Consider the following 220,547-nt stretch of genomic DNA (forward strand, 5'->3'; position numbering starts at 1 on the left):
GGCAGCCATATTCTTTGGGTATTTTGTGGGTGATTGTTTCCTGTGTCAGTGTTTGTGCCACACGGGACTGTTTCGTTGCCAGTTCACGTTATTATTTTTGTATTTGTGTTCATGTTTCGGTTTTCTTATTAAAAACCATGGACACCTACCACGCTGCGTATTGGTCCGATCCTTGTTTCACCTCTTCAGAGGAAGAGGAGGAAATCTGCCTCTAATGTTTTGTATTATCGACAGTAAAATACTCTGGAAAATTTTACTGCAGCATACTGTAAATTATTGTGCATTGTGGGAAAATGTAATCATGTATGTTTTCAAAGGTATCTGTAATATGATGATTTTTTTTTGATGCTGTCAACGTAACTGCACCCCACAGATCCGTACCGTATCTTTGGAGCACCAAAAGTAGTGGGTGCATAGTAAGGTTGTTTCTGGCTCATGAACATATTTTGAGGCGTGCCTTGTACCCGTGGGCGAGAATGGACTCTCCGAAGCCGTCTGAGACAGTGGTTGGTGAATGCTTGTAATTTGTTCAGTATGTTAGTGGTGGTTCTCCATGTTACAGATCCGTATAGAAGAATGGATTTCACATTTGAGTTGAAGATTTTAAGTTTTGTCTTAAGTGAGATGTTCTTGATGTTATTTAGGGTGTTGAATGCTATTCTTGCTTTACCAAGTCTCGCTTTGGCATCTTCCTCAGTCCCTCAATCCACAGTTGTCACACTATCTAGTTAGGCCTTCAGAAAGTATTCATACCCCTTGACTTTTTAAAAAACATTTTGTGTAGAGTGCTTTGGTATTGTTCTGATGTTCCTATACCTGAAACTGGTATTCTTGCAGTGATTTAGTTTATGCTGGATCCTTGCTGTCATTAGGGGTGGCAGGTAGCCTAATGGTTAGAGCGTTGGACTTGTAAGATTGCAAGATCAAATCCCTGAGCTGACAAGGTAAAAAGAATCTGTCGCTCTGCCCCTGAACAAGGCAGAAAGCCCACAGCCGTCATTGAAAATAATAATTTGTTCTTAACTGACTTACCTAGTTAAATAAAGGTTGTTTTTTTAAAATTAGGTGGTGATCTGATCCAGGGTCCTCGTCACTCTGGCAGTGAGCGTCTAAACTTTTGGTTAATGCAGATTTGTTGTGTGGTTGGGTGACACCCATGTTGCATTGTGCATGTATTTGTGTGAGAGAACCAATCCTCCTGTGATCAAGTTGTAGTCTGTACAGACCACTGCAATCATGATGTCTTTTTCTTTTTTGGACTGGAGTATACAATATGTTGTTGGTTGGTTGTAAAACTTGTCCACGGTTTCTTCATCCCTTGGTGGGGTATAGCATTGTACTACTTGAAGGTTTATTTCTTTATGAGTGGTATGGAATGTTACTGTTATGATTCTAGAGTTGATGGATTCCCAGCTGATGAGGGCCCTCTGTCCTTCTTTGGATAACATGAAACCTACTCCCTCTGTATGTGATGATGTGTCTTCTGGGTGTCCGGAGTACAATATGGACTCTCCGCTGGCCAGTTTAGTTTCCCCTGCCTGGAGCCATCTTGTTGCACACAGCCCTGGATCACTGCTGTCTTTCCTCCATGCAAACATGGCTCTGACATTGAATGTCGGTAGATCGCCTAGGGGTAAGAAGATCTGAATGCATAGTCTCCTTGCGCTTTTCCATGTGCATCGTCATTTTCTGTTACAATGATTTTTTTTTTGCTTTTGATCAATGTTTTTATGGGATGGGGATGCTGGCCTTCTGCCATTTCTAGTTTTTTTTAGGGGGGGGTTGATTTGTTAGTCCCCTCCCCTAGCCTTTTGTACTCCTGGTAATGGATTACAGTCTTATGTCACGTGAGATCAGACAGGCCAATCCCTTGTAATTTACAGTAAAATACTGTGAAATACAAACCCCTTCCCTCAACGAATATCACTAATTCATCCATTAATTCATAACTTTTTCACAATAGTATAGTTCATTTTACAATATTGTACCGTGCACAGTACTTGCTTTGAGACCATATTTCTATAACAATAGGTGTACTGTAATATGAAATAGATCATTTTACTTTCCACTGAGCTGCCTGTAAGTTACTGACAAATTCACAGCAACCCTTTATACAGCGTAGGCTAGCCTGTCAGTTTTGAAATGAAACAGTGGAGGGAATTGCATCTATGATGTCATTTTTGGCTATCATGGACTGAATTCTTATTTGGAACTTTGGAAACATACTACTTGTCCTCTTGGGACGCCTGACCGCTGACCAAGTCCCCATCCCCATACACTCTATTCATTTTGATTGGGTATTTACGTGCAAAGGGCGTAAAGGTCATAGGGCATGGTCTTCAGCCACACTTACTGTAAAATTGATTCTTCAATGCCCTGCACAGATAGGTGTTTGATGACATTAAGCTACACAACAATGCTTGATTCAAAGGATGGTTCTGCAGATTTGATGCAGGAGCATGTGGGGGTCTTGCTGCAGGCTGAACTATGAGCTTGATTAAAACACACTTTAGAACTAGTTCTTATCACATACAGTAATAGCAACCCCTTTTCCTCTCACCAGACAAAAATATCTGCCTGCAAGTCCCGCTGACACCGCTTTCTTTCAACGTCCCGCACAAAACTCAACACAACACTCGAAAATGTAGGCCTGTTTCACTATGGCCATTTACTGGTGTACAACCTGCTGACAAACCAGACAAAGACAGCGGGGTGTCCCTCGCGCCTCCAATGGGCTGCTTTTATTTGGGAGAGGTGCAAGGCTCAGCAGGAGACTATCCACCTGCAGGGATTGTCTCCGACTCCCTCTTACCGGAGTGCGACCGTTTGTCTTCTCTGTACACTCATGATATCACACCCTGATCTGTTTCACCTGTCTTTGTGCTTGTCTCCACCCCCCTCCAGGTGTCGCCCATCTTCCCCATTATAGTTATACCTGTGTTCTCTTTTTGTCTGTCGCCAGTTCGTCTTGTCAAGCCTGCAAGCGTGTTTTTCCGTGCTCCTGTTTTTCCTAGTCTGTTTTCTAGCTATCCCGGTTCTGACCTGTTCTGCCTGCCCTGACACTGAGCCCGCCTGCCTGACCATTCAGCCTGTCCTGACCTTGAGCCTGCCTGCCCCCCTGTACCTTTCAGACTCTGACCTGGTTAATGAACTTCTGCCTGTCCTCAACCTGCCAATTGCCTGCCCCTTGTATTTTAATAAATATCAGAGACTCCAACCATCTGCCTCCTGTGTCTGCATCTGGGTCTCACCCTGTGTCGTTTTTTATACATGATTTGAGAGGTAGTGATGAGCACTGTCTGTGCAGCGGTTCAGAGGATTTTTTGTCCATCTGAATCTCTGGACTCCTTTCTGTCCCCTTGGAGTCCGAGTTGGGCGTCAGCCATCATGTCCTTGATTCATGGGTCAGGGTCATCACCAAACCTCCCGAGCTCCACACCTACCAGCAATCATAGTGATGGTAACGAGCAGATATCTGTGGAGTTCAAAGGGAAGCGCTACGTGTGGGTTCTGTCCCGGGTCAAACCTGGGAGGGATGAAGACGTGGAGGCCAGTTGGAGGGGGACCGACTTCCCGAAGCATAGGGAGCCGGTGTTCTCTCTGCGACTTGATTTCATGCAGCACCTGCCACCTGTACCCCGGTGGATGGAGGGCATATCAGAAGAGTACTGTTGATGGTGATGGGCTTGACAAGAACTGGGCAGTACATGTCCATTTTTTTCTGATCTGCCTCCAATGTTGGGGAACATCTGACCTAAGACCTACTGCCAAGTAAACAAACTCCAATTAAACCTACAAATGGTTTTGTTATTTATCAAAGCATTTAATGCAAGTGTCAGCATATAAAATAATATAATATAACTTTATTATCCAGCATTAGGCCTAAGGCTGCAATCATTGAATGTCAAGTTGAATTGACAGCCTTTACCTGACTCTTTCCTGTAGGCTACTCATTCCACTTTCTCAGAAAAAAACTAAAACCAAAGTTTTAAAATGGCAGTCGCTATACCCTAGTTCAGTAAAAACTATCCCCAACATTTTAAAAGTGGCACTCGCCATACCCTAGCTCAAGACCAAAAATATAAAACTAGGCTCCAATAATTTTTTCAACATTCGTTTTTTCACAATTTTACAAACACTCCAAAATAAGTATGTGTTTGGTGTAGGCTTACCTTGGCATGACGTTTTGACAACCACGGAATTCTCTCTCGGACAAGGTGAGTTTAATCAATATATTCGCCTCAATTTACTCAAAAAAAATTGAAGTGCTAATTAGCAACAGAGAAGACTGTAGCAAGACTACAAATTCCTGCCGGAAGCTCCTGCACATTAATCCATGATGAATTCATGGGCTGTATTGAAATTAATTGAATAAAGTGTAGAACTTCTTCCAACCGCTTTCTCCGTCTTAGCTAGCCACCGACTACACTTTAGCTAGCTAGTTAGCAGAGTAGTAGATCATAATTGTTTGTACAGTGTGTCGACGTTGGTGTCTATTTCAGACCTTATGGCATTTTTCAAGGATGAGCATAAGAGCAATAAAAGGGGAGAAGACCACTATAAGTCTGGCCATGTGGAGAAGTGCAGCTATAGTGAAGGGCAACTTACCGGTTTGGTCAGGGCCATCATGAGGGATAAAGTTTATCCCGTGTGGGCGAGTGTAGCTAGTAAGTTAAGTTTCAGCATCTTAGCAATACAATGTGTTCTATACAGCTGTCAACATTCTACAAGAGACACGTAATCAATTGTGCAATCATTAACCAGATGACCCCAAATACCTGACTTAGATGAGCGATAACTCCATTCTAGAATGTTGATATTGATGAGAATGAATCAAAAAATCCACTGACATTCAGGACTGACTTTGCTTAGACATCCAGTCTGTATTTTCATGACCAGAGACACATCTTCAAAGGCACAGTATTTATTTATTCAGAGTGGTACATGCATTCACACAGTTTTGATTTATAGGATCCTTCCCACTGTATGATTGATATACCTAAATGACAAGGGTTGGATTTGCACTAAACATTTGTATATGTCAGCACTTAAAAGGACTGTACACAATCAGGCATTTGGTTTGCCTCATTCACATTGTCTACTGGTATCATTTTAAATTGAGAACATATAGCTCAACATTTAAACAATTTGTGACTTCAGCTATTCTGTGCTTCAGATGACAGACGCCCATAAGGCGTCATTGGCAACACATGCCATATGATAGGCTGCAAAAATGGATTCAAATAGCTGATATACTGAGAGAGAGAAAGACAATCAAAAAAAAACATATTGGAGAACTTACAACTACACAAAAGGGAAATGTTCATTTGAGAATACAACACAGAAACACAGACCCTGAACCCCCTTCCCCTCTTTATTAAAGGATAATGACACGTAATTAATCAACAATGGCACTAGTTCAATTTGAATAATAGTTTAACAATTAAAACAAGTTTAAACACTTCAAAGAATCAACACTTCATCCCTTCAAAATGTACAAATAATATAACTCGTATGTAAAGATTAGATTAGTCTAAACAACAATAGATAATTGAGAAGTGCTCCACTGATCCCTGATCTACTGGGTGAGCAGACTTCTACTCCAGCCCATCAATAGCACACTCATTAGATTTGATAAATTGAATCAGGAGTGTTATTGCGGGACTGAAACAGAACCCTGCACATAATCTCTCTGTCCTCCCCCAAAGTTACCTGCCTAGGCTATCCCTTTGCTGACAACTGGAGCTGCAGTAGGCTCACTTGAGTTAGCCTACAAAGTGGCCTTCTGTCTGTAGCCAACTAGCTAATAACACATCAGGGTTTTTTGACAACAGAAACATTTATTTACTTACTGACTTGAATAGGTTCTTCCATTAACTCCGTTTTTTAGGTCCTTACAAAAACAATTGAAATGTAACATCCCATTAAAATCTTGCCTCTACTTCAATAAGGTTTAATGGGGGTTGGCATCCAGTAAATGTTGGATTACAGCCACCAACTAAACTGGAGCATAACTCCCTTATACTTTGCTTGAAAAAAAAATCAACAAATACCCTACCATCTAACTCTACACTCATTAAAAACCTATCTAGTCCTACCTCAGGCCAACAGCCTGAAAGGATGGGACACCACCACTGAACACACCCTGTAACTATTCTGATGTCAAATCTCATACACCAAAATACTTCTCTGCAGCTGCCACCACAACCTCTATTTTCCCGAGCCTTACATTCCATCCCTGCAGTACAGTTGATAACCATTGCTATGAACGGCAAAAAGCCAATCTTACTAAAGCATATATTTTTGCCAATCCCTGTACTGATACAGATCAACGACTCACACAGATCCTCTCAGGATCCCTCCCCCCATCTTCCTCAACTTTCTTCACTGCCTCAGCATACAACCGCCTCTGCTCGACTCTAATCCTGGTAAGCTCAACCTGCCTCTCTCGCACCAGACACTTCTGATCCCCAGCCCTACAGGCACCCCTAAAATAAACACATACCACTTCATTCCCCAATGCTACACATTCCTTTATCTAATGCCCTTCTGCCCACTTCTCACACCTAGGAAAACTCCCTTCTACACACTGCTGCCACATGCCCATAAGCTTGACATATTTAACAACGTAATGTGTTTGGCATACAAGCTCGTACGGGATAACTGAAACACCACTTTGTCGGGCAGAGACTCAACATCAAAACTGAAAAGAACAGACAAAGACTCTCTCTGCTGTCTGCGTCGCACCAAAAGACAAGCATCACAAACACCTGGAATCTTTCCCTTCAGTTGGTCCACTTTCACATTTCCACTACCCCAGTAATCACTCCTTTCAATGGTGCCCTTTTCTTGAGAGCAAAACAAGTCACATCTCTTATCCCAATTCATTTGGCGCGAAGCGCCTGCTCCTTCTGGCCAGCAGAAACACAAATCATTATCACAAGACCACTTTGGGTTCCCTTCATCGACACCTAACTCCGTTTTCACCCACCCTGAAACAAATGGATCAGCCAAAAGGCAGGGGTCCACCTTCTCCAAACATTTCACTCCCACCATCACATCTTTATCCTGACCATCGGTGTAAGCCTCGTGCTCCAAGGATTTCCCCAAACCTGCCACCTCTGATAATTCACCCTCACTCACTTCCGGGTCTCCTCCAAACCTTGATACAGCATGCAATTCGCTATGCTTACACTTTCTACCATTCTTCTTTGACAAACCATCTCCCTTTTTTCAACCATTTTTTATTTAACCAGGTAAGTTGACTGAGAACACATTCTCATTTACAGCAACAACCTGGGGAATAGTTATAGTGGAGATGAATGAACACATTCTAAGTTGGGGATGATTAGGTGACTGTAATGGTATGAGGGACAGATTGGGAATTTAGCCAGGACACCAGGGTTAACACCACTACTCTTACAATAAGTGCATTGAATCTATAGTGACCACAGAGAGTCAGGACACCCTTTTAACCTCACACCCGAAAGACGGCACCCTACACAGGGCAATGTCCCCAATCACTACCCTGGTGCATTGGGATATTTATTTTAAACCAGAGGAAAGGGTGCCTCCTACTAGACCTCCAACACCACTTCCAACAGCATCTGTGCTCACATCCAGGACCAACCCTGCTTAGCTTCAGAAGAAAGGCAGCAGTGGGATGCAGGGTGGTATGCTGCTTTACACCACTCAAGCTCACCCTCTTCCTCCCTCTCTCTCATTGACCTCCTCTGCCTCTTTTTCCCTCCACCCCTCCTCCATATTCCAAGTATATGTTGTGACAGGCCCTCCCTGCTCTGTCTACTGGGTTTTGCTTTGCTTACTTCCTACAGGAGATTGGTGGGCGGAACTGGGAGGTTCGTCACTGCTGATGGGGCACACCTATGAAAGCTCAGCTGTGGCCTAAAGCCACTGTTTCCCCATTCAGCAAGATATTCCTCTCTCCATGGTTGTTTTGTTGTGGCTTTGGCAATTGGCACCTAATTTACTGACCTTCATGCCTCATCTGATTATTGTTGTTTACTTTATTTCTGGAATCAATTACTTTAATTATTCCTTTACTCAGTGTGTGGTTTCCCATTGTTTGTTACAATCTTGAGCCAGGTTGTAACAATGTCTCCTTATGATAATGTTCTCCTATCATATATCTCGTTCTTGCTCTCTCAAGGGATGCCATTGTACTCCGTCTTCCAAAATCTTGCCTCTGGGAGCCAAAGGACCGTTCAAACCGTTTTTGGCATAACAACGATGTGGTTTGAGTTATGGCAATGGGAGAGTACTTTCATGTTGTCGGCATAGGCAGCACATCCAATAGGCATGGGGATCTTCACAACTGGCTACATGATTATTGCAGCTGAATGGGTGTATTTTTTGTTGACAATTTCAATACCTTTTTGGAAATACAACATGAGGATGAGATCCACCCAAATCATTTGGGATCCTTTCACAGCATTATAAGGCTGCATTGAAACAATGACATGAACCCAACTCAGTTAATCCCTACCATTGGATCGCTGAGTCATAATCTTTAGCAAATGTACATTATACCAAGGGCATTGGTAGACACAATGTAAGTAACCTAATGTATGTCCCTCTAACTGCCCTGAATGCCTCAGCTGATCCTACAGCTATTGTATGCAGTCATCATGTGTCTATGAACCAGATGTATGCTGTTAGCACTGAGGTGGTATGTCCTAGTAGGAAGTCCACTGTGTGCAGGTCACCCTGCACTAACATAAATAACATGAGAATATCTACTTTGGATAAGCTTCCCAGTAAAGCAATGAAAACAAGCAAGCATCCCAGAAAAGTGCACAAAATATCCCACATTAACATATGTAGCTTAAGAAACAAAGTTCAGGAAATTAACTCGCTAGTAAGAGATTACATTCATATTCTATCTCTGAAACTCACTTAAACAATACCTTTGATACAGTGGTAGCAATAGAAGGTTATAACATTTACAGAAAATACAGAAATGCAAGTGGTGGAGGTGTTGCTGTTAATATTCAGAAACGCATTCCTGTAAAAATTAGAGGATCTCATGTTAAATACTGTTGAAGTAATATCGCTACAGGTTCATCTGCCTCACCTATAGCCCATTCTTGTGGGGAGCTGCTATATGGTATTTTTATTTAACCTTTAACTAGGCAAGTCCGTTAAGATCAAATTCTTATTTACAATGACGGCCTACCAAAAGGCAAAAGGCCTCCTACGGGGATGGGGGCTGAGATTAAAAATAAATCAAATATAGGACAGACTATAGACCAACAAGTGCTAACAGTCGGTATCTGGATAACATGTGAAATGCTTGATAATGTACAGTACCAGTCAAAAGTGTGGACACACCTACTAAATGTAAAAATTAGAATAAAAGCGAACAAAGTTAATTTGAGTTGCCTCTTCGTTAATTCTCCTGCCCCAACAAAAAAATTGTCATGTGAAAAAGTAGATTTTCATCCTTAATATTCTAAGAGCTGATTTGGGCTGGCCCTGGTTTATGGTTTGCGCAACATTGTAACCGATGTTTGAGTCCAATGCGTGGCTGTGTGCGAAGCATGCCAGTATCTCTAACATAACTAGAATGAGATTCACTTTCTATGATTCTCTCGCTCTCTCTGCTCTGATAGACATGAGCCTGCAACTCTCATCTCGCCAGCGTTGCACTTCATTTATTTCTTTATAGAATCATAGCTGCGCAAAGGGTTCTGGAAGAACTGCAGCACCCCTGATAAATTGAAATACATTTGCCAAAGTCATAGAATTACTGCTGTCTGTTCAGAGATAAATGAAATCATTCAGAATAGCCTACTACACTAATTTAGCCACAGAGGATAAATAGCTTCTTTTTTTTTTAAATAGCCTAGCTTTGGATTGTACCCCAATAACGAGGAATAGCCTACAGTCAGGAACATGTGGTAAATCTGTCAGTGAAAAAACAGTAGGCAGACAAAACGGGCCTTTCACAATACTTGAAATACAATCAAGAGAAAACACAGATTGGAAAACAATGGCTCCTGCTATAAAGAGAAGGCTATGCTGTAGGCAACCAAAACATTTGATCAACTTCAAAATATTGCTTTACAAAAGAGAGAGGCTTTCGGGCAAGAGCGCATCGACAATCACCAGCGAGTGAGCTGTGCATCATTGAGTGAGCCAGTGAAACTGGAAAGCATTTTTAGGACTATAATTTCCTCCTCATATTGTAGCCTACAATATGTCTCCCCACACACCTAGCTAGGCCTAGGATATTGATGGATTCAAGACAACGTCGTTTTTATCGATTCTAAGTGTCTAAGCAGCCTGCCATTTAAATCATTGGTGCTGTATTAAAAAGGATTCTGCCTAAGTCTCCAGTCATCTAAAATGACATAGAATTAAATTAAATGTGTTTATAAAAGGCCTAAATTCCCGGATCCTAGGCTACTAAAAATGTTACCCATGTGTGCAACTTCTGTATGTGGCTCTACTCTGCTGCTCTATGCCACCGCAAATGCGATGATATGCATGCAATTTTCTATTTTAAAGGTGGTTTTTTTTCACGCATTCCGGGACCTCGGATATCTCCAGGTCACCTCCCTCTAGCGCTCACTTTTTGTTTCGGCACCTCCCAATTTACAAATTATGCACTGGGGGGTGGGGCACAAGTTACGCATGAACCTCTCTGGTACCAGTGGGACGGTAGCGTCCCACCTCGACAACAGCCAGTGAAATTGCAGGGCGCCAAATTCAAAACAACAGAAATTTCATAATTTCATAATTAAAATTCCACAAACATAACGTATTATACACCATTTTAAATAAACTTTTTGTAAATCCAACCACAGTGTCCGATTTTAAAAAGGCTTTCTATGGTGAAAGCACACCATGCGATTATATTAGGTCAGTGCCTAGTCACAGAAAACCATACAGCCATTTTCCAGCCAAGGAGAGGGCTCACAAAAGTCAGAAATGGCGATTACATTAATCACTCACCTTTGATGATCTTCATCTAGTGGCACTCTCAGGTCTCCATGTTAGACAATAAATATTTGTTTTGTTCGATAATGTTCCTTTTTATGTCCAAGAATCTCCCTTCGATTTGTTGGTGCGTTTAGTTCAGTAATCCAAAGGCACAAAGGCACAAAAATAAAAGTTTGTAGAAACATGTCAAACGATGTTTAAAATCAATCCTCAGGTTGTTTTTGTCATAAATAATCAATAATATTTCAACCGGACAAAAGCTTTGTCAATAGAAAAGGAGAAACAAGAAATGCGCGCTCCCGATCACGCGCTGGACTCATGTCTGGAAATTTCCACTGTCCACTCATTGAAAGTGCTGTAGCTCCCTCATTCTCAGAGTTAAAGCCTGAAACAATGCCTAAAGACTGGCCACATGTAGAAGAAGCCATAGAGATCGTGAACTGGGTCCTAAGTCTTTGTATGGTGGATAGGCTTTCAATGGAAAAACTGCCTTTCAAAATAATAGTACTTCCTGGATGGATTTTCCTCAGGTTTTCGCCTGCCATGTCAGTTCTGTTATACTCACAGACATTATTTTAACGGGTTTGAAAACGTTAGAGTGTTTTCTATCCAACTATATGCATATCCTAGTTTCTGAGTAGCAGGCAGTTTAATTTGGGCGTGATTTTCACTCAAAATTCCAAATGCTGCCCTCTACCCTAGTGAAGTTAATGGCCAATTAGCTGATATAGCTATTGAATCTGAAACAGGGGAATTACTATCAGAACCCAAATGAATCAAAGATTCTCTCACTTCTATAAACTGCACACCTCTGATTGTAGATCGACACCAAGCCAGTTTAAGTCCTTTCTGAAACAATTAAGAACTTCTCGTCTCAACAGAGGAAGCCACCTTGATGGGAGCCCAAATCTCTCTCAAAGAACTCAAAAGGGCATTGAATAGAATATAGGCACATCACCTGGATGGGACAGTATTCCTCCTGAGGTCTATTTAAAAGGTTGTAATCAATGAGGTTGACTTATTGCTCGAAATGATCAATAAAGCCGTTCACAAAAGGTTCATTTGGGAAAGGAGAATACAGCAGTAATTTTACTTTTATACAAAAAAGGTAAGAATGCCACCCAGTGTTCTCACTATCGGCAACTTTTTTTTAACGCATATTAAACTTTTCTAAAAAACAGACCAAAGCAGATTTGTTAAAAAGCGTTTATGCTCAGATAACATCCACCTATAAGATATTTTAGATGCTTCATCAGAAATAACAGGTCCTTGAGCTGTATTATCTCTCGATGCAGAAAAAGCTTTTGATAGACTAGAATAGTCATATCTCTGGTCTGTCTGGGAACATATGGGAATTGGCTCCAATTTCATTAATATGATTAAAATACTATATGCCAATCCCTCAGCCATTGTTATTAACAGGCAATATCTGCTCTTCTACATTCCGAAGCAGCAGACAAGGTGATCCATTTTCACCTTTGCTTTTATCCATGTAGCCAGCCCCTGGCCAAGGCAATTCATCAATCAAACTAAATAACACCCATTTCTAAAAAAGTATACTGATCACTTAATCTCATTATACGCAGATTATATTTTACTATATCTAGACAATGTATCTCAATCACTCTCAATCACTCCCAAATACATTGAACAATTCAGTTTCATCTCAAGCTATAACATTTATCTATAGGTATATGGTCCTGGATAACATTAACACATTTACAAAGAGGGAAGGATGTAGGACTATCAGTACCAATTTTTTTATTGTATTTCCTGGGGTTATCTTTGTATGGATTTATTTTGTACCTGTAACACCCCCTCAAATAAAGAAAACAAAACCAAATAAAAAGTTGGTCACCCAAAAAATAGTATGATTATTTGGCATAGACAACAGATCTTGATGAGATATACTTTTAAGTGATTGGAGCTCCCTTCGTGGTGCTGAAAGAACAGTGCCAGGATCGCACAATGATTAAGAAGTTGAACCAACCTGTGGTGCTGAAAGATAGCTCTGCAATTCAGCCAGATCAGGTACAAACAAACATTAAATTGCAGTAGGACTATAACCTAATAGGCCTACGACTATGTGGAATAGCCATTTGTAGGCTATAGCCTAATGTAAATAGAAAAACATTTTGCTTAGTATCATTGCACGGTTTGTGAGGAGAACTTTGTTGCGAGTAGGCATTTCATTGTATCGCGTAGCCTACATCAATAAATACACTTTGATTTAATTAGCTTGAACACATGGTTACAATATACCGTATTACAGAATAAAAGAAAACAGAGGTGAACTATCAATTCATATACTTTGTTTGCATAGATTAAACAGGCTATCAAGTAAATTGACCAAGTAGTGAACATAAATCATTACTACTTAGAATTGCAGGAAATTCACTTTAAAACAGCCATAAAAATCTAGCTTTTGGTATGGTGTATTCATGCATCTCAAGAAACTATAACCTAAATGCATTATCACATCCAAGTTGGCCCAATTCACATTTCCAATTGCCCACCATCAAATACCAAGCTAGAACGGGCCATGCGTCTCAACCAATAGCCAGTGTAGGCTAAATATACCAAGCAGGGCAACATCAACTTCCAGAGAGGGTCAGGCTCCTCTGGTTTGGGTTTCCTCGGCAGAACGGTGTCGCTGTAACCAAGTGGTACAATATCATTCTGGGTTCCATTGCGCAAGAGGGGGTCCGTGGAGTTTTATGAACATTAAGCCAGACACATGGTAAAAAATGTTTTAAAAAATCAACGCTCTGATTGGCCAAATTGGTCAAGCCTCCGACGGGCCTCTGCAGTGCACGCACACACGTACTGCCTATAGTTCTTCATCATTCTTGCCAATGTCAGAAAGAAGACGGGGAAGAAACCACCATTTACCTTCCTCTAGGCTGCTATACATATTTATTTGGTTTGTCATTCTATTTTTTCATGGAATTTTAGTGGTAATTAAATATTATTTATTTAGAATCTATCACAATACATTTTCCAAAAATAGTTTAACCAGCTCTGTGTTCTCAAATTGAATTAAGTGAGGGAGCGCCGCTCCTCCGCACTCTAGCAGCACAACACCCCTGCTCCTGTTATTGGTAATGGTGAGAGGTTAGCATGTCTTGAGGGTATGATCATTGTTTAGTGTTTAGAAACATGATATTCTCATTTATAATAAAAGTGACTACAAAATGACACACTACATTATTTACCATTCATTTCTATAGGGCACAAAATAATCTGAAACACAACCAAAACAAACTGCAAATGCATCCAACAAGTTTGGAAAGTCAGAAGCTTGTTGTAGGCATTGCAAACATGAATATGGGACCAAATACTGGCATTGACTACTTTATATACAGTTGTAGTCGGAAGTTTACATACACTTAGGATGGAGTCATTAAAACCTGTTTTTCAACCACTCCACAAATTTCTTGTTAACAAACTATAGTTTTGGCAAGTCGGTTAGGACATCTACTTTGTGCATGACACAAGTCATTTTTCCAACAATTGTTTACAGACAGATTATTTCACTTATAATTCACTGTACCACAATTCCAGTGGGTCAGAAGTTTACATACACTAAGTTGACTGTGCCTTTAAACAGCTTGGAAAATTCCAGAAAATTGTAGACCTCCACAAGTCTGGTTCATCCTTGGGAGCAATTTCCAAACGCCTGAAGGTACCACGTTCATCTGTACAAACAATAGTATGCAAGTATAAACACAATGGGACCACGCAGCCATCATACCGCTCAGGAAGGAGACGCGTTCTGTCTCCTAGAGATGAACGTACTTTGGTACGTACGAGTAAAACCTATATCGACATAACCTGAAAGGCCGCTCAGCTAGGAAGAAGCCACTGCTCTGAAACCACCATAAGAAAGCCTGACTACGGTTTGCAACTGCACATGGGGACAAAGATCGTACTTTTTGGAGAAATGTCCTCTGGTCTGATGAAACAAAAATAGAACTGTTTGGCCATTGTTATGTTTGGAGGAAAAAGGGGGAGGCTTGCAAGCCGAAGAACACCATCCCAACCGTGAAGCACGGGGGTGGCAGCATCATGTTGTGTGGGTGCTTTGCTGCAGGAGGGACTGGTGCACTTCACAAAATAGATGGCATCATGAGGAAGACATCAGTCAGGAAGTTAAAGCTTGGTCACAAATGGGCCTTCCAAATGGACAATGACCACAAGCATACTTCCAAAGTTGTTTCAAAATGTAAGTGGCCATCACAAAGCACTGACTTCAATCCTATAGAAAATTTGAAAAAGCATGTGCGAGCAAGGAGGAAATATATAATTCTCTCTACTATTATTCTGACATTTCACATTCTTAAAATAAAGTGGTGATCCTAATTGATATAAAACAGGAAATTTTAACTAGGAGTAAGTGCCCGGAATTGTGAAATTGAGTTTAAATGTACTTGGCTAAGTTTTATGTAAACTTCCGACTTCAACTGTATAATAATCTTTAGGGATGTCAATAGTTTTGACCCATACCCTTTTGAGAAAAAAATATTACTTGTTTAAAAACTTTTTTTTATTTTCTTCCTCTGAGCAATTGTATTAGTATAAAATAATCAAAATTTCCCCATTCTTTTGAGTATACAATATTTAATTATTTATTTTATACAGTCTAATCTTTATGAAGGTTGGCAATAATTTCAGGACCCTACTGTATGTCTATGCAGAGGTGAATGTGTAACTGTGAACAAAATAGACTGTTGCTTGTGTTCCGAAAAACTGTCAAACTGAAAGCCTACAACAGAAAGCCTGCTGGGCCTTACCTGTTTCTGCAGACCACTAGCTTTGGGGTGTGTTGAAGGAGAAGGACAGATTGCAATTTACTAGGGGGAGGGGTGGTCCAAATTACGAGAGGGTTGTGTGGTGTTTTATTGGGCATTGGGTAGTGCGTTTTATCCCTGGTTTACATTTGCTCTTCTGCAGGTTTTACTATAGAACTATAGTTTTATCCCTGTTTTGCATGTTATTTTGGCATTAAAACGTGTCACATTTGAGTTTGGAAACAATTAAAAAAAATATATATATCATTGCATTAATAAAGCTGCATACAAACATGGTCTCATTTTTTGTTTTCTTGAGTAAGGCAGTTTCAAAATGCAGGTGTTTGAGCCTAGCTCGGTGCTTTCTGTGGTAGTGGGGCAAGCCAGCAGAAAATATGGAGTGTTGCGCCGTGATTGGCTCAGTGTTCTGTCACTCATGGGGACACTACGTCACCGCCAATTCTAAGGGAAGACCTCAAAAGTTCTAGCCCTTTGGGTGCTGCCATAGAGTTACATTAGAAGTGCCCATCTAAGAAGGCTCAAGGTCATTGGTCACACATAAAATGACGTCAAATCATATGTACAGTAGCTTTGATTGGACTGATCATGTCAACATCATACTTTCAAAATCTTAGCTAGCAGTCATCATCGTGAATCAAGTCGACAATCTACTGGCAAATCCTTTTAATCTTTGTCATATGAAGAGAAATAATGAAGAGAAATTATAGATAAAACTTATTGGTGCTCATCGGCCACTGGACATTACAAAACAAGTTGGAAATTCAACAATGAGTGGTTTGGAAGGAGTCAGTGACAGTGGGTGTGTGGTCCCAAATCTGGGATTAAGGGGCTCTTTTACAAGTTTAAAATTATAAACATTCACCATTGGCCATGCTGTCAATGAAGCATGATTTGTGCTGCGTTCAAAATAACTACTCGGAACTGCGAAAACTTGACTTCACCGAGTTCAAGACAACTGAGAAGTCTGGAATAAACAAGCTCTGACTAGGAAAATACGTTTTGAATGTTCATCCAACTCAAAATTGTAAATACGGCCTCTTTCTAGAGCTACCAGCTGAAGATAAATGACGTCATCATGATTGAACCTTGTCTTCTTTCTGAGTTCCCAGTTGTTTTGAAAGCACCATAAATCAAGAGAATGCCATACTTTGATGACAAAATTTTCCCACGAAGGAACACTGTGCCACCTTCCTGTTCAAGTGAGCACAGCACAAGGTGAGTCCAAAATGTATGCTGCTGCATAAATGATGTAATATGCCAGGGAGATATGTATACTATAGCTAAGAAAGTAATACTAAGTGTATGTTGTGTAGTAAGATGCTAGTAGCCCATGTGCCTCAACCTTCTAATTTAGTCTATTTACCCCTCTTATGTAGCCTATAACCTGTTTTAGAGAAATGTAATCATAAAATATTGTAAGAGCTTTCATTGTCTGCTTATACGCCCCCTTTATTTATACTACGGTTCTGACTTGGTGTACAGGGAGAGCACTGTAAGACTGTCCCATGTTCTGAATTCTGTCGCTGTACATTTCAAAAGTGCTAAACAAATAGTTATATTGAATACATCCGTCGTTGCTCGCTCATTAATGTCTTAATCGAAATTACGGATTGCCTTTAATCTGCTTGTTGTCCCCTTATGCCATAGTTTGTACATCTCAATTTTCATTAGAAACCACATTTGTTTAAGTAAGTCAGCCATATCAGCTGTTTTTTTAAAAGGCAGTAAATAAGGCTGAATTAACTGTTTCGCTGCCAGACAAGGCTCAGCTGAAAGCCAGGTGTAGCAATGTAGCAGTGTTGGGACTGCTGTTCCTTTCAATAAATATCGATGGTCTTATTCTAGCGACCTGTTTGACCGATGTTTGGCTGCCATTTGACAAATAAAAATAATCTTCCACTTTTGTCCATATGAATCTCATCATGTAGTAGGCTATACCTACACTGTATCTGCAAGCTGTTGGCTACAGTGCACGTGCCAGTACCAGAGTAGGCACATTCACTGTAACTACACAACATTTACTATGACTAAACCATCAGTACGCCTAGAGTTGAAAATGTGATGGAAACCGATTTAACTTGTATTTATTATTCGGTACATCAGAAGGTATTTTTATGTGCACTACATATTTACGCACAGACCTTTAACTGCAACACCTGGACAAAAGGAACACCTATATGAGAATGCTATTCATTGACTACAGCTCAGCATTCAACACCATAGTGCCCTCAAAGCTCATCAATAAGCTAAGGGCCCTGGGAGTAAACACCTCCCTCTGCAACTGGATCCTGGACTCCCTGACGGGCCACCCCCAGGATGTAAGGGTAGGTAACAACACATCTGCCACGCTGATCCTCAATACAGGGGCCCCTCAGGGGTGCGTGCTCAGTCCCCTCCTTTACTCCCTGTTCACTCATGACTGCACGGCCAGGCACGACTCCAATACCATCATTAAGTTTGCCGATGATAGGCCTGATCAACGACGAGACAGCCTTTTGGGAGGAAGTCAGAGACCTGGCCATGTGGTGCTAGGACAACAACCTCTCCCTCAACTTGATCAAGACAAAAGAGATGATTGTGGACTACAGGAAAAGGAGAACCGAGCACACCCCATTCTCTTCGACGGGGCTGTAGTGGAGTAGGTTGAGAGCTTCAAGTTCCTTGCCGTCCAGATCACCAACAAACTAACATGGTCCAAGCACACCAAGACACAACCTATTCCCCCTCAGGAGACTGAGAAGATTTGCTATGGGTTCCCAGATCCTCCAAAGGTTCTACAGCTGCACCATGAAGAGCATCCTGACTGATTGCATCACTGCCTGGTATGACAACTGCTCGGCCTCCGACCGCATGGCACTACAGAGGGTAGTGCGTACAGCCCAGTACATCACTGGGGCCAAGCTTCCTGCCATTCAGGACCTCGATACCAGGCGGTGTCAGAGGAAGGCCCTAAAAATTGTCAAAGACTCCAGCCACCCTAGTCATAGACTGTTCTCTCTGCTACCGCACGGCATGCAGTACCGGAGCGCCAAGTCTAGGTCCAAGAGGCTTCTAAACAGGCTTCTACCCCCAAGCCACAAGACTCCTGAACATCCAGTCAAATGGCTACCCAGACTATTTGCATTGCCCCCCACCCTCTTTTACACCACTGCTACTCTGTTATTATCTATGCAGTCACTTTAATAACTCTCCCTACATGTACATATTACCTCAACTAACCAGTGCCCCCCCCCCCGCACATTGACTCTGTACCGATACCCCCTGTACATAGTCTCACTATTATTATTTTACTGCTGCTCTTTAATTACTTGTTACTTTTATTTCTTATTCATATTTTTTAAACTGCATTGTTGGTTAGGGGCTTGTAAGTAAGCACTTCACTGTAAGGTCTACTCCACCTGTTGTAATGGGCACATGTGACTAATACAATTTGATTTGAACAAATACATTTGATGGAAACACAACTCTCATGGATAATGCCCCAGGGTTTCCCTTAGCTGGTAATTGCTGGCATGTGGCTGATAAAAAATGAAAAGCCAATAAATAAAATTACAGCAGCCCAAACTGTCCAGGAGAGGCTGTCTATCATAGCCTGCACCCCGAATTCACGCTTCAGCACCATTCCCTCACGCCTTGCGTGCACGTGCTCCTGCTGCAGAGAGCAACAGCGGAACTTTGGCCTAGGCTACTGTCGATTGCTAAGACAGAGGCATTTTTCATGGAAGTAAAACAAAAGTTAGACGAAAAAGTGAAAAGCCAACAAGGGGAATTTAATATAAGTTTTAACATTGTTAGTGGACTAAGATGAGAAGGATGCAATTTTGGAACTTACATTTATTTATAATCTGTTTCACCATTATTATTATTATTGTACATCATTACTATTGTAAGCCTGTGTCTTAATCGAAACCAGTTCTTTAAATATTTAAAACCGGTTTTGTTTCATTTTGTTTTCATTTTCATTGGCTAAATTAAACTTGATCTGTCTTTTTAATTGTGTGCTCCATTTATAGTTTAAGTTAGGTTATAAGTAGATCTGTTGTAAAATGAATAACATTAGCCTTTTTCTGTAACTTATTGGATATGGTAGGCACTTGCCTTTGTTGATAACTGCTGCGATGTAGCCTGTTAAAAAAAAATTTGGGAGCGTTTAAACCAGCTCGCAACAGTTTCGTTTGGTCAAATTAAAACTGTAATCCTGTGTTTGCCACAATATAATAGCCTGCTTCTTTTTCTCTATAAAACAATGGTTCAAATGTTTATATTACCCTAATAAAGTTTAGAAACTTTTGTGAAGGTTTGGTGTGGCTATTGTAAAGAATTAGCTACTGCAAGCCTATGATATGCAGTATAAACCGGCACTCCAACTGACTCCAACAGTTTGGAGTCAGTTGTTTCAGGCCTACCAGAGATTAAGATAAGCATAGTAAGGTGCTTACCAGACTATTTCTATACTTGGCCTACTGCCACAATCAGTTAAATATCCTATTATTAGTGTGCATGTAAACATACTCAGCTAGATAAGAGATTAATACCCACCTGAAAGAGCCGTAGGGCTTTGCCCGGGCAGCCCATCTCTTAATTCAGAGAGAAAACAACAGCAGTTGTCCCTGACTCCCTGATCACTTTTTTTCCAGTCAGGTTCTCAACACAAACACACACCTGCAGTAGTGTACAGATGTCTAGAGGTAATCCAATTTGACTTTGCTCCACAAGTGATAACACAACCCTTGAGGTCTAAGACAAGGTTACTCATTTTTCTTGATTTACCATACCATCTTCAGTATTAACCTCTTTCCCAAGCCTACATATAGAAAACTCCTTACAGGTCTCATCCAATGCCTTAAACAATCAGTTCGACTTCAACTTGCCTTCTTTGCTTTCACATGACCAGAGCGATGAGATAGCTAGCCATTACACCAGATAATAAAATGAGGATTTCCTGGCCCGTTTTGAGTGATGGCTACTAAGATATGGAAGCCTAGAAAACTCTTTAAAGAGATTCTACGGTAATTTTGTATACTTTTTAGCTAGTAGTTCTGAAAGTTGCACTCACAAGCAAAAAATGATTCCTGAAAATGGCATACTACTTGACATATATGCTGAGTGTACAAAACATTAGAAACACCTTCCTAATATTGAGTTGCACCCCCTTTTGCCCTCAGAACAGTCTTAATTCATCAGGACATGGACTACAAGGTGTCGAAAGCATTCTCACAGGGATGCAGGCCCATGTTGACTCCGATTTTTCCCATAGTTGTGTCAAATTGGCTGGATATCCTTTGGGTGGTGGACCATTCTTGATACACAAAGGAAACTGTTAACTTCTTTGGGATCGGTGTCCCTTCCACAGGACGGTTGAGCTAGCATAGGCTAATGCGATTTGCATGAGGTTGTAAGTAACAAGAACATTTACCAGCAAATAGACATATCTGATATTGTCAGAAAGCTTAAATTCTTGTTAATCTAACTGCACTGTCCAATTTACAGTAACTATTACAGTAAAATAATACCATGCTATTGTTTGAGGAGAGTGCACAATATTGAACATAAAGTTATTAATACACAAATTAGGCACATTTGGGCAGTCTTGATACAAAATGTTGAACAGAAATGCAATGGGTCATTGGATCAGTCTAAAACTTTGCACATACATGGATGACATCTAGTGGCCAAAATCTAAATTGCACCTGGGCTGGAATAATACATTATGGCCTTTCTGTTGCATTTCAAAGATGGCACAAAAAAATAACGTTTGTTTTTTTCTTTGTTATGATCTTTTACCAGATCTATTGTGTTATATTCTACTACATTCCTTTCACATTTCCATGAACTTCAGTGTTTCCTTTCAAATGGGCAGCTAGATTTGGATGTGTCATTTTGGGCGAAAATTTATAAAAAGGGGCTAATCCTTAATTAATCGTGAAAAGCCCAGTAGCATTGCAGTTATTGATGGTGCGCCTGGCACCTACTACCAAACCCTGTTCAAAGGCACTTACATCTATTGTCTTGCCCTTTCACCCTCTGTATAGCACACATACACAATCAATGTATCAATCGTCTCAAGGCTTAAAAATCATTCTTTAACCTGTCTCCTCCCCATCTACACTGATTGAAGTGGATTTAACACAAATAAGGAATTATAGCTTTCAACTGGATATACAGTACCAGTTAAAAGTTTGGACACACCTACTCATTCAAGGGTTTTTCTTTATTTTTTTAAATTGTAGAATAATAATGAAAACATCAAAACTATGAAATAACACATGGAATCGTATAATAACGAAAAAAAAGTGTTAATCTAATCAATATATACACTCCTCAAAAAAATAAAGGGAACACTAAAATAACACATCCTAGCTCTGAATGAATGAAATATTCTTATTAAATATTTTTTTTTCTTTACATAGTTGAATGTGCTGACAACAAAATCACACAACAATTATCAATGGAAATCAAATTTATCAACCCATGGAGGTCTGGATTTGGAGTCACACTCAAAATTAAAGTGGAAAACCACACTACAGGCTGATCCAACTTTGATGTAATGTCCTCCTCCGACAAGTCAAAATGAGGCTCAGTAGTGTGTGTGGCCTCCTGTATGACCTCCCTACAACGCCTGGGCATGCTCCTGATGAGGTGGCGGATGGTCTCCTGAGGGATCTCCTCCCAGACCTGAACTAAAGCATCCGCCAACTCCTGGACAGTCTGTGGTGCAATGGAGCGAGACATGATGTCCCAGATGTGCTCAATTGGATTCAGGTCTGGGGAACGGGCGGGACAGTCCATAGCATCAATGTCTTCCTCTTGCAGGAACTGCTGACACACTCCAGCCACATGAGGTCTAACATTGTCTTGCATTAGGAGGAATCCAGGGCCAACCGCACCAGCATATGGTCTCACAAGGGGTCTGAGGATCTCATCTTGGTACCTAATGGCAGTCAGGCTACCTTTGGTGAGCACATGAAGGGCTGTGCGGCCCCCCAAAGAAATGCCACCCCACACCATGACTGACCCACCGCCAAACCGGTCATGCTGGAGGATGTTGCAGGCAGCAGAAAGTTCTCCACGGCGTCTCCAGACTCTGTCACGTGCTCAGTGTGAATCTGCTTTCATCTGTGAAGAGCACAGGGTGCCAGTGGCGAATATGCCAATCTTGGTGTTCTCTGGCAAATGCCAAACGTCCTGCACGATGTTGGGCTGTAAGCACAACCCCCACCTGTGGACGTCGGGCCCTCATACCACCCTCATGGAGTCTGTTTCTGACCGTTTGAGCAGACACATGCACATTTGTGGCTTGCTGGAGGTCATTTTGCAGGGCTCTGGCAGTGCTCCTCCTGCTCCTCCTTGCACAAAGGCTGAGGTAGCGGTCCTGCTGCTGGGTTGTTGCCCTCCTCCACATCTCCTGATGTACTGGCCTGTCTCCTGGTAGCGCCTCCATGCTCTGGTCACAACGCTGACAAACACAGCAAACCTTTTTGCCACAGCTCGCATTGATGTTCCATCCTGGATGAGATGCACTACCTGAGCCACTTGTGTGGGTTGTAGACTCCGTCTCATGCTACCACTAGAGTGAAAGCACCGCCAGCATTCAAAAGTGACCAAAACATCAGCCAAGGAAGCATAGGAACTGAGAAGTGGTCTGTGGTTACCACCTGCTGAACCACTCCTTTATTGGGGGTGTCTTGCTAATTGCCTATAATTTCCACCTGTTGTCTATTCCATTTGCACAACAGCATGTGGCATTTATTGTCGATCAGTGTTGCTTCCTAAGTGGACAGTTTCATTTCACAGAAGTGTGATTGACTTGGGGTTACATTGTGTTGTTTAAATGTTCCTTTTATTTTTTGAGCAGTGTATTTTAGACTATAGATTTTTCAAAGTAGCCATCCTTTGCCTTGACAGCTTTGCACACTCTTGGCATTCTCTCAACCAGCTTCACCTGGAATGCTTTTCCAACAGTCTTGAAGGACTTCCCACGTATGCTGAACACTTGTTGGCTGCTTTTCCTTCACTCTGCGGTCCAACTCATCTCAACCCATCTCAATTGGGTTGAGGTCGGGTGATTGTGGAGGCCAGGTCATCTGACGCTGCACTCCATCACACTCCTTCTTGGGCAAATAGCCCTGACACAGCCTGGAGGTGTGTTGGGTCATTGTCCTGTTGAAAAACAAATGATAGTCCCACTAAGGTACAAACCAGATGGGATGGCGTATCGCTGCAGAATGCTGTGGTACCATGCTGGTTAAGTGTGCATTGAATTCCAAATAAATCACAGTGTCAACAGCAAAGCACGCCCACACCATCACAACTTCTCCTCCATGCTTCTCACAAAGACACAGCGGTTGGAACCAAAAATCTAACATTTGGACTCATCAGACCAGGTATTCCTAAACTGCGGTATGCACAATGCCGTCGGGGGGTACACCAAATAAAAATGTGCTTCACTTATATATACACATATACAATATATTTTAAACAATATTTTTTTCCTTCACATTTTCAAACAGTCCACTTACTTTTTTCCAACGGGGCTATACTTTTGTTTTTTTTCTCTCCCGATTGGCCTCGTTTCACTGGCAAATAAAAAAAATCAAACATTCTAGTGTTCAGCGAAATAACAACACAATGTCAAATACAGGTAGCCTTGTCAAATAATTAACATCCAATCACATTGATCGTTACTCTCTCGCGGGAATTCCCCTAACAGTACATATGTAGCTGCTGCTCATGTTGGTATCACCACTGATGGTGCAAAAGCCATGACAGGGAGACATAGTGGAGTGGCAACGCACGTGCAAGCAGATACTCCCGACGCCTCTTGGGTACACTACAGCATCCACCGAGAGGCTCGTTGCCAAGGGAATGCCTGCAGTGTATGTGCAAAGTTTGACAGATAACTTGAAGAATGAGCAAGCTACATGACATTTAGTGTGAAGTCACCCAGGTACATTTGGGCAAATCGTGAAGGAGACATTTACATGACATTTTTCTGCAAGAAAATCTGTATACTTGGACTTTGAGTCAACTCTTCCAGTATCAGTAGCCATATTGTAAGTTCAACATTTGCAAAACATCTAGTTTTCATAACTTCATATTTTTGTAATAGCGTTTCAAACTAAGGATTTCATGGCTAATTGAGGTAAGAATAATTCTGATCATAGATTATGCATTTATGAACTACACATTGACACATCCAGCCCAAAGCTGGAGGTTTAAAAATGTGGTCGCCAAAGTTACGGAGCATGTCTTTAAGTGTGCATCACTCAGAAAAGACCATAGCAACATAGTCTAAATGGAACATGTAGGTCATGCGGTTATCAAGAGCCTCAAAGCTAAATCAACTCACCACAATCAATGAACCCATCCATCAAGTCATCCATGCATCACAGATGGCTTGAATTAACCAATCAATCAACCACCCAACCCATCTATTGCAGAGGACAGTAGATCCCATTCCATGCAGCCCTTCACTCACCCATAGCTCCGCATTGTTACAACATTTGGGAGGTGTACGGCGATGCAGTACGGAGCTCGATTTTGCCTCCGCAAGAGCCTCCGCAATTGCTTCCAACCCTCCATACGGAGCCTCAAGATCACACTGCCAGAGCAAGCAAAATTGGCTTTAATACTTCACACAGCAGTGAAATAACAAAATGTGTGACATTTCTGGACAACTTAATGATTGGGGGGAGTCATTTGAAGACCAAAGGGTGTTTACCATGTAAACATTGGAGACAAAGACCAATGCAGGTTGTTGACATTATGGAAGAGTGCTTGAAATCCAATAGGTTGAGGTATTCTGGCAACACACCAAGAACACAACAGCTATGTCCCCATGTGAATTAGGACAGGGGACTAATGTCTAAAGTGACATGAAACAGGTCTTGTAAATAGAAAGGGTATAGAAAACTTATCAGTGCCTGAACACAACTGTACTTTCTTCCAATTAAACTAGTCATTTCCAAGCAACTGCAAAAGGAAAGATGGTGATGTATTCTTAATCCAAGGTTGAGTGCATTTTCAAACAATGAGATGGGAAGGTGTATCCAAATGAAAAAAAAATATGTATTTCAACTGTTGTTTTACACCATAATGAAAACAACAGTATAAATACTGTTGCGAAATGACAACACATGTAACAGTGTAAACCATATACAAGACCGGATGAGTGAAAGAGTTGATTTCCGAAAGTGGCCATTTCACTAAATGGGCCGCAACTCACGGTGTAGTTTCCTTCCTGGGCCAGATAGACCGTGCACAATTCAATATGTTGGAAAGCAAGCAAAATATTGTATTAAATAAACAGTCACCCAAATTGAAATATCATTGATATTTGAGGAAAAATAACATTGACATCTTGTTTTTGCCAAAACGGTGAAAGGAAGTGTTACACGACAGTGCATGAGTAAAAGTTACACATTACACTCCAGTACTGAGTACATCATTAAAGGCTTTATTTTTATTTTTTTATTCAGGGAGATGTTTGAGCTTTCTTTTTCACATTTTCAATTTGAAAAGGGTATTATTGTGACAGAGCATTAAGACAAAACATTTTACAGCACTTTTGTAATTTACTACCAAATTGATATCTGGCTTGATCTTGATAAAAGTAATTGTTTGTTTTTAAAACATAAATCAATCAAACAAACAATTAATACTTGTGTCCGTGATTCAGGAAAAGGTTATAGCTGAAATAAAAACAGCATATTATTACTTTACAAATTAAACTCACCTTGCCAGTCTTTACAAAAAAAACCTTAGCAAGGAGGAATGACTTATTTAAATGAAAGACAATATGGTACAAGAAATTACAAAAATAATAACTTTAAATCCTTTTTACATTATTTTCTCTTCATATAAGGGCTTTGATAAGCTTGCTTCAGTTAACAAATTATCCAATAACTGAATCCAAAATACTCATTCTGGTATGTGGACATCGCAAAGTCTGTGTGAATGATATTGTTCACTATGATATGAAAGTGACCTTGCAGCCGTTTTGAAGGGGTTCTCTGTAATGTCCATTGTGACCATTAGAGAATACCTCCTGTCTCTGTGTGGGTCTGGGGGACTGAGGAGAATCAAGAGTCCCAAACTCCCGCCCTTCTAATCTGGGAAGTTCGCTTTCTGTGTTGAATCCCAGGATCTCAATTATTGAATGAGGCAAATCCTGAAAGGAAAGAAAATAAAGAAATATGTAGATTATATACAACCAAGACGTAACCAATATGTAAATCTGGACCTGCATAGTTTATTTCAATGGACTCTTATGGACTTTCAATTGAATGTACAAATTACATCCTTGACCATACCTTACAACTTCTGATCTGCATACAAATAGCCTCTGATTTGTGAAGGATTTCTTCAATGTCCAGTTTCATTGAGAGTTCATTGATGTGCTGGATTAACATACAAAACAATGACATTTAAAACTAATTCACCTGGAAAACACTACCAACAACCTTTCTTGAACGTTTTTCAACTGACAAATCAGTCCATCTGCAAATGACTGCTGTTACCTTGAGTATCTCATTGAAGCCAAAGTTTTCCTCCATGATTTTCCATTTCTCTGAGTCTAGGATGGCACAGCAGACCAGCAAATGGAAGTTTTGGCAAGGCAAGCCAGTCCACATGACCTAAGCAGAACCAGGAAGTCTTATTAACAAGACCTATCAGAATACGAAGACAAATCATGAACTCAAAAAGAAAAAGTGATAAAATCATCAACTTGAATCATTAATCAAATCTCATAGGCGAAAGGCTGACATTGATTTCCCCCTAAATTATGAGACACTTACGCTAACAGGTCAATGGTTTATGGAGAGAACAGAACTCACCTCCCACATACGAAGAACATCTGGATAACTGAGCTCCCTCTTGAAGCGGATCAGTAACCACCGGAAACAGAAATACATGTAACCTGAATCCTGCGACTCTGGAGGAACCAAAACACACAAGGAGAATTCAGAGGAAACCAAGGATGAAAGGAACATTGTTGAACTTGAATTTACAGTGCCTTCAGAAAGTATTCACACACCTTGATTTTTTCACATTTTGTGTTACAGCCTGGATTTAAAATGGAATAAATTTAGATTTTTTTTGACACAGGCCTAAACAATGTCAAAGTGGAATTATGTTCATCAACATTTTTCCAAATTCATTAAAAGTGAAAAGCTGAAATGTTTTGAGTCAATAAATATTCAACCCCTTTATGGCAAGCCTAAATAAGTTCAGAAGTAAAAATGTGCTTAACAAGTCACATAAGTTGCATAGACTCACTGTACAATAATGTTTAACATAATTCGGAATGACTACCTCATCTCTGTACCCCACACAAAATGATCTGTAAGGTCCCTCAGTTGAGCAGTGGATTTCAAACACAGATGAAATCACAAAGACCAGGGAGGTTTTCTAATTCCTCAAAAGAAGGCCACCTATTGGTAGATGGGTACATTTGTAAAATAAAAGCAGACATTGAATATCCCTTTGAACACCCAGTCACTACAAAGATACAGGTGTCCTTCCTAGCTCAGTTGCCGGTTAGGAAGGAAACCACTCAGGGATTTCACCATGAGGTCAATGGTGACTTTAAAATAGTTAGAGTTTAATGGCTGTGATAGGAGAAAACTGAGGATGGATCAACAACATTGTAGTTACTTCACAATACTAACCTAATTGACAGAGTGAAAAGGAAGCCTGTACAGAATACAAATACTCCAAAACATGCATCCTGTTCAGCGCCAAAAATGGACTTTTTGATCCATCAGCCACTGTGGCAGGTAGATTACAAAATCTATCATCCACGCAGAATTTTACCAGCCAAAATATTCTCTAACTAAAAAAAAAAAAAAAAAACAGATCAGCATGCTTTGTATAATGTTTCTAAAACAACACATGTATTACTCGTAAGCAGTAATATATGTTATATTGTTTAATTAAAAATGTTTGTGACCCAAGTCTTTTAACCAAAATATCACAGATGAGACACATTTTCTCCTGCCCCTTTAAGGGTGGGATGTTGCCGTGGTAACATGACTTTAGTGCCTGTGAGATTGAGTCGGAATTCTCTTCCATAGCAGTTGAAACTCAAACATTGAAAACAACCTAGCTTGTGAACAAAACAAAATAAATAGCCGAGAAACAAGGAAAAAGTCTAACTTCAGTAGACTTTAGTTTCAAGTTAATTAGACCAACTTTTATGCCTGTGTGCAGCACTTCTAACAATTAATCTTTCACTCAGCTCTTCACGTGCGCACGGCCCCCAGCCAGGCAGCACGAGATGGGATAGGCTATATAGGAAATGTAGTTCTTTTGACTTTGTGCAAATATTTTTACAGCTATGAAACCAAAACAGCAGAAATACTTTGAAAACATCCACAGCAACATTTATTTGACTATAAAATGTGCTCATACTTGACTATTTCTAGTCACAAATGCGAGTGAAATACTCACACTGTGGAGTCCTGACCACCCACCAACGTGGCTGGTGAAATAGACATCTTACCCATCAATGCCAAAATCGACCCGCATTTGGCAGGTGACAGGTGTTAATTTTAGATCCTGATCCTGTTTGCAACAAACCACTAAAGTAATACTGCAAAAAAATTGGCAAAGCAATTCACTTTTGGTCCTGAATACAGTGTTATGTTTGGGGTAAATCCAATACAACACATTACTAAGTACCACTCTCCACATTTTCAAGCATAGTGGTGGCTGCATTATGTTATGGGTATGCTTGCAATTGTCAAGTACTGGGGAGTTTCGGATAAAAAGAAAAAAAGAAAAAGGGAGCTAAGCACAAGCACAATCCTAGAGGAGAACCTGGTTCAGTCTGCTATCCATCAGACACTGGGAAACAAATTCAACTTTCAGCAGGACAACCTTTCACAAGGCCAAACCTACATTGGAGTTTCTTAACAAGAGAGTGAATGTTCCTGAGTGGCCGAGTTACAGTTTTGACTTAAATCTACTTGAAAATTTATGCCGAGACCTGAAAATGGTTGTCTAACAATGATCAACAACCAACTGGACAGAGCTTGAAGAATGTAAAAAAAATTAATGGGTAAATGTTGCACAATCCAGGTGTGGAAAGCTCTGACACTTACTCAGAAAGACTCACAGCTGTAATCACTGCCAAAGGTGCTTCTACAAAGTACTGACTCAGGGGTGTGAATAGTTACGTAAATTAGATTTCTGTATTTCATATTATATATCTATATATTTTATTTGCCCCCTTTTTTGTGATTACGATCTTGTCTCATCTCTCCCAACATGCTCAGGAGAGGCGAAGGTCGAGTCATGCATCCTCTGAAACATGACCCGCAAAACCATGCATCTTATCACCTGCTCGCTTAACCCGGAAGCCAGCCGCACCAATGTGTCCAAGGAAACACCGTTCAACTGATGACCGAAGTCCTCCTGCTGGTGCCCGGCCCGCCACAAGGAGTCGCAAGAGCCAAGTAAAGCCCCCCAGCCAAACCTTCCCCTAACCTGCTGGGCCAATTATGTTCCACCCTATGGGACTCCCGGTCACGGCCGGTAATGACACAGCCTGGGATCGAGCCCAAGGCTGTAGCGATGCCGCAACACTGAGATGCAGTGAATCTATTTTGAATTCAGGCTGTAACAAATTGTGGAAAAAGGGGTATGAATACTTTCTGAAGGCACTGTATACGCAAGACTGCTGTATTGATTGATAATCTGTTTAACATGACATTTAATTTACTTCTCAGGACTTGCCTCAATCTTTACAGCTTAGTACGCAAATGATAATGATGGGGGAAAAAAATATGCTTTTTCGAAGCTGAACATGAAGAGGTGAATGATAGAGGGACGGCAGGTGGTGTTGCGTACCAAGGTAGTTCCAGAAGGCCAGGTCCAGCAGCCTCAACAGAGTACTGAGCTGGATCAGTTGTGTCTTCATGCCCTGCATCTGCTCCTCAAAGTTCTGGTGCTGCACACGCGCAAAACACCACATACACACGGAGACAGACGCACAAGTTGGGTCATTAAAACAGCACACTCGGGCATATCAAAGTAAACAAGTCAAAACACACACAAAAACAGCACTAGACAAAACAATGCTACATTTCTTACCATATGATCCATGAAGGAGACAAAACACCAGAAGGCATCCACCTCATTCTCCATCACATAGAGGATCGGGGAGAGGAGGTCACTCATTCCCTGGACATACCCTGGAGACGAGTACAATTCCCATAACATGAATTAAAGGTGAACATTACAAATCCCACTGATATGCAGTTTTCAGCCGTGATTGCTGAATTAGCTATGTTACTACGGGTGAACAGCAACAATTTATTAATTATCATCATCAATAAGAAACTTCAATAGAATCTATGCCAATCAGATATAAATGAGGATATCTCCTGTACGACTTGGCAATAATGCTATCACTTACCCAGATCAAAATCATACATGCAATACGTCATCAGAATGTCGTGGAGTAACACCAGGCCTGGGTTGTCTATGCCCTCATAGAACCTGTTGGTTCGGTCTGTTCTGTTCACATCCTTCTCTGAGAAGACAAGCACATTCATAGATGATAAATAAACAACCATATATAGCCTAGTTCAGAAAGGATACACCATACTAATGGAGGCATTTCAGATGCTTCTTCAAAGCAGAATTCTCAAATCATACTACAGTAAATTCAATGCAGTAAGAGTTAAAACAAACATACGGCAATACATAAATCACCATTATTGTTAAAACAGGATTAACATGTAATCAGGGTTCTAAATTAACTATTTTCATTGGTAGCACGTGCTCAGATCTTAAAGGATGACCAGAAAAAAAGTGTTCATTTTTTACTGTAAATGACTGTCCTAGCGTTCTTAACGTCATTGGTATAGGGGGCAGCATTTTAACTTTTGGATGAAAAGCGTGCCCAGAGTAAACTGCCTGTTACTCAGTCCCAGATGCAAATATATGCATATTATTAGTACTATTGGATAGAAAACACTGAAGTTTCTAAAACTGTTTGAATGATGTCTGAGTATAACAGAACTCATATGGCAGGCAAAGACCTGAGAAAAAAATCAAACAAGGAAGTGGGAAATCTGAGGTTTGTTGTTTTTCAACTCAGCCCCTATTGAAGATAGTGGGATATTGGTCACATTGCACTTCCTAAGGCTTCCACTAGATGTCAACCATCTTCAGAAACTTGTTTGAGGCTTCTACTGTAAAGGAGGGGCTCATAAGGGCGGTTTGAGTCAGTGGTCTGGCAGAGTGCCACTAGCTTGTGACGCGCGCTTCCATTGCTTTTCTACAGACAAAGGAATTCTCCGGTTGGGACATTAGAAGATTTCTGATAAAAACATCCTAAAGATTGATTCTATACTTCGTTTGATATTTTTCTATGACCAGTAATATAACTTTTTGGAATTTTTATCCGGCCTTTCCGCTGGACTTGCACGCGTGTTTAGATTTGTTTACCACACCCTAACAAAAGGAGGTATATGGACATAAATGATCAACTATCAAACAAATCAAACATTTATTGTGGAACTGGGATTCCTGGGAATGCATTCTGATGAAGATCAAAAAGGTAAGTGAATATTTATAATGCTATTTCTGACTATTGCTGATTACACAATATATTTTTGGCTGCTTTGGTCTCTGAGCGCTGTACTCAGATTATTGCATGGTGTGCTTTTTCCATAAAGTTTTATTGAAATCTGACACAGCGGTTGCATTAAGGAGAAGTTTATCTAAAGTTCCATGTATAACAGTTGTATCTATTATCAATGTTTATGATGTGCATTTCTGTAAATTGATGTGGCTCTCTGCATAATCACTGCATGTTTTGGAACTACTGAACATAACACGCCAATGTAAAATGCGATTTTTGGATATAAATATGCACTTTATCGAACAAAACATACATGTAATTGTGTAACATGAAGTCCTATGAATGAACGAGAATTTTATCTTTAAAATGGTGCCTAATACTTGTGTGTTTGAGAAATTTGATTTAAGAGATTTGTTTGAATTTGGCGCCCTGCAATTTCACTGGCTGTTGGCAAGGGGTTCAGCTATTGTCATCAGTTGTTACCTTGATGATGTAGAATGCATCACTAGAGAGTGGGCAAGACATAATGAAACAACTTTTAAAAATTGTATTCAAAGTGAAACTGCAAACATATCAAGGCATCATGCTGTGAAGATGTTTCTCAGCAGCAGGGACAGGGAGAACAGTCAGGATCGAGGGAAGATGAACAGAGCAAAGTACAAAGAGATCCTTTATGAAAACTTGCTCCAGAGCGCTCAGGACCTCAGACTGGGGTGAAGGTTCACCTTCCAACAGGACAACAACCCTAAGCACACAGCCAAGACAAAGCAGGAGTGGCTTTGGCACAAGTCTCTGAATGTCCTCTGCCCAGCCAGAGCCCGGACTTGAACCCGATCTAACATCTCTGGAGAGACTTGAAAATAGCTATGTAGCGACGCTCACCATCCAACCCGACAGAGCTTGAGAGGATCTGCAGAGAAGAATGGGAGAAACACCCCAAAACCAGGTGTGCCAAGCTTCTAGCGTCATACCCAAAAAGACTCAAAGCTGAAATTGCTGCAAAAGGTGCTTCAACAAAGTACTGAGTAAAGGGTCTGAATACTTGTGTAAATGTGATATTCCGGAATTTGCTAAAATGTATAAAAACCTGTTTTTGCTTTGTTGTTATGGGGCATTGTGTAAATTGATGAGGGGGGAAAAAAGTTTAATCTATTTTAAAATTGTATTAAAATTGTATTAAAAAATGCAACAGGTAGGTGATCAACAACCTTCATTGTATTTAAAAGTGCAACTGCAAACTAAACTGTTATCCATTACAGTATTCAGCTAACAGATAGCTTTTTAAAAATTATGTAGGTAATATTGTTTTAACAAGGCAACATGCTGACTATGAACTTATACTTGGATATTTAAATAAATGTTTAGTCTCCTCTCACAATATCTAGTCAATTTCTTTCCTCTAGAATCTAGCTAATAAAATCAACTTGCTGTTAAGGTTTAGAGTAGGAACTCCGGATAGCTTCTGCAATGGTGCCAATAATGATTGCGCAGGACACTGTTTCCATATGTCAGGTTGATTTGTAATCCATTATTTTTCTGGGTACGAAGCATGGTCTGGATTTGGTAAAAACATGGTAGTAGACGTAGTGATGTTGCTCCTGCCATGATGCCCTTATCCCGGGCAATTGATGTGCTTTTGGCTTGTTTTTTTCAGGCTGGTGGACCCAGGAGCAAAATAAGTCTTCCCTGCTGCTACTTTCGACAGTACTCAGAACATTTTTCTGCTAGTTTTCTCCATAAAATCACTTGAAATCGTGAAGAAACCCCTCAAACATGAACACTGAACAAAAAATATAAATGCAACCTGAGTCAAGATCACTTTGAGTCAAAATGCAAGCTGGGATCCATCGCTCAGATTTTTTATTTTTTACTTAACTATACAAAATATAAGCCTACGCAACATTAACTAATTAAAAACCATTCTGTAGCAATGAGGTTTGTGCAGTAGGCTACAGGCCCAATACATCATCACTGCATATTGGCATTTCTTATATTGCCGTGCCAATGTAGCTCTTCAGATCATTTTGAAATTATATTTAACATTTAGGTTTCTGATCCCACTGGTAACAGATACTTTGCTGTATTACTTGTGAGGCACAGCTAAGTGAGCATAATATTTTTTTACTTTATTTTTTTTTATTGGACCGATGTCCTGCATCTGATGGTCAGTCTGGGGGGAGGGAGGGAGCAGCAGTGAGGCTGTCCCTCATCCGACTAACCGTGATTCACCCTCCGCTGAGAAAAAAGTACAGTCTTCCAGCTTATGGAGAAACTCAAGTCGCACTGCATTATTTCTGCCTCATGTACTAATTAATGTTGTTACTCCTATGACCTGAGAAAGTGAGATATTATGAAAAAAAGACAAGCCGCTAATAATAACTCAAACTTATCAGAACACTTTGCTATATTCATTCATTGCAGCTGCAGTGCTGGTTGCTAATATGGCTTGTGAAGGTGTTGAACAAAGTGTTGACAGTTGTGAATTACCACTTAAACATGAACTTGCACATAAAATCGGAAGCTTTTTGCTGTAGTTGAGTCTAGTTATGGTTTTAAAAGTTTCGCAATCTCACAGTATCAACTTCGCTGTGTGTTCGATGCTTCTTCTTACAGCCTATAGCTCAAGGAAACGGTTCTCCCTTCAGAAACATGAAATTGTTCAAAATGGGAGGGGGGAGAAGAAAAAAAAGCCTTCCCAGCGCTAGTTCTGCTGAAACACGTGTACATCCCACCAACAGCGAAAACATGTATAGGAACAAGGCTTTATCGTTGTTGTGTTGAAAAAAAAAATGTTTACAGTCAAAAGTTTGGACACCTACTCATTCAATGTTTTTTCTTTATTTTCACAATCTACATCGAATTGCTGCAAAGAAACCACTACTAAAGGACACCAATAAGAAGAAGAGACTTGCTTGGGCCAAGAAACACGAGAAATGGATATTAGACCAGAGGAAATCTGTCCTTTGGTTTGACGAATCCAAATTTGAGATATTTGAGATATTTGGTTCCAACTGGTGTCTTTGTGAGACGCAGAGTGGGTGAACGGATGATCTCCGCATGCCTGGTTCCCACCGTGAAGCGAGGAGGTGGTATGATGGTGCTTAGCTAATGACACTGATTTATTTCAAATTCAAGGCACATTTAACCAGCATGGCTACCACAGCATTCCGCAGCAATATGCCATACCATCTGGTTCTCTGCTTAGTGGGAGTATCATTTGTATTTCAACAGGACAATGACCCAACACACCTCCAGGCTGTGTAAGGGCTATTTGACCAAGAAGGAGTGCAAAATCAGATCTGGCCTCCACAATCATCCGACCCAACCCCAATTGAGATGGTTTGGACCGCAGAGTGAAGGAAAAGCAGCCAACAGGTGCTCAGCAAATGTGGGAACTCCTTCAAGACGGTTGGAAAATCAATCCAGGTGAAGCTGGTTGAGAGAATGCCAAGAGTGTGCAAAGCTGTCAAGGCAAAGGTTGACTACTTTGAAGAATATATCTTGAATTGTTTAAACACTTTTTTGGTTACTACATGATTCCTTTCCATATGTGTTATTTCAGTGTTGATGTCTACAGTATTATTCTACAATGTAGAAAATATTAAAAAATCAATAAAAACCCCGAATGAGTTGGTGTATCGAAACCTTTGACTGGTACTGTAAATGTTTGGTGATGGACAAGATCGACCAGTGGATTGGTTGGTGACCACTTACATAAAGTGTTGGTTCAATGTTTCATGAGCTGAAATAAATATACCTAAAAGCGCTCTCCCCAATTTTGTGCACAAATTTGTTTACATCCCTGTTAGTGAGCATTTCTCTTTTTCTAAGACAATCCATCCACCTGACAAGTGTGGCATATGAAAAAGCTGATTAAACAGCATGATCATTACACAAGTTCACCTTGTGCTGGGGACAATAAAAGGCCACTAAAATGTGCAGTTGTGTTACAACACCATGCCACAGATGTCACAAGTTGAGGGAGTGTGCAATTGGCATGCTGACTTCAGGAATGTCCACCTCAGCTGTTAACAGAAAATTGAATGTTAATTTCTCTACCATAAGCCGCTTCGTGTTATTTTATAGAATTTTGCAGTAAGTCCAACCCGGCATCAACTGCAGACCATGTGCAACCACACCAGCACAGGACCTCCACATCCGGCTTCTTCACCTGCGGGATCGTCTGAGACCAGTCACCCAGGCTGATGAAACTGTTGGTTTGCACAACTGAAAAGTTATTCACAAACTGTCAGAAAGCATCTGTGTGCTCATCGTCCTCACGAGGGTCTTGACCAGACTTCAGTTTGGTGTCACAGCTGACTTCAATGGGCAAATGCTCATCTTCGATTGCCACATGCACACTCTTCACGGATAGCCACTTGTGCTCTTCACGGATTAATCCCGGTTTCAACAGTAGCGGGCAGATGGCAGACAGCGTGTATGGCGTCGTGTGGGCGAGCGGTTTGCTGATGTCAAACAGTGCCCCAAGGAGGCGGTGGGGTTTTGGTATGGGCAGGCATAAGCTACGGACAACGAACACAATTGCATTTCATCGATGGCAATTTGAATGCACAGAGATCCCGTGGCGAGATCCTGAGGCCCATTGTTGTACCATTAATCTGCCGACATCACCTCATGTTTCTGCATGATAATGCAGAGCCCCATGTCACAAGGATCTGTACACAATTCCTGGATGCTGAAAATGTCCCAGTTCTTCCATTGCCTGCATACTCATATATATCCAGCATTTTTGCACAGCCATTGAAGAGTGCGACAACATTCCACAGGCCACAATCAATATCCTGATCAACTCTATGCTAAGGAGATTTGTCGCACGGCATGAGGCAAATGGTGGTCACACCAGATAGTGACTGGTTTTCTGATCAGATTCATATCTGTATTCCCAGTCATGTGAATTCCATAGATTAGGGCCTAATGAATTTATTTAAATTGACTGATTTCCTTACATGAACTGTAACCACTTGAAATGGTTGCATTTAGATTTTTGTTCAGTGTGGATCTTTTTCAGAGGTCGATCGGTAGCAGCATTTCCTATAGCATCATCTTCTTCCGGTTGGTAATTTTCATCATTCGTTTTTTGTTAGAGAAAGCTTAAAATTCCGCTGCGTTTCATTGTTGTTGCAAAGCTTGCTAGCCAATGCCATTATTTAGCTGACAAAAGGGGCGGCACAGTTTTGGAGGGAAAGTTTGCGTAAAAAAGGATTGGTTGTGCCTGGCTTGTGATTGGTTTAATTAGCTACGTTTTAAGAATTTGTAGCATTATGATTGGTCATGATTTGTAAACAATGTATCAGCCTGTCTTGTTTGAGCAGTGAAGAGAATTGTGGCGAAATATTGTTATGAATTTAGTTTTTTTTATTAGATAATTATTTTGTGGTACAGTGCTACCAAAATAAAAGTACTGGTCACACAGCAAAAATGTTTAGTCAAGTGCAACCAATTTGGTAATGTGTGTACTGTTGTCTCCAGCTGATAACAGCCTGATAAGACAGCAGGGTGAATGGGATCGACATTTACCTATCAGGCTCCTGAAGTCTCTTAACCTGGAGTTCTTCCTCTCCTGCTCCTCACTCACCGACTTCCACTGGAGCTTCATCCTGAAGTACTCATCCCTTATTCACCAGGGAGAAAACAAAAAGGAAACACCTCACTCGGACACTTGACTCATTTCACTCACATAGCCTATGCTGGTTAACAAAGGAAAATATCAACAAAGGCTGATCATCACTGTAAGACCACATTGGCCACTTTGATTAGTGGTGATAATACATTTGTTATAATAAAACAGCCGTTTCAAATATGTCTGTCTATCTTGGTAAAGCACACATACGTTTTCCTCCTCTGTAGGCCTTTCCTCTCCTCGTAGGTGCTGTCCCAGGGGTAATACCCCAGCAGAAACTTCCAGGCCTCTTTCCTCACCGCATGGCACAAGCCCTGCAGGATCAAGACATCATTTAGAATAATTACTTCTTTTTTTTACCCAGAAATGAAAGTTACCACAAACTAATATAGAGGGCCAGTTTCCCAGACACAGATGATAAGAAGCCTAGTCCGGGACTAAAAAGCATGTCAGTTCAATAGAGATTCTCCATTGAAAGGTCATTTTAGTCCAGAACTAGGCTTAATCTCTGTCGGGGAAACCAGCCCAGAGAGTTTCACTGGAGAAGGTGCTTTACCAGGTCCTCTTAATCTCCCCATAAATTCAACATACCCCTTTGAATATTATTTTCTTGAGGTGAGGGACATTTTTCATCCTTCCTCCCTTCTCCTGGTGCTCAGCCCAGTCCTCTGCAGACAGTGGCTGCCTCCTCGTCACCTCTGGCCTTGCTCCCAGGTCGATCTGAGACAAACAAATCCCTAAACAATAAGATCAGGCACTCTTCTGCACTGTAAGGATGTTCAAAGAGAAACTCCAGTTGAAGACAGACAGAACCGATACCACTGTCAAATAATCCATTCATAGGCACTGGACCAGGGTTGGCCAAGCCTCCTCCTGAAGAGTTACTGGGTGCCCAGACTTGATTTAACTCTGCTCTAACTAGGCTGGACAATAGAACGAGTCAAAACTCACCCAAGGCTGAAAAAATAACATTGGCTGGAGTGACAAACATAGGCTAGAAAGAACACTAGCGCAATGCCATAGCAAATTAATTGAAAGGAACTGTCACTGAGCACCTTCTGACTGGAGTGACAAACATTTTAACCTTTTTATTTTACCACTACAATCTGTTTTTAGGACAAAACTGAAAAATAACAACTCATGTAGGAAGTAAACATCCGCTCATCGATAGTGTCAAGTGTGCTTATGTCTTTTTCCACATTTTGTTACACTATCGCCTTATTCTAAAATGTATGATTGATGAGGGAACAAAACTATCTACACACAATACCCCATAATGACAAAGAAAAAACAGGTTTACACACATTTTTGGTAATTTAATAAAAAATTCTCATTTAACTGAGCTAAAAATAAAAACATGTAATATCACATTTACATAAGTATTCAGACCCTTTACTCAGTACTCAGTACTGAAGCACTTTTGGCAGCGATTACAGCATCGAGTCTCCTTGGGTATAACGCTACAACCTTGGCACACCTGGTTTTGGGGAGTTTATCCCATTCTTCTCTGCAGATCCTCTCAATCTCTGTCAGGTTGGATGGGGAGCATTGCTGCACAGCTATTTTCAGGTCTCTCCAGAGATGTTCGATCGAGTTCAAGTCCGGGCCACTCAAGGACATTCAGAGACTTGTGCCAAAGCCACTCCTGCTTTGTCATGGCTGTGTGTTTAGGGTTGTTGTCCTGTTAGAAGGTAAACCTTCACCGCAGTCTGAGGTCCTGAGCAGGTTTTCATTAAGGATCTCTGTACTTTGCTCCGTTCAGCTTTCCCTCGATCCTGACAAGTCTCCCAGTCCCTGTCGCTGAAAAATATCCTCACAGCATGATGCTGCCACCACCATGCTTCACCGTAGGCAAGTTGGTGACATCGTGCTAAATAGAACTAATAGGAGCTGGCAGGGAGAAAAATGCCCTAAAATAAAGGACAGTTTATTCACGACAACTTAAAAAAACTACAGCAAGCAGCTGGGATATATGGTAATATTATGAAACTGGGCTCCATAGCAGATGCAATGAACTAGTTATCAGAAAAGGGGCATTTTGTCCCAGCCTAGTCTAACACACCTCACAACAACAGCCCTACATCTGGAACAAAGCCTGCACACTCAGTAGCTGTCCATGTTGGACGGTTGGCCTGTTTCTTCCCTTTCGGACCCACACAGCATCTTGGGGTGCCAGGGCTCATGGCCAGAGGTGCTGTTATGTCACACTCTCCATCCACTCACCCTGGTGATGACCTCGAAGCCCGGCTCCTCCTGCTGGTTGATCTCTAGGCCAGGGATGACCTCTCCCAGTCCCAGGATGTCCAGGTCAACCATCTCCTCCGGGGGACGCTGCTGCTGCTCCAGCTCTGGGCCACGGAACGCATCGAAGATGTAGTTGGTGACCTTGGAGAAGCCCCCCAGGGTCGTCACGTACGGATCATTCTTGAGCTTCTGTAAGGGAAAACATGTCTTATGACGGCAAAAATATGCTTTTATTCCTCCCTTGTAGATGTACGTGCTAGTTTTACTTCATGGTAAGCACTGCAGTCATTCTGGTTAACCAGGCTAGGTAAGTGCCGTATGTTTGACTATGACAACCATTTGTACTATAGTCGCCTCTTACAGTAACAAGGCCGTAGTTGTTGTCATCCAGAAGGTTCTCGAAGGACTGAGACAGAGCTCTGTTGGGAGTGCTGACCAGCAGGCAGGTTTCATCATCGGGGGCCCTGAAAACATACGAGGAAATAATGTATATCCATTCTCGACATCAACCTAAAGTTAGAGATCCGGAACCTATGAGTGAGCATGCATTTTAGACAAAGGTGTTCATATCAAGGCTGTATGAGGGGAAGAGACCCAACAAGACAATAATAAGGCATAATCCTCAGAAACATTCAAGTGTGCTCTATCCTTCATGCAAAGCAGGTAAAGCACCCTGATAGCCTCAATATCCAAACTCATTCATATTTTTTAAAGGGTTAACAGTTAGTCACAAAAATACAATATTTATTGGAAGACATGGTACAGGGTGAGATATCATTCATTGCCAATTCTCTGTTCTAACCAGATGACTGGCTGAAAATGGACGGCCGGCACTTAAAGGTGGGTGTGTACTTTGCAGAAATTGCTCCGCCATTTCCTGGTTGCAAAAATTTGAATAATTCACCTGATTTCAGTTTGTGACAAAACAATGTATAGTGTAGATAATCATTTTACCATCTAAATCTCTGTTTAATATATTTTCCATAAGCAAAAATATTGTATTTTCAGCTGGTGTACAAAATTGAAAGTAAAAGACGCAAAAACAGAACTTAAGAATGGGAAGCATAGAAATAGCACATACAGAGCAGAGCTACCAACTTGCTTTCAGTCAGGACAGATATATAACTATCATTTGTGTGAATTTTATTGGGTTGCCTAAAAAGTTACATATTGCAGCTTTAATTGAAAATAGTCATTTTGAAAGGCCTTGATAAGAATTTCAACAGCTATATGCGCTGACAGAAAGAGGAGCACAGTGCCTCTATAGGGGGAATTATATGATGTGATATTTGGCTCAAACAGAAAGCCTGGCTTTTCAAATCAACATTATTTTAATGTCCAGTAGCCAAAGGCACAATCGTGGTCATATCCGTAAGCCATGCTAGTTCATGCATCTTTATATCTCCCCTAACTAATATTTTAATCTCGTGCACCAATCGCGCATGCGGTGTGCTTTTGAGAATGGTGTTATCCCGTTAAATGCATTATGGAACATTGCGTGTAGCCTAAAGCCATGTGCGCATTGCTAAACTAAAAATATGAAGAAATAAAATCTTCATCAACATCTTAAGCTAAAAAGTCCAATCTGTTGCATCAGCCTCATTGCTTTTTAAAAAAAAGTTTGATGTGCAGTGATTTAATTAATTTTGGATCTGTCTTATGCATCTTTTTTATTATTGTCCCAGAGAGGACGGGACGCCATTAATTTTGAGCCCTGGAGGGAAATATTTTATACAGACAAAAAAGTTTTTGGTTGTAATTGTAACGTTTCAATAGATTTTACAGGTTACTAAGGGTGGCCCACCTTCCGCCACAAAAGCTTAAAAGCCTATTCAAGCCAAAGGGCAGAGTGCAGCCTACATTTGTGTCTGATTCTCTATGATAAAAAAAGATAGTAATGCATTTTATTTTGTCAGGTGGTTTCTTGCATCATACAGTGATGTAAAAATGGTGTTAGACCTTTTTATTTTTGGACAAGTGATTTGAGCTTTCGGACAAGTACAACTTTTTTTTTTTAACTGTACTACTTGTCCGAAAGACAAGAGCCAAAAAAAAGTTAATGTCAAGCTGTATACACTCAGTGTTTTTAATTTTGAGTCATTGTCCACTGTTGCACCATTCACTGGCCTTTGGAAGAACATACAGTAGTAATCATCAAAATAATCATCCTGTGATTCAAATGGGCTCAGAGGATCCCTCTGCTGGTGATTCACCACACTGTACTCACTACAGTCACATTACCAGGCCTACATAACATTGTCAGAGGTTGTTTGGCGTCCACGATTGCACTTAGAAACTAAAATGTAATCATGCAATAACCATGGTATCGAATGGAATCAGAATATATTAATGTCTGATCCTGGTTCCTTTAAGTTTTTTACTAGCCACTTTTTCCTGAAAACTTCTGCTGGCTCTTTGGTTTCTACTGTAAAGCACTTGACCACTGCAGATGTGAAAAGGGCTTCATAAATCAATTGGATTGGTTGATCAATCGTTAAATAACAACTTTTTTCCCAGAACCAGTTGGACAAGTTTAGCAGACCAGAATGCTGAAGCACTCACTCAGTGATCAACGCATATCTCCTCAAGCAGTCCAGGAAGTCTTCACTACCCCCTTGGTGGAAGTGGAGAACTGGCAGGGAGGTGGGGGACTCCTTCAGTCTGAACATCAGGCGGGACGAGCCCTCCTCCTTCACTGTGATAGACCTCAGGTCCCACACACTGAAGGTGAAGGCCCACTTGCTTTTCTCATGCGTGTGGTTCAATGCACCTGGAAGAAAGCAAAGAAATTAATCCAATTTCATTCTGACCTCAACATACAATTCAAACTATGTTCAGTCCTTAATAAACCATAGTGGAGATTTACAAAAGGAAAGCCCAAACCTTGGCAAGAGATTCTCATTTCAAACCCACTTCACACAATTTAGTAAACTTCTGCTGTAAGTGAACTTGTGTGTTAAGGGAACCCATCTGAACAAAGCTCATGTTACATCTTTTGGTATCACCCGGCATCGGGTGAGTTACAACAAATCCACCCAATTGTCTACCCACCCTCTCCGTTGGAGCAGGGTTTCCTCTTAGGAAAGGAGACTGCGTTGATCATGTCCCAATCAGTCTCGTAGCTCTGCTGCTGCTCTACCACCGCCTGCTGAGGAGTCAACCTCTCCTCCCCGGGACACTGGGCCCACTCCATCACCGAGCTGGAATCCTGGGGGAATAGAATGGATTCACCTCGTAAATAACATGATGAAATCAAGTCTTTACACATCATCATCATCATTCAAATTCTAAAAGCTTAAAACAGATGTGTGAATGGTGTTGCTAAATACTGGAATACTTGAATTAGCTGAATCATATAGAATGTTTATGGAATGTTGGTTCATGGAAGAGTTATTGGAAGGCGGCTGTTTGAAGAGACTATCCCGATCTGCCACGGTTAACAATTTTGACAAATACACACAAATCTTCAGTAAAGTTCTGTCTGATAATATCCTTAGTTAAATGCATTACCGGTTTTCTTTGCAATTTACATAGCGATATAATGCACAAAGTTACTGAACAATTGGTTGGCATTTTGGTGAATTAAACATTACAAAAGAAATGTCAAACCTTGCCAGCACACAACATGTTGGATGGATCAACAGTGTCCTCCAAAGGTTTGTATTCCACGATAGTTTCACCATCCTGGTAATCATTAAAAACACAATAAGCATACAGACAAGGTCCTGGAATTCAATAACTGAAATGCAGTCAACAACAACTCATGAACAGATATCAACCTTATCAATGAGCCGTAGGAACCCAGAAACAAGGAGATCTGGCTCTTCGCCGTCTTCGTTCCAGTGTATGAAAACACCTTCATGTTCAAATAAAACCTGAAGAAAAACACAATACAGCAGGAAAATCAGCTATGGTACCAATGGGTGAATTTATTTTACATTCTACCTAAAAATCTCTCTCAATACACTAGCCAACAACAGTATTTAGCTGTATAGTAACGTTAAATCCATGAGTACTGGCCACAAAAAAAAGAGAGACCACCAGACAGCTAGCTAGGGAATCCAGAGAATGTAACTAACTGGTCAGCTAGCGGGTGAGCAAGTGAGGTAGCAACTAGACCTGCAACGAGCTAACGTTAGATGCTAACTGAGCAGTCACTTGGCCGATGTATGATTGTTTTTTCAAACTACCAGAGGAAACTGATAGTATCAGGTAGTTATTTACAACACACACACAGGTTCATGAAATTCAACTACCGAGATGTACTTATATGCGTTCGTGGCATTGTTGTGAGCTGGAAGATAGTTAGCTGGCTCCCTAGCTAGTTTAGCAAGGAAAAACAGCTGATGGACACCACCACAAAGTGGATCAGCTCAAGCGTTTGTATCAATAGAATCTCCTTCCCCACGGTTATATTCACATTTAGTGATAGATGCATCTAATTACGGAAAAAAACGGAGAATAAAGGCGCAAAGACGATATTCCAAAAGTTGTGCATTTTCAGTACCTTGGGAGGAGTATCAGCCGCCATATCGCCTGCTTGCACTCAAGACGACGTTGCACAGTGCAGCTCACGTGCCTGACAGCTTCAACAACAGTGACAAGTCATCTTCCGCATTTCCGGGCAGCGCAAGCGCAGTTAGCTCAGGCGTTACCACGCAGACGTGTAGCTGCTGATGGTTAATTGCAGCTACTGTGGTCCTGTGGAATTGGCGTTTTTTCACAAGCAGTCTTTTAATGTGCTGGGCTTTGTGGTACAAACACAACTTTTTCACCTCATAAATGTTTTATATGGAATAATGGGGCGATACCAAAACATTGTCCTAGTCAGCTAAGTAGTTAGTATTAGTGGGAATATGTTAACACAGAGAGCATTAATTGAAAGAAACAGCTATACCTAGTGGGATAAAATCTTTACTACAGAATAAAGCATGTTCTGGAAAATCTCCTATTGTAAGCGATATCCCGGTGAATGGCATAGGTTTACTAGATAAGAAATTCAATAATCGGTTATTAAGGGATATTTTCTACGGAAATTCTATTCCTTCTGCTATATTTTGTTGGCCTTCATCGTTTGATGGTAACATGCTTGGCTCACTCAACATAAATTTATGGTGACCATAAATGTAAGATTATCCATAGAGTCTACCTGTATAATAGCTTGATTTCTAAATACTGTATATACTCGATGTTGCCAGTGAATGCAGTTTTTGTGAACTACAAACTGAATCTGAACACTTATTTTGCAATTGTTTACATAACGAGGTGTTCTGGACTGATGTGAAACGATATTTTGGTAGCAAAATGCATACAAGTTTAACATATTATTTCACTACACTGATTACACAATTGAACGTCATTATGTCATGTATCTCTTTATTTTGTGGGAAAACTGTTAATTCACGAATAAAAATCTATGAAGAAAAGGCCCTTAAAAAAACCCCACTGATTTGGACAATTATTTAGAATCATTAAAACGTATGCAAAACAAAATGTCTCAAAAATTATATTCGCTACATTTCTGTATTTAATTTGATATAATGTGGATTTGTTTTTATTTATTTTTCCTCTTTGTTATTTCTTTGTGGAATCCCTTTGGTTGTTCTGTCTTTTTTTGTTTTGCGTGTTATGTGGCGGGAACAGGACCCGGAAGTAGGACAGACGGAGGTTGAGGTGGCGGAAGCAGAAGTGTTGTTTGAAGCTGAAAGCGCGTAAAGTACTGTCAGTGAGAAATATGAGTGGACAACAGTGAAGTCCAAGAAAGGAACAAAAAGGGCTCAAATTGTTGTGGGAAATTAGCCTGATGAATCACTGCTTGTTGGAGTACGTTTTCTGGATCAGATATTTATTTAGGAAACCCTTTTGATATCACAAGGGTGCTGAAGAAGGCTCTGGGAAAAGCGGATGCAGTCTAAGTAACCAGGAGTGGTATGATGTTGATATCGTGTGTGTCTAAAGAGCAAAAGGAGCGTGCATTGTGGCTAACAACATTAATGATGCATGAAGTGGACAACTTTGATTTTCGGAGCAGGGCACCGGTAAAAGGTCCCATTGGACCTTGATAATCAATATCTTAGGCAAAAAAATCCAAGAGTAGTTAATACATGTCGCTTGACCGATATGGAGAATGGGATAAAGGAGCAATGATTTTATTGATGTATTATATTAAGTTAAAATAAGTGTTCATTCAGTATTGTTGTAATTGTCATTATTACAAATAAATAAATAAATAAAACCAGGGAATCAATCGGTATCGGCTTTTTTTGGCCCTCCAATAATCGGTATCGGTGTTGAAAAATCATAATCGGCCGACCTCTAGTTTCTTTGCAGCAATTCGACCATGAAGGCCTGATTCACACAGTCTCCTCTGAACAGTTGACATTGAGATGTGTCTGTTCCTTGAGCTCTATGAAGCATTTATTACAGCTGCAATTTCTGAGGCTGGTAACTCTAATGAACTTATCCCCTGCAGCAGAGGTAACGCAGGGTCCTCCTTTCCTTTGGTGGTCCTCATGAGAGCCAGTTTCATCATAGCGCTTGATGGTTTTTCGACTGCACTTGAAGAAACTTTCAAAGTTCTTGAAATATTCCGCATTGACTGACATTCATGTCTTAAAGTAATAATGGACTGTTGTTTCTCTTTGCTTATGAGCTGTTCTTGCCATAATAGGGCTATCTTCTGTATACCACCCCTACCTTGTTACAAGACAACTGATTGGCTAAAACGCATAAGAATGAAAGAAATTCCACAAATTAACTTTGAACAAGGCATACCTGTTAATTGAAATGCATTCCAGGTGAGACTACCTCGTGAAGCTGGTTGAGAGAAAGCCAAGCGTGTGTAAAGCTGTCATTAAGGCAAAGGGTGGCTACTTTGAAGAATCTCAAATATAAAATATATTTTGATTTGTTTAAAACTTTTTTGGGCTATATACATGATTCCATATGTTATTTAATAGTTTTGATGTCTTCCCTATTATTCTACAATATTATTCTACAGTGGGTGTATCCAAACTTTTGACTGGTTCTGTATATATCTTTTTACACGTCAAATAACTATTATAGAATGTTCTGTGTGCTGAATTTGCACGTGCAAGCCATGCGCCACCACTACTATCAGTAGCACTGTCAAAGCTGTACAAAAAAAGTTTGCAAACAAGCACGCACCGGCCACGAACGATGTGTTTACAATACCGCGTTGGTGAAAATAGACCAAAATTATTAGCGTGAGGCACATGGGCTACTAACAGTTTATTACACAACATACTCTTAGTATTACTTTCTTAGCTACGGTATACATATCTCCCTTGCATATTACATAATTTATGCAGCAGCATACAATACATTTTTGGACTCACCTTGTGAAGTCTTCGTGGCCAAATTCTGTCATTAAAGTATGGCATTCTCTGGATTTATGGTGGGAAAAAAAACACAGCCACTCCATTGAATAGCAGGCGAACGTTAGTGGTGGCTTTGCAGTGTTTGCAGTTAGCCACTGATTCCTTACAAACCACTCATTGTTTTTTCATTTTTTTTTTTCATTTTTTTTTTTCAAACCACTCATTGTTGAATTTGCGATTTCCAACATGTTGTGTAATCTTTATGTCCAATGGCCGATGAGCACCGATACGCTTTATCTATAATTTCTCTTCATTATTTCTCTTCGTATGACAAGGATTAAAAATGATTTGCCAGTAGATTGTCGACTTGATTCATGATAATGACTGCTTGCTAAGACTTTGAAAGTAAAATGTTGACATGATCAGTCCAATCAAAGCTACTGTACATATAATTTGATTTGACGTCATTTTATCTGTGACCAATGACCTTGGGACTTCTTGGAAGGGCACCTCTAATATAACTCTATGGCAGGACCCAAAGGGCTGAAATTTTGTGTCTACCCTTTTTTTCTTTTTTTTTTCAAAATACAGATCAACAATTTACATTCTAACATCATACAAAACAGAACGCAGGTATTAACGAGAAAATACTGGAACAAACCAAAAATATAAAAAAAATAAACAATTCTAGTGCAAATATAATCACTCTAAAAAAATCTTATTGTAATGATTTAGGAAAATGTTATTATTGTTATTGTTCACTAGGGTTAATGGTTTAATAAAATAGTTCAATTCAATCAAAAACAATCTCTTAAACTTTTGGGATTTGTTGAACATTTTATCAAAGTAATTTGCATGTTTTACAAAGATATACATAGTTCTGTGTTACTAAACCTTAATACTTCCAAAAGATTCAGTATCAACAGAAGTGTATGACAGGGATGCCCAATTTCGCCATTTTTATTCATTTTGGTTGTGGAACTTCTATCTCTAGATATTCTGAATAATGCAAATGTGTATGGCTTAACCATTTTAAACAAAGAAATCAAAATTTCCCAACTGGCTGATGATACTACTCTTTTCTTAAGAGACAAAGACCAGGTCGCCCATGCCCTTAATGCTATAACTGCATTTTAGATTGCATTAGGATTAAAACTGAATGTTTCTAAATGTGAAATCTTATGTTTATTTGACTCTGATGATAAAGAAATAGAAAATATTCCTGTAAAGGACTGTGTTAAATGTTTAGGAATACATCTGTCAAAAAAACACTTAAACACCATTTGAATTTCTCTCCTAAAATTAAGAAAACCCCAAATATATTCAATAATTGGCTAGAAAGAGACCTTTCTGTACTTGGGAGAGTACTTCTGTCCAAGGCAGAGGGACTGTCTCGTTTTGTGTACCCCTCATTATCGTTATGTGTAAATCCTGCTACTTGTAAAGAGATCAATAAGACCTTTCTTGACTTCATCTGGAAAAATAAGTCTCACAAACTAAAAAAGTAATTCCTTTCTAACAAAAGAGTTGTCTGTCTACCCTAACTAAGGACTTAAACTTGGCGATGACGTAGTATCCCCATGAGTGACAGAACACTGAGCCAATCATGGTGCAATACTCCTATTTTTGTGTGAGGCTTTAACCCAATGACATATATATATATTTCTTTACATTGTTTGCACACTGATATGTGACACGTATTAATGCAAAAATAACATGCAAAACAGACAAGCCCAAATATTTGTATTTATATATATATATATATATATATATATATATATATATATATATATATATATATATATGGCAGTCGGGAGGAGGCAAGAGAGGACAAATCAAATATGGGCGTGAACAAAAGGAATAACGGTTATCACTAGTTACCACAGCCACAAAGTCAAAATGGACTAAATCATAAAAATTCACGAAAACAAAAATTAACTTGAGGGTTTTAATTTAGGTTAACGCATAAGATTAGCACTGTGGTTACGGTTAGGTTTAAAATAAAACAAATTTAAGAAGAGAAATTGTAGAAATAGAAGTGGTTTATGACTTTGTGGCAACTAGTTATGGCTAGGGACAACTCCGATGTAAAGTGTTTTTTCTCAAAGTTGTCCACTTACAAAAGTTGGGGGTCATTTAGAAATTCCTTATTTTCCATGAAAACATACATGAAATCAGTTGCAAAATGAATCGGAAATATAGTCAAGATGTTGACAAGATTATTAAAAAAATATTTTTAATGAAATAATAATTGTGTCCGTCAAACTTTGCTTTCGTCAAAGAATCCTCAATTTGCAGCAATTACAGCCTTGCAGACCTTTGACATTCTAGTTGTCAATTTGTCGAGGTAATCTGAAGAGTTTTCACCCCATGCTTCCCGAAGCACTCCCACAAGTTGGATTGGCTTGATGGGCACTTCTTACATACCATATGGTCAAGCTGCTCCCACAACAGTTTAGGGTTGAGATCCGGTGACTGTGCTGGCCACTCCATTATAGACAGAATACCAGCTGTCTGCTTCTTCCCTAAATAGTTCTTGCATAGTTTGGAGCTGTGCTTTGAGTCATTGTCCTGTTGTAGGAGGAAATTGGCTCCAATTAAGCGCAGTCCACAGGGTATGGCATGGCATTGCAAAATGGAGTGACAGCCTTCCTTCTTCAAGATCCCTTTTACCCTGTACAAATCTCCCACTTTACCACCACCAAAGCACCCACAGGCCATCACATTGCCTCCACCATGCTTGACAAATGGCATCAAGCACTCCAGCATCTTTTCATTTTTTCTGCATCTCATGAATGTTCTTCTTTGTGATCTAAACACCTCAAACTTAGATTTGTCTGTCCATAACACTTTTTTTCCAATCTTCATCTGTCCAGTGTCTGTGTTCTTTTGCCCATCTTAATCTTTTATTTTTATTGTTCAGTCTGAGATATGGCTTTTTCTTTGAACTCTGCCTAGAATACCAGCATCCCAGAGTCGCCTCTTCACGTTTGATGTTGAGACTGCTGTTTTGCGGGTACTACACTGCTCAAAAAACTAAAGGGAACACTAAAATAACACATACTAGATCTGAATGAATGAAATATTCTTATTAAATACGTTTTTCTTTACATAGTTGAATGTGCTGACAACAAAATCACACAAACATTATCAATGGAAATCAAATTTATCAACCCATGGAGGTCTGGATTTGGAGTCACACTACAGCAGTGGTTCTTAACCTGGGTTCGATCGAACCCCAGGGGTTCGGTGAGTCAGTCTCAGGGGTTCGGCGGAGGTCAAGACACACATTCGATTAATATGATTCGTGATGACACGCTCCGCTTGGCCATCATTGGCTGCAGGTGATCACGCTACATCGCTTGGCCTATCTGTGCTGCAGGGAATTTGGTGCGCTCAGTAGTCGACTTGTGATTTCTTTCTTAATATTTTAATCCCTTCATACTTACTATGTCGAGCAAAAAAAGTGGTTCGACGAATATGTACAATATGGATTTACATGTATAACCGAACGTGATGGGAGTCAGTGTCCTAACTGCATGATTTGCAATGCCAAGTTGAGCAATTCTAGTCTAGCACCGGCAAAACTAAGAGAACACTTCCTTAAGCTGCATGGAGATGGAAAATACAAGAACACAACGCTTGCTGAATTCAAGGTGAAGAGAGCCAGATTCGATGAAAAGGCTACTCTGCCTGTTCTCGGCTTTGTACCCATCAACAAACCGATCCTCACAGCATCGTACGAAGTTGCTTACCTGATCGCAAAGCAGGGCAAACCACACACCATTGGTGAAACACTCATAAAACCAGCTGCGTTGAAGATGGCGAATATCATGCTGGGAAAAGAGGCCGAAGTTAAGTTATCCCAAATTCCTCTTTCAAATGACACCATCAGCTACAGAATAGAGGACATAAGCAAAGACATCTTGGCTCAAGTAGTTGCAGATCTGATTTCAAGCCCGGCAAAATTCAGCCTTCAACTCGACGAGACCACAGACGTTTCGAATCTAAGCCAGTTTGCTGTATTCGTGCGCTATGTGAAAGACGACGTGATAAAGGAAGAATTTTTATTTTGTAAGCCTCTTACAACAACAACTAAGGCAGCCGATGTGAAGAAAATTGTGGATGACTTCTTCAAAGACAACAATCTTTCGTGGGATATGGTTTCTGCAGTTTGTTCGGACGGAGCTCCAGTCATGCTGGGAAGAAGTCTGGTTTTGGTGCGCTAGTGAAAGCCGATGCACCACATATCATTGTTACGCATTGTATTCTGCACAGGCATGCGTTGGCAACAAAAACCTTGCCTCCAAAACTGGCAGAAGTATTAAAAATTGAAGTGGAATGCGTGAACTATGTGCGAACTAGTGCTCTGCGGCATCGCATCTTCAGTGAGCTGTGTAAAGAAATGGGCTCTGAATTCGAGGTACTTCTGTACCATTCTAACGTTAGGTGGTTATCCCGGGGACAGGTGCTGAATCGTGTTTTTGCCGTGCGTGTGGAATTAGCCCTGTTTTTGCAAGAGCACCAACATTGTCATGCAGATTGCTTCAAAAATTCTGAGTTCATTCTCATTTTAGCGTACATGGCCGATATCTTCGCAGCTCTCAATCATCTCAATCAAAAGATGCGGGGCGGTGGAGTCAACATCATCGAAGCGGAGGAAAACCTGAAGGCTTTTCAAAAAAAGCTACCGTTATGGAAACGACGAACAGAGAACAATAACTTCGCAAACTTTCCCCTGCTGGACGACTGTGTAAGTAAGATCGAAGATGTATCTGGAATCGGAGACATTTCTGTACCCGCTGAACTGAAGCAAGCAATTGCCACGCACTTAGATGAGCTTGCAAATTCTCTCGACGGATACTTCCCTACAAGAGAGTCATATCCAGCATGGGTGAGACAGCCGTTCACGTTTAGTGTTGAGACAACAGATGTCAATGATGAATACCTCGATGAAATCATTGAAATTCAGCAGAACCAGGTTCAACAGCAACTCTTCAGAACAACAATGCTTTCAACGTTTTGGTGTCAACAAATGGTAACGTACCCTGTTATTGCTAAGAAAGCTCTGGAGATTTTCATACCGTTTGTTACAACATATCTTTGCGAGCAATCCTTTTCGAGGATGCTGGACATAAAAACGAAGAAAAGGAACAGACTTTGTTGCGAAAATGACATGAGAGTGGCACTTGCCAAGGTGAAGCCGCGCATTTCTGAACTGGTCTCTGAAAGGCAACAGCAGAAGTCACACTGATTTGCAGTAAATATTCATTATTATGTTTTTGTGTGAAAATGATCATCTGTGTGAAAATGTTTTGATGATTTTGTTCTTTGAACACAGTGATGTTGATGCACGGTTCATTTTGTGCACCAGTCAAATATATACCTATGTTTTGAATTATATATATTTTTTTCAATTAAGAAGGGTTCGGTGACTGCGCATATGAAACTGGTGGGGTTCAGTACCTCCAACAAGGTTAAGAACCACTGCACTACAGGCTGATCCAACTTTGATGTAATGTCCTTAAAACAAGTCAAAATGAGGCTCAGTAGTGTGTGTGGCCTCCACGTGCCTGTATGATCTCCCTACAACGCCTGGGCATGCTCCTGATGAGGTGGCGGATGGTCTCCAGAGGGATCTCCTCCCAGACCTGGACTAAAGCATCCGCCAACTCCTGGACAGTCTGTGGTGCAATGTGGCGTTGGTGGATGGAGCGAGACATGATGTCCCAGATGTGCTCAATTGGATTCAGGTCTGGGGAACGGGCGGGCCAGTCTATAGCATCAATGCCTTCCTCTTGCAGGAACTGCTGACACACTCCAGCCACATGAGGTCTAGCATTGTCTTGCATTAGGAGGAACCCAGGGCAAACCGCACCAGCATATGGTCTCACAAGGGGTCTGAGGATCTCACCTCGGTACCTAATGGCAGTCAGGCTACCTCTGGCGAGCACATGGAGGGCTGTGCGGCCCCCCAAAGAAATGCCACCCCACACCATGACTGACCCACCGCCAAACTGGTCATGCTGGAGGATGTTGCAGGCAGCAGAACGTTCTCCACGGCGTCTCCAGACTCTGTCACGTCTGTCACATGTGCTCAGTGTGAACCTGCTTTCATCTGTGAAGAGCCCAGGGCGCCAGTGGCAAATTTGCCAATCTTGGTGTTCTCTGGCAAATGCCAAACGTCCTGCACGGTGTTGGGCTGTTAGCACAACCCCCACCTGTGGACGTCGGGCCCTCATACCACCCTCATGGAGTCTGTTTCTGACCGTTTGAGCAGACTCATGCACATTTGTGGCCTGCTGGAGGTCATTTTGCAGGGCTCTGGCAGTGCTCCTCCTTGCACAAAGGCGGATGTAGCGGTCCTGCTGCTGGGTTGTTGCCCTCCTATGGCCTCCTCCACGTCTCCTGATGTACTGGCCTGTCTCCTGGTAGCGCCTCCATGCTCTGGACACTACGCTGACAGACACAGCAAACCTTCTTGCCACAGCTCGCAATGATGTACCATCCTGGATGAGCTGCACTACCTGAGCCACTTGTGTGGGTTGTAGACTCCGTCTCATGCACCACCAGCATTCAAAAGTGACCAAAACATCAGCCAGGAAGCATAGGAACTGAGAAGTGGTCTGTGGTCACCACCTGCAGAACCACTCCTTTCCGCACTATCCGCTGTAGCGCCTTATGGTCAGATGCCGGGCAGTTGCTATACCAGGCGGTAATGCAACTGTTTAGGATTCTCTCGATGGTGCAGCTGTATAACTTTTGAGGATATGGGGACCCATGCCAAATCTTTTCAGTCTCCTGAGGGGGAAAAGGTGTTGTCGTGCCCTCTTCACAACTGTTTTGGTGTGTTTGGACCATGATAGTTTGTTGGTGATGTGGACACCAAGGAACTTGAAACTCTGGACCTGCTCCACTTCTGCGCCGTCAATGTTAATGGGGGCCTGTTCAGCCCTCCTTTTCCTGTAGTCCACGATCAGCCCCTTGGTCTTGCTCACACTGAGAGAGTGGTTGTTGTCCTGGCACCACACGGCCAGGTCTCTGAACTCCTCCCTATAGGCCGCCTCATCGTTTTCGATGATCAGGCCTACCATAGTTGTGTCGATAGCAAACTTAATGATGGTGGTGGAGTCGTGCTTGGCCACGCAGTCGTGGGTGTGCAGGGAGTACAGGAGGGGACTAAGCACACATCCCTGAGGGGCCCCAGTGTTGAATATCAGTGTGGCAGATGTGCTAATGTGTTGTTGTCCTCCCTTACCACCTGGGGGCGGCCCATCAGGAAGTGCAGGATCCAGTTGCAAAGGGAGGTTTTCAGTCTCAGGGTCCTTAGCTTAGTAATGAGTTTTGTGGGCACTTTGAGCTGTCGTCAATGAACAGCATTGTCACATAGGTGTTCCTCTTGTCCAGGTGGAAAAGGGCAGTGTGGAGTGCGATTGAGATTGCGTCATCTGTGGATCTGTTGGGGCGATATGCAAATTGGAGTGGGGCTAAGGTTTCTGGCGTGATGGTGTTGATGTGAGCCATGACCAGCCTTTCAAAGCACTCCATGGCTACCAACATGAGTGCTACGGGCGGTAATCATTTAGTCAGGTTACCTTTGCTTTCTTGGGCACAGGGACTATGGTGGTCTGTTTGAAACATGCAGGTATTACAAACTCGTCAAGGGACAGTTTGAAAATGTCAGTGAAGTCACTTGGGAGTTGGTCCACTCATGCTTTGAATACACGTCCTGGTAATCTGTTTGGCCCTGCGGCTTTGTGAATATGACCTGTTTAAAGGTCTTGCTCACAGAGGCTACGGAGAGCGTGATCACACAGTCGTCCGGAACAGCTGGTGCTCTCATGCATGCTTCAGTGTTGCTTGCCTTAATGCAAGCATATGTCTGGTAGGCTTGCATCACTGGGCAGCTCGCGGCTGTGTTTCCCTATGTAGTCTGTAATAGTTTTCAAGCCCTGCCACATCCGACGAGTATCAGAGCCGGTGTGGTAGGATTCAATCTTAATGCTGTATTGATGCTTTGCCTGTTTGATGGTTTGTCTGAGAGCATAGCAGGATTTCTTATTAGTGTTCGGATTAGTGTCCCACTCTTGAAAGCGGCAGCTCTAGCCTTTAGCTCGGTGCAGATGTTGCCTGTAATCCATGGCTTCTGGTTGGGAAATGTACAGTGGGGAGAACAAGTATTTGATACACTGCCGATTTTTTAGGTTTTCCTACTTACAAAGCATGTAGAGGTCTGTCATTTTTATCATAGGTACACTTCAACTGTGAGAGACGGAATCTAAAACAAAAATCCAGAAAATCACATTGTATGATTTTTAAGCAATTAATTTGCATTTTATTGCACGACATAAGTATTTGATACATCAGAAAAGCAGAACTTAATATTTGGTACAGAAACCTTTGTTTGCAATTACAAAGATCATACGTTTCCTGTAGTTCTTGACCAGGTTTGCACACACTGCAGCAGGGATTTTGGCCCACTCCTCCATACAGACCTTCTCCAGATCCTTCAGGTTTCGGGGCTGTCGCTTGGCAATATGGACTTTCAGCTCCCTCCAAAGATTTTCTATTAGGTTCAGGTCTGGAGACTGGCTAGGCCACTCCAGGACCTTGAGATGCTTCTTACGGAGCCACTCCTTAGTTGCCCTGGCTGTGTGTTTCGGGTCGTTGTCATGCTGGAAGACCCAGCCACGACCCATCTTCAATGCTCTTACTGAGGGAAGGAGGTTGTTGGCCAAGATCTCGCGATACATGGCCCCATCCATCCTCCCCTCAATACGGTGCAGTCGTCCTGTCCCCTTTGCAGAAAAGAATCCCCAAAGAATGATGTTTCCACCTCCATGCTTCACGGTTGGGATGGTGTTCTTGGGGTTGTACTCATCCTTCTTCTTTCTCCAAACACGGCGAGTGGAGTTTAGACCAAAAAACTCTATTTTTTGTCTCATCAGACCACATGACCTTCTCCCATCCTCCTCTGGATCATCCAGATGGTCATTGGAAAACTTCAGACGTGCCTGGACATGCGCTGGCTTGAGCAGGGGGACCTTGTGTGCGCTGCAGGATTTTAATTCATGACGGTGTAGTGTGTTACTAATGGTTTTCTTTGAGACTGTGGTCCCAGCTTTCTTCAGGTCATTGACCAGGTCCTGCTGTGTAGTTCTGGGCTGATCCCTCACCTTCCTCATGACCATTGATGCCCCACGAGGTGAGATCTTGCATGGAGCCCTAGACCAAGGGTGATTGACCGTCATCTTGAACTTCTTCCATTTTCAAATGATTGCGCCAACAGTTGTTGCCTTCTCACCTGTAGCCCATCCCAGCCTTGTGCAGGTCTACAATTTTATCCCTGATGTCCTTACACAGCTCTCTGGTATTGGCCATTGTGGAGAGGTTGGAGTCCGTCTGATTGCGTGTGTGGACAGGTGTCTTTTATTCAGCTAACGAGTTCAAACAGGTGCAGTTAATACAGGTAATGAGTGGAGAACAGGGGGGTTTCTTAAAGAAAAACTAAGAGGTCTGTGAGAGCCGGAATTCTTACTGGTTGGTAGGTGATCAAATACTTGTGTCATGCAATAAAATGCAAATGAATTACCTAAAAATCATACAATGTGATTTTCTGGATTTTTGTTTTAGATTCCGTCTCTCACAGTTGAAGTGTACCTATGATACAAAATGACAGGCCTCTACATGCTTGGTAAGGAGGAAAACCTGCAAAATCGGCAGTGTATCAAATACTTGTTCTCCCCACTGTACATCAGGTCACTGTGGGGACGACCTCGTTGATGCACTTATTGTCGGTGACTGTGGTAATATACTTATCAATGCCATCGGATTAATCCCTGAACATATTCCAGTCTGTGCTAGCAAAACAGTCCTGTAGCGTAGCATTTGCATCATCTGACCAGTTCTGTATTGAGCGAGTCACTGGTACTTCCTGCTTTAGTTTTTGCTTGTAAGCATGAATCAGGAGGATAGAATTATGGTCAGATTTGCCAAATGGAGGGCGAGGTAGAGCTTTGTATGCATCTCTGTCTGTGGAGTAAAGGTGGTCTAGAGTTGTTTTTCTCTGGTTGCACATTTGACATGCTGGTAGAAATTAGGTCAAATGGATTTAAGCATGTCTGCAGTAAAGTCCCCGGCCACTTGGAGCGCCACTTCTGGATGAGCATTTTCTTGTTTGCTAATGGCCTTATACATCTCGTTGAGTGTGGTCTTAGTGCCAGAATCAGTTTGTGGTGGTAAATAGACGGCTACGAATAATATAGATGTGAACTCTCTTGGTAGATGGTGTGGTATACAGCTTATCATGAGGTATTCTACCTCAGGCGAGCAATACCTCAAGACTTCTTTAATATTAGACATCGCACACCAGAAAATAGACACACGCCCCCGGGCCTCGTCTTACCAGACATAGCTGCTCTGTCCTGCTGATGCACGGAGGAGCCAGCCAACTCTATATTATACGTGTCGTTGTTCAGCCAAGTCTCAATGAAACATAAGATATTGCAGTTTTTAATGTCCCATTGGTAGGATAGTCTAATCATAGACCATCCAGTTTGTTTTCCAATGATTGCACTTTGGCCAATAATACAGAGGGTAGTGGTAGTTTACTCACTCGCCGACAAATTCACACAAGGCACCCAGACCTTTGCCCCCTGTATTTCCGTCATTTCTTCACGCGAATGACAGGGATTTGGGCCTCGTCTCCGGGAAGCAGTATAACCTTTGCGTTGGACTCATTAAAGAAAAAGTAATTGTCCAGTTTGAGGTGAGTAATAGCTGTCCTGGTGTACAGATGGTCTTTTCGGTCATAAGACCAAAAAGAGACGGAAGCAGCAACATTATGTACAAAATTAGTTACAAAAGAAAATGAAATAAAAAATAGCACAGTTGGTTAGGAGCCCATAAAACGGCAGCTATCCCCTCCGGCACCATCACCCTAAAGCATATGTACACATTTTATCAACATACTCACATACCCAAGCTGTGTTTGAATACCCATACTAACATACTGTATACTACATACCTGTAACGACCCTGGGTTTATAAGCGTGGAAATCGACTCTGCCGTTCGAGCATGCTTTTGCGGCACAGTCGATAGTGCGCAGGACCTCGGGTTCAAAGGTCGAGGGTTCGAGACCTGCTCCCTGCTGTTTCATTACAATACTTAATGAGTATATACTACATACTATTAGTTAATTTTAGTATACTGTAAACGAACAGTAACCTTTCAGTTGAGCTTCGCCTGTCTACTGGAAGTTGATGTTGTTGCAATGCAGCCTCTTGCTAGCTTGTTAGCATAACAAATTACTAGCTAACGTAAACTCACGTAAACTCGTACATCGCTTTGGTCTGTACAATTGCCCTTATTTTAGCGCCCCAAAAACGTAATACTTCCAGATCAACTGTAATGTCAATACTATCAATTACATGACCTAAACGCTGCCAGTTTCTGCATAATTCAAGCAGGCAATGAGCCCCGTCGGGTCTTTTTAAAAATGGTGGGTGGGGAAGCGAAACTAATGTGTGATAGTGAGAAGGAGAGATGTTGTGTGGGAAAATTGCTTTTTTTCAACTCTATCTGTCCAACTTATCACCTTATCGCCTCTAAAATGTAAATAAAACACTATAAAGATTTATATAATGTGTCATTACATATCTATTTGAAGGTTTGTGTCAAATTTTTTAGGGCGGTGCTAAAGTGCTCTTAGAAGTAAACAGCGGCTTTGAGAATGATGATCGCATGCAATGATGACGAAAAAATGACTAGGTATCCCCCTTACCCCTGTCACTGTCCATTTCTTGTTTTTAAAGGATGATAGAAGTGCTACACCTGGTGGAGAGAGATTGTAAGACAGAAATAGTTGCTTTATGCATGCTGTACGTTACGACATGACACGTCAAGATGTAACGGAGGGTCAGTTTTTTCAACTTTTCTCCAATACTATAGAGCCATTACCATGTCGATCAACGCTTGAATAGAAACCTTGTTCACACCCCCGACTTTGACGTCAACCATTAGTTTTCTTTGTAGCCTCGTTTGAATGTTGCAGTTGCGCACATTTGTACGGAATGGGGTGAGTTTACGTTAGACATCTTATGACTTCGGGTGTGTTCGTGAAGTCAGACTGTTCAGAGAGCACACTTCCTGCTCTGGCCGAGGAGCAGGGTTGATCCGAGTGTTCTGACCTCACAACGGCAGTCAAGCACCCAAGCTAACTGGCTAAAGTTGGCTAGCTTGTTAGCTACTTCAAGACATAAATGAGTGAACAAGTCACTTGGTTAGGCTTTTTTCATATCATCCAGAGGGTTGGTGACTAGGCAACAATTTTATTTAAAAAATAATTATACGGTTACTGACGTCGGCCATATTCAACGGGTGTTGAGCGTTCGTAAATTCAACTATCATTCTGAGCTCTGGCACATACTGTTTGTTATGCTGAGTACATCTACTAATTTGACTAATTTTGATTTGATCATTTTTGGTTTTCTCTTGATTGAACACTAACATTGTATATATATTTTTTTCTACCCACAGGGTAGTTCCTCCTATGCAAATGTACGTGTAGTGTTTACATTTATAGCTTGTTTCCCAATCGTAATCAACTGTTTTACCAGTCCACTAATTTAAAAAAATAAAAGTACAATTTTTTCTAACCTGCCGGAATATTTTCTTACTTCTATCTCAGGATTGTGCCCTGGGATCACATAACTCATAACCATGTCATGTCATCCCATGGCCACTTCTCTACTTCAACAGAGAACCACAACCACAGCCCCTGTCTCTGACCAGGATACTTCTGCTTCAACAAAAAGATCCCAATCGGAGATGTCCCTGCTTCAACAGGGTCACCCTGCTCCAACAGAGAATTTGCCCTAGAATTTCCCTTTTTATTAAAGATATACAGTCAACCTCGGTCTCCCCGGGAACAATCAGTAAGCGGAGTTAGCCATCCCATCCTCATCACCAAATTGTGGTATAAATTCTATAGGAAGAGAGACTGCAGATTCTTTCAAACAACAACTTTATTATAAGATTTGCAAAAATGATGCAGACAACAGTCACTCAAATAGTTCAATGTTGAAAGGCCAACGAACAGAGCTGTCTCTCTCCTTTTATAGGAAGTACATCCTCTAATCTATATGACAGTTATCAGATGTGCAGAACAGGCCCTGTGAACAGTTGTATCGCCACCATTCTCTGTTCCTCCCTGCAATTCCCACATAGCTAAATTCCTGCCGATCGTAAACACAGGAGGTCATATACTGCAGTCGCACCCAAGCGGCTAATAAATCTTTTAGCTCAGATTTATGACTAAGTTACACAAGACAAGTTTGTATCAGTAAAAAATACTAGCATATAACAATGGACAATTATTTAAGTAAAAAACAGTAAAGTATGTCTAATTAAACAGTATAGTATGTAATAAATATTATTTTATTCCACATAGTTCATAAATACTTTGCTTCAATGACACACTTAGTTATCTACCCACCTCGTTTCTTTCTTTTAGCATGTGCACATAGTAAGTACACCATCATACTTTCGGGATACATGTCAGATTCCACATTGATTATTTTAGTTGTGGACAGACACTACATCACTACACTCCCTCTCTTGGTCCTCATCTTTGTAAGTCACCTTGATTTAGCACCTGTGTGTTTTATCAGTTTCTTTATGAAAATATTTAGCAAACTCCATGACAGTAGCTAAAGCAAGGGGAAATAAAGGCACACTAGTTGTCACGCATGCTGCCGCTCTCCCTCTCTGGTGCTCCTGGGCGACAGACTGCCTTCATTACGCGCACCTGCGCTTCATCACCGGTCACCATCACGCGCAGCAGCACATCATTGGACTCACCTGGACTGCTTTAATTTGTTTATTGCCTTCCCTATTTCTGTCTGCTTCCCCGTGTGTTCCCTGTATCAGCATTGTTGTCGTTTCCCCTGTCCGTATTATGTTTCATGTCCGTTATTCATTAAATATTCACTCCCTGTACCTGCTTCTCATCCCCGGCATCGATCTTTACAGAATGCTGATACTATTAAAGAAGCATCAGGGAGTTTTTTTTTGTTTTGGTTGGTGCCTTTTGGTCCGTCGCCGAGGGAACCGGGGTGCCTCAGCCAGCTCGTCAGGCTTTCACGACTTAGCTGGCTCGTGAGGTCTTTTTGCCTCGGTAGGCTCGGCAGGAGCCCACCCCACATCATACTTCAGCCGGCCATCAGGCTCCCATGCCTCAGCCGGTTCGTCGGGCTCCCACGCCTCAGCAGGATCGTCAGGCTGTCATGCCTCAGACGGCTCGCCAGGCTCACACGCCTCTGCCGGTTTGTCTGGCTTCTACGCCCCAGCCGGCTTGTCCAGCGCCCATGCCTCGGCCAGCCTGTCAGGCTCGCCCAGGTGGGATGCCGCGTGACACCCCTAGATGGGAGCGGTACTGTCATGCCTGTCTCCCCAGCCGAACAGTTCGTAAATATGTTATGACGACATTGTGCCGTTTTTGTTCGTTTTTGCGGCTGTTCGGGCACACCATTTTTTCTCAAGGCAAGCTGAAGTCTATAGCTAAAAGGCGGCAATAGTACTGTTTGTCCATTTTGAGACACAGTATACACCTCCTCAAACTAGGCTGAATTAATCTAAGATACCTCAATAAATATTTTATTAATTTCACATCTAACTACAGTAAGATGTTTGGTTCAGTATTTCTCAATGAAAAAAATGTGCATGAAAATCAGTCGTCTCTCGTTGAATGACAACAAAGACTTTATTGAAGAATCCCTACTGTTGACCAATCACCGAAGAAGGGGTGTATTTCGGCTTGCCTCCAGAAAAGATATAGCGTGCTTGAACAGCCAAAGAAACCCTAACGGAAGTCCAAAACTAACAAAAACATCACAAAATGTTGTCATAATATATGCACAAACTCGTCCAAACTGTTTCTTCAGGGAAGCATACATACTGCCTGCTTGCAGGGCTCTCTCAACACACACACCCCCTCCCAAGGCCAACCACTCCCTCAGCAACAGCCTGCCTCACTGCCTGATCGTAAGCAGCAGCAGTTCACAGTGAAATATATACAAGAGAAATGACATGGGGCCATGGCATGAGTGGTGGTGTACCATCCTGAAGTAGGACTAAATAGATTGAAATACTGGAGTATATATATTATTACTAATATTGTTATTTAAAAAAATATATAATTGTAAGTGTTTTGCTAGATGGTAGGGTATTTGCTTTATTTATTTACTCTTTCAAGCATAGAATAAGGGCGTTATACTCCAGTTTAGTAGGTGGCGGTAATGCAACATTTATTGGATGCCAACCGTGGTTAAACCTCATCGAAGAAGAAGAAGTCCGCATACGTGCCTTTGGAGCTCCACCCAAGCGAGGCATTTGACGTGTTGCATAGCGTCACAAATTTACATCGGCCCCCCCTCAACTTCTGCGGTGGAACTTCCCCAGGCTTCAAGCAGAAGAAGGGAGAGAAACAGCGTAGTTAGCGTTATATTCTTTAACGTTGGCGTAACAACACAATCATACATCCAAGTTTGTAATTACAAACATATGTTGTACGTTTAAGTACTAGTCTAACTAAGGTAATACCTCATTACTCTACTAAATGGATTCAAAGTCAAGCAATCGGACGGACGAAGGGGAGCTGGAAGACGGGGAGATCTGCGATGATGACACCGACGAAAAGGTGCTTATACAGCAGGATACAATGAGGCCTAGTAGTACGAACAACAACTCATCACGAAATACACGGAAATCGAAACCATCGGCGCGAAGTTTACCACCTCTTATGGGTAGCCAGCCTACAGATTTTCGACTCTTAATGCCATACAACCGCGGACCTCATTCGCACAGTCCCTTCCCCCCGAACCACAGACCGCAAAGCGGACCCGATCGGCCGCCGCCACTGGGGCCTCACTGTGACCAGATCCCACGTTCCAGCTTCTGGGAACGAAGTCACACAGCCCTTGGTCGATTTAGGCACCGGTGGAAACCAGAAGATGACGGTCGCGGGGATTGGGGACGAGGAGGCTGGGGAGACGGATGTGGTGGAGGGAGAGAGACTGGTTGGGTTCCCCCCGGCCGTTATGGGCCCGGAGAGAATCACAGTAACAAGAAAGAATCTCCCTCGAGAAACAAACGTATCCTTTGGTATTCATCTCATGGCATCTGTATGATTGTAAAGTGTGTGATGCCATGTTGCTGAAGGTAAAAGCCTAACAAATGTAACCACACATTGTAACCTATTTCTCTGTTTGGCTGTTGTACTAGCCTTGATTGTAGTTACCATATCGCCTCTAGCTAACAATATATCTGCCATTTTGTAACAGTTGATTTTACACAGTATTCCCCTTCCTGCCATCAATGCTCAATTGATTGGTAGCATTTTGAGTTAGAAACAAAACACTTTGTGCCGTTAACCTGGAAATGGATTTTGGATCTAAATACATGTTGCTATTATTGTCAGTCTTTGTGTGTAGTAATCAAACTCATGAGTTGTGCATTTCCTTCACTTCATGAATTCAGAGAAGGTAATGATGGGGAGGAATCAGGTAAGAAACAAGCAGATGATGCACCACAACGCTGCCAAAACCGAGAATGGTGTCAACGAGAGCTTTGAGGATCTGCTCACCAAGTACAAACAGATTCAGCTGGAGCTGGAATGTATTAGAAAAGAAGAGAACATGGTTCTGAAGCCCGAAGAAGACCTGTCGGCTCTGAACGAGCCTGAGGTTTCTGCCAGTAATCCACAGACCGAGCCGTTACCCGACACTAACAGTATTCCCAATGACAGCGCGGCGGAGGAGAAGAAGGTATTTCAGGCGTTCAACCTCAAACCTCTACGACAGAAACTCCTCACTCCGGCAGAAATTGATGCGCTCAAAACGAAAACGGAAAAGAAAGATCCAGAGAAAGAGGACGGTGACACGGAGAGCGAAAGAGGTCCAGCTGAACCAGTTGCTACCCCGTTTGCTATTCCCAAAGGTGTGTACCAAAGCCACGCTGCAACACAAGTCTGCAGCGATGGCGACAGTGGTGGTAACAAACTAAGGAAACATTGTGAAGCAGACTTGACCATAATCAATGATGTATTGTTTTTCTCAGCCACAATGTTAAGACCCTGTTTGTCTTGTCTACTGACTATTTAGGAGAAGAGGAGAAGGATGGCTTGAAGAAAGAGGCGAACAAGGCAGGGGAGAAGGACACGACAGCCTGTGTGTGCTGCCGCAGCAAATCTGAGGACCCGAAGGAAGAGGGGGAGACGAAGTATTCGAAAGTCGGTTGTGTGTGCTGCAGCGAATCATCAGAGGACTCCACTCCATCCCCTGTCAAGGTTGGCATCTGTTCAAATTAGGGTCGTTAAACGTGTCACGCGTTATTAACATGCTATCGGCGCACATTTCTACACCTCACATAACCTTTTTAAGCGTGCGTGTTTCCGCACAGGCCTTTTTTTTTAGGCCCGAACACCACACGAAACACGATGCTTGGGCCTTTACGTCGCTGAAGACCATGTGCCTCTAGCCCAAATCACGTAAAGTTATGCCCAGTATTACCAGAGCTATGTTGTTGTTTTTTCTGCCTGTTTGTTTGCGAATGTGAACATTGTTTAGCTAGTTAGTCATGTTACCTAGCTAGCGACCTGATAACTTTGACCACTGGTTAGTCTATGCACACATTTGGATGGCACAGGAAAAATTGAAAAGGAATAGTCTACTCAAAGAGATTCTTCAAGAGTGGGGTGTGTGGGAGTATGTGAGAGAGGGTGGGAGAGAGGGTGTGGGAGAGTGTAGGCCCATGTGTGTAAAGTTATCTGAACACTACAGATGGTTACAGTGTTTTCATAACATTGTTGGACAAGATTTAAAGCTCTTTGTTCTTTGTATCTGTAGAGCCAGTTTTTTTTTTCTTCCCTATAGTCCCACTCATTTAGTATGCCTGAAGCTTTTGTACATGGCGTTTTGTTAGGATCCCTATTCGCTGTTGAAAAGCAGCAGCTGCTCTTCCTGGGGTCCACACACAACAAATTAAACATGAAATAATACAGAACATTAATAGACAAGAACACCTCAAGGAGAGAGCTACATATCTAGGTCGAACAGGGGAGAGGGGTTGGGCCGTGAGGTGTTGCTTTATGGGGTTTAAAAAAATAAAAAAACAGGTTTGCTCTTTATTTGAGCAATATGAGATGGAACAGTGTGCCATGCAATAATGTCTCTATGTAATACGGTACGCTTTCTTGAATTTGTTCTGGATTTGGGGACTGTGTGTGTTGCACGCAAGTGTTATACGTAAACATTGATGAGGGAGTAGGCCTACTTAAACGTTGTGAGCATTAGCAGCTAGCTGCATATTACGGTGAGTTTTCTGTTTATGGTGAAAGTGCTATTCAAACATTCTGATGTAGATCATTTTGTGTTTCCATCCCTTACAATCAAAACATAGTATGTCTAACTCAATATACTGATTCTTAAATGGAAAGATCTTTCTTTAGGGCAAACTTTGATCAAATTGTGATTTTTTTTTTTGTCATTAACTCAATTCACTATTTTAATGGTTTGGCAGCCCTAGTTAAAATGGTTTGTGTCAAGGCATTAGGCTTTATATAGTTTAAAGTGGTTTAGTCACAAATGTTGACTTGAGATGTGGAAATGTCCATTGACACAATGCACACTTGCGAACGTTGAGTTGTATTGTTGTCTAGTTAGGATCCAGGTCATCTGGCCCTTAGGCCATTCCAATTTAAAATCCCATTATAATTACCTCCCCCCTGCAGCCTAAAGTGAAGGGGAGCAATGAAGACGAGGAGCTGTCTGAGCTGCAGCTGCGTCTCTTGGCCTTGCAGTCAGCCAGCAGGAAGTGGCACCAGAAAGAACAGCAGGTAATGAATGCCAGCAAGGAGAAGATCACCAACGCCAAGCCTTCCCAGGAGAAGATCACCAACGCCAAGCCTTCCCAGGAGAAGATCACCAACGCCAAGCCTTCCCAGGAGAAGACATCCAGCTCTACATCCAGTGCGTCCAACCCAGCTGAAAGAGGCAGAGTCACCACCAGGTCTGCCTCCTCTGCTGCCTCAGAGAAGGCCAAAGCTCTGGCCAACAAGCCCCAGGAGAAGGCCAAGGCTGGGGCTAAGCCTCCAGTGGAGAAGAGCAAAGCTCCGGTCAAGGGCTATCCAGGGAGGAAGATGGTCAGCCCAGGTGAGGAGGGCCTTTCTGCTTAGTCAGATACAAGCTGTCCTCAATGTTGGCACCAAACGTTCCATGAAACTGACATTATAGTCTTGGTACCAACATGGAGTTCATTAGATTTCTAAAGCTCAAACTTGAGTTTACAAAACAGTTTATTTATTGCTTAGGCTTTTCCCCCAAAAAAATGTCCCCCCTTTTGATTCCTGTACCCCAGGCTCGGTGGCCAAGCAGGCGTTCCGGAAGCAGCAGTTGAGGACCTGGAAGCTCCAACAGCAGAGAGACCAGGACGAGCTGCGGAGACAGGAAGAGGAGGAACGCCGCAGGAGGGAGGAAGAGATCCGCAAGATCCGGGATCTGTCCAATCAGGATGAGCAGTACAACCGCTTCATGAAGCTGGTTGGGGGCTCCAAGCCGCCACTGGCACGCAATCCGAGCAAGGTAAGAGAGAGAGCGAGAGTTCCTGTCCAGAAACCCATCCTAGACCCTAGCCCAGGGGCGTCAAACTCACTTTGACCCACGGGCTGCATTCGGTCTTCAACGAGGTCCGGAGGGCCGCACTTAAAGTGTATTATATTTCCTTGCTATCAAAATATAAATCCTCTATCCATCGCTTTGAATTGTTTCCTGGCTATCTAGCTTTCATTTTGATGACCGTTAGCAATCAGGACAGAGTAAAGAGACTATAAATGTTGGTTCATTATTATTTTTACCGTTTCAATTTGGTTTTAGTCATTTTAATGTTTAAAAACGTTTATTTTATTTTTTACTCAAACCACTCGCAGTCCAGAATGCCCTCGCCCCTACTCCCTAGGCACATCAAGTAGCTTCGAAAGGATTGGATATGAGTATGTAATATGGAGGTGGCTCTACCTTGCCATCTGATATACTTGGTACATTTTTCACCATATTGCTTATAGCTATCCAATCGTTACAGATCTACACAAGTGGTTATGAGGCAGGGGACAGGGATGGGGATCTGTGTCAGAAATGTTCACTTTCCCAGATAAGAGAGAGACTGAGAAAATGTTGAAGTTAAAATGTCTATTTGTCCCTCTCAGTCCAGAGACAGCGACCACACTAGGAAGTCTTCTGGTAAACAGGGATTGGACACCTCAGGGAACCTTTACCAGTATGACAACTACGACGAGGTTGCCATGGATACTGACAGTGAGACCAATTCTCCGGGTGAGCAATCAGCTCACCTGCGAATGCACTCACAGCACTTTTCAACCTTTCTGAAGGTGTTATAGAACCCATCCTACATCGTGGATAGATTGTATGTTGGGACATGGTCATCAATCCATGCCGCTTTTGTGATTTTTGACAGTCTTATTTCTGTCAGAATCTGATTGGCTAAAATTCTGTTCTTGTCTCTTTCCAGCGTCTTCTCCAGTACATGATCCATTCGAGGTCCAAGGATGTTTCACTCACATGCCCATGCCTTTCCCCATGGACTCCCCTCAATACAGAATTGTACGTTCCACTCTAAACTCTAAACCATGCTGCTCTTACAAGTGAAACTAAACAGCTTCCTCTTTCTTTCCAGGATTTGGGTCAGCCGCGTTTCCTGTCCGTCATTCCGTCCGCGCCCCCTCCACCCTTACCCCCAATGCCCCCACCCCCGGATGAGCTAGAGCCGCCCCCCAAGCCGCCGTTCGCTGACGAGGAAGAGGAGGAGGAGATGCTGCTCAGAGAGACCTGCCTCATGTCCATGGCCAACAAGAAGGTGGTACTTCCTGCGGTACAACACTAGATGGCGCCACAGGAGCGTAAAGTGACATGCCCGTGTTATCTGTGTTGTTTTAGGAGTAGATCATACTCTACAAAGTGAATTCAGCTCAACAGAAGGATGCATATTTTTCACTCTGTTAATTTACAGGTGTTGAACAATGCTAATTTATCTCGTTACCCTGCTATATGAGATGGGCAACTCAATCATTATATTTTCCAATACCAGAGCAAATAATTGTCTTTAAACTGTGGGCTTGGTGAGTCTGGCTTTAACAATGTCTTCCTCTCCCTTAGGAGATTACCCTTGACAGCGGCCCCCCCTCTCCCTCCCCCCTGGTCAGTCTGGTTCAGCCGGTGCCCATGAGCAACCGGAGTGTGGTCAGCCTCAACACAGCACCCCAACCACGAAACAAGAAGTTCAGCCGGGGGCATCACCACCCCAGGCTCCCACTGGTGGTAAGGATAATAACACAATGGGGATAATATACTACAGGCTAATGCATAGTTGTTACTGAATTAACCAGTTAACATGTTCATCTCAACTTTATAGTCATTTTTAGTTCCTGTTGGCTTTCCAACCAAACCTAAACATTTGAAGGAAATCCGGCGTTGGGTCAGTAACCGAAAGGTCGCCGGTTCGACTCCCCGAGGTGACTAGGTGAAAATTCTGTTGATGTGCCTTTGAGCAAGGCACTTAACCCTAATCGCTCCTGTAAGTCTCTCTGAATAATAGCGTCTGCTGAATGACTAACATGTACATTTCTTAAAACTCACAATGCCCTGAATAGCGTCCTTTCTTTGACACTTTCAACCACAATATTCCGGATGGCATTCATCCTGTTCACCTACATTTATAAACACAGCCATGGAAGTATGTTGAAGCAACAAGTCAGTAGATTCGCAAATGAGTTTCATCTTGCACGTGCTGAAAATATTCATATTTTTGTTAATGTGCTATATTTTTGTTCAAGAACTACATATTCTGCTTCTTTTTTTTTTTTTGCAGCTAAGTTGTGTAAAACAGGACTTTGGAAGCCACAGGTATCTTTGTCCTCAGTAACGCCATGTGATGTTTTCTAAGACTAATGGCTTAGAACTCGCGCTGTTGACTGCTATAGGAAACACTCGTGGGTCCCTTCAGCAGGACATGTGTTCCCAATGACGCCCGGCCTCACTTGTGTTCCCAGAGCCCGTGAACAATAAGCTCATCTTCGACTGCATCCCAGGGCTCGTATTCACTGAGCGTCAAGAGTAGGACGGCTGACATAGGATCAGTTTTGCATTTCAGATCGTAATGAATAAGACGAGGGGGATCTGATCGTAAATTGACACTCCCGCTTTGCGATGAATCGATTTGGAGCCGTGAAGTCCGCGCCCGTTCCTCACCATGACCCATTTTTTTAAATTCATACTTGTTATTGTTCCCCCCCAGCTCCCGCGGCACAAGGCGGTGGTAGTCCAGCTCAACGGTTCAGACGACAGTGACTCGGACATGGAGACCTGCGGCAGCTCTACACGGACACAGTTTGTCTTTGGAGGCCTGGAGTTCATGATTAAGGAGGCCCGCAGGTCTGCAGAGGTACGTACGTGTGTGTGTGGCCCAACAGTTTAGCCTCCAGAACCTCCGCCCATTGTATATGTGAATGGCAGAATTCTAATTTGAGATGCTTGATAAGTGTGCTAATTGTATATGATATGAGGGGGACGGGAAGTTGATGCTTTTTTTTTACTACTTTTCTTTCTCTCTCTCTCTCTGAACGTCTAGGCAGCAAAAGCCAAACCGACGTCAGGGTCTGAGGAGAACGAACCAGTCAGAACTCCGGAGTCTCTATCCGATGCCAAGAAGGCTGAGTATCGTCTGCTGAAAGGAGAAATAGCCAGGTATGGTTTTCCCAGAAGATGGCCTGACATAGTGACATTGCGCCTGGGTTGAAAAACTATCGATGGATACAACCATTCATTAACACGCCTAGCTATATTAAAGGCACCGAGGTGAGGAAGGATATTCCTTTAGAATGTGAATGGTGGCACGCTATGGACTACAAATGGTCCTTTCATTCATTATACCCGTGGTCTTGGAATTCCTTCCGAGCCAACCTAAAACCCGACCTGGTGTCTCTGGAGGAGTTCAAAGGACAAATAGATGAACAGGTTGTTGCGACGTGTCGTTGCCACTAGTTTGCGTTGCCTTATGTAAGGAAGCATGTTTTACGTCACACACATTCCTGCACACACACACACGCACACACACACACACGCTGTTTGTTTGCTGTTGTATTTGTTGCCAGCGTCTTCTGTCTGTGTTGTCCGTTTTTATCTTAGTGTGTTTTTTTTTTATTATCTTGGCCCCCGTCCTCACAGGAAGCCTTTTGCCAGGCTGTCATTGTAAATAACATTAATAATAATTGACTAGCCTGGTTCAAATCAAGGTTAAAAATTAAAAACACTGACAAAAATTGTCTCACTGTTTTATTTGTTTTCTGACTGCAGTAGGGAGAAACAGAAGGTTCTGATGGACCACAGTCCCCGAGCTGTGTCCTCTCCTGCAGGCTCCGATCCCGATGTGGACTTTGCTGCCAAGGCAGCGGCCAAGCTACAGCTGACCGAGGCAGAGACCAACCTGACCAAACACAGGTGAGGCCCCCCAAAACACATTGGTATTTTCAGTAGTTGCCTCACATTAGGAAATTACTCTGACTTATGGTTCCCTCCTCCCAGAAACCTGCTCCTGAAGGACGACGGCATCCTGAGGCAGCTCTTGCAGCAGGAGCAGAAGAAGAAGGAGGCGTTGAAGGCAGCTGAGGCCAAGGTGGCCAAGCTCAAAGAACAGCTCCTGGCCTCGGAGAAGATTGTCAGCGCCAACAAGACCCTCCTCAACAGGCTCCAGGAACAGGTGTGTCAGTTAGGGAGGAACCCAGGGGAAGTGAAACTGAAAGGGAATGAAGTTTGAAGTAAACTCCTAGCTGAGAGCAATGAGTCGGATGGCTGAAGGTTTTAGTCAGTGGAAGGTGAACAGTGGAGTAGGAATTGTTTCTACTGGGAATGTTGGGAAGATGCCAAGCTACAAAGGAATGTCTCTGAAGGATACGGCGCATTTCATTCAATTCTTCTTTGCGTGTATATAGCAGGTGTGGTCATGCCTTCTCGTTGGCGGGCTACTGGGTGTGCTGTCTTTCACTCTCAACACACTTGATTCAGCTAATTAAGGTTCTGATGCGTTATCATACTGGTTGTGTTATGTTTTAGCTCTCATCTGTCATTTAGATGGAGTTGACCAAAATAAGGGACACCTTCCTAATATTGAGTTGCACCCCCTTTTTGCCCTCAGAACAGTCTTAATTCGTTGAGGCGTGGACTCTACAAGGTGTCGAAAGCGTTCCACAGGGATTCTGGCCCATGTCGACTCCAATGCTTCCTACAGTTGTGTCAAGTTGGCTGGATGTCCTTTGGGGTGGTGGACCATTCTTGATACACACGGGAAACTGTTGAGTGTGAAAAACCCAGCAGCGTTGCAGTTCTTGACACACTCAAACCGGTGCGTGTCAAGAACCGGTGTGTCTCACCTACTGTACCCCGTTCAAAGGCACTTAAATATCTTGCCCATTCACCCTCTGAATGGCACACACACACACAATCCGTGTCTCAATTGTGTCAAGGCTTTCAAAATCCTTCTCATCTACACTAATTTGAAGTGGATTTTAACAAGTGACATCAATAAGGGATGATAGCTTTCACCTGGATTCACCTGGCCAGTCTGTCACGGAAAGAGCAGGTGCTCTTAATGTTTTGTTTCCACCCTTTAACGTCTGTCGCGTATGTTCCCGCCCTATAGGTTCATCGTGTTCAGCTCCGCGTGTCAGTGAAGAAGAGCCACAGCTTGAAGCTGCAGAAAGAGATGGTCCAAGCCCAGGCCGCCGCAGGCAGAGAGCCAGGGGGTCAGAAACGACGCACGGACGTCAGCCACCCCTCGGTGAGCATCACAACGTACCCACCCACACTATACTTTTCCGGAGCCCTTACTTGTTGTTTGATAAATCATAGAAATGTGTTCAAGGCCTTGTCCAGTGGGGCACAACATCGTGAATTGCTTTGAAGTGGAAAATGTGTGTTGTTGGACTTGTAACACCATTTTGTTTCGAAAGTCTTCTCCCATTTTCCTTTTAACTGCACACGACCCATCCATAAGTTTAAGCCCGTGTTCTCTAAACGGTCTCTCTGCCCTGCCTCCATTCTACAGCCTGCGAAGCGTCTGCGGGTGGAAGTCTCTGTCGCCCCCCGCGGGACTGAGCGCCACTTCGCCGACCTCCTGGCCCAGAAGCAGCGTCTGCAGCTGCTCGAGTCGGAGTACGCCCTAAAGATCCAGAAGCTGAAGGAGGCCCAGGCCCTCCACAACCGAGGAGCCGTCCCCGAACCCCCGCCACCCCAGGCCACCTCCACCCCAATCCCCAGGGCTCGCCAGCCCAGTGCCCCTCCCACCAGCCCCTTCCCTTTGCCCCAGCCATCCCTACATGACCTCACCCAGGATAAACTCACCCTGGTCAGCAGTGAGGATATCACTGAGACTGAAGACGGCGACATGGAACCCGCCACTGCAGCAGTGCCCTCCGCCTCCACCCAGAGTGTTCGCAGGCGCTCTTTCAGAGAGACGGGCGCCTTCACCAAGCCTAAACTGGAGCCCGGTGGGACTGGACTGGTCAAGGATTGTCCAGCCAAGTCAGCCAAGCTGAAGGCCCCTGGGCCTGGGGAGCTGTTCTTAGGGCTGGAGGTGGAAGCCCTGCAGACGATGGACAAGCAGCAGGCCAACCTAGGAGAGCTGCTGCTCGGGGAACTACGGGCGCTAGGTGGCACTGTGGAGAAACCTCCAGCTGGGAAGGTAAAGCATAATATAACTGGAACCTACTCGCACTGAATTCAAATGACCTTTTGTTGTGATTTTAAATGCTACTTAGTTTTTTACTGTACAGTTTCTGGACTTGCATACAACACACACGTCCTGTCCGGAACTGTGTTCCATTCATTCTCCATGGTAAGACTGACATGTTTTAATGTTCAGGTGATAGAGGTGGATGTAGACATAATGGCTGCCCAGTCAAGCCGTGCTGAGCTGAAGCCTGTCCCGTTCGGACAATATCGCAGCCCTCTCCTGGTCTTCAAGTCTTACAGGTAGGTGGCTACTTCACTGCTAGGCCGTCTCCCAATTACACATTACTAGTGCTAAGAATGACCGCATCCTGCTTTCAATAAGAACCTTTTCCTCCTCTTGTTTTTTTTGCCTTCAGGTTCAGTCCGTACTTTCGGACCAAGGAGAAGTTATCACTCAGCTCTGTGTCTTACAGCAACGTTGTGGTGCCCAAAAAGTGTTTCTGCCGCTTCGACCTCACAGGCACATGCAATGACGATGACTGCAAGTGGTAAGTCGGTCTTCTTAGTGTGTGTGTAAACATGCATGTGAGTCTGTATTCATTTCTGTTTCATTGTAATCACCCCGCCTCATTTGGGTGATCTGATGTTGGGGTTTTTTCTTGGTCTGTTTTCTAGGCAGCATATGAGAAATTGCACTTTCGGTGGAAACCAGCTTTTCCATGATATCCTGTCGTACAACCTGGCCTTGATTGGCTGCTCGGAGAGCAGTACTACTGATGACATCAGTGTTGCCACAGGTAACCGAACCACACTGCATCTGGCAATATTAAAATGCCATTGTGTTTAGAATTTATGGATTTGGCGATTTTTAAATAATGAAAGTTATAAAAAAATATAAAAAAATCTTGAACCTCTTACTCCGTGATAAATACATGTTTGAGGCTTTCACTGACAATGTTAGTTGTGCCAATGTTGCTTGTGTCCCTATTTTCAGAAAAGTATTTAAAAAAGCTCTTTGGGACAAACAAGGATCGCATGGGAATGGACCAGAAGGCCGTTCTACTGTTGAGCAAAGTGAATGAAAGCAAAAGACATGGTGAGTTATCCTTCTTTTTGTTTCATCTCCTCTTCACTCAACAATATCTTGCGAGTTTAAGGAACCTACTCCACCATAGAAGCATTCTGACTCTAGTCTAACTCGTGTTGTGTCTAGTCCCTCCCTTCACCACGTGTAAGGATCTCCGGAGGTGGAGGCCTCAGCCCGCTCGCCAGGCCAGCCCAAGCGCTGGGGACGACAGCGGGGACGAGTGTGCAGACGCCAACCTTGGTCCGGTCAAATACGGTGAGTCTCGGTCAGTAGGTTCATCTCCCAACAACAAACCACAACAGACGAGCAGAATTACAACTGATCTGAAGCGCGGTGTAAATGGTGGAGGCGGCACGAACACAGCAATTGCTCCGCTTCAATTGCGCAGAACACAACCGTTTGAGTTTTTCTCCCGGAGAGTTTTACCTTTATCCTTTTGCTGTTTGTCATTTTATTTTTTAACATTTTATCCTTGTCATAGACGGTTTTTCCAAGAGGAGTTTGTCTGCTGCCATGGATGTGTGTGTGACCCCAGACGACAAGCGTTACTTCATTAGTGAGACTGACGACATATCTAACCTGGAGACCAGTGTCCTGGAGAGCCCCCGCGACGCACAGCTGTGGATCAAACTGGCCTTCAAATACCTCAGCCAGAAAGAGACGTAAGTGAATCCTCTCGTGTGTCTGTGTATGTATGACCCTCGACTCAAGTCATACTCAAATCTGGATCTGGGGTGTTAAATAGTTGTTGTTTTCTTGGGTGATGAATGTGTATCAGATTGGATATGTATTATACAGTACCAGTCCAAATGTTTGGACACACCTACTCATTCAAGTGTTTTTCTTTATTTTTACTGTGTAGAATAATAGTGAAGATCTAAAAAAAAAACGATGAAATAACACATGGAATCATGTAGTAACCAAAAAGTGTTTAAACTAATCAAAATATATTTTATATTTAAGATTCTTCAAATTAGCCACCCTTTTCCTTGACAGCTTTTCACACACTTGGCATTCTCTCAACCAGCTTCATGAGGTAGTCAACTGCAATGGATTTCAATTAACAGGTCTGCCTTGTTGGCTGCTTTTCCTTCACAAATGAACTTTTAACAAGGCAGACCTGTTAATTGAAATCCATTGCAGTTGACTACCTCATGAAGCTGGTTGAGAGAATGCCAAGTGTGTGAAAAGCTGTAATCGAGGCAAAGGGTGGCTACTTTTGAAGTATCTCAAATGTAAAATATATTTAGATTTCTTTTAACACTTTTTTTTGGTTACTACATGATTCCATATGTGTTATTTCCTAGTTTTCAGTAAAGAAACTCTTGAATGAGTAGGTGTGTCCAAACTTTTGGCTGGTTCTGTATGTTTTGTCATGTAACGTGATATGATATAAGTATTGTATTATGTTGCTTCCCTGTAGCTCCGTGGCGGAGTGCCTGGATGCTGCGTTGAACACGCTGTCTCGTGCCCTGGAGGACAACCGGGACAACCCCGAGATTTGGTGCCACTACCTGTCTCTGTTCTCCCGCCGCGGGAAGAGGGACGAGGTGCAGGAGATGTGTGAGATGGCTGTTGAGCACGCCCCCGACTACCAAGTCTGGTGGAGTGTAAGTCCTCAGTCGATCTTCAAGGCATTCCTAGTCGATCACCAAGCATTTCTGTAGAAAAGCCAACGATAAAAGCATGAAGGCGGTAGGTGCACTTGATTCAGAAGCTCTGCGCACCGGGTAGGCAAAGTGTTGGCATTTTGAACAATCTAATTTGTCTGAAAAGTCCGACTACCCAGCAGACCTGGAGGTCTGTGGCTCAATCGAGTGCGCCTACTGCGCTGGCCAATCAGATGGTTCAAATCGATGCACCTACCTACAGCTTCCACAACCCCGGCCACAGCAAAGTTTAACACTAGCCTACGTGAGATTTCATTACTTTTAAAACCATGACCAGGGACGGTCAAAGAATACAACAAGGAGCTGCTGTTTAAAAAAATATGAACCCTTTCTTTATTTAACTAGGCAAGTCAGTTACCAAGTTCTTATTTTACAATGACGACCTAACCCGGACAATGCTGGGCCAATTCTGAGCCGCCCAATGGGACTCCCGATCACGGCCCGGTTGTGATACAGCCTGGGATCAAACCAGGTTCTGTAATGACCCCTCTAGCACTGAGATGCAGCGCTTTAGACCGCTGCACCACTTTTCAGTACTGTCAACACTGTTTTTAGTCAACAATATTACCGAACATAACGTGCTTCTAACGACCTCCACTGCAGCCGCAATGAATGAGTAGCCAAGTGTATCGATAGTCCAGCCTTTAAATACAATTTTAAAAATCATTCTTAGCAGCTCGTCTATTTTAATATTGCGGAGTAGGTCTATTTCACTTTCTCTGGTCATAGGAACAACATGAATTTGTGCACGAGACAGACGCAGTCCGACTCGAGTTTCGCCATCAGGTGGAAGACGGGTCCCCTTTGGTTGGTTTCACCGGAGGAAAGGAAGGAGAGAGCAGGGACCGTGAGAGAGCGGGACCCTCTGCTGTTTTCCCTCCCTCCGCTGAGACTAATGCCGTGTTCAAAACAGCTGGGAACTCTGAAAATAATGAGATTCCCTATTGGGGGAAAATCGTTTTGAATGGTCATCCAACTCGGGCATGTTTCTAGAACTTTCCAACCTGAAGATCACTGATGTCAGGATTTGACCTTGTTTTTTTTTCCAGAGTTCCCAGTTTTTCCAGAGTTCCCAGTTGTCTTGAAAGCACCATGACCATCATATCCAGTCAAATAAAAAAAACTAGTTATTTCAATTTACGCTCCGCTGTGCCTCGCGAGTGCTACACCAACTGATCTATTTAGTTATCAAAGCTTGAGTTCTGAAATATAAACTGGTCTGAGAAGAATAATATTGGCAGGCCAGGCATGTAGCCAATATGCTGTTATAGTGTATTAGGTCTAAACTAACCCCCCCCCCTCCACAGTACCTAACCATGGAGAGCTCGTTTGAGGGGAAGGACTATGTGTGTGGTCGTCTGCTGCAGTACCTACTAGACTGTTCTTGGGCTAGTGGTTTCTCCGAGAGGCTCTCCTTCCAGTTGCTGGAGTCTCTACTCTACAGGGTCCAACTCAGCGTGTTCACCGGCCGGCTACAGAATGCCCTGGCCATCCTACAGGTAAGCAGCTGCGAAGAAATAACCCGAGAGCGCCAACAATCTAGCTGCACACATCAATTCTCAGGGCAATTCCAAGTTGTATGGCATCTTTTTTTTCCACCATCAGGCCAAACCTATTTAATACCTCTTGGATTAGCTACTGCTGCACAAAATGCACAAGATGCTCAAGGGCAAACAATCACCTCTCTGGCGTCCCTGTTCATTCCAGAATGCCTTGAAGTCGGTCACTGAGCAGTGCATTGCTGACCACCTGACCGCGAGTGACCGCTGCCTAGTCTGGCTGTCCTTCATCCACCTGACAGAGTTTGACCGCCTGCCGGCCAGCTTGTATGACCCGGCCAACACCAACCCTTCCCGGGTGGTAAGCACAGAGTCCTTCGCCCTCCCCTGGAGAAAGCCGCTCGACGTCCGCACCGAGCCTGACACACTTATCGCTGTGTTCGAAGGTGAGCCTTCACCATCGCCACGGTTCAACGACTCGCATGGAAACTGTCTGTGCTTTTTACAGGTCTCCTACTTAGCTTTTTCACCCAGTCTATAAATGTTCACTTTGTCCACAGTTACTCATGGTAAATGTAGTTTGCTCGCAAGCATAAAAATGTTACACTTCCAGTTTGACTATTTCCCACTCAGTTACTTATTAATTTTTTCTACAATTACTGCCACATTGATGTAAATGTTGTTTACAGCTGAGACAGGCATTGATTTCATTCTTGTTTTTTCAACGCTAGATGCAGTACGTCAGTGCACAGACCAGACTCTGCCTCCCAGTGAGAGAACTCTGGTCTGTCTGCCTCTATACACAAATCTCATCGCCTGCTACAGCCTGCTGGGAAAGTAAGCTCAACACTAACATTTTGCTGGGGGGGGGGGTTTATACTTTACCTTCTATAATGGTATTTCAGTGTTTGGTTTGATAAATGTGATACGCAACGTCCGACACGTAAGGGTTTTGTTTTTACATACTGAGCAAAAATATAAACGCGACAATTTCAACGAGTTACAGTTCATATAAGGATGTCAGTTATATCAGTAAATTTAAATAAAGGAACTAGCCCCTAATCTATGGATTCCACATGACTGGGCATGGACGCAGCGATGGGTGTGTCTGGGAGGGCTCAGGCCCACCCACTGTGGAGCCAGGCCCAGCCAATCAGAATGAGTTAATTACAAACAGAAATACTCCTCAGTTTCATCAGCTATCTGGTTGGCTAGGTCCTGGGCTGACTTTATGGTAGCGAAATTAACATTAAATTGTCTGACAACAGTTCTGGTAGACATTCCTGCCGTCAGCATGCCAATTGCAGACATCTGTGGCATTGTGACAAAACTGCACATTTTAGAGTGGCCTTTTGTCCCCAGCACAAGGTGCACCTGTGTAATGGTTGCACCGTTTAATCGGCTTCTTGATATGCCACACCTGTCAGGTGGATTATCTTGGCAAAGGAGAAATGCTCACTAAAATGGATTTATATACATTTGTGCACAAAAGGAGAGAAATAAGCTTTTTGTGCTTATGGAACATTTCTGGGACCTTTTTATTCCAGCTCATGAAACATGGGACCAACACTTCACATGTTGCGTTATATTTTTGTTCAGTGTAGTTTATGCGTTTGCTACTTGGGTCGTCTCTCTCCTTCTGCATGCCACTTCCCCATGTCAGTCAAGAAGAGTAGAATTGCTTGAGCACTTGGTTTAAGTTGAAAAGTATAAAACAATCAGAATGGAGAGAGCCCCATTTGAAATCACTTATAATGTACACTAGATGACAAAGTATGTGGACACCTGCTCATCGAACATCTTATTCCAAACTCATGGGCATTAATATGGAGTTGGTCCCCCCTTTGCTTCTATAACAGCCTCCACTCTTCTGGGAAGGGTTTCCACTAGATGTTGGAACATTGCTGCGGGGACTTAATTCCATTCAGTCACAAGAATTAGTGAGGTCAGGCACTGATGTTAGTCGATTTAAGCCTGACTTTCAGTAGGGTTTTTCTTTTAATTTGACTATTTTCTACATTGTAGAATAATTGTGAAGACAAACTATGAAATAACACATGGAATCATGCAGTAACCAAAAAAGTGTTTTCTATTAGAAATTCTTCCATGCTTGACAGCTTTGCACACTCCTGGCATTCTCTCAACCAGCTTCACCTGGAATGCTTTTCCAACAGTCTTGAAGGAGTTCTCCCATATGCTGAGCACTTGTTGGCGACTTTTCCTTCACTCTGCGGTCTAACTTATCCCAAACCATTTCAATTGGGTTGAGGTCGAGTGATTGTGGAGGCTAGGTCATCTGATGCAGCACGCCATCACTCTCCTTGGTCAAATAGCCCTCACACCACCTGGAGGTGTGTTGGATCATTATCCTGTTGAAACACAAATGATAGTCCCACTAAGCGCAAACCAGATGGGGTGGCGTATAGCTGCAGAATGCTGTGGTAGCCATACTGGTTACGTGTGCCTTGAATTCTAAATACATAGGCAACAGTGTCACCAGCAAAGTACCCCCACACCATCACACCACCTCCATGCTTCACGGTGGGAACCACACATGCAGAAATAATGTGTTCACCTATTCTGCGTCTCACAAAGACACGGCGGTTGGATCCAAAAATCCCAAATTTGGACTCAACAGACCAAAAGGACAGATTGCCATCGATTTAATGTCCATTGCTTGTGTTTCTTGGCCTAAGCAAGTCTCTCTTCTTTTTATTGGATTCCTTTAGTAGTGGTTTCGACCATGAAGGCCTGATTTCATGCAGTATACTATGAACAGTTGATATTGATGTGTCTAACTCTGAAGCATTTATTTGGGCTGCAATTTCTGAGCCTGTTAACTCTTAATGAACTTAACCTCTGCAGCACAGGTCATTCTAGGTCTTCCTTTCCTGTGGTGGTCCTCATTAGAGCCAGTTTCATAGCGCTTGATGGTTTTTGCGACTGCACTTGAAGAAACTTTCAAAGTTCTTAATTTTTCTGATTAACTGACCTTCATGTCTTAATGTAATGATGGACTGTTGTTTTTCTTTGCTTATTTGAGCTGTTCTTGCCATAATGAACTTAGCCCTATTTGGTAAAAGACCATCTTCTGTATACCACCCATACCTTGTCACAACAACTGATTGGCTCAAACGCATAAGAATAAACAATTCCACAGATTAACTTTTACCAAGGCACACCTGTTTATTTGAAATGCATTCCAGGTCCACCTCATAAAGCTGGTTGAGAGAATGCCAAGAGTGTGCAAAGCTGTGAAGGCAATGGGTGGCTACTTTGAAGAATCTCAAATATATAAAAAATATTTTGATTTGTTGAGCACTATTTTTTGTTTGTTGGTTGCTACATGTTTCCATATGTGTTATTTCATAGTTTTAATGTCTTCACTATTATTCTACAATGTAGAAAATAGTAAAACTAAAGAAAAACACTTGAATGACTAGGTCTCCAAACTTTCGACTGGTACTGTAGATAGTGTTGCCACCCTAGGTTCATGAACTACTCATAAATATTTAACTTTTATTAAAAATAACAAACATTTTGTCAAATAAGTTATTAAAATATCATGACATTTTGGTCTTATCGCCCAGCCTTACTTTTGTGTTTGGACAAGAAAGGTCTTAGTGTGTGTGTGTGATTAAACGTTCTACTAATATCTACTTGCTAGTCTTAACTTAAAACTGACTTGCACCCCGTAGGTACGATGCGGGCCTGGAGCTGTGTGAGTCCCTGTTGGCGCTGTGCCCGCAGTCCTGTGTCCTGTTAGATGCCCTGTCAGGGCTCTACGTGGGGAAGGGGGACTGTGAGCAGGGTGTCTGCGTGTGGCTACGGGCTCTGTCCCAGTGTCCACACAATGCAGAGGTCTTCTACCACACTTGCAAGTTCTTTATGGCACAGGTCAGTCTGTCTGTTTTGTGGGTTGGGTGGCACTCCTGGTCATTTCAAATGTTATATATCCCTTTAGAGTCAATTAAGAAGGGCATTATCAATTTACATGTAGTGACATCATTTTTGTGTTTTTTTGTACTAAGATTCTTCATGACCTAGCTAACCTACAGTGCCTTCAGAAAGTGTTGATACCCCTTGACGTATTCCATATTTTGTTACAGCCTGAATTCAAAATGGATTAAATATAACACATTCTTACCCATCTATACACAGTAGCCCATATTGACAAAGTGAAAACATGTTTTTAGGAAATGTTGCAAATGTATTTAAATTTCAATACAGAAATATCTCATTTACATACGTTTTCACACCCCCGAGTCAATACATGTTAGAATCAACTTTGGCAGCTTTCTGGGTAAGTCTCTAAAAGCTTTTCACACCTGGATTGTACAATATTTGCACATTTTGTTCTTTTTGAAATTCTTCAAGCTCTGTCATGTTGGTTGAACATTGCTAGACAGCCATTTTCAAGTCTTGCCATATATTTTCCAGACAGTTTAAGTCAAAGTTAACAAGGCCATTCCGGAACATTCAATTGCGTCTTGGTAAGCAACTCAAGTATATTTTCGGCCTTAGATTATTATTCTGCTGAAAGATGAATTCTTCTCCCTTTGTCTGTTGAAAAGCAGACTGAACCAGGTTTTCCACTAGGACTTGCTTGCGCTTAGCTCTATTGTTTCTTTTTATCCCCCCAAAACTCCCTAGTCCTTGCTGATGACAAGCATGCCCATAACATGATGCTGCCACAACCTTGCTTGAAAATATGAAGTGGTATTCAGTGATGTTGTTGCCCCAAACATAATGCTTTTTATTCAGGACATAATTCAATTCTGTTACGTTTTTATTGCAGTTTTACTTTAGTGCCTTACTGCAAACAGGATGCATGTTTTGACATATTTGTTTTATTATTTTCACTGTCATTTTAGTGGAGTAACTACAATGTTGTTGGTCAATCCACATCCATTATACTCTGTAACTGTTTTAAAGTCACCATTGACCTCATGGTGAAATCCCTGATTGGTTTCCTTCCTCTCCGACAACTTAGTTAAAGGATACCTGTATCTTTGTAGTGACTGGGTGTATTGATACACAATCCAAAGTGTACAGTAATTAATAACTTCACCATGCTCCAAGGGATATTAGATGTCTTAAAAATACAAAATAAAAAACATCAATAGGTGCCCTTGGCAAGGCATTGGAAAACCTCCTTTTGTGGTTAAATCTGTGTTTGAAATTCACTGCTCTACTGAGGGACCTTAAAGATAATTGTATGTGTGCGGTTCAGAGATGAGGTAGTCCTTCAAAAAATCATGTTCAACACTATTATTGCACACAGTGAGTCCATGCAACTTATGTGGCTGGTTAAGCATTTTTCTCTTCTCCTGAATTTGTTTAGCCTTGTCAACGAAGGGGTTGAATACTTGAATCAAGACATTTCAGCTTTTCATTTTGAATTAATTTGTAAAAATGTCTAAACATAATTCCACTTTGACATTATGGGTATTGTGTGTAGGCTAGTGGCAAAATCTCAATTGAATCCATTTTAAATCCAGGCTGTTACACAATAAAATGTGGAAAAAGTCAAGGGTGTGAATACTTTCTGAAGGCACTGTATGTGTCTCTGAACAGGAGAAGTCAAGTTGCATCACTCCTCTGTTCCGGGAGTTTGTCCTGTCTTTCTGTGATGGGGAGAGAAGTGAACAGAAACCTGTGGATGTGCTACGGTAGGACATTTCCTCCCAGAACTTAAGCAGGAATGAGTGTCCTAACTCTTAACTTAAAAATAAAGAAAGAAAACCTGACTTTTGTAAACCAAGTTGCTTCCTTTTTTGTATAGGGGGTATATGGTTAAATGTTCAATGAATTAATACAATCTCCATTTCTTTTCAAGGTCCATCCTTGGTATTCCAACAGAGGACATCCTAAGAGGCCCAGTTATCAAAAAGCAACTTCAAGAGCAGCTTAGTCACCAAAAGCCTTACCTGAACCTCGTCCACTGGTAAGTATTGTGCTGTGATAAGCCGGGCTGACCCTGCCCTACACATAAGCCCAGTTCTTAGTCATATATGGCAGTTCAATGCACCATCGTTAACTTTTACCGGTAACAGTTTATAATAAGGTTACCTTTTCATAAAGGTTTTTAAAATTGGGTTATTCATTCATTCATCAATACAATAAAACATGACAGTTGGGCTTCCTGATAAGTCATTTCATACAGTCCGAGACGGTGTTTTCTGGTGTCTTGTCTTGCAGTCTGTGGCAGTGGGTACACGGTAGTGTTGGGGAGGCGAAGGATGCTTTCGAGAGAGCCCTGGGAGCCGTAATGCAGCTAAATGTCCTTCAAAAGCTATGGATGGAGTGAGTCAAGTCTTACAATGTCTTACAGCAACTCGTCCCATGGGATGAAGGGGCCACATCTGATGAGAGTCGAGCCAGATCTAATGCTCCTTTATAGCGATGATTAACAGACACATACAATAAAAGGGTTCTCAATTGGGAGCACAGGCTTTCATCGGGATGACTCTGCATCCAATCAGAAGGCCTTACCAACTAACCAACCACAGCGTGGTTGGCGGCTATCCTCCACTCAACTTCTGACAGGGTCTGCCTTAGCATTGGCAAACGTCCAGGTGGGGGTGGGCCCAGAGACCTAACCTAACTAACCTTTTTACTGTTCTCTCCAGTTATCTCCTTTTTACCAGCAGTAAGCTAGCTGGGAGCCCCTCCAACGGCAGAGAGCTCCGGATGTTATCAGACCTGGTCCAGCGTTGCCTAGTAACTGTCCCTTCCAGGCTGGAGGTTCCGTTCAGCTCGGCCCAGTACTGGAGCTGCTTCAGATTTCACAACAAGGTAATGGAACCGCAACTGGACTTGTCTTCACTCTGACGAGTGATCAGATGAGCCCCAGTGACAACAAAAAAATCCAGAGAGCCAGTGTTGATCAGAAAGGGTCTATGAAGTTGAATCCTTTTGTTAGCATTTGTGGTATTTGAAATGTGCAATTGCAATCTTCTCCACACTCAGGTTATGTTCCACTACCTGCGCTGTCTGCCCCAGTCCCAGCACCCCCATATCCTGGAGAGACTAAAGTACACCATGCCCACCAACGCTGAACTGGCCCTGAGGTACCCAAAGCACCTGACACCACCTCACGACACTACCAGCCTAAACCTGTTGTAAAACTAGTCCCGTTTGCTTTGACACGGACAGAGGATGATAGAAGTTGGAATATATTCAAGTTGGAGCTGTTTTAGAGCCTTGTTATTGTTGTTTAATCTCTGTTAATTACTGGTTGTGGAATCTATTATTATCTAGGTTAGTGTTATAACTGCGGCTTCGGTCTTATTTTGTTGTCTAGGCTGTACTCTCCAGACGATTAGGTTAGATTTTTGTTGTTGTTGTATAGGTTGCTGTATCAAGAGTGGCAGGACGGAAATATAGAACATCTGAAATTCCAGGCCAGAATGTTGAGCAGTAGCATTCCAAACTATCTGGCCAACTGGAAAATGTAAGTCGAAACTTTCTCCTGCGCTGTGAATTATTTATTATAAGGTGATTCTCTTTCTAGATGGTTTCTCACTGTTTTTTTCACATACATATTTTTTTCACATCTCACTGCCTTTTTCACATACAAAATGCCGCTTCTGTCCTGCTTCAATCGCAGCTTTGAAAAGCCGCTGCACTTGAATTGCGGGAATAGCTGACAGGCTTTTGTGCTGTGTTTCTCGGCAGAGCGATCGCTGTGGAGAGGGAACTCAAGGAGCGCTCCGAGGTGAGTTAGAGGGGGGGTAGGGGTGGGTGGGCAGGGTGCAATGAGCGAAGTGGGTAGGGCAGTGAAACAAAGAAAGACTAGTTGGGCAAAAATAGAAGCGCGAAAGACTGGTCAAGGCTCTACGCTGACCTTTTTTAAAAGGAGCACTAAGTTGAAAAATTTAGGAGCACACAAATGTGAGCACCACAATGAAAAACATTTGACGTAACATGCTGTTTTCTTTGTAGTAATGGTGTAAGCATGATGGTCATGAATCTGCACTCCGCGTATTCTCCCTGGGCAGTGAAATAATCATTGCAACAACTGGTGCTCTTCGCACAGCAAAATATTTCAGTGCATATGCGAGTAAAATGGATTCACTGTAGAGCCCTGCTGGTAAGGGAGTGGATGGGTGAAGGTTAAAGTTTAGGGAGAGGGAGATGAGACAGTAAGTTAGCAGGGGGAGGTTTGGATGTACAGTATATCATGTATGTTGCTCTGTTAACATGTTAATGACTCTGCTGCTGTCCCAACCTCTTGTCAGTGTTTCGCTTTGCATATTTACCTTGACCCAGCTGTCCCATAATCTTCCCTTCATTTTGTTGTAATCTATTTCTTCCCTACAGGCTATTGTCAGTGTTCGCCACAATGTAATGTATGACAGTTAAAAGGCTTACAACTGACGTTGGGGACAAAATGGAATGTTTGGATTTTGTTGCTCGGTAACAGTTTGGTCTATTAGAGACAAACTAAACTAGTTGCTAAAACCACTGACCTCATTCCACGCCCCTTCTCCTGTTTTGTCCTTGTCCTCCGCTAAACTGACATGTGGATCCTGCGTTTGGTATTTTTGTTTGTTTTTTGTAGGTCCGGCTTCTTTATCAGCAAGCCCTGCAAAAGCTTCCACTGTGTGCCACCCTATGGAAAGATGTAATTTCCCTCTCAGTTACTATCTCTCTGAAACACACACACACACACACTTCTCAACAAAAAAAAAGTTAGTTTTTTGTTCCACCTGGGAGATAATGCACGCATGTTCACCTACCCCCCCCCCCCCCCCCCCCCCCCCCCCCCCCCCCCACCCCCTCCTCTCTCCCTTTCCAGCGCCTGCTGTTTGAAGCTGCGGAGGGAGGTAAAACTGATAAACTGAGGAAACTTGTTGACAAATGTCAAGAGGTGGGAGTGAGTCTAAGTGAGCCCCTAAATTTAGTCTGGAGAAAAATGGAGGGAGAGGATCACTGAGGATAACCACCCCCACCCCCTCAAAAAAAAAAAAAAAAGTTAAATCTAAGTCCAATCAGACCAGACCACTGCCTAGGTTAGCCAGAGAGAGGGGGGCAGACTCTAGAGGCAGACACTCCCGCAGTAGGACTGTCTCCAGCCGGGAGACGTCTGTGGGCAGGACGGTTGCTCGCTCATCACCGAAGCCAATGAATGAACTCCCTCCCTGTCCAAATTCTGGGCCACGCACTCAGGGTTATATCACCTTACATCATGTACGTAAGTATAGACCTGCTAATTAAGTGACACGTCTTTGTTTTTCCCTTTTTAATTTACATGTTCCTTTTTTCTCATGTCACTTAATTTTATTTTTGACCTTTTACCTTTACGTACGGGGTTGAAGACTTTTGACTGACTATGGCATCCTAACTGGGATGTTGATGTGCGTCTGTCTTGAGTGTTTTTAAAGGAGGTTTTCCCCAAATAGTGACGCTCGCTGCTGCCTTCTACAGTATGTAACTTTTTTGTTCCAGTGTCTCCCAAGGGAAGAGATCAAATTACCTGTTTGTTTCGCTATTTGTTTTAAGAAGTGATTTAAAACAAAAACATTAACAATCGCATGAAAATTAAAGGGCTGGCCATGGTGACGTCAAAATGGCTGCCTGCAAAAGTATTTATTTGGCCCCTCATCATTGTCCCATGTATTTTTGAGACTGCTGAATGCTGTGATATCCTCTCTGCCAGACAGTCGATCAGCGGGGAAGACCCTTTAAACACATCACCAGGCGAGGATAGTCACAAACATCTAGTTTAAATGTTCTCATGTGCAATTTTGTTTTTGTCAAAAAATATTACAATGATCAGACTATTTGAGAGGAGCCAAGGATGAGTGTTTCAACAGTTTTTGTATGTTGAATTTGAATGTTTATATTAAATTATTATCTAATGAAATTATGTCCTGTCTTTTATTTACTATGTCAACTTTTATTGGGTTTGGTCAGAGGTAGCTTGTCAAGTGGGGTGAAAACATAGTTGAGGTTTACATATACACTAAGGTTGGAGACATTAACTCGTTTTTCAACCACTCCACAAATTTCTTGTTAAGAAACTATAGTTTTGGCAAGTCGGTTGGGACATCTACTTTGTGCATGACACAAGTAATTTTTTCAACAATTGTTTAGACAGATTATTTCACTTATAATTCACTGTATCACAATTCCAGTGGGTCAGAAGTTTACATGCACTAAGTTGACTGCCTTTAAACAGGCAGTCAACTTTAAACAAACAGAAAATTCCAGAATATGATGTCATGGCTTTAGAAGCTTCTGACATCATTTGAGTCAATTGGAGGTGTACCTGTGGATGTATTCCAAGGCCTAGAGGCGAAAGAAAAGCACAGCTATTGAGGCGAAAGAAAAGCACAGCTATTTAGGCGAGGTGCTGGCTAGCGGAGCAGAACACTTAAAATAAAGGAGAGCAGCACACTAGGAGCTCAGATGCTAAAATATTTATGTCCAATGTTTCGACAGAAGCTGTCTTCATCAGGGTACAATGACAAACACTGTGGGATGACTCATTTATATAGTGAAAAGACAGGTGTCTGTAATCATGGCCAGGTGTGGCCTGAAAAACAAATGGAGAATGTCGATCAGGGGGTCATTCTGCACCACGGACAGTACATCCATGCTCTACGACAACTGCCGTCAACAGTAAGACACTGGCCTCCGAGAAGAAGACAGACAGGAAGTCAAAGACCCTGCAACCTGGTCCACCCTCACACCACGCACCATAATCAGAAAGGTGGTCAAAAGTAATGGCGTCCAGTACAGCCTGGGCGGCGCTAGAGAGGCCAGTGAGGTCGACCCATGCCAGGACAGCCGGTAAGTGCTGGGTAGAGGAGTAGTGGGTCGCTGAGAATGGGAGACTAGGACCAATGAGTTACAGGCAAAGGAGAGGATGATACACACACACACCTAGTCGTACCGGGCAGCTCCCAAAAAAGGCTTTGACATGGCCGGAAGGGACCTGGGGACAAACAGAAATGTTGGTCAACAACCAGAGTATTAGATTTAAACCGTGTCAAATGAGTTATGTATGGGCAAGGCATCTACCTTGATCCTATAGAGGTACAGAGTTTGCAGGCTTTTGTTCCGGCTTATTCAACCAATCAATCTTCCCATTTAATTTTATTTATTTGTTTACCTGTAGCTGGGGAACACGGAACAGAGTGCTGGGGTCTGGCATCTGCCTCACTCTCCACAAGGAAGTTCTCCTGGTCTCTATCGTCCTCTATAAGCAAATGGTAAGTAATAATTATTTTCATTTAATACACAAACCCAAACAGAATCATATTTTAGGGATGTTTTTTTCAAGTAATGTTTCCACCTTGGTTGACTACGATGTGTATTTCTTTTCCAGTGACAAAGTCTTCATTGATGTTCTCGGTCTCCCAGATGTTGATGAGTCCCGTACCCCTTAAAACATTCAACCTCCAGCTGCGTTTACCCCCTCTGTCACCAGGGTCAGCGCACAATAGAAAATAGGCCATAGAGGCGAAATAATTACAATTTAGCATTAACACTGGAGTGATCGATGTGCAGATGATGGTGTGCAAGTAGAGATACTGGGGTGCAGAAGAGCAAGAGGATAAGTAACAATGTGGAGATGCGGTAGTTGGGTGTTCTATTTACAGATGGGCTGTGTACAGTGATCGGTAAGCTGCTCTGACAGCTAATGCTTAAAGTTCGAGAGGGAGATATAAGACTCCAGCTTCCGTGATTTTTGCAATTCGTTCCAGTCATTGTCAGCAGAGAGGCTTTGGGAATGACCAGTGAAATATACCTTCTAGAGCGCGTGCTACGGGTGGGTGTTGCTATGGTGACCAGTGATCTGAGATAAGGCAGGGCTTTATCTAGCAAAGACTTATAGATGACCTGGAGCCAGTGGGTTTGGCGACAAATATGTAGTGAGGGCCAGCCAACGAGAGCAAACAGGTCGCAGTGGTGGGTAGTATATGGGGCTTTGGTGACAAAACAGATGGCACTGTGATAGATTACATCCAGTTTGCTGAGTAGAGTGTTGGAGGCTATTTTGTAAATGACATCGCCAAAGTCAAGGATAGGTAGGATAGTCAGTTTTACTAGGGTACGTTTGGCAGCATGAGTGATGGATGCTTTGCTGCGAAATAGGAAGCCGATTCTAGATTTAATTTTGGATTGGAGATGCTTAATGTGAGTCTGGAAGGAGAGTTTACAGTCTAACCAGACACCTAGGTATTTGTAGTTGTCCACATATTCTAAGTCAGAACCGTTCAGAGTAGTGATACTAGTCGGGCGGCAGGGTGCGGGCAGCAATCGGTTGAAGAGCATGCACTTAATTTTACTTACATTTAAGAGCAGTTGGAGGCCACGGAAGGAGTGTTGTATGGCATTGAAGCTCGTTTGGAGGTTTGTTAGCACAGTGTCCAAAGAAGGTCCAGATGTATACAGAATGGTGTCGTCTGCATAGAGGCGGATCACAGAATCACCAGCAGCTTGAGCGACATCATTGATATATACAGAGAAAAGAGTCGCCCCGAGTTTTGAACCCTGTGGCACCCCCATAGAGATTGCCAGAGGTCCAGACAACAGGCCCTCCGATTCGACACACTGAACTCTATCTGAGAAGTAGTTGGTGAACCAGGCAATCATTTGAGAAGCCAAGGCTATTGAATCTGCCGATAAGAATGCGGTGATTGACAGAGTCAAAAGCCTTGGCCAGGTTGATGAAGACGGCTGCACAGTACTGTCTTTTATCGATGGCGGTTATGATATCGTTTAGGACCTTGAGCGTGGCTGAGGTGCACCCATGACCAGCTCGGAAACCAGATTGCATAGTGGAGAAGGTACGGTGGGATTCGAAATGGTCGGTGATCTGTTTGTTAACTTGGCTTTTGAAGATTTTAGAAGGGCAGGGCAGGATGGATATACTGTAGCTCTATAACAGTTTGGGTCTAGAGTGTCTCCCCCTTTGAAGAGGGGGATGACCACGGAAGCTTTCCAATCGTTGGGGGGATCTGAGACAATACGAAAGAGAGGTTGAATAGGCTAGTAATGGGTTTGCAACAATTTCAGCAGATCATTTTAGAAAGAGAGGGTCCAGATTGCTGATTTGTAGGGGTCCAGATTTTGCAGCTCTTTCAGAACATCAGCTTTGGGTGAAGGAGATTTGGGTGAAGGAGAAGCAGGGGGGGGGGCTTGGGCAAGTTGCTGCAGGGGGTGCTGAGATGTTGGCCGGGGTATGGGTAGCCATGAAAAATGCTTATATAAGTGATTGTAGATTTATCAGTGGTGACAGTGTTTCCTTTCCTCAGTGCAGTGGGCAGCTGGGAGGAGGTGCTCTTATTCTCCATGGACTTTACAGTGTCCCAAAACTTTTTGTAATTTGTGCTACAGGATGCAAATTTCTGTTTGAAAAAGCTAGCCTTAGCTTTCTTAACTGAATGAGTAAATTGGTTCCTGACTTCCCTGAAAAGTTGCATATCGCGGGGGCTGTTCGACGCTAATGCAGAATGCCACAGGATGTTTTTGTGCTGGTCAAGGGCAGTCAAGTCTGGGGTGAACCAAGGGCTATATCTGTGCTTAGTTCAACATTTTTTGAATGACGTATGCTTATTTAAAATGGTGAGGAAATCACTTTTAAAGAGCAACCAGCATCCTCTACTGATGGGATGAGGTCAATACCCTTCCAGGATACCCGGGCCAGGTCGATTAGAAAGGTCTGCTCGCTGAAGTGTTTTAGTGAGCGTTTGACAGTGATGAGGTCGTTTTACCGCGGACCCATAAGTATCATACAAATCTTAACCTTGTGACCCATTCTATACATCTGTTGTTTGTCATGCAGAATGAAGTGGTTGTATCTTGGCAATAAAAGACCTCTGTACCTTTTGTCTCGGGGCTCTCAACAAATCATCTGAGGGTGAATTGTTGACCAGCCATCATTATCGTAGAGCACTCAAATCAATTCACTTTATGTGTGTTGTATTGACCTGCTCCCTTATTAATAAGTGATTAAAGATTAAATTTAAGTATAACTCTGACTTGTGTGATAAGTTTGTCTCTCCTCATTTGATAGTAAAGAAATTAATCACCACACAGGTTATTGCGAATGGTGTGCTTGAAAGGATGCACATAACTCTGCAATGTTGGGTTGTATTGGAGAGCGTCTCAGTCTTCAATCATTTTCCACACACAGTCTGTGCCTGTATTTAGTTGTCATGTTAGTGAGGTGCGAGAATCCCCTCTCACATACAGTGGCAAGAAAAAGTATGTTAACCCTTTGGAATTATCTGGATTTCTGCATAAATTGCTCATAAAATTAGATTGGATCTTCATTTAAGTCACAACAACAGACAAACAGTCTGCTTAAACTAATAACACACAAACAGTGTGGTTTGATGAAGGCATTGTCTGCATCGTTGTTTTGTCCTTTTCCCCCAGCATTGTCCCAGCCATATCCGCGGCAGCAGGAATAATGAAGTCCTCCACAATAGTATGGGGCTTGCCTCTCCTAGCCACTCGGTAGCTCACCATATACGACACTTCTAGCCCCTTCTTATTAATGGTATCTGTTGCTTTTATACATGTCTCACTACTCGAAAGTTGTCTTAATTCTCGCTCAAACTCCTGTGGCTTATTTTTCAAATTGGGATGTTACGTTTTTTAAATGTCCACGCAAGAGTGAAGGTTTCATTGAGTTGTGAGAGTACTTTTGCACATATAACACACTGTGGCACTACCGTTCAAAAGTTTGGTGTCACCTAGAAATGTCCTCGTTTTTGAAAGAAAAGCACATTTTTGTCATCAAATTGATCAGAAGTACAGTGTAGACATTGTTAATGTTGTAAATGACTATTGTAGCTGGAAACAGCTGATTTTTAAAAACCTCTTAGGGCTAGGCCCCTTTTTTCTCCACTTCCTGACTGAATGACGTGCCCAAAGTAAACTGCCTGTTGCTCAGGCCCTGAAGCCAGGATATGCATATAATTGGTACCACAAGAAAACACTTTGAAGTTTGTAGAAATGTTAAAATAATGTAGGAGAATGTAACACAATAGATACTGTAGAAGAAAATCCAAGGATAAACCAACCAGATTTTTTTTTTATAGAGACCATGCTCTTACAATGTCAAGTATAAGGGCATACTCAATTATAACTCCCAGAATGCAATTCTTCCACAAGTTGTCAGCAGTCTGTTCAAGGGTTTCAGGCTTGTAACTTAAATAAATAAATATCAGTTTTAGTACAGGGACACCGTCTTGGAAATTTGTGTTTGTGCACACCAGGAAGACAAGACACACCTGCTAAAATCGGTTTCCTATTGAACATACTTCTTTCTGTAATAAATATTATAGTTTGATTACATTTGAGGGTATCTGAGGAGTAAATATAAATGTATTTTGACTTGTTGAAACAAAGTTTAGGGGAAGATATTCGGATTCCTTTTTCTGCATGTTGAACGAGTGGATTACTCAAATCGATGGGGCCAACTAAACAGACTTTTTGGGATATAAAGAAGTATTTAATCTTAACAAAACGACACTACATGGTATCGCTGGGACCCTTTGGATGACAAATCAGAGAAATTTTCAAAAAGTGAATATTTAATCACTATTTATGAATTTATGAAACCTGTGCCGGTGGAAAAATATTTTGATGTGGGGCACCGTCCTTAAACAATTTCATGGTATGCTTCCACTGTAATAGCTACTGTATATCAGACAGTGCAGTTGGATTAACAAGAATTTAAGCTTTCAACCGTTATAAGACACTTGTATGTACCTAGATGTTTAATATCCACAATTTTGATGATTATTTATTTGAATTGCGCGCCCTCCAGTTTCACCGGAAGTAGTTCCGCTAGCGGGACGTCTAGCCACCTAATGGAATATCTACATGGGCGTACAGAGGCCCATTATCAACAACCCTCACTCCTGTGTTCCAATAGCACGTTGTGTTAGCTAATCCAAGTTTATCATTTTGAAAGGATAGTTAGAAACCCTTTTGCAATTATGAAGCAATAAAACTGTCCTTATTTAGACTAGTTGAGTATCTGGAGCATCAGCATTTTTGGGTTCAATTACAGGCTCAAAATGACCAGGAACAAAGACCTTTCTTCTGAAACTCATCAGTCTATTGTTGTTCTGAGAAATGAAGGCTAATCCATGCGAGAAATTCCCAAGAAACTGAAGATCTCGTACAATGCTGTGTACTACTCCCTTCACAGAACAGCGCAAACTGGCCCTAACCAGAAGAGTACTGGTGTCTTTCATGCCGTCCCTAAGAGGGCTGTGTCACTTGAGTGGGTTGAGTCACTGATGTGATCTTCCTGTCTGGGTTGGCGTCCCCCCTTGGGTTGTGCCGTGGCGGAGATCTTTGTGGGCTATACTCGGCCTTGTCTCAGGATGGTAAGTTGGTGGCTGAAGATATCCCTCTAGTGGTGTGGGGGCTGTGCTTTGGCAAAGTGGGTGAGGTTGTATCCTTCCTGTTTGGCCCTGTCCGGGGGTGTCCTCGGATGGGGCCACAGTGTCTCCTGACCCCTCCTCTCTCAAACTCCAGTATTTATGCTGCAGTAGTTTATGTGTCGGGGGGCTAGGGTCAGTTTGTTATATCTGGAGTACTTCTCCTGTCTTGTCCGGTGTCCTGTGTGAATTTAAGTATGCTCTCTCTAATTCTCTCTTTCTTTCTCTCTCTTGGAGGACCTGAGCCCTAGGACCATGCCTCAGGACTACCTGGCATGATGACTCCTTGCTGTCCCCAGTCCACCTGGCCGTGCTGCTGCTCCAGTTTCAACTGTTCTGCCTGTGGCTATGGAATCCTGACCTGTTCACCGGACGTGCTACCTGTCCCAGACCTATTATTTGACCATGCTGGTCTTTTATGAACATTTGATCATCTTGGCCATGTTCTGTTATAATCTCCACCCGGCACAGCCAGAAGAGGACTGGCCACCCCTCATAGCCTGGTTCCTCTCTAGGTTTCTTCCTAGGTTTTGGCCTTTCTAGGGAGTTTTTCCTAGCCAACGTGCTTCAACACCTGCATTGCTTGCTGTTTTGGGGTTTTAGGCTGGGTTTCTGTACAGCACTTTGAGATATCAGCTGATGTACGCAGGGCTATATAAATACATTTGATTTGATTTGATTAAGAGTGGGAGGCCTCGGTGCATAACTGAGCAAGAGGACAAGTGAATTAGTGTCTAGTTTGAGAAAGAGACGCCTCACAAGTCCTCAACTGTCAGCTTCATTAAGTAGAAGAAACCTACCCGCAAAACACCAGTCTCAACGTCAACAGTGAAGAGGCGACTCCGGGATGCTGGCCCTCTAGGCAGAATTCCTCTGTCCAGTGTTTGTGCTCTTTTGCCTGTCTTAATCTTTTCTTTTTATTGGCCAGTCTGAGAGATGGCTTTTTCTTTGCAACTATGTAATATGTAGACTTGAGGGGTTTTTGAACAGTCAGCACTGATCAGACGCTATCCCTGGGTTTTTTACTTGGGGCTTCATTGCAGACTGTTTATGGACCTCAGTCAAACTGATGGGTAACCACCAACCAACCGTATGCTCATACGCAATGTCAAAATGTGTAGAATTGCATGAAATTAGCTATAAAACTGGAAATGCCATGGCAAAATGTGTAGAATTACAGGAAATTAGCTATAAAACTGGAAATGCCATCGCAAAATATGTAGAACTGCAGGAAGTTTTCCCACACAAAAAAAAAAGTTTCCCAAAAAATAATAATAATAATATTTCAGTGTGGGGGGATGCCCTGGAGGTAGATGCCAAAGGCCCTAGATGTGGTAGTACGGCCATGCAACTGGGCTCTTTAGCAGTCCATTCCACACATTGTAAAAGTCATCATACTTCCTGATTTGATACAGCAGGGCTGTAGGGAACATTAGGTGAACATTGGGGTACCACACCATGTGCTAACAACCTAAAAACAGTCTTGATTGAGGATTTGTGATCTGAAATTCAACACCGTTCATGAAATGTGGAATTGATTTTTCTTTTTTTATCCATAGGTTATTGGATAAGACATGCAGCATTGTGACCTTGCAAGCCCAGATGTGATCCCTGACCTGACCTGACAATGTGCACAGTGTCCTCTTTCATAACCTGGTCAATATGTGGTCAAATTCATCTTAATGGTCACTCAGTCATCAGCTAGCAGAAGGTCAGGTCATTGTGGCCTACATTTGGCATATTTCAGGAACAAGCACTAAAAACTTCCCTTGGGCTCTATGGACTTCACTTAGGAACACTGTCGATACTGCAGAGGAGTGTTCAAGTCAGCAATCTAGCAAGAACCAAATGTTCTCCGTTCAATTCAATGGATTATAATGTGTTGTAGTAAAACACCAGTGGGCTTTGGAAGTTACTGTACAGCAGGTCTATACTATCTACAGATTTGTACATGGGGACGAGGGCTGACAGTATCTGTGTAAAAATGTAAGGGGCGATTTGTCCCCCTGTTCTAGATAAAGGATGGATGATGGTGAAAGGGGTGATGAGTTGATCAAAGGCTTTGATTCTGAGTGCAGTCCCTAACATTTTGCAGCTAAAGAAAAATGTGGAAGAAGCCCCTCTGACATTAGCAAGGGTGTCATGATGCACGGCATGCTACAACAGTACAACCGTGTCAGCGTTAAACTCCTTCCTCCCTGAACAGTTGTGACCTTTCACACTTCTCAAATCTTCAAAAGGGAACTTCAGAACTTCTAAAACTTCAGTTAATCTCCCTTCACGTTGTCTTTCAAATAGTCTCAGGTCTAAAACGCATAAACCCAGAACATTCTTTAATTGTAATATCACGCACACAAAAAAACAAAAGCCAACGCAATGAGCCAGTACAGATACAATCTGACTTAGAGGGAAGGAGCCTGGAGTGCCTCTTGTTTGTACCTCGTTCATTTCCTTTAGATAAAGAATCACTATCTGTGACAGGCTGTCTGCTTAATGCACCTCCATACATGTAACGTTGGAATGTGCAGTGTTAGGAGGCCAAACATTGTACGTCATAGGCCATACCAAGAATACAGGTCTGAACTGAAAGGACGTCATTCTTCAATCTTAAACTTCATGGCGTAATGTTTGCGTCAGGTAAACTCCTGTACATCCAAAAATGATTTAACGTGCGCTGGAGGAACATTGCATTGGTGCTGCTGAGGGTGAAATGTGAGAAGCAGGCCTTAGGACTGACTGATAAAATCATTCTGCTTGCAGGCTTGTAGCGTTGACAGAGAGGCATGGGGCAGATGATGTCTCTTTTCTTTCTTCTCTCTTTCTCCTAGTCCCTCCGGTCCCTATCAAAGACCCCCTTTGCCTTCAACCTTCAGTTAACCATTCATTTTGCTACATTGTATGCATGTCAGGAATCCATAGCATTTCCTATGAAAATCCCTTAGATCCTGCCTTTCCCCCCCCCTTTTTCCCCCCCATCTGTCCTTTTTCATCTTAGAGATCACTTTATTATGGACAAGTACTTATGCAGCAGCACGTACAGATCAGCGTTTGTCTTTACAAGTAAATGCACACACACACCAACAACCAAAAGTATGTGGTGAATGTTCTTGTATTTGGAACAATGTCAAGTATATGACCTGGCTCAGCAAGAGGTTAGTCTGTAGGTCTTTCAACTCAGAGAGCGAGAGAGATTGAAAACGCGCCTTCCACTTTCCCCAACTCACGAGTGGGTAGGGTTAGGGTCGGCTCACACTTACTGGTCTGAGGCCAAACCACACGACTAACAACATTGGACACTTTATGGAACACAGAACCTTCACCATCTCATCCTGGCATATCCAAGGCCTGAGGTAATCTGCATTTGGCCTAAAGAGCAGGAACCTGGACTTCACCAAAGGAATTAGAAATACAGACATTGTCATCCTACAGAAACATGGTTTAGAGGAGATGGACACTGGTTGCCCTCTAGGTCACAGAGAGTTGGTAGTCCCATCCAACAAACTACTGGGTGTGAAACATGGAAGGGACTCGGGGGGTATGCTAATACGGTATAGAGCAGACCTTAACTCTATTAAATGAATCCAAACAGTAACATTTTACATTTAAAGGAAATTATGTCAGCAGAGAAAAATGTCCTCCTGTGTGCTACCAATATCCCCCCCACTAGAATCCACATACTTTAATGAAGACCGCTTCTCCATCCTCGAGGGGGAGATCAATCATTTCCAGGGACATGTACTATTATGTGGTGACCTAAATGCCAGAACTGGACAAGAACCTGACACCCTCAGCACACAGGGGGACAAACACCTACCTGGAGTTAGCATTCCCTACCTCATATGCCCCCCTAGACACAACTACAACAACATAACCAACAAAAACTGTTCACAACTCCTGCAGCTCTTTCTCTCACTGGGTATGTAGATAGTCAAATCAAATCAAATCTTATTTGTCACATACACATGGTTAGCAGATGTTAATGCGAGTGTAGCGAAATGCTTGTGCTTCTAGTTCCGACAATGCAGTAATAACCAACAAGTAATCTAGCTAACAATTCCAAAACTACTTCCTTATAGACACAAGTGTAAGGGGATAAAGAATATGTACATAAAGATATATGAATGAGTGATGGTACCGAGCGGCATAGGCAAGATACAGTAGATGGTATTGGGTGCAGTATATACATATGAGATGAGTATGTAAACAAAGTGGCATAGTTAAAGTGGCTAGTGATACATGTATTACATAAAGATGCAGTAGATGATATAGAGTACAGTATATACATATGAGATGAATAATGTAGGGTATGTAACATTATATTAGGTAGCATTGTTTAAAGTGGCTAGTGATATATTTTACATAATTTCCCATCAATTCCCATTATTAAAGTGGCTGGAGTTGAGTCAGTGTGTTGGCAGCAGCCACTCAATGTTAGTGGTGGCTGTTTAACAGTCTGATGGCCTTGAGATAGAAGCTGTATTTCAGTCTCTCGGTCCCAGCTTTGATGCACCTGTACTGACCTCGCCTTCTGGATGATAGCGGTCGTGAACAGGCAGTGGCTCGGGTGGTTGTTGTCCTTGATGATTTTTATGGTCTTCCTGTGACATCGGGTGGTGTAGGTGTCCTGGAGGGCAGGTAGTTTGCCCACGGTGATGCGTTGTGCAGACCTCACTACCCTCTGGAGAGCCTTACGGTTGTAGGCGGAGCAGTTGCCGTACCAGGCGGTGATACAGCCCGACAGGATGCTCTCGATTGGGCATCTGTAGAAGTTTGTGAGTGCTTTTGGTGACAAGCCAAATTTCTTCAGCCTCCTGAGGTTGAAGAGGCGCTGCTGCGCCTTCTTCACGATGCTGTCTGTGTGGGTGGACCAATTCAGTTTGTCTGTGATGTGTACGCCGAGGAACTTAAAACTTACTACCCTCTCCACTACTGTTCCATCGATGTGGATAGGGGGGTGTTCCCTCTGCTGTTTCCTGAAGTCCACAATCGTCTCCTTAGTTTTGTTGACGTTGAGTGTGAGGTTATTTTCCTGACACCACACTCCGAGGGCCCTCACCTCCTCCCTGTAGGCCGTCTCGTCGTTGTTGGTAATCAAGCCTACCACTGTTGTGTCGTCCGCAAACTTGATGATTGAGTTGGAGGCGTGCGTGGCCACGCAGTCGTGGGTGAACAGGGAGTACAGGAGAGGGCTCAGAACGCACCCTTGTGGGGCCCCAGTGTTGAGGATCAGCGGGGTGGAGATGTTGTTGCCTACCCTCACCACCTGGGGGCGGCCCATCAGGAAGACCAGTACCCAGTTGCACATGGCGGGCTCGAGACCCAGGGCTTGATGACGAGCTTGGAGGGCACTATGGTGTTAAATGCCGAGCTGTAGTCGATGAACAGCATTCTCACATAGGTATTCCTCTTGTCCAGATGGGTTAGGGCAGTGTGCAGTGTGGTTGAGATTGCATCGTCTGTGGACCTATTTGGGCGGTAAGCAAATTGGAGTGGGTCTAGGGTGTCAGGTAGGGTGGAGGTGATATGGTCCTTGACTAGTCTCTCAAAGCACTTCATGATGACGGAAGTGAGTGCTACGGGAAGGTAGTCGTTTAGCTCAGTTACCTTAGCTTTCTTGGGAACAGGAACAATGGTGGCCCTCTTGAAGCATGTGGGAACAACAGACTGGGATAGGGATTGATTGAATATGTTCGTAAACACACCAGCCAGCTGGTCTGCGCATGCTCTGAGGGCGCGGCTGGGGAAGCCGTCTGGTCCTGCAGCCTTGTGAGGGTTAACACGTTTAAATGTCTTACTCACGTCGGCTGCAGTGAAGGAGAGTCCGCATGTTTTAGTTGCGGGCCGTGTCAGTGGCACTGTATTGTTCTCAAAGCGGGCAAAAAAGTTATTTAGTCTGCCTGCGAGCAAGACATCCTGGTCCGTGACGGTGCTGGTTTTCTTTTTGTAATCCGTGATTTACTGTAGACCCTGCCACATACCTCTTGTGTCTGAGCCGTTGAATTGAGATTCAACGGCATCGAGGGAACTCAAGGTTAGGCTTATAGCTCATCTCTTTGCAGTAGGACTTGTAGACTACTTTATCACCAACCTCAACCCAGAGTCTCTGAGCATTCACAGTCAGCCCACTGACACCCCAATCAGATCACAGCTAATTCACTATCTACTTGAGCGGAGAAATAATCAACAGCATATAAGCCGAACAAACTGCACACTATTAAGAAATGCTATAGATGGGAGGGTAGTGTAGAAACCTACCAAAAAAACAAATCCAATCCCTCCTAGTAGACAACTTCCTGGACAAAATGTTTTCCTGCAATAGTGACGGTGTAAACTTAGCAGTAGGAAGCCTGAACAATATATTTGACCTATTAGCTAACATATCAACCTAGGATAACTAACAACAATGAGAAATGGTTTGATGAAGAATGCAAAAACCTAAGAAAGAAATTGAGAATCCTATCCAACCAAAAACACAGAGAACCAGAAAACCTGAGCCTACGCCTTCACTAGCGTGAAACACATACAATAAAGAAATACACTAAGAAAAAAGAAGGAACAGCGTGACCGAAAACAACTCATTGTGATTGAAGAATCACATCCCTTCTGGGATAATTGGAACACACTAAACAAACAACAACATGAAGAGCTATCTATTCAAAATGGAGATGTATGGATAAACCACTTCTCCAACATTTTCGGCCATATAACAAAGAACCAAGGGCAAAAACATATAGATGATAATTTACTAAACTTATAATCAGCTATTAAAGACTACCAGAACAGACTGGATTCTCAAATTACGTTGGATGAGCTACAGGACAAAATACAAATCCTGCAACCCAAAAAGTCCTCTGGTGTTGATGGTGTACTAAACAACATGTTAAAATATACAGACCACACATTCAAATAGGCTATTCTTAAACTCTTCAACATTATCGTCAGCTCTGGCATCTTCCCTAATATTTGGAACTAAGGTCTAATCACCCCAATCCACAACAGTGGAGACAAATTTGACCCCAATAATTACAGTGGAATTTGCATCAGCAGCAATCTCTGAAAAATACTCTGCATTGTCATCAACAGCAGACTCCATAATTTCCTCAGTGAAAACAATGTCCTGAGCAAATGTCAAACTGCACACAACAAGTGTGCAGTTAAAATTGGCAATAAACAGGGATGCAGCTTGAGCCGCACCCTCTTCAACATACACTACCGGTCAAACGTTTTAGAATACTTACTCATTCAAGGGTTTTTCTTTATTTTTATTTTCTACATTGTAAAATAATAGTGAAGACATCAACACTATGAAATAACATATATGGAATCATGTAGTAACCAAAGAAAGTGTTAAACAAATCAAAATATGATTTATATTTGAGATTGTTCAAATAGCCACCCTTTGCCTTGATCACAGCTTTGCACACTCTTGCATTCTCTCAACCTGCTTCATGAGGTAGTCACCTGGAATGCATTTCTATTAACACGTGTGCCTTCTTAAAAGTTAATTCGTGGAATTTCTTTCCCTTTTAATTCGTTTGAGCCAATCAGTTATGTTGTGACGAGGTAGGGTTGGTATACAGAAGATAGTCCTATTTGGGAAAAGACCAAGTCCATATTATGACAAGAACAGCTCAAATAAGCAAAGAGAAATGACAGTCCATCATTACTTTAAAACATGAAGATCAGTCAATACGGAACATTTCAAGAACTTTGAAAGTTTCTTCAAGTGCAGTCACAAAAACCATCAAGCGCTATGATGAATCTGGCTCTCATGAGGACTGCGACAGGAATGGAAGACCCAGAGTTACCTCTGCTGCAGAGGATAAGTTCATTAGAGTTTACCAGCCTCAGAAATTGCAGTCCAAATAAATGCTTCAGAGTACAAGTAACAGACAAATCTCAACATCAACTGTTCAGAGGAGACTGCGTGAATCAGGCCTTCATGGTTGAATTGCTTCAAAGAAACCACTACTAAAGGACACCAATAATAAGAAGAGACTTGCTTGGGCCAAGAAACACGAGTTACGGACATTAGATCTGTGGAAATTTGTTCTTTGATCTGATGAATCCAAATGTGCGATTTTTGGTTCCAACCACCATGTCTTTGTGAGACGTGGTGGGGGTGAATGGATGATCTCTGCATTTCCCACCGTAAAGCATGGGGGAGGAGGAGGTGTTATGGTGTGGGGGTGCTTTGCTGGTGACACTGTCTGTGATATATTTAGAATTCAAGGCACACTTAACCAGCATGGCTACCACAGCATTATGCAGCGACACGCCATCCCATCTGGCTTGGGCTTAGTGGGACTATCATTTGTTTTTCAGCAGGACAATGACCCAAAACACACCTCCAGGCTTTGTAAGGGCTATTTTACCAAGAAGGAGAGTGATGGAGTGCTGCATCAGATGACCTGGCCTCCACCATCCCCCGACCTCAACCAAATTGAGATGGTTTGGGATTAGTTGGACCGCAGAGTGAAGGAAAGGCAACCAACAAGTGCTCAGCATATGTGGGAACTCCTTTAAGAGTGTTGGAAAAGCATTCCAGGTGAAGCTGGTTGAGAGAATGCCAAGCGTGTGCAAAGCTGTCATCAAGGCAAAGGCTGGCTATTTAAGGAATCTCAAATACAAAATATATTTAGATATTTATATATTTAACACTATGGTTACTACATGATTCCATATGTGTTATTTCATAGTTTTGATGTCTTCACTATTATTCTACAATGTAGGAAATAGTAAAAATAAAGAAAAACCCTTGAATGAGTAGGTGTTCTAAAACTTTTGACCGGTAGTGTACACTATATATACAAAAGTATGTGGACACCGCTTCAAATTAGCCACACACGCTACCTGCCTGAATGTATGGTGCCAATTGTAAAGTTTGGTGGAATAGGAATAATGGTCTGGGGCATCAATGCCCAACCTCACTAATGCTCTTGTGGCTGAGTAGAAGCAAGTCCCCACAGCAATGTTCCAACATCTACTGGAAAGCCTTCCCAGAAGAGTGGAGGCTGTTGTGGCAGCAAAGGGGGGACCAACTCCATTGTAATCCCCATGACGTTGGAACGAAATGTTCCACGAACACGTGTCCACATACTTTTGGTAATGTAGTGTATACATCAATGAACTGGTGAGGGCACTAGAACAGTCTGCAGCACACTGCTTTACCCTGTTGGACTCAGAAATCAAATGTCTACTGTTGGCAGATGATCTGGTGCTTCTGTCCCCAACCGGGGGAGCACCTAGATCTTCTGCACAGATTCTGTCAAACTTGGGCCCTGACAGTGAATCTCAATAAGACAGAAATAATGGTGTTCCAAAAAAGGTCCAAGAAAACAAATACAAATTTGTTCGAGCAAACAAAGAATTATACCTACCTTGGCCTAAACATCAACACCACAGGTAACTTCGACAAGGCTGTGAACGATCAAAGAGACAAGGCAAGAAGGGCCTTCTAAAACTCAACATCCCAAATAGGATTTGGCTAAAAATACTTAAATCAGTTATCGAACCAATTGCCCTCTATGGTTGTGAGGTCTGGGATCTACTCACCGACCAAGAATTCACAACATGGGATTTAACACCCAATCGAGACTCTGCATTCAGAATTCTGCAAAAATATGCTTGGTGTACAATGCAAAACCCAAACAATGCATGCAGAGCAGAATTAGGACTATACCTGCTAGTTATCAATATCCCGAAAAGATCTGTTAAATTCTACAACCACCTAAAAGGATGCGATGCCCACACATTCCACCACAAAGCCCTCACCTACAGAAAGATGAATCTAGAGAAGTGTCCCCTCAGCCAGCTGGTTCTGGGGATCTGTTCACAAGCACAAACAGACTCCACACAGCCACAGGACAGAAAATCATTTAGACCCAACCAAATGATGATAAAGCAAAAGGATAGCCATTTGACACACTGGAAAGAATCAACCCAAAAGAACAGAGCACATTGGAATGCTATTTGGCCCTCAACAGAGAGTACACATTGGCAGAATAACTGACCACTGTGACAGGCCCCAAATCCTTGACTTTGTAGAGACTCTGAGCATAGCCTTGCTATTGAGAGGTAGACCTGGCTATTGAGAGGCAGGCCTGGCTCTCTAGAAAAGACAGGCTATGTGCCCACTGCCCAGAAAATTAGATGGAAACTGAGCTACACTTCCTAACTTGCTGCCAAATGTATGATCACATTAGAGAAACATATTTCCCACATATCACACAGACCCAAAAATAAATTCAACAAAAAAACTCCCATATCTGCTAGGCAAAATACCGTAGTGAGCAATCACAGTAGCAAGATGTGTGGCCTTTTGCCATGGGAAACGGGAAACCGTTGGAGAACAAACAACATTGTAAATACAACTTATTGAGAGCATCCTGTCAGGCTGTATCACCGCCTGGTACGGCAACTGCACCAGGCAGTGCAGTTGCATCAAAGCTGGGACCAAGAGACTGAAAAACAGCTTCTATCTCAAGGCCATCAGACGGTTAAATAGCCATCACTAGCACATTAGAGGCTGCTGCCTATATACATAGACTTGAAATCACTGAACACTTTAATGAATGTAACACTGGTCACTTTAATAGTGTTTACATATCTTGCATTACACATCTCATATGTATATACTGTATTCTATTCTATTCCACTGTATCTTAGTTTATGCCGCTCTGACATTGCTCGTCCATATATTTATATATTCTTAATTCCATTTATTTTATTTAGATATGTTGTGAAATTGTTAGATTTCACTGCACTGTCGGAACTAGAAACACAAGCATTTCGCTACACCCGCAATAACATCTGCTAAACATGTGTATGTGACCAATAACATCTGCTAAACATGTGTACGTGACCAATAACATCTGCTAAACATGTGTATGTGACCAATAACATCTGCTAAACATGTGTATGTGACCAATAACATCTGCTAAACATGTGTATGTGACCAATAACATCTGCTAAACATGTGTATGTGACCAATAACATCTGCTAAACATGTGTACGTGACCAATAACATCTGCTAAACATGTGTACGTGACCAATAACATCTGCTAAACATGTGTATGTGACCAATAACATCTGCTAAACATGTGTATGTGACCAATAACATCTGCTAAACATGTGTATGTGACCAATAACATCTGCTAAACATGTGTATGTGACCAATAACATTTGATTCAATTTATATTTATCTGTTTATTTATTTTCCCTTTCATACTTCAACTATTTGCACATTATTACAACACCATACATAGCCAATAATAACATTTGAAATGTCTATATTCTTTTAAAACTTCTGTGAGTAATGTTTACTGATTATTTATTTAGTTTATTGTCTATTCCATTTGCTTTGGCCAGTGGTGATTTTAGCATGTAAATCTTGGTGGGGCAACAACCAAAAAAGTGGGATTGTCAGGTGTGCTCCCTCTCCGGCCTCTAGGTCACCAGGCTGCTCGTTATGGCGCACACCTGTCACCAATGTTATGCGCGTCAGCGCATAATGACACTCACCTGGACTCCATCACCTCCTTGATTACCTGCCCTTTATATGTCACTCCCTTCGGTTCCTTCCCCGGGCATCATAGTTTCTGTTCCAGTGTCATGTCTGTGTGTTGTTTGTGTTTCTTGTTTTGTATTTAGTTGCGCTTATTTATTAAAACACTCACTCCCTGAACTTGCTTCCCGACACTCAGCACACACGTTACAGAGATGCATGCCAGCAAAGCCACTACACAACACAACACTAAGCAATACATTAATTGCACTCAAACGTTGCCCACAAACTGTTAGGGCCTAGATAAAGATGTCCCAACATCTTACCACTGCTACACCTGACTATCAGCGGAGCCTTGTCTGGCAGTGAATTTACTGCCTTTAAAAAAAACATAGTTGATAAGGCTGATTTCCTTAATCAAATTTGGTTTCTAATGACAATTGAGATGTACAAACTATGACATAAGGAGACAAGTGGATAAGAGGCAAACCGTAATTTCAATTAAGACATTAATGAGAGAGCTAGGACACACGTAGTCAAATTTGTTTAGCACTTCTGAAATGTACAGCGACAGAATTCAGAGCATGGGCCGTCCGTACAGTGTTCTCCCTGTACATCAAGTCAGAACTGTAGGATAAATAATGGGAGCATATAAGCAGACAACGAAAGCTCTTACAAAATTTGATGATTACATTTCTCTAAAACAGGTTATAGGCTACATGTGCACCACTAAGTCAGAACAGTAGGCAAAATTAAGAGTGGTAAATAGACCAAAATATTAGTGTGAGGCACATGGGAGGCGAATAGCTTACTACACAACATACACTTAGTATCACTTTCTTAGCTACAGTATACATATCTCCCTGGCATATTACATCATTTATGCAGCAGCATACAATACATTTTTGGACTCAGGTGGCACCTTCGTGGGCAAATGTTATCATCAAAGTCTTGCATTCTCTGAATTTATGGTGCTTTCAAGACAATTGGGAACTCTGAAAAAACAAAGTCAAATCATGATGACGTCATTGTCATAGCTCTAGAAAGAGGCCCGAGTTCACGATTTACAATTCCGAGTTGGATGACCGTCCAAAACGTACTTCCCAGTCAGAGCAATTTTTTCCGGAATTCCCAGTTGTCTTGAACTCACTGAAGTCAGGTTTTCGCAGTTCCGAATTAACAGTTGTTTTGAGCGCAGCACAAATCATGCTTCATTGACAGCATGGCCAATGATGAATATTTATCATTTTAAACATGGAAAAGTGCCCCTTAATCCCAGATTTGGGACCACACAGCCACTGCCAATGATTCCTTCCTCCCCCCCCCCCCCCCCCCAAAAAAAAAAAAAAAAAACATTTTTCATGTATTTATTTTTTTGCTAAAAATATGGCTCTTCCCCACCTGCCCTGAATGACGGGTCGACACTGGCTTTGGCATTGTAAACATATGTTTCCCATGCTAATAAAGCCCATTGAATTGAGAGAGAGGCATATAGGCAAATGGGGTAAACTGAAGAAATAAGGTTGAGGATAAGGAATACAAAATTGTAAATGTACTGTATAACGTTTGTTTTAGCTTTTTTATTCAGTGTTTTATCCCTTGCTGAAAAGACAAGTGCAAACTTGTATGGAGAGCTTCCATAACACAGTACATGTACACTCGCAACAGTTGCCAGCACCCAAACAAGTTCTATAATGAATATAAATAACATTTACAGGTAGGCAGTAAATACACTCAGATTTGAGGGCAACTCCGCAAGACCGAGATCAACACAGTACACCCACAGAAGCATGCCATCATCTTCACAAATAGAAAGGGACGGGCATTCCAAGCAGAAAGGTCAACATAACTACAAGAAAAAAAACACAATATCCATAACCAGAAATCTTCTTCAAAGAGCACCTTGCAGTTGTAAAACTAGTTTTTGACGTATCCTCGTTTGGTTACTTCGCGATGCCATGGCTGGCTAGAATAGAGCGACATTCGTACCACTACGCGTCATGACGAAGTCCGTTCAATAGAAATATGTGGGCAAAAAGAAGAGTAGGAGGGACGAGCGCACGTTGTATTGTTATTACCAAAATATCACTATGTGTAATTGTGGGCTACTTGTGTCATGCAGATTACTGCTATCTTGTGGTGTTTTAAAACCCTCAACTCTTATTGCGGGCCTTGTTTCTCAAAGAAGTGGATGGCGAGAGACATCTCTAATACTGATAGAGGCAGAGCTACTTGGAGGTAAGATTGCATACTCTTCAGCACCTAGGGTAGTTCTTACCAAGGTCCAGTATATCAACGGGGCAAGTAGTGCACTAGCAAAGCAACACCCTTAAAAGAGTGACTCCTCAATGCACCATGCTCCCATGGCTATACATATCATTCATTCCAGTTGTTGATGCAGTTTCCTTCTTGACTTCACACTATAGAAGGCTGAGTGTCAGGTAAAATGTTTGACAAGAGGCTTTATGTGTGAAGCTCCCTCCAAGCAAGCTCGTGAAACAGTCTTAAGTCAAATCTAAACCTAAGAGCATGGGAAGTAGACATTAGACGGAAAGAGGAAAAAACGCTGTCTGTGGTCAGTTTTCTGGAACATTAATGAGGACAGAGCAACAGCCTGTTGGTGGCTTCAGAAGCTAGTCTTCGTCTGTTTCATGGTCAAGTGATGTTACAGCAGCTAATGCCACCCACCACACTTAAACCTTACAGTTTCTCTGGATGTCCTCTCAAATTGCTATGAACAAATAACGGACATATTTTACTGTACATTGTAAAAATGGGACACCTTGTGGTAATTTCTGTCACTGCAGTTGTATTCCACTAAAGCTGTCGATGGGGTGGTATTGTGTAATACCTGAACGTTGGGAGGAACGGTTGTTGCCCATTTACTGTAAAGGGAGTTTCATCCTTCATTACACTCATGAAATGCCAATTACATTCCTTCCCTACCTCAGAGGGTGATGAGTTTCCTGAATAGTTGGACGATTGATGTCCATAAATGGTTGTATGTCCTTGTAACTCTGTGTCCAGTCAGGGATGACTTTTGAGCAACAAACACTAAAGCTGGGCAGGCCCATTTTCCTGTACGGCCCTAACCTGGTGTAATGCCTTATAACAGGTTATAACATTAGAGATGTTATCAATCTGAGAGTAGAGTAGAGAGAATGTTTATCGAGTTACAGTATAACTATTGTCTTCCTGATTATTGTTGCATGCAATAACATTTCTTTCCAATAAATTGTCTGTGGTTCACCTCTCTGTCTTTGCATGCTAAGAGCCCCTTGAACTGAACCTCAAACTTAGATTTTTGACCCTTATCGCTGAAATGAGAGACCAGGTCCTACTGATATGATGGGCCCATCAATTATTTAAACTGAATTTCTTCCCCTCGTCCCCCTCTTTTCCTTCATCTGCACAAGGTGACGATGTGGAAGCCACTTTGGCCTGTTGGGATGGACCCAGGGATGTCCTGCAGACTAACAAAGATGTTATCAGGACCCCTAGACATGCTAGGGCAACTCTGCCTGATTATAAAAACCTGGAGGAGAAAGGCTGTGAAAGGAGTTCGTGTCAGCTTGTTTCCTGACCAGGATACCAGGAAATAAGGTGTGCTTAAGACTCAGTCAGCACTCTAGATGGTCAGAGGAGCTACGTCACCTACTCTTTCCTAGTCCCCTCGCTCTTCCTTCTACCACCAGAGAATGCCTGGAATGTTTTATCGACAAGTAATTAAGTTGTATTCCCAGATCTCTAGTAATGCTGTACACCTCAACGGCTCCTCAGCAGTGACAACATGTTAAGTACTTCACAATGTACACAATATCATTAGAACTAAGGCACAATTTGTTTGGCTCATCCGTCTCTCTCCAACCCTTCTAAGGGGTCGCAGGTCAGGGTGTGGGCATGTGCTCAAGGTCGCCAGGCTCTGATTGAACCAGGAAATGGCAAATTGCAGAGGAACTGGAGACTTCCTGAGCTGCTAGCGTTAGCAGCCAAACCCTGCCTGGACCGGACTGAAAGACTGAAAGTAGGAAATGCTCTATGACTCTATTAAAGCAAGTGTGTGTGTGTGTGTGTGTATGTGTGCGCGCACGTGTGTGTGTGTGTGTGTGTGTGTGTGTGTGTGTGTGTGTGTGTGCGTGTGCGTGTGTGTGTGTCACGGTAGAAGTCAAGGTTAATGCAAGGTACATGATGAGTTGTCTTTTCCACAAGTTCAGGAGGACTCGTTGAAATAACATGGAGTGATAAGAGACGGTTTGTCCAACCACAGGGCCCTGTTTGGCCTGAAAAACGTATGTAATTAGGCGGCTGCAGACAGTTTTCTTATTGGACTGCCATAACATTGTATGTGGATGGTGGTTCCATTGTTTCCCATCCCAATCCTTAGGGACATCCACTTTGTGTATATCACCAGGTATCACTGGGTGAATAGAACAAAATGATACTAGCACACCTGGTGAAACCTTGTTTAACAAGTCCACTGAGTATTAAAGCGTCCCTCGCTAGCCCAGTGCTGGTACCTAACACGTGCAATACATGGGGCACGAGGACCTTGTTGGGAAACTGTAGACACAACTTGAACAGTGCAGTCTGGGTTCTCTGTCGGTCTGGGGTCTCTTTTTTTCTCTGTGCTTGGGGCTAGAGATCAGGGGGGTTCATGTGTCCAGAGACCTCTGGGGTCTATGTAGACAGACCAGGGTTACACAGCATGTCTTCCTTTAGAGGGTGGAACTTCCTCTTCACCAATTAGCAGCAGGCTTGTTTTTAGTGGGGTTAAGTATACAAGCTCACTCTCTGCACGAAATGGTACTAAATCTTCCCATCCATCCATTTTGTGTCGTGAAGGGCACGAGGTAAGACGAGTAGTAGTTTTACTCACGCTTCAACACTGACCAGTATAAAAGCCTAAGAACACCATATTAATCCGAATGATTTAAAAAAATATTTTGCACCATTCTGGGCACTGGAACGGCATGCTATTGTCCAGCCTTATCTCTAGACCTTGGCACTAGAGGGGCAGGAACAGACTGGCAAGGCTGGGTACAAAAGATAGAGGGAAAGGGGGGTAGGAAAAAGAGAAAGTGAGAGGGAAGGAGAAGGGGGCTGAGAGAGAGAGAGAGAGAGAGAGAGAGAGAGAGAGAGAGAGAGGGGGGGCATCCAGGGACCTCCCTGGCTAAGCATGGGAGTGCACCAACACCCTCCACCCTCTCCCTCCATTTATCTGGCCCTGTGGGACCGGGTCTGCCACAGTCTCTCTCTGACCTCTCAGCTCCCAGATGGAACACAATGGGTCAACAGGGAGAAGACCTGGAGAGACCAGCATATACCTCACCCTAGCCACTGTATCAAGACACACTTCAAAAAGTAGGTATGTTGCTTTATCTGACTTTTGGAAATAATTTGAAAATATATTTTACAAAGGAATTGAGTCTGTAAGTCTGATTTGTTTCTGGGGGTGGGGGGGGGGGGGTGCGTCTCCCTTTGCAGTATGTTGCACTGATTAAGTGGATAGAGGATCTTACAGACGCATCACCATCGTGAGTCAAGGTTTGCTATCATACAGCATTCTCTCTGTTTCTGTACTGTCATCCGTCTATTGAAACTTGTACTACAGCCTAAATCACTGTCCATTAACGGTACGTCGTGGTCGACTAAACCTGTGCTTTCCAACCCTGGTCCTCGAGTACCCCCAACGGTACACATTTTTATTGGCACCCTGGACAAGCACACCTGACTCAACTTGTCAACTAATCATCAAGCCCTCAAATAGGTTGAATGAGGTGCGTTTGTCCAGGGCTACAATGAAAATGTGTTCTGTTGGGGGTACTGGAGGACCAGGGTTGGGAAACACTGGACTAAACTGAGCTGAATACCTGCCAGGGTAGTGTTGTGGTGTCGGTCTGGACAAAGAGACGAGACACAGGGATGAGCAAGAAACCATAAGGGGACTTTAGGGACCCAACCAGGACATACTGGAAAGGGGAGGAGAGGACACACATTTACAGTGCATTCGCAAAGTATTCAGACCCCTTGACTTTTTCCAGATTTTGTTACATTACAGCCTTATTCTAAAATGGATTCAATGTTTTTTTTCTACACACAATACCAGGTAATGACAAAGCAAAAAAATATTTTTTTTTACTTGGCAAATTTCTAACAAATAAAAAAACAGAAATACATTATTTACATAGATATTCAGTCTTGAAATTGAGCTCAGGTGCATCCTGTTTCCATTGATCAGCCTTGAGATGTTTCTACACCTTGATTGGAGTCCACCTATGGTAAATTCAATTGATTGGGCATGATTTGGAAAGGCACACACCTGTCTATATAAGGTCCCACAGTTGACAGTGCATGCCAGAGCAAAAACCAAGCCATGAGGTCGAAGTCATTGTCCGTAGAGACAGGATTGTGTCGAGGCACAGGTCTGGGGAAGGGTACTAAAAATTGTCTGCAGCATTGAAGGTCCCCAAGAATACAGTGGCCTCCATCATTCTTAAATGGAAGAAGTTTGGACAATCTAAGCAATCGGTGGAGAAGGGCCTTGGTCAGGGAAGTGACCCGATGGTCACACTGACAGAGCTCCAGAGTTCCTCCGTGGAGATGGGAGAACCTTCCAGAAGGACAACCATCTCTGCAGCACTACACCAATCAGGCCTTTTTGGTAGAGTGGTCAGACGGAAACCACTCCACAGTAAAAGGCACATGACAGCCTGCTTGGTGTTTGCCAAAAGATGACATCTCTTTAGGTGAGAAACAAGATTCTCTGGTCTGATGAAACCAAGATTGAACTCTTTGGTCTGAATGCCAGACGTCACATCTGGAGGAAACCTGGCACCATCCTTATGCTGTGGGGATGTTTTTCAACGGCAGGAATTGGGAAACTATTCAGGATCGAGGGAAAGATGAACGGAGCGAAGTACAAAGAGATCCTCGATGAAAACCTGCTGCAGAGGGCTCAGGACCTCAAGACAACACAGGAGTGGCTTCGGAACAAATCTCTGATTGTCCTTGAGTGGCCCAGCCAGAGCCCGGACTTGAACCCGATCGAACATCTCTGGAGAGACCTAAAAATAGCTGTGCAGTGACCACCCCATCCAAACTGACAAAGCTTGAGAGGATCTGCAGAGAAGAATGGGATAAACTCCCCAAATACAGGTGTGCCAAGCTTGTAGCGTCATACCCAAGAAGACTCAAGGCTGTAATCGCTGCCAAAGGTGCTTCAACAAAGTACTGAGTAAAGGGTCTGAATACTTATGTAAATGTGATATTTATATATATTTTTTAAAACATTTCTAAGAACCAGTTTTCACTTGTCATCATGGTGTATTGTGTTATTATTTAATCCATTATAGAATGAGGCTGTAACGTAACAAAATGTGGAAACAAAATCACAGACAAACAAATAGACGGGCAATGCAATGCAGGTCCAGAGTGTGAGTGAGATGGTAACGGTAAAGATTTTCAGTTTGAAATTATGACCAACCATAGTTCTCTGAAACAATAGAAGCTGTCTTTGTGTACAACAGCCAGAGGGTCTCATTGTATGCTGTTTTTGTTGTGTGGTTGGTTTGTGGAGGTTGTTGTAGTGGAGTGACAGCCTTAGTTTCTTTAAAAGAAAAATGGTGTCAAAAGCAGATGATTTCCGTTTGTAAAGCAGAGGGCAGTTAGTCTGGCTAACACCTAATTCTTCAAGTCCCCCTGACTTCAGAGTCTGAAATGGCTCTTTTGATATTGTTGGCACAATACGTTGATAACGAAGGGGGCTGTGCTTTTACTGGTTGGCTCTCCTATGTGTCTTTCACACTCAACCCACACACAGTCCCTGAGCGCTGACCCCTTCCATTACAATGGTTGGATTTTCAAATCCAAACAATGAGAGGTCTCATTTGAGAGAACCAATCAAACCCGTCTCTCACATTTCTGTGAGTATTTCTGTGAATATTGCATTAACAAACAGCCTCCTTCCCAGAATAGTGTGTCACAGCTCTCCCTGTGCTGTGAGTCACGTGGGTCGCGTCAGCCAGGCTAGAAGACAATATCAATGCAGAAGTCACCACCTTTGCACTGGGTGTCTGTGGGTTGTTGCTGCTGTTTAGTTCAGATATTTAAGAGCAGCATCAGTGTTTCCTCTATATTCATGTACTGTAGCAGTGGCAACAAACTCTCACAGACTAACTGTTCACTTATATGTTTTCTTGAAATTATATACAAAAACACTCAACAACTGTGGGCTTTCTAACAACAGTTGTTACTGTGTCAACAATTGAAGGTCCAGGACAGGTCAGTCCTTCATCTGTCAATTACATGTGAAGGTTGAAGGTACAGTGGGTTGAGGCTGACGGGAGGATGTGGAAGAAGGAAGGAAGAGATGTCCTACTCAGAGAGAGAGAGAGAGAGAGAGAGAGCTCTCCCCCTCCTCCTCCTCCCCTCCGCTGTCTCCTAACTAGCAGTGGATCATGTACCAAAAATAACATTTTATACCCTGATTCACACCCCTTGACTTGTTCCACATTTTGTTGAGTTACAGATTGAATATCAAATGGATTAAATGTAGTTTTTTGTTGTTGTCACTGGCCTACACACAATACCCCATAATGTCAAAGTGGAATTATGTTTTTCAACATGTTTGTCCAGGGCAGAAACTAAAATGTATAATGTTGGGGGTACTTGAGGACCAGGTTGGGAACACTGGACTAAACTGAGCTGCACACATGCCAGGGGGGTGATGTGGTGTCTGGCTGGACGCAGAGATGAGACACAGGGATGAGCATGAAACCATAAGGGAACTTTAACGACCCAACCAGGACATACCAGAAACGGGAAGAGAGGACACACATTTAGATGACAAAATCAGAGACAGACAGACAGAAAATGCAATGCAGGTCCAGAATGTGAGTGAGATGGTAATGGTAAAGATTTTCAGTTTGAAATTATGGCCCACCATAGTTCTAGAAGCTGTCTTTGTGTACAATACCCAGAGGGTCTCTTTGTATGCTGTTTTTGTTGTGTGGTTGGTTTGTGGAGATTTTTGTAGTGGAGTGACAGCCTTAGTTTTATTTTTATTTTTAAAGAGTGTAAAAGCAGATGAGACACAGCTCACCTTGCGCAGTGCTGGGTGTCTGTGGGTTGTTGTTGTTTAGTTCAGATAGAGCAGTGTCAGTGTTTCTCCTATATTCATTTAGCATTGGCAACAAACTAACTGTTCACTTATAAGTTCTCTTCAAATTAGATACAAAAAACTCAACAACTGTGGGCTTTCTAACAACATTTGTTGCTGTGTCAATGAGCAAAGGTCCAGGACAGGTTAGGGCTTTGTGTGTCAACGACATGTGAAGGTTGAAAGTACTGTGGGTGGAGGCTGACAGGAGGATGTGGAAGAAGGGTGGAGGAGATGTCCTGCTCAGAGAGCGAGAGCTCAACCCGCTCCTCATCCTTCTCCTCCTCCCCTCCACTATCCCCAGACTAGCACAGGATGTTAGGGAGGGGGTAGAGTGTTCCACAGGGGGAAGGGACGAGACGGGAGGTCAGGAGAGACAGGGTTAGTTTAGGGCCCCTATCCCACGAAGGACCCACTCCTGCTGGAGATAGGGTCCTTCGTGGGATCTGTTGACCCTGGAGTGTTGTAGCCCTTATTCTGAGCTTCTCTCTCTCTCTTTCACTCTCTACCACTCGCCAATCCATTCCGTCGTCTATTACCTTTTCACCATCAATTATGTCATGACATGCATGTCAACAAAATATGGCAGCATTTGACTTACTAACTTATGCCTTCCGATGGCCCTAAAATCATGGGTGCCATCATCTTTATGCAGATTGGTGTTCTCACTCATACAGATACCTTGCCAATGTTGCAACTGCCTTGTATTTTGAGGCTCAAGGCCAATGGTAATATGTGTTTGTGTGGAGGGCTGGCATGATTCAAGCCTGTGAAGCCATGACTCACTGGGCACAAACTGGTTGAATCAACATTGTTTCAATGTAATTTGTCAAATTGGATTGGAATATGTGATTGGAAAATACATTGGATTTGAAAAAGGTCATCAAGTGTTGTTTTGAGGGTGAACGTTCAACCACAGGATTATGTCACGGTAACCAATTTTCAACCTAGTCAAACCGTGTATAAAATATGTGAGATTTTCAATGTTATATCCACTAGCAGAAAAAAACGTTTGGTTGGGCAGCACCTCCTACTGGAGAGTTGATCTAGCTACAGCTATCCCTTTGGTCTCCCATCCAGGGTTTAAACCAAGCCCAGCCCTAGTTAGCTTTGACATTTGTCACTGACTACTACCAAAGTGTTAACGTGAGAATGATTATTGAGAGATCTCCACTTAATAAGCAAATAGATTCACTGTTGCTATCGAAGTCATTCCAAAGGGTAGGTTTAACAGAGCAAATGAAATGTAAGTCATACAGTATATCATTAATGATACTATTTAGGCTTATATAGCATTTGTGAAGTCATTAACAGGTATTATTTCAATTCAACCCAAGGTTTAACTAAAAATATACAACGGGTGGGACGAATCCTGAATGCTGATTGGTTAACACCGCATTCCAGCCGGTGTCTATTCCACAAGTTACCATCAGTTAAATCTATGACATTAAAAAACGTATTTAATCTGTTCCATCTGAGCAATCCACTGTCTCATCAGCACAGCCAGGCAATTTATAAACTTGATCTCCACTATAAAAAGCATCTAGATTCTAGACATTATCTCACATTTCTTTTAGACTAACATTTCATTTTCAACAGCTGAGATTTGTATAAACTTTATCTGTCTCTTCGACGTTTGCAACATTGTTTCAATATTGAAATTCGATCTCCTGCTGTCCCATAGTAATGAACGTGTTCGAGAGTCGGGACTAGACAGACAGACAGACAGGCAGGATTTCTCAGTGAGTCGAAATCATGAATCAGCTGGCATCATTTTTATGGATACATACAAAAAATATATATTTAAAAAATGTGACGCATTGATGAAACGCAGCCAATTTGCAGTTGACCCTGTCTTTCAAAGATAATTCTTAAAAATCAAAAGAACTTCACAGATCTTCATTGTAAAGGGTTTAAACACTGTTTCCCATGCTTGTTCAATGAACCTTTAACAATTAATGAACATGCACCTGTGGAGCGGTCGTTAAGACACTAACAGCTTACAGAAGGTAGGCACAGTTATGAAAACTTAAGAGGCCTTCCTTTTTTTTTGTTCATTTTTTTTAAATTTTACCCCTTTTTCTCCCCAATTTCGTAGTATCCAATTGTTGTAGGAGCTACTATCCCGTACGGGCTCGGGAGAGACGAAGGTTGAAAGTCATGCGTCCTCCGATACACAACCAACCAAGCCGCTTCTTTAACACAGCGCACATCCAACCCGGAAGCCAGCCGCACCAATGCGCCGGAGGAAACACCGTGCACCTGGCCACCTTGGCTAGCGCACACTGCGCCCAGCCCGCCACAGGAGTCGCTGGTGCGCGATGAGACAAGGACACCCCTACCGACCAAGCCCTCCCTAACCCGGGCGACGCTAGGCCAATTGTGCGTCGCTCCACGGACCTCCCGGTCGCGGCCGGTTACGACAGAGCCTGGGCGCGAACCCAGGGACTCTGATGGCACAGCTGGCGCTGCAGTACAGCGCCCTTAACCACTGCGCCACCCGGGAGGCCAAGAGGCCTTTCTATTGACTCTGAAAAACTCCAAAAGAAAGATGTCCAGGGTCCCTGCTCATCTGCGTGAACAGGCCTTAGGCATGCTGCAAGGAGGCATTAGGACTGCAGATGTGGCCAGGGCAATAAATTGCAATAAATGTCCGTACTGTGAGACACCTAAGACAGCGCTACGGGGAGACAGGACGGACAGCTGATTGTCCTCGCTGTGGCAGACCACATGTAACAACACCTGCACAGGATCGGTACATCCGAACATCACACCTGCAGGACAGGTACAGGATAGCAGCAACAGCTGCCCGAGTTACACCAGGAATGCACAATCCCTCCATCAGTGCTCAGACTGTCCGCAATAGGCTGAGAGAGGCTGGACTGAGGGCTTGTAGGCCTGTTGTAAGGCAGTTTCTCACCAGACATCATCGGCAACAACGTCGCCTATGGGCACAAACCCACCGTCGCTGGACCAGACAGGACTGGCAAAAACTGCTCTTCTCTGACGAGTCGTGGTTTTATCTCTCCAGGGGTGATGGTTGGATTCGTGTTTATCGTCGAAGGAATTAGCGTTACACCGAGGCCTGTACTCTGGAGCGGGATCGATTTGGAGGTGGAGGGTCCGTCATGGTTTGGGGCAGTGTGTCACTGCATCATTGGACTGAGCTTGTTGTCATTCAGGCAATCTCAACACTGTGCGTTACAGGGAAGACATCCTCCTCCCTCATGTGGTACCCTTCCTGCAGGCTCATCCTGACGTGACCCTCCAGCATGACAATGCCACCAGCCATATTGCTTGTTCTGTGCGTGATTTCCTGCAAGACAGGAATGTCAGTGTTCTGCCATGGCCAGCGAAGAGCTCGGATCTCAATCCCATTGAGCACGTCTGGGACCTGTTGGATTGGAGGGTGAGGGCTTGGGCCATTCCCCCCAGAAATGTCTGGGAACTTGCAGGTGCCTTGGTGGAAGAGTGGGGTAACATCTCACAGCAAGAACTGGCAAATCTGGTGCATTCCATGAGGAGGAGATGCACTGCAGTACTTAATGCAGCTGATGGCCACACCAGATACTGACTGTTGCTTTTGATTTTGACACCCCCTTTGTTCAGGGACACATTATTCAATTTATGTTAGTCACGTGTCTGTGGAACTTGTTCATTTTATGTCTCAGTTGTTGAATCTTGTTATGTTCATACAAATATTTACACACTTTAAGTTTGCTGAAAATAAACGCAGTTGACAGTCATCAGGCAGTATTGGTTTTGGTTACGTTAAGTACGCTTCTCCTGTCTTGTATTAGCGTCATGATGATGATGATGATGATTATTATTAAACTCACCTACTGACCCTGTTTCTTGACTCCCTGCGTATACGTTACATGGAGGTCCTGGGCTGGTGTGGTTACACGTGGTCTGCGGTTGTGATGCCAGTTGGGTGTACTGCCAAATTCTCTAAAATATCAGTGGCGATTTATGATTCAATTCAATTCTCTGGCAGCAGCACTGGTGGACATTCCTACAGTTAGCATGTCAATTGCACACTCCCTCAAAACTTCGGACATCTGTGGCATTGTGTTGTGTGACAAAACTGCACATTTTAGAGTGTTATTTTATTGTCCCTAGCTCAAGGTGCCCCTATGTAATGATCATGCTGTTTAAAGAGCTTCTTAAAATGCCACACCTATCAGGTGGATGTGTTATCTTGGTAAAGGAGAAATGCTCACTAACAGTGATGCAAACAAATTTGGGCACAACATTTTAGAGAAATAAGCTTTTTGTGCATATGGAAGCTTTCTGGGATCTTTAATTTCAGCTCTTGAAACATGGGACCAACACTTTACATGTTGCGTTTATTTTTTTGTTCAGTATGTTTATATTCCGGACTCTAATGATTAAACCTTGTTTTTTTCAGAGTTCTCAGTTGTCTTGAAAGCTCCATAAATCCAGAGAATGACAGATTTGATGACAACATTTTCCCACAAAGGACCGCCGCGCCACCTTCCTGTTCAAGTCAGCACAGCACAACAAGGTGAGTCCAAACATGTCTTGTATGCTGCTGCATAAATTATGTAATATGCCAGGGAGATATATATTGTCACGTATACTCCCTCTCCGGCCTCTAGGTCATCAGGCTGCTGATTGTCCCACACACCTGTCACCATCGTCTTGCGCACCTGCGCCTCATGACACTCACCTGAACTCCATCATCTCCTTGATTATCTTCCCTATATCTGTCACTCTCTTGGTTCTTTCCTCAGGTGTTATTGACTCTGTTTTCACGTCTGTGCGTTGTTTGTGTTACGTGTTTATTGTTTAATTTATTTATTAAAACACTCACTCCCTGAACTTGCTTCCTGACTCTCAGTGCACTCGTTACATGTATACTGTACCTAATAAAGTAATACTAAGTGTATGTTGTGTAGTAAGATATTAGTAACCCATGTGCCGCACCCTAATTATTTGGTCCATTTACCCCTCCTAATTTCGCCTACTGTTCTGACTTGTTGGTGCACATGTAGCCTATAGTCTGTTTTAGAGAAATGTAATCGTTGAATATTGTAAGAGCTTTCATTATCTGCTTATATGCCCACTTTATTTATCCTACAGTTCTGACTTGGTGTACAGGGAGAATACTGTAAGAACGGCCCACGTTCTGAATTCTGTCGCTGTACATTTCAAAAGTACTGAACAAATAGTTATTGACTACATCCATTCTAGCTCGCTCATTAATGTCTTAATCAAAATTATGGTTTGCCTCTTGTCCACTCGTCGTCCCCTTATGCCATAGTTTGTACATCTCAAATTGTCATTAGAAACTACATTTTTTAAGCAAGTCAGCCATATCAGCTATGCTTTTTTTAAAGGCAGTACATGAGGCTGAATGAACTGTTCCGCTGCCAGACAAGGGTCCGCTGATAGCCAGGTGTAGCATTAGTCAGGTGTTGGAACTGCTGTTGGGACTCTGCTGTTGGGACAGCTTCATGTAGGCCCTAGCAGTTTGTGGTCACCGTTTGTCACCATTATAGTGCAATTAATGGATTGTTTAGTGTAGTGTTGTGTAGTGGCTTTGCTGACATGCATCCCATTTTTTAATTATTTTTTGTTTGTTTGCCCCACCAAGATTTACATGCTAATATTGCCACTGATATTTAGGTATTAATGCACCGTTGGAGCTAAAAACATAAGCAATTCGCTGCACCTGCACTCCTTGACGTTTTCCACATTTTGTTGTGTTAGACTGAATTTAAAATTGTTTACAGCAAAAAAAAAATTGTAAATGGTCTATACACAATGTCAAAGTGGAATTATGTTTTTCAAAGTGTCTTAAGTCAATAAGTATTCAACCCCTTTTATGGCAAGCCTAAATAAGTTCAGGAGTAAAAATATGTTGTAGGAACTCACTCTGTGTGCAATAGTGTGTGCATGATTATTGAATTACCACCTCATCTCTGATCTCTTTTAAACACAGACTCAACCACAAAGACCAGGGAAGTTTTCCAATGCCTCACAAGGGCACCTATTGGTAGATGGGTAAAAAATAAAGTAAAAAGCAGACACTGAATATCCCTTTGAGCATGGTGAAGTTATTACACTTTGGATTTAGTCACTACAAAGTGTCACGAATATCACCGAAGGTGGCTCCCCTTCCTGTTCGGGTGGCGCTTGGCGGTCGTCGTCGCCGGTCTACTAGCTGCCACCGATCCCTTTTTCCATTTTGTTTGTTTTTGTCTAATTGTTTTCACCTGTTCCTTGTTGGGGTTTTGGGGTTTAAGTTTGTTTAGCCCGCTTGTGTTTGTGCGGGCTTGTTGTCATTGTACGTTGGAGGTGTTTTGTTCATTTTGGGTTTTCTCTGTCCGGTTTATGTAACAGTGGTCTTTTGGTTGTGTTGCGGATGTGTTTTGGCTTCACCCATTTTTGTACCTGTTTCTGTTTACTGTGGACATTAAAGCGTTTTTTCCCGTGAAACTTCTGCTCTCTGCACCTGACTCCACACCCATCACTCTCCTGACGTTACAAAAAGATACAGACGTATTTCTTAACTCAGTTGCCGGAGAGGAAGGAAAACGCTCAGGGACTTCACCATGAGGCAAATGGTGACTTTAAAACAGTTACATAGATTAATGGCGGTGATAGGAGAAAACTGAGGATGGATCAACAACATTGTAGTTACTCCACAAAACTAACTGACAGAGTGAAAAGAAGGAACCCTGTACAAAATAAAACTATATCAAATGCAAAGAAATGTACTTTAGGTCCTGAATACAAAGTGTTATGTTGGCAAACCCAATAAAACACATTACTGTACCACTCTCCCTATTTTCAAGCATAGTGGTGGCTGCATCATGTTATTATAAGGGCACAGGGCGAGACCCAGATGCAGACACGAGAGGCAGATGGTTAGAGTATCCAAGGGGCAGGCAAGAGAACGGTCGTGGACAGACAAAAGATCATAACAGGGTCAGAGTCCAGGAGGTACAGAGTGGCAGGCAGGCTTGAGGTAAGGGCAGGCAGTATGGTCAGGCAGAAGGGTTCAGAGTCAGGGGAGGCAAGGGTCAAAACCGGGAGGACTAGGAAAAGAGAGATAAGAAAAAGCAGGAGCACGGGAAAAAACACACTGATTGACTTGACAAGACGAACTGGCACAGAGAGACAGGAAACACAGGGACAAATACACCAGGGAAAATAAGTGACACCTTGGAGACAATCATAAAGACAGGTGAAACAGATCAGGGCGTGACATTTATGGGTATGCTTGTAATCGTTAAAGACTGGGGTTTTTCCAGGATAGAAATAAACGGGATGGAGCTAAGCTCAGGCAAAATCCGAGCTTTAAACCTGGTTCAGTGCTTTCCACCAAACACTGGGAGATGAATTAACCTTTCAGCAAGACAATAACCTAAAACACAAGGCCAAATCTACATTCAAGTTGCTTACCAAGATGACAGTGAATGTTCCTTAGTGGCCAAGTTACAGTTTTGACTTAAATCTGCTTGAAAGTCTATGGCAAGACCTGAAAATGGTGTCTAGGAATGATCAACAACCAATTTGACAGAGCTTGAACAATTCTGCAAAGTGGGCAAATGTCTCACAATCCAGGTTCGGAAAGCTCTTGCAGACTTGCAGCTGTAATCGCTGCCAAAAGTGATTCTAACATACAGTGGGGAGAACAAGTATTTGATACACTGCCAATTTTGCAGGTTGTCCTACTTACAAAGCATGTAGAGGTCTGTAAGTTTCATCATAGGTACACTTCAACTGTGAGAGATGGAATCTAAAACAAAAATTCAGAAAACCACATTGTATGATTTTTAAGTAATTAATTTGCATTTTATTGCATGACACAAGTATTTGATCACCTACCAACCAGTAAGAATTCCGGCTCTCACAGACCTGTTAGTTTTTCTTTAAGAAGCCGTCCTGTTCTCCACTCATTACCTATATTAACTGCACCTGTTTGAACTCGTTACCTGTATAAAAGACACCTGTCCACACAATCAATCAAACAGACTCCAACCTCTCCACAATGGCCAAGACCAGAGAGCTGTGTAAGGACATCAGGGATAAAATTGTAGACCTGCACAAGGCTGGGATGGGCTACAGGACAATAGGCAAGCAGCTTGGTGAGAAGGCAACAACTGTTGGCGCAATTATTAGAAAATGGAAGAAGTTCAAGATGACGGTCAATCATCCTCGGTCTGGGGCTCCAAGAAAGATCTCACCTCATGGGGCATCAATGATCATGAGGAAGGTGAGGGATCAGCCCAGTACTACACAGCAGGACCTGGTCAATGACCTGAAGAGAGCTGGGACCACAGTCTCAAAGAAAACCATTAGTAACACACTACGCCGTCATGGATTAAAATCCTGCAGTGCACGCAAGGTCCCCCTGCTCAAGCCAGCGCATGTCCAGGCCCGTCTGAAGTTTGCCAATGACCATCTTGATGATCCAGAGGAGGAAAGGGAGAAGGTCATCTGGTCTGATGAGACAAAAATAGAGCTTTCTGGTCTAAACTCCACTTGCCGTGTTTGGAGGAAGAAGAAGGATGAGTACAACCCCAAGAACACCATCCCAACCGTGAAGCATGGAGGTGGAAACATCATTCTCTGGGGATGCTTTTCTGCAAAGGGGACAGGACGGCTGCACCGTATTGAGGGGAGGATGGATGGGGCCATGTATCGCAAAATCTTGGCCAACAACCTCCTTCCCTCAGTAAGAGCATTGAAGATGGGTCGTGGCTGGGTCTTCCAGCATGACAACGACCCGAAACACACAGCCAGGGCAACTAAGGAGTGGCTCCGTAAAGCATCTCAAGGTCCTGGAATGGCCTAGCCAGTCTCCAGACCTGAATCCAATAGAAAATCATTGGAGGGAGCTGAAAGTCCGTATTGCCAAGCGACAGCCCCGAAACCTGAAGGATCTGGAGAAGGTCTGTATGGAGGAGTGGGCCAAAATCCCTGCTGCAGTGTGTGCAAACCTGGTCAAGAACTACAGGAAACGTATGATCTCTGTAATTGCAAACAAAGGTTTCTGTACCAAATATTAAGTTCTGCTTTTCTGATGAATCAAATACTTATGTCATGCAATAAAATGCAAATGAATTACTTAAAAATCATACAATGTCATTTTCTGGATTTTTGTTTTAGATTCCGCCTCTCACAGTTGAAGTGTACCTATGATAAAAAAAAATTACAGACCTCTACATGCTTTGTAAGTAGGAAAACCTGCTAAATCGGCAGTGTATCAAATACTTGTTCTCCCCACTGTATATTGACTCTGGTTTGAATACTTATCTCATCAAGATATATTAGTGTTAATAAAAAATAAATAAAAAATTACAAACATTTGAATTTTTCTTCCCCTTTGACAATGTACAGTATTTTGTGTAGATTGTTGACAAAGTGCAAATTAAATCAATTTTAATCCTACTTTGTAACACAACAGAATATGGAAAAAACTCAAGGCGTATAAATACTTTCTGAAAGCCCTGTATCTCTATGCAACCAATAAAATGTGAATTGATTTGATAAACCGGTGTCCCCTCATTGCGTTTGTTTGCCTTCTATCTGAACACTTGAACATCTGTGATGTTCTTTGGAATTTCCGATAAAACAGCATTTCCCTGTCAATGTCCAGTGCTGACGGTTACTTTACTATGAAACAATTGAATAGAAGGAAACGCAAGTCACTGACTTTTTCCTCCCCAGAAGGACACTTCCCTTTGACGCCTCAGCTCATCTGAATCTACCGGACGAGTCAAACCATTACGAGTTGTAGACTAAAATGGATACTTTGTTTTTCCTAATATTTATACTTTTTCGATGTACTTCGTCAAGTAAGTAGACTAACTTTTAAAGTGTGAAGATGTCGGTTAATTGACTTGCTTATTATTATAGTAATAACAACTTTATTGTGCGTAGGCCTGAAGATATTTAACGGAAACTTTAGTTAATCCTTATCTATACAGGGAAGCCAGGCAGTGAAAGAATGTTTGATTGAGGTTATTTCAAATATTATGATCAAAGTAGTCTCTCACTGTAAAAATAAATAGTTAATTTTTTGGCAAAGAAAATACGTATTTCATTTTATATTGACCATCGTATACTATTTTACAGGTAGCCCAATAAAATAAATAAAATTTAAATTCACCCTGTAGGTTTGAGATGTGCATAATTAATGAATAATAAATTATGTCAATCACAAATGACTTTCACCTGATTTATATAGCAACACCTAAAGAAAATTCCGAGCGTAAACATGTAGCCTTTTTTAGGCCGTAGCTATTTGAGAAATGTTTGGATTTATGCATTTAAAAAAACGACATTACTAACCTGCTTTCAAAATAATTATAATAATGTGGCTCTTAAATTAGACCTTCAGTCTTTCAATGATTGTTAGTCTCCATACCATTAATTCACCTTCAATTTGCATCTTCCATTTAGACAGTTTCCTTATTGTGCACACCCCAAAGAAACTGTGCCTGTCTACCCACAAAACGACCGTTATCCTTGGAAAATGCAATGTCGCCAGTCCCTATCAACAATGGGAATGGACGAACGATATGAAGTTGCATCACACGCAGTCGTCGAAGTGTCTCTGGGCCAACACGAGCAGTGCGATACCTCTGCACGCTCGCCTGGCCTCAATCATCAACTGTGACAGCGCACATGCCTGGAAATGTTACGACAAACAGGGGACTTTCGGCTTAGCGGAGGAGCCCATGTACCTGAAGAAACAAGGTACACGCGTTGTGATTAGAGGAGATCCGAGGTATTCCAACTGGACAAAGCACGAAGAAGTCGACTCTGGAGGAGGACAGGTGATGACACATTTATGCTCGCGTAAAGGTGAGTGGTCTATTGAGGTCTATTGTGTTTAGTTTACGTTCCACTGATGAAATTAGGTTTACCAGTCATATAGGCCTACACTGTTTAAATATATTTGTGTATATGGCTTTGGGCTATCCCTTCGTTTGCATTCAGCGAATTATTTATGTATTTATTTCGGCTATTTGAAATGTTTATAGCCTCACAGTCACATGTATTTATGTGTATTCAACTACCTTACATACATTATCAGTAATAGTAGCCTTGAACTTTATGGCTATTTAATGTTTGATAAGAAAACATAATCTTGTAAAATGATAAGGCCCGACCACAGAATAGTATCCTATCTCTATGGGTAATGTAACCGATGGTCATTTTAAACCAGGGAAAAGAGAATAATCACACAGGCCAAATCTGTAGCTAAATTACTCCACACCATGTCAATTTTGGACTCGTCTGACATTGGTCTGGTGTGAGTGCATGAGGAAAGGCAGAGGATGACACTCTTGATACTGACTTCCCCTGCACATGGTTGTCAAGTTCTATCAGCCCACTCAGTCAGGAAGAACGTCAATGTTCTTCCTGTGACAATATGGCCATTCGGGGGAAATATGAGTGTCTCTCAATGTCACATTTGATGAAAAATACATGCCACAATGTAACTGGTATTGTTTAATGTTTATGTAGACTATGTTTATTCAGGCCACCTTTTATTACAACCATGCATGAAACCAATAGGGGAGAGTGGGGTGTAGTATTCTCTCACAAAGATATCTACATATATTTCAGGATGTTGTGTATGCCTGGAAATAAATCAGAATTTATGTAAATATTACAGTTTTGAAAACATAGCTTGTCCCAAAAAAAAGTGGTCTCTTGGCACAACTTAGCCTGGGTAAAAAATGTTTAACACTATTTATTAGTCCCAAGTAGGGCTTGGCTGTTTGGCTGTTTTTCAACCAATCCAGGGTTTTTCTTTATTTTAAAATGTTGGGATCACTGGTATTGTTGCGGCTTTCTTCGGTAGAAGGAGAGTCGGACCAAAATGCAGCGTGTAGATTTCGATCCATGTTTAATAACACAACGTAAACACGAATCAATACAAAAACTACAAAACAATAAACGTAACGAAAACCGAAACAACCTAATTCTCGTGCTCATAAACACGGAACACGGACATAAGGACAATCACCCACAAACACACAGTGAAACCCAGGCTACCTAAATATGGTTCCCAATCAGAGACAATGACTAACACCTGCCTCTGATTGAGAACCATATCAGGCCAGACATAGAAATAGACAAACAAGACATCCAACATAGAATGCCCACCCAGCTCACGTCCTGACCAACACTAAAACAAGGAAAACACACACGAACGATGGTCAGAACGTGACAGTACCCCCCCTCCAAGGTGCGGACTCCGGACGCACAACCTAAACCTATAGGGGAGGGTGTGGGTGGGCATCTGTCCGCGGTGGCGGCTCTGGCGCTGGACGTGGACCCCACTCCATAATAGTCTTAGTCCACCTCCTTAGCGTCCCTAGATAGGTTACCCTCCTTAATGACAGCTCGGGACAGAGGGGCAGCTCGGGACAGAGGGACAGCTCGGGACAGAGGTAGCTCGGGACTGAGGGGTAGCTCAGCACTGAGAGGAAGCTCAGCACTGAGAGGAAGCTCAGCACTGAGAGGAAGCCCAGGCAGGTAGTTGGATCCAGCAGATCCTGGCTGGCTGGCGGATCTGGAAGAGTCTGGTTGACTGGCAGATCTGGAAGAGCCTGGTTGACTGGCAGATCTGGAAGAGTCTGGTTGACTGGCAGATCTGGAAGAGTCTGGTTGACTGGCAGATCTGGAAGAGTCTGGTTGACTGGCAGATCTGGAAGAGTCTGGTTGACTGGCAGATCTGGAAGAGTCTGGTTGACTGGCAGATCTGGAAGAGTCTGGTTGACTGGCAGATCTGGAAGAGTCTGACTGACTGGCAGATCTGGAAGAGTCTGGCTGACTGGCAGATCTGGAAGAGTCTGGCTGACTGGCAGTTCTGGCTGCTCCATGCTGACTGGCTGCTCTGGCTGCTCCATGCTGACTGGCAGCTCTGGCTGCTCCATGCTGACTGGCAGCTCTGGCTGCTCCATGCTGACTGGCTGCTCCATGCTGACTGGCTGCTCCATGCTGACTGGCGACTCTGGCTGCTCCATGCTGACTGGCGGCCCTGGCTGCTCCATGCTGACTGGCGGCCCTGGCTGCTCCATGCTGACTGGCGGCCCTGGCTGCTCCATGCAGACTGGCGGCCCTGGTGGCTCCATGCAGACTGGCGGCTCTGGCGGCTCCATGCAGACTGGCGGCTCTGGCGGCTCCATGCAGACTGGCGGCTCTGGCGGCTCCTTGCAGACTGGCGGCTCTGGCGGCTCCTTGCAGACTGGCGGCTCTGGCGGCTCCTTGCAGACTGGCAGCTTTGGCGGCATCCTGCAGACTGGCGGCTCCTTGCAGACTGGCAGCTCCTTGCAGACTGGCAGCTCTATGCAGACTGGCAGCTCCTTGCAGACTGGCAGCTCCTTGCAGACTGGCAGCTCCTTGCAGACTGGCAGCTCTATGCAGACTGGCAGCTCCTTGCAGACTGGCGGTTCTGAACAGGCGGGAGACTCCGACAGCGCTGTAGAGGCGGAAGGCTCTGGCAGCGCTAAACAGGCGGGAGACTCCGGCAGCGCTGAAGAGGAGGAAGGCTCTGGCAGCGCTGAACAGGCGATGCGCACTGTAGGCCTGATGCGTGGTGCTGGCACTGGTGGTACTGGGCCGAGGACACGCACAGGAAGCCTGGTGCGGGGAGCTGCTACCGGAGGGCTGGGGTGTGGAGGTGGTACTGGGTAGACCGGACCGTGCAGGCGCACTGGAGCTCTTGAGCACCGAGCCTGCCCAACCTTACCTGGTTGAATGCTCACGGTCGCCCTGCCAGTGCGGCGAGGTGGAATAGCCCGCACTGGGCTATGCAGGCGAACCGGAGACACCGAGCGCAAGGCTGGTGCCATGTAAGCCGGCCCAAGGAGACGCACTGGGGACCAGATGCGTAGAGCCGGCTTCATGGCACTTGGCTCGATGCTCACTCTAGCCCGGCCGATACCCGGAGCTGGAATGTACCGCACCGGGCTATGCACCCACACTGGAGACACCGTGCGCACCACAGCATAACACGGTGCCTGCCCAGTCTCTCTAGCCCCCCGGTAAGCACAGGGAGTTTGCGCAGGTCTCCTACCTGGCGTAGCCATACTCCCTGTTAGCCCCCACCCAAGACATTTTTGGGGCTGACTCTTGGGCTTCCGTCCGCGCCGCCGTGCTTGCTTTGCCAACTCCATTCTCCGATAACCTTCCGCGCACTGCTCCATCGAATCCCAGGCGGGCTCCGGCACTCTCCATGGGTCGACCGCCCACCTGTCTACCTCCTCCCAAGTAGTATAGTCCATACTCTTGCTGTCCTTTCCTCCTTTCGCTGCTGTTGCCTGTTGACACGCCGCTTGGTCCTGTTGTGGTGGGTGATTCTGTTACGGCTTTCTTCGGTAGAAGGAGAGTCGGACCAAAATGCAGCATGTAGATTTCGATCCATGTTTAATAACACAACGTAAACACAAATCAATACAAAAACTACAAAACAATAAACGTAACGAAAACCGAAACAACCTAATTCTCGTGCTCATAAACACGGAACACGGACATAAGGACAATCACCCACAAACACACAGTGAAACCCAGGCTACCTAAATATGGTTCCCAATCAGAGACAATGACTAACACCTGCCTCTGATTGAGAGCCATATCAGGCCAGACATAGAAATAGACAAACAAGACATCCAACATAGAATGCCCACCCAGCTCACGTCCTGACCAACACTAAAACAAGGAAAACACACACGGACGATGGTCAGAACGTGACAGGTATTGGGGTAGAGGCAATCTCAGAGCTATAGCGCAGTATTGAGCTCCAAAACCAGGCAATGATACAAGGTGCATGTTACATTTAACAAACAGGTCTGTGATATTTTAGGGTCGGTATCAGGTAAGTTGAGCCACGGGACAGGGTAAGTTAAGCCACCTACAAGTGTCTGTACTGAATGAAACATTTTTATTTGATTTAACCTTTATCTAAATAGGCAAGTCAGTTAAGAACAAATTCTTATTTACAATGACGGCCTACCAAAAGGCAAAAGGCCTCCTGCGGGGACGGGGATTCAAAAATAAATAAATATAGGACATAACACACATCATGACAAGAGAGACAACACAACACTACATAAAGAGAGACCTAAAACAACAACATAGCATGGCAGCAACACATGACAGCACAACATGGTTGCAATACAACATGACAACAACATGGTAGCAACACAACATGGCAGCAGCACAACATGGTAGCAGCATAAAACAGGGTACTGCTTAGCCGGCCCACAAGAATGGAATGGTCTACCATATCAAATGCTTTGGCCAAGTCAATAAAAATAGCAGCACAACATTGCTTAGACTCAAGGGCAATGGTGACATCATTGAAGACCTTTAAGGTTGCAGTGACACATCTATAACCTGAGCAGAAACCAGATTGCATACCAGAGAGAATACTATAAAACATCAAGAAAGCCAGTCAATTGATTTACCACTACCTTTTTAAAATGATGTCTATCTTTATTTCCCAAACACAAGTCAACACAATCACAATCACTTTTTTGTATTTTAATAATTTAAGCATAATTTAACAGTCATAAAACCTAAGAAACACTTTGTACTTTTGTTTTACACTTTTAAAATAGGCCAGGCCCTGTCGTTACCTCATATCCCAGCGATAAACGCCTGGGTAGAAAACACTTAAATTTGCTATTTTCTGAAATTATTACAACCGTCTGTGTCTACCTCTAGTCACAATAACCCCTCTTTCTTCTAGGGTCCACCACCATCTCAACCACCAGAATGTATTCATCCACGCACAAACCGGTGGCATACACCAGCACTGTCCACGCCATCCGAACGGCCCCTGTAACAGCCATAAACACTCACTCTTCATCAAACGCTATGAGCACCCATAGGAGGACCACCCGTCAGATCTCTACGTTAAGAGTTCCCATCACAACGCCCAACAATGCGGTGACCATTGAGTCTACGGTGGCAACGCACACTTATGACCTCGTCAAGACTCAGACGTTGGGTTTCATTCCCAGGTCCGTCTCAACGGTCATCACGGCATCTGGGACAGCTCTCAACAACAGCCATGATTTTATCTGGTCCAGTCCTGCTTTGTCCACAACTGACTCTGCCATGGACGAAACGGTGAACGCTGCCACCGAAAATGCCCTCCTCGACTCGAGGAACGGAGCCAAGATTCCATCAGTAAACCAAGCAACTTCCAGTTCCACACCCCCTAATGTAGATGAGCTGGTGTCAACTGCCTCTACCACTACTGTGGTTTCCTCTACAATTTCCTCAGTGCCCAACTCAAGTGCTATGACTGATTCACCATCCACTTCTGCATCCGTAGTCGTTACCTCTGATGCTAAAGTCCCAACTTCTGTTGCTTTAACTAACCCTACCCCTGATTCCATCTCTAATTCTTCTGCTACCACCACACCTACCGATACCACAACATTGTCCACAACTAGGAAAGTACCCCCCAGAAAGACTGTGGTTCCATCTACAACCAAAACCACAACAATGGAGACTACAACAACCGCTGCCCCTCCTACTCCTACTACTTCTGCTGTCGGCCAAACCACTATGACTACAGCAAATCCCATTATAAAAGTAACCTCACCCACAACCGCCATAGCCTCACCCACAATAACTTCAACTCTGCCCACAACCTCCTCAGCTCCACCAACAACATCTTCAACTTCGCCCATAACATTTTCAACAATAAAGATTACAGCTAAAACCACAAAGAAAATAGCCCCACCCACAACCTCCACAGCCCCACCCACAATAACTTCAACTCTGCCCACAACCTCCTCAGCTCCACCAACAACATCTTCAACTTCGCCCATAACCTCTTCAACTCCACCCACAACCCCTCCAATCACATCTACAAATGCCCCACCCATGACCACTACAATGCCTCCCACAACTACAACAAACCTGCCTACCAAGACTTTGGCCACAACTACTGTAACCACAACTACTGCAACCACATCCACAACTACCGCAACCACACCCACAACTCCAGCAACCACACCCACAACTACCACAACTACCACACCCACAACTACTACAACCACACCCACAACTACCACACCCACAACTACTACAACCACACCCACAACCACCAAAACCACAACTACCGTAACCACAACTACTGCAACCACACCCACAACTACTGCAACCACACCCACAACTACTGCAACCACACCCACAACTACTACAACCACACTCCCAACTACCACACCCACAACTACTACAACCACACCCTTAACTACCACACCCACAACTACTACAACCACACCCACAACTACCAAAACCACAACTACCACATCCACTTCTACCACAACCACTCCCAACACAACCATAGCTCCACTCACAACTACCAAAACCACACCCACAACTACCAAAACCACACCCACTTCTACTACAACCACACCTACTACTACCACCACAACCACATCCACCACAACCATAGCTCCACTCACAACTACTACAACCACACCCCCAACTACCAAAACCACACCCACAACTACCAAAACCATACCCACAACTTCCACTTCTACCACAACCACACCTACTACCACAACCACTCCCACTACAACCATAGCTCCACTCACAACTACCACAACCACACTCCCAACTACGAAAACCACACCCACAACTACCACACCCACTTCTACCACAACAACAACCACACCCACTACTACCACAACCACACCCCCAACTACCACAACCACACCCACAACTACTACAACCACACCCACAACTACCAAAACCACACCCCCTTCTACCACAACCACACCCACAACAACCATAGCTCCACTCACAACTACCACAACCCCACCCCCACTCACCACAACCACACCTACCACAACCACACCCCCAACTACCACAGCCACACCCACAACTACCAAAACCACACCCACATCTACTACAACCACACCTACTACTACCACCACAACCACACCCACCACAGCTCCACTCACAACTACTACAACCACACCCCCAACTACCAAAACCACACCCACAACTACCACTTCTACCACAACCACACCTACTACCACAACCAATCCCACTACAACCATAGCTCCACTCACAACTACCACAACCACACTCCCAACTACCAAAACCAAAACCACACCCACAACTACCACACCCACTTCTACCACAACAACAACCACACCCACTACTACCACAACCACACCCCCAACTACCACACCCACAACTACTACAACCACACCCACAACTACCAAAACCACACCCACTTCTACCACAACCACACCCACTACAACCATAGCTCCACTCACAACTACCACAACCACAACCCCAACTACCACAACCACACCCCCACTCACCACAACCACACCCCCAACTACCACAGCCACACCCACAACTACTACAACCACACCCACAACTACACCCACAACTACCACAACCACACCCACTACTACCACAACTACCACAGCCCCACCCACAACAGCTACAGCTCCAACAACAACTACTACAGTACTGACTACGACCACAGAGTTGACCACCACCCCGCAGGTGAGTGATGATGACAGTCACTTGAAATGAACATTTAAATTGATTTAGCATTTGTGAAATTCCATAAAAAATGTTCAAGATCATATTTGCATACAGATTTGGACGGAGGACATTAAAAGGCTGTGAAGCTTTGCACAAACCTGAAAGAAGGGCTATGGTAATGGTTAACAGTAATATAGAATATAGACACATTCAAAAAGTATTTAAAGAGAGAACATTCAACAAACACAAAAGTAGGCTATGAAATACACCCGTGCCATGCCAGCTTTTAGCCTGCTGTATCCTATGGGTGTTAGTTTAGGTGGGCCATAAGGTCTTCAGAAAGAGAAAGTCCAAGGCCAGCAGGAAGGAAAGAAGGGTGTGGTGGGGCAAGAGGAGGGGAGACTGCTCAAGGTGCTGTTGTCCAGACTCAAGTGAAAGATAGGGCTGTGAGAAATACAGTAGGCTATTTGATTAGAACTTAGGCTACATATGAATTTATAGACAGTTTATAGACAGAGGGCTGAAGTGGATGCTTTGATATGGAATACATTTCCTAAGCACTCTGTCTACCTGACGCCAGTGATGGTGCAACCTGAGCATTGAGGAATGGTGTAGGAAAAGTATTTAGCCTAGAGATTTATTTCATTTATTTAACCTTTATTTAACTAGGCAAGTCAACCTAGAGTCAGCCTTCAGTCAGCCTAGAGATTGAAAGGGACGAGATGGTAGCATGGGAGGAGACGTCGAAAGAGTTGCCACGCTTTGTTAGGCGCGTACCACTACTGTAACGCCTCCAACATGCCATTGTGAAATTCTGAATATAATTATACATTGTTATTTTATGGACCGATTATGACAACCAATGTTGAAATATATTTTATATTTCTTCTATTATTTATTGACCTAACATATCTAAATCAGCGTCCGCAATGTTTAGATGTTCGACTGTTATTTTGATACTTTGTTCACGGTGGAGTTGTGTCAAGGTGAGTCATGGTTAAAGTACATTTAAAATTGTTCATTCGTTTCCAACTGTAGCATACCCGTTGCCTCTTTTTGTTCCTTTCAGGTCGAGACCACTGAGGCAGTAAAGTGTTCATTTAACCTGACAAAAACCAGCGCTAATACGGATTCTATTGCTCTGGAATTGATAACAACAGGAGAAGCGTGTAACTTCACCGTGTTTTATGAGACTAGTCGGTCCGGCATAACGGATTGTTATCAACATGGGGAGTACACTAATGTGTATATCTGCGACATAAGGGATTTGGAACCAGGAACATTACACCAATTCGAAGTTATTTCGAAGAATGATGGAGAGAGGGGCAACGTATCAGTGCGTACAGGTAAGCGTTTCAAACCTAAATTCGTTTATATTCTAATCTATTTTAACCTAATCAATAATATTATATTCCAAAAGTATATTAGACTGTTATATTGACTTTAATTCATATCAAACGTGCTACCGATATCTGATGTAAAAATATTTTCCAGTATCAGACAATATATGTTTTTCTGTTTATTATATTTATATTTTGAACCATGACATTCGATTGATTATTTTTCGTAAAAAATATCATAACCCCTTCAGAAGATTAGGTGAATGACTCCTCTGATGGCAAAAACGTGTTATCATTGAATAGATCTAACACGTATGATGTCACATTATGACAGAAAGAGTTCTATCATTTATTGAATATATCTTTGAATCTCTGAGGGCTCATGAAGGCTCTCTCTCTCTCTGTTGGCGTTTTATTCCACAAAGGATAAAAGCACAAAAGTTGATACTTAATCTTGGAATTTTGCATATGTATCATTTTACAATTTTGCAGTAATATTTGACCTATAGGGAAAGGGCTTGAAATAGTATATGTTCATTATTCGATTTATGGTTACAGTGTTGATTCTTTTTTTGTGCACAGCATCGCACTGATTGTGAATAGATTCTGTGCACCACTTTGAAGAACATAGAGAATAGATAACTCTTGTGCCGACACCTCCTGAAGTCCAGTAGGTACACTTTATCCCACTGTACCTTAGTACAATCCTTTGCACATTGTCAAGGCCACAACCTTAGAATGTCCTGTCAAGAACCACTCTGGTCAGTGGTCTCAAAGCTCTAGACTAGAACTCTGTAAGTTCTGGAACACAGCTCCAATCATCTAAAGTTGGTGAGGCAGAGGTCAGTAACAACGCAGAGCATCGTGTTTGTTTCCAGACATATCTCCATCTCCCCAGAGCCACATCCCGTCAAGCATTGTTTCTTTGTACTAACGGATACAGGAGGCCTCCATTGTTTTCTTTTCATGGCACAGATAGATTACACTGAGAGTACACTTCACATCTTTGCGTTGAAAGTGTGCCCAAGTTTTTTTCTTTGGTCCTTGTGAGTGGACCACAACGTTTCCATTTTTGACAGTAGCTTACGAAGGATGAAATCCTCAAGAATAACAGTTCAGGAATTGCCAAATCACTTGGACTTGACATTATCCAATATATTTTGAATACAGTAGAAATCACAGATACAATGTAGTTATTGTGTAATACAGTAGTGGTCTTGCCAGTTTGGTTTTAGGATTGGACGGACAATGCCCTTAGGGTTCTGCTGATTGGCCAATGTGATTCCTGGGGTTGCTATGAAGAGAGGAAGCCATTATGAAGAAAGGGTCAAAGTTCAGCGTTGAGCTACGAGAGGCACTGGCCTCTCGCCCCGTCCTGCTCCTCTCTCTCTCCTTGTTTTTGTTGTTTCCTGTCTCGCTCTCACTCTAAGAAGCATGCAGGTTTCCCAGTGAATCCAACACGACATTCTTTAAAGAACCAAAACAATATTATCTCTCCCCTCCATCGCAGGCAGTCACCACTGGCCTTCAGCTGAAGTACAAAAGCAGGATGCAGACTCTTCATGCACTTTTCTCCTAGTTATGGAATATCATAGATGTTTAATTGAGGTGTAGATAATATTGCCAAGGTGCTTCCCCTTGGTTACTGGTTTATGGGATATCTTTGTTTTCTATAGCAAAATTGCCAACACATTATCTCCATCTTTCTCGCTCTCCTTCCTCTTTTCTCTCTGTCCTCTCTTTTCTCTCTTTTATTTCACTCTCTCAGACCCAGTGGGTCCATCCAGGTTGGACGTACTACCAGACCAGATCCAAGCAACCCAGTATAAGAGTCCTATTCAGGGTCAGGGTGGCTCCCATGGCCTGCACATATCCTGGCCTCGATCTCGTGGGCAGGTCGACTGGTATGAGGTCACACTACAGGACACCAAGACAGGGACGAGCCGCAGTACCCGCATCATGGGAACTGCCGCCACTCAGTCTCGCTTCACCGCCCTCACCCCTGGAACCCTCTATGCCCTCAGCCTGGTGGCAACGGCTGGGAATAAAACAGCCCTGCCAGTGCTGGCCACTGCAGCCACAGGTGAGGGGTCATCTTGCTGCTCTAGTATGGTTTGACTGGTCCTCTGATCACACATGATTTGCCTGGTCTTCCACAACTACTGTGCTGCACACCATCTATTTATGATACTGTAGATAGCATATAAATCCCTGATCTACCTTGTCTTGTTAGACATCATTACTCACTGACACTGACTACTCTTGTCTTGGTTACACAGCTCCCTCAGCTGTCAGCGGCCTCCAGCTCTCACCCTCCTCCAGCAGCTTGGGTGTTTCCTGGCAGCCCGGTCCAGGCAGGAGAGAGGGTTTCAGGGTGCTACTGAGGGAGCAGCAGGGCGCCCTAGTCAGGAACGTCACCCTTAAGAGTAGTGTCACCTCCCACACGCTTGACGACCTGTTGCCTGGGACCCTGTACACCGTCACCGTGGTGACTGAGGCTGAAGGCCTCCAGAACGCCATCTCCAAACAAGCAGTCACAGGTATGGCAAGTAAAACACCTACGAACCATGGCATGGTAACTCTGTTTGTGTGGTGACAGTCCTCATTGGTGTAGCAGGGATGAATCTAAGTTTACATGTTAAAATAGTAAGACTGACAAGCAAAACTCAAGTTCAAGTCTTTAACCCTAGCCCTATTCAATGTGTCTGATAAAAAAAGTAGTTTGTTGAAGGTTATTTTTGCATTGTCTCTTATTTTTCAAGTCGTCTGCCATCAAATCACTTAGTCCCATTGTTTGCCAACAGAGCGATCTAGTGCTTCAATGTCTCGGTGGCTTCAATACAGGTGCAAGATATGGTGAAATGTCTCTCACATATTTATCTAACATAGTTTGTAGAGCTTTGTTTTACTATCCAACACTGCATCCTACCACCATCACGACCATGCTTTCTCTCTGTCGTTGTTTCCAGGATATTTTAGGCTTCTCAATCCCACCCTTCCCTTCCTCTTTCTGCAGCTGGCTGGCCCATCAAGGCCTCCCAGAGTGCTCCCTTCCCCTCCCAACCCCCCTAGACATCAATAGAAAAATAGAAAATTACTATGAAATAATACAATATTTCAGTTCTGTGTATTGCTTAGTTTTTATTTGATTAAATTGATCATCTCATCTCTGCTCAGACAGTAGCAGCAAGCCAGCCAGACAATGTTATCTCTGTGCTCCCCATACTGTGCTGTCTTTAGTCACCCTATTTAGCTATAGGCTAGCCTGCCTAAGTATGCTGCAGTGCTGTCTGACAAAATCATTTGATTAGTTCTTAAAAAGGTTATAGATAAGGCATACTTTCACTAACGGTCTCTATCCCGCTCTCTCATCATTGTGTGTACATTCCTCTCTCATGCATTCTATGCGGTCGGTGTGTGTCTAATCTATAGTAGCAAGCGTAAAAGTGTATCCATCTCTGTCCGAGCCGGAAAGAATAGGCACAATGGATGATGGTCATTGGAGTTAATTACCTAATTTCTGTGCTGAACTAGGTTGGATATTTTTTTTAAATGAAACTACATCTCCCTTCAGCCCGATGTTTTTTTTTTTTATGGTCCATTTCTGGTTTGTTCAGGAATGGAGTCTCCTCTTTTACCTCATTTGCTTCCTCTCTGTCTCAAGGACACTGATGTGTTACGATCGTTGGAATAAATGAACCAAGGCGCAGCATACGTAGAGTTCCACATGCTTAATTGAAATGAAACTCACAAAAACAATAAAAAGCTAAAAGAAACGTGAAGTCATGGAGTGCTCACAGGCCACTACGCACAAACAAGATCCCACAAAAATCCAGTGGGAAAAGGCTGCCTAAATATGATCCCCAATCAGAGACAACGATTGGGAACCATACCAGGCCAACATAGAAATACAAAAACTAGAGTACCCACCCTAGTCACACCCCGACCAAACCAACATAGAGAATAAAAGGCTCTCTATGGTCAGGGCGTGACATGATGATCCTTTCTTATCTTTAGTTATTGTGTGGTTTTTCTTGATCTAAATCCTTCTCCCCACATGTTTAAATCAATACTGATATTTTCTCCTTCTCACAGTTCCTGTGGCGGTAACCGAGCTCTTCTTGGAGAACCACGGCAGTCTGGACACCCTGAGGGCCTCCTGGGTCAATGCTAGGGGCGGCGTGGATGCATACCTGGTCTCCCTGGCAACCCTAGGCTCAGCCAACCAGGATAGGAAGCTTCCCCCCAACGCCACTGAAGTGGTCTTCAGCGGCCTGACCCCTGGACGGCCCTATCAGGTGACTGTGAGGTCAAAGGTCGGAGAGCAGACAACTGAGGCAGTGGCCACAGGCAGAACAGGTAAGTCATTCTGGGGAGTCTATCAACTAGCCTTTTCACATGATTGAGCAGAGTTAAGCCAAGTTGAGCCGAGCTGTACTGCCTGGTCACGGATCCACCATAGTTGCTGGAACCGTGCTGGAAAGGACAATGTGAATCTCTCACTTTCTCTCTCTCACCATCCCGCAGTGCCAGCCAAGGTGTCTCAGCTGTCCATGGTGGGCGTCATTGATGGCAGCACTCTGAAGAGTACATGGTTGCCCCCAAGAGGGGACTGGGAGAACTATCGTGTCCTGCTACTGAACGGCACAGTGGCTCTAGTCAATGAGACAGTGAGCAGGCTGGTTAGACAGTACTCCTTCTCTGTAGCTTCCTTGGGGCTGGTGCCTGGCAGGCTCTACACAGCTCAGGTCATGGTGGAGAGCGGTCTGTTTGGCAACACCGCTCAATGTCAGGGGAGGCTAGGTACGTTACATTAAACATTTTTACTACACTGTATTTCAAATCAAAACAAATTTTATTGCTCACATGTGCCGAAAAACAACACATGTAAACTTCACAGTGAAATGCTTACAGACCAGCCCATTAAAAAAATAAATAAAAATATTAGCTACATAACATTTTTATAGTAACATAATAAAAGTAATAACGAGGTGCCAGTAACAAGTCAATGTGCAGGGGTACTGGGTGGTACTCACTACCCTTTGTAGCGCCTTGTGGTTGGATGTTGAGCAGTTGCCATACCAAGCAGTGATGCAGCCAGTCAAGATTCTCTCAGTGTTGGAGCTGTAGAACTTTGTGAGGATCTGAGGGCCCATCTCAAATCTTTTCAGCCTCCTGAGGGGGAAGACGCATTATTGTGCCCTCTTCCCGACTGTGTTGGTGTGTTTGGACCATGATAGGTCCTTAGTGATGTGAACACTGAGGAACTTGAATCTGTCGACCCTCGTGGCGGATGTGTTGTTGCCTACCCTCACCACCTGGGGGCGGCCTATCAGGAAGTCCAGGATCCAGTTGCAGAGGGAGGTGTTCAGTCCCAGGGTCCTTGGCTTAGTGATGAGCTTGGAGGGCACTATGGTGTTGAACTCTGAGCTGTAGTCAATGAACAGTATTCTCACGTACGTGTTCCTTTTGTCCAGGTGGGAAAGGGCAGTGGTGCTCTCACGCATGGTTCAGTGTTGCTTCCTTCGAAGCGAGCATGTAAGGCATTTAGCTCGTCTGGTTGGCTCGCGTCACTGGGAAGCTCTTGGCCGGGTTTCCCTTTGAGAGGGAGAGCTTTGTATGCATTCCTGTGTGTGGAGTAAAGGATCTACAGTTTTTTCCCCCTCTAGTTGCACATTGACATGCTGGTAGAAATGAGGTAAAACAGATGTCAGTTTTCCTGCATTAAAATCACCAGCCACTAAAAGCGCCGCCTCTGGATGAGCATTTTCTTGTTTGTTTATGGCCTTATACAGCTCGTTGAATGCGGTCTTACTGCCAGCATCGGTTTGTGGTGATAAATAGACAGCTATGAAAAATACAGACGAGAACTCTCTTGGTAACTAGTATAGTCTACAGCTTATCATGAGGTATTCTAACTCAGGCGAGCAGAACCTCAAGACTTCTTTAACATTAGAGATTGACAAAGAGACACACACACCGCCCCCCGGATCTTACCGGACTCTGCCATTCTGTCCTGCCGATGCATATAAAAACAGCTAGATGTATGTTATCCATGTCCTTGTTCAGCCATCACCACGAGAAGCATAGATAACAGTTCTTAATGTCCCATTGATAGGACAGTCTTGAACGGAGCTCATCCAGTTTATTCTCCAGTGATTGCACATTCACCAATAGAACAGAGGGTAAAGGCAATTTATTCACTCGCTGCCGTAGTCTCATCAAGGCACCCGCGTGCCGGCCTCTATAGCGTCATTTTCTCATGTTTCGGGGAGTGTCGGGGAGTGTCTGGGATTTGGGCCTGGTCCGGGATAATCAATGTCTTTCGCCTTCGACTCATTGAAGTAGAAGTTGAAAGCCTTCCCAGGACATCTAGTGGATGGCCTTTCCAGAAGAGTGGAGGCTGTTATAGCAGCAAAGGGTGGACCAACTCCACATTAATGCTCATGATGTTGGAATGAGTTGTTCGACGAGCAGGTGTCCACATACTTTTGATAATGTAGTGACGCTGTTCTAATGTCCAGAAGCTCTTTTTGGACATAGGAAACGATGGCGGAAAGTTAAGATTAGCACCAAAAAATACACAAAAAAGCACAATCGGTCAGGAGCCCTTAAACCGTCCGCTTTCCAAAGCAGCGCCAATCTTGCTGGGTCCCCTGCTGGGCGTTTACCCAATGTTGTTATGGGTTGTATGTTGTCAAGAGCATTTAAGATGTCTATTTAAATTGCCATGGCTTCTGAAGTTTTCATTTTTGTTTTGATTACCCCTCCTCCTTTGCCCTCTCTCTCTTTACTCATTCACATAATCTTCCTCTGCCCCCCCCCTCTCTCTTTACTCAATTACTCCTTCTATTCTCTTTCTCTCAGCCCCGCAGCCTGTCCAGCAGCTGATGGTCCGTCACGGTGATGAGACGTCTCTGAGCGTGCTGTGGTCTCGCCCCGCGGGGGTGTGGGACGGGTACACCGTGGTCTTGAGACAGGGGGACACTGTTGTGTCACAGAGGACACTGTCCCGTGACGCCAGGGAGTGCACATTCAACATCCTCATGCCCGGACGCCAGTACGCCATTGCCGTCACGACCAACAGTGGGGGCCTAAACAGCTCGGCTTCAGTGATTGGACGAACCAGTGAGTCACGGTTCCAAAGGGAGATGGATTTCACCTTTCTTTTCCCAATGTGTTTGTTCTAGACACGACACTAGAACATTGTTCCTCACAGGTTTTGCAGTCATATAACATAATTGTTGTTGTTGTCATATAATAATGAGCTTCTCTCCAAATCAAATCAAATTTATTTTTATAGCCCTTCGTACATCAGCTGATATCTCAAAGTGCTGTACAGAAACACAGCCTAAAACCCCAAACAGCAAGCAATGCAGGTGTAGAAGCACGGTGGCTAGGAAAAACTCCCTAGAAAGGCCAAAACCTAGGAAGAAACCTAGAGAGGAACCAGGCTATGTGGGGTGGCCAGTCCTCTTCTGGCTGTGCCGGGTGGAGATTATAACAGAACATGGCCAAGATGTTCAAATGTTCATAAATGACCAGCATGGTCAAATAATAATAATCACAGGCAGAACAGTTGAAACTGGAGCAGCAGCACGGCCAGGTGGACTGGGGACAGCAAGGAGTCATCATGTCAGGTAGTCCTGAGGCATGGTCCTAGGGCTCAGGTCCTCCGAGAGAGAGAAAGAAAGAGAGAATTAGAGAGAGCATACTTAAATTCACACAGGACACTGGATAGGACAGGAGAAGTACTCCAGATATAACAAATTGACCCTAGCCCCCCGACACATAAACTACTGCAGCATAAATACTGCAGGCTGAGACAGGAGGGGTCAGTAGACATTGGCAATACTGCTTCTTTATGATCTCACTATGATTTCAAAGTCTCTATGACAGGGTTCAACACCTGGCGGCCTGGTGATATTATTTGGCCCCCCCAAGTTTTCTGAGAAAAAAAAAAAGTTGTTATTTTTTGGACATAAAATACTAAAAACACCAGCAAATCAGCTCCAAGTGATTTTAATTTTGAAAATATTTTCCAAAGTATTCCCATGCATAAGAGAGAGATACTGTTAATGTGATTGTATACAAATGTCAGCAAGGTTTGAAATTATTCTGTTTTGGTCAAATATTATATCTGTTTGGGCTTCTTGCGGTCAATTTGCAGTCTACAAATTCTTTGTAATTATGTTAAGTTATTATGTTATGTTATGTTTGGGGCGGCAGGGTAGCCTAGTTGGTAGAGCGTTGGACTAGTAACCGAAAGGTTGCAAATCTGTCGTTCTGCCCCTGAACAGGCAGTTAACCCACTGTTCCTAGGCCGTCATTGAAAATAAGAATTTGTTCTTAACTGACTTGCCTAGTTAAATAAAGGTAAATGTTCTGGCCCCCCTGAGCACCGCTCAAGAAAAAAAATTGTCCCGCTGCTGAATCATCACTGATCAAAAATATAAACGCAATGTTCCATCTCCTTTAGTGAGCATTTATCCTTTGCCAAGATAATCCATCCACCTGACAGGTGTGGCATTTCAAGAAGCTGATTAAACGGCATAATCATTACACAGTGATGGGGACAATAAAAGGCCACTCTAAAATCTGCAGTTTTGTCACACGATGCCACAGCTGTCTCATGTTTTGAGGGAGCGTGCAAAGAGCTGTTGCCAGATAATTGCATGTTCGTTTTTTGACCATAAGCCGCCTCCAACATTGTTTTAGAGAATTAGGCAGTACGTCCAACAAGCCTTACAACTGCAGACCACATGTAGCCATGTCAGTACGTCCAACAAGCCTTACAACTGCAGACCACATGTAGCCATGTCAGTACGTCCAACAAGCCTTACAACTGCAGACCACATGTAGCCATGTCAGTACGTCCAACAAGCCTTACAACTGCAGACCACATGTAGCCATGTCAGTACGTCCAACAAGCCTTACAACTGCAGACCACATGTAGCCATGTCAGTACGTCCAACAAGCCTTACAACTGCAGACCACATGTAACCATGTCAGTACGTCCAACAAGCCTTACAACTGCAGACCACATGTAGCCATGTCAGTACGTCCAACAAGCCTTACAACTGCAGACCACATGTAGCCATGTCAGTACGTCCAACAAGCCTTACAACTGCAGACCACATGTAGCCATGTCAGTACGTCCAACAAGCCTTACAACTGCAGACCACATGTAGCCATGTCAGTACGTCCAACAAGCCTTACAACTGCAGACCACATGTAGCCATGTCAGTACGTCCAACAAGCCTTACAACTGCAGACCACATGTAGCCATGTCAGTACGTCCAACAAGCCTTACAACTGCAGACCACATGTAGCCATGTCAGTACGTCCAACAAGCCTTACAACTGCAGACCACATGTAGCCATGTCAGTACGTCCAACAAGCCTTACAACTGCAGACCACATGTAGCCATGTCAGGCCAAGACATCCGGCTCCTTCACCTGTGGGATCGTCTGAGACCAGCCACCCGGACAGCTGATGAAACTCTGGGTTTGCACAACCGATGAATTTCTCCGCAAATTGACAGATACCGTCTCAGGGAAGCTCACCTACGTGCTTGTCGTCCTCACCAGTTTCTTGACCTGACTGCTGTTCGGTGTCGTAAACAACTTCAGTGGGCAAAGGTTCACCTTTGATGACCACTGGCACGCTGGAGAAGTGTGCTCTTATGAATCCCAGTTTCAACTGTACCGGGCAGATGGCAGACAGCGTGTATGGCATTGTGTAGGCGAGCGGTTTGCTGATGTCAACGTTGAGAACAAAGTGCCCCATGGTGGGATTATGGTATGGGCAGGCATAAGCTACGGAAAACTAACACAATTGCACTTTATCGATGGCAATTTGAATGCACAGAGATACCTGGACGAGATCCTCAGGGCCATTGTTGTGCCATTCATCCGCCGCCATCACCTCATGTTTGGGATGCTCTGGATCGACGTGTACAACAGCATGTTCCAGCTCCTTCAAATATCCAGAAACTTTGCATAGCCAATGAAGAGGAATGGGACAACATTCCAAAGGCCACAATCAACAGCCTGATCAACTCTATGCAAAGGAGATGTTTCATGCTTACATGAGGTAAATGATCACACCAGATACTGACTGGTTTTCTGATCCACGCCCCTACCTATGTTTTGTTTTAAGGTATCCATGACCAACTAATTAGGGCCTAGTGAATGTATTTCAATTGACTGATTTCCTTATATGACCTGTAACTGTTTATATTTTTGTTCAGTGTAGTTGATGATCTCTGCTCTATGGTCTCAACTATGGTCTACATTTCTCTCTATGATCTCTGTTAATGTCTCACATCTTTGAAGTTCCTCTCTCTCTGTGTCTCCTCTCAGCCCCGGCGCAGGTGACCAGTCTGCGTGTGACCAACGGTGGCAGCACAGACAGCCTCCAAACCCAGTGGGAGCGGGCGGCCGGCGAGCTGGACTCGTACCGTGTGCTGCTTATCCACGACAGCAGTGTGATCAAGAACGAGAGCACCCCGGCCCACACCACGGCCTACAGCTTCCTGGCGCTGAAGCCTGGAGCCCTCTACAGGGTGGTGGTCACCACTGTCAGGGCCGGACAAGTCTCCAGACAGAGCGTGGCAGAGGGAAGCACAGGTAGACAACACTATGATCACTGAATGATGTAGCCTACTTTAAATGTATAATGTTAAAATAGATCAATTTGAAGATAATGTTTAGCTAGCACACATGGATATGAATTCCGATAAAAGCGCTCACAGTTTTAACTGTCTTTGTGTGACAAACACCCATACTAGTTTATGCAAAATAATGTCAGATAATGTCTTCTATTCGGGGATTGCCAGGATATTATTCAGAACTTTCTGAGCTCTTATCTGATGCGACAGGAATTTTCCTGGAATTTCCAGGATATCCGACTATGCAACAAACATGTCAAGGTTTTCCTTTCAAAGACTTCCCTTCATGGAGGGAAAAGGATTGGGGTCTACAGTATTTTGTATGGTTGAATCCCAGCTATCTTAAATCTGAGAACGTTTTCATTAAAAGATGGCGGGGGAAACAGCCCCACTGGCCGCCCCACCACCGTTGCTATTGTTGCTGAGTTGAAGAGCGTCGCGCAGCATGGTAAAAATATGCAGTACATATTGTGCTCTTCTATTGCGCGTCCGAGGGGAAAAAAACTGAGTTTTTGCAGTGCCTTCTCAATCAATCAATCAAATGTATTTATAAAGCCCTTTTTACATCAGCCGATGTCACAAAGTGCTATACAGAAACTCAGCCTAAAACCTCAAAACGGCAAGCAATAAGGATGTAGAAGCACGGTGGCTAGGAAAAACTCCCTAGAAAGGCAGAAAACTAGGAAGAAACCTAGAGAGGAACCAGGCTCTGAGAGGTGGCCAGTCCTCTTCTGGCCGTGCCGGGTGGAGATTATAACAGTACATGGCCAAGATGTTCAAATGTTCATAGATGACCAGCAGGGTCAAATAATAATAATCACAGTGGTTGTAGAGGGTGCAACAGGTCAGCACCTCAGGAGTAAATGTTACTTGCTTTTCATAGCCAATCATTCATAGTTTAAGACAACGGGTGCGGTAGAGAGAGTGCCGAAAACAGCAGGTCCGGGACAAGGCAGCACATCCGGTGAACAGGTCAGGGTTCCTTAGCCGCAGGCAGAACAGTCTCTGTAGTTCCCTGGGCTGTTGCTGTGGATACAGCTCTTTCTGAACTGCCAGCTACTTGAGATGAACATACGAGCAACATACAAAGTTATAAAGCTTCTGCAGGAGAGCAAAAAAGTTAACTGCCCCAGGCACTGATTTTACAGCATCGACAAGAACCAAATTCAAACAAATGCAAATGCAAATCTTACACTGTTTTTAATCTGTGCAGACACACCCGAATGCTTTCCACTCATGACGGATGCACTGTCATAGCCTTGCCCCACACGATTATTTCTGTAGTCCAGACAGACTATGTTTTTCAAGGCAATCAATTAGCATTTTTGTGAGACCTGCTGCATCTAAGCTTTCAGCTGACAGAGAGTGTAAAAAGCTTTCGTGGATGGCCCCATTGTAATAGTACCTCACAACTAAAGACATTTGTTATTTTTTCTTTAAATCTTTGGTTTCATCTGCAATTACACTAAAAACTTAACTTTCTTTTACTTCTCTCATTATTTCACTTTGTACCATCTCAGCTAAGCTCTCAAGAACTTCATTTTGGATTTGGTGGCTTGTGTACTTACCATTGCCACATGCATTCATCCTTTCTCTATGAGAGGGTCAAGCTTTGCTATTTTTTCTAAGATTGTCACAATATTACCCCTGTGAGAGTCATTCGACTCTCGATGACCTCTCTGCGCTATATTTTGAGTGGCAGTAAATAGGAGCACATGTGCAATTGTTTTAATGTAAGTACAGTTTTCCTCCACTTTCATTTATGACATCTAACATTGATGAGTTGCTGTCAATAGCCCTTTGATGCTGATTCCAAGCATACATAGCATTGATATGATGCTCTGCCTTTGAATGGAGGTTCAAACCAGAATCTTTAAAAGGCGCCATTTTCCAGTTACAAAACCCTGACTGTGATGTGAAGGCAGGTTAAGGTGTATTGGGCAGAGAAAAATGCCTACAGGCGAAACAATAAGTCGAATCTTGGTTTACAGAATATTCAAGCCATGAATTGTCCGTATACCAGGAACTGTTGAAAGGCCTTTTCCTAGTACTATGCTGAGTTCTGGGAAATGTTTTCAAACATACAGGACCATCTTCTCTGGATCTTGAAATGTCTGAAATACACATAAAATAATGTGTCATATTTCTATGGAAATGTATAATTAATTAAGTATAATTAAGCTAACTAAAATGTGTAGTAATTAAGCTAACTAAAATGTGTAGTTTAAAGTATTGGCCTGGCCTCCCATTGTGTCCTTTTGGAACAGAAGTCTGATATCTCTCCCTTTCTTTTCATGTTTAACTGACCCTATGCAAAAATAAGACCGTCTATGGTTACATACAAGCATCCAATTACCCACATTTTAGTCCAATCGCAATCTTAATTACAAATCTCCATTAACATAACTGTACCTTAAATCAACTATCAGTCTAAGTTACTAGTTTGATCATGTCTAGCCCTACTCTGCAGTATGTAATTTAGCTAGCTATAATTTCTTACACCTTTACGATAGCAAACAGGCTATCTGCAAATTGTGGTAATGTTTTGAGTAACGTTAACAGATTGATAATAACAATTGTTCGTTTTGAGTTCAAGTATGAAAATCTAACTGAGTTAATGGATTTCAAATTGATGAATGTTAACTTGCTGAACACTGACAGCTGTAGCCTACTAGTTACCCCACATTAGCTAAACATGTGTATACTGTAACTTACGACACTGCACTGTATATGCGTGTATTACTAGCACATATGTAAACATAATGTTAGGCTGAATTGGGAACCGCTCTCTCTTATCTGATTAACTGTCTGTTAATGGAGCCAAATGTCTGACGTTAACTTACACAGTGACTCAACTTTCATAAAAGTTGTTCAGGAAACCTAAACCCGATGCTAAACCTTAAAACTTCCTTCAAAGATTATGTTTTCACCAATCGCGAAAAGAGCTCGTGGAGCTGCTCTTTATTGTACTATCGCAAACAGACGTGTGTTTCACCATGAAGGATTCCAGCTCGAAATGACAATAATATACAATGGAATATGAGGCCTATATAAATTCAGCCACAACTTTGTTCCATCACAAAACCTGAGCGCAACCTGTCCGGTGAAGTTCATTAAGAATATTATTACATGTAACAAACAGTTACATGACCGACAGCATGGACAAGCAAGTTAATGTTTCCTGACATTTTCGGGCTACTAAACAACTATGGATTTATTTACCACAAGTCGCAAAGACAACAGGAACTCCCTCCACTATTCCAACATCATTAAATCACCTATGCTTAGTCTAATACAGTGACAACAATACCAAAAACTATTTAGTCCAATCAAAGTAAGCTAAAAATGATGTGGCTGTTCATGGTTCTGATTTGTGTGTGTGTGCAAGTAGAAAAAACAGTTTGACTCACCATACTTGTAGAGAAACACCAATGCGATCCACCTCTTTCATGTTGACAAAACGGTCTATGACAGTCATACAGTACACACTTTTATTTTTGTTGTCGTCCTAGGCTAAAATGCCTGCTCGCTAGCCTAACTTCCTTTCATGGGCAACGTTTGCTAGTTAACATTAGCCTTCTACATCTAGCTACATATTTCACTTCCATCCTCTCAGTCCAGTGGTACAATGTATGAATTTATGGTTGGATCAGAATTGCCATGATAATCATTGGCCAGTACGGCAAATTAAGTAAAACCACAAGTACAAATCCCTGTCTCCATCCAAGGCTAATTTAAGAAAGGGGAAATTGTATCTAGCTAGCTAGCTAGCCACCGGATGACACAAACAACACGAGATGCAACAATTCAGGTTGTTTCTGTCATCTCTTGATGCGATGTGCCAAATCCACACTGCCTTCCCTTGACACTTTTGTTTTGGTGCACCAGGACCATTCACAGTTGAGCTCACTCAGTTTAGCTGTTATTTTATACTTTCTTTTTTATCAAGGGAGGCTAAATGCTCGCTGGTTTCCCTTGCATTCAATCCTAAGAGCGGCAACAATGTCATAATCTTTATGACCAGACAGCATCATGGCCTACACATACAGAGGTGAGATACGTTCAGCCTCTTGCGATTTGAAGTACAATTATGAAAACACAGAGAGATGAAAGACTTTTTATTTTTTTCATTGTTATTTTTTTTTTAAATGGCTTCCCTTGGTAGGCTTCTAGAATATCTGTCTTCTAGATCTTGTATCCCTCGTAGATCTCCTTTAGTGGATCTTACTTGTAGATCTTGAAACTTGTTTCAGCTTTACCATATTCCTTTAATTTCTTCTCTACTTTTCTGATACTCTTGCGTGTCATCTCTAATGTTTTCTTCCAAAATATCTGGGTAATTCAGTTCAAATCCTGTCGTGGAGAATTGTAACAAAATTTAACACTTACAAGAACTTGTGAATTCAATAAAGGCTTTTAATACAAAATATCAGAAGCCGAGCTGGTCCGCGGAACACAACCTTCCCTAAGCTCTGGCTCTGTATTTATGCACATACAACATATGAGTCCATCCCACATGCAAATGAAGTTATTTCCCTCAGTCCATCTGCCACCATTATATCCCAATCTGTGCATCCTGCTTGTTTACGCCCAATAACGCCCATATCTGCTTTCAGTTAAGTTATAATAGTGGCAGGACGTCTTCATGACCCAAAAATAATACATGCCCATCTTATGCTATGGGCCCCTTATGTTTAGCTTGGTGTGTTCTTTGGTATGTCTGTCCTTATTAGGACTCATAGACTATGTGTATCTTCTGACATTCCTTCAGCATCTTCATGTCCTAAAAAGAATACATGCCCATCTTATGCTATGGGCCCCTTATGTTTAGCCTGGTGTGTTCTTTGGAATGTCTGTCCTTTTTAGGTCTAGTAAACTATGTGTCTAGTAGACTATGTGTCTCTCTCTCTTCTCCTGTGGTCTGATGTACATCTTTGCTTGACAGTATTATGTTTGTCCCTATATGTACCGTTTGCTCCCACAATCCCTGTAACATAAACACATAAACACAGCTCTAATACAGAGCTACGTACAGTAGTGAGTGCATAAATGTTCATACTGGGCCCCTGTGGGAATCTACTAGAGTCACACGGGATCAGTTCTAGGACACAATCTAAGCCAATCTAATGCTATGAGCCTGGTTAGTGAGGCTATATCATATCTATCAAACCTAAGAGATATTCAACAGATCAGGTTCGTGGTGAAATGATGCCTGATTCAACACTCACCAATCAGTGACAGACTCATCAGTACTCTCTGTATCTGCCCACTCCTCGGAGTCTGAATCCTCTGTCTGTTGTCTCGCCCTCCTCATTGCCTCACTCGCTCCTATTCTCTTCTCTGTCCGTTTCATTTGCTCTTTCTTCTCTCTTTCTTTCTTCTCTTGCTCCTTTCTCATTTTCTCTTGCTTCTCTTTTTCTTTCCTCTCCTGCTTATTTTTTATTTTCTCTTCTTTTTCCTTCAGTTTTAGTTTAAGCTCTCTATTTTTCTCCTCCTGCTTTTGTACCTTTTTCTCAACTTTTTCTTTCTTTTTCTCAGCTTCAGCTAACTTTTTCTCCGCTTTTTCGTTATCCTTCTCCTCTTTTTTCAGGCGATTCTTCTCATCTTGTTCTCTTTTTTTCTCAGCTTCAGCTAACCTTTTCTCCGCTTTTTCGTTATCCTTCTCCTCTTGTTTCAGGCGCTTCTTCACATCTTGTTCTCTTTTTTTCTCAGCTTCAGCTAACCTTTTCTCCGCTTTTTCGTTATCCTTCTCCTCTTTTTTCAGGCGCTTCTTCACATCTTGTTCTCTTTTTTTCTCAGCTTCAGCTAACATTTTCTCCGCTTTTTCGTTATCCTTCTCCTCTTTTTTCAGGCGCTTCTTCTCATCTTGTTCTCTTTTTTTCTCAGCTTCAGCTAACCTTTTCTCCACTTTTTCGTTATCCTTCTCCTCTTTTTTCAGGCGCTTCTTCTCATCTTGTTCTCTTTTTTTCTCAGCTTCAGCTAACTTTTTCTCCACTTTTTCGTTATCCTTCTCCTCTTTTTTCAGCCGCTTCTTCTCATCTTGTTCTCTTTTTTTCTCAGCTTCAGCTAACTTTTTCTCCACTTTTTCGTTATCCTTCTCCTCTTTTTTCAGGCGCTTCTTCTCATCTTGTTCTCTTTTTTTCTCAGCTTCAGCCAACCTCTTTTCCCCCTTTTCTTCTTCCTTCTTCTCCATCTCCAGGTTATTTATCCTCTCCTGTTCTTTCTTTTTCTCTTCCTCAAGTCTAGGTTTCTCCTCCTTTTCTTTTTCCTTCCTCTCCTTCTCCCAAATTCTTGCCATCTCTTTTTCTTTCTTTTTCTCTGCTTCCAATCTCAGTTTCTCCTCTGTTTCGTTTTCCTTTTTCTCCTTCTTCTGGTTCTTTATTCTCTTCTTTTCTTCCTCAAACCTAAGATTCTCTTCCAGTTCTTGTGCCTTCATCTCATTCGCAAGGATCTTCAGCCTCTCTTTTTCTTTCTGTTTCTCTTCTTCCCATTTAAATTTCTCCTCCTTGTCTTTTTCTTTCATCTCCTTCTCCAGGTTCTTAATCCTCTCTTTCTCTTTCTTTTTTTCTTCCTCCAACCAGAGCTTATCCTCCTTGTCTTTTTCTTTCATCTCCTTCTCCAGGTTCTTAATCCTCTCTTTCTCTTTCTTTTTTTCTTCCTCCAACCAGAGTTTATCCTCCTTGTCTTTTTCCTTCCTCAACTTCTCCAGGGTCTTCATCCTCTCTTTTCCTTTCTTTAGCTCTTCATCAAATGTCTCTGCCAATCTTAAGTCCCTCTCAGCCTTTTCTTTTTTAATTTCATCTAGACATTTCTGGCTCTCTTTCATATGTCCTATCAGCTTGTTCTCCTCCTGTTCTACCCTCTTTTCCTGATCCCCAATACACTGTTGCTTCTTCGTCAATTGCTCCTCACCGTTACCTGCTTTCTCTTTCTGACCTACATTCTGCATCTTCATCCATTTTCTCTCCATCTCTTTTTCCACAGCTTCAAGTATCTCAATCCGATCCAACTCCCTCTCATTTTCTATTGACTTCATCATCTCTATCATGTCCTGCTCCGTCTTCTGTATTATATTTGCTGGAGACTTCCTCTGCAACTTCTTCCATTTTCTCTCCATCACTTTTTCCACCACCACAAGTATCTCCGCCTGATCCTTCTCCCTCTCCTCTTCTATTGTCTTCATCATCTCCTCAATCTCCTTCTCCTGTCTCAAAGCTGGGTCTGAGGATGCGTCTGTGTATAGCCCCTCGAGAATAGCAGGTGGCAACGGCAGAGGGCGTTTGGGAGGAGAGAGATAAGGAAACCAATGTGTTATAGGCATGGGAGGATCAACCAGTGGGGGTAGGACAGGAGAGCGTCCATGGAGTCTCTGTCCAGCTGGGAGGACACCTGAGCTGCCTGTCAGAGACACACTCTGGTAGTACTGATGCCGTCCTGACGTAGGCTGGCCAGCGGGGGGCACTGGAATGGGGAATTCCCAAGAAGGTTTCATGTAGGTTGAGGAGTCACCCACACCATTTATGTTCTGTTGCATAAGAAACAGAGCAATATTAGGTAGTTATAGCATGTGCATCTTTGTTAAATGGCATAGAATTAACCGTATACTTGTTCAAGCTACATTACATACATTCAACCGATTAAACAAGACAGGATATATACTGCAGCTATAATATCGTGGAATTAAGACAAATATCTGCAGGGCTTTTCTTCTGGCTCCATTGAACTTTTTCAATGTCAAACTTAATTTAGACCCTCATACCAGGCCACTAGGTGCTCAAACGGGGCGCTCTTATGTCTGAAGTCATGTCCTCTCACCTCCTCAAGCAGCTCTCCCAGTCTCCTCATCTCTGCCCAGAGTGCCTTGGTCTCCACGTCTACCTTCTCCTCCAGCCTTCTGACGACCACACAGAGTTCCTGGTTGTCCTTAGCCTGCTTCCATTTGCTATACTGCAGCATCTCCTCATGCTTTTGCTGTTTCTTCTGGCTCTTTTTCAGCTGAGCCATCATGGCTTCCCGGTCACTCTTCATGACTTTGATGGCCTCCCCAATCAGAGTCACCTTCTCTCTGAGGAGACCCACTTTCTGAGACTTGGTGGGCTGCCTCTGAACAAGATGAATGTATGAAAGGAGATGAAAACCATGTTTTAGTACCAAATATTTTAACATACAATTAATTACATAGCAATGACGAAGTTTGAACTTATAAAATTGAGAAATAGCAATTCATTGAACATCAAATAAGTTACATGAAAAAGGAAGCTCCTACTTACAGTAAGGAGTTGTACTCTCTTTGGACCAGGCAAACAGAAACAGTCCATGATGACTGTCTTGTATGTACTTGATGGAACAAAACAAAGCAATCAATGCAATATAGCCTAAATCATTCAGGATATTTTCTTAGCTTAGACTTGACAATTATTAGACATATTAAATTGGTAAATATCTTATTCGAGAGATGGTACATACTTATTCGAGAGATGAAATGGCCAATATTTCACACATTTCACAGTTCATTTTGGATCATCCGTATGCTTCAAGTCCTTTCTTTATGAGTAGCCTTATCGGTTTGCACTCCAACACAAAGGTTAGAACATACGACGAGAATTGGAATGCAATTATGACATCATTTTATTATGATGCTGGATACGGGGTTTTGAAAGCGATAGTCAATGAAAACGCATCCCCCTTAGAATTAGAATGTTCATTATAATTCTATGTACATACCTCATTATGGCATCACAGCAATTAATAGGCAGCATCATGCCATAATCAATAAAATGGCACCCAATTTAGACCAATAGTATGTGAGTTTCACATACAATAATATTATAATGGCCAGATTATGCCCTCCTGTACTGTCGGTCCACATAGATGTAGGCTAGGCCTGAACAATGATATAGGCTTACACCTCACAATAATGTAATAATACTTTTTCTTTCCACTTGTATTTTGTATTTATATTGATGTGTGTATTTTCTGTAATGTACAGTGCATTCGGAAAGTATTCAGAACCCTGGACTTTTTCCACATTTTGTTACAATACAGCCTAGTTTTAAATTGATTAAATCGTTTCCCCCCTAGTCAATCTACACACAATATCCCATAATGACAAAGCAAAAACAGTTTTTTAGAAATGTTTAGAAATGTATATAAAAAAACTTTAATATCACATTTACATAAGTATTCAGACCCTTTACTCAGTACTTTGTTGAAGCACCTTTGACAGCGATTACAGCCTTGAGTCTTCTTGGGTATGACGCTACAAGTTTGGAACACCTGTATTTGGGGAGTTTCCCCCATTCTTCTCTGCAGATCATCTCAAGCTCTGTCAGGTTGGATGGGGAGCATCGCTGCACAGCTATTTTCAGGTCTCTCCAGAGATGTTAGATCGAGTTCAAGTCATGGCTCTGGCTGGGCCACTCAAGGACATTCAGAGACTTGTCCGTGATGCGTGATGTATTGTTGTCTCTACCTTCCTGCCCTTTGTGCTGTTGTCTGTGCCCAATAATGTTTGTACCATGTTTTGTGCTGCTACCATGTATCAGGTATGAAAGTAAAACCCAGATGCAGACAACGTTGAAATAACAATGGTTTAATAGTCCAACAGGGGCAGGCAATAGACAGGTCAAGGCAGGCAGGGGTCAGTAAACCAGAGGTGGGGCAACGGTACTGGACGGCAGGCAGGCTCAGGGTCAGGGTAGGCAGAGGTCAACAATCCAGAGGTGGGGCAAAGGTACAGGTCGGCAGGCAGGCAGAGTGGTCAGGCAAGCGGGTTCAGAGACAGGACAGGTAAGGTTCAAAACCAGGAGGGTGAGAAAAAGAGAGACTGGGAAAAGCAAGAGCTGAGACACAAACATGCTGGTTGACTTGACAAGCTGGCAACAGACAAACAGAGATCACAGGTATAAATACACAGGGGATAATGGGGAAGATGGGCGACACCTGGCGGGGGGTGGAGACAATCACAAAGACAGGTGAAACAGATCAGGGTGTGACACCATGTTGTGTTGCTACCATTTTGTTGTCATGTTGTGTTGCTACCATGCTGTGTTGTCATGTGTTGCTGCCTTGCTATGTTGTTGTCTGGTGTCTCTCTTTATGGAGTGTTGTCTCTCTTTTTGTGATGTGTGTTTTGTCCCATTTTTATATATTTTACATTTTTTTATTTTTAATACCAGACCCCGTCCCCGCAGGAGGCCTTTTGCCTTTTGGTAGGCCTTCATTTTAAATAAGAATTTGTTCTTAACTGACTTGCCTAGTTAAATAAAGGTTAAATAACAAATTTAACACACAACCAAGTTACTGTTTTGATGTTGCTTGTAAGAGATGTTCTTACATATCCCACATTATTATTGAGAAAAAAACAAAACAAGAATTCAAATAAAAAATTGTTGTTTTTAAGTCCTTACAATACAAAAACGTAACAAAACAAGTTTTTATTTTTATTTGTTTAACTATATATTTTGATTCATACAGCCTTCCCAGCTGCAAATATGAACAGACAGTGATTCACAGAATGACTGAATCAGTCTCTCTCTCTCCCCATCCCCCCTTCCAGTCCCTGCTGCCGTAGGCGAGGTGACAGTCAGTAACAACGGTCGTATGGACTTCCTCAGTGTGTCGTGGCGACCAGCCCAAGGCGACGTGGATAGTTACCTGGTCACCCTGAAGGACCGCGAGAGGACCGTCCACACCCTGGTCGTGTCCAAGTCTAGCCCTGAGTGTGTGTTCAAGTCCCTGGTGTCTGGACGGCTCTATAACATCTCCATCGTCTCCCGCAGTGGAGTCTACGAAAACCACACCATCGTGCAGGAACGCACACGTAGGTCTACCGCGTCTACCTGTTTGTCTGTCTGAAATACTTCTCGTCTGCTTGCTTTGCTGTTCTATTCAATTCAAGTGTTCTTCAATTCTATTCTATTCTTTTCCTCTTCCCCAGAGCCCTCTAGTGTCCAGAACCCCACAGCGATCCACTCGGCCAGGGATGACTACCTGAAGGTGTACTGGCGCCATGCGGCAGGGGACTTTGACTACTACCAGGTGGTCATCAAGCACAACAACATCTTCCACCAGAACAAGACGATTATGAAGAGCCAGAACGAGTGTGTGTTCAACGGCCTGGTGCCCGGGAGACTCTACACTGTCATCGTCAGCACCTGGAGCGGGAAGTATGAGACCAGCGTGTCCACGGACGGAAGGACCTGTGAGTGATACGAATAGTATAATATGTTCTATCTCTCTTTTTATTTGTAATATATAATATGTGCATAGCATAGTGGTGTTTGTAATAATAATTAAGCTAGTTACACTCATAACTGTCTAATTTTGGTGAAACAGTTTCCTTGAGCAAGCTTATTTGAACCCTGCCTCTCGCCACCCTCTGTCCCTTTGTATGTGTTGTACGTTGAGTTTGTATGCTGCAAAATGCATGGCCTCTGAGAACATCACAGTTGATCTATTTCAATCTCGAATCTGTCTGTGACAGTCCCTGCGGCGGTGAGATCACTAGCTCTGGCTGGGCGGGGCACGGAGGACCTCCGTGTCGCCTGGCTGGCTGCTCTGGGGGATGTGGATCACTACGAGGTGCAGCTCCTCTTCAACGACATGAAGGTTAGTCCTCCTGGTCCGGTCTACAGAAGTACATGGTTAGTCTGTCTTCATGTTTAGAGGACTTTTAGGACCTTCATTCTGTTCTTATATTTTCTCCCTGCTTTATTTCTATTTATCTTACCGATTTTCATTATGTAAAGTGACTTTGGGTTTCTAAAAAAAAGTATAGTCATTTAATATAGCAAAATGTATTAACAATGAATGTATTATGTATTATTATTATGAAGGTGTTCCCGCCCATCACGCTGGGCAGCAGCGCGGGGGCGTGTGTCCTGTCCTCCCTCACCCCGGGACGCCTCTATAAGATCCACGTTTCCACCTTCAGCGGACCCAACCAGAGGGCCCAGTTCATAGAGGGCAGGACAGGTGAAACCTTTGTTTGTTTTCTTTCAAAATGCTTGTGTTTGATTTGTTAGCACGTTTGGGACTACTCCATTGGTTGAGTTGAGTTAGCAAAACGGGACACAGCAAAATGTCACAGAATCGAAAACAAATCGACCACAAGCTAAAGATAAACTGACAACAGTATTCATTTCCGTTCCATTTCCACCCCCTTTCTCCCTCTCCTGGTTCTTCTGTCTCCTTCTCGTCTTTTCTCCCGATGCTTGCAGTTCCCAGCAAGGTCAAGAACATCCACGTGAGCAACAATGGGCAGAGCAACAGCCTGAAGATCAGCTGGACCCCGGGGCAGGGTGACGTGGACAGCTACTCTGTGTCGTTGTCACTGGACGGGCCAGAGGGACGCATGCTGGAGACGCGACCTGTACCCAAACACCCAAATCAGCTGGGATTCAACTCCCTGCAGCCTGGGCAGCTGTACAGTGTGACTGTAAGGTCTATCAGTGGTATACTGTTGAACAACAACACGGCCAGCGGACGCACCGGTGAGGAGGCTGCATAAGGACTCATAACACATTCTTTACTCGTACACTGCATTCATAAGCAATGCATTAGCATTTCACACTGTATATTTGGGTGTTCTGGTGGTGGACTGGGAAGGAATAGTGATCTCTCTCACTGGTTCTTGGCTATCTACAATTTGAAATCAGTCCATTTGACGGAACTGATTGGTTCTGCTTCTTTTTTTTTTTACCCCCTAATCGGCTGTTGATTGGTCAACAGTGATGCCTATGTGCAATTTGTATCCCTTAGGAAATAAGTCATCTGACCTCAATGGGACTACCTGGTTAAATAAAGGTCAGAAACAATCAAATCGAAACTGTCCCCTCTCTCCTCAGTCCCCTCTGCAGTGACGGGCCTGCAGGCTGACAACAGACACACCACCTGCAGTATTCAGGTGAGCTGGCAGGAGGCCCGGGGAGTGGCGGACGGCTACAGCCTGCAGCTGCTGGACGACAGGGGACACCTGGTCACCAACAGGTATTATTATTTGTGTATTCTATTGGCATTCTTGTATTTATTCTATGAACCACTCCAATTGTATTGAATTGAGTGGAATGGAATAGAATTGAATTGAATTAAATTGTACAGCTCCCAGGCCTCCTCTGGGTCCACTCCGCTCCAGCACCACTTTGACGGCCTCACCCCGGGGAAGAGGTACCACGTCCTGGTCCACACCACCAGCGGAGGGGTCCGCAGTGAGGGGGTCACCGCTGAAGCACGCACGCGTAAGACTGCATGGATTTATTCACCAAGTCCCTTGAAAAAAATGTCCAGTGGTATTATGTGCAGTACAGAAGTGCTCAACCCTAATCCTGGAGAGCCATATGTTATTTTCTAAGAAGTTGTTCCTTCTCACTGTGCTTCCTTCTCACTTGCTCTTCGGGGTCTAGGTCAGGTTCTGGTAAAGCACATTGTAACAACTGATGATGAGAGAGGGTTTTGATAAATGTGATTTAAATTTGATTGAATAATTCATCCCCAGGTCCGGCAGCGGTTAGCGACCTCTCCATCCAGGCCAACAGCAGCAGCAGCCTGTCCTTCCACTGGTCTCCCCCAGAGGGAGATTTGGAAGGTTACGACCTCTACCTGTACAATGGAGACGACACCCTGTACGACCGGCGCAGTGGCCAGCCTAACACGCTGCAGGTCTCCTTCCAGGGCCTGAGGCCTGGTGCCCCCTACAGGATGGTGGTGTTAACACGCAGCGGAGAGCAGACCAATGACTCAGCTATCTGGGCCAGGACTGGTGAGAGAGCTACAGATGTAGGATCTTAATTTGACCAGCATTGTTGCAGCAAAATAATCCTGCAGCAACAGTATTTGAACGTTTAGTCCCATTCACACTTTTCCAACAATTTTATGTTGCTTGATTGGTGGTTAGTCTTATTAGCTGGCCAAAATGAGGCTGCATGAAAAGTGGAATCCTGTTAATATAACTGTGTGTTAGTGTGGGTTTTCAGTGAATTTATGTAAATCCTGCAGCGCAGGACAAATCTCAGCAATGACAGGGTGATCAAATTAAAATCTAACATCTGTGCTCTCTAGTGCTGAGGAGGGGTACTGTCGGTCTAGGGTATGATAAAGACAAATTCTTACTTGAGATAAGATGTGAGTTTCACATCACGTGATGGCACATACGTAAGGTGTTTCTTTCACATAAACTACGTGGTAAACAAACAACTAAGTGCTAACTGTATCCGTCACGCTCACTGACATTACATCATGACTTGACATCTGATTTTTTTCCACTCCTCCTCGTCCTCCTCAGTCCCAGCTGCAGTGACGTCTCTGCAGGCCCGAAGTCATCCCCAGGCGGAGGAGCTCCGGGTGTCGTGGGAGCGTGCAGAGGGGGAGCTGAGCGGCTACCTGCTGTCTGTCTACAACCCAGATGGCTCCCAGCAGGCAGAGGAGGCTCTAGGGCCCGACGCCACGGAGTATGCCGTCCCCACGCTGATCCCCGGGCGCCTCTACCAAGCTGTCATCCTCACCCGCAGTGGAGAGCTCACAAACAGGGCCACCACTCAGGGCAGGACCGGTGAGTCCTCTCTTACTAGATGATTGTCAATGAGTGTTGAGGGGGAATTAGTTGAGTCAGTAAAGAGAACATATGGATGTACAGTAGAAAGAGCAGCTTTCTTGAGGGCTGTCCTGATATGTCTTGATGTTTAACAACACAATTACCATATATTCTACACTAAAATCTGTTTTTATTGTACAGTATTTGCTTGGATGTTCATCAAATTGCTTATCTTTGCGTTGTTATCATCTCTTCAGCCCCCAGACCCCCTACCTCTGTGTCATTCGGCGGGGTCACCAACACTTCCCTGGAACTGACCTGGAGTGGTCCTGCAGGCAGCGACTACGATGACTTTGACCTGCAGTGGGAACCGCGGGACCACCTGTCTGTGTTCAACCCCTACCACACCCGGACCTCCGGCAGCCGCATCCTTAAGGGCCTGTACCCCGGACGCTTGTACAACTTCAGCCTGCGTACTGTCAGTGGGGCTGTTGGTGGTGTTGGTGAGGATGGGAGCCCTGCCTACAGCCTGCCCATCCACAAGAGCATCCGAACCAGTAGGTGGCGCTATACTGTACACTGTTTGGTTGCAAGTATTGCAAGACTAAGAAGATGTCGAGTCGTTGCTTGGCTAGAACAAACTCCTGTGCACACTACAGACATGGATAAAAGCAGGTGCCAAATGTTTCACCGGATGTATAAGCATCATCAAATATGGGGAGGAGAGGAAGCCCAGTGGCCGATAGTGGGAGAATATTGAACGAGATGGAATTGAGCGGACATTCTGCTCATTTTCTCACAAAAGAAAAGCCCAATATCAAAACAGTTTTCTGTTCCCAAAACTAGAATCCGTTACGGACAGAGTGCACAATGTTTTGTAGATGCGACACTTTGTTAAAGTTTTGAACAATTGTGTTGTTAACAAGGAGTGCAAGGGCGAATTGAGTTATTGCACACGCGCACTTTACAGAGAAAGTGTTTCCTAGCGGAAATATAGGATCTCGCTAGCTCATGCTAGCTCATGCTAGCTCATGCTTGGCTCTGCCCACCTCCTTGCTTTTTTTCTGCCCACCACGTTTAATTTACTCCCATTGAAAACGGCACAGATTAACTATCTTGAGTTAGTTATAAATATCTTTGACCCATTTGACCTCTGTACTAGAGAGACTATAGTTTTTTGGACCCCTGTTCTTACCTCCGACGCCCTCTACAATTTATCCCATCCATAGAGCCAGAGCGTGTTCAGTACCTACACTGCCGCCCCCAGAACTCCACCTCCATCTCCTGTTCCTGGGGCCCCCCGGAGGCCGACTGTGACTCCTACACCATTGAGTGCCTCCACCAGGACTCCCGCACCCTGGTGTACTCCCGGCGTACGGGCCGCGACAGCACCCTCTACCACATCACCCAGCTGGAGCCGCACAAACGCTACACCGTCTCCATCAAGGCTATCTCCGACAGCATGACCAGCGAGGCCGCTGAGGATAGCGTGGTCACCATGATCGACCGTGAGTGCCAAAGGGGTTGTGTTTGGCTTGTGGTCACAGTGACTGTGTGATGATGACCACAGGGAGAGATGCGATACGGTCAACTCTGTATGGCTAAATGACAGCCAAAGCCATTGACTTTGAGTATGGTCTCACTGCTGTCTCCTCTAGTTATTTTGTGGTCCTTATAGGTCACTTTAACCAGTTATAAACATGGTTCGAAGGCCACTATGATCCACTGTGGTGTGAAGCTGTTGTGGGCTGATATTCTGTGAACTAGGATTCTGCTAGTCCATGTATGTTCCCGGCTAACAAGGTACATTCCAGTACAATCCTAGCTGTTCTATTGCTGCGTTTCTCCCTCCAGGCCCTCCCCTCCCTTCCCTCGGCACCCGGGTTAACAACAGGGCTGCTCTCATCACCAAAAACACCATCTTCTTCAAGTTTAACTGCAGCTGGTTCAGTGACATCAACGGAGCAGTCAAGTTCTTCACAGTGGTGGTGACCGAGTCTGAAAGTAAGCGGAATTAAGGTTGAACAATATAGACAAATCTATCTATCTGTCTATTGCTGAATGTACAGTAGGTTGATTTCTTTGAATTACTGTAATCATGGATGGATGTGATTGTGAATCCCCCCCCTCCAGACAATGAAAACATTCAACCAGAGCAGCACCACCCTCTACCCTCCTATCTGGACTACAAATTGAACAGTTCCGTCAAGGCCTACCAAACCAGCTACTTCCCCAGCCGCTGCACAGTGGGATCAGACAGCGAGACCCAGAGCTTTGCGATCAGCCTGGGTACGGGTATGGACACCCTCGGGGGGGCATGTGACCACCTACAGGCCCAGGACAGGGAGCAGGACCCAGACAAACACAGAGACCACCCTTTCTGTGATGGCCCACTCAAACCCAAAACTGCATACAGGTATAGTACAGGGTTCTGCCTAAATCAATCCAGTTTCCTCCCGCAGTCTTGGCAGATCTGTCGTTTCTTTGTTGCTGATTTCTACAAGCAGGAATTTTCCCCGCTGTGTACGATGATGTCATATTGCCCGCAGTTTGTTTTTCTTTTATCTGTAGTTGATCAAATTGGGGCCTTAGAGTGTAATTCTCTAACACTTTATTTGGATAGTCCCAAGTAGATAGTTTGTAGATGTTCAATGACTCAACAACATTTCAGCTAGTGTCATACAGTGGGACCATACTGGGTGTCATGGTGGGCTTTCTCTTCTCTCTAGGCTCAGTGTGCGTGCGTTCACCCAGCTTTTTGACGAGGAGCAGAGCAGATACACCCCGCCCCTCTACACAGACACTTACCTGTCCCTCCCCCTGGTCACAGAAGCAGGTGGGATACTATTCACACACAACTCTGATTGGTTGATGGTGTATGATGCCGAGGTGTGATTGGTAGTTAGCGAGAAATGCTTATGAGTGATTGGTCCTCTATGAGAAAGACTGTTGATTGGTTGTATATTCCTCTCATAGAGCCCCTGAGCGGTGTGATCGAGGGCATCAGTGCCGGCATGTTCCTCATTGTCATGGTGGTGGGAGTCACTGCACTGCTCATCTGCAGACAGAAAGTTCGCAAAGTGTGAGTTCCTGGCCCTCCCTGCCCCATGTAACCTACTCACACACTTTGACCTACCTATACACTGCATACCAGCGTGATATTGCACTCTACGTACACTCTACATACGACACTTGTGATTACAGTAGTGTGCAGGAGCGGCGGGTGGTCCGACTGAGCATGAGGAGGGAGAGGCCCACATCAGGAGTGCACATGGGCGTCAGGGGGTAAGAGGAGGAGCAGTCTGTGATCAGTTCTAATGCATTTCATTTGTTACATATATAAAATATAATGTGTTTCCTGGCAGGATAAAAACTCACAAAGGAATGACCATTAATGCATTTGAGCCAATAATACCTTGATCTCCCTTTTTTTTTCCAGTAACCGTCGTATTTCAAGGTATGTTTTAAATGCTTTGGTTATTGTTTTCACCCAATTACTGTTAAGTCCATTTTGGTTCGTCTTTTGCACCACTCTGTTTGGCTCAAACCTTTTTTTAAATCTGTTGATCCTGCTGCAGCCCCGTCAAGATCATGCACTTTGAGTCCCACTACACCAAACTCCAGGCTGACTCCAATTATCTACTGTCTGAGGAGTACGAAGTAAGACTGGATAACATTCACTGTCCGTTGGGCATTCTCAATCACATATAATAGCATTGGAGTACATTTACAGGAAGTCGGAATAGTCCTATTTACTTTACTTTAATAAAGAAAACAATACAGACGTGATTAGATGTATTTTCCTGCTCTGACACCTACCTTTTAATTTAAAGTGTTTTAAATAGTAGATTGATTATGACATTTTATTAAATGCATACAGTATTTACAGTGGCAAGAAAAAAGTATGTGAACCCTTTGGAAGTAGGTGGGCTGTGTCTTTTTTACTCCACACATAGTGCTGTATGTTCCTTCCAAACAACTCAACTTTAGTTTCATCTGTCCACAGAATGTTTTGCCAGTAGTGCTGTGGAACATCTAGGTGCACTTTTGCAAACTTCAGACATGCAGGAATGTTTTTGTTGGACAGCAGTGGAATGGTGTCCTGCCATGAACACCATTCTTGTTTAGTGCTTTACGTATCGTAGACTCGTCAACAGAGATGTTAGCATGTGATCTCGCAGTCATCTTTGCAGGACGGACCCTCCTAGGGAGAGTAGCAACAGTGCTGAACTTTCTCCATTTATAGGCAATTTGTCTTTACCGTAGACTGATGAACATCAAGTCTTTTAGAGATACTTCTGTAACCCTTTCCAGCTTTATGCAAGTCAACAATTCTTTATCTGAAGGTCTTCTGAGATCTCTTTTGTTTGAGGCATGGTTCACATCAGGCAATGCTTCTTGTGAATAGCAAACTCAAATTTTGTGAGTGTTTTTTGTAGGGCAAGGCAGCTCTAACCAACATCTCCAATATTGTCGCATTGATTGGAGAAGTTATTAGCCTAGGCGTTCACATACTTTTCCCAACCTACACTGTGAATGTTTAAATGATGTATTCGATATAGACAAGAAAAATACAATAATTTGTGTGTTATTAGTTTAAGCACACTGTTTGTCTATTGTTGTGACTTAGATGAAGATCAGATCACATTTTATGACCAATTTATGCAGAGCTCCAGGTAATTCCAAAGGGTTCACATACTTTTTCTTGCCACTGTATGTTCAGTCGGTATCTTTGGTAAACCTAACGTGTCACTTCCTGTGTAAGGACCTGAAAGACGTAGGAAGGAACCAGCCCCTGGACACAGCCCTACTGCCAGAGAACAGGGGGAAGAACCGATACAACAACATCCTTCCCTGTGAGTCAGATGCACAATGCGATTTCACAGGGTTCGAATACATAGACAAAAAACAAGAAAAAAACAAACAATTTAGAGATTTCTTTCTTTTCAATATGACAACTAAATTGCCAACTCAATGTCTTTGTGCATGGCCTGTGTTGTGTAGACGACTTGACCCGTGTGAAGCTGTCTTATGTGGATGATGATCCGTGCTCTGACTACATCAACGCCAGCTACATTCCTGTAAGTTATCCAAACAAACGGACAAATCCGAACCAACCTTCACTCTGGTAAAATCCCCTCTGTTGTGTGGGGTGGGGGGCTGGAGGTGGTTGGGAGGGCTGGGGTAGGACTGGAGGTGGTTGGAAGGGCTGGGGTAGGACTGGAGGTGGTTGGGAGGGGTGGGGTAGGACTGGAAGTGGTTGGGAGGGGTGGGGTAGGGTAGGGCTGGAGGTAGTTGGGAGGGGTGGGGTAGGGCTGGAGGTAGTTGGGAGGGGTGGGGTAGGGCTGGAGGTAGTTATGAGGGGTAGGGTAGGACTGGAGGTAGTTGTGAGGGGTGGGGTATGGCTGGAGGTAGTGGTGAGGGGTGGGGTAGGGCTCGAGGTAGTTGGGAGTGGTGGGGTAGGGCTGGAGGTAGTTGTGAGGGGTGGGGTAGGGTTGGAGGTGGTTGGGTGGCCTGCGACACCATTTTTATATAAAATTATTTAGATACCCCACCATGTAAAAGTAGTTATGTAATCAATGTTACTTTTTGAATTTGGGCTATGACAATTTGTTACAGTCGGACAGTACTTTTTTTGTTGTTGCAGTATTTCAATCTGAAGATGCATCAGAAAGGAATTGGGAAGTTCAATAGATCATCAGGCAATAATGTTGTATGATCTTCTGTGTAGAAAATAACATAATCATTGAAGATGTTATTTTTCCCCCAGTCTGATTTAGTGCCTAGGATTGTCCACTCGGTTCTAACGGCTTGTGGGCATAGTAGAGGGAAACAGTACGGACGTATGTGTTCCTTAGAGTCATATATGTCAGGGATGGGGTCATAATATTTTGTATCTTCCTTAAACTATTCAAAAGATAGAGAAACATTTGTAAGAAGAAAACAGAAACCACTCTGTTCATTAAAACCGCCTCTACCAGAGGTTACTTACGTTACCCAGGTTCTATGAACCAAGCGCAAATGTTCTCTTAGGACCCCATTTTCCAATCAGATGGGGTCGCGACCCCTAGTTTGGGAAACCCTGCCGTAAACTCAGTTCCTCGGGGCAGGGTTGATTGATTGATTCTCAGCCATGTTCCTCAATTAGTATACCTGGGATTTACTACTTACTACACTCCCTGTGGAGCATAAGGCTGCCTGCCACAAGCTCATGCCATGCCAGACAATCCTTTGCAGCTTTTTTAGCTGCTTCATTAAACTTAATAATAAGGGTCAGGTGAAAAACGAAATGTCAATTAAATCTCTTCTTGTTTCAGGGGAACAACTTCCGTAGGGAGTACATTGCCACTCAGGGCCCACTTCCTGGAACCAAGGATGACTTCTGGAAGATGGTGTGGGAGCAGAATGTCAATAACATTGTCATGGTGACGCAGTGTGTGGAGAAAGGCAGGGTGGGTAGAAGGAGTTGCCTTTTTGCTTTGTCCGGACCAGTGCTGCTATCATGTTCTGTTGAACAACATGTTATTACAATGTTACTATCTACGCGTCTTTGTGTGGTCCTTCCAGGTGAAGTGTGATCACTACTGGCCCTTTGACCAGGAACCTTTGTATTATGGAGACCTCATAGTCCAGATGCTGTCTGAGTCTGTGTTGCCAGAGTGGACTATCCGGGAATTCAAGATTTGCAGCGTGAGTGTGCAGGACACTGATTCTGGAAACTGATTTTTTTTTTAAATACCAGGTTCTTTTCTTCAAAGTGATATATTGTGTGTTGGCCTTAAATTCAGTTTCACATATAGTAGTGATTGTTTTTTTTTATCATATTGAAATACAGTGGGAGTAGTGAACTATATATGTAGTTAAATTAGTAATTTATCTACATTTTGCAGTAGCTTGTTGGTAGTTCAACTAAATTCAAATCTAGGTAGTGTTTTCGGTAGTTAATAACTTGTTTGCCATGTAGTGGCATGGCTAACTACTTTTGCAAAAATATAAGCAAATATGGGTGAATCGGGCAATAATTTCAATATTTTGCAGTATCAGACCTGCCTAATTCTCACTTGAAATATGTTGTTTTGTGTTTAATAGGCAAAATTTCACATTCTGTTAACATATGACCCAAAAATGATCTGTTCTTGCAATTTGTAGTCTATGACATTTCAGATTTACTGTATATATGATAATGTTTCACAAAGTAGTTTGGTTGTAGTGAGTAACTTGAGTTAGCTAAGTAAACTTTTTCTGAAGGGTAGCTTTAATGTAGCCTAACATCTTCCAGTGTGAAGTATTTGGCAGCTTGTTAAACCGTATTTTCAGAGTAGCTTCTCCAACACTTGAAATATGACCATAATTGGGTGCAGCTAATGCTGTCTTGACGTATCATTATGTGACAGCACATACAGTAGGTAAGTAGCGAGCTGTGTGTAGTCAGCCTCTATTAAGTCTCTCTTTCTGACTGTGTCTTAACTCCCATGCAGGAGGACCAGTTGAACTACTCCAGGGTGGTGCGTCAGTTCCACTACACGGTGTGGCCCGACCACGGCGTCCCAGAGACCACCCAGTCACTCATCCAGTTTGTCAGGACCGTCAGGGACTATGTCAACAGGACCCCTGGGTCTGGGGCCACCGTAGCTCACTGCAGGTGGGTCACTGTCCCAATTCCCTAGTCTCCCATTCAAAACAAAAACTCCATAGGACACACTGAGATATAGTGTCTCGTCTTTCCTGAAGAGACAGTATAGTTACAGCCTGCAGTAATGACCAGAGTTAAGGTTAATTCCATTTCAATTCAAAAGAAATTGACTGAAATGATGTTGACAAATTATATTTCCCCTCTCCGTTTAGGTAAGGTAACTAAACTGTATTTGCCCTCCAACCTTTTCTCTCTCTCTCTCTCTCTCTCTCTCTGTCTGTCTGTCTGTCTGTCTGTCTGTCTGTCTGTCTGTCTGTCTGTCTGTCTGTCTGTCTGTCTGTCTGTCTGTCTGTCTGTCTGTCTGTCTGTCTGTCTCTCTCTCTCTCTCTCTCGCTTTGTCTTTCTCTCGCTCTCCTCTCTGTCACAGTGCTGGTGTGGGCCGTACAGGGACTTTCATATCCCTGGACAGAGTCCTGCAGCAGCTGGACACAAAGGACACAGTAGACATCTACGGAGCTGTCTTCGACCTGCGTCTCCACCGCTCACACATGGTGCAGACTGAGGTGAGACGGGTGTGTGTTTGTGTGAGATACAGTTTTACAGCTTTACTCTGTGTTACTCTGTGTGTATGTGCAGTTGTGTGTTAACTCCAGAACCTGTGTTATGTAATAACACATCCTGACATTGATATATCTGGGTATGTTTCTTTTCTTCTTTTCTTTAAAGTGCCAGTATGCGTATCTCCACCAGTGTATGAGAGACGTCCTCCGAGCCAGGAAGCTTCGCAGTGAGCAGGAGAACCCCCTCTACCCCATCTATGAGAATGTCAACCCTGACCCCCAAAGAGGTAAGCCCTCACATTCCTTAGAACTCTCTGTACTGCAGTTCATATTTAGAAGACATCACAAATGATCTATCCTGTCAAATATTAGCCTGGTGCCTGGTCCAGTCTGTTTGTGCATAGCCAACTCCTGTCTAGGTTAAAGTAAGATAATACAGTATTCATATGCCATTTAGCAGACCCTTTTATCCAAAGTGTCTTACAGTCATGCGTGCATGCGTTTTACATATGGGTGGTCCCGGGAATCGAACCCACTACCCTGGAATAGCAAACGCATATGACATGGCAACGATAGTAGAGATTATTATAACACTTACAGTTATACGACCAGGCTACTCAAGCAACCCATTTCAAACACAAAACGCAGCTACACACATTTAGGAGGTTGGAGAGCTGGATGACATCACAAATTATATTTTTTGTTTTGTTTTTGGCCTACAGATATGGTGTATGCCAGACGTTAAAGAGTGTCAGGACTACTGAAGGAGAGAACTGTTTGTACTTTCACTAGTATAGCACTGCAGGGACACATGTTCTACTATTTCTGTTGATTGTTCTTTTCTAGATATTATGGAATATAGAACACTTTATAGATATTAAATGATATGAGAATATCTATTAACATTATTGTATATACTTGCCTTATATCTGTGTGTTTGTATATTTGCTTTACATTTGCATCCTTGGCTTTCGTACACAGTGTGTTAATTTTGTTTGTTAAGCTGCCATTTATACATAATTACATAAAATGTCAAAAATCTGATACTGCATAAGTAAAAATGATCTAACAGTATTCACATATCTACAGTAAATGTACAGGCTATTGCATCTTTCACAAGTCACATTTTTCTCAAATGTTAGACAAAAATGCTTTCTGTTTGAAATTATACTTATTTTCATAAGCACTGAAATCATTCAAAAATATCTGAAATATGTATGTAGATAAACCCATTGCACATTTATTTGTGGATATTGTACAGCCCGTGCGATATATCGCTTGAATAGAAAACTAGTCATGTAAAAGGATGACCATATGAGTTATGAAAGCACACCGTTTATGTTGTGTAATCCATATATGTAGCCTGTAAGATGATAATGATTTTTGTGTATATTTTATGTATTTTAAAACATCGTTTGATGTATTTTAAAATCATGTCATGGAACTACAAATCACACACATCTACAATGTGCAAATCCACAACTCACACATTGGCAAACATGATTGTAATCATCTGAGTGATTGATGGATTCTGTGAATCCTTACACAAATTATAGTAGTTACTGTATGCAGTTTCCCATTTTGCAATCTAAGTAGGCCTAGAAACGTATCAAGACGAGGGCATTAATATATTATTTGAGTGTTTCAATAAAATACTTAGATAACTAAAAAAATAATTGACAATTATTTATTCATATAATACATTTATTATGGAGTCATGATTTGGGAGATGATGACCCAAGACCCCCCCCCCATCATCGCGCATGCGCAGTGGGCTGCATATTCACCACATTGAAAATGTTTGCCTGAAACTCTCGGAAGTTTAGCCAAGAAGTTGCTGTGATTTACTTAGCTGCAATAAAGACGGTGCCACTAAAATAACCTAGCTTATTTTTTGGGGGGTAAATATATATATATAGAAAGAGAGAGACATAAAGGATTATACATGGATTTATATCAATTTTCATTATCTTGTGGTCGAAAACATGAATGGTAGCCACCTTTGGAAGAAGTTGTGATTTATTTATTTTTTTGGCGCTCTACTAGCTAACAACGCAGAGTAAAGATGGTGGAGTTGAGCTAGCTTCGTATGAGATAGCAGAGCTAGCTAGCTAGGTTGCTATCGTTTGTGTCTGAAAAGTTTGGAAGAACTGCCCCCTTCCGTTTGCCATACTCGTAAGTATTCCAAAAATGTGTTAGTTAAGACAACTTGCATTCTATGTTTTTTTTTATTACTAATTCGCTAGCTAACTAGCGTGGCTGCTAGCAATTCACGAGAGCTAGCTACTGTAGTTAGCTAATGTTAACCTACTGGCTACAGTAATGAATGTGCTAACGGTGAAGTTTCGTAGTTAGTCAACCACGTCTGACCAAGGAGATTAAGTTACTAACGTTAACATTATCTAACCATTTGAGGAACTAGCTAGCTATAACGTTAACTATATATTTTCATATCTATAAAGCCAGTTAAACCAAAATCTTGTATTCGGAATATAATGCTTTGGCCCAAGCTACTTCTAGAGTTAGCCAGCGGAATTCGGTAACTTTAGCTAGCTTGTAACGACGTTAACTTTCCTTACTAGCTAACATTGTCTTATTTACATCCATTGAGGCCAACGCTAACCTTTTAACTTGCCAGACACAATAGCTAGCTAACGAACTCCAGTTGTATAACAAACTAGGTCGTCCAGCTACCTAACTTGGCTGACTGTAAATGATCTGTGTGCAGGCCCACATCTTATGTTGGCATAGCAGATAAAGAAAACATGAGTGCTCGGAAGATGGAACCAGGGATACTGGAGGTTGGATCTAGGTAAAAATATATATATATATTTTACTTTATTTAGCTACAACTCTTCCTATGATGTCTTTTCACTCGTATATGATGTCCATTCAATCTTATTTAAATGACCTTATGATCCAGACATCAGATGGTGCTCTGAAGAAGCCATGGGTAGCTGTTTAAGCTGTCCAGAGAAGGAGTCAATCCCAGATAATCATCAAACCAAATTTAAGGTGAGTCTCTTGATCCATTACAACAAACATACTTCAACGGTGGATCATTGCTGAGCCCATATTCTACTCCCTAGTTATGACAGATTTTGCGACATGTCAAAATATGGAGACCTCTCACCTGAATGAATGGGAGATATTTGTTGCATAATGAAGACCAGCTTCAATGCATTGCAGAGTACACATGTTTGTGTCGACTGACACAGTGACCATTGTGTAACGTTATTGTTCTGTTGCCAGGTGATAAACGTGGATGACGATGGGAACGAGCTGGGCTCGGGCATGATGGAGCTGACAGAGGTAGAGCTCGTCCTCCACACCTATCGCCGTGACGACGTCAAGTGGCCCTACATGTGCCTACGTCGCTATGGCTACGACTCCAACCTCTTCTCCTTCGAGAGTGGCCGCCGCTGCCAGACGGGACAAGGTAAATTAATAGAGCTTTCCATTCCGCACAATTATTGATTTCACGTATTTCATTCATTGATTTTTGTCATTTTCAAGGGCCGCTCAGCGTATGTCGCACAATTGACATTGAGGTCATTTAACAGACGCTCTTATCCAGAGCGATTTAAAGGAGCAATTATGGTTACGTGCCTTGCTCAGTGGCACATCAACATATTTTTCACATAGTCAGCTCTGGGATTCGAACGAGCGTTCTGTCAGTTACTAGCCCAACTTTCTTAACCGCTAGGCTACCTAACTAACTTATGTGGTGCCCCAGCTGCCTGGGCATTATTATACATTTTTACATTTTAGTTATTTGGCAGACGCACTTATCCGTAGCATTAATCATAAGGGAGCTAGGTGAGACAACCACATATCAGTCATAGTAAGCAAAACATTTCCTCTATAAAGCAGATATCAGCAAAGTCAGTGCTAGTAAGAAAAGACAAGTGTTAGTGCCAGAGGCAAGGGTGTTAGTATTTGTTTTTTGGGTGGGGGAGGGTTAACCGTTATAAAAAGCACATCAGAATACATTGAATCACATCTGCAACTAGGTCATTAGGCCCCAACATCAGCTTTACTGTTATATCGACTTGAACCAGTGAAATATTGATTATGCTGCAATGCTAATGACACAATTGTCTGTGTGGTTATTTTTTGACTCCATCCATGCTTTCAAAGGGATGAGGTCTGGGGGGGGGGGGGGTACTATGGGTTCTGGGGTTCTGGTAAGTCAGGCTTGCTGTGTTCCCGTGCTGTGATAATGATGTGATAATGTGATTACCAGAAATGTTAGTCATAGAAATAGAATCATAATGGCTTCATTGACTTAAATACGGCAATAGAAGCCCACTCTCGTGATTCTATTTCTGTGGTGACAGTATTGATGCCTGTGTCTGACTCTGTGTGGTGTTGTGCTTGAGGGAGTTGGAGTTTTGGGGTTTGGTCCCGCATAAGTTGTGTGTTCTGTTCTCTGTGCAGTGTGACTAGTCTCGGTGATAGGATCCTGTGTAGTTTGTCCCTGATGTGATGCCATACCTATGGTTGTTCCTATGTGTTCCTTCTTGACGTATTACTACGCTTCCTTTTTATCTCTATGGCTCTGTTGCTTTCACCTATCCAGTCCCTTTACATCATTGATTACAAGGCAGGCAAGGGCATAGGTGGCAAGGACAAGTTGAAAGAGCCCATAGATGTACAAAACTTTGTTAAACGTGAGTGCGTGAGCAGTGCTGGTAATGGTTGTTTCTCAAAACGTCTATATTGCAGTCGTGCTGCCCAATGTGTGGTTCCTGAGTTGAACATCATGATGAGCTCTGCGGCGCAACCGCACTTTTGACTTTTCTTGACTGCGTTTGACTGTGTCTTCAGGGATCTTTGCCTTTAAGTGTGCTCGGGCGGAGGAGATCTTCAACATGCTGCAGGAGGTGATGCACAACCACAGCATCAGTGTGGTGGAGGAGGCCGTACTGGAGACCAACCAGCAGGTCACACATACTCCTGCCGGTAATCCTATATTCATCCTACAACTAGGGCTTGCACAGGCCCCATAATGAATACTTCTACCAACACTTGCAATGACCTGAGAAATGCCTGTTCCTGTCCCTAGAATGTCCATTGCCTCATATGGCTGTCACACTCTCAAATACCTAACTCTTTCATTACTGAGCCTTCCTTCATTAGATAACTGCTATAAAAAGAAAAGGCTGAAGTCTTGTCTGTCAGTCAACCCTTTCATTGTCCCCACTGACCCCCAGTTCTTCGCTTATGTCTATTCAGCTCTGGGCTACTCTGTTCCCACCGTGCACAATGGTGTCACCCGGATCCCTTCGGTGGGCGACGCCCCCTCGCACCCCTCCACACGCCACCCATCTGTGGCCAGCACCCGACTGCCCTCGGTGGGAGAGGAGTCTACACACCCCCTCCTAGTGGCTGACGAGGCGGTGAGAGAACAACTCTAACACCAAATGCCTGGCGAATTTGAGGGAATATAATAAGGCCTGCCCTGCACACTGAAATACTCCCAAAACGTATAGCTTTATTGATAAAACTACATCTCCATACAAATGTTTGGGTCATGTTCAGTAGAGCACATTTTGAGATATCCTAAAGAAGACACCCACTGTGCTACTTGTGACATCGATGGGAAATAATGAGTTGATGTAGAAGCTGCTGAGTTGGGGTGATAACGATGTTCTATTAACCCTGTCTCCTGATCCGTCCACAGGTCCACACTTATGTGAACACCACAGGCCTGCTGGATGACCAGCCCAGCCCTCTGACTGCTCCAGCCCCTCTGGACAGCCCTGGCTCAGCCCAGTCCCAGTGCCCCCCTACACCACCACCTCCGCGGGTAGCCAGACCAGAGCCCCAGGCCCAGCTCCAGGAAGAACCCCAGGTACTGCTGGAGTCCCAGGGGGTACGCTTCGTGCTGGGGCCCACCCCTGCGCAGAAAAAGATGGCCAAGGGGAAGCATCAGACTGAGGATGGAGATGAAGAGGAGGCAGGGGAGGACTCAGAGTCCCCGGAGCCTGGAGAGGGAGAGACCAACGGCCACACAGACATGGAGGCCCCAGCCCCACCAGAGGGCCAGCCTCAGCCGTCCTCTACACACTCCAATGGCTCCTCTGCCTCTGTCGGGGCTCCAGCCACAGCCCCTCGCCGCCATCTCTTGCCCCCCGTGACCCCTGACACCCTGCAGAATGTCAACAACTCAGCCCAGCGGCGCACGGCCCTCCTAGACTACGAGAACCTCCCAGCCCTGCCGCCCGTCTGGGAGACCCGCAAGCCCAGCAACGAGGAGGAGGAGAACAACAGTGGACCCCGTGGTGGAGGAGGCCAGGGGGGGCTAAAGATGTCCTCCCTCAACGGCTACAACCACCACAGCCTCCTCCACCACTCCTACTCCCATCCCCTGTCAGCCCACCCCCCTCTGTCAGCCATGGAGTCCTCCCACAACTATGTGAACACAGAGAATGTGACTGCCCCCCTCAGCGCCCGCTGTGCCCCCGACACGGCACGCCGCCGCAGCGACGGGCCCATCGTGTTCAACTTCGACTTCCGCCGGCCGTTGGGTCAGGAGCATCCCAAGACGCTCAACTACATCGAGGTGGAGATGGAAACTACCGCCTCTTCCTCCGCAGCCTCCAAGGGTGCGTCCTCAGACACCAGCAACCCCCAAACGCCCCGCACCCCAACCTCGCCGCCTCTGCCTACCACCCCCACGCGCCGCACCGAGCTCTACGCCTTCATCGACATCGAGCGCACCGCCGCCATGTCCAACCTGCAGAAGGCCCGGCCGCATGACGACGGGTCACTGAGGAAAACGCGGCACAATAGCACAGAGCTTCCCACCAAAAGCACTGTCTGACTATTACCTGATCCGCCTGGCACCTTTTTCTACCATTTACCCCTTTTTTAAATATGAAACAAATGGGAAGGCAGCCTGTACAGGGGCCTTTGTTAGAGACACAGACAGATAAACACGTGACGGAGACATTGGAAATGCAAAGAGACTCCAGAAAGCGGTCCTAAAATGAGATATAAACAGACTTGATTGGGGTTACCTGTAAGGGAATTCAGGTAGACCAAAGTAGGTACTTACTTGCCATATACCAATTTATTCCTATGGTAATATAATACCTCTTCTCCTTCACCCATTCTACAGTGCATTTGGGTTGTTTATTATGTTAATAAGACTGGACTGCATTCCTCCTCACCCACCGTACAAATCAGTATTACTGAACAAAGCATTCCATTTAGCCTTTTTATGATTCACTACATGCTGCTGTAATTTCAGTATCTGAGGATTACATGGTACACTTCATGTTTGACTATGTACAGTAGATTCTGGCACAATAAATGTCTGTTCTGTTTGTATTTAGCTGATCAATGCTTCCCCCCCTTAACTTTAATCCTAGATGATCGAGCACTAGCTAGATATGAAGGTATGACATGTATTCTATCCAAATTATTCAAGGTTTGATATTGTGGGTATGGGCCTCCTTATATAAATGACCCGATGTGGTTTGATATCCCTCAATATTTTAACAAATCAGATGACATCTAATATACGCTACTGGTCAAAAGTTTTAGAACACCTACTCATTCAGGGGGTTTTCTTAATTTTTACTATTTTCTACTTTGTAGAATAATAGTGAAGTCATGTAGTAACTAACCATAGTGATATATCTAAATATATTTGAGTCTTCAATGTAGCCACCTTTTGCCTTGATTACAGCTTTGCACACTATTGGCATTCTCTCAACCAGCTTCACCTGGAATGCTTTTCTGAAAGTCTTGAAGGAGTTCCCACATATTCTGAGCACTTGTTAGCTGCTTTTCCTTCACTCTGCGGTCAAACTCATCCCAAACCATCTTAATTGGGTGGAGGCCAGGTCATCTGATGCACCACTCTCCTTCTTGGTCAAATAGCCCTTGCACAGCCTGGAGGTGTGTTGGGTCATTGTCCTGTTGAGAAACAAATGATAGTCCCACTAAGCGCAAACCGGAAAGGATGGCGTATCGCTGTGGTAGCTAAGTGTGCCTTGAATTCTAAATAAATTGGACTGTGTTACCAAAAAAGCACCACCTCCATGCTTTATGGTGGGGAGATCGTCTGTTCAAAGACACCAAAAATCTCAAATTTGGACTCCAGACCAAAGGACAAATTTCCCTTGCTTCTTGGTGTCCTTTAGTGGTTTCTTTGCGGCAATTTGACCATGAAGGTTTGATGTTGAGTTACTTGAACATCCTCTGCAGCAGAGGTAACTCAGGGTCTTTTCTGTGGCTGTCATAACGCTTGGTTTTTGCAACTGCACTTGACATTTTCCATATTGACGGTTGTTTCTCTTTGCTTATTTTAATTGTTCTTGCCATAATATGTACTTGGGTCTTTTACCAAATAGAGCTATCTTCTGTATACACCTACCTTGGCTCAAACGTGTTAAGGCAGACCTGTTAATTGAAATGCATTCCAGGTGACTACCTCATGAATCTGGTTGAGTGTGCAAAGCAAAGGGTGGCTATTTGGTTCCATCTGTTATTTCGTTCTACAATGTAGAAAATAAAAACCCTTGGATGATGTCCTAAAACTTGAATGGTAGTGTACGTGCAGTTCTAATTTGTCTCAGCCTTAATATGTTCTACTTGCTAGGAACATTGGAATGCCTTTAAGCTAGACTCTGCAATATGACAAGTTAACTAATGTAAGCATGCATTGAAGGTTGAGCCAATGGTGCTCTTGTAAGATTTGAATACTTCCCTGCATACATTCAGAGAAGTTGAGACGAGACGCGGGGTTCTTGTTGATTTATGAAGGAAGTTGCCCTGCTGTGTTTCATGTCGCTGAGTCTACCTTCAGTGTGTTCAAATACTAATAAAATGGCATTTAGGACAACTTCTCAATACCAAGGAAAACTTTAATTGCATTACAACTTACAACAAACATGATTGTAAAAGTTCACAGGCAGCAAAGTACAAAAGAACATGTTTCAATATGATTACAATGTAAAAAATACATTGTCTCCAGAGGTGAAAACACCTTGAATTGTTAGTTGGAACTCAGACAATATATACAGTACATTTGAGCAACAAGCAGGTAAGATGCACTCTTTTCCTGAACTCAATCTGGTGAGGTTCATACAAAGTGTTTATTTGAACCTTAATACAAAAATAGGTGTATTTATCTTCTTCCAGAGTCATGACAGTAAGCGCACCATATGGAGGGGCAGTGCTATGGCTCTTTCAATTAGTCTTCCCTTGATTCATCACATTCTTTCCAATACGGTTAAGGTGAGAGGAAAGATTGAGATTGAGCCTGTGTTCTGACTGAGGTGCTACTGGGCCTGGAGTCTTCGCCTTGTTGTCTGGTCCACCAGTTTGTGGTAGTCATTCAGCTTGTCCTGCAGTTTGTTGTATATCTGAGAGGACAGTCATAAGAAGCATGGTGATTCGTGTTAACATTTAAACTGATGACAGTCATTTAAAAACAGTATTTTAAATGGACTTACACTGGCATTAGTCTGGGTCTCGTTGAGCGCCTGAAGAAGCTGGTCGATGGAAGTGTATGGGAGCCACACCAATGATGCTGTAGCAGAGAGGGGCCTCTGTAACACACACCATTAACATCTCAGAGAAACACAAGGACAAACATTTGGCTTTAATCTTATCAATCCCTATTACATTTTAGAGATGAGAATCAAGTTAACTCAAATGGGTAAAACAATTGCAAGTGATTTATGCTGTAATGTGGGGTCCCCCCCAACAAGTGAAGGAACTCAGTTCAGCTTTCAATTTGCCTTTAAAATTGTATTAGTACAATGTACAATTACAGAAGTGGGTAGTGCATCAGTTTTCCTCATGTCAGTCATTTCATAAATAGCTCCTGGATATGCAATGTCCAGGGGGTTGCGGGATGTTCCCCAATGCTGGAAGTGGGCCAGAGTGAAACAGTTTGGGAACAACCCCTGCTGTAATGTACCTCAATGCCGAAGTACTGGTGTCCCTTCCCCAGGAGAGCATCTACGTACTCCAACACCAGCTCAGCTGCTTCCTCCAGCAGGTCATAGTTCAGGTAGAGCCGTAACAACGCTGCAGCGTCCACGCCCTGAGCAAACAGGCTTATGTTACAATACAAGGGAGCAAATATATACATTTACAGGATCTAATTATTTTCGGAAAATGTGTCTTGCATCATCTCAAACGGCACAGCGTCACATTTAGTGCAATAGTAGCACAAATACTGCGCTCTCACCTTGTAGGTGTTGACCATCCAGTCCGGCAATGGTACACCGTGTGACAGCAGCTTGTTGATGACACAGCGATGGTGCTGAGCATTCTGGGTGGGGTGCTTCTCCAGGTAGGAGGCCAGCAGGCGCCAAGCCTCATCTGTCGCACTGGAGGGGAAAGTACAACTATTTATAATTTTTTCACTCGCACGATTTCGCTTTGGCTTAATTGGTCAATTTGATCTTTTTATGATGAATAATATTCTCAACAGCACCACAGTGGAATGACCAACCAATTTGTACTATGAAGTGGTCAAATTTAAAACAACCAACCTTGACTCTTTGGTTGTGATGATGGTAGACAGCTGATTGGCAGCCAGCCAGTTCCAGGCTTCATTCTGACTCTCCTCTCCACCGTACTGTAACTTTATACACCTAAAAAAAAATTAAGCTAGCATCACTATGAACCAACAGGAATAAAACCCTTGTATGTGCATGTGAGTTCAGACAAGGCACAACTGCTTACTTTTGTCTTGATCACTACAGACTAAATACAGTGCATTGGGATAGCATTCAGAACCCTTGACTTTCTCCACATTTTGTTACGTTACAGCCTTATTCTAAAATGGATTAAATTACGTTTCCCCCATCAATAACCCATAATGACAAAGCAAAAAAATGTTACATTTTTGCAACTGTATTAATTTAAAAAAAAAAATATTTACATACAGTACATGCCAAAAGTTGACACCTAGTCATTCCAGGGCTTTTCTTTATTTATACTACATTGCAGAAAAATATTGAAGACAAACTATGAAATAACACAGAATCATGTAGTAACCAAAAAAAAAAATTCATATATTTTATTTGATGAAAGCTTTGCACACTCTTGGCATTCTCTCAACCAGCTTCTTGAGGTAGTCACCTGGAATGCATTTAATTAATTAGGTGTGCCTTGTTAATGGGTTCAGTTGTGTTGTGACAAGGTAGGGGTGGTATACATAAGATAGCCCTATTTGGTAAAAAAAACAAGTCCATATTATGACAAGAACAGCTCAAATAAGCAAAAAGAAACAGTCCATCATTACTTTAAGAGATGCAGGTCAGTCAATCAGGGAAATTTCAAGAACTTTGAAAGTTTAAGTGCAATTGCAAAAACCATCCACCACCATGACTGGCGCATGTGAGGACCGCCACAGGAAAGGAAGACCCAGAGTTAACTCTGCTGCAGAGGATGAATTCATTAGAGTTTACTGCACCTCCAATAGAAGCCCAAATAAATACTTCAGAGTTCAAGTAACAGACACATCGCAACTGTTCAGAGACTGTGTTGCTACAAAGAAACCACTACTAAAGAACACCATTTGGGCCAAGAAACGAGAGGACATTAGACTCTGGGAAATCTGTCCTTTGGTCTTTATGAGCCCAAATGAGATTATTGGTTCTAACCGCTGCGTCTTTGTGAGACGCAGAGTAGGTGAATGGATGATCTCTGCATGTGTGGTTCCCGCTGTGAAGAATGGAGGAAGAAGTGTGATGGTGCTTTGCTGGTGTCACCGATTTATTTATAATTCAAGACACAGTTAACCAGCATGGCTACCACAGCATTCTGCAGCGACACGCCATTCCATCTGGTTTGCGCTTAGTGGGACTATCATTTGTTTTTCAACAGGACAATGACCCAACAGACCTCTAGGCTGTGTAAGGGCTATTTGACCAAGAAGGAGAGTGATGAAGTGCTACATCAGATGACCTGGCCTCAACAATTGGGTTGAGGTTGGGTGATTAAGATGGTTTGGGATAAGTTTGATCGCAGAATGAAGGAAAAGCAGCCGGCAAGTGCTCAGCATATGTGGGAATGCCAAGAGTGTGCAAAGCTGTCATCAAGGCAAAGGGTGGCTCCTTTGAAGAATTTCAAATAAAATATATTTAGATGTTTTAAACATTATTGGTTACTACATGATTGCATGTGTTATTTCATAGTTGTGATGTCTTCACTATTATTCTTAAATGTAGAAAATAAAGAAAAACCATTGAATGAGTAGGTGTCCAAACTTTTGACTGGTACTGTAATTATTCAGACCCTTTGCTATGAGACTCAAAATTGAGCTTGGGTGCATCCTGTTTCCATTGATCCTCCTTGAGCTGTTTCTACAACTTGGAGTTCACCTGTGGTAAATTCAATTGATTGGACATGATTTGGAAAGTCACACACCTGTCTACATAAAGTTCTCACAGTTGACAGTGCATGTCAGACCAAAAACCAAGCCATAAGTTTGAAGGAATTATCCGTAGAGCTCCGAGACAGGATTGTGTCGAGGCACATACCTGGGGAAGGGTATCAAAACATGTCTGCAGCTTTGAAGGTCCCCAAGAACACCGTTGCCTCCATTATTCTTAAATGGAAGAAGTTTGGAACCACCAAGACACTACCTAGAGCTGGCCACCCGGCCAAACTGAGCGATTGGGGGAGAAGGGCCTTGGTCAGGAAGGTGACCAATAACCTGATGTTCACTGACAAAGCTCCAGAGTGGAGATGGGAGAACCTTCCAGAAGGACAACCATCTCTGCAGCACTCCACCAATCAGACCTCTATGGTAGAATGGCCAGGTGGAAGCCACTCCTCAGTAAAAAAGGCACATGACAGCCAGCTTGAAGTTTGACAAAAGGCACCTAAAGGATTCGCAGACAAGGTTCTCTAGCCTGATGAAACCAAGATTGAACTCTTTGGACTGAAAGCAAAGCGTCACGTCTGGAGGAAAACTGGCACCATCCCTACGGTGAAGCATGGTGGTAGCAGCATCATGCTGTGGGGATGTTTTTCAGTGGCAGGGACTGGGAGACTAGTCAGGATCGAGGCAAAGATGAACAGAGCAAAGTACAGAGAGAACCTGGATGAAAACCTGCTCCAGAGCGCTCAGGACCTCAGACTGGAGTGAAGGTTCACCTTCCCACAGGACAACAACTCTAAGCACACAGGCAAGACAACACACAAGTGGTTTCAGGACAATTCTCTGAATGTCCTTGAGAGCCCTAACGTAAACACCATCGAACATCTCTGGAGAGGCCGGAAAATAGCTGTGCGGCGACGCTCCCCATCCAACCTAAGAGCTTGAGAGGACCTGCAAAGAAGAATGGGAGAAACTCCCCAAATACAGGTTTGCCATGCTTGTAGTGTCACACCCAAGAGGACTCAAGGCTGTAATTGCTGCCAAATGTGCTTCAACAAAGTACTGAGTAAAGGGTCTGAATACTTATGTAAATGGAATGTATTTTTAAATCAATTTACAAATCTTTCTAGAACCCCGTTTTTGCTTTGGCATAATAGGGTATTGTGTGTAAATAGTTTTTTTCCCCCATCAATGTAATCAAAGGCTGTGATGTAACAAAATGTGGAAAAAGTCAAGGGTTCTGAATACTTTCAGAATGCACTGTACATGCATAACTATGGCATTTACGTAAATCATGCAATGTCAACGAGAGATATGCGTATAAATTCAAGTCACTCCGTAGCGTTCAGACTGCCCTAACGAAGCTAGCAACTTACTTGAAGGCGAGCCCCTCGAAGATGGGTGTGAGGGACAGTTTGAAGGTCTGGCATAGTGAGAGGGCACAGTCAAACAGTCCTGTTTGAACCAGCAGGGACACCATCTCTACTGCAGAGGCACTGCCTGCAACACCACACACAGTCCTCTATTAGATTTCTGGCATTAGATTGGGGGAAATTGTGAAGAGATTAGTTGCCCTACAGGAATAAATGATAATTTAAAAGAAGCGCCAAAGGCTACAGATAATTGACTATAGCTTACTGACTGACATTTCACCTTGGCATGGTTCCCTTCATACATTTGAAAGAATATTGCGTCAGTGTTGTACCTGCGATGGCAGCGGACGGCGGGTGGTGCTGAGCCAGGTTGAGGCGGCTACGGGCCAGGGTGTACTCCTTCTGAAGGTCCTTCAGCTCCAGGATGTCGATCTGACCACTCACTGCAGACACACAGATCAATCGACTTCAGAACCAACTTCACTGTCATACACATTTCACAACCCAACAAAGAGTAGCAAAGACGCAAAACAGCTACGGCTGTCGTGTCTAGTCTCACCTGGACCAGTAGCAAACTCTCCGTCGTAGTTCCTCTTCGGTGACGCGCCAGGCCTCTCATACACCGCGCCAGAGGACGGCTGTACGATCCAGGCGTAGTCAGGTCTGATGAGTCGTAGACAGTTGAGGGAGGCCAGGTAACAGTTAACCTGTTTCTGGAGACCTAGCTGGGTCCTCACCTCCCTGCCCAGACGCATGCCGTACTCAAACATCACTGTACCCGCTAGAAGTGAGAACACAGTTATATAGACGCACCATACAGAGAGAGGGACAAACACACACTGGACGGCGATTCAAAATACTGTCACCCTCCTTTTCGAACCGCTACTAACATTAATTCCCAACTACCTTTCCTGTAGTTGTGTCTGTTGATGTGGAAGGCGTAGAGCAGCTCGTAGTAGTTGTGAGACATCAGATCCACTGCTCTGGCCCTGGACTCAATGATGCTGACCACCTGCAGCCAGAGGAGGACACACGGGGAGGGTCAAACACAGATCTAATACAATTATCTAGTGTGTCCATAATGGGCTCTGACCAAATGTAAAGAGAAAGTGTGTGTGTGTGTGTGTGTGTGTACCTCGTCGTGCAGGTTGACGTAGGAGAACTGGACCAGATCCTGAAGTTGAGAGCGTTCACAAAGAACCACCACCAGCTGACGCAGACAGTCCAACTGCCTGCTGGAGTCAGGGTTCTGTGTGAGGGCTTCGTAGGCTTGGCTGTTGTGTCCCAGGTCCAGGTGGTGCTTGAAGATGCGGGTCCACAGGGCAGCCTGACTCCTGGGGTCGTTGACGGCCTCCGTTATGGCCAGAGTGGCTAGATGGATGACCAGCTCTGGTAGACCAACATCCTCCAGTAATCGCAACACCTAACACACACACACAATTAAACCTGCACACATATCCACATTGTGTTTCAAAGAAGGCTTTCCAATCCATAGTTTTGCTGTCACGATACCAGAATTTTGACTTCGATACCGGAGGCAAAAAAAACAAAAAACATATCAGCTTTGAAATCAGCAGTTTATGCATTATGGTTTGCATATTACCACAAACAAAGTACTATGGGTAGTGAATAGATTTTCACTTTAGCTGTAAACTAGCAAGGAAAGTTAGGCCTACAAAAGCTGGAAGCTTCCGGTATCTTCTTGAATTGTAAAGTGTTCTAGCTTGTATGGACATTGTTAATTACTGTTCACAAAACAATTTCTACATGCCGTGTTGTATTATTATTAGTAGCGTGTTAATTTCTGTGCAACATGAGCAGAGAGCTCACATGATGCAGCCCAGACTCCCAGTGCAGGCTAAGTGGAGAGCTCACATGATGCAGCCCAGACTCCCAGTGCAGCATGAGCAGAGAGCTCACATGATGCAGCCCAGACTCCCAGTGCAACATGAGCAGAGAGCTCACATGATGCAGCCCAGACTCCCAGTGCAGCATGAGCAGAGAGCTCACATGATGCAGCCCAGACTCCCAGTGCAGCATAAGCAGAGAGCTCACATGATGCAGCCCAGACTCCCAGTGCAGCATGAGCAGAGAGCTCACATGATGCAGCCCAGACTCCCAGTGCAACATGAGCAGAGAGCTCACATGATGCAGCCCAGACTCCCAGTGCAGCATGAGCAGAGAGCTCACATGATGCAGCCCAGACTCCCAGTGCAACATGAGCAGAGAGCTCACATGATGCAGCCCAGACTCCCAGTGCAGCATGAGCAGAGAGCTCACATGATGCAGCCCAGACTCCCAGTGCAGCATGAGCAGAGAGCTCACATGATGCAGCCCAGACTCCCAGTGCAGCATGAGCAGAGAGCTCACATGATGCAGCCCAGACTCCCAGTGCAACATGAGCAGAGAGCTCACATGATGCAGCCCAGACTCCCAGTGCAGCATGAGCAGAGAGCTCACATGATGCAGCCCAGACTCCCAGTGCAGCATGAGCAGAGAGCTCACATGATGCAGCCCAGACTCCCAGTGCAGCATGAGCAGAGAGCTCACATGATGCAGCCCAGACTCCCAGTGCAACATGAGCAGAGAGCTCACATGATGCAGCCCAGACTCCCAGTGCAACATGAGCAGAGAGCTCACATGATGCAGCCCAGACTCCCAGTGCAGGCTAAGTGGAGAGCTCACATGATGCAGCCCAGACTCCCAGTGGAACATGAGCAGAGAGCTCACATGATGCAGCCCAGACTCCCAGTGCAGCATGAGCAGAGAGCTCACATGATGCAGCCCAGACTCCCAGTGCAGCATGAGCAGAGAGCTCACATGATGCAGCCCAGACTCCCAGTGCAGCATGAGCAGAGAGCTCACATGATGCAGCCCAGACTCCCAGTGCAGCAGGAGCAGAGAGCTCACATGATGCAGCCCAGACTCCCAGTGCAACATGAGCAGAGAGCTCACATGATGCAGCCCAGACTCCCAGTGCAACATGAGCAGAGAGCTCACATGATGCAGCCCAGACTCCCAGTGCAGCATGAGCAGAGAGCTCACATGATGCAGCCCAGACTCCCAGTGCAGCATGAGCAGAGAGCTCACATGATGCAGCCCAGACTCCCAGTGCAACATGAGCAGAGAGCTCACATGATGCAGCCCAGACTCCCAGTGCAGCATGAGCAGAGAGCTCACATGATGCAGCCCAGACTCCCAGTGCAGCATGAGCAGAGAGCTCACATGATGCAGCCCAGACTCCCAGTGCAGCATGAGCAGAGAGCTCACATGATGCAGCCCAGACTCCCAGTGCAGCATGAGCAGAGAGCTCACATGATGCAGCCCAGACTCCCAGTGCAGCATGAGCAGAGAGCTCACATGATGCAGCCCAGACTCCCAGTGCAGCATGAGCAGAGAGCTCACATGATGCAGCCCAGACTCCCAGTGCAGCATGAGCAGAGAGCTCACATGATGCAGCCCAGACTCCCAGTGCAGCATAAGCAGAGAGCTCACATGATGCAGCCCAGACTCCCAGTGCAGCATGAGCAGAAAGCTCACATGATGCAGCCCAGACTCCCAGTGCAGCATGAGCAGAGAGCTCACATGATGCAGCCCAGACTCCCAGTGCAGGCTAAGTGGAGAGCTCACATGATGCAGCCCAGACTCCCAGTGCAACATGAGCAGAGAGCTCACATGATGCAGCCCAGACTCCCAGTGCAGCATGAGCAGAGAGCTCACATGATGCAGCCCAGACTCCCAGTGCAGCATGAGCAGAGAGCTCACATGATGCAGCCCAGACTCCCAGTGCAGCATGAGCAGAGAGCTCACATGATGCAGCCCAGACTCCCAGTGCAGCATAAGCAGAGAGCTCACATGATGCAGCCCAGACTCCCAGTGCAGCATGAGCAGAGAGCTCACATGATGCAGCCCAGACTCCCAGTGCAGCATGAGCAGAGAGCTCACATGATGCAGCCCAGACTCCCAGTGCAGGCTAAGTGGAGAGCTCACATGATGCAGCCCAGACTCCCAGTGCAACATGAGCAGAGAGCTCACATGATGCAGCCCAGACTCCCAGTGCAGGCTAAGTGGAGAGCTCACATGATGCAGCCCAGACTCCCAGTGCAGGCTAAGTGGAGAGCTCACATGATGCAGCCCAGACTCCCAGTGCAGGCTAAGTGGAGAGCTCACATGATGCAGCCCAGACTCCCAGTGCAGCATGAGCAGAGAGCTCACATGATGCAGCCCAGACTCCCAGTGCAGCATGAGCAGAGAGCTCACATGATGCAGCCCAGACTCCCAGTGCAGCATGAGCAGAGAGCTCACATTATGCAGCCCAGACTCCCAGTGCAGCATGAGCAGAGAGCTCACATGATGCAGCCCAGACTCCCAGTGCAGCATGAGCAGAGAGCTCACATGATGCAGCCCAGACTCCCAGTGCAGCATGAGCAGAGAGCTCACATGATGCAGCCCAGACTCCCAGTGCAGCATGAGCGGAGAGCTCACATGATGCAGCCCAGACTCCCAGTGCAGGCTAAGTGGAGAGCTCACATGATGCAGCCCAGACTCCCAGTGCAGGCTAAGTGGAGAGCTCACATGATGCAGCCCAGACTCCCAGTGCAGCATGAGCAGAGAGCTCACATGATGCAGCCCAGACTCCCAGTGCAACATGAGCAGAGAGCTCACATGATGCAGCCCAGACTCCCAGTGCAACATGAGCAGAGAGCTCACATGATGCAGCCCAGACTCCCAGTGCAACATGAGCAGAGAGCTCACATGATGCAGCCCAGACTCCCAGTGCAGGCTAAGTGGAGAGCTCACATGATGCAGCCCAGACTCCCAGTGCAGGCTAAGTGGAGAGCTCACATGATGCAGCCCAGACTCCCAGTGCAGGCTAAGTGGAGAGCTCACATGATGCAGCCCAGACTCCCAGTGCAGCATGAGCAGAGAGCTCACATGATGCAGCCCAGACTCCCAGTGCAACATGAGCAGAGATCTCACATGATGCAGCCCAGACTCCCAGTGCAACATGAGCAGAGAGCTCACATGATGCAGCCCAGACTCCCAGTGCAGGCTAAGTGGAGAGCTCACATGATGCAGCCCAGACTCCCAGTGCAGGCTAAGTGGAGAGCTCACATGATGCAGCCCAGACTCCCAGTGCAGGCTAAGTGGAGAGCTCACATGATGCAGCCCAGACTCCCAGTGCAGGCTAATTGGAGAGCTCACATGATGCAGCCCAGACTCCCAGTGCAGGTTAAGTGGAGAGCTCACATGATGCAGCCCAGACTCCCAGTGCAGCATGAGCAGAGAGCTCACATGATGCAGCCCAGACTCCCAGTGCAGGCTAAGTGGAGAGCTCACATGATGCAGCCCAGATTCCCAGTGCAGGCTAAGTGGGGCAGGCACAATGCGCTCGTGCCATAAGGGGGAAAATCGCTGATACAGACTTGATCCATGACACATTTGACAGAAGTACAAAAAGTACTAGTACCAAGACGTTTTTTTTTTATGTTCCAGTATCGAAAAAGTACCAAAGTGTCAGTATACCGTGCAACACTAATCCATAGTAACCTTGTTGTAGTACTGTAGTCTTGAGGCGGCTGTGACCTCCTCCTCCTCAGCTCCTGTCAATCTCAGCAGAAACTCCTCTTTCTCCACCTCTGTCGCTGCCTCCTGAAAACACTGCAGTGCCTGGTGAAACAAGATGACAGGACAGGGGGTAAAAAAAAAAAAAAAACACAGCTACAAACATGATTGAGATTAAAACGCAACAGATACAGTAAGCACTGAGGCTACAGGTCGAAACGCAGAGGATACAGTTACAGCCACTGCCCTTAGAACTACAGAAACATTTTTCAGAATGGTATGCTCAAATTCAATAAAAATAAAAATAAAGAAAACACAGAAACACACACCTTCTGTCCCTCTCCGTTGGCCAGGTAACACTGGCCCAGCATGAAGCGGCAGGAGCCCACGTTCACCTGACACCAGGGCCCAATGAGACGCACATACTCCTGGAGAGAGAAAGCGTGAGAATGGATTCTATTTCAAATGTATTTGTAGGATTTTCATTCAAATCTGCTTTGACAAACAATCAATACACACATATTTATTGTTCCAATTGGGAAATTGGTTATGCAGTCAGGGGAGAAAAAAACAACAACCTAACATTACACTGAACAAAAATATAACCGCAACATGTAAACTGTTGGTTCCATGTTTCATGAGCTGAAATAAAAGATCCCAGACATTTTTCATATGCACAAAAAGCTTATTTCTCTCAAATTTTGTGCAAAAAGGTTTACATCCCTGTTAGTGAGCATTTGTCCTTTGTCAAGATAATCTATTGGCCTGGTCGGCAACACCATCTGTTGGGAACACTAAAAGGCCAACTAAAATGTGCAGTTGTCACACAACAATGCCACAGATGTCTCAAGTTGAGGGAGCGTGCAATTGGCATTCTGACTGCAGGAATGTGCACCAGAGCTGTTGCCAGATAATTGAATGGTCATTTCTCTACCACAAGCCGCCTCCAACATCGTTTTGAGAATTTGACAGTAAGTCCAACCGGCCTCACAACCGCAGACCACATGTAACCACGCCAGCCTAGGACCGCCACATCCGGCTTCTTCATCTGTGGGCTCGTCGGAGACCAGTCACCCGGACAGCTGATGAAATGTTGGGTTTGCACAACCAAATCATTTCTGCACAAACTTCCAGAAACTGTCTAATGGAAGCTCATCTGCGTGCTCGTCGTCCTCAACAGGGTCATGACCGGATTGCAGTTCGGCGTCGTAAATGACTTCAGTGGGCAAATACTCACCTTCGATGGCCACTGGCACGCTTGCTCTTCCCGGATGAATCCCGGTTTAAAATGTACCGGGCAGACGGCAGACAGCGTGCATGGCGTTGTGTGGGGATATTGAAAATGTCACTGTTCTTCCATGGTCTGCATACTCACTAGACATGTCACCCACTGAGCATGTTTGGGATGGTGGATCAACGTGTACGACAGCGTGTTCCAGTACCTGCCAATATCCAGCAACTTCGCACAGCCATTGAAGTGGATTGGGACAACATTAAACAGGCCACAATTAACAGCCTGATCAACTATGCGACGAGATGTGTCGTACTGCATGAGGCAAATGGTGGTCACAACAGGCGCTCATCTGTATTCCCAGTGAAATCCATAGATTTAATTGACTAATGTCCTTAGATGAACTGTAAAATCTTTGAAATTGTTGTTGCGTTTATATTTTCATTCAGTATATTATGTGAGGGTCGTTGAGTCTGTGGGAAGTTTTTCACCTGCAGTTGTGTGTACTGGCAGTTGCCCATCAGACATTCAGGGAACTGGAAGCCTGGATTGTTAGGCCAACTAGAGTGTGTGTGTTAAGGGACAACTTCTTCATAAATATACAGTACGCCTCATCGCAACTCTCAGAGGTTAATAATCAAAAAACTTGCCTAAAGCATATCAATCTTAGCCTAGCGTACGCTAATGCCTGTGAAATAGAAGAAACACCTAGCATAAAGCACTCCAACTCCAGTCTAGCTGCGTTTGAGGAGAAGAATAGCTTTGCCTGAAGCATATATCGACGCTAGGGCTAGCCTAGCGGTGTGTGTGAGGATACAGTTGCTGAGCCAGCAAGGTGACCACGCTGGAGACCATTTGGGGCCAGTGGAGTAGAGCCGTGCTCTGCTGCTGGGAGTAGATCTGGGTGACGATGGCCTTCCGCGCTACGCTCTGGTAGAACAGCTCCACCACCGTCTGAGGGCTCAACACTAAAGGGGGGTGGGGGACAGGGGGTGGAAAGGATTTAGTGCGTGTTTGAGATTGACTATGTTGCGGTCAGACTTTTATTAACTACTCATTATGTGATCAAGATGAGTGATTTTGTGCCTCGCTGTGATCCCCTCAAACACACCTGATCTGTTGCTGGCCAGGGCTGGAGAATCAGACAGCTCTAAGACTGAAAGGTGCTGCAGGTTGGCATCTCTGGAGAAGAAAAATCAAGTAACATTTTAGTCTCTCTGAGGAACCCGAAAACTACAATTTGGCCCTCATATACGCTGACGGTAGTATCTGTATAGCGTGGGTGTGTGTGTGCGTACATAATGTCGAGGGGCACGGCAGTGGCCAGGCTCTGGCTGATGTGTTTGAGGAGATAGTAGGAGGAGAGCAGGTGAGAGGAGCGGGGGATTAGGTCCTGTTGTAGCTGGAGCAGCTGATCCCCTCCAGCCAGGAACACCTGGAAAACACACACACACGTTTTAAGTCAAAGGAGTAGCTTGAGATGTGAATGACTGAAAGTGGGTATGGTAGGAGTCCAAACGTCAAGAAGAGTATCTACGATTGGGCACAGTGTATGTGTGTACGTACATTGTCTCCGAGGCGTAGGTAGAGCTGCTGCAGTATGAGTAGGTCCCTACAGAACAGGACTCTGGTCATGGCCATCTGGCAGACAGCCTGACAGATAACAGCCACAGCCACACTGCTGCCATACAGTTGGGACAGACTAATACGCACTGACAGGCCTGCTGGGACACACACAAGCGAGACACATGCACGTAAAGAAACAAAACGCGCACACACACACCAATTTACACTTGAACCAGTCCGATTATTTTCATTTAGAAGTCTGACCGCAGTTTGAACACAGACTAAGGTCAAACAGGATTCAGCAAGTTTCTACTCAAATAACAATAGGATCAAAAACCTAAGGGCAGATAAAACAGACATCGCATAGCATTATCTAGGGCTAATCTGTGCTGAGATATTAGCGTTGGTAGGTCTAATATTATCTAGGCGTTTACCTGTGGTGAGAGGTCCCTCTCCTCCTGGCTCGGAGTCCGTCTCCAGGTCCATCTCTCTGATCAGTGCAGCCATGGCCGACACCGGGTTACGGATGTCCTGCAGCTTGTTCTGAATGTCCTCGATCACATTCTCACTACGATGGGAATGAAAGATGTGTAATGGTCAGTCACACAACACAGCAATGCCTAAATGTGTAGGACCCATAGGAGGTCAAGAAGGTTTGTTGGTTGACATTCAATTCATGAGAATCGAAGATAGAAAAATGGCCAATGAGAATTTGTCAATTCATTGACTTTCAAATTTACCTCCATAAACGGTACATAGGCATTTTGGAAAAAAAGGTAAACTGTTGACGTGTGTGTTTTGTACTGACTTGTCATTGGCCAGTAGGTTCTCCAGCACCATCTCTGCAGCCCTCTCAGGTGACTGTAAATGTTCCAGGGCCTTCTCCATCTCATAGGCCATGTCCCCCGGCACCGCGTCACTCACCAGCCTCAGACACTGCACCAGCTGCATCACGTCACGAGCAACTTCTGGGTCTGGCCATAGGGAAACATGGTAAAAGGGGGAACCGGGGTCAGTGGGGAGCACAGACGAGCCAAAACATAACTAAACAGAAAGGGAAAGGATGAGTCTAGGGAGGTGTTACGGAACTAAAATGTCTACCATACAAACAAAACCAACTTGGTACTTTGAGCCAAAATGGCTACTTTAAATACAGTTGACAAAAATAAACCCAGTGAGTAAAGTGGGTAAAGAGCCCTCTGGATCTAAAATGGCTACTAGGTCTATACATAAAAGAACCAGTAGACCAGTGGTTCAACTTCTTGACTCTACTTGAGACGCATATGTCTCAAGTAGGCACCTGGAAATGCAAATGCGCTACGCTAAATGCTAAATGTACTCGTTAAAACTCAAACCTTGATCAAAATTCACAAGCAGGGTATTGAATTAAAGCTACACTCGTTGTGAACCTAGCCAACAAGTCAGATTTTTAAAATGCTTTTCGGCGAAAGCATGAGAAGGTATTATCTGATAGCATGCACCACCTGAAAATGCCTGAATGCGACGTAAACAAAGACTCTGCTTATCCGACGCAGCACAAAACGCAGAAATAAAATATAAAACATTCATTACCTTTGACGAGCTTCTTTCTTGGCACTCCTATATGCCCCATAAACATCACTATTGGGTCTTTTTTTCGTTTAAAATCGGTCCATATATACCCAAAATAGCTTTCTATGGAAGCTGTGTCATTCAGAAAAAAACATTGTTTTTAAACGCTGCGTAATTTTTTAAAATTAAAAAAGTCGACGATAAACTTTCAAAACACTTCGAAATCCTTTTGTAATCCAACTTTAGGTATTAGTAAACGTTTATAATCTATCAAAATGATTACAGGGCGATGTATATTCAATAGCTCCTCGTTTGCAAATCAATGGCTGCCAATGTCCACATTAACAACATCCGGGTGGAGACTGGAAGAAACGGATGCCAGATAGATGGATTTTCCAACAATAAATTCAATTGAAAATGACGACAATGGCGACATCGTGTGGAATTTGTATGAATTGCATGCAGGTCGATATTAAATTTTGTCCTCTTTTAACAACCCATGGAAGTGACTTATGGAAATTATTTTTAGCTTTCAGAGAGCAGTTTTTCTTGCGTTTTTCAATGAAACACACGATCTGTTATAGTCACAGCCGTGATTTAACCAGTTTTAGAAACTTCAGAGTGTTTTCTATCCACACATACTAATCATATGCATATACTATATTCCTGGCATGAGTAGCAGGACGCTGAAAAGTTGTGCGATTTTTAACAGAATGTTCGAAAAAGGAGGGGGTAGAAGTAAGAGGTTTTTAACCTTGTTGGAGGTACTGAACCCCACCAGTTTCATATGCGCATTCACCGAACCCTTCTTAATTGAAAAAAAAAAAATCTAATTCAAAACATAGGTATATATTTGACTGGTGCACAAAATGAACCGTGCATCAACATCACTGTGTTCAAAGAACAAAATCATCAAAACATTTTCACACAGATGATCATTTTCACACAAAAACATAATGAATATTTACTGCAAATCAGTGTGACTTCTGCTGTTGCCTTTCAGAGACCAGTTCAGAAATGCGCGGCTTCACCTTGGCAAGTGCCACTCTCATGTCATTTTCGCAACAAAGTCTGTTCCTTTTCTTCATTTTTATGTCCAGCATCCTCGAAAAGGATTGCTCGCAAAGATATGTTGTAACAAACGGTATGAAAATCTCCAGAGCTTTCTTAGCAATAACAGGGTACGTTACCATTTGTTGACACCAAAACGTTGAAAGCATTGTTGTTCTGAAGAGTTGCTGTTGAACCTGGTTCTGCTGAATTTCAATGATTTCATCGAGGTATTCATCATTGACATCTGTTGTCTCAACACTAAACGTGAACGGCTGTCTCACCCATGCTGGATATGACTCTCTTGTAGGGAAGTATCCGTCGAGAGAATTTGCAAGCTCATCTAAGTGCGTGGCAATTGCTTGCTTCAGTTCAGCGGGTACAGAAATGTCTCCGATTCCAGATACATCTTCGATCTTACTTACACAGTCGTCCAGCAGGGGAAAGTTTGCGAAGTTATTGTTCTCTGTTCGTCGTTTCCATAACGGTAGCTTTTTTTGAAAAGCCTTCAGGTTTTCCTCCGCTTCGATGATGTTGACTCCACCGCCCCGCATCTTTTGATTGAGATGATTGAGAGCTGCGAAGATATCGGCCATGTACGCTAAAATGAGAATGAACTCAGAATTTTTGAAGCAATCTGCATGACAATGTTGGTGCTCTTGCAAAAACAGGGCTAATTCCACACGCACGGCAAAAACACGATTCAGCACCTGTCCCCGGGATAACCACCTAACGTTAGAATGGTACAGAAGTACCTCGAATTCAGAGCCCATTTCTTTACACAGCTCACTGAAGATGCGATGCCGCAGAGCACTAGTTCGCACATAGTTCACGCATTCCACTTCAATTTTTAATACTTCTGCCAGTTTTGGAGGCAAGGTTTTTGTTGCCAACGCATGCCTGTGCAGAATACAATGCGTAACAATGATATGTGGTGCATCGGCTTTCACTAGCGCACCAAAACCAGACTTCTTCCCAGCATGACTGGAGCTCCGTCCGAACAAACTGCAGAAACCATATCCCACGAAAGATTGTTGTCTTTGAAGAAGTCATCCACAAGTTTCTTCACATCGGCTGCCTTAGTTGTTGTTGTAAGAGGCTTACAAAATAAAAATTCTTCCTTTATCACGTCGTCTTTCACATAGCGCACGAATACAGCAAACTGGCTTAGATTGGAAACGTCTGTGGTCTCGTCGAGTCGAAGGCTGAATTTTGCCGGGCTTGAAATCAGATCTGCAACTACTTGAGCCAAGATGTCTTTGCTTATGTCCTCTATTCTGTAGCTGATGGTGTCATTTGAAAGAGGAATTTGGGATAACTTAACTTCGGCCTCTTTTCCCAGCATGATATTCGCCATCTTCAACGCAGCTGGTTTTATGAGTGTTTCACCAATGGTGTGTGGTTTGCCCTGCTTTGCGATCAGGTAAGCAACTTCGTACGATGCTGTGAGGAACGGTTTGTTGATGGGTACAAAGCCGAGAACAGGCAGAGTAGCCTTTTCATCGAATCTGGCTCTCTTCACCTTGAATTCAGCAAGCGTTGTGTTCTTGTATTTTCCATCTCCATGCAGCTTAAGTAAGTGTTCTCTTAGTTTTGCCGGTGCTAGACTAGAATTGCTCAACTTGGCATTGCAAATCATGCAGTTAGGACACTGACTCCCATCACGTTCGGTTATACATGTAAATCCATATTGTACATATTCGTCGAACCACTTTTTTTGCTCGACATAGTAAGTATGAAGGGATTAAAATATTAAGAAAGAAATCACAAGTCGACTACTGAGCGCACCAAATTCCCTGCAGCACAGATAGGCCAAGCGATGTAGCGTGATCACCTGCAGCCAATGATGGCCAAGCGGAGCGTGTCATCACGAATCATATTAATCGAATGTGTGTCTTGACCTCCGCCGAACCCCTGAGACTGACTCACCGAACCCCTGGGGTTCGATCAAACCCAGGTTAAGAACCACTGCAGTAGACAGAGGAATGAGAGAACCAGTCAGTCCCAACGCGATAATGCATAATATGTAAGGGCTTGCAAAATTGACCAATCACTGCACTATTTCTGCACATTAGAGGTCGACCGATTCTGATTTTTCAACGCTGATACAGATTATTGGAAGCCCAAAAAAAGCTGATACTGATTAAATCAGCCTTATATATATATATATATATATATATATATATATATATATATATATATATATATATATAATGACAATTACAACAATACTGAATGAACACTTACTTTAACTTAATATAATACATAAATAAAAATCTATTTAGTCTCAAATAAATAATGAAACACGTTCAATTTGGTTTAAATAATGCAAAAACTAAGTGTTGGAGAAGAAAGTAAAAGTGCAATATGTGCTTTGTAAGAAAGCTAACATTTCAGTTCCTTGCTCAGAACATGAGAACATATGAAAGCTGGTGGTTCATTTTAACATGAATCTTCAATATTCCCAGTTAAGTTTTAGGTTGTAGTTATATGAATTATAGGACTCCCTTTCTATACCAGTTGTATTTCATTTACCTTTGACTATTGGATGTTCTTATAGGCACTATAGAATTGCCAGGCTAATCTCGGGAGATGATAGGCTTGAAGTCAAACAGCGCTGTGCTTCAAGCATTGCGAAGAGCCGCTGGCAAACGCACTAAAGTGCTGTTTGAATGAATGCTTACGAGCCTGCTGCTGCCTACCACCACTCAGTCAGACTGCTCTATCAAATCATAGAGTTTATTCTATTATAATTAACACACAGAAATACGGGCCTTTGGTCATTAATACGGTCAAATCCGGAAACTATCATTTCGAAAACAAAACGTTTATTCTTTCAGTGAAATACAGAACCGTTCTGTATTTTATAGAACAGGTGACATCCCTAAGTCGAAATATTGCTGTTACATTGCACAACCTTCAATGTTACGTCATAATTATGTACAATTCTGGCAAATGAATTACGGACTTTGTTAGGAAGAAATGGTCTTTACACAGTTCGCAACAAGCCAGGAGGCCCAAAATACTGCATACACCCAGACTGCTTGTACTGAATGCAAGAGAAGCAACACAATTTCCCTAGTTAATATTGCCTGCTAACATAAATGTCTTTTAACTAAATATGCAGGTTTAAAAATATATATACTTCTGTGTATTGATTTTAAGAAAGGCATTTATGGTTAGGTACATTGGTGCAACAGTGCTTTTTTTGCAAATGTGCTTGTTAAATCATCCGTTTGGCAAAGTAGGCTGTGATTCGATGATAAAGTAACAGGCATCGCATTGTTTATTCGCAACGTAGGACAAGCTAGTTAAACTAGTAATATCAACCATGTGTAGTTAACTAGTGATTATCTTAAGATTGATTATTTTTTATAAGATAAGTTTAATGCTAGCTAGCAACTTACCTTGGCTCCTTGCTGCACTCGCATAACAGGTAGTCAGCCTGCCATGCAGTCTCCTCATGGAGCGCGATGTAATCGCCATCCAAAAATGCAGATTACTCATTGTTATGAAAACTTGAAATCACCCCTAATTAAATCGGTCGACCTCTACTGCACATAACAGTCAAATCACAATAATATCACATAAAACTGACCCATCACCGCAGTACAAAAAGAGGGCTTGCAATTTCAACCAATTTGCCGCATAATATACATTTGCCGCATAATATTGTTCAACCAAGGCACAGTCAAATCTTTTCACTCAGTCCATCATTTTTGCCACAAATTGGACAAAACCAACACAGATTGCCACGCAAAATGTCAGAATTGCCGCAGTCAAATCAAGCATTTAACCCGCAAATACCACAAACAAATCCCGTGAAATCCTGGAGGGACTGACCAGAAGCGGAGAGTAAAGAGAGTTTGGAGAAAGGTCTTTACCTTCACTGACAGGCGTATCCTCCTCTGAGAACAGGTACTCGTCAAAGGACAGGTACATGTGGTCCACAGCAAAGCAGGGCAGCAGGAATGACACAAAGCCCTTGAATAAACACAGTCATTCACTGATTGACAAAAATCCAGGAAAGTAATCCAGAAATACTTTTAATAGAAACTGAGTCCCCTTAGTCCCTTTTGGGATAGATGGTCCTGAAGAAACTACGTAGAAAACATAAAAGAAACAGACACGTATAAGAGAGTTGTGCATGTTTGAAGACATGGAGCTGTATGTGTGGGCGCCTCTCCTTCCCGTACCTTCTTGAGCAAACAGACCATGTGTGTGTGTGGGTTGAGCAGTAGGCCGAGCGGAGTGGCCAGAGCCTCCTGGTACTGCAGACAGCAGGCGTAGAATTTAGACCAGAACTCCACTTGCAGCTGCCTGTACTCCTCCTGGCTAAACTCAAACTCTGTCACACTGCTCTGCAGCTACATCGGGGGAGAGGGGAATACATATTGGAAACGCAGCAGAAACCAGTCAATAAAATAAAAAGTCTGCAGAAGGGAGGAAAAGGGGAGAGCGAGAGAGAATAAGCAAAGAGCTGGTCTAGCTTACCTCGTTCTCCACCGCCACCGTCACTTCTTTCTTGAGGGTCTCCCAGGGGAGGTCAGCGATTCGCTCTGTGCCTCTCCTGTAAATCTGTAAGGCTTTGACTATAGCAGAGGCAGTGAATCTCAGGGGGGAGAACAGCATGTCCAGGTAGGTCTCCTGTCATAACACAAAGACAAATTAGCTTGATAATAAAGTGTAGCGTTATTCTTGTGGCGAGGCCCAATGTTGACAATATGTAAAAAGAGGATACTTGTTCGGGAGAGTTGATCAATTGTAGGGACGTGGATCTCCCCTTTCAAGAGGATTCAAATCTAGTAACATGGGCTCCGATGAGATACGCTTTAGTTTGAAACGATTTGGTTTGTTTAGAGGATCGAAACAATGCAATTCAGGTCGCTGCGAAACAATGCATAGACACATTAATTTTCCCTTCTAAATTAAAATATGTTGCTGATGGAGCTCCTGAGCTGGGCCTCTCTGAACTAACTTCTCTTCTCCTGTGTGTGTTTGTGTAAATTATGTCCATGGTGTACGTGAAGGGAAAAGGGGATAACCTAGTCAGTTGTACAACAACGCGTTCAACTGAAATGTGTCTTCCGCATTTAACCCTCTGAATCAGAAAGGTGCGGGGCTGCTATAATCGACATTCACGTCGTTGGCGCCCGGGGAACAGTGGGTTAACTGCCTCGCTCAGAGGGCTCCCGCGTCGGCCATGCAGTGCGGCTCACGAAAGTGATTATAGCCGTTATGGCATCATCAACTTTCCCCTGTACATCTAAAAAAAAAAAACGGACATAGACTGTTTAAACCTGGAATACACGTCCGTTTGCGATATTACAACAAAGAAGTTATTGCAAACAAACTGTTTTTCCCCCTCGGACATCATTGCACACGCGATAGAAGAGCACAATACGTACTGTAATGATTATATATATATTGTTTTTACCATGTTGAGCAACGCTCCTCAACTCTAAGACAAAAACAATAACGGTGGTGTGGTGGCCAGTGGCGCCGCTTTCTCCTAAAGCGAAACTATTACTGACGGTGAACCTGAACAATCATAAATAAAATCCTAAGTAAGCACGGATCAGCAGTTATAAGTTCATGAGTTGTCTCCAGTAGGTTACTTTTATTCCGGTAAAACAATGCATTTCAGAACAAGAACCCAGCAAATCTGATTGGTTATCACTAAACTCATAAAAGCTAATATTGCGCAAGCCATTTTTACAAGCAGTTGAATGCTGAAGGTGCCGCGAAGCTGCGCAAGGCGTGCAGTTGGACGCGGCTACTGATATTGTCTGGGGTTGTTCGGCACGCAAAATGACTAGTAGATCAATGACTGTCAACGCAGTTACATGCCTAGTTCCACACTGAAGGAGAGGACGCATCAGCTGTGAAAGGACTCTTCGGAAGGTAGAAAGTAACATGATAATTTTTTTTATTCAACCGGCAGTTCGTAATGTCTCAAACCGATTTTCTGACCAATGCATGGTACATTTGGATCCGTTTGGGGTCCCGCAGACAGATGCACTCATCTTAAACATTTGAACCGGGGACCGATGCGTATTGGTGAATCGTTACACCCCTAATCAATTGCAATGATGTATGGATAGAGGGCAAAGTCATACATCTTTTTATGTTGATTAATCAGTACAAATCACAATTGAAATCAGCGGTGAATGGAGTGATGTTGTCTTACCCTGGGGTCCTGGTCTGCGCCGATGTGGACCTCCTCCTCGGGGGCAGGCTGCACAAAAACCTGGTTCCACTGACCTGCCGTGGAACTGAGACATATCATAAAGGAGGTTAGATAAGAAAAAATAAAATAGGAGTGTGAAATGAACACACTCCAAATAATATTATTTTGGATATATTAATATACACTTTATTAGGTACACCCATCTAGTACCCGGTCAGATCCCCCTTTGCCTCCAGAACAGCCGGAATTATTTGGGGCATTCTTCAAGGTGTCGGAAACGTTCCATAGGGATGTTTGTCCACGCTGACATCACACAGTTGCTGCAGATTGGACGGCGGTACATTCATGCTGCGAACAGTCCGTTCCATCTTATCTTAAAGATGTTCTATTGGGTTGAGGTCTGGGGGCTGACAAGGCCACTCAAGTAAACTGAACTCGCTGTCATGTTCCAGGTCATGTTTTTCCACTCCTCAATTGTCCAGTGTTGGTGATCTCGTGCCCACTGGAGCGCCTTCTTGTTTTTAGCTGATAGGAGTGTAAATCCAGCGTGGTCGTCTGCTGCAATAACCCATCTGTGACAAGGATCGACGAGTTGTGCGTTCGGAGATGCCCTTCTACACACTGTTGTACTGCTCCGTCATTTGTCTGTGACCCGCCTGTTAGCTTGCACGATTCTTGCCATTCTCCTTCGACCTCTCATCAACGAGCTGTTTTCGCCCTCAGGACTGCCGCTGACTGGATGTTTCTTTTTGTTTGTCACACCATTCTCAGTCAACCCTAAACACGGTTGTGCGTGAAAAGCCCACGAGTGGGAAGTTTCTGAGATGCTGGATCCGGCTCGCCAGGCACTGACGATCATACCGCATCCAGTCTCTTAGGTCACTGGCTTTGCTTCGTCGAAATGCTGCGATGCCAGTCTGCCTGCATTATATAAACAAGCCACGTGACTCCCAGTCTATAGGAGCGACCCGGGGCGGCAGGTAGCCTAGTGGAAAGAGCATTGGACTAGTAGCCGAAAGGTTGCTTGATCGAATCTCCGAGCTAACAAGGTAAAAATCTGTTGTTCCGCCCCTGAACAAGGCAGTTAACCCACTGTTCCTAGGCCGTCATTGTAAATAAGAATTTGTTCTTAACCGACTTGCCTAGTTAAAAAAAAATACATTTTCGTGAACCTAGAAAACTGGCCGTTGAGTGTATAAGCATACGAGTCCATTACACCATCCAAAGGATTTTATTTATTTATTTATTTCACCTTTATTTATTATTATTATTTTTTTTAATTGTACCCCCTTTTCTCCCCAATTTCGTGGTATCCAATTGTTGTAGTAGCTACTATCTTGTCTCATTGCTACAACTCCCGTACGGGCTCGGGAGAGACGAAGGCTGAATGTCATGCGTCCTCCGATACACAACCCAACCAGCTGTACTGCTTCTTAACACAGCGCGCATCCAACCCGGAAGCCAGCCGCACCAATGTGTCGGAGGCTACACCGTGCACCTGGCAACCTTGGCTAGCGCGCACTGCGCCCGGCCCGCCACAGGAGTCGCTGGTGCGCGATGAGACAAGGAGATCCCTACCGACCAATCCCTCCCTAACCCTGACGACGCTAGGCCAATTGTGCGTCGCCCCACGGACCTCCAGGTCGCGGCCGGTTACGACAGAGCCTGGGCGCGAACCCAGGGACTCTGATGGCACTGCAGTACAGCGCCCTTAACCACTGCGCCACCCGGGAGTCATTTCACCTTTATTTAACCAGGTAGGCTAGTTGAGAACAAGTTCTCATTTGCAACTGCGACCTGGCCAAGATAAAGCATAGCAATTCGACACATACAACAACACAGAGTTACACATGGAATAAACAAAACATACAGTCAATAATACAGTAGAACAAAAGAAAACAAAAAGTCTATGCACTCACTGTATAAATGAGGTAAGTTAAGGAAATAAATAGGACATGGTGGCAAAGTAATTACAATATAGCAATTAAACACAAATGGTAGATCGGCAGAAGATGAATGTGCAGGTAGAGATACTGGGGTGCAATGGAGCAAAATAAATAAATAAATACCCAAATGATAACCTAAGTGTAATACTCACTGTTCAAAGTTGATGTATTTCACCACGGTCTGGTTGGTATCGTCAAGCCACAGGCCCCAGATGTCCGTTGAGGTCAGAGCAAAGTCCACCAGTGTCTCCTGAACACAATACAGGAGATCAGTCAGCAGTCAAAACAGTCCATTACTGATGAGATTTTCCTTTAAAATATTATCCTACCTACACACACACATTACAGCTGCATCAGCTAAATAAAATCTGTCTCACCCCAACAGAGTCAACCCGCCTCCCTCCACGTACCTGTGTGGCAAAAAGAGAGGAGATGTGGTCCAGGCTGTAGCGATTGTTGTCCGTGGCCACCAGCTGCAGAACAGTGAACTGTCCCCTGGAAGGTACAGCCAGGTATACGGCCAGACACAGCCCAGTAGAGGGGGAGAAGGCTAGCCGCAGCCGATGGCCCTGCCCTGGGGAACCCTTCACGCCACGGCACGCTGGCATGTACTCCAACATGTCAGTCTCCATCAGACACACCTGGTCCTGTAGGAGGGAGAAGGGACATCATGTTTGCAAAATTCCTTTTTTTAGGTATCAAAACATTAAAATGAAAAATTAAGCTTAACATCCTTCCTCTAAAGAACATTTCTTGGCAAAAACACAGGTATGCTTCTGAACTGCTGCTAATGCAGACTGACCACAGTATCTCTACGGGACTGACCCTATAGGACCACATGCGTAGTTTATGGTCCTGACACAGAGCGAATATGAAGGTGTCGTCCTCCAGTTCCCTTACTGCCAGACTCAGGGCCAAGTCTCCAGGACTCTGCTCACCTCTGGATGGGACACAGGAGCACAGGGAGGGTTACACACACACAAAAAAAAACAATAGAACCAGTGTTGCTTTACACAATGGGGCTATTGCACGGACCCACACTCAACCTATTCATGGACAACAACATGATTTCTAACCTGATTGCAGTTGGCATCCAGCCAGCGAGTCTCTGCATTACAGAGCTCCTCTTCAGCTCCAGAATGGTTATGCTACCCTGTGTGTCATGTGGGGGCAGTGTGATGACCAGGATGCCCCCAGCAGGTGATGCCAGGGCATAGTGGGCCTCTCCCTGGTGGCTGAGCCAGGCTGCCGAGGCAGAGGGGCCTGCTGTCTGGCCTACAGGGCTGGGGATCGCCGCGCTGTGGGCTGGGTCCTGAAGACTCAGCTTCCCCACGTCTGTGAAGATAGACTGCATCTGGAGCTCGGTCACCAGCTCCTGTAGAAGAGAGGCGAGGAAGGAGAAAGCATATTTGTATTCAAATCTAAATTGTATGTTTCACATGCTTCGTGAACAGGTGTAGACTAACTTGGTAAATGCTTACTTACAGGCCCTTTCCACCAATGCAGAGAAAAATAGAAAGATCATAACACGAGGAATATAAATACACAATGAGTAGTGACAACTTAGCTATATACACGGGGCACCAGTACCGAATTTATGTGCAGGGGTACGAGGTCATCGAGATAGATATGTAGTCTATTTTTAGGGCCTTCCCCTGAGACCGCCTGGTATAGAGGTGGCAGAGAGCTCAGCCCCAGTGATGTACTCTGTAGCACCTTGCGGTCTGATGCCAAGCAGTTGCCATACCAGGCGGTGATGCAACCTGTCAGGATGCTCTCGATGGTTTAGCTGTAGAACATAGAGTATCCAAGGGCCCATGCCAAACCTTTTCAGCATCCTGAGGGTGGGGGGCGTGCTTGGCCCTCCATTTCCTGTAGTCCACGATCAGCTCCTTTGTCTTGCTGATGTTGAGGAAAAGGTTGTTGTCCTGGGCTGGCACCACACTACCAGGTCACTAACCTCCTCCCTATAAGCCATCTCATTGTCCCCGAGGGGCCCCCGTGTAGAGGCACAGAGTGGCGGATGTGTTGTTGCCTACACTCACCACCTGGGGGCGCATGTCAGGAAGTCCAAGATCCAGTTGCAGAGGGAGGTTCTCTGTCCCAGGGTCCTGAGCTTAGAGAGCACTATGGTGTTCGAACACAGCTGTAGTCAATGAACAACATTCTCACATAGGTGTTCCTCTTATCCAGGTGGGAAAGGGCAGTGTGGAGTGCAAGAGAGATTGCATGGTCTGTGGACCTGTTGGGGCGGTATGTGAATTGGAGTGGGTACAGGGCGTCTGGGATGATGTGTTGATGTGAGCCATGACCAGCCTTCCAAACCATTTTATGGCTACAGATGTGGGTGCTCTGGGGCGGTAGTCATTTACAGGTTACCTTGGCGTTCTTGAGTACAGGGACTACTGAGGTCGGTTTGAAACCAGTTGCACAGGATACCGAAACTTCTGTACTTTGATACTAGAACATGAAAAACAGTTTGGTAGTCGAATTTGTTAAGTTTCGGTACTTCTGTTAAATGTGTCTCACGGATCAAGTCTATGAGCGCAGTCAATGCCCCACTTATAGCACACCGTGCCTGCTGCACTTAGCCTGCACTCGGAGTCTGGGCGGCATCATGTTACCTCCCTTCATGCTGCACAGAAGTTAACACACTTGAATAACGGGACACAGCACGTAGACATTTTGAAACTGTTCTCAAAACAATGTCCATACAAGCTAAAATACTTTACAATACAATAAGATACTGGTAGCTTCCAGCTTTGCAGTCAAACTTTGCTTGCTAGCTTACAGCTGAAGCCAACATCAATTCAATACCCCTGGTACCTTGTTTGGGATAATATGCACACCATAATGCAAAACATGCTGACTGCCATCAAAACTTTTTTCATTCACTTAAATATCAGTTTCTCTCACCTCTCCCAAAGATGATCTATTACCTCAGCGAACTGACTGAATAGGGCTCCGACGGGCTGCCCCCATCTTGCTTCGTGATTGACGTTATTACTGGTTAAAGAGACAGCGTGCACTTTTATAAAATAAAGCTACTTCTATGCAAATGTTGTTGCTCAGTACAATTAAATAAATCCCAAATGGAAGGGTTACAGATTGTCATGGGGCTACAATGTCAGCCAAAACAAGCTCAGTAACTCAATGCATGCACATGGTCTCACCTGTATTGTGATTAGGCCAAGGCTACATCTTGATTTAGCTGTTTTATCAAGAGATTTACCACTCAAATTACCATTATGTTATGCAGTTTGGTAAAACTAAGTCAAATGTATTGTATGATTGTACAATGAATGCATACATGGCGGTCTGAAAATGTTTTACATAAAAATATAACGTAATGATATTGAACTCAAAAGATTACCAATGATTGAACAGCGCAGTAGCTGAGTTTATCCGCCTGGACCAAGTGCAATTCTGTGACTTTGGCTAATATTATTATTTTTTTTACCATGGTATCGTTTTGGTATTGAGTAAAGTGACTGTACTAAGTATTGTGACACTAAACCCAGTATTGAAGTAAAAATGCTGGTATTGTGACAACCCTACACATTTTATTTTAGGAATACCAGACAGGCTCAGGTTGAAAATGTCAGGGAAGACGATGATCAGCGTGTGATCTGAGTACATGTCAGGGTACTCAGTCTGGCCCCGAAGCCGTGTGAATGTTAATTTGTTTAAAGGTCTTACTCACATCAGTTATGGAGAGCGAGATCCCAGTTGTCTGGAACAACTGGTGCTCTCATGCATGGTTCAGTGTTGCTTGCCTCAAAGCGAGCATAGAAGGCATTTAGCATGTCTGGTAGGCTCGCGTCACTGGGCAGCACGTGGCTGGGTTTTCCTTTGTAATCTATGATAGATTGAATGCCCTGCCACAGCCAATGAGCGTCAGAGCCAGCATAGTAGGATTTGATCTTAGTCTTATATTATCTCTTTCCTGTTTAATGGCTCGCCGGAGGTCGTAGCGGGATTTTTTTTAGAAGCATCTGTATTAATGCCCCTATCCTTGATGGAGGCAGCTCAAGCCATTAGCTCAGCGCGAATGTTGCCTGGATTCCATGGCTTCTGGTTGGGATATGTACGTACTGTCATTGTGGGAACGACGTCGTTGATGAACTTATTAATGAAGCCGGTGACCGATGTGGTAAACTCCTCAATGTTATCAGATGAATCCCTGAACATATTCCAGTCTGTGCTAACGAAACAGTCCTGTAGCTTAGCATCCGATTCATCGGACAACTTCCGTATTGAGCACATCACTGGTACTTGGCGTTTTAGTTTTTGCTTGTAAGCAGGAGGATAGAGTTTAGAGGTTGACCGATTAATCGTAATGGCCGATTAATTAGGGCCGATTTCAAGTTTTCATAAAAATTGGAAATTGGTATTTTTGGGCGCCAATTTGCTGATTTAAAAAAATTCTTATAATATATATATATTTTTATATACCTTTATTTAACTAGACAAGTCAGTTAAGAACACATTCTTATTTTCAATGACGACCTAGGAACGGTGGGTTAACTGCCTTGTTCAGGGGCAGAACGACAGATTTTCACCTTGTCAGCTCGGGGGATCCAATCTTGCAACCTTACAGTTAACTAGTCAAACGCAATAATGACCTGCCCCTCTCTCGTTGCACTCCACAAGGAGACTTGCCTGTTACGCGAATGCAGTAAGCCAAGGTAAGTTGCTAGCTAGCATTAAACTTCTTATAAAATCAATCAATCATAATCACTCGTTAACTACACATGGTTGATGATATTACTAGATATTATCTAGCGTGTCCTGCTTTGAATATAATCTGACTGAGCATACAAGTATCTGACTGAGCGGTGGTAGGCAGAAGCAGGCTCGTAAGCATTCAAACACCACTTTTGTGCGTTTTGCCAGCAGCTCTTCGCAATGCTTAAAGCATTGCGCTGTTTATGACTTCAAGCCTATCAACTCCTGAGATGAGGCTGGTGTAACGGAAGTGAAATGTCTAGCTAGTTAGCGATCGCTAATAGCGTTTCAAACGTCACTCGCTCTGAGCCTTCTGGTAGTTGTTCCCCTTGCTCTGCATGGGTAACGCTGCTTCGATGGTGGCTGTTGTTGTTGTGTTGCTGGTTCGAGCCCAGGGAGGAGCGAGGAGAGGGACGGAAGCTATACTGTTACACTGGCAATACTAAAGTGCCTATAAGAACATCCAACAGTCAAAGGTTAATGAAATACAAACGGTATAGAGGGAAATAGTTCTATAATTCCTATAATAACTACAACCTAAAACTTCTTACCTGGGAATATTGAAGACATGTTAAAAGGAACCACCAGCTTTCATATGTTCTCATGTTCTGAGCAAGGAACTGAATTATATTGCACTTTTACTTTCTTCTCCAACACTTTGTTTTTTTCCATTATTTACTTGAGGCTACATTTATTTTATTGATGTATTATATTGTGTTAAAATAAGTATTTATTCAGTATTGTTATAATTGTCATTCTTACAAATATATATATGGTTTTAATTTTTGGATTATTATCAATTTATTTATTTTTTATTTTTTTAAATCAGCCGATTAATCGGTATCGGCTTTTTTGGTCCTCCAATAATCGGTATTGAAAAACCTCTAATAGAGTTATGATCAGATTTGCCATAAGGCGAGGGAGACCCTTATATGCATTTCTGTGTGTGGAGTGAAGGTGATCCAGAGTTGTCACCTCTAGTTGCACAGGTGACATGCTGGTAAAAATTTGGTAAAACGGATTTCAGTTTCCCCACATTAAAATCACAGGCCACGAGAAGCGGCGCCTCTGGATGTGCATTTTCTTGTTTGCTTACAATGCAGTGGTTTGAGGGAGTGCCTAAGATCGCGCTGCGCTGTCAACCAAATAAAAACATTTCTCAAATTATTTTCCCAACTCCACCCCTGCTTCGGACATACTTTTCATGCATTTTGGTTTAGAAACGTTATGAAAAAAGGTTTTTAAAAGAGGGACTTACACTGCGGTACATGCGTGTGGGGTGTGGCAGCACCAGCCGGTGCACGGTCTGATTGGTGACAATGAGGATGATGACATTGTTGAGGGTCTCCTGGATGTGGACACCTCCAGGCAGCAGGTGGCAGTGTGTGATCTTGAGTTTAACAGCATTGTTCAGTAGGTTGGTGTCCAGAGACTGCTCCACCAGCTGAACTGTGTCCCCAGAGGTGGACCTGGAGAGAGGACATAGATGAGACAGCATGCCAATTCCAATTAAAGCCTCAAGAAGCTGTGTGTGTTTTACATGTCAAATTAAATCGGCATTGACACATGGCTAGCCCGGGTCAGTGCCAGCTGCATCGTGTGGCTGGCTTCTCAGTCTGGAAACTGTGTGATAGAACCCTTGTCACATACAGTGGTCCTCCAAGATTAGTCTAGGACAGAGTCTGGCAAGAGAACACAGTCTGGCTATAGATTTAAATCAACGCTGGTATGTTGTCAAAGAACAAAAAAACAAACAGAAGAAGTATATGATAAGAACATTCAGACAGACAAAAAAAAACAGACATAAAGTGCCTTAAGGTGTTGAGCTACCGTGAGCTGCAAGAACAGCTTCAAAGCACCTTGGCAAAGATTTTACAAGTGTATGGAATTCTATTGGAGGAATGGCTCAGGCACCGCTCCAGAATCTCCAATAGGTGTTCAATTGGGTTGAGATCTGGAGACAGACACATGCTTCCTTTAAGCACACTTTACTGCTTTGCGAGTCACAGAGATCTCTTCTTCTAGCCATGGCAGCAAAAAAAAAAAAGAGGCATTTTTATACACTACGGGATGTTTACTGCTTAATTAACTCCGGAACCACAGATGTGTGGAAACTTTCAATATACTTTGGATCCCTAATCTCCTCAAATGTTAACTTTATTTTGGCAGTTACCTACAGACATACATAGTACAACTCACCAGTGTATGCATCTGTTGCTTGTGATGGACAGGAGTTTTCCACTCTCCTCATAATGAAAGCCTCCTGCGCTGTCCGGGTATTTTACACCGCCAGGAAGAGCACTCAGACCTGTTGAGAAACCATACATGACATCTGGTCAGTTCCAATAGAATGTTGCATCTTGGCTTTGCTTGTTGACAGTCTCAAACTGTTTTGGTCTGACACAGACAGGTGGTTAAACAACTTGCTAGGTTTGTTGGGACTGTGCCGGAGTCCAGACTGACCAACAACTTTGTGTCCAATAACTGCGGTTGCAACGTTAGCGGTCAATGAAAGAGATATCAAAAAAGCAGAAATCTATACATATCCTATACGAATGTGTCAATATAAAACCAATAGTTAAAACATTGCCTTTCAGAATCTGGAAGCCATCGCTACAGTATGCTGTAAAACGAGCAGACCCTGGTCAAAAGCGGTTAGCTAGCTAGCTAACAACCTGCTTATGTTACGCGCGAGGATATTGAAAATAATTTCGGCGTACGGTGTAGATAAGCGAGATATCTAGCTATACATTGGGGTTGTGGTGCTCGTGTCCAACAAACTACAGCTGCAGAGGACACAGTTACCTTGCTTGCTAGCTTATTAGCACAGACAACACGCCTGCTCCGTGGATGTCAGTAGCTAACGTTAGCTAGCTAACCAACCCATTGAGCTAGCGCGTAAGCGGCCCTAATGGTGAGTCACTCACGACCTCACTGCAGCGTGTGTCACAAAAATCTTTCATATCAGTGAATAAAAAGCGGAACAATATTTTAATTTTCATAAAGTTTTACCGAGGTTTACAGTTATCTCCCGGAATCTTGGTAGGGTTTCCCTCTCAAATCCACATATCTCTATAAAACTCCTTTCCAAGACCGCCGCCATCTTCACCGCATTGAGTTCTGGGATTGAATGACCGCCTTCTGGCCTTTCAAAAATTTAAAGCTGTAGCCACAGATAGAAAAGTGAGTGGGTTAGTTAAAAAATGTTTTGCTGAAGCTCTCGAAAGACAAGTGAACCTCTCTTGCTTCTCTCTCATCATCAAACATCGCTCTAGTGTTGCCTCTGTCATGATAAAACATCATAGCCACGTTTCAGCACCCCCTGAAAAAAGTTTGGGGTCACTTAGACATGTGCTAGTTGCAAAATGAATAGGAAATATAGTCAAGACGTTGACAAGGTTATAAATAATGATTTTTAATTGAAATAATAATTGTGTCCTTCAAACTTTGCCTTCGTCAAAGAATCCTCAATTTGCAGCAATTACAGCCTTGCAGACCTTTGACATTGTAGTTGTCAATTTGTTGAGGTAATCTGAAGAGATTTCACCCCATGCTTCCTGAAGCACCTCCCACAAATTGGATTGGCTTGATGGGCACTTCTTACGTACCATGTGGTCAAGCTGCTCCCACAACAGCTCAATAGGGTTGAGATCTGGTGACTGTGCTGGCCACTCCATTATAGACAGAATACCATCTGACTGCTTCTTCCCTAAATAGTTATTGTATAGTTTGGAGCTGTGCTTTGGGTCGTTGTCCTGTTGTAGGAGGAAATTGCCTCCAATTAAGCACCGTCCACAGCGTATGGCATGGCGTTGCAAAATGGAGTGATAGCCTTCCTTCTTCAAGATCCCTTTTACCCTGTAGAAATCTCCCACTTTACCACCACCAAAGCACCCCCAGACCATCACATTGCCCCCACCATGCTTGACAGATGGTGTCAAGCACTCCTCCAGTATCTTTACATTTTTCCAGCATCTCACAAATGTTTTTCTTTGTGATTCCGAACACCTCAAACTTACAATTGAAGTCGGAAGTTTAGATACATCTTAGCCAACTACATTTAAACTCAGTTTTTCGCAATCCCTGACATTTAATCCTAGTAAAATTCAGTCTTAGGTCAGTTAGGATCACCACTTTATTTTAAGAATTTGAAATGTCAGAATAATAGTAGAGAGAATGTTTATTTCAGCTTTAATTTCTTTCATCACATTCTCAGTGGGTTAGAAGTTTACATACACTCAATTGGTATTTGGTAGCATTGCCTTTAAATTGTTTAACCTGGGTCAAATGTTTCAGGTAGCCTTCCACAAGCTTCCCACAATTAGTTGGGTGTATTTTGGCCCACTCCTCCTGACAGAGCTGGTGTAACCGAGTCAGGTTTGTTGGCCTCCTTGCTCGCACACGCTTTTTCAGTTCTGCCCACAAAATTTCTATGGAATTGAGGTCAGGGCTTTGTTGTCCTTAAGCCATTTTGCCACAACTTGGGAAGTATGCTTGGGGTCATTGTCCATTTGGAAGACCCATTTGTGACCAAGCTTTAACTTCCTGACTGATGTCTTGAGATGTTGCTTCAATATATCCACGTAATTTTACTTCCACATGATGCCATCTATTTTGTGAAGTGCACCAGTCCCTCCTGCAGCAAAGCACCCCCACAACATGATGCTGCCACCCCCATGCTTCACGGTTGGGATGGAGTTCTTCGGCTTGTAAGCCTCCCCTTTTTTCCTACAAACATAATGATGGTCATTATGGCCAAACAGTTGTATTTTTGTTTCATCAGTCCAGAGGACATTTCTCCAAAAAGTACGATCTTTGTCCCCATGTGCAGTTGCAAACCGTAGTCTGGCTTTTTTATGGCGGTTTTGGAGCAGTGGCGATAGATATAGATACTTTTGTACCTGTTTCCTCCAGCGTCTTCACAAGGTCCTTTGCTGTTGTTCTGGGATTGATTTGCACTTTTTGCACCAAAGTATGTTCATCTCTAGGAGACAGAACGCGTCTTCTTCCTGAGCGGTATGACGGCTGTGTGGTCCCATGGTATTTATACTTGCGTACTATTGTTTGTACAGATGAACGTGGTACCTTCAGGTGTTTGGAAATTGCTCCCGAGGATGAACCAGACTTGTGAAGGTCTACAATTTCTTTCCTGAGGTCTTGGCTAATTTCTTTTGATTTTCCCATGATGTCAAGCAAAGAGGCACTGTTTGAAGGTAGGCCTTGAAATACATCCACAGGTACACCTCCAATTGACTCAAATGATGTCAATTTACCTATCAGAAACTTCTAAAGCCATGACATAATTTTCTGGAATGTTCCATGCTGTTTAAAGGCACAGTCAACTTAGTGAATGTAAACTTATGACCCACTGGAATTGTGATACAGTGAATTATAAATTAAATAATTTGTTTTTTAACAATTGTTGGGAAAATTACTTGTGTTATGCACAAAGTAGATGTCCTAACCGACTTGCCAAAAGAAATTTGTAGAGTGGTTCAAAAATTAGTTTTAATGACTCCAACCTACAGTGGGGCAAAAAAGTATTTAGCCAGCCACCAATTGTGCAAGTTCTCCCACTTAAAAAGATGAGAGAGGCCTGTAATTTTCATCATAGGTACACTTCAACTATGACAGACAAAATGAGAAAAAAATATCCAGAAAATCACATTGTAGGATTTTTAATGAATTTATTTGCAAATTATGGTGGAAAATAAGTATTTGGTCACCTACAAACAAGCAAGATTTCTGGCTCTCACAGCCTTCTTTAAGAGGCCCCTCTGTCCTCCACTCGTTACCTGTATTAATGGCACCTGTTTGAACTTGTTATCAGTATAAAAGACACCTGTCCACAACCTCAAACAGCACACTCCAAATTCCACTATGGCCAAGACCAAAGAGCTGTCAAAGGACACCAGAAACCAAATTGTAGACCTGCACCAGGCTGGGAAGACTGAATCTGAAATAGGTAAGCAGCTTGGTTTGAAGAAATCAACTGTGGGAGCAATTATTAGGAAATGGAAGACATACAAGACCACTGATAATCTCCCTCGATCTGGGGCTCTACGCAAGATTTCACCCCGTGGGGTCAAAATGATCACAAGAACGGTGAGCAAAAATCCCAGAACCACACGGGGGACCTAGTGAATGACCTGCAGAGAGCTGTGACCAAAGTAACAAAGCCTACTGTCAGTAACACACTACGCCGCCAGGGACTCAAATCCTGCAGTGCCAGACGTGTCCCCCTGCTTAAGCCAGTACATGTCCAGGCCCGTCTGAAGTTTTCTAGAGAGCATTTGGATGATCCAGAAGAAGATTGGGAGAATGTCATATGGTCAGATGAAACCAAAATATAACTTTTTGGTAAAAACTCAACTCGTCGTGTTTGGAAGACAACATTTTTTTGAGTGAAAACCTCCTTCCATCAGCAAGGGCATTGAAGATGAAATGTGGCTGGGTCTTTCAGCATGACAATGATCCCAAACACAGGGGTGCTGAAACACACGCCCGGGCAATGAAGGAGTGGCTTCGTAAGAAGCATTTCAAGGTACTGGAGAGGCCTAGCCAGTCTCCAGATCTCAACCCCATAGAAAATCTTTGGAGGGAGTTGAAAGTCCGTGTTGCCCAGCAACAGCCCCAAAACATCACTGCTCTAGAGGAGATCTGCATGGAGGAATGGGCCAAAATACCAGCAACAGTGTGTGAAAACCTTGTGAAGACTTACAGAAAACGTTTGACCTCTGTCATTGCCAACAAAGGGTATATAACAAAGTATTGAGATAAACTTTTGTTATAGACCAAATACTTATTTTCCACCATAATTTGCAAATAAATTCATTAAAAATCCTACAATGTGATTTTCTTGATTTAAAAAAAAAAGTGTCTGTCATAGTTGAAGTGTACCTATGATGAAAATTACAGGCCTCTCTCATCTTTTTAAGTGGGAGAACTTGCACAATTGGTGGCTGACCAAATACTTTTTTGCCCCACTGTAAGTGTATGTAAACTTCGACTTCAACTGTAGATTGGTCTGTCCATAACATGTTTTTCCAATCTTCCTCTGTCCAGTGTCTGTGTTATTTTGCCCATCTAAATATTTTATTTTTATTGACCAGTCTGAGATACAGCTTTTTCTTTGCAACTCTGCCTAGAAGGCCAGCATCCCGGAATCGCCTCTTCACCGTTGACGTTGAGATTGTTGTTTTGCGGGTACTATTTAATAAAGCTGCTACTTGAAGACTTGTGAGGCATCTGTTTCTCAAACTAGACACTAATGTACTTGACCTCTTGCTCAGTTGTGCTTCCCACTCCTCTTTCTATTCTGGTTAGAGCCAGTTCACGCTGTTCTGTGAAGGGAGAAGTACACAGCATTGTACAAGATCTTCAGTTTCTTGGCAATTTCTCACATGTAATAGCCTTCATTTCTCAGAACAAGAATAGACTGACAAGTTTCAGAAGAAAGTGCTTTGTTTCTGGACATTTTAAGCCTGTAATCGAACCCACAAATGCTGATGCTCCAGATACTCAACTAGTTTAAAGAAGGCCAGTTTATTGCTTTTTAATCATAACAACAGTTTTTAATGATCAACTAGCCTTTTTATAAACCTAGATTAGCTAACACAACGTGCCATTGGAACACAGGAGTCATGTCATGTTTGCTGATAATGGGCCTTTGTACGCCTATGTAGATACTCCATAACAAATCTGCCGTTTCCAGCTAATAGTCTTTTACAACATTAACATTGTCTACACTGTATTTCTGATCAATTTGATGTTATTTTAATGGACAAAAAATGTGTTTTTCTTTAAAAAACAAGGACATTTCTACGTGACCCTAAACCTTTGAACGGTAGTGTATATATTTACAAAAGTAGTGCACTGGCAAGTTTTAAAAAATGAAATATGGTAATATCTCATTTATGTAAGTATTCACAGCCCTGAGTCAATACTTTGGAGAATCACCTTTGGCAGTGATTACATCTGTGAGTCTTTCTGGGTAAGTCTCTAAGAGCTTTCCACACCTGGATTGTGCAACACTTGCCCATTATTCGTTTCGAAATTCTTCAAGCCCTGTCAAATTGGTCGTCGATCATTGCTATAACAACCATTTTCAGGTCTTTCCATAGATTTTCAATTTGATTTAAGTCAAAACTCTACCTCTGACATTTTTGTTTGTCCCATATGTGTGCTGCCAGCCTCCGGGACCTGCCGGTCATTGAGCATGGTCTGCAGTCCTTCGGCCAGCTTCTCCTGGATCAACTTTGTCAAGCGCACCAACCACAGACACTACCTGTATGTCCCTCAACAGGTACGTACAACATAGAATTAAATATAGAATCGTAGGGCCTATAATTATAGGAGGACCTTTATGACGTACACAACCAGGCTGAGTTAGGACAATTCAGTGAGACATGAAACTGTGTAACAGGGCATGACATATTTACATATAACAGTGTGTGTGAGTGCATGTATGTGTATGTGTGTGAGTGTGGTGTGTTTGTGTGTTTTTTATTGTGTGTGTGTGTTGAGTGTGACAGATACATTTAAAACCAATTGCACTGTTATCACTAACTGTCCAACCAACCCACTCATGGCAGGTGCTACTAGGTTGGTCGTTCTGGCAATGCCCAGATCGTGTCTCTGGCCTTGTCCGGATGTGTGTACCACGGCACCACCCAGCACGAGCTCCTCCGCGCCCTGTGCTTCAACCACGAGCAGACCCACACCGACCGTGACAACCACGTCAACATTGTGTCCTGGTAGTTCAATTTTTTTTAAAGAAACGAAATATGCTTCTCTGCTAAAATATGGGTCAAATATTGAAAGGAATGTGAGTCTTATTCAGTACATTTACTTATTGCTTGCTTTTCTAATGTCTACCAACCTTGCCAGCTAAGATAGCTAGACAAGCTAGCTACTCTAACTTGATTGATAGCCTGAAATAGTTTCTTGGTAGCTAGTTATGAGGCTGGGAGATTGGGAACCTATCTTTGTTAGCTAAAGCCAACTTCATAAAATTGCTATGTGGCTAGTGGTACTACAGAGAAACAGAAAAATAAAAAAAATTATATATTGTTTTTTAATAATAATAATAATAAATAAGAATTATAAATAGGACAATTCATTGGGGGCAAGTGCCCCTGTGCCCGCTATGGGCATGACGCCTCTGCCCGTCTCAACAGGCTGCCCCAGTGTTAAATACACATCTTGTGTTTCTGCACTCTCTCATGCGGATGCGTTGGTTCAATAAGCCGACACCTAAACATTTATTGTATGTTTGTTTAATTATTTTAAAAGTCTTAATGTCTTTTGCAGTGTGAATACCATTGGTGGGTTCAAATAGTATTTGAAATAATTTCAATGGAACCAATAATAATAATAGTTTAAAAACTGTAAAACCTGCCCACTTGGTACTGTTGGGAGATTAGAGCAACAGCTCAAAGTATTTGAAACATTTCAAATAGTATGAGCCCAGGTCTGACAAATGTCTGTGCCAAACAACATTTTTAACACTGCCTTGCCGCTAGGCTACAGAGGTTCGAACTGCTGTCAGTCCCAATACCGACCACAAGGGGGCGAGAAATTACCACAGAGCTGACAGTGATTCCATTTATGAGTATACCACTCTATCGATTCAATTCAATTCAAGGGGCTTTATTGGCATGGGAAACGTATGTTAACATTGCCAAAGCAAGTGAGGTAGATAATATACAAAAGTGAAATAAACAATAAAAATGAACAGTAAACATTACACTCACAGAAGTTCCAAAATAATAGAGTATTTACAAATATCATATTATGCATATATACAGTGTTGTAACAATGTACAAATGGTTCAAGTATAAAAGTATACAATGGTGTTTTTTCTTCACTGGTTGACCTTTTCTTGTGGCAACAGGTCACAAATCTTGCTGCTGTGACGGCACAACGTGGTGTTTCACCTCTATCATCAGACTCCCGAACTCCCACATTGAAATGGGTCTGAATCCAGAATATATTTCAGTGCATCAACATTATAGACACTGTCTACCCAGATATATTTAACAGGACATCACCATACCTGATTTTAAAAGCTCAAACTGTTGAAGTGTTTCAGTTTCACCTTTTAATATATGCACAAGTACAGTGAAATGCCTTTCTTGCAATCTCTAAGTGTTTGCATGGCACAGAATCTAACCTGCGTGACTTAATGTGAGCCCTTAAGTGTTTGCACTTCAATCAGACACCAACAGTAAGTGTTTGGTTGTGATAAAGAGCTGACTAGATGGATCAGTATATCTTCATTACCTGCCAAAGCCAAACCAGGGCTATCACATGCTGTGAAAGTGTAGGCTATTACCCTAACATAATTACAATAATAAGTTTGATGGCTGCCTGCATTCTGGCTTGGATCCCAACAGACATTCTTCAGAAACACAATTATTCCATTGTGACCTGATCTACTTCGACAACAACAAAATAAGAAGACGCATTCTAGTTCAAAAGGTTTGGTCGGAAATGCTAAATCGAGTCAAAGTCAAATCTGGTGAGCTTTGTGTTACACGTAATGTATTGAGACTCATTGATCCACACAATACTACTTGCGGGAAAACTCCTGAACGAGTGTGTCTGTTCGTGCATGCACGATTAGGGCCCTGAGTTCTTCCTCATGATCTGACCAGGAAAAATTCCAGGTCCTAACTATGGCTATAAATATGAAGTAGGGCCCAGAGGTGTTCCTGGTCAAGTCACACACAGGGCCTTAAATCTATGATAGTATCTGTGTCACAGTTTTTTTGTTGCTGCTTTGAAAATATGTGGTACATTTTCACAACTCTTAGTACAAAACCCCAAACTGGTGACACTTGTTACGCAGCCAGTCTTTCATTCGAAACCTGTCATCGTGCATTCATTTGGATTGTAAACGTCTCTTACCACACAACCATTGAATCAAAATGAAAGTTTATTGTGAAATATAATAAGAACATTGGTTTAATCACCAAATCACAACATAATTATCTCTTTTCAATTTTGTTGTTTTAACTACCAGTTCCAATGCAAGCAATGCAGGATACAGGTTTCAAATCGCCCTTAGAAGTGCTGAAAGTAAAATGCTACAGTCCTGTCAATTACAGTAGATTACACAGTTTTCACATTTGACAACACACCTACATTACCCAACAAAATTGACAGAAAATCTATCATTTCCATAATATCTATCCAATGTGCAATCAAAGGTGTGATCAATCAAGAATTTTTTTCCCAGATATAATTGCAACATAGGTGTACTGTAATCAAATGTAATAAATGAAATGAAAATAAAACATAACGTTTAGCACGCACTCATTTTCATTAAGCCTGTCTTGAGCATAATATCATTTACAGTGAAGTCTCATATTTGAATAAACTTTATTGATCCCAGGGAGGAAATTGGGTTAAATAGGCCAATTTTGACTTTACGGCAAATGTGAGGTAGGTATATGGTACAAACCTTATGCTCTTTTCTTGTTTTACTCTAACTCCATTAGCAGTTTCCTTGTCTTCCTCTCGGGGAGGGAAAGAGGGGAGGGTGGATGATCTCTCTCATGACTGACACCAATGCGACAATCAACTAAGCAAAGTAACCATCAGAGAGAGAGAGACAGAGGGAGAGATACAGAGAGACAGAGAGAGATAGAGGGGCCTCTGTAATGCTACGCTATGCTACATGCCCCCCCTAGCACTTTGAGGGACTTGGCTCATAGTGACTCGCTCATTGTCGATGCACACAGCGAGCACAATGGCTTCCTGTTGGTGACGAGGGTGGAGGGAGAGCAGGGTGGGCACTGGGCAGCAGAGCAGCCATCACTAGTTCCAGTGTGCTTGTGCGTTGGGTCGTTCCGCAGACAGACCAGGCGGCCCGGAAAAAAATGACTTCGTCCCGGATGAATCTCACGTCCTGGCGAGAGCTTCAAATGGGGAGACACAGAGGGTCCGGATAGTGACTCAACAGAGACAGAGGGAAGGAAGAGAGGACGTGGGGAGGAGAAGAGGAGGGGATGGAGGACAGAACTGGGCCACAACTTTTCCTGATTTTCCTGAGTGGCTGCCAAAGCCTGAAGCAGACCTCGCGCTCTCTGAGCACGCTGAACAAAAGTTGCTGTTGTCCTTTCTTCTCTCTCTTCCCCTTTCTTCCCAATCTCATGCCCTCTCGCTCCCTAAAACGTTGGACCAACATCCTCTGTTTGAGGAGCAGGTGCTACAGCCACACAGTAAAACACTACTGCAGAGTGACTCAACACTTTACTGTCTGTCAAGAGTTGACAAACCACAGGGAGTGGAAAGCAGCTAATAGTGGTCATTGTGGTTAGGGTTGGGGCTTTCAAAGGTGCTAGTGTGAAGTTTGTTTGCCACCGTATTTCCATGTTTAAATTTTGTTTTTTTAAGTTAACAAATCATTATATCTGTCATTTCCACCTGCCTCATATGTTGCGTTATCATAGCAATTCAACTGGTATGAAATTATACAACAAACCACGAAGCAGGAAAGGAGGAGAATTTGTCAGAGAGACCGAGAGCAAATTTGTGAAGCAGGTGAAAATTATAGAAATACGCAAGGCACTAAGGCAGTCAGGGAGAGGAGACTAGGAGAGAGGAGACTAGGAGAGAGGAGACTAGGAGAGATAGACAGACTAAGAGGAGAGGCCCCGTCTCCATATGGAAGGAGGTGTCGAAAACGCTAAGTCTGCACTATGGCAAGTAAGGAGCGGCAAGGAATGAGATGGGTCCCCCCCCCCCCCCCCCCCGCGCGCCTTCCAACCACCTACCCAGGCTTTTAGAGCGAGTCCTATCCTAGGGTCGTGACCCTGATACTGGCACCAAGCGTCAGAGAGAAAGACATCCTTGTTCCAAACAGCCCCTGACTTCAGTTCAGATGGATGCCACAAAGATGAAGTCAGACAGAAACTTGATGACTTCAACACCGGACATGGCTGCCATCCCAGCCGGGAAGCACAATCTGCCAATGTTACATGTTTGTTATAGACGACACAGTAAACGCATCGTTTGATGACCTTTTTAACATGCACTACCTGTTTGGTAATGGTAAACTTGGTTTGCATTTACAGTATATGTAATGGATCATGATAACTCTTTCATGACACTTGGCATGGGATAAATAGCTGCATAAAATACACCTAACTGTTAACCCCCAAGAGCACAATCTGTCACTTCTGACAAGTTGTAAGTGCTCAGTACTAGTTGTTTTGGTCTACTTTAACTTAAAATATATGACTGTTTTTTTTTTAACATTCAGCATGGCGTTCCAATCCAATATCCAATTCAGAGGACCTGTCTGTCAATCCTAGACACAAAGAATGCCGGGGATCCAGTTCTGAGAGGCCCCTCTATCTCTCTCTCTCTCTCTCTCTGATGGTTACTTCCTCTGTGGGCTGTCCTGAGTGTCCTCACATCCCACAGGGGAAGACACTCCATATACTATGTGTTAGAAACAGATCTAGGATCAGACTTACCCTCCTTGAATACTTACCTTAGGGTCAATATACCTTGGGTCAATATGCATGCACGCAGGAGGACTTCTTTGTATCGCTTCTTTTAGGTAGGATATCAGTTACACAAGGCTTAAAACCTGTGGGGCCTAAGGGCCAGTTTTGGTTTATTGCATAGCGTAACTACAACACATTTTCTAAGATGCATTTATCCCCATCATAATATTGTTCTACATAATTTTTTTAAGCATCCCATAATGCCTTATTCTACATTGTTAAAAGCTCGAGTTAATTGCTAAGCCGCTGTGCTCTGGTTCACCTCAGCTTAAGGCTAATTGTTCTGCAGTACATTGCATGAGCATTGTTGTGTGAGCATAATGTGAAACGAGGTTTCATTAGATGCTTCTGCTGCAACACACAGATGTATGCTGGCCCTAATTTAATTTGATCACAGCCTGCTGTGGGCAGGTCTACTGCTCCTAAATGGCACCTTATGCCCTTAATAGTGTACTACTTTTGACTAGGGCACATAGGGTACCCATAGGGTTTTGATCAAAAGTAGTGCACTGTAAAGTGAATAGGGTGCCATTTATGACGCAGAACAGGTCTACCGTTCCAAAACCCCCCACTATCCAGCCCCAGCCTGTCCAATATCAATAGTTTCTGCTGTGATGCCCTGGGAACGCTGGTTGGCCAATTAGCATAAACATGATTAGCCAGATTTGGCCCAGAGTCAGCGTTCAATTAGGCCGGTTGAGCAGTAACAGTAGCTCCCTTCTGCGGTTTAAAAATAGCAGTGTCTTTGTAGCTAACAGCACCGGTGGGGTCCACAGTACACACAGTCAGTTACACACAGAGGGTAACTGTCAGTAACAAACAAGACCAAGAGTTCAAACCAAACTCCAACTTTGGTTTTCCTCTGTCTCACAATTAAACATAAAGAGGGCCTGAGGTTGAACTCATGGGAGCGAGGAGGCAAAAGGTTGTAACTGAGGGCGGTTTATTTTGGGCTAAAAGTACTCAATACCATTATTGCATTCTAATGAGGATGTAGCTTATAAAGTAATGTAATAAGTAAGTTTACAGTCATTATTTTCCTGAAATCAATTTTGGAACTTGACAGCTAAGTCATGCGAGTGGAAGTTTTGTTGACTGCCAGTGGGGGCCCCCCTCATCCAAACAGCCCCCATAATCTCCAACTAATGACACATTTCCCTTCAGCACCATGATGGAGAGAGGGGATGGAAGAGATTATCTCCGCATAACATCTCCAGCAACATCCAGCAATCTGCAGCAGATTCAGACATGAGTTTGGGGATTTGACAGAACAATCATAGAGTATAGGCTATGTCTGTCTGAGACCCAAGGGCCTGCAGGGCCACCTCGTAAATCAATCAATTTGGGGCGGAACTGGAAGTCCCCTTTAACAGAGCACAGAAGGACTGGCAGCTGTCCACTTTGATTGGGCCCAGGATAAATGTGGTAATTGAGACAACGCAGTACTTTACTATACATACTTTTATACTATGACAGATGTAGGCGAGAG

The 220,547-nt window shown here is 43.5% G+C and overlaps 5 protein-coding genes and 1 long non-coding RNA gene across 10 annotated transcripts; 4 read left to right on the plus strand and 2 right to left on the minus strand.

The window, feature by feature from the left end:
• Window positions 1-26,094: 26,094 nt before the first annotated feature.
• Window positions 26,095-44,905, minus strand: LOC139408088 (TBC1 domain family member 15-like). The gene is made up of 17 exons (XM_071151899.1): window positions 44,763-44,905; window positions 44,035-44,130; window positions 43,865-43,939; window positions 43,307-43,463; window positions 42,818-43,025; window positions 40,617-40,719; window positions 40,235-40,444; window positions 38,603-38,731; window positions 38,222-38,325; window positions 37,909-38,003; window positions 31,198-31,314; window positions 30,873-30,973; window positions 30,630-30,729; window positions 27,614-27,711; window positions 27,296-27,412; window positions 27,089-27,175; window positions 26,095-26,946 (listed from the first exon to the last, which is right to left on the minus strand). The coding sequence occupies exons 1-17, from the start codon at window positions 44,784-44,786 to the stop codon at window positions 26,746-26,748; spliced, it is 2,022 nt and encodes a 673-aa protein (XP_071008000.1). The 5' UTR covers window positions 44,787-44,905; the 3' UTR covers window positions 26,095-26,745.
• An 18,137-nt stretch (window positions 44,906-63,042) lies between these two features.
• LOC139408104 (zinc finger C3H1 domain-containing protein-like) lies at window positions 63,043-86,678 on the plus strand. Of its 2 annotated transcripts, none has more exons than XM_071151900.1 (35): window positions 63,043-63,747; window positions 64,133-64,591; window positions 64,756-64,940; window positions 66,384-66,804; window positions 67,010-67,233; window positions 67,854-67,980; window positions 68,177-68,268; window positions 68,342-68,521; window positions 68,821-68,982; window positions 69,959-70,105; window positions 70,292-70,407; window positions 71,017-71,160; window positions 71,245-71,419; window positions 72,359-72,496; window positions 72,764-73,399; window positions 73,580-73,689; window positions 73,806-73,937; window positions 74,065-74,186; window positions 74,384-74,485; window positions 74,603-74,731; window positions 74,958-75,138; window positions 75,900-76,086; window positions 77,454-77,645; window positions 77,854-78,091; window positions 78,377-78,482; window positions 81,344-81,542; window positions 83,223-83,317; window positions 83,485-83,592; window positions 83,847-83,951; window positions 84,278-84,443; window positions 84,618-84,718; window positions 85,000-85,101; window positions 85,326-85,365; window positions 86,212-86,274; window positions 86,449-86,678. In XM_071151900.1, the coding sequence occupies exons 1-35, from the start codon at window positions 63,213-63,215 to the stop codon at window positions 86,584-86,586; spliced, it is 6,357 nt and encodes a 2,118-aa protein (XP_071008001.1). In that variant the 5' UTR covers window positions 63,043-63,212; the 3' UTR covers window positions 86,587-86,678. The 2 variants fall into 2 exon arrangements, with proteins under 2 accessions (XP_071008001.1, XP_071008002.1); XM_071151901.1 differs by having other exon boundaries at window positions 67,854-67,962.
• A 24,136-nt stretch (window positions 86,679-110,814) lies between these two features.
• LOC139416430 (uncharacterized) lies at window positions 110,815-121,191 on the plus strand. 3 transcript variants are annotated; one of them, XR_011635098.1, is made up of 3 exons: window positions 110,815-110,934; window positions 119,138-119,254; window positions 119,349-121,191. It is a non-coding gene; the product is annotated as an uncharacterized lncRNA (long non-coding RNA). The 3 variants fall into 3 exon arrangements; XR_011635097.1 differs by lacking the exon at window positions 110,815-110,934 and adding an exon at window positions 111,032-111,113; XR_011635096.1 differs by lacking the exon at window positions 110,815-110,934 and adding an exon at window positions 111,050-111,103.
• Window positions 121,192-124,381: 3,190 nt separating this feature from the next.
• LOC139408130 (receptor-type tyrosine-protein phosphatase beta-like) lies at window positions 124,382-169,653 on the plus strand. Of its 2 annotated transcripts, XM_071151902.1 has the most exons (36): window positions 124,382-124,559; window positions 125,167-125,571; window positions 130,472-133,263; window positions 134,315-134,591; window positions 136,354-136,668; window positions 136,865-137,125; window positions 138,681-138,944; window positions 139,113-139,388; window positions 141,453-141,713; window positions 144,950-145,216; window positions 155,816-156,079; window positions 156,197-156,460; window positions 156,743-156,867; window positions 157,095-157,233; window positions 157,479-157,751; window positions 158,106-158,247; window positions 158,359-158,495; window positions 158,753-159,016; window positions 159,539-159,805; window positions 160,045-160,344; window positions 161,017-161,295; window positions 161,642-161,791; window positions 161,921-162,203; window positions 162,517-162,623; window positions 162,764-162,869; window positions 162,992-163,072; window positions 163,227-163,244; window positions 163,366-163,447; window positions 164,553-164,643; window positions 164,792-164,868; window positions 166,105-166,239; window positions 166,355-166,477; window positions 167,266-167,429; window positions 167,848-167,983; window positions 168,147-168,267; window positions 168,703-169,653. In XM_071151902.1, exons 1-36 carry the CDS (start codon window positions 124,508-124,510, stop codon window positions 168,723-168,725), a joined length of 9,321 nt encoding a protein of 3,106 aa, XP_071008003.1. In that variant the 5' UTR covers window positions 124,382-124,507; the 3' UTR covers window positions 168,726-169,653. The 2 variants fall into 2 exon arrangements, with proteins under 2 accessions (XP_071008003.1, XP_071008004.1); XM_071151903.1 differs by lacking the exons at window positions 124,382-124,559; window positions 125,167-125,571; window positions 130,472-133,263 and adding an exon at window positions 133,669-134,231.
• An 86-nt stretch (window positions 169,654-169,739) lies between these two features.
• On the plus strand, window positions 169,740-176,847 carry LOC139408172 (fibroblast growth factor receptor substrate 2-like). Its single transcript, XM_071151905.1, has 7 exons — window positions 169,740-170,155; window positions 170,709-170,792; window positions 170,904-170,995; window positions 171,233-171,419; window positions 172,811-172,945; window positions 173,219-173,382; window positions 173,667-176,847. Exons 3-7 carry the CDS (start codon window positions 170,930-170,932, stop codon window positions 174,807-174,809), a joined length of 1,695 nt encoding a protein of 564 aa, XP_071008006.1. The 5' UTR covers window positions 169,740-170,155; window positions 170,709-170,792; window positions 170,904-170,929; the 3' UTR covers window positions 174,810-176,847.
• Window positions 176,839-208,664, minus strand: LOC139408156 (nuclear pore complex protein Nup160-like). The gene is made up of 30 exons (XM_071151904.1): window positions 208,551-208,664; window positions 207,738-207,846; window positions 206,797-207,007; window positions 201,887-202,185; window positions 201,636-201,750; window positions 201,221-201,457; window positions 200,963-201,060; window positions 198,865-198,949; window positions 197,169-197,321; window positions 196,871-197,041; window positions 196,559-196,658; window positions 190,882-191,047; window positions 190,508-190,641; window positions 190,074-190,231; window positions 189,806-189,942; window positions 189,619-189,689; window positions 189,325-189,475; window positions 188,999-189,068; window positions 187,606-187,704; window positions 187,262-187,381; window positions 182,847-183,134; window positions 182,618-182,723; window positions 182,271-182,492; window positions 182,044-182,154; window positions 181,715-181,838; window positions 178,501-178,602; window positions 178,194-178,335; window positions 177,921-178,046; window positions 177,451-177,546; window positions 176,839-177,360 (listed from the first exon to the last, which is right to left on the minus strand). The coding sequence occupies exons 1-30, from the start codon at window positions 208,639-208,641 to the stop codon at window positions 177,277-177,279; spliced, it is 4,176 nt and encodes a 1,391-aa protein (XP_071008005.1). The 5' UTR covers window positions 208,642-208,664; the 3' UTR covers window positions 176,839-177,276.
• Window positions 208,665-220,547: the final 11,883 nt, after the last annotated feature.

This window comes from Oncorhynchus clarkii, chromosome 1, assembly GCF_045791955.1.
Source record: "Oncorhynchus clarkii lewisi isolate Uvic-CL-2024 chromosome 1, UVic_Ocla_1.0, whole genome shotgun sequence".
Classification (NCBI taxonomy): domain Eukaryota; kingdom Metazoa; phylum Chordata; class Actinopteri; order Salmoniformes; family Salmonidae; genus Oncorhynchus; species Oncorhynchus clarkii.

What these genes read in the sequence shown, in the direction of transcription:
- LOC139408088 (XM_071151899.1), bottom strand. Translation starts at nt 44,786, where the DNA reads ATGGCGGCTGATACTCCTCCCAAG. An exon ending in ACAACTACGGCCTTGTTACT is followed by an intron (nt 40,445 to 40,616) that starts GTAAGAGGCGAC and finishes TTTCCCTTACAG; the next exon opens with AAGCTCAAGAATGATCCGTA. An exon ending in GCTTCAATGAGATACTCAAG is followed by an intron (nt 27,176 to 27,295) that starts GTAACAGCAGTC and finishes ATGTTAATCCAG; the next exon opens with CACATCAATGAACTCTCAAT.
- LOC139408130 (XM_071151902.1), top strand. Translation starts at nt 124,508, where the DNA reads ATGGATACTTTGTTTTTCCTAATATTTATACTTTTTCGATGTACTTCG. An exon ending in AGTTGACCACCACCCCGCAG is followed by an intron (nt 133,264 to 134,314) that starts GTGAGTGATGAT and finishes TGTTCCTTTCAG; the next exon opens with GTCGAGACCACTGAGGCAGT. An exon ending in CTCCAAACAAGCAGTCACAG is followed by an intron (nt 137,126 to 138,680) that starts GTATGGCAAGTA and finishes TCCTTCTCACAG; the next exon opens with TTCCTGTGGCGGTAACCGAG.
- LOC139408156 (XM_071151904.1), bottom strand. Translation starts at nt 208,641, where the DNA reads ATGGCGGCGGTCTTGGAAAGGAGTTTTATAGAGATATGTGGATTTGAG. An exon ending in GGAGATAACTGTAAACCTCG is followed by an intron (nt 207,847 to 208,550) that starts GTAAAACTTTAT and finishes GTTTCTCAACAG; the next exon opens with GTCTGAGTGCTCTTCCTGGC. An exon ending in GACTACAGTACTACAACAAG is followed by an intron (nt 183,135 to 187,261) that starts GTTACTATGGAT and finishes TGTGTGTGTTAG; the next exon opens with GTGTTGCGATTACTGGAGGA.
- LOC139408172 (XM_071151905.1), top strand. Translation starts at nt 170,930, where the DNA reads ATGGGTAGCTGTTTAAGCTGTCCAGAGAAGGAGTCAATCCCAGATAAT. An exon ending in ATCATCAAACCAAATTTAAG is followed by an intron (nt 170,996 to 171,232) that starts GTGAGTCTCTTG and finishes TTCTGTTGCCAG; the next exon opens with GTGATAAACGTGGATGACGA. An exon ending in GGTCACACATACTCCTGCCG is followed by an intron (nt 172,946 to 173,218) that starts GTAATCCTATAT and finishes ATGTCTATTCAG; the next exon opens with CTCTGGGCTACTCTGTTCCC.
- LOC139408104 (XM_071151900.1), top strand. Translation starts at nt 63,213, where the DNA reads ATGGATTCAAAGTCAAGCAATCGGACGGACGAAGGGGAGCTGGAAGAC. An exon ending in CTGAAAGGAGAAATAGCCAG is followed by an intron (nt 70,408 to 71,016) that starts GTATGGTTTTCC and finishes TTCTGACTGCAG; the next exon opens with TAGGGAGAAACAGAAGGTTC. An exon ending in TATCTGGCCAACTGGAAAAT is followed by an intron (nt 85,102 to 85,325) that starts GTAAGTCGAAAC and finishes GTTTCTCGGCAG; the next exon opens with AGCGATCGCTGTGGAGAGGG.